General features: G+C 39.8%; 5 protein-coding genes across 22 annotated transcripts; 2 read left to right on the top strand and 3 right to left on the bottom strand.

Annotated features, from left to right (window-relative positions):
• Positions 1-687: 687 nt before the first annotated feature.
• Positions 688-13,839, bottom strand: GET4 (guided entry of tail-anchored proteins factor 4). Of its 2 annotated transcripts, none has more exons than XM_062588457.1 (9): positions 13,549-13,839; positions 9,284-9,362; positions 8,798-8,879; positions 7,674-7,823; positions 5,829-5,922; positions 3,790-3,930; positions 3,634-3,709; positions 3,152-3,224; positions 688-2,102 (listed from the first exon to the last, which is right to left on the bottom strand). In XM_062588457.1, the coding sequence occupies exons 1-9, from the start codon at positions 13,707-13,709 to the stop codon at positions 2,014-2,016; spliced, it is 945 nt and encodes a 314-aa protein (XP_062444441.1). In that variant the 5' UTR covers positions 13,710-13,839; the 3' UTR covers positions 688-2,013. The 2 variants fall into 2 exon arrangements, with proteins under 2 accessions (XP_062444441.1, XP_062444440.1); XM_062588456.1 differs by having other exon boundaries at positions 5,829-5,967; positions 13,549-13,838.
• A 1,460-nt stretch (positions 13,840-15,299) lies between these two features.
• On the bottom strand, positions 15,300-50,580 carry SUN1 (Sad1 and UNC84 domain containing 1). 11 transcript variants are annotated; one of them, XM_062588445.1, is made up of 24 exons: positions 50,496-50,580; positions 47,398-47,480; positions 39,567-39,663; positions 33,592-33,780; positions 33,048-33,238; positions 31,871-31,897; positions 31,579-31,773; positions 29,771-29,893; positions 28,321-28,404; positions 27,898-28,008; positions 26,414-26,512; positions 25,682-25,775; positions 25,506-25,564; positions 24,157-24,302; positions 23,784-24,008; positions 23,167-23,253; positions 22,760-22,803; positions 21,635-21,770; positions 20,427-20,681; positions 19,803-19,887; positions 19,066-19,181; positions 18,316-18,483; positions 17,462-17,554; positions 15,300-17,025 (listed from the first exon to the last, which is right to left on the bottom strand). In XM_062588445.1, the coding sequence occupies exons 3-24, from the start codon at positions 39,641-39,643 to the stop codon at positions 16,912-16,914; spliced, it is 2,718 nt and encodes a 905-aa protein (XP_062444429.1). In that variant the 5' UTR covers positions 39,644-39,663; positions 47,398-47,480; positions 50,496-50,580; the 3' UTR covers positions 15,300-16,911. The 11 variants fall into 11 exon arrangements, with proteins under 11 accessions (XP_062444429.1, XP_062444433.1, XP_062444432.1 ...); XM_062588449.1 differs by lacking the exon at positions 47,398-47,480 and having other exon boundaries at positions 50,496-50,557; XM_062588448.1 differs by lacking the exons at positions 47,398-47,480; positions 50,496-50,580 and adding an exon at positions 46,961-47,032.
• Positions 50,581-52,975: 2,395 nt separating this feature from the next.
• Positions 52,976-82,600, bottom strand: DNAAF5 (dynein axonemal assembly factor 5). Its single transcript, XM_062588624.1, has 13 exons — positions 82,054-82,600; positions 81,457-81,641; positions 80,515-80,639; positions 79,817-79,932; positions 73,588-73,820; positions 71,647-71,859; positions 69,326-69,469; positions 64,098-64,266; positions 61,161-61,308; positions 57,303-57,453; positions 55,813-55,969; positions 53,808-53,999; positions 52,976-53,277 (listed from the first exon to the last, which is right to left on the bottom strand). The coding sequence occupies exons 1-13, from the start codon at positions 82,598-82,600 to the stop codon at positions 53,138-53,140; spliced, it is 2,520 nt and encodes an 839-aa protein (XP_062444608.1). The 3' UTR covers positions 52,976-53,137.
• A 2,445-nt stretch (positions 82,601-85,045) lies between these two features.
• PRKAR1B (protein kinase cAMP-dependent type I regulatory subunit beta) lies at positions 85,046-183,020 on the top strand. Of its 2 annotated transcripts, none has more exons than XM_062588741.1 (11): positions 85,046-85,196; positions 86,322-86,506; positions 96,820-96,990; positions 100,213-100,304; positions 139,559-139,620; positions 140,343-140,389; positions 149,669-149,827; positions 158,736-158,796; positions 162,230-162,351; positions 179,995-180,076; positions 180,506-183,020. In XM_062588741.1, exons 2-11 carry the CDS (start codon positions 86,330-86,332, stop codon positions 180,676-180,678), a joined length of 1,146 nt encoding a protein of 381 aa, XP_062444725.1. In that variant the 5' UTR covers positions 85,046-85,196; positions 86,322-86,329; the 3' UTR covers positions 180,679-183,020. The 2 variants fall into 2 exon arrangements, with proteins under 2 accessions (XP_062444725.1, XP_062444724.1); XM_062588740.1 differs by having other exon boundaries at positions 86,303-86,506.
• A 21,816-nt stretch (positions 183,021-204,836) lies between these two features.
• PDGFA (platelet derived growth factor subunit A) lies at positions 204,837-239,107 on the top strand. Of its 6 annotated transcripts, none has more exons than XM_062588210.1 (7): positions 204,837-205,819; positions 206,880-206,976; positions 214,377-214,481; positions 216,615-216,802; positions 224,037-224,163; positions 232,013-232,186; positions 238,738-239,107. In XM_062588210.1, exons 1-6 carry the CDS (start codon positions 205,757-205,759, stop codon positions 232,144-232,146), a joined length of 714 nt encoding a protein of 237 aa, XP_062444194.1. In that variant the 5' UTR covers positions 204,837-205,756; the 3' UTR covers positions 232,147-232,186; positions 238,738-239,107. The 6 variants fall into 6 exon arrangements, with proteins under 6 accessions (XP_062444194.1, XP_062444195.1, XP_062444196.1 ...); XM_062588211.1 differs by lacking the exons at positions 232,013-232,186; positions 238,738-239,107 and adding exons at positions 225,789-225,871; positions 227,070-230,252; XM_062588212.1 differs by lacking the exons at positions 232,013-232,186; positions 238,738-239,107 and adding exons at positions 225,789-225,871; positions 226,850-227,042.
• The last annotated feature ends 1,298 nt before the right edge of the window (positions 239,108-240,405 follow it).

Raw genomic sequence — 240,405 nt, 5'->3', positions numbered from 1 at the left:
TTATTGGCTCACACTCAGGACTGCAGCTGGGGGCTGCACATGGCATCTTGCACGCTCCTCCCATGCAGTGATGCTGTTCACCTTCATCTCAAACCCAGCTGCTGAATAGCAGCAGAAGAGCAGAATAATGGTGGTAGCACCAGAAGCGATGCCCTCCCGCAAGGCGCGGGGCTGGGATCAAGCCAGCGCACGCATAGCTACAGCACAGCCACATCCTACAGCCTGGCAGAGCCGAGGGCAAACCCCGGCACTCGCTTTTAGCGATGCACACACACCGCGAGGGCCACTGCTGCTCCCAGACACTTTAACTGGCCTCCTGGACACTGGACAAGGCTGCTTTCTGCCTGCTCTGTATCAGATGCACCTTACACTGAGGACATCAAAATGGTAATTAGCTTAGTTATCATCAAATTTGGCCCAAACCTGCAGAAAAATAATGACCATGTGACTTAGTTCATATGTGACAGAGCAGGAAACAGGTTCTCTTCCCTGAATTTGCTGCAAATCAAGGAAACTTGGACCTGCATCACCTGCCAGACATTACAATACCTGTCTAAAAATAAGCCTTTGGTGCACGAAGATAAAGCTGCAGTACTGAGATCCAAATGATCCACAGTCAAATCTGGCAAGGACAAAACTTGCAACAAATACAAGATCTCTGCTCATAAAATTCTCAGAAAGCAGTAATGTCATTCATCCTGGTATAAAGTGTTTATTTGAGACTTCACAATTAACACAAAGTCTTCCTTTCAATGCATTTTCTTTTTCATACAGTCAATACGTTTGTATTATTCCCTCCCTCCCCTATGCATGATTGCCGTTTATTAATCTAAGCCTTTTTATTTTCACCATGAAAAAATAAAGCATTTCCCCATTTCATCTTATCACTGTACCACTGACATCCGCTGTGCTGCATTAAAGAGGAGGAGATGTAGAATTGCTATGCCTATCACTGGGGTTGAAGTTATGCCATTATTTATTGATTTATTCTTTTTACAGGAAGTGTTAAATGAATCAATCACCCAAGAAAAATAAATATATCATGAAGAACATAAAGTTCTGCAGTATCCCTTTTCTTTACATAGAACTGCGGTTTAAACATGTGTTACTTGTGGCAAATCATTTCATTCACTTATAAAATACCTTTACATATGTTTATGAACTTACTTACTTACACTGAAAAAGAATCTGTTCCAAAGGAGTAGAGTTGCGAGCCAGAGGAGGTATTTTAGATGCCAGAATTTTTTTTTTTTTTATACATATATATATACCTAAGCCACAGAGATCCACATGGAAGCCAATTATTACCTATGTCCCACTCATCAGCTTTTACTCAAAACCAATTCAATCATCTTGTGCTTTTCCAAAAATATCAGCTAAACGTGTGGGCTCAACCACGGCCAGATCTTAGACTGAAAGGCAGCATGAATAGCATGCAGGTTGACTCACTGCAGTGGAAATGAGTTCTTGGTATCAGTATCTCAAATGTGCATCTCTGATAGTATACTGTACGGCTCATCTCACAATACTTTTGGCACCAGCCTCACAAATAAATTATTCAATTAATCATCCTGCCTTCCAAGATGTTCCTTGAAGATGGCAGAGGTCAAGGAGGCTTTCTTGTAACAAAGACGGTATTGGGTAGGGCGTGAGGTACAAGACCCATACTTATGCTTTGCTGAATTACTGTGCAAAAGGGAGTACTGCATCAGAAACCACAGAAGACTATATTTTAATCAAAGTCACCAGCCGCTGTATTGGAAACCTGCTAACAATTGCTCCAATTGGTTCTTTTGGCTACTCTTTGTTGGTTTCTTTCTTTCTCTCTCTCTTTTTTTTTTTTTTTTTACATAAATAATATAGACCGAACATTATAAACATTTCAGCAACCATTTCTAAAAGACCAGAGGAGCCCTTTTAGGCGCCAAGAAACAACTGCAGGATTCAAATTCCAAAACTGTCTTTGGAGTCATCGAATCATCAGATTTACACAGCACTCAAGGACAAAAATATTCAGTCAAGTTCGATAGGACTGCTATCTTCCTGACCATCCTCTGTGTCATCGTCTTCTCCAGTTCCCATCAGACTGTTTAAAAGATTTCCTACATTAAATACAGGACAGTCAGATTTGCCAGTTTTAGATTCTCATCTCATAATCTTTAACAACTACTTTCCTACCTGCCTGCTAGGGTGCACATTTCAATAAAGACTAATCAAAAAACTTTTGTTGCAGTAAAAGTGATTCCCACACCTGTTTCAACTAGGAATCTATTGATATGGGAAGCTGTATTCTGATACTGTTCCTTTTCTAAGAGTACACTGGAAGAAACACCCAAACATAGTTGCATCCTGAGGAGGAAAATAATAAATGAAAAGACACCTCCGATCATGAAACTCTCAAACAGTAACATTGCTGTGCATCACACTATAAAGAATTCACCTGAAACTCAAAAGCATTTATGCAGCCGCTTGTTTTGCTCAATTTAAAGATGCCTGAATTTCTAAAAGCTGTTATTTGCATATGAAATCTGTGATGCTCATGTTTTTCATCAAAATTTACAGGTAAAGCTTCAAGTCAGCTTACTAAAGGAAGAGCTTAGTTCTCAAGGAAAAAAATTAGACTTTTTTACGAAAGTAATCCAGTTCAATCTCTTCTTGTCTCATTTTATTCAAAAAGCCAAGAAACAAGGGCTGAATTTCTCTATGTCTTTTCCTTTCTTGTAAAAAGGCAGTATTAATTTCAAAGTTTCGAGAGCATTCATTTTGCATCAACACCAGTTAGATCTCTGCTAAAGTTCTGTATTTTACTTTAGGAAAAGCAGCCACTGAAATCAGAGCAAATTTAATTTTAACACAAATAAGGTTTTGCTCTCCAGTTACAAGTTATACTGTAATGTCAAAATGAATTTTAAGAGTATTTTACATGTTTCTTCCTTGCTCAAAAAGTCTACTAGCTCTGTCTCTTTAATTTCATATGCAACCAATTCATCTTGTATTCTACAGTAGTGACTTTCTACAGGCCATGGAAAAAAAATACAGTATGCTTGTTAGAACAAATATAACCTGGTTTTGGCACATCTGTTTTATGTAAGCCAACATTTGGAAAGACTGGTGCTATCTTTAAACACTAGTCGACATACATAAAGCTTACCTAGTAATCCTCCATAGGACGATGTCTGCTTGGGTGGAACTCCAAAGAAAAGCTGTCCTATTCTATCTAGGTACTGAAATGACACAAGATGGAGAATGATGTCAACTACTTCATCAGGTGGAAATCCTCTCGACAGCAATCAAACCAAACCACACAAGCTGGGGCACTGACCTCTCTCTACAAGCTGTATTCAAATCCCTGCTTTTGAAACATGTCAAGGAAAATTAGAAAGTGCTGCATGTGCTATATTTATGAACTGCCATCCTGCTCCTAAAAGGTACTCTTCCACATACACAGTATAAAGTATCCATCAGTATCTAACTGCTTAGAAGAAACCCTAAAAGCCAGTACACTTTGGTGGCTGTGGCAGACTCTGTCAACTATAACCTGCCAGGTTTGCAAAGTTACAAAATAGGAGACAATCACCTTTTATTTAACTAATTCTGTACGTTATATTCTGTTCACAACTACTAGTAACTCACCTCATTATACATGGGATCTCTTTTCAGTGAAGGTTGATACTGTTCACACAATACTGTAAATACTGTTAGTTTTCCTCTGAAAGGAAACAACATAAAATGTAATCTCAGTAACAGATAAAAAGGTAACCAAGAACAAAGAAAAGGATCAAACTGTACCCATCAACTGCCAATAACAGAAACCAAATGAAGTTTAGTAGTGGTTGAACAAAGGGCGGACCCTTTTCTATTGACGGATGTTTCTGTGTATATGTCGTAAAAACAACTGATGCGCTGGTCTTATTTTTTAAGCAGAGAAATCTGTAAAGGGAAGCAGAACAGAAAAAGTTAAAATATAGAGAAGAAATTTTACAGGCAGAAAGAAATGTTCAACAATCTCTACTTCATTTGTGCATAGAAGCCTTCTCAGGCTCAAACTAAAGATGCACATCTTTGGCAACTGTTTGGAAATTAACTGAGGATATAAAAATCCCTGTGTAACTAGCTTGTGGTATAAGCGGGTTGAGGAGGAATTGACATTAACTATTAAATATTAATAGCAAATTGTCTACAGGAAGGTCACTGAAAGAGGGCATCAATTAAAAGTGTGGAAAGACTGGCTACCACATGATTCAAATTAAATGAGACATTACCTTTACTGATCCATAGTTTACCACACTGAGATAAAAACCTAGTCAGAAGTTTCTCACCTTGCCCCATCCACTCCCAAATACATCTCCTTTCACTATGCATCTGTGTGTGTCTAATGACCCTGTCATTCTCTTATTGTCATCTCAAAATAACATGGCATCAGGAGCACTAATGGCTTTGATACACAAATCTAAAAGTCTCACAAAAAAAACTATGCCTTGGCTTCTGGAGTGATTTGTCAGCAGTTAACAGATCAGTTTCCCACACTGGTCAAATCTTTGTTCAGATCCAGTTAATTTAACTCGGTAATCTTTGTAAGTCCACAGGCCTAACACAGACTTTAACTGGGACAAATGCTATCAGCAAGTACTGGGAAGACTGCCACGAGCAATCTCATTTTTGGTCACAAGTTGGCCTCCAAAGCCAAACTCTCTTACATGCAGGGACTCTTTCACCTTACTGCTGAGCAAGCAATTAGAGTGCTTTACATCACAGTTTATGATCTAATGAAAGAGGATTTAGCATGGTATTTGAGATACAGGCCAGTAAAGGATGTAGTAGCATTTCTGTATAAATACTAGAGAAAATAATCCCATACCCATAAGCTCTCACCAGAATTTCTGCCTCCTCTTCCCCCCTCCCCCCCCCCCCAAAAAAAAAAAAAAAAACAAAAAAAAAAACAAAGCCCCACAGAATTGTTTAAGAGCGAGCCCCATCAGTCCTGCATATGCTGGTCACCTGTAAAAGATTTTCTACCTCTCAAGAATAACTGCAGTCCAGATTAACCAACTATGGGAAACAGGACTAATGTGACAGCTCACTGCTGCCAAAAGAGAGACAAGCTTGCTCTCACCTCTTCCCTCTCCCCCAACACTCCCTGATTCCCTGCTGCACAGCCCTGTCTCCACCTCCTCCTCAGACTCCTCCATAAGCTGCTTTCCCTGACTGAAGAAAGCCATCAATGATTAAATACAGTAAAATTGGCTCTGTTAACCTTAATTGTACCTGGGCTCTGCAAATGCACGTAATAACTTGTATTCCCACCTCCTACAAAATAAATGCTTAAAGCAAGTGAAAGCCAACAGCAAGTCTGATAGAAAAAGCACTATCACGCTGCTGTTCATACAGGGTAACTGAAGAGTAACTGACTCTTAAGACCACAGGGTTGACAGTAAGTACTAGGATAAATGCAAATACAAAGTCCACCTAACCCCAGTCTCGGTAAGGTCATCTAGGCAAATCCTAACCAGTTGCAAGTCAGTGTTAATAAAAACAAAAGAATGATGCTTTCAGGGTCACACAAATTATATTCACTCTTTAAGCAATTAAGATGATTTCACTTTTCAACTTTAATACTTTTTTTTAAATCTGACCAATTCAACACACTAGTTCTGAGACAGTCTGCTCTTGTTGCTATCACACAAATTTAGATTTGGGAACTTTGGCCAGTTTCACAATTTCTTTTGAAAATTATGGGCAGTTAACCTACAGTTATCTTGATTAAATTAGGTGGGCCTCAAATACATTGACATCCCAGTAAAACAGTCAAACAAAATTTTAACACCTACTGTAGGACCGCCTGTGCTACAAACATGTCCACCTCACTGCGATATCCTCTGGATGAAGAGTATTCTACTAGCATATTTGCACATCCTTCGCCATCTGTGGAGTGCAAGAAGTGATACCGAGATTCACTATAGTTTTGCTCTATAAAAGGAAAAAGAAAATGGCTTTTAAAAAATCAGTTCAACATACTTAAAAAACACATTTGCTAGGCTTGTACATTACAGCCAGAAAAAGAGCAAGAGCTAAACATACAGTATATGAAGAACATGACTAGCAGAAAGACAGAGTCCCTTTTCTTTTGCAAGTTACAAACAGCTTATAAAGGTACATAATAAATATATTACTCTAAATATATTTGAATCGCTACTATTAATAAACATTTCATTCAATGCCATCAAAGAACAAGGCTACCAGAACAAAGAGCTACCTTGCAATGGTCATATCATTTTGTTCAACAGCATCCTGGCATTTAAAGTGCTATCATCAGCACATAGGAGAGGAACCAAAAAGTTCCATATTTAAGCATGTGCACCAAGAAATCAAATAGCACCTTCAGCATCCTTCTTTCTAAGTGCAGAGAAGGTAAGTAATTCCTATTTTTAGCTTAGCCCATTCTTGCTATCAAAATTAAAATTACTTCCATATGCTGAATAGAACGGCAATTATGTAGGAATAAAAGGCGTAAAAAATGCAAATGGTTTGTTAGAACTTAATTTGAGGCAAAGTGTCATGCAAACCCACAGTAATGACAAACCAAAACTGGAAAGCTCCTAATTTTTGGAATCTAGAAGCTTTTGTTTTAAAAATCTGAGCCACTTCTGATGAAGCTGTTGAAAACAAAACACTAAGCAAACATAAGCATTTTGTTCTTCAAAAGGAGAGTAAGCAGTCAGTCAGAAAATGTAGATTTTTACTTTCAAAATGCAACAGTTTCCTTATCTGAGTCAGGTCTCAGTTTCAAACTTTAATGATATGTACAAAATTTTCCCTTTTTGGCTGGTAGCAGCCACCAAAAGCTAAACTAAATCACATGAGAACAGTTATGGGATTGCATACGACACAGAAAGAAGCAATGAGTTGGACTGTTGACACTGGGTCAAGATTATAATATGAAACCCTGATCACTGCTTTACAGCTCTTGAAAAACTTAGATGAACCTTGCACTACTATTAATTCATGAGAAACCTCAAAAGAGAGAGCATTTATTCAACTGTTCTCACTCACCTTTGTATGTTTTGAGCATTAACATATTAAAAGACCATCATCCACAATTAAAATAATTTAGCTCATTTTAGCCCATCTTACATCCCATTACAGCAGTGATAAAATCCCAAATAAATCAAATGCATCAGCATTCATTCTGAAATGTCTGAAGTAAGTCTGTTGGTCAATGTCTCATAAGTATCTAATTCGAGACCCAAAGACTGTTTCAGATGCTAGGTGACATATTTCAGTCTAGGTGATGTATTTCTGTCTTTTACAGGTTTAACCAGGATTTAAAAAGGAAACAAAATAAAAAATAGAACAGCTTACTCTCCAATAGTTTTCTTCCTAATGATACCTTACAAGCTACTTGAATGTCTAAAGGCTAGACCTTGCTTTTATAGAGAGGTTTTCAGCAGCTGCATTTGGGGTTTTGCACCAATACAGAGTTGGAGGTGTGTATTTTGTTTTGTTAGTAATGTAAAGCTGAAGTTATTACAAAATATCAGGTAACAGCAGAAATAAGTCATTCATTTCTGTCTTAGCTTCCTTAAATTATTTCCAAAGTAACTCTCTTAAAATATCTTATTTTCAGCATTATCAAAAAAAAAAAAAAAAAAAAAAATCCAGGTAATTTTTCTTACCTTTCCACAAGGTAATTGCTAGTAACTGGTGTAGTTTTGGATGACCAAGTTTTCCTGATCCCCCACTAGACCATTTCAGTGCTCTGGATACAAAAGCCACTCTTTCAGGAGAATTTGGATCCATTAAACTAAACAATTTAGCCAAGTTTTCTGGAAGCAATAATATTCACAAATATTTAACATTAACAGCAATAGTATGACCTCCTGCCTGTAGCACATCTTTAAGATAAGACATTTAAGATACAGTGCTATAATATATTTAAGCTCCCTTATTAGGCTTCACAAGATATCTTAAAAAGCAGTGCCTATGAATATGAGCCACTTCTCATATTCCAAATCAATCTTGCATCTCTCAGTCAGCAGTACTCCACAGCCAAAAGCTGTCTTGTATTCGGCAAGGCAACAGCTCCCCATCGAATAGTTTGGGGCAGAATATCCCAGAGCATCACACAGTCAGAAGGAGGAGGAAAGATTTCAGGCTATGGGACTGCTTGGCATTCATAAGGAAGCCGTGAGGAATAGAAGCCCATAGCTCGGGAAAGGACCATCACAACTCACTAGATGGGATGCAAAATATTAGAGACAATCTAAGTAAACAAAGTATGCCACTGTCCCAGCCTTCTGCTCCCAGTACATAGGTTGCTAACAACACTGGTTCACCCATGCTGCAGCAGTAATCTGGCCAGGCAGCTCTTAAGGAGGTCTTCCTGAACTGTTTTCTGAATCTGACAGTCTAACAGGTAAAATTTCTTTGTGAAGGGCTGATTCACAAATATTGCACACACCACTGCATTTCTGGGATGGGAAACTGCCAGCCACCAAAGCCCTGGAGATGCCACTGGCTGTGTGGACCACACGTTCACTCCTCTACTGAGGAAAAAAACAATGCCTCAGAACAGCAATGTTTGGTCTAAACATGCCCCTGTGCTCAGAATACTGTTGGTTACCAGGAATCCATTATTCTCCAATAATTTTGCCCCCAGTTCTATTCTATCATTATGTTAGTCACGTGGGAGACCACAGTACACACACAAATCAGGTTTCAAGACTTTACAACAACACAAGTATTTTGAAGTAAAAATGCATCTTAAATTCCAGCAAAGCAAGTGCAAAGGTCACCTCACCTAAAAGGTCATCTGTTACTTTTGCATCTGATTTCTCCAAAGACTCCAAAACCAGCATGGACAGATCAGCAGCACTATTTTGCTACAAAACAGATATATATTGGTAGTGATGAAGATATCATTAAATAAAAGTTTTGTTTCTCAAGCAGAATTTGGCCAGAAGCAAATTATACTTATCAGCAGTACACACAAGGCACAACATCACTAAGCCTCAATCCTCCCTTATAAAAAGTAATTGTAATTCGGTGGTATCAAAGGAGAAGCCTCCAGGAAAGCAAAAACAAATGTGACTAAGACTATTGTTTGGACATACACAAACATTTCTTCATTATTTTCCAATTTAGCAAAATACTTCATGTGGAAAGATTCAACAGGTCTTACAGAGCAATCCCTCCAAACATATACCACTGAGAATTTACCATTCACCTCTTAAACTTTTTGAACAACAACTATCCCAAAACCACACATACAGGAACAGTGACTTACCTGGTTATGACTGAAGAACAGCAATGCCCCTGAATACATTAGCTCTCTTGCTTCCGCATGTTTTCCTTGTGACATATACCTGAAATCAATAGCAAAGCCAGGTCAAGTCCTTGATAAAAATGACCACTAGGCAGCAAGTTGTGCATGCTCAAAATCATTTGCATCTCAAGTGATTAAAGACTACTAAGATTTAAAATGAAGGCTATAAAGTATTTATTTAAAATCAAGTTAGTTTCAATAATGACGTTCCTTGAACTGAAACCATTTGCAGGTTTCAGTTTTCTGCTTGTGACTAGATGGAATACAAGCTAATACATACGAATGAAATCTGAGAGCTTCAAATCCAATTTGCGCAGAAACAAAGAAAGGTAAATTATTCCAACAGTTTGCCAGAACAGAAGATGTCAACGTATAAAACTACACCACTCAGACTGTCATATTAGAGTTTTTTACTAAAACTAAATTAGTCATGGGGAAACAGCTTAACCTTACACCTTGGACAGCTCCTACACACAGCAATGCTCACAGTCCAGTTACGCCAACCAATCAAGATCTCTTAACAAGTTCTGCTGCATCACTTATAATTATATGTGTTTATAGCAATATACCAATATGTAACAACTCTCTCCAATGAAGGAACCACACTGGGGCCAGCTCTTTTACCACCGATGTCCTCTTTTTATTCTTTTAAGTCTCTGACCACTACATTTGCCTACCAGATAAGATGACAAAAGTCAACTATCAGCCCCTTACTGAACCAAAATAGCTCATCTCTGATGGTCTTTAGTAAGACAAGAGGAGCCGGCAAGATCTACAGCGCAACACTTTACAGAGTCTAAGTGGTCACCAATTCATAAAACAGATCTGGTCTTTCAAATGTAATGCTTCAAAATACAGGTGCTCCAGTACCTACCTTCGATGCTTAAGAGTTAACTAAGAAATGAAGGAGGAAAAACTTTGCTCCCAATAGTTATCTACAGAACAGGAGCCTCTTAGCACCATACTGTGACTGCAGCCTCCTGCACACCATCACTATCACTAACTAATAGGCTTGGATAGTCACATTTCTAGATTAGAAATACAGTATTTCCTATAAAAACATTTAAGAAGTGGGAGCAGACACAGTTTCCAATTTCCATTTCTCTTAACCTTGTCTCAAAAAGAGCATTTTCTGATCAGTTAATAATGACAGGCAATTTGCTCATCTCAAAATCCTACAACACCAATTCTACCACACTGCTTTAGCAATTTTCATTTCGTCCTCGACAACACCTTGTCCTGTCACGCGCCTGCTTCTCCCCCTCCTGTTACACCCTGTCAGAGCAGCACTGCTGCTCAGCATCTCTGCTCCTGCAGCAGTAAGACCCCTCGCTAGAGCAGATGTGAGGCACAGACGTCCTGACATGGTGACAGAGAGCTATTTCTCGGAGCAAAGTCGTCAAGGGATGGGACTGTAGGGGTAAGAGGGGCCACATAACTGGGGGCAAAACAAACAACTGGTGGATCCCAAAAGCCCTTTGTGCTGCACACAAAATTGCTGTCATGGGGCAATGTTCCCAGGGACAAGTCTTACCAGCAAAATCAGATCAGATAATGAGCAAAGGAGGAGAGACACTCCTCTCAAAAATCCCGAAGTCTTTTATCCAAATTAGTAGTATTGTAATACTGGAGAGCATAGGGATTTTTTAAAATAAGTATCCTCAACAAGTTTGCAATCACCACAGTAAATGCTATGGGCATTAATCAGACAGACCAGCAGATCCCGCATTTTTACACTTGATCTTGTTTCTGGATTTGCTTCTAGGCTTTTGATTCTGAATCTCTTTGTGAATCTCACTTCTAAAATTCATTTCCAGTGGACTAAAAATGCTATTTGGTGAGAGCTCCTAATCTGGCAACTATCACAGTGGATACTTAAAGATGCTACAAACAGTTTTATAATAAAAATAAAGATACATTTAAAAGTTTTCTTAAAAAAATACTTTTTAATAAAAAGGGATTTTTAATAGAAATAAATATTCACCACATCAATCTAACCGAAAACCAGAGAACAACTTGTTCGTAACTATAATCCTGGCACAGATTATTAATACCAGAAAGACTGCCCACAAACATCAGGAAAACAGAAGCCAATTCAACTACAACAGCAGTGTTAAACTTGGAAGTATGACTAAATAGCCAAATCATAAACAGAGAAGGGTTGAACATAGTCGGCACACACTCTAACAACACTTGGCTCAGGTATTTATATTAAGAGGAAAAACAGGACTCACTGCATGGGGTCAGTCAGGAACAGCAGTTTTCCTCCTTACATGGAAATCACAGGGAGGGATAAGAACTTTGCAGGAGGCAGGCTCATGCTAATCTTTCCTCCTCCTCCATTTCTCCTCCCTCCCCTTCTCCAGCTTGTAACACTTCTCAGTTTATGACTTTCGAAACTCTGAGTCAGGATTCCAAGTTTAACACATGCATCATGACAGAACAGGCTAATATTTTACAGGCCTGTTTTGTTTTACAGCAGTAAGCACTGGGTATCCCGATCAGAGTTCTGCAGCTGAGGTCATCTCAATCTATGAAATTTAATATCTCTGGAAAATTGTTTACATTCAACTACACTTTAGAAGGGAGAGACAAGACTAACCACGACTCCTTGGCCTCAGTCACTATCCAAACAAGTTTCACAATCTCATTATACCTTTTTGCCTAGAGGGAAATCATCTGCCTAGTTATGAATCTGTCATCTTTTCGTTTAACTGAGCATCTTCTTTTTCCCATGTTTAAAATAAAAAAGATAGGAACTCCTCTTCCATGTTAATTCAGTAAGGCTTAAGTAAAGTATACATATATGTAAGTTAATACATTTAGATATCATAAATGCATAAAAACACATATTTTTGTATATATAAGTTAATACTTATATATACAAAATAGAACTTTGTATTTGTATTTGTATATATATATACAAATAGAACTTTGGATGAGAAGTGATCTGCTGAGTCAAATCACCTTCTGTGTTTGCAGCAATCACATCACATAATCCTCACTATAGAACAGGCCCTACTTGGTTTTAAATTTAGATTTACTCTCAAATACAAATTAAGTTTTGAGACTTGGATGGTGCCCTCACTAATCCCATCAGAAGGCTACCACAGAAAACCACTGCTTTAATTTGGCGGTGCTTAGTATATACAGGCTGCACAACATACACTGCTGGCAGAAGTAGAATATACACAGGTGACTGGCCCCAAACACCTGGCTTGATTTTCCAATTTGTTTTCTCTCACAAGTAGCCTTTTTCGGTAAGCAAAATTGAGACCAACAGTGCAGGGCCCTAGAAAAGATACCTCATTCTGCATCCCTGAAAGCAAGGGTCTGAACTTTGACAAAAGATATCCAAAACAAGTTGCAGAGAATGTGAAAAACCATTAAAAGCTTTTGTGAAAAATGTAAGAATAAGCTTCCGATGACCTAAGAAGCACTAGTAATATCCTCGAATAAGCACCCAGGCCTGCTCTACTTAGTCACTACCACATAGGCAAGTATTTCACCAAGCAGAATTTATTCTAATAAAATCCTACGGAGCTGGTGGTGTTTGCAATTCTGAGAGCTGTCCAAACCTACAAGTGATGCCAGAAGGTTGCTACCATGTCACAAAGCAGCTCTGTTTCTCCACTGAGCAATAAACAAGCCCAACGGATAAAGCTGAAACAGCAGGTGCTTCCCAGAGAAGTTGGAATTAATTTAAAAGAGAGTCTCAAACGAAAAAATTTTAAGAATTCCGCTCGATTAATGAACGTCCCGGGAGTCAGGGACGTATTTAAAAGAAAAAAAAGAAAGAAAGAAAATAAAAACAACACGGCTGAACCCACACGGAACCCGCCAGCCAGCCCCTCTCAGAAGCCGCCCAGCGGCAGCTGAGGGAGAGCGGGAGGGAGAGCGGGAGGGAGAGCGGGAGGGAGAGCGGGAGGGAGCGAGGCGGCGGCCGCGCCGCGCCGGGCCCGGCAGCCCCAGGGCCGCGCCGCTGCCCCCGGCCGGGCCTGGCCCCCGGCGGCTGACACCGCTCGCGCTGCGCTGCGCTGCGCGCACCCGCCCCGCCCCGCCCCCCGGTGGCCCAATGAGGGAGCGAGGGATAAAGATAGGCAGTAGCAGCGGCCAATGGGGAGCGGGCGTAGGCGCAGCGGCCAGGCAGCAGGGTAGAGTGCGTGGGAAGGCTCTGGAAAGGCCGGGCGGGGGAGGGGCGGCGCGGCGCGGCGGCCGGGCCCCACCTGAAGAAGAGCGTCCGGTACATCTGGTGCGCTTCGTAGTAGTCGCCCTTCTCCACGCTGGCGCGCAGCTTGCCCTCGACGCGCTGCACGCCGCCGCGGTTCCTGCCGCCGCCTTTCGAGGCGTCCTGCTCCGCCGCCGCCGCCATAATCGCCGCCGCCATCAACGCGGAGGAGGGGAGAGGGAGAGGGGTAGGGAGGCGGGCGCAAACGTGAGCAGCCCTGGAGCGGCGTCGCGGGCGCTGCGGCTCGCTGCCCGCCTTCCGCCCACTGCGACGGCGGCCCGCGAGGCTCAAGAGGTGCGGCTTCGCGGAGGAGGAGCGTCACGTGAGCTCCGGGGGTGGGGCCGAGCAGCAGGGGGCGGGGCGCCGTGACCCCGCCCCCTACCAGCCTGCCTGCCGGGGTAGACCCTTCCCGCAAGCCCCACGCTACCTGCGCACGCTGCAGCGCTGCTGGGACCCTCCTGCCGGACCGAGGATCCGGCAGCCACACACCCCCCCCCCCCCCCCCCCCCGCCTTTTACCGCTTAAAACAGCTTTCCTGCAAGAACTTAAGGTAGTACTAACATTTAGCAAGTATGGTATTAAAAATAAATAAATAACCACCACAACACGCCCAGTGCAGAATCACTTATACCATTATTCTCTTCCACAAAGAAAAAGCTAAGTCTGTAATTAATCCTAGTGCATCCTAATTTATAAACAACTTCTCTCCTCCCCCCCCCCACACACTTGTAAGTTATCTTTGTTTGCTTAGCTCCAATCAATTTTTGTGTAATTACACAATCATAAAAAGCATTCCCCTGCTTAGGTCACACATTGATTGTGGTAGTGCACAGCCAATAGCAACCCACAGGGAAAAAGGGGCAGAATGATCAGAATTTTAAGACTATTTCTAGAACAAGATTTACAGTTCCAACATTTGCACACTTCACAACAGTAAAAGGAAGTTTAAGTGTTAATATACATAGACAACACAGGACAAGACTGAGAAAATAGGTCTCAGTTCAAGCAGGAATTCTTAGAACCAAGTAGTTTCAAACTTTTGAAGAAAAAAATCGTATTTGCTTCGTGGAAGTGTTTCAAGGTGTTGTGAACAGCACAAGACAGTACCTTTCAAAGGAAGCATGAAAGAGAAAAGACTACAAAACTACCAAAAGTAGTCCAACAGGAATATAAGTCATAGTAAGGACATGCTCATCCATGAGAACTGCACAAACAGCAGTGAACTTAATCTTAAGGACAAAATGGACTTCACATGCAGCTGAACGCCAGGGAAGACAAAGCAAGCCTACAGAGGACAGGTTACTATCTAGCAACTTGCCACACAAAACCCTTCAGACACACAGAAACCTGCTTTGTTTTTTTCTGAGGCAAGGGTCCAGTACCTGTCCTTGCTGGTCCCACCCACAGGAGGATGAAGCTAAGACTATCAGTGGTTGTTACATAGCTTATAAACGCATGTTTAATCTTACCATACACACTGTGCTGCTAAACAGCACGCACATTCTTTGTTTTCATGATTTTAAGCACATACTTACCACAGACATTAATTATACCACTTCCCCTTTTGCTTTTATTTTCTATTACCACAAGCCAGAGAATCTCAGTAAGTGGCTTATGCCTAGCAACAGTAAAACTGAATCACTATTAACCTGTTATTGTTGTTTCTAATGTCCTCATATCAGTTATTTCAGCAGGTCATCACAAATACAGAAAAGAAACTTTATTACTTGTTTCAAATATTACATGCACTTTCAAAAATTAAAACTCTTTATTTAAACATCTCAATAGCATCTTGTCAGTTTATAGGCAGCAAAGAACAGAGATGTATTTTGAAAAGCATTTACAAAAATACATTGCACAAAGTCCTATCTTGCTTTTTTAAAAATAAGTTAGTGTTATTCAAAATATGCCCAACCCAAGCACGTAATTTCAATTTATACAGGATAATTCTAATTTTAAATATGTAACCTATAATATGAAAACACCTGTACATGTTAAATCCAACTCCTCTGCGTAGGCCATAGGTTCTGTCTCTAGCTCAAGTGAAAGTATTCTTCACATGGAGACTTGTTTAAACATTCGAGGACTGTTGTGCAACACATGTTACTCTATCCAGAAAACCAGTCAGCAGTTCAGTGTGTTAACAGTTCATGTGCACTAAGTTGACTAATTGTAACAGCAAGATAAAATTTCTGCATACAAGTACATTTGGGGAATCTCTGCTGAAAAGGGAACTTCAAAGTAGCAATCCTGAGAGCAGCAATAAGCAGTTATAACTCAACGTAAGGCCCAATTCAGCTCTACATGAAAACACTGCTTGCAAGAACAAATCACTCATGTACTTATTTGTCTCAATCTTCTAGGAATGATTAAAAATGCTTAAATATGGCAATATTTTGTAAATGCAGGTTAGTAAGGTTTACCTCATAGTCTTGTTTTCATATGTTGCATTAGCACAATTTATTGACTATAAAATGAACCAGCATAATAGATTTGTCCCCAAAAATAGATCATTTCTGGCAAATGAGGATTGTTCCTCTCTCCAGTGCTGGTTCCAAATCAGTCTTGATGCACTGACTAGCTGGATTGGAGCTAGTAAGTCTGCTAAATTGCTTAATAAACATTAGTATACAGCAATTAAACAAGTTGACTGAGTTGCTATGGTAAAAACCCTTAAAATAAATTTAGGCAAAACCATCCCTGACTTTTAGATCAGCTCATGACCACAAGTTACAGTAAAGCACTTTCGCTGGTGTTTAAACTAATTTTGGTTGTATTAACTATCCCTGACAATAATATTTACCGTATTTAACATTTATTAAATAAGCCCTTTCAGATCCACCAAAAAGGTCAAAGATGAGGGTCATGTGAAGCACACCTCTAGCTACAGTCAGCGTTTAAAATGTACCACAGTTACTGGCTTACGGTGTCAAGCTAACAGAAGTATGCAATTGAATCCTGGATTCAAAACAAACAAAAAATTACAGATTCCTAGTTGCAGAAAACGTGTTTTATTCTTTTAAAAAAAGCCTATACATTCATTTGTAATAAAATAGGTTATCACCTGTTTGCTAACTGGGCTTTATGAACCAGAGCAGTTTGCATGCAATATTTTTCTCAGCATGGACACAAAAATATAAAGCTAACTGGCAATTACAAGCTGAGCACCAGAGCGAATAAGAGTTATGTTAATACAGTTCTGCTGACAGTCTTCCACCTTTATCAGAGGATCAGTAATTCTGCAGTATACATCTCATATCCACATCCTTTAGAGATTCCAGTGTTCTAGGTTTTCCGGTATATACAAATTGAAAATAAAATGTACAATAAGGAGAAAAAAACCAAGCTGTAGTGTAGGAGATTATTCGGCTGGTTTCCCATGCACTCTGAACCGATAAAGACATGTATATTCTGCATGTCCCCAATTAGAAACAATTCTCAGTTCCACTATTTGGAATACGTTTTCATTTTTCTCCTGGAGGAGAAGGAAAAAGCAAATACAAGCTACAGTCAGGCTTCTAATAGATATGTGCACAACTAATGTCACTTTTTCAGATTCCTTTAAATATTAACTTTTATCAATAGCTAAATTATAGCTTACGAACTTTATGGCATTTTGAATAGAGCTCTCCTTTCCTTACAATTACTTATTCGTGAAGGCAGTCAGAAGGAAAAGCACAGAGCAGACTCTTCACATGTATAGCATCTCCAAACAATTTATGCACAGATAGCAGAATCCATTTTCTCCCCTCTGACTAGTCTATTTAGATCACAGGTTTTGAGGCAGATGCTTTTCATCTTTATTTGTACAGTGCCCAAAGAGAATGGGGTCCTTTATTCATCTGTTATTATGCACTACCATGGATAATAGGCTATCTCCCAACACTTTAAATCCTGTCATCCAGGCTCACCTTTACTGGAAACATCTGCAGTGGCTCTCCTCCTTGATCATAAAAGTAATGTCCAAGAAGTACACCTTCTTCTTGATATTCATCATCTAGACCCTACAAGAAGAGGGTAAAAGAGTTTTGATCCCTTCAAATTTAAAATCAAAACTATATGCATGTCTATATAACTGTATATCAACATGCAGCATTCAGAAGCCTATAGCAAAACCACTATCACAGCACACAATAAATACTGCTCAGGACTAACAAGAATAAGAAAACATCAATGTTATAAACAAGATGGAAGTTAAGAAGTAGATGTTTGCAGATTACACATTAAACATTTAAGAGCTAGACAACAAAGCTTTCAGGCATCAAACTATATCAAAGTAGCCTGTAGACTTCTGTTATGCAACAGTGCCTATAAAAGTAGGAAAGTTAAACTGTATAAAAAAAAAAACACACAGATTTAAGGGGCATTACAGATAACGTGAAGAGCCAAAACGTGTGTGTGGAAGGAAATATGCGGTGGAAAAAAGGCATATAGCAGAACTGAGTTGCTTAAAACAGGATGTTAGCCATAAAACCAGTATCTTCTCCCCTCAACATTTTCTCTTGTAAAAAGACAAGGGGAAAAAAAAAAAAAAAAAAAAAAAAAAAAAAAAAAAAAAAAAAAAAGGATCACAACTCCACCAGAATCAGTTTTTACAACTCATTCCTAGATCTGAAAGCTCTTCAAGAATATAAACAATTCTAAAAACATAAACATCAATTTCTCTTCTTTGTTGTTCCTCCTTGAGCTCATTTTCTAAAATATAAAATGCAAATATCCTTTACATTTACAAACGTTAACAACTTAAGTTCAGAGACAGACTTACATATACTGAAAAGTTCTTAGGAGCACTGGTGATATTTCCTGTTGGTGAAAGTGTTTTTGGTATATGTTCCACAGTAAAGGCAGTTGGGTAGATCTTCATTGAAAGTCTAACTACAAGATACCCCTGTGATCCTTTGAAAGCCCAGCAGTTCCCTGGATACATGTCCGGCTAGAGAACAGTTTTCAGGAAAAGGAGAAAAAACAAAATCCTTATGATATTTTAAGCTGTAATGAATTCTGAACTATTAAGAATAGCCTTAAAAAGACAGTAAGTGGCAGAACCTAATCTATTTGGTAGAATACAAATTCACATCAGCTTTGATCCTAATCACAATTCATCCTCTGCAACAATGCCCAAACAGAACGTGAGATGAAATTTCTGTGTTCACTGGTTTACATATCTTTTGTGCAGTACAAAAGAATACAGACTGCAAAATTTTAACTGCAATCTCTTCAGGAAGAGAGAACACCTTCTGGAACTACTAGCCATGTTTTGAAGATCCACCATTGAGATTATTTTTCAGCAGGAATCCTCCCAGTGCACAAATCCCACGCACCACTCTGGAAAATTAAGACTTTCATAGCAGGCTCAAGTAGAACTAGCCAATGCTCAGGATATATTGGAAGAACTCCACTCACAAGAACAAAGTTCAAAGTATATTCCTTTCCTAGTACCACAGACAAGCATCCATCACCCAAAAGACAACCCAAACCACTCAACGCATAGTATTCAGTTTCAGCCTTTCATTACCTGAATCACAACTCTGGGAGACTGAGAGAAGTACCACAGAGGAATTCCAAAGAGGCTAATTAATGCTGTTTTAGTCTCATAGGTTTCAGAGCAGCGAGTACTCAGAATGCTGCCACCTCAAAAAAGATAAATTGGATTAGCAAAGTAGTTACTTGTTTCTTCCCGAAGAAATTTTTTTAAGGCCTTAATGAATACACCAATTATTCTTCTCAAAAAAGGTATTAAAAATACTGTTAGATACTAGTAATTCTAATAATTTCAAGTGCACTAATACAAGGATCAGATGCTTCTATCAAAATAAAACTTTATATTAAGGAAGTATCCAATACAACAGTATTTCAAGAATGTTTTAAGTCTTTTTTTTTTTTTTTTTTTTTTTTTTTTTTTTTTAAGAAAGAGCTGAGGAAATACACTTTCCAAAGTGAGTTTAGAGATGTGTACATCCCACACAGACATATCTGTGGTTCTCAGTTAGCCAGTTATACACAGAGTTATTCTGTCCCACTCTATACATATCTACGGAACCAGGAGTCATCTGTTTTTAAGTATGCTTTTGGCCTCTATTATCTACCATAAAGTACAAAGTGATATCTCTCTATCAGAGACAGGCACTGATTACAGTAGTCTGACCACTGGACAATACACAGGAAGATGCCATAACTTTTAGCCTTCGCTTTAGATTTTTACAGATACGATGTCTGCTATTTATCTTATTAGCATTTTTTCTTGCTATTTACCTCCAGATTCTAAGGCAAAATCCACCATGCCAGTCTTGTCTTGAGAATAGAGCTTCAGTGCATTGTTTACAATAATGCGTGCTTGCTGCAGATGTACATACACAGAAGAGTAACAGAACAGAAAGATTTTAGTAATATCACCTGATAGAAAATTGATATATACAAGTCTATGAAGTTTCATGCATATTTTTGAGATGCTGTACTCCACCATAATATTTGAAAGCCTCTGTCAAGACATAAGCTGTTTTTAACACATGGCTGTCTGGCTTAAAACAAACTCATATTGCATCTCAGTCAGTGTTTTCTTCAAGAGTTGCATTCTTTTACCCACCTTCCTAAGTCACGGAGCTGCATTTTTTGGTACAATTACATTTTAGGAAATCTGCTTTCCTGACAGCATACTTGGGGGGTGGGGGGAAAAGCATGTTCACAGTAAACAAAAAAAACAAGACTGTACAGATATATTAGATAAAGCATTTTCTGTAGCTCTTCCCCATTTCAGATAATCTCGTAGACAACTCTCAATCATGAACATTTATATTTATGGAGCATGACTATCAAATGCCTTTAAACAGCTTTTTACAATTTTAGCTGATTTTTTTTTTAGCACTTAAACTAACTTACCGCTTCTGTGATTCCAGAAACCCCTACATTATTCACAGCATTTGTTACTACTTCAGATGTTAGTTTTTGGTTTGTAGAAGACATATGGAGAGTAATATTCTTGAGGATCTGCAACTCTAGATCTCGCAGAACAGTCTGCAAATCACTTTTGCTCACAAAATTAGATGCAAGCCACTGAAGAAGCGATTCTGGAAAGTCTTCTTGTCGATCACCGAAAAGCATAAGCTTGATGGATTCTTTGACCTGGGCATCGACCTAACAGAAGCCATTAATGGTTGCAATAGAAATTATTAGTCTTTATAAACTATTACAAAATACTGTACGTGTAACATAGGCACACAAAATCGGTATGGACTTCCAGCACTATTGATAAATCTAGCCCACACTGACTTATACTGGAATAACAGAGGTACAAGAGAACATGTGAAAAACCCTGGGTGCTTAATAGACTCATTTTATGTGCTGACCAAACAAATCAAAAACATGCAGAACAAAATATGCAGTTTACATTTGAGGTCTGACTAATACTTCAGAATAAAAATTAAAGTTGATGGCAACAGAGTTGCCACAGTGCTGCCTTCAAACTAAGGAGAGTGGTGTACTTGTTCAGAGTTAAAGTTACTTATCACTCACTTATGGATATGCTTTGACCCCCTACCCAAGCAGCCAGACCATCCTGTGATAACACTCGAATAGAATATTTTGGGCAAAGCTGACAATCCCACCTCAACAATTACTGTTCTATTTTGTTAGCTGTATTCTAGTCAGAGGTGATGTTGCAAAAGGCTTCAAAAAAAAAAAAAAAAACACACAAACTTAAGCATGTTCAAGTGACTTCCAAATACAATGCAGTAGTATTTCTGTACACTGTACTTAACTGTTATAACAGAAATACTTTTCTAACTCATGCAAATTTGGAGAAGTAATTCATGTGAATGCAACTTTTTTTTTTTTTTTTGGTATCTTAAACGCAAATAAAATTGCCATTTTAGAAAACAAGCGGTGAACTGTTGTCTAGTAAAATATCACCCACTAATGGGGAAGAAAAAAAAAAAGAAAGAAAGAAATCCACAACCCCAGCACATAAAGTACTACTCTTATTTAAGATGAATACTATCCTCATGTCACTTACTGCAGTACCTTTCAGGAAGGTTAGCAAACAAAAATCAAGTAGCACCAAGTTTTACTGGGACAGTTACAGAACTTACTTTTTCATGAATGACGTCTATTTTGTCACAGCTTGTCTTCACACTTTGCCAATTTAACAGCTCTGATTTCATCTGAGTCAACTCTAGTTCTAGCTTTTTAACTTTCGATAAAAGGTGATTATGTTCATTATCATCTCTGACAAAAACAAAGAGTCAATAATTAGAAAAAAAAATAGTTTCACTTATTCCATCAAATCCCAAAGGAGTCAGAACAGTTGCCTAATACGAAGTACTTTACTAGTACAGTTATTCATCAATATAAACATTGTGAGCCTACAGTTCCTTAAAGATTTTATTTAAAGCATATTTAGGATGAATGTATTCAAAGTAAAATATTTTTTAAAGCTGTGGACAAAACTAGAAGTGATGACCTCTAGAGTATCATCAGGTTGGCAAAATAACTCAGATCTACCTAAATTTCTACATGTTTAAAGTTTCCACCAAACCAGTTAAGCTCTGCTTGCTCAAGTTTGCTGTTTTGGCTAGAGTAACTTTCTTAACATTTGCCTATGAAGTTGTTATTATCTAAGTTGAGTCTGTAAGCAGTGGGACATATTTGAGCTATACAGATCAATATGCAGTGTTTGTTATAGAAAAAATAAATCAACCATCATTCTAAAGTCTTATTAATTTAAAGAAGAATTCACTAAGTAATAGTATTTTCCTCTTCCCAGTGGGAAAACTACTTATTGAAGTGTTGCAGGTTTTTCTCCTTGTATTACACATTACATTAGTAGACTGTAGCATAGCTGACAAGCCAAGAAAATGGACAAAGATGAGTCTTGATAAAAGATTAACAAGTTCAATACAAAGACAATCAAAAATAGTAATTATATATTTCACTAAGCAAAATTGAGGAAAAATTCTCATTCTCTAATAAATGCATTAGAAGTTACATTCTCCTCTACTGTATAAACAGATTTCTCTAGCAAAAAATTAGATGCAGAACCACTTGCACATTAGAAGCGGTCCTTGTTCAGAAGTACTTGTGCTGACAACAAAAACTCTCAGGGGCAGTCAACTAACACTAAGAAAAGCATAGTTATATTTCACAGAGTAACTTTTATCACCATCATTTAAAAGCCAGGATTGAAAGAGTAAAATATATTTGAAGAGTATTCATACCGTATCGTTTTTGCTTTGGCTATGTCAAGCTCCTTTTGGATGTCCTAAAAATACAAGAGTTTGTTTTAACACACACATAATAATGCATAACAAAAGGACAATCAAGTGTCACATTATAATGATGCATTTTAGCACCACCTATACAATTTCATGTCCCTAAACTACATAAGTTTGTGCTTCTTGGCTCTGCCTCACCGGTCAGTGAATAGCTTAGTGAATAGCTAAGTCTTGAGGGTGGGGGAAGAAAGGAACAGCAAAACCCCTACTCCTTTAAGAACAGGGAGAGAGGAGTAAGAACACAAAGACTGAGACTGAAACAATTGCAATAATTAGAGTGAAGCAAATAAGCAACTTAAGTCCTTCAGAAAAAGGATACAACTAACTAGTTAGCAAAGCTAACTCAATACCTCAGATTTAACAGAGAGTTTTCCAAGAAGGTCTCCAAGTGTCTTGAGGCGCATCTCGTGTTCTTGGTGTAAAGCCAGGAAGTCAGTCTTAAAGAGGGAAGAAAAAAGGTATACTTTGAGTACAAACAGTATAACTGAGATTTTCTACAAAGCATAGCGTTTCTCTCATTCTGTGATCATAACTTTCTAAAGTATTTGAATGACTTATTCTGCAGATTATGTAAAAAGTTACTGCATCTATAATGAAAAAAAATAAGAGAAAGTGTGATTCAGCAGTAGTGGGGGATATATACAGGCAGGTTTACCACAAAAATCTCTTCTTCCTTAGTAGTCTTTGCTATTATTTTTTTTTCTCTGTATGAAAACAGGATAAATTCATCTGCTTTTCAATGATGTGAGATTCTAATTTTGACCTCTATCTGGAATTAACGCTTTGTCAACAGTAACAGAGGAGGAATAAAATCCATGATTCTACTCCCTAGCATTTATCATCTATCAGTTAACTCTACACCAGGAAAAAAAAATTAAAATTCAAAAACCAGATCACTAATGATCTGCATTAATAAGATAGTACTCCGATCAGTATTGAAAAGCATCAATAACAAATTTATTTTTACCTTTTCCTCTTCTTTCACATCTTTGAGATGCTGACTCATCACATTTTTTATTAATGTCAATATTTCACTTCTGTCATTCATCTGGGCAACTTGATCTTGAAGGTTCTGGAGTAGAAGCATCACTTTGCTATATTCTTCATCATGGTGATGGCATCTATCAGACACGAAGGCCATTTGCTTTTCCAGCTCAGTTATACGACCAGAATCAAAGATATTTATGGTACCCTAGAGATGTAGAGATTTTTTTTTAAATGTATAAAATCAAAACATTTACTTGCACTACTCTTGGTAACAGCAGTTATTACAAAATATTTAAGACATGGGAGTTAAAAAGGTCCTAACACAAAGGTTCTTTCCTACTGTTCCCCCTTACCTTTGGAGGTTGCACAGAATGAGAAGAATCAGGCTGTGGTTTGAGAATATGAACGGAGTCATCTATTCTCTGTACTGTGTAAATTTTTGTCCAGTTCAATGAGGGCAGTAACAAAATGAAGCGATCAAACCCCCAAGACCACATACCTTTCATGAGCAGAAACAAAAGCAAAAACGATGTTTAGGAGAAATCTCAGACTGCTTCTATCTACAAATTGAAGCTTTTACTTAAGGAGGCAGGCTACCTTGTCTTTGCACAGCACACAGCAGACACTACTCTAAAGAAGAGCTAGCAATATGACCTACTTTAGAAGGCTTTAAAATTGTCAAGTTAAGCACTCAAGGCAGTTAAGAAACAACAGCCAGCAACACTTATGCAGCTTTAAGTCAGATAACTTCTGTTTATGTATTATGATAGATCCTTAATCACATACTACTGCTTCCCTGGGACCTAGATTTCATTTATTCAATAAGACAGGCCATAGTCACTGAGCAAAGAGATATTAAATACTGCTTTTGATCTGAATGGAAATATCTTGCCTTATATCCTATTTACTGCATACCATGTTGCAACATTATCTAGTAAAAGTTGTAAGAAATTTGTTTCCATAGAAACACAGCACCTGACAGATTACACTTATTTTTGAAAAACTTAAGTGAGATGAAGTAGTATTTTCTACACTGGGTAGCTTCTTTTCCTCATCTTATTCTCCTAGTACAAAGAATTTGAGTCCCTATTGCAAGCTGTTGAGAAACTTCAGCTTCTCCCCAAGCTACAAGATTTTCATGGCATAAGACATGAATTGCTTTTCAAAAATAGCCCAAATTCTTCAATAAATATCTTAGAGTTTATTTCAAAGCAGACTGGAATATTGTCAGCTAAGCAGTCTAAACTTAGCAATGTTTCAAGAAACAAAAAGCACTGTTTAGACCAAAGGAATGATTTAGAATGAGTTGTTAAAGGAATTAAACTATCACTTTTTTCTTTTTTCTTTTTTTTTTTTTCTTAAATGGAGACTGACAACAATCAATCATTACATAGCAAACTTGATAAGTTCACTGCAGTTTCAATGAATGGGTATGGGGAGAGGAGCCCGGGGTAAGGGAAAAACTTCAGAGCACTTACTCAGTCACTCTATGTCTAAAGAGTTCTATAAAATTTGATTAAGGGTATTTTTTTCATGGTAAGAGGACAGTCCACTGGCAGGACAGTGCTTTGAAAGCAAACTGAAATTTGGTCTTTTGTGCTTTGTCTTCTCCATAACCTCAAGTTCAAGCTAAAAATGCTATTTTGATACAACTGTAATAAGCGTGCACCAACTTCTATTATCAACTATACAATTCACATACCTAGTAAAAACAGCAGTGGGATGAGAAGCAGTAATAGCTTGAAAATATTTGGAAGGCATCTAGATAAAGAGATGGAGAAAGTTCACATGAAACAAAATACATTTGTAATTTTTTTTAAAAAACAACTAAGTAAAGAATTTTCTTAGAGAAAACACTTTTTTGTAAAGGATACACACTTTCTAAGAAGAAATGCACTGAGCATAGACATCAGAGTAACAAGTTGAGACCATCGAGTTCTAAGCCACCAGAACATGCCAGAAGCTGCCCTCCCTAGAAGACAAAAAGGGATAACATGAAATACAGTTACTGCAGCCATGTCAAAGGAAACTAAGCAAAGGGACATGCAACTGTGGCCAAGACTGCTTTGCACAGCAGAGAAATGGATGAGTACAGGCATGCAGCTTATTAACATCTAGATTTGTATCACAAGTATGACAGCATTATAACATCAGCTACTCAACACAGACAATAGCCATGCAAAAAGATGAAATGCTCATTTGTTATAAGAATGTTATCCCACATTAAATTGTCATAATGTTTGAGCTCATGCCCTCTGCTGAGGGCCTCAATGTTTCAATAAACATGAAGATTAGCACAACTAGTTTTTCCCAGGAGGAATACCATGATAGGAAGTGACTACCAAACCAAATACACCATTAGTCTTGGAGACCCATATTTTAGGTTATTCATACACTCATTCCCTCATGTATCCCATTATGCCTGTGAACAGAAGTATACCCTCACACTAAGCATCCTTTGGTCAATAAGGGATGTAAATTAGCATGTGCATTTCAAGGAGTAAAAGCAATAGCAAAAGCAGAGTTGAATTAGCGTAAGCTACCTATTGCATATTCCTAGTTTGTCAAAAGAAACAGGCAACATGCATGCACACAGATCAGGATAGTAACCTGAGGAAAAAACGGGCAGCCAAAGTAGAGACAACACCTTCTGAGACACAAGCCATCCAGTTGCTCCCACTGTTTGCAATACGTGAACCATAAAGTAACCTAGATTATAACAAATTAACTCTATGTGGTAACATACGTAAAATGAAGGGTTTTTTTGCAGTACATGTAGTAAAGCAGAGATTCAAGCCCCTGATCACTATATGTCCTGCACAATTTAAACCATAACTATCAGTAAGTTATAAACCTGGTTCTTCAATATTTAAAAACAAGCTATAAACATGAATTCAAATAAAACCAAGACAATTTGGAAAAACAATAGCATCTGTGCATTTGGAATGTCACTTTTCTAAAACAGAAAAGATTTACATTTTGTAGAATGGCATTGGTAGATAAGTATGCTAATTATAAAAGATAGTATTAAAAAGATAGTATTAAAAAGAAGTAATGCAATAAAAATGTTTAAGGTATATCATTATTTTAAAAACATCTTATTTGCTTTGAATCATACATCAAGTTTTGGTATCTGGGTTCATGTGTTAAAGACAGGAAGGGGCAAATGAAATTTCCAATTCTAATCACAGAGTTAAGTCAATAATGTCTAAGAAACACTAATAAATAGCACAAAACACTGCTACCTACAGAAAACAGGTTACAAGCAGCAAAGTAAATTTTCATTTAAATGAATATTCCAAGGATCTTCAGTATGTCAGTTCTGAGCCTCTTAAAAATGCTGTAATTTAAAGCCCACTGAAGCCAACAGTTACTGAATTCGAGACTAGATCAGTTTGTTCTAAACTAAGCAACAACACACACGCTTAGGAAGTAATCCTACATTTTTAGTTTAGCAGAGATATCTTGGTTAATCTGAGGGATTATAGATATACCAACCCAATATTTTGCAAAGCATTTAGGTGAATGAAGTGTCTCAAATCATTTTCCTTTGCTGATTAAAGAGCATTCAACAGATTCTTGATGCCTCTGTCATTCAAGCTAGGAAAGGCTCATCTCACAGGGAAGAGTCTATCACTATATAAGATTCCTGTAAAAATTGACTATCACTAAAACAAAAATAAAGTGTTAAAACCCTTTATTCAAATAATCTGTATACCAATACCTTCATACCTTGCCTTCATTTAAAGTCAGTTTTTCACCTTATGAAGAGTACAGATTTTCCTGAAGTGCAATAAATGAGTAAATCTGATTCATATCCTACAAATTGTCTCAATTCTTTCCAACATAGGTGCTTGCTATTACCACACTTAGCTGTAAGTAAGTAGTCTCACTACCTACCAAGCTTTTATACAAGCCAGGATCACAGCAAGAGTCAAATAGAAAAGATGCTACGTAAATTTAGTTTTCTAGATACTTCAGTGTAATCTGCTTTGATAGATGTAGTTAAGAAAAAAAACACAAAACAATACAAATGACTAACATATGTGAGACTAAAGTAAAATAAAAGCAAAATAAAAAAGGTCCAAGTCAACCTGCATAAGAAAAGGTGTGCCAAATGGTCCTTGCTACCCCTTTAGCCCATGAGGATTGCATGTGGTCTGTGGTGTATGTTTCAAGATGTTTCTTCCCCTTACAGTCATCACCTGTTGGTTGTGGTAACAGTTGATTAATGTGACAAAGTATCAAATAAAGATTGTTACAAGATAATTTCAATAGGTCTACTGGCAATCAAACCAAGAACAATTAAGCAAATTTAAGTGGAATAAAACTTGTCTGCGAAATACTATAACATACCACGTAATTGCATTTCTTCTCCCCCTACATTTAAGTAGAAAAAAAAGTAGGTACTTTATAGCTTCCATAGAGTCATGGAGCATCTGACATTACTCTGCTAATACTGCAAACATCAAGAGTCCAGCCCAAGGCTAAAAGACAACAGCAATATCTATACTTACATATTGATTCCTCATTTACACCAAGATGGCTATTGTCTCTGAAAAACTCCTTTACATTCATGCTTCCACAATAATCCGAGTGAGCTGCAACACATTCAAAAAACAAAAATACATTTCTCTCAAGTTCAAAGCCTTTCACATACCCAGATTTTAACTACACTGGCTTAATTCTTAAGGTAAGTGACATGTAAGAAGCCTAGAAAGTGATTATGAAAGAAATCTCTTCTGTCCAACCACACTTTTTCTTATTTAAAAGAGACAGAACCTTCTAGTTCAAAGTCTTTCCACTTTTCAGACAACAGCCACCTTAGTTCAGCTCCCCTGGTTTTACAGAAATCCTAGAGATATGCCTGTGATATTTGGCTCTTATGTGCCTAAAAAGAGTTGGACTATCATTTAACTGTTTTGTTTTATAATTCTGAATTTTACATTAGTCCCTAATCTCTTCAAATTTTGAAGAGATAAGATCTCAGTTGAAACTTAAAGTCAGAAGTGAAATTATCCAATTCAAATGTAAGATCCGCAAAGATTTGCTATGTATAATTGGAGAATTAATCTCAAAATCTGAAGAGAAATAAAATAAAATGCTCATTACATGACAATGAGCAGAAGAAAGAAAAATCTATTCATTTTAAAATCTTAACTGCTTTAATTTGAAGAGTTAATCAAATAAAAACAAAACCAAAGTAAAAATCCATAAAATTCTAAACGCCTAGTCTCATTGTAGGTCACCTTCATGTCAGCTGTCAGCTTTGTGTTGGTTCTCAGACTTAAAAAAGAAAACATTATGAAGTTACAAGGTATCAAAGCAAACAGAATGGGAAGGAACATAGAAGAAGTTCTCACACAAACATACTAGTTACCTTCTGCCTACAGCAGTTTAACTGTACGGGTGAAGCATCTGTCACAGAAAAGCAAGCACCAAAAGAAGAATCAAGTTTTTTCAAGAAAAGATGACGTGCATAAGAACAGAGATGACTGCAGCTTTGATTTACAAGAAAAGTCTAAATCAAACTTTAAACTCACAATAGGCTTAAGGGTAACGCAGTAACTTTTCAGTGTCTTCAAGGTGGGCTAAGATTTGACAGTATCACACAAACTAGTTTTTATAAACTAATTAAAGTTTCTCAACTTAAATATTACCTCCTGGTATTTCCCAGAGAAAAATCCACATGACAATCTACACTATCTACCCATATAATCACATACTTGGATATTGATTCTTCCAAAACAGAGGGAAAGCATGGAAGGCTAGCACAATTAAGAGATTTAAGAGAAAAGAAAAAAAAAAAAAAAGGCAGGGGGAAGGCAGTAGCCAGCAAAATGACTATAGAAAAGGAACACCATAGCAGCAACAAGTGAAATCAGTAAGAAAAGACAGCAGAGAAGTACTCTAGACTGTACATAAACACAATTCCAGAGTGGACAGCAAGCACAACTGAAAAGGTACCTTTAAATTCATAACCCAGCTTCAGCAGAACCATTTGAAACAGATGCACTAAGAGGGATGCAAAAGATGCCACAGCATGTTTGACCATTTGCAGAATCTTATTCGTGTAGAAATAGGTGCCTCCTATTAAAGAAAAAGAGGCGTGAATATGAATTATTCACCTACATTAAGTTGTGCTTCTATCTCTGTGACCATCAGCTAGTGGAAAAGCAAGGCTGAAGAATCCAAAGCCTTTTTAGACAGGGGTATAAAGCTTAAGCAAGCACGGTTTAAAAAGTCTGGATTACACTAAGTATTATAGCAAAGCTTTTGTAAGAACTACATCCTGAAGAAAATGCTTTCAAGACAGGAATACAGCTTCAGCAAGACTGTCTTTTCTTAATGAAGATTAAGAACTCTAAAAAGCAAGAAATTCATAGCTTGCAGAACTCAGGGTTTCTCAATGATTTGAGCTGTTGGTATTGACTTCACAGATCACAGCTCCAAAGAAATGAGAGGTATAAACTACATTCTTATTTTGGACTTCAAAGGGAGAGACATTTTCGCTCACTTCTCCCTTTTACACTAGAGGAAAGAAGTTACTGCAATAGCCTATCTCGAGCGTTAAAAAGGCTTTTCCATTACATATTCTCCTTTAGAGGATATTCAGCAGGAAGAAAGTCAGTTCTCCACACTGCTGCTTTCATAGAACCAGCCAAATCCAAAAACCTGCTATGACTGTGTCCCTTACCCCCCTCAGATTTAACTGACACTCTTGAAACTCTCATTACACCAATACAACAGAATTTCCTATCTGCGCTACACTTCTGTCAAAAAGTACTTGCCTCAAATCATTTAAAGCCATGCCTTACAGCTCAAATAAATACGACTTCTTACAACTGAAAGGATATTTTGTTCAAGAGTAATACACTTATGGTCTCCTCCCTGAACTGGTTCCACTCTAATTAAAGACCACTGAGAAAAAACAGAATACCACATCACCTTCTCCGTTATCTCTGAAGACTACCAATAATCAGCAAACTCCAAAACGTTATGCAGGCAAGAGGCAGAGACACAGCCAAGACACTGAGAACAATTATCCAGAGAACTGAGATTGCCTTGGAAAGGCAGAACCTTATTTACGGCAGATTCATTTATTTTCAAGCTTTAGAAGTGTAGTTTTTAGGGAAGTCTGTTGGAATCAGTTTTTCCTCTCTTGAGTTCAATTTAAGGAGGTTTAGTTCTAAAAACATACTCTAATACACTAAAGGTTAAGTGACCTGACCATCACCACCCCTCAGAAACAGCCCACAACACAGATCAGAAGTAAGGAGCCATCCTTCAGAGGTTTCCCAGATAACAGAAACACTGCAAAGTAAAAATTCTGCTCAATCCTGAAAGTTCAAATCACTTAAGGAAAATAATTTGACTGTATAAAGAAAGTTTGTTTGAAAATCCTGACCAAGAACAGGCACAGTTTCAATACCAGATTAAGACACTACTGCAGTCAATACTGGCTGGAACAGTACATAGTGTTCTGCATCAGTTTGAACCTATTAAGATATCATGGCACTTATTTTGCCATTCCTTGATTCCTACAACAGTAGGAAGAAAAACCCTACCATACTGACAGTTGTATATCAGAGGCTGACAACACAACAAAGTCTTCATTGGTATTAAAAAAAAGATATTTCATGATAAGCTGATCTTTAGAATTCAATTATTGGTAAGTTTAGCACAGTAGGAAAAGCACTTCAGTAACACTATTAAAAATGCATTAAATGGTATACCACTCTGATACCCATATAAAACAAGAGAAAATTACTTACTAGATGTATGTTTCTGGCTCCTGTCCCTGGAGTAAATTCTGGAAGATGGCACATGAGAAGCCGAATATGCTGTAAGAACCTCCTTCCGTTCGGAAAGCATGCTGCAGTCATTGCAAGTATAGCCATTGATCACTGCAGTCTGCATTTCTGCTGTTGCTACATCACCATTCCCCTGCATCAGGGTCGTATCACTACCTAGCAAACCAAGAGTAGGATATTTAGCACAGAACCATCTACATGGCTAGACACATTAAACAGAACACTCATGGAAGCAAAAGGACTGTTTTGTTACCTTTAGGGTCACCGTCATCATCAAGACCTTAAAAGAAAAAAAAAAAGAAAAGAAAAAAAAAGAAAGAAAGTTTGCTCCCAAGTATAATGAAATTCCACAGTCAACTATAATGTCTGAAACTGACTTAAATCAAGAATCCAGCTGTCTATTTACGATTGCAAAGAAAAGCCACTTTACAATTATTATTTAACATATTTTGCAGTCCAGCATTTGAATACATTCCTACACTAAGACATTAATGTAGTAGGGTGACAGTTAATAAAGTATTTTATGAAAGAAGCTGCAGAGAAAAAACACGAATGACAAATAGTATAGTCAGCTCCCATGTGACTTTACAGCAGTTAATTACAAGTTACATCATTTTGGTTGCTTAGTAACCACTTTACTACTGGATTTTAAAATAAGATTTAAAATACAAGTCCTCTGAAGCACTCATTCTACTAAGATTGAAAGATTCTTATGACCTCCAGAGTCCTAACATGAGATGTACTAACTAGAAACAAGTATTTTGAACTGGGAGGTTTAAAACAAACAAAAAAACCCCAGTATTTTATGTTGGCACTTCCCACATTTTCTCTTTGCTGGAAAAAAAGGCTCCAGCAAAGTCTCCAAACCCACTACCAACACACACACACACACACACACACACACACTTGTTAGTAAGTTTTAAGGTGCTACTAACTTGGAACTTTTGAATTAGGATATGTTAAGGCTGAATATACTCTTGCCTATAAATAAACAATGTAAGTTTCCTTAAAAAGCCTAAGCGTTCAATTACCCATTTATCATTATTTGAATATTGTACTTTATGTTCATTTTGAAAGCAATGGTAAGAATGGTCAGATGAAATGTAATGGTAAGAATTAAATCTATGTGATGTTTGGTGTTGCATTACATAATTGTAGACATTTGTTTGGCATATCAATCTGACCACAAAACAATGTCTTGATATTGACTGTACCACTAAAATCAAGAACAGCATTTTATGTACTAGGTGAGAGTTTCCAGCAGACACCTTAGCAAGTGAACATCTACAACAGAGGTGTAAACATGTACTTGTTTGTGGGAAGCATGAAGAAATAGGAGAGTAGAGGAGGGAAGACATGGACATGCAATCACACATGCCAAACCACAGTTTTTATACCTTCTGAAGTGAGAAATATAGCTCATTTCCTACCCCAGAAATGATCAACTTCAGTTTGCTCTCGAATCAAAGATTCATCCAATACAGTGGATACCATTGATGTATCACTGGCATGGCTATTGAAACTGCTTTGGCTAAAAATAGAAGAGCTGGACAGATTTTTCCTTGGTGTCTCTCTCACCATGCCAGATTGTTTATTCATACTTCTGCGTTGCTTCACTGTCCTAGCAAATGGAAAGCAAACACAAGAGACATAGCACTAAAGATACAAATTTCTCTTTCTCATTTAATAAATGATAAAACAGTCAAAGTATTTCAGCACTGATGTGACCTGACAGCTCTAGTTAGGCCTAGAAAGAAAATCCTCACTCTTGAGCATCTATACTTTTGCAAAGACTTTATTGTAAACTATATATCCTCATTATAGTAACTTACAACTGTAAACACTAAGAACAAGGAGTAAAACAGTTGTCAATCTCTTCTTGTATTACCATGTTCAAGTAGGAAATCTCAGTCAAGTATAAATTCAAGACGCCAATCAATAAATCAACTTGTCTTGCTAAAAATAATCACTTACTTAGACTGTTCTCTAAAAGACATGTTTCCAGTGTAAGAGCCATCATGAAGGATATCACTTCGGGCATCTGATTTATTAAATCCTGCAGCAGCTAACCGCAAACTACGCCGTGACATTCTTGGTGAATCAAATACCGGATCCAATTTGTGTTCAGTCTCAAAATCCAAAGCAGCTGAAGAATAACTAGAACTAAAATAAAGTAAAAGCAGCAATTTACCAGATTTTAAGAGAAAATTCTGCTAGGAAAAAAAAAGCCATTCAACCTACTCAGAATTTCCATTAAAAGCAGTTTATCCATGGTTACGGAGCAAATCTGACAAGATACGCCACATAACCCAAATAATTTAGGAGCGTGTAGATATTAAGTTTTCTGCAATTCGTATTACAGTTTTAACAACTGAAAGTGAATTACAGTTAGGAAGAAACAGCTACCATGGAAACCACATTTGAAGTTGAGCCGGAACAAGCATTATACACCCTCTCAGACACATACACAACACACTTGGGACCAATTTAAGAGATGAAGCCATCCATGGCATAAATTTTCTTCACCACACCTAGAAGCAAATTAAAACATATAATGTGCTACAAAAGGGAAGTTTCATATTTTTTATTTAATAAGAGTTCATTTTTTTTGTTTGCTATCTCCACATTTTGAGAACTAAAGATTCATATGCCAGGTTAGTTTGAATTTCCAGCTCCAAGAAGTGGGGAGTTTGCCTTTTAAATATTTATAAAAGCTTTTCTACGCTAGCTAGACACACTAGCTTAACTAGCACTACCAAAAGAAGGGAGAGGGTGAATAATTAAAGATTTTTAAAGTTTTCTTAATTTAAGTCATTAGAAATATTTAACTATGACCAAATAAAGAGTGTTTACAGCCCTTCATCCACTTTTCTATTTTCTCGCTTGTCTCCATGTAAGTTTACATGTAGAAAAGCTCCATTATCATTATCCCAAGACCTCTACTCCCCAGGCACTTAGGCATGTTTTACACTTGATTTGTGTGATTTACACACAAAGTCTTCATGAAATGTTACAACGAAAACCAAGAGGCAATTTATAGAAAAACACAAGACTAAACTAAAAGAATCAGTAAGATTAATAAAACAGAAGTTACTAGCCTAATGCACAGTCCTTGCACTTTTAAGGAAAGGAAACATTCAATCATATAATCAGTGCCATCTGTCCTTACAGGGTATCAGGAGGCTAGCTTCTACAGCCGCTCAGTGTTGTGATTGAAGGGATCTAAGCACTCAGTTTCCTTGACCACAAACTATTCCACAATCGAAGTGTTCTAGGCTAGCTTTCCAACAGGAGTTCCTGTTCCAAGCTGGGCCACTGTGATGTGCAGAGCTGTAAGTCACTCAAGCTTTCCTGCCTGCCCCCTACTTTTTTTTTTTTGAGGGGGGGGAGGGATGCAAAACAAAGCCTGTGTAAGATATGAGAAGTGCTACCTAAAGCAGCCCCTTCTCCCCAAAATCCCAAGCAAACAAATAACAGCTGAATGAGTAGATTCTACTGTGCTATCTGTATTTGAAATGGAAGCTTTCAATCCCCCCCACCCAAGAAAAGCTACAGTTACTAGAAAAGGTATTAAGGAAGAAAGGATCATTTTGATGCAAAGGATTTTCTCACCTAATTGGCTAAAAAAAATTAAAAGATTATAAAAATATGAAACTGCTAAACAATACCTACACTTATTCTAAGCTGAAAAAAGTCAATACAAGCTTTTATATATTGCATTATTTTGGCACAGAAACAAACCAACATTAGATGTCCTAGCAGCTACATTTACATTGGTGATTAAATTCTGAAAAAGTGGGTGCTTTTGAAGCGCGTTACCTGACAGTTCCACAATGTAAATGAAAGCACACAAGACTGAACAGTGTCAGAGCACAGGAACCACATTTCTCTCACCTAGAAAACTAACCCAGCAATGCACTGTAGGTGTGCACCTAGTGTGCTCCTGCAGCACATGGCATTCACTCTGCTGGACCATGCATCAGAACTAGTCCAAAGCAACTCTGTCCCACCTGCCAGAGGGCATGTAGACTTGGGGTCAGGTATTCAGCACAATCCGTTTGACCTGCCTGGCCTGCACTGCTTGCTAATGCAGTCACAGGCAGCATAACCTCAAACATGGCAGAAGTCTGACTACAGCTTAAAACAAAACCAGCATACTTTAATGTCTCCTCTACTTTTCTTGGAGGGGTGCCGGAGTCAGGGAGGAGTCTCCTCATGTGAAAAATGGCTTTATTCTACAATTTCATTAGGCACAAAGAATATAGTTTTACAGCGGTTACAAAAGGTTTAGGCAGCTTGCATTCTGACATATGTGAAGTGAACAGAAGTTAAATTTGCTCTTCCTTTTGCTCATTCCTTCATTCTGAAAGAATCAGAGCCTCAACAGTTTATTGAGTCCCTCCCTAAGGCAGTTGTTTCAGAACTGTTTTGCTTTTACACTCACCACTATACATTTGTTTCTCATCTTTACCTAGCGATTCTTACAGATACTCAATTCACAAGAATGCAAAGTATAGGTGACAAAGTACAAACTGATAGCAGTAAGCTGCCTCAATTTGTTTCTCTTCATGGACACTTGCTGTTACTAGGTATCTCAACGAGCATTTACATCAATTCCAGTTGAACACCTCACCTAGATTTCAGCCCTACAGTCTAAAATACTAAGGTATCTTTTCCTCTTTGAAAGAAGGAGAGCTTCTCTCTTGCTTATGCAGGACAGTAATGCTCTTCATAAAGAAATACAAAGTCTCTGAAGTCAGGACAGTATCAAAAAGTCTCCTAACTTCCTATCCCATTTTCCATGTTTTGGAGAAGCATCTTTCCTGGGGGGCTAGGGAGGAGAGGAAGGCGGGGAAATCCACTGGAGTATACATCTCAGCCCATTTATAGGCCAGAAGTCTACCAAAAATGTACAGGTTCACTTATCTAATATGTACTGCCAGACAAAAGCCATATTAAAGATAGGACGCAATCATCCTACGCAGCCTATACTCCTGGATAGTTATGCAAACAGCATACTCTGGTTCCTTCCCCCCAGCTCCCATGCTGCCACACCTGCTGACTACATCTACTCTTATGTTTACTTCCAATTTCTTCCTATTACCTTTACACCTCCCTCACATTAGCTTCTACAGAGCAAAAACATTCTAGGCTTTGGTGGGTTAATTCTCAAGTTACATCTATGTAAATGGAATGAGAATGAGGTCTGCCAATTTTAGTACACATACAGCTTGGTCGAGAGGACATTAAGGGTCATTTATTTTGTAAGCTTTGGAATGAAGTGGACAAGAATGTTCTGGATTATTTAAGACTGCAAGAGAAACAAATGCAATGCATCTAGAGAACTACAGCTTGTTTAGCTATATCAGTATAATACTTTCCTGATGTGGGCTCAAGTAGAAGTACAAGTTAGAAGCATTACAAATGGTTATGAACACATAGTAATCCCAGGAAGTATTACTATAAACTCTATTAATAGGTCATATCAAAACCTATTAATAGCTTGGTAGTATCCAACTCCTCTTCACTTCTTCCTGTAGTGCCTAATGCACAAATAAACTCCTTTGGAGAAACTCATGGATAAAAATCTGTGAAGCTCCTTAAACTGTCAAAGGGAGAACAAGTCAGATTGCAGGATAAGCAAGGTTAATTAAAAGGGAGGAGGGGACAGAGAGGAGGAGAAACAAAAAAAAAACCCTCGCATTTTGGCATGAAAAACATTTCCAAATAGTAATTTTGTCCCATTCACCCTTTCTTCAGGTTCTCCAAATACTACTTGACTCAAGCTTGGAAGAACTACATGAATAAGCTGGCATTCTGCAAAGATTCAGCATGCAGACAGATGTAGAAGTCTGCTTAAAAGACTAAGTCTATTCTCTTGATATGCTGAAAGCAGACAGTGTATTGCACAGTAATCTCCCTTTTTAATATGTTGGGCTTCATGGAATTTTCAGAGAGGAAATTTTAATTAAACACTTGCTAATCCCTTCTTTCTACACAAGGAAGAGTTACAATGAGACTTAATTTCACCCTAGTTTAAATACACCTGCCTTCATTAGGTTAGTCATTAAACTTCAGCTTATCATAGGCATACAAAAACGGATAGAGCTACATATCTAATGTACTGCTTAACACAGCCAACTGGAGGCTGAAAAAAATTCAGGAAATTGAACCCTCCCCTTTTACAAAGCCTTCTTCACAAGTTCTCAGCTTTACAAAACCACCTTCATTTACATAGGAAGTCAAACACTTCTGTTTTTTACACCAGAAGTAAAGTCAAAATGCACTATACTCCAGAATTCAAGTGAGATCTATCACCCTACATCTTCCTTCCCTAGAAAGGAAATCTCTGCTCACATGGTATTCTTGTTTGCCACAGCAAGAAGCATCATACGCTGCAACAAGAAAAGTGGACGAAGGAAGAAAGTCAACTCAGAGGGACTCCAGCCCCAAATTAGTTTAAATAAGGCACTTTGCTATTATCCTTGGGAGAGCAAAGTATTAAAGAGAGAGAGAGAGAAAATAAAATCTTGAGTTACTACTAAGATCTCCTTATTCCTTCTTGTCTGTGAGGAAAAAAGTAGTTGCTGTGGAGAAGACAGCGCATCTGAACTTATTAGCACTGTTTTAGACAAATACAACAGCTCAGGAAAAGAAACAAGGTGATAGTTTCACAGCTCATATTTTAGGAAAGAAACACATAGAAACAAACAAATCACTATAAACAAGAACTGAGGTCTGCATTTGTTACTCATAACTGGAATTCATCTCCTGTAAAAGATGGTTTAAATAGTTCAGCCAATGTATCACACATTCACAACATAAATCTAGCAACATAAAAACACCTTTTTCAATTAACAATAAGTGATTAAATAGCAGACCTACTAGATGATCAAAGGCACATAAGTCATCCTAAACATGTTAAGACTTCCACTTTTCAACACCATTAACAATCTTTAGCTTTAGAAATGACAAAGATCAAAACTGATAAAACTGAAAAGCACATAATCCTAAGAGTATGAGTTTAATATTAATCAGTGATCTCTAGTACAACTATGAGTCTTGACAACTTTATTGACAATCAACTATTCTCCAACTTAAATGCTAGATTTAAATACATATTAAATGTACCTCATGACTTATAGACACAGAATAGAAAAAAAAAATCTCATACTGTATTAATGACCACACTTAAAAAAAAAAAAAAAAAAAAACACTAAAACTAGCCAAACCAAGAATTCAGGCCCATCCATGTGTACTTGCATCTGTTCCCCCCCCCCCCCCCCCCCCCGCTATCAGGATACTAGATTTAATCAGGAGCCACAATCTGCCATATTAATATTCAAAAATTCAAATGAGCATCCACATTTATTTTGACTAGCATAATACAAAGCTAGCAAATACTCTAAAGTCATTTTTAGAAAACTGAAGTAGTATCTTTCTGAAAGAGACCAGTAGTCACTAGTTTAAACAAGAAAAGAGCTCATTACAATTCAAATTTTATATTCACATTTCTGCTAGAAAATGATCAATAACTTACTTCCAGCCAAATCCCACGCTAGCAGTAACAAGTGCATATTAATCAATGTTTTAAGTAAAAAGGGGTGCCAAGTTACCAGAGTAAAATTAACACACAAAATTTACAAGACAGAAGAGAAAGCATTTAAGAATTTTGATGACACGTTCATAGAAAAAAAAATGCCAACTGTAACTAGGTGGAGACTAGTTTGTTTATAACAACTAATAAACACTGAGTCATTATCTTAGTCATTGTCCTGTTAGTTCAGAATGTATTCTTTTCTCCATTTAGGACACAGCAGTTATTTTCAAAAACAGACTAGATGAAGCATACTTTTTTTAAAGAATTACTTACCATAAAAGCTAAACTCTGGAATTAACAACACTCAGAGAACATATAGTTTCTCTACAAGAAAAAAAAAAGTTCTCACCTGAGTGCATATGTATAGCCAGTGTTCTCTGGCACACATTGGGGAGGGGTGTACGTGTGTAGGCGTGAAAAGTCCATGTTGACTGTTTCAAATCATACTGTAAAAGGTGAAAATAAAGTAATACAATGATTTAAAAATGTCTGAAGTCAAGGTAAGAGCCCTTGCATCATTCAGCCTGTGTTATGAAGTACTACAATAGCAAAAGCTACTGTTACAAGAAACATTGAGCTCTCAGTACTGTAGCAACATTAATGCTTCTGTTGGGTAACCCTTATTACTGCACAAAGCTCAACCTTTTATTTTGGAGTGCAATTAGAAAAAAAAAAAAAAAAAAAAGCTACTCTATTTTCAGCAATTCCGGAGTTCTCTGGAACAACACTGAGATATGCCAAGCTCTTATCACTACTGAACTATGCTTCCATATGAATCAAGTTGTGCTGTCCTCCTAAAAAGTTAAGTATAAAAACTTAAAAACACTTAGCCATGTTTTCAGAAGTCTTTGTAGATGGTGAGTTTTGCTTCAAAGAACTATCAGTGCTGTAACTAGCACAGACTGCTTTATGCACTTATAATGCCTAACATCTGAAACTTAAAAGTTTACATATAGGCAAATCTTTTATAATCTTTGGACACTGCCCACTAAGCAGCAAGGAGACTTCCTGCATTTCACATTAAATTAACTGGTACCGAATATTGCATTTTAATTTGGTCATAGAAGCACAGAATACACACCCAAACAGAAAAGCCAACTTCAAAATGACTCACATGGCTTGAATTAGGTGCATTTTCCAAAGTGTCATTCACTTCTTAAAGTTTTGCATTTTTTTTTTTTTTGACTCTTTGAAAGGTATTATAGCTTTAGAAAGAAAGTTTTTTAAAAAAAATAAATAAAGATGTTGCCTTATCAAGGAGTTTATGAAACCATATGGGTGACTATCTGGAGCATTATGCAAGTTTTCAAAGCACAAAGTCTTTGAAAGAAAACCTGCATTAGATTAGCCACAAGAAAGAAATTTTGCTTTTCCAGAAAGATTCTTTGATAGTAGACTCTTCATGGTTAACAAATAGGAATTTTCAGTGTTCTGGATTTGCATGGTTAACAAAGCTAAATTCTGGCTATTTTCAGATCATCCATGGCTCCTGTTTCAGCAGCAGTACCTAGTATATTAACGTACTTAAGTAATCCACACAATTGTGTTGATGCTTTTATTTTAGTTTGGGCATCTCATCTCTGGGTCTGGGTAAAATTTAATTCTTACAACCAAATCACAACAAGTATCTCATTTTGGGATGCACTTTGCTGTGCATCAATAGGAGTTTTCAGTTGGATAGCTACCAATACAAAAATAAAAGTGACAAGAAGCACAGGTACAGGTAATGCCATTTCAAAAAGAAATCTCTGCACGTAACACTAAAATACTCTGTCAGTACACTTGTCTCCAAATTCTGATGTTAGTATGGAGGACGACATCTCAGTTACTACTTAAAACTGTGTGTTTCATTTTTGTTTTTAAACAAACTTACAGGCCTATCTCTTTGAATGCAAGCACCTCCCATGCATTTGGGAGAGTAATAAGAAATAAGGGCTCTCATTTCTGCTATTTACATATTAGTTTTTGAAGACTAAAGAAATATCACTTAATGGAAATGCCTTTTCTAAGTTTGCTTCACCCGTTTCAGAGCCCTTCTGTTTTGCAGGTTCATATAGCAGATTTGTTGTTTCTTTGGAAGAAACTTGAAGAAATCAATAGTGCAGAAATATTAGCAAAGTGGTCCAATTCTTTTGCTAGAATAAGCAGCAAATACAGCTAGAATGAGCAACAACTACAGTCATACTCTAGCAACAAATAAAAGTTCATTTCAGAAAATAAGTGGAAAACAGTGAGTAAAGATTTCCCAAACAACAACGATGGGAATACTAATATCCCTCATCCTGAAATTCAGTGTAACATCAGAACTTTTAAAGAAAGATTTGTCATAGGCACATGCCCACTGAAGTTTAAAATTATGATTAAGGTTGACCTGTTTAAATTAGTCTATCTTTTTGTAAGATTTTGAAATCACAGGCTAGGAATACCTCTGTTCAGTTTCCACTGGAGCAGAAATTGAACTAAAGGGTATGACTGCTTAACACAATTTCATCTACAGATCTAGTTTCAGTTTCATTTACAGATTAAGGACCTGGCTGTTTAGCAGCTCATGTCATGCTTTTGACACTCAGCAACATTTTCCCACATGGAAAGTTAGGCTACAAAGGAGAGCTTTCTACTGCTACCCAACTCCTCCTCAAGTCTCTGCTACACAGATGGAAAGGGCAAAGACAGACTTTGAAAAATAACACACCAGCTCAGTTTCTTTCCTAGTCTTCCTTCTTCCCCATCAGTTTTCCCCTTCTTGATTTCTGAAGGAACTAAATGTTAAATTTTATTTTCCTTACTTGATAAAGTTGAAAATGCATCATCAAGTTAGTTTTAAAATATGAACTCGGTAGCATTGCTAACTGAAAAGCCTTGAATGTATTTATATCTAGGTCTAGTAATCTTTGATAATCAGAACACCAGGACCTCTAGTAGTGAAAAGAGATTCAGTACCTAAATGATAGCGTGATTTCTGCTTGTGGGCTGTTTAGGGGCTTGATTTGATACATTTTAGAGTACCAGTCAAACAAAAAGGAAATATTTTTATTCTTTAAAATGCCAAACAGAGCTTTAAAATAAAACTACTTCTGTCAGCTAATCTTCATAAAGATAGTAACCATGATTTTCAAAAATCAGACACCTGAAATTTGCTATAGAACTATTTTTTTAAACCTTACTACTAGTTCAACAGCTTGACTTTAGGTGTCCATTTTTTTTAAAACAAAAAGCATGCAACAAATGAGTGATCCACTTTATTTAGAAATATTCCACATATTATTACAATCATGACCTTAAACTATAGAACAGATCAGGGGTGGGTGGAGAGCAACAAGTCTCTCTAGTTTGTTCACTCACGTTTGACAGCACTCTACTGCTCATATAACCCATGAATTCCTCTCGTTTATGAAACTTTCAAACACAAATGCAGTAGAAAACCCACAAAACTTGGCAGGGGACCAGAGAGGCAGACATAATACCCAGTTCTAGTTTCAATTCTTTTTGGGGCCCACTAGACTTCAAATTTAGGTACCAAAGACTGCCCAGCCTCAGATTAATGCAGGCTTTTATTAACAGCTTTGTTGCAAATATTACTTGACTCAAACTTTAAACATCTCTCCTTCTTCAGGAAGCCCACAAAACATTTATTTCAAAGTGAGAGGGACATATATAGGGAAAGAACTCAGTATGTAATTGCTTTTTTAAAAAAAATACTGTAAGAATATGTTTGAGAACTTAAAAGCAATTGAGAAGCATAAATTTCAGCAGAATGTAAGCAGACCTTAGATAGCTTGTAAGCTAAGGTGCAATGGCAGATGATAGCGCTAACTTCCACGTTCCTACAGAGGACACAGTTGGGTTAGTTACTCTTTCTTGAGAAGGAGACAATGACTATCTTGTAAGAGCATCATTTCTCCCCGGCAAATCAACTCTATCAATGTTATATTAAATGTGCAGAATAAAAGGGCAGGAGAAGAGACAAATTCTGAGCTGGTCAAAATACAAGGAAGCACAGGGACTCTATAAATCAGTGCAGTAGAGTTTACCTTTGCACAGAGCCCGAGCTATCTTCAGAGGAAGTGAAATATGGAGCAGAGTGACCCAAGGCCATACCACTGCCCCACAAGCCTATTTACCTGTAAAAGAAGTATGTATCTGACCATTTTCAGAATTGGACAGCCTCAGTGAAACCTTGGTACCACTGAGGTAAGCTTCACTGATGCTGCATAAGCATCAATGGTATGTTCTGATAGTGTCACAAGGGGAGAGCAATACCCAATATACTTTGTACATACACTACAAATACCACATGGCAAGGACAAGTGTGAACTTCACTCAGGGCTTATCTTAGCTAAATAAATATAACTCCAACACACTATCCAGGTACTTCCTCGCGAACATCCTTGCGACAAAGGAAGTGGCAACATTGTCATTTTACAAAACTGAAACCTGGCAGAGTAGAAATATACACCATGGAGTCTACTATCAAGCAGAAAATTAAAACCAAATTTCCCAGGTCTCAGAATACAATTGTAATTACTGAACCATGCTGAAACTCACAGATGGCAAAACGGAAGTAAACCTGGCTTTAATTTTTTTTTCCTCCCCTTGGACAAGTATTATATAAGTCAGCTGCACATGGCAAACTAGTATGGCTTTATGACAAGTTATGAATGAAAAAAAATGGCAAGAAAGTATGTCTTTTTAGATTATAAGGGTTAACAAGCAAGAAGTTTAAAAATCTTGAAGAGAGGTTGATGGTACTACTTCATTCAGAATCTATTCTATCCTTATCTTCTTAAGGAAGTGAACTTAGTTAAGTCATCATGATTTAGCATATTAATGCCACAAAGACTAAACAGACTTTTGAACAAGTTATTAATAGCAATGAAAGTAGAGCATGAAGCCCCATTCATTCCTGATAGCAAGCTATTTTCACCTGTAACTTCAAAATTTCCTATTATTCAGAATAACCATTAAAATACTTTTTGGGAAAAAAAACAGCCAGATTAAGTTCTTATGTAAATATACTCCATGAAGTTTGTTTCCACATACCCAAATAACTACAAGTTTAAACAGGCTGAAGAGCAAAGAGCTCCAAGGTAAATTGACATTTTTTTAAAAAAACAAACATACTTTAAAGTAAAATCAGTATTCTTTTAAAGACAAATTCAAGTAACCAAATACACATTTTAACCTAGATGTTACTATTATTGAATATTACTGCAAAGACCCTCAAGACACAGGTGCCAAACAGTACTGCTACTTAAAAAAAGGTTATTCACTAAAACGTCACATTCACATTAAGTGCCATTTCGAGCAGATTTCTTTTTAGAAAGGAAGCTAAACATAAACTAGCTATACATGCAGCTATGGTGAAACAATAAACATGTCTGTCCACTGTTTATACACACAGCACCTGAAACACTGCATGGCAACACACTGAGTCATTTTATGAACTAGGAACCTGCAGATTATCTTGCAATTAAAGATCTCCCGCGATTTAGCGCACGAGGACCACCAGGCCGCCACATTTAGAGAGGTTCAACGCTTTGTTTACAACCTCCCTTCATCAGATTAAGCTGTTAAAGGAAATATATATATATATATATATATATATACAGAGAGAGAGAGAGAGAGAGAGAGAGAGAGAGAGTTTCGAAACGAGCTTGCCCAGGTAGCCGGCCGGGTCAGTCACAGCTGCACACCAAACAGCGAGCATTTGGTATCAAACCGGTGTCTCCTCGCGAGGCGCGGCGCCGTGCGAGTCCCAGGCCCGGGGCGGCGGCGGCGGCTCCCGCGGCGGCGGCGCGCCCCGCTCCGCCCCTCTCCGCTCCGCAGGATCCCAAAATGGCTTCCCCGGCGCAACAAAGCCCGGAGGATCAGCCCGAGCTGATCCAGCCTCTCGGAGCTTCTGTTGTCAGTCAGAGGCACAGTTTGAACTGACTGGACGCGGCCACCGCAGCCAGCCCACAGCTCGTTTAACCCCTCAGTTGCCTGCCACAGAGCAGGCAAGTCTAAGCGATTCGCTCCTGCACGCATGTTTACATGTCACGTCTGTATTTTAACTCTAAGCTTTCTGAAAGATAATCAACGCAAGACACTAAATCTCTTTCAATCCTAAAAACGTATGCTTCAGACAGCTAGTAAAACAACTTCAATATTTACAGCCTAACTTAAGAAGACCCCCCACCTCCTGCCCTTTGGAAGACTTCTAGCTTCCTGCACCCAAATACGCGAGAAGTCCACAACTCTTACAATCACCAAATCACAAGTCCGTGAAACAGCTCAGCTTTCAGGATGTCTCTGCAAGACTTGCTAATATACAAGTGTAAAATATGCCTTGATTTCTAAGCTTGTAAATAAAGCCCTCTATGCAGATCACTTAAAAGTGAAATCTAACATTTAATAATATTACTACGCAATCAACCGATATTAATACAACCCTACAGGTCAGGGCAGAGGCTGGATGTTAAGACCAACTTGGAAATTCAATAGAAGCATTAATCTTTAAGGGTTAATTAGACAGCACTAAGATAGAAAATATAAAAATAATCAATCCTGAAAAGATTCCACTTCCTGTTTGTGAAATGTTAATTTGAAAAACAGAGGACCAGGCAGGGGAACTCTATGTATTGTGGAGACACTCATCCAGGAATCTGCTAGCTAAGATTTTCCTTTCCTATATATATGTTAAGCAGTGTGGGGTTCCCTCCCCCTTGAAAAAAAAATGTAGAAGTTCTGTTTTGCCTTTTTTAATGTATTTTGTGTATGCATGGAAACAGACACAATTCTTTTTTTTCTTTAAAAATACATGGCATGGCATGGCACTTCTCAGACTGTCTGTCACAGAAGACTAGGTGCTGCCTTCAAGCAGTTTCACAACGCATCAGCTGCTTCTAACCCTCAGAGTTAGAGAGGAGAAACCAAGCTGGACCACAACACCAATAGAGTAGGTCTGTAATCTGCAAATAATGACAAGACTAAAATACTGTAATGTTATTTTGTAGTAAAACTAAGAAAAGTCAGTCACAGGCAGGGCTGACGCTGTCCTATTCTATAGCAAACAAAACCAAAAAAAAAAAACAACAAAAAAGTATATTTTCTGTAAGTCTTCCCCATAGAAGCAGCTCACAGATACAAGCCGACCTGAGGGGACACCCGGGGGGTGTTTGGGGGCAGGGAGAAGCCTCTAGTCCCGGCAGTTGCTCTGCACCAGCGCAGTCACAAGTTCGGCTATGAAGCGTTAACGCCGCACTACAGCTAAGCAGCCGCAGCAAGCAGAAGCACGACTGACACACTTCGCAGTTACTTCAAAACCCGGTGACGAGCGGCGGGTTACAGCTGCTCCCCCACAGGGAAGCGCCGCCGGGCGGCGGGCCAGGAGCGGCCCCGCAGCGGACACCCACAGCAGAGATTTTTTTCCCCCTCACCCTCCCGCGCCAACAGCGCGGATTCAAACAGCTCCGAGCACCAAGGAGAGGCCGGTGCTTGACCCAACGGCCGCCGGTTTTCCCCGCTTTCCGGGCACGCCCCCCGCCGGCTCCGCGGTCCCGCAGGAGCCGATCCCCGGCAGGGCCGCGGGGGCCGGCTGCGGGGGGGAGAAGGCAGGGCTCCCTCCTCCGTGGGGGCGAGGGGGAGGCCCGGGACGCCCCGCAGAAAGGCGCGACCGCCCGCCCTCACAGGAGCCCCCACCGCCGCCGCGAAGCAGCCGGGCGGCCCCACGCGGAGCCGGAGCCGCCCGCGCGCGGTCGTTACCTGGCGCCGGCGGCAGCGAGGGAAAGGCAGAGCCGGCGGCGGCAGAGCCGGCAGTGGAGTCTCCCCTCGCCCCGCCCGCTTTAGCGGGAGCCGCCAGCGCCCCCTCCCGCGGCGGGTCCGCTCCGGTCCCGCCCCGCCCCGCCCCGCCGGGCACCCAGGGCGCCCCCCGCCCCCTCCCCCGCCCCTCCCCCGCGTACCGGCGCCCGTCACGCGCGGGTCCCGCCACGCGCCCGGCGCCCCTCACACGGCCCGCGCGCACCCCCTCACACGCACCCTCTCACACACACACTTACCCCCCACTCCACCCGGCCCCACACGCACCACCGCTTGGCACGCTCACGCCAGCCCCCCACCCCCAACCCCTCCTACCCCCCAAGCTCTCCATATTTGGGGAATATATGCAAATAAATTAAATTTGAAATCTGCATTTGAGTCACATTTTGTAAATCTTCAATCTCTCCAAGCGTACAGCTTTCTTGTGGCCATCTTTATGGAGTGTACTGTAGTCAAGGTAGTTCAACTGAATACAAACAGAGGAATAGGATACGAGTCACTTAAGAAAGTATAACCTGGCCAAAAATTATTGTTTATTGGTGTGTTTAAGAAAAATAACTCATCTCGTTGGGAAAAATTGGGTAATGTCTATTAAAAAAAAAAAAAAGTGGAGGGAACATTTCAGTCATCTTCCTAAATAAATTCTGTCACTATTTGGATAAGAAATGGGCAAGAAGCTAATCCTTAAGAAACAGAGAAGGACGTGAAACAGATATTAATGCAAGAATCGAGTTGAAGTCACTGCAGCAACCAGTTTAGGCAACAGTGATTTGTTTTCAAATGGTTCTTTTCTGGATATTTTAATATTTCAAATGGCTTTAGCCAAAATTGAGGTGATCCCAATAATAACTGGAATCTAACACATGCTTTAGTACGAGGTAGCAGGTCCCTGCAGCCTCCTCTCCATGGATGGCTGAACACTTTGCAGGGAGGAAATCCACCTCACGCTTCTGTGCTGGCGCCTGTTTTTCTGCATTTAGGGTAGAACGGGTAGTTTGGGGGATACGTTTAAGGGCATAAGATAGGATCAGAGATCAGATTCCTACTTAGTGTAAATATCACTGAAATTCTTTGGCTATAAGGCCACAGCGTGGGGATGTTTCTCCTCCCCTCCCAGGGGAGCCCGACCCGGCGCGTTGCAGGACCAGGCCTGTGGCAGCCCCCAGGCACCGTGCCAGCTCTCCGGGCTGCTCCGACTTGTCCCAGGCAAACGCTTTTGCTTTGGGACCAGGTAACTGAGAGCATGGAAAAGGGTGGCTTAGACTGAGCTTTCTCTCTGCTGCTCCAGCTATGAGGTTGCAAAGACAACAGAGCCTTTGATTTCTAGGATTTAAGTAAATCTAGGTCTGATGTTCAGATTTTGTTAAAAGAAGCAGGTGTGCATATAGTTTTTTTTTCAGAAAAAAAGCAGCTCTGAAGCAAATAACCATTCCTTTCAAGTTTTTGAACTCCTGACAATGAGCGCTGAAAGTAAAATCAGCTCAGTTAATTTTACTGGTTAAGCTGAAGTCTATAAAAACAATCAGAGATAAAAATAAATCACATTAAAAAGTTTTGGTTTTAACAGTCTAGAGTGCTGTTAAGAACATAGAAAAAAAGACTTCATGAATTGACACCAAGTATGGAAGAAACTGCAGTCCAAGGGCAGATCTAGTCTGATCTTTGTATCCCATCTTTCCTTCCCCCATTCTTATCTCCTTCTCTTCCCACTGTGATTCCCATTGCTGTTCCCAGTGCGTTCCTGCCCCCAGTGAGACTGCTCTGCTGTGCGCTCCCACCCTGGCTATCAACCACAAAGGTCCCGGGCCTGGTAGCAATTAAAGGAAATGTGGACTGAATGTGATACAGATCAGTGCAGCAAGGTGTTTCTAGTCACAGCGGACTAGAGAAGTCTTAACGTTGAGTAGTAAATTGGATATTGGACCTCAGTAGCAATGCGGGGAGGGACACTAGATACGGCGGGTTGCTGGGCAAGGGTGTCCTGTAGACTGAGGACGCATTCTTTAACGTGAGGAGCTGTGGTGGCCTTTATGCCCAAGGACGGGAAGATGATCCTGTATGTGCACTAGTATTGAAATTGCCTAAAGTGTCTGGAAGTCCAATTCAGTGCTCATTAAAGAAAAAATTTCCTCTGTCTGCCTTGCACCTCACAGTTACAGTGAGGAAGGCCCTTTCCCTATACCATCAGTGGAGTGCGCCAAGGGCAGTGGTGCTCCATACAGGGCAATTAGGTTATCAGTTAAAAGGGGGATGCAAAGCACTTCAATTAAATTTTGCTACAAGATCTTACCATCGTCCTGACTTACAGGGGATTTCAGCCATTAACAAGAAAAGCCGATTACACACAAGGAAGGCTGACAGAGCAGCCGTTCTCCCCACAGCTCTCATCAGCTGCTTCATCTCAGTTACTGCTGTTCTTGAGCTTTCCTGGGGGATTGATCTCAGTAAGTGGACACAAGCCTGTTAACTGTAATTTTTGTTGATCCTTCAGCTGCCTAATAATAAAGATTTTTGCTTTATCTTTCTCTTTTTAAAGCATGCTTAAAGCTTCACTTGAAGGGGTGAGGCAAGGAGCAGTCTACGTTGCATCCAATGGGACCAGCTCTGACCCACTTTTCTATAGAAAAGTCAACAGCTGTTCACCTTCCTGTACAGTGATGCTAATGTAGATTCTGCAAATGAAACAGAATGGCTGACTTGGCTCCTCTCAAGTCAGTAGTTGATTTTCAGGGGCCAAAATGCTACTCCTGTATCAGGAGCAACACTCTTTATTAAAGTGTATTTAGCTTATACAAGGGGCTTCCATACAGGTGAGATAAAGCCTATCACGAACCAGTCAGAACTCTAATCCAAATGTTTCAACGTTTGAAGGCTTTAAATTATAGTTAACAATAATAGTATAGTTATTCTAGATAACAAAAGACAGTTAACGCTAGAGTAGACGACTTCAGGACACAGGATTTGTTAACAGAGGTCATCACACACACTGTGGTGTGCAGTAAGATTGTCCGCACTGTTGAAGTTATGGGCACACCTAAACTCTGTTTTCACGATCATCTCAAAACTTTTCTCCTGACTAAACTTGGCTGCCTCTTCAGACAGCAAACTTGGAAGCACAGTCCAGTTATAACTGGATGTTAGTCTCTGGAGAGCACACTGCATACCCAAACAAATTAATGTGTTATTACCATACAACTAGATGGCAGAGTGTGCTTTACTGACAGAGTGCCTATGATCTGCCTGATGCACTTCTAAGGACATCTGCAGATTGCCAGTAAGAACTCACACAGATGAGAAGTAGATGAATATGGAAACATACTAAACTTTAAGACTCTCCTAAAACTGCTCTCTGATGTAGACTTTTCCTCAAAGTCTAGGTGTGTCTCTTTGCAGTGCTCTCTTAATATCTAACTAATTGATTCAATGTAAAGTAGTCAACAAAATATTTAGAAAATTAGGTTAGGTAAATGCATACACTTACCAAAAATTTTGTTTCACTGCAAATCCAAGCCCCAGGATCCACCACAACAGGCCTTCTGGCTTGTAAAGACAACAACATAAGCACATCTGCTCGTCACAGGAACGGCAGAGCTTATCTAAAGTGTCTGAAAGTTTGAGATAACTATTTTGCCCAAGAAAAACTGTCCTTGCTTAAAAGTTATGTAATGAATATGATCGTAATAACATTATGCAATGAATCCTAATAAAATCTAGTACCTGTAATAGCTAATCTAATAAGATAGAAACAATCTATACATTTCAGTAGTGTTCCCACTACTACAGTAAAAGACCGAATCTAAAAAAGTTAATAAAAAGGAAAATAGCTTTTAAATAGGTGGGATGATTTTTCCAAGTTCTTAGTAAATCCAGGCTTATGCACCATCCTCAGAAGACTTCACAACAATACTTCTTCATAAAGGGATCTGGATTTACCATTCTTCATCTTATATCTGGAATAAGTGCAGATATATATATCTTAGATCTGGAATCTTGTTGCAGAAGCAGAAATTCATGTTGCAATGGAAAAACCTCATGCTTTGTAGTACTTTGAAACACTTTGGTTTTGAGTATGGGGTATTAAATGAAAAGTCCAAGTGCTCTACTAGAGTAGCTTTGTAGTCTATTTCCAATCTGTTTAAACTGGCTTTTCAAATTATTAATTAGACTAAACAAACCATGCAATGTTTTCCACTGATTTTTATTTTGGAGATGATGTTGAGAATGCAACTTACCATTGTATTTTTTTTCTAGTGTGATCTGATATATTTCACACACTTCATGCCTCCAAAGAATTTCAGCTGACCCTCCAGGTGTGCAAACAGCCACTTAAACTTCTGTATCATATTTAGCCCAAGCACTTTTGTATGGTTGTCCATCTACCAGCTATCATTTACAACAGCATGTAAAGAGAAACTTATGAGGGGGAAGAGAAGGAAAAAATATATATATACATTTGATCTTCATAGGGAGGAAAGGGGAAAAAAAATCAAAGCAGATCTTCAACTCTGCTTCAGGATAGCATGACTGAGGACCTTCTTGGTCTTGCAAAGGGATTCTAGAAAGAAGGTACTGAACATAGTAGAAATTATATTAGTCAATTAAAATGCAGCTCAGTACAGGAAGAATTATATTTTGTCTTTTTCATGAAAAGAAAACCAAGCTTCAGAGACAGAATACATGATTTTAAATGAGTAGTCTATTCTAGAAGAATGCAAAATAACCTTTGGCTTACTAAGAAACTGCTCTATTAACCATGCATCTTTAATTTTACTTGTCCCTTTCATTAGGATTTTCAAAATGACCCAATATTCTTTGCAGGACAAGTCATAAGTTTGCATGACTAGCTTTTTTAGCCAGGAATAAGAATGTCTTGCATATCTAATTTCTCTTAAATGTTTATTTGTGAATTCAAGTAGATATTGCTCTAAACAGACCATGGTTTGGTTAACAGTTACATCACAAGTTTGAAAAGGCAGTGAGCTCAGAAAGCCAAGCCAAAGCGAAGATCTTCCACAACATAAGAAGTATTCCCAAATCTTGAAGAATCTCCTCTTTTAGGCCTGATACAAGCCTAGGCATGATAAAGGGTGTGATACAATGCCAATGAGCACTTTTTGTTTGTAATATAGATAATTTAAGAAAACAGGACCCTGATTTTCCATGATTTTTATCTGTGCAATAAATAGCATATTATTCCATAATGACTCAGACAAGAATCTAGAAGATCACTAATTTTATTACACAGCTGAAAATATGAGAAGACCCTAAAAATTATATCCTAAAAAGTAAAACCAAAACCAAACCCAAGCATTAACATAAACATATTTCATTTCAAAGTAATAAGCAAACTAATGTTGCTTGTTATCCAAGGCACTTTAGTATAAACAAAAATAGTAGATGATATATATTTAAAAATACAAAAATATAAATACTGTTAATCTACATGACAAAACAGCACATTTTCCCATGTATAAACCCTAGTTTAAGAAATGTTAACCTTATTGTCATTGTACTACATTTTAATGACTGAAAATAAAAACCATTTCTTTTATGACACTTGCTCAGAATATGTTCCTATTATATCAGCCTCGTAAGTATGAGTACTCAAAAGATTATAAACATTTTGTTGCATTAGGTAACAGAATTTTGACCTAAATGTTTTTGATAGAACTGATCCTCACAGACCTGACTCTGCAAAGTATGAAAACTTTCCAGAGCTTGAAATGATCCTTGAAAGACCAAAGTCTAGTTGAATTTTTGTAATATAAAACTTTGACACTAGACTATTGATTTAACTAGACTATTATTCTCAATTACCAACAGCGTCAGATCCTGAACAACATTCTTGTTTTAACTGTTGTATCTGAAAAACTTCCAATGTAGAATGAATTAAAACACTGTTTTATTACTAGCATATACAAAGAAATGTTGAAATGGCAAAAAAAAAAAAAAAAAAAAAAAAAAAAAAAGTAGAACTTTACCAATCTTGACTTTTAAGTGATCTAATCCAGAATTTACAAAGAAAAAGATCTATTTATTGCTCAGGCTACTTTGTACAAATGAAAGAAATCAAAATCATATAAATGTCACATACAGCTCACTATCAAGAGTTTCAGCATTGATTCATGAAACTGATTCTTTGGGTGACTGAATATAGTGCAGTAGTTGATTGCAATAGACCGGTGTTCGATGCTTATGTACAACCATTTCAATTTCTCTCATGAGCACTTCTGGATATAAAATGCTTCCTTCTTTTAAAACTTCTGTAAAACAAAAATGTGTTTCATAAATCATTAGCTGCCTTGCTCTTCTCTATCTAAGTTCCCCCAAAAGAGGTACAACCTAACTGTGAAGTTGTACTCCTACAAATTCAGCAGTCACGACAACTTGATTTCCTTCTTTTTTTGATGAGGTTTGTATTCTGATGTCCTTATGCTTGAACACAGACTGATACACCAATAAATTCCACAAAATCCATCAAACAAGCCAGTGTACAGTCACATGCTGCAGCAGTTAATGTCTCTGGTCCACATCCTGTTTAGCATCTATAAAGTCTTCTGATATATCAGATATACTGATATTCCCACCTTGATGCATGCACAAATGTAATGTTTCATGATGTGTCATTCAAGTAAAAGGCCTGAGCTCATACTCACTGAAACCCAAAGAAAAGCTTCCAGTGACTTCAGCCTGTTAGTATTAGTCTCTAGCTGTATGTATTACTTTTAGAGAACACTTAAAAACATTATTTGAAAAAAAAAATGGTAAAAATACATAAAACAGAGAGTCTTACCTAGGACTGCATTTTGGATAGTTTGATCTTGGTCATCCAAATGTATCAACAATTCTTGGTACAGAAACCGAATATTATTTTGCATTAAAGATTTCACATCATTGTCCTTTAAGCATTTAAACCAATTAGTTAAGGTGTGAGCAGCTGCCAGTCGTACATCGAGTGAAGCATCATCCAGCCGCTTTAAGACTTCTGAAAAATATTAATAATATTAAATAATCAAAATATTCATAACCAAACAGCACTCGGAATAGAGGTGAGAAGTTATCTTTTTCTTTTTATTTCAAAATACAAATGTATTTTGTAATTACTGAAGTTACTATTGCATTTACAATATGCTTCTGTCTTTTGAATTTTGGAATATATGAAATATATAGGTCCTAAAAGCGTGCAGTATATTATAAATGGATTGTTCTTTAAAAATTAAAGCTTAGTTATGTTGTCAAAAAACATTAAAACATATGTAGGAAATTATTCAGATTCAGCTGAACTTTTCTCTTAACACTCTACCTAACAAGGTACTATGCATGTTTATGAATGCATTAGAGAAATACAGTTTAAGCATATTTTCTGTAAAGCATGGTATTTTAATCAAATATTACAGTTTCTGTCAATGACTTTGCATCTCAGTATTTGAATACACTAAATGTAAAGGTATGCTTTTATGATTGTCTGATTATGTATTTCTCCAAAGTACAAGTGGTTATTGCTAGATTTCTGCTGTCCCATGTAACAAAAATATCATTGATTAAGATGCTAAGTTTGAGAAAGGCTTATTTACGTATATATCTGAGAACATAAAGCCCATTACATAATACATACTATATTTCTGCAGATCTATTGTTCAGCAGTTAAACATTATCCTAAGAGGCATTATAGAAAAAAAATATTAAAAAACCCTCCACTATCTATTCACTATTTATTCAGGTCTATTTGTGGTACAATGCCATGGCTTGCTGTTGGCACTCTGAAACACAGCAAGGAGAACAATGTGGCTACCATTTATATAATGCATTACTGTCCTGCCTTCACTATAGTTAGAACATTATTTCATACAGTCTAAACTAGGAACTGGTGTATATGAAATACTGTCATCACAAGGTTTGTCAGTAATATTGAGTGAGGTTCCATCTAGTGGTTTAATTCAAAACAACATCAGGATACTTTGTTCAGTTTTGCTAATGGGGTGATGTGGGCATTCAAAGAGGACATTAAATTATCTGCAGTAAATTAACTCAATTAAATGAAATATTGCAGTTAAAAAGCTACTGTAGAGCAGCCTTGTGAGATGCAAGTGCTCTTGGAGCCATACTTCAGCAATGCATACTCTACATGTTTAACATTTGATTCTCTAAAATGTATGCATGTACTTCATACACTATAAGCAGTCTCACTTGACAGGTTAAGAATACGTCTTAATCTCTGTAGAATCAAGGCATTAAATTGCTTCTCTGACACAAAAATCCTACTAAATGTGTGATATTGTGCAGCCCTTTACTTTTTCCACTTTCTTAATATCTATAAAATTGCGTGGGAGATCTACCCAAATAGGTAGATACCTGATAAGAGAATACAGAAATAGCCTGAGAATATATGCATGAGAATGAAATAAGAGTGGCTGAGAAGTACAGTCAGCATAAGATCTACCGCTATTTGCATCTCAAACTGATTATAGTCTTTTTGCTAGCGCTTTGCATGGGATTAAAGCTAGATGACACAGTGATATAAAATGTTTCTGCCATTGCATAGTCTGTGTTCCTGCTTCCGTTGTTACTGCTTCCGTTCACCTGCAGTGAACCTACAGGTGAGGTGGAAAAATCTGTACAGTGAATCCGAAAGCTAGATAGTGAATCTTTCTGCTAATGAGTGCTTTTCATTCTTAAAAACAAAGCTACCATGACACTTCACATGAAAAAGCAAATCTAATTCTTCAATCTGGAGACACTGACACCTCCATCCAAAAAAATAAAATAATAAAAATAAAACTCTTACCATCTTACCATACCTGGGTAAGTTTTGATAAGCTTATCTGAATCAAACTGCCTTCCACAGACTTTAAAAAAAACACCAACAATACGACAAGCCATTAGTCGAGTCATTTTAGAGTCTTCATCCATGGAGGCAATAATTTGAGGCATCAGTACACCTTCAACTTCTAAGATCTGCAATTCACAAGAAAAGCGCAGAAGAACAATAGCTTTTCAGTCACTTTTAGATAATGTGTTTATTGGTTACATCAGTTCTCATTAAATCTGACAGATACTGGCTTGTTTAATTTATATAAAAAAAACTTAACTAAAACTGTATTGAATAATCTTCAAGATATACAGTTTTATTTTTGCCTTTAACTAAGCTTGAGAAATGAAACTCTATCATTAGATCATCCAGTTGAATACTCGGTACATACACAGATGAGTTTTATGTAGCTGATAAAAGCTTTAAACTTGACTTTTCATTTTAAAAAATTTGTTGGCAAGATGTTGAATAATTTGGACATAAGAGTTATGCATGTGTACCAGTAGATGGTGCTCTTATTCTAAAAGGATGTTTTAAAAATAAAGACTCTAATACAACATTTTCAGTGAGTTTCATAATTTCCCTAAAATACGTACATTTTGTATACATTAAAGAAAAACGTCCTTGTTTAAACATGACAGCAGTCTCTGAGGTAAGTGCTTTTGCATATGCAAAATTAACCAGTTCATGTGATTAAGCACTTTGGTCAATTAAGGTCTTTTATAAAGGAAATAAAGGCTATGAATATTTAGTAACATTTCATTTTCAGGATTTTTTTTTTTATATATATTTAACAATTTTCAGTGTATTTTTGAATAACATTTCTGTTAGCAAACAAGCTTCAAAAAGCCCTCTGATTCAATTATTCTTTGGTCATCATCATAGATAACATATATGCAAATACTGCCTGTTAGCAGTCAACTTCACAGTTTATACAGATATCCTTTAAGTTCCATTCAACTCCCTTTACCCTTTCCAGGCATCTTTTAGATCTCTCTCCTAGGTGGACCTCTGAGTTTCAAGGCAAACTGACTATTTTTTTCCTGCGTTACACAAAAGTATGTACCAGCTAGCTGCCGTGCTGCTGTAAATATGCTGGCTAAGGGCCCAATCCTGCCAAATATCCCAACTATTGTGTTAATAGCCTGTGATTGATATTTTGTGTTCTGTAACTGATTTTATGCTACAACAAAGACATACAAAATTTCATGGAGGTGAGTTCTACAGCTCATCATATCACTGCAGGCCTGGGTCCCTTATCACCGTGACTGTCACCCCCTAACAACTGATCATTTCCGTTATTAACATTCAATTGCAATCAATAAATTTTATTATGAAAAATGCACTTCCCTCTGAAAATATTACCCACTATTAGGATTTATTCTTTTTTTCTTACATTTATTTTGCATTTATCTTTGCATTTATTTATTTTCCTGCCTAAGATTTCAAAGTACATCTGGTAGGAAAGAAGGAATTTACCTCTTTTGGTGAAAGGATTTCACAGTGAATAAGAGCCCAAAGGCATGATACAGCTGTAGTACGGATGGCAGCTGCTGTTCTTCCAGCATGCCACGCCAGATTAGGAGCCAGTATGTCTTTTATCACAGTCTCAAGGTAACTATGGAACTGCCTAAAGCCAAAAACAAGAAAGCAAAATAAAGGTTCATGAGAAAGTGGTAAAGAGACTTAGGATGTGAGGCAGAATTTTCTGTCACAGAAACACACACACAGGCAGAATAGAAAAAAAACCAAAACCCTCTGTAAAATAAATAAATAACGTCTTATAAACCAACATGATTATAATGTCTGTGATAAGCCCTTCATAACTTAATTTTTCTAGGTAATATTTAAACAAATACTTAACATTCACAGAAGGAGGAGACTAAACTTTCTCCCACTTCAGACTATGCCCATGACTCACTCTGTTATCTTGGTAAACTACTTACCTTCTCTGTCTCATTTTCTCCACCTATGAAGTGGAGATAACACCCCATATGAATGCTGTGAGGATTCATTACTATTTGTAAAGCCCTTTGAGACTGTCAGATGAAAAGTATTTATAATGTGAAAAGTATGAATGCTATTGATGAGACCTGAATTACTGATATTGCCGTAAGTCCACACAAAATACTTCAGCTTTCCCTTGGCTCAGAAACTTGTCTCCCTCAAGAATGTGAGGTCTATAGGATTTTCTGATGGTGCCAGTCCCAATACAAGCTTGGCTTTGACTCCACCTATGCTGGACATGCTGTGTAATACTAGATCCAGAAACAACAATCTATTCTCATCACATGCACAGAAATCTGTGATTTTCTCGCTGATGTTCTTTCTACTTCCTTTACTGAATGGACTGTTATTATATTAAAAATGTTGTGAGAGCCAACAACTTGCAATATATAACATTCCCTCGTGCCCATATAATTCCAGCTCAAGCAATTTTAAATTAAGAGAAAAAAGGTACAAATGTCAGACACAAGCCTTTTTTAAAAGGACTTTTGCGTCAAGAAGATGCATCTCCCTGGCCTGAAACTAGATAATTAAGGCTGTGGTTACTCACTTTTCCTCTGTGCCTTAAAGAACAGCTGGCAGCATGCAGAACAGATTGACTAATAACAGGCTAAATCTACCTTGACCTGTGTCCCACTCTGCTTAAACTTTCAGCAGATCTGGACTGTAGCCACCTAGTGCAAAACAGCACGTTATAACCCATGTGCTTGAGAGAAAGGGAAGAAGCTGTTCCTCACTAGAAACCTCCTAGAACAGCAGGATGAAGAAGTGGCTCCCAGAGAGATGTGTCATGCCTCAGGAGGAACACAATGGACAGATGTCAACAACAAAGTACTTTTTTTTTTTTTTTTTTTTTTTTAACAGAATGAAAACATCCAGCAATGATAAGAATTGTCATAATAATACTGCATCAATGTAATAGGAAATGTAATTGCAGCTTCTTTGTGTTTCCTGCATAGATTGCATATAGAAAGTTTTTTTTTAAATCATTTTTCATCCTACTTATTTTGGCCACTAAACAGAAGTTTACTCTTTGGTGAAGTTCCCCATGTAGTCCTGCAGTGATCACCTCTCTACAAGTAATACTTGCATGACCTACCTTAATACACTTATCCGAGCGCTTTGGAGTCTTTCAGATAGAGAAACGCTATCAACCCCACTGCAGAGGCAAGAAACTTCAGACAAAGAATGAGTAAAACTGTGTGTTAAATGAGAGCTCCCTCCCATCTGTTTGATCTGTGACCCAGCCACCTTCCAGCCCTTTGTCTGGACACGAGCAGCACATCCCCGGTGAAGGAAAACAGAATGTGTCAGAGAGTACACTCCAGCCAGGGATATGGCTTGGAGCACTGGGGATCAGGACTTCACAGCACATCATGTAATATTCCTCTTGTACTGCTCAGAGATAGCTGTAGATTACAATGAGAGTAGAACAGAAAATTAAACCCAAACCTTCAAATTCTATTCTGCTCTAACATATGACATTGCTTCCAAAGAGAAAGAGCAGGAGACCAGATAACGGAAAACACAGAGAGGAAATGACAGCAAGACTAAATTGTTGATCCAGTAAATCCACTTCTGTGCAGTAAATGAACAGGACCTAATAATGTATTCTGCAGTAAATAAAGGACAGTAAACCAGGCCCTAACAGTAAACAGATAGGAAGGAGTTTTACATTCTATTTTTAGACTAAAATACATTATTACATATTTAGTAAGCATTATTACTGTGTTCAGGGCATCACAGAATGCACCAGATGACACTTCTTGGCTCCAAGGTCTTTGCATTCAAAATTAGATGATACAATTCTGAGACATAACACATTAGCTTATACTGAATAGGTAGATTCTGGAAAATTTGAAATAGTTTTCAAAGGGGTTTAACTTCTTCCTTTCTTTCAGGAAGATTCTTGCATATCTAGACTGGTCTTGTAACTACCACTTAGTTACAAGATTATTTAAACAAATAAACCATTGACTACCAGAAGATTTTTCATATGAATAAGGATTTTAACACTGGATCCTGAAAATATTGAAACACAGATAACAACAAACATAACACGAAAGTTAAAATTTTAAGTACAGCCTCGTTATATGCCATCTTAAGTATACGAGCCCAGAATCCATCAGGAAATACGTTAGCAGAGATCCTGAAGTTTACATGGAGTCCCCACCGGAAGGAAACACCTTTCTGTTTGTTTTCTTCCTTCTCTTTTTTTTCCCCCTGTTTTTAAACACACATTATAGGATGCAGGCCTAGAATATACTAAATACACATATAAAAATGCCAAAAATACGTCTACATTCAGCGTAACATGGTCTCATAGAACCTGGATAAGTATTCAACGTATTAGAATGCCCACTCTGAGTACGCCCATTTGCTCATCAGAATCATCAAAATGCTTCAAAGGTAACTGAATATTGCTAGCAAAGTACTTTTAGGTAGACTACTTCATGTGATCAATATTCAAACTTATTTTTTCAAGTTAAAAATGAAAAAAGATGCATCAAAAGATACATTTACATGCTACACACAGCAGGCAATGGGAAAAGTGGAGTAAATATGTTATCTGTATTCAGGACAACTTTGTGGTAGTGTTTGCATAACCAAGAGAGCTAAATAAATGACAAAAGGGCCCTCTTATTGGGATTGTTATAAATAGAGGGTTTTTATAAGCAGTGTAAATCACAGTTAAACTATATTTGCCATGCTTAAATAGTGCCAAGGAACAAGAGACTTTCAGCATCAGTCACTAAGAAAGTAACGATAACTCTTTACCAAACATTTAGTGTAATGCCTTTTAAACACCATATTAGACAATCAGTTTTAAACATCCATACTTTTCCAGTGTTTGATTATTTCCATTGCAGAGTTACAGGCCAAGTTTGAGGATTTAGATGTTGGCTAGGGAAAACAACAAAAATAAAGAATTCCTAAGAATCCCCACCTCATCTTTCAAATATGCATTCTTTTCAGCTATGTTTTTTGTTGTTGTTGTTTTTCTGTTTTTTGAAAAATATCTAGGTCTGCATGATATCCATTTTAAGTCTTCTATGGCGACAAAGACAGGACTACAGTAGAGAAAGCCCAGACTTCAATGATAACGACAATAAAAAAAAAAATCGTACTCTGCTTACCTCATCTACGCACTGTTAGAAATGCATATTAAGGAAAATAAGCTTTAGTAGACAGTGAGAAAGTCTTTCTGTTCCCAGAAAAGCTAAATGCTAACGCGGACACAACTATGGGGGTCAAATAATTACCATGGACATTACTTTTCAATGCTGCTTTGGTGTTCAAATGGCTGTGTGAAATTAGAACTCTACTTACCCCTGAGAATTGACAGTTTCATTTGCTTTCTGGAGCAACTGCGATAAAAGGGTGAAAAGTTTTAAGCGCATCTGAGGGTCTTTGTTTGGTTGAAGACATGTCTTAAGAACGAGAATAAAGTCATGGAGAGCTTCACCTATGACAGGACCTAGAAAATAAACATGTAAAACCTGTTTTAGATCATTAATAAGCAATTAATTTTATCTTGTATCTAAATGTTTAATATGTGATTCAATTAAGATTTGCAAGATGCTTGGTAGTACTTAACTTTCCATTCTTGCATGGCAGTTACTGATGTATTTGTGTTACACAGTATCAGGAAGCGTACAAACACTCAAGCTAACTCTCTAAGGGCAAGCCCAAGCACCAGCAGTCTTAGCCATGGCAGTGTGGTGTTCCCTGGTTCTCATTTAGAGCCAGCTGGGAATTTTCTACTACACTGCATTATATAGTGCGTACATACTAATGATATCTGCCACTTGCTGAGACCAGTGTGGTGCAAGACATTTTGGGTGGATTAGTATGTTTGGGAGAGCTAATGTTGTTTCCCGTCGTGCTCTTAGACCTTGACATTGTGCAGAAAGCTCTGGCTTTATGAACTTAATAGAAAAAAAAAAAAAAAAAAAAAAACAAAAAAACCCCAACACACTACAGATACAACTCCAAACAGCAGAACTAGCCACATTTTTATCTTCCTTCAAGTTTTTCCATATGCAGACTTCAAGGAAAGGTATTCATGACTCTAAGAGACATAGGAAAGGGCTTATGTGAAAGGATTATTGCAGTAGTATTCTTTCTTCGTGTTTAAATAATGCATATTTGAATTTTAGAAGATAATTTAAATTAGGTATGTCAAAAGTTGTACCTTGTAAAAATTCATTGTGTATTTTCCAAACTCATTTTCTAGCCTGTTAAAATTTTGACATCCTGTGATAAATTCTGTTTTTACTTCTAATCAATAAACAAAGAAAAACCAAATAGAAACAAAATAACCCCACAAAGCAAGTTGTTAACCCAACTTTTGTAGAAGTGACTTTCCCAAAGAAGAAAGAAGTTTGTGCTTTACTTTTTGATACAGATTAACAGTCAAGTGGCTTTAAATCTTTTCCTTAAAAAGAGGAAGAATACACATACACTATATACATTTTACTCTTCATACTGCTTACTGTGGAATGCTCTGTCTTCCCATTTTGCTTTTGTTTTGGGGGAGGAGAGACAATGGGGAAGGAGAGGATGGAGCGGTAACCTAAAGAACTTGGAGCACTCAGAGACCTAACTTGTTAATTCAGTGTTGTTCAGAAGTGAAACAACAAGAGCTGTAATTACAGTAGATATAAAAGTAAAATCAAATGCAAAAAAAAAAAAAAAAAAAAAAGCCATTTGCTATAAATTACTTTCCTCTAGAGCTTCAGCAGTTTCAGTTTCTTGTGCTACACTTTCCACTGAACTCTAGTCATTCAGAAAATCCTCCCAGAAAAAGACACACAATACTTTGGCATTTCTGATGACAAGAACATTTTGTCACATGTAAAATGGATGGATTGAAATATTCGAGATTCCAAAACAATTGAATTACATCTGGAAATGCACTGTTCAAAACTCAAAAAATCTTCAGTGTCTAGACTTAAGCCGCACAGGGGGCTAACCTGCAATTTGCTAAATTTCCAGGCCAACAAATAGGTCTTTATTTTCATAACATTTATTCAAAATACATTGCTTCATGCAAGTTCTGAGGCATTGTTAAGACACTATTACATCAAACTGATAACAGTAAATTCACTAGATGAAAAATAAACAAAGCAATCCAGATCACTAATTTTTGTATAAACTTACATTCCCGAAAAACAGGAACAACTGAGAAATTGGAAATGGGTAAACCTGATTAAATTGACTAAAAACAACATTATGTGTGAGAAAGAAAAAAATTAGCTCTGGGAGCTGCTGTGTCAGACAGAAAACACAGACAATAGCATATTACCACTGTGGGGTGCAAGCCAAAACATTGTCCAGACATCTTATGATTTATTTGCCATTAAGCAAAACAGAGACAACTGTCTAGAAGTTCCTCAGGCATGGAAAGAGGAGTGCAAATATACAGAAATGTTGGCCACCCAGAACTTTTTTCTTTTTCCTACAGATGAAACGAATTTGTACTTATGCTTGTTGCTGCGCAAAGAAAGATGGTAGGTTCCTCAAATATGCTTTTAGAGGCTTTTTTTGAGATTAAAGGCTAAAAGCAGAAGATATAGTTAATTAAAACATATCCATCCACATTTAACTATATGCAATATAGATATCTGTAACAGAAGTAGATGTTTATATTATCTTCATAGTCAACAGAAAAGAAAACATGAAACAAATACAAATTTCTTGAGAGTAATATTTTAATGATCTAAAAAGAGACATCCAGGTCAAAAGAACTGACTGCCTCTTCCTCCCTTGCTTATAAATGCAATTTGGAGAGCTGCCTCAGATATATCTTCACTGTGGACATCTAAAATTAGGTGAAATGCATCCCAAAATGTTTCCTAACCTATATGTAGTAGTGCATAGGATTACTAGTGTGTTCAGGAATAAAAATGAGGAAACGTTTGTACAGAGACCTAGAATCTTTAATTAGATTAATGACTAGGTGGGGAGAAGGAAAGAAAGGGGTAAGATAAGATACATCTTTTTGCCTCCCTATTATCCATACCCATTTCATTAACCTAAGAGTTTAGTGTTATACAAATGTTTTTAGCATACTTCTAGCAGCTGACAATCCAAAAGACTCCGTGGCTGCATCAACATTTCATTTTTGCTTTTCAACGTATGCTTGTCAAGTTTCTGAATGCTAAACTACATATTATAAGACAAAACGTATCTGCATGCTATGGAGATTATTACTTTATTTTTTTAGAACTAGATAAGCCATCACGCTAACTAAATAAGTCATACCTGAATGAGTTGCGATGACATCTAACTGTAATAATTCTGGAGAATAACAGGTCCAGCAGTTATGGGATACCGAAACCCATTCCATAAGCTGAATTATATGCTGTTTGTAGAGATTAAGCAAGCCATCCAATTGCTGCACTTCAGCTAATGAACACATTGTTTCCTCTACCTGTTAAAACCAGAGACAAGATATCTCAAATTAACTGGAATAATATTTAAAGAAAAAAAACTTACTTTCTAAAAATACATGATTGTGCTGCTAAGAACAGGAATGACAAGAAGACTTCTGTATTTTCTATTTGCATGATCATGACTGATATATACCTTCTTCCCATACTACATCTGTTTACTTTAAACTGAAGCAGAATATATCTTGATTTCAAAAAAGATATATGGAACACAGCAATGCAATAGCAGAACAAAAGAACATCTAAGCCATGTAAAAAGTTTTTAAAATGAACCAAATTATAAACCAGTTCCTATTAGAATAGTTTTAGAGCTGTAGTGATTTTCTCCTCAACCTTAAACATTTATGGAAAGGTGATTTCTCATACCTACATCTAGCTGGATATGGCAGACTCCAAGAACTATTGTTGCTACGACACCAGGATGACTTTTTTTTTTTTTTTTTTTTTTTTTTAATTACATGAGGTGCTATCTCTTTCCAGTAGCTGGGCATCTTCATTACTAAATTTTCAACTTTTGTTACTTAGGAGAAATACCAAAATTTACCATAACCTTTGAACTATATTCTTATTTACATTTAGACAATTCTATGAAAAAAGCAAATAAAACATGTACCTAAGAGAACTACTAAACAAATGCCAGATACACTCACGTTAGGTAAGAAAGCTTGTCTTTTCCTAATCTTATGGCAGATGGATATAAAATCAGGGATAAATTGGCTTCTACAGCTCCCGAAAATCCCCTACCAGACGTATAAAACTAAGGAAGGGGATTAAAAGTATGATGAAATAGGTATCTATAGTTTTACTGGTTTTAGCACATAGTGACAAAAAGTAAGGAGCAAGACACAGTTAGATCCCTCTCAGAGTAGTAACATATGACATCAGCACAGTATCTGATTTTAGAAGTGGAAAATGTAGTACGGCACTATGGGTAACACCATTTGACTTCAAGTGGTTCAGTAGAGCTAAAAATTGTATTCATATTTTTAGTATTTTTAAATTCAACTCAACTAGACAAACTCACTAAAACATGTCTGGGACCTTAGAATATTGCAGACTAATAACTTGCCAGACAAAAAACATTATTATGAAAGTACCAGAGGTGGAGAAAATAGATGATATTTCTAGGGAAAAAATATCATCAGGATTTGCTAAGGACAAAGGTTACTCTTAAAGCAATTTTATTTGCCTCAAGCACAATGTATTTCTCCTTCCTGGAAAAGTTCTGTCAGCCAGTCAAAACAAGTTGGGATAACTTGTGTCTAGAATACTCACTTACCTGTAAATAAATCATAACATTTTACCTGAGAGAACATGTCTAAGACAGAAACTGTTCCCTATCACCTAATAAACACTCTCCAACTCTTTCTTCTTTTTCCTCCCCATTAAACAAAGTACAAGGTACCTGTACAAGGTACATTTATAACCAATGGATACAATAGCAGCACTGTTGGTGCTTCAACAGATGTTTCAAAATAAACCATTAAATAAGAAGTTTTATGTATGTAATAAAAAAGTAGGAGAGAAAAAGTTAAATCCACTGACAGACATACGTATACATTCTCATTCAGTCTTTTGATACCTCCCAGTTTGAAATCTGCAACTGTGACTTTATTTTCTATATTGGAAAGCCAGCAAGTTTAATGATGCATTATTTTCACTCTAATAATCAACATGTGTCTAAACAAGAACCAAGATAGCACAGCACTCTAGCAATAGGCATAAGGTAGGTGCACACAGTCAAGTGAACATGTATTGTACATACCTAACAGACTAGCAGCTGATACAGCTTCAGTCTGTTTGGGACTATAAATCATAATAACTGATTGCTCAGTCTTGATCTTTTTCCTCAGGACAAGCATCCCCAAGCAATTAGAAACACTGATGAACACCAAGTAGAGGAGCCAAAAATCAGGAAAGTAGGAAGAGTGCAATATTCACTCACAAACAGATCACATTGATGGAATATCAGTTGTTGCTTCAGGTATCTCCCTGATCTTCTGTCTCCTTATATTATAGCTTGAATTGAGGTTCTATAATGCAAATGTTTGAATAATTTGCTTACACTCAAAATCTTTTGATCCTGAATCATAGAGTCAGCAAGCTTGGAAGGGACCTCTGGAGACCATCTAGTCCAACCTGCCTGCTCAGCAGGGTCACCTAGAGCATGGTAGACAGGGTTGCATCCAGGCGGGCCTTGAAGATCTCCACAGAAGGAGACTCCACAGCCTCTCTGGGCAACCTGGTCCAGCGCTCTGTCACTCTGACAGGGAAGAAATTCCCCCTCATGTTCAGGCAGAACTTCTTGTGCTTCAGTTTCTGCCCATTGCCTCTTGTCCTGTCACATGGGACAGCTGAAAAGAGTTTGTCCTCACCCCCTTGACACCTTCCCTTCAGGTACTTGTACACATTGATAAGATCCCCCCCTCAGTCTTCTCTTCCTCAGGCTGAAGAGGCCCAGCTCTTGCAGCCGTTCCTCATAGGGCAGGTGCTCCAGCCCTCTGATCGTCTTCGTAGCCCTACGCTGGACTCTCTCCAGAAGCTCCATGTCTCTCTAGTTCCGGGGAGCTCAGAACTGGACACAGTACTCAAGATGAGGCCTCCCGAGGGCTGAGTAGAGGGGCAGGATCACCTCCCTCCACCTGCTGGCAAGTCTTCCTAATGCACCTAACGATACCATTGGCCTTCTTGGCCACAAGGGCACATTGTTGGCTCATGGTCAACCTGTCATCCACCAGCACTCCCAGGTCCTTCTCTGCAGAGCTGCTCTCCAGCAGGTCAGCCCCCAGCTTGTACTGGTGCCTAGGGTTATTTTTCCCCTAGGTGCATTTGCCCTAGTTGAACCTCATGAGGTTCCTCTCTGCCCAGCTTTCCAGCCTGGCCAGGTCTCTCCGGCAGCACAGCCCTCAGGTGTATCAGCCACTCCTCCCAGCTTGGCATCATCAGCAACTTTGCTGTGGAGGCACTCTGTCCCCTCATCCAGGTTATTTTCTGAACAATAAATTTCTACTTGTAAAGCTAGATGTAATCCATTTGTTCTATATAGTCTTAAACTATTTTAATAGGGACTTCTTGGCTTCTGCAAGTTGTACAACTCACTTTGAAGTTTTAGGACACTGAGTAACTGGAGAAATAATTAAAAAGAAAAAGAAAATCAAGCTGTATTTATCTTTGTGACAAACTTGAAATATTACAATTATGTAATCCTGCTGCCAGAATTCCTATCTGTCTAGCTGAAAGATAGGCTAATGAGAACAAGGATTTTCATCCAAAGTACTGTCAACTTTAAAAATTATCTGTAAATGCAGGAACATCCTAACCCTTTAATAATCTTAGGAGATTAAATTTACCATATATGAAAACCAGGATTTATCTCAATAAAACTGCTTTCTTTGTAGAAGAATGGATTTGTAGGCTTTTAAATGGGCATTGTCCGCTTTATAGATCACTGTAGGGCTAAACAGACAAAACATCCCAGAAGAATCTGCCCGAGACTTCCTTGGACAGACTTTTTGTTTAGAAAGAAACAAAACAAAACAAAAAAAAAAAGAAAAAGAAAAAGAAAGAAAAGGAAGAGCCAAAAAACCTCACCCTCACACTGGCTCTCTTTGTGACAGGTCTTTGTGCTGTACTTCCTCGTCGTGTAAACTCTTTCCAGTATTTGTTTTGAGCTTTGTTCCATTTTGCTTTATTTCAGAAAAGCTTTCTAAGAGCGTGTCTATTTGGAGGCAGCCTGTCAACTATGGAGCCATAAATACTGATGGTACAAAGGCCTATGGAATACCATGCCTGGGAGCAACAGAAAAGGAAGTAAAAACGCCATCACATTTAAGGAGCATTTTGGGGTGGGAGGGGAAGAAAATGAAGGGCAGAAGGAACTCAGGTCGTGTTCATACTACATAAGGATGGCTTGCTGATTTACTTAACATGTAGTTTGGGGAAGTAGGAGAAAGAGAGAAATAAAGGGAGTGAGATAAAGCTTAGACAAAACGTTCATCTATTAATTATCAAAGCATCTACACATATTCTAGATTTTAAAACATTCCTATAACGCTTAAACTTTTGGTTCAAGTGAGAAGTTAAAAGGTCAGCTACAGTAAATCAGTCTGATATCTATCTTAACATTAAAAACAAAAAAATTTGAAAAACCCACAAAAACACATGTACATGAACCTCAGCTTTAATCTCATCCTAATCCTAGCACTGCCCTGTTTTCCAGTTCCATAAAAGAAGTAACCTGTAAGACACTAGCCTCTGTCTCTACTAATCTTCGCTACAGCCCTGTGTATTTGCAGGATCCAATACTAAACTGAGATCTTCAAACTGTTGCCTGGAAATAGCTGCAGCACCTAATGACCAGTTTGATCTGTTACTGGTAAAGCAGAAAAGTCAATATTTTGACAAAAGATAACATTCATAGGTCTCTCGGCCTTTGCAGTTGCTTCTAAATATTAAGTAACCTCCAGAACACTGCCAGAGAGATATTTGCAGAGGAGTTTAATGGCTAAACACAGAATTCAAATTAGATCCATGGAGTTTGGAGCTTTCCCTGATGTTTTTTTTTTTCATTCCAACAGAGTGAATCTGAAGAACTTATATCTATATGTCTATCCATTAAATTTCTACACATTTGAAAGATTGTTTGATATATTTAAGATGTACACCAACACACATGTATGTGCAAGCGAAAGATAAATAATCCTCCAAACAAAATTAGTAGCTTAGTCCAAGTACATATAAATTCGATTTTAATGATTTGTGCTACCGGGGAATTTGCCTGTAACTGTTTTTCTCAGATTAAAAACCAGTGTAACTTCAATCACAGAAAAGGACAATGCCAGGCAAAGAACACAGCCAAAGTCATATAATATGAAATAATTTCTAACTCCACCAGTCTTTGTCAATGAGCTCTTAGTTAGAAAGTCTTGAGGTTCAAAGTCTAACAGAAAGAAAATTAATTACAACACTACTTAAACAAAATGTCTTATCAAGAGTAAAAGTCAGAACTTTACAAAAATATTAAAACAGTTCATAGTTTACCTTATCTTTAAGGTGCTGAGAACATGGTATTGCCAATACTGCCACCAAAACTCTCATTAGCTGCAAGCTAATTTCTTTGCAGTCTTCCTGGCATACTTCAATCAATGCTTGTACACAACAAAGCAACTGTTCCATGTAAAAGACCTATTTTTAATAAAAGCACAAAAGGTATTAAGTTTCGTTAGAAAATATTACACATTCTCTTTAAGAGAGGTATGGCAACAAGTTTGAAAGTCATATAATCTACTACATTGGGAACACATCGATCATTTTGTGTTAGTTCTTTTAATGAACTTCATTTTGGTTTTGATGACCCATATTCTACTTTTTATAGAGCACAACATAATATTCCTCTTGTGCCTTTTGTTTCTATTTGTTCTTGCCTGTTAACAAAATAAACGACCCTCCTCTTAATCACAGAATTGCTCTGCTGTGAATAAAACATCAAATCCTTTTGTAATGTTTTCCAATAGTACTTTCTTATTCTGAAGTGCAATTTGTTAATTAATAACGTATGTTATATTGCTTTCAAATACTGTTCTGTGCCTGACTATTTTGAATTGAAAAATAACGGTTAAATAAATAAAACTAGAAAACCTCATGGTCTGCTTTTATCTCAGCTAATTTATCCTGATTGTTGCAATAAAATGCACGTTATCTTGATCCCACTGAAACCAATGGAAGTCAACATTCTTGTTAGCTTGCAGGAACTTCTATGATTAAGTGCATCAGATATTCCATGAGTCTATCAGATTACATTAAACTTAGCATCACTAACAGAAGAAGCCATTGTTATAACCTCCACTTTCAAAAAATAAATGAAGTCTAGGAATAGGTTAACTGTAAGTGTTATTAATCTCGTGGACGTGGTCAATCCTTAGCTAAACAGTATCTGTGCACCATTTGATTTCTAAAATAGAGAGGGATTGTTTTTCAAGACCAAAGGCTAGAACAATTCTGTCAAAAGCTTCAGCTGCAGATGAATGTGTCTACTGTGTGTAATGCTAAATGGAAGTGGTGAGCTTAAGACCTCATAGCAATTTTGCAGATATACTCCAGAGAATTGATGTTGGAACAATCAGGTTACAGTGCTTCCTGATCATCACAAGCTTCACAGAGATTTGGGTAAATTCTCTGCATCGCTGATACACATTCCATTAGGGAAGAACCTAATGAGGGAAGAACTTCAAATGTATATCTTATATTGACTTAAAAAGACAATTACACTAGATTCAGCCTACACACACGAATAACTCCCTTAAAGAGAAGTCTGAATCTAACACAAAGTTTTAAAGATTTTTCTGAAGACACAAGAGTGGGCCTTTTTTGGTTATCTTTAGAGGCCTTATAGGGTTCTGCTGGAAAGAAAGCTTGGGTTTCATGTATGGGGAAATTAAAGATTCTTATTGTGCATCTGTAACAGCTCTATTTCTGGATCCTGACAACTCCTGGAAAAAGAAGCAAAAAAATGCTGAAAGCTATCAATCTCCACTGGAAACTCTTATCTCTTTATATAACAATCAAGAAACAGTCCTCAAATACTAGAATGAAAATCGTCTTCAGGTTCGGCTACTACTTATGTCTATATTTGGAAGCAAATTTCTGATTTATGAAGAGTCTTCCTCTTAGATGCTCAGTTAGAGAAGCAACACAGCCTAATAAGCTTACAAAGCATGCTCTTAAAGGTACATGTAAACATACTGGTATGTACTTTTTAAAACAGAGAATAATAATACCAAAAATACAAAACAAGAGTAGACATTAAAAGGGAACATTCCTTGGGAAACCTGGCACACCTATCACTACCAACTGAAAAGCTGAAAAACAATGAGGATTAAAATATATGCTCTTGTTTGGCCTGTGAACACAAAGCATTTCAAAACACGGGTTAAATCCTGCCTCTGGATCAGCCTAAGTAGTTCTGTATTAGTATATACTAAACAGTTTTTTCTCTCTCCCATCATGCTTCCTTGTTTTCCTCCCACTATCTGAAGTAACTTACAGCAGTTCTCAAACTTGGACCCACACCTGCTGAGTGTGTGCTGAGACAATGGTTTGTCAATAAGTTGTCGGGAATGAAACAGTAGATTTGACCAGGAGATCATGACGAGGAAAAGGACAGAAGAAAGCTTAGGGAGCATAAGGAAGCTCCTGACCTTGTCTCAAACGCAGTTCCACAACTATATCCTGAGATAGGACAGGGTGGGTGTGCAAGACAGAGATAGGAAAGGGAACAATTAGGGAGAGCAAGGGAAAAAAACAAATTGAAGAACTACTGGTCTAAAACTTGTTACTGCTGTGAATTTTCCATTTATCCTTACCTCTTCAGATCTTTGACATATCTCAGCTTTTGACAGTGCATTGCCAAGATCAGTCAAATGAGGCTTTAAGATTTCTTTTGGGCTACCACGAATCACTGCAGTTAGAATCATTATGTAAGATGGCATAGGTGTTTTCTCAAAGGCTGATGTGATTAACTTCAAAGATACCTTAGGGTTGACAAATGTTCCAATCAATTCTGCTGCTTTCACGCACTGAAAGAAAAGAACAATAATAACTTGAGGATTTTTATGCAAATGAAGTCCATTCAACATAACATGGTCTTTTTCTTTCTTCTTCTTCTTCTTCTTTTTTTTTTTTTTTTTTTTTTTAATGATTCCAGCTGTTATTTTAAATGCTTCAGCAATTTCCTTGTAGGCCTTTTCCACTAACTCAGTAATGATTATACGCATGAAAAAAAATTATTGATATCTGCTCAGTAAGCACATAATGAAACATGCAAGCACTCTTCTCAGCATCAGACTCAAATTTCCATGAGAAAGTAAGGTACAGGAACGAAGCATACAACCTCCAGTGTAATAAAGGCTAGCTTAGAATAACCAGATATCTCAGATTTACTGTTTAGACTTTTTCCTCCAAATGTTCTGAGGAAGGAACAAAAGGAATTTTTGTTACTGTACTACATTTTGACACTGACATATAGCCACACTAGTTTAGTGTGGAAGCACTGCCATGTGGGAAGTGTTCACTGATTTCACTCTCTTACTCTTTTAACAAAAAAGGGCTTCAATTATTAGACATACTGGAATGCTATGTATCCACATGAAATGCCATTACTCCAGAGCTGATGCCTAGTATTTTCAGTCATGTGCGATAGAAAGATATGGTCAATGAATGTGCAACTACTTGTGCAATATAAGCATTTTTTAAACCTCTTAATTTAATGATTGGCTCATTAAAACCTGAAATCTTAAAAGCTTATATATGAATGGAAATAAACTTTGAGCTAGTGATTTAGCTATTGTTGTTTAATTGCATCTAATTCATCTTTAAATCATGCTAGGTTTTAGTCTCAATGGAAACACGTAGCCATGAGTTTTATAGTTTCAATCTGTACAATATATAGTTGGACTACTTGCATCCAGTATGTGGAAACACACTACTCATTTCCCAAAGCAATAAAATTTGCTAGTTAAAAAAAAAATACAAGAATCTTTGGTTATACATATGTTCTCTTGGTCATATAGAGCTATGAACAGTTTTTTTCCTTAAATTTGCAAAGAAAATACGCATCATCTGTATATTCTCTGATAAATTTATCTAGTGTCTTCAACTGTGTGTTTTATTGATTTATTATTGACTAGAGCATTGACAGCATCAACTATCTGATAAACTATTAAGAGAAAAAAAGATACGAATCATTCCTGTACAAACAATTAAAAAAAAGACATCATTTTATAAGTAGTAACAGAAATATTCAAACATTGAATATAGATATCAAATGGAACAAGCATGCTTCAATGTTTGGCTGGATTTATGGCTGGATTATGTACTAGGAAGAGATAAGTAAAACTAACTAAAAAGGGCATGGACTGCTTTTTCTGCTTTTTTTCTTTTTTAAATAGAATTTGTTACCCCCACAGCTTTTACACTTTAATCTGCTGCTTATGATTTTTATAGTATCATTTGTTATCACTGCTTCACTGGGTTAGTACAAGAATTTAACATTATTTGAATAACTTTGTCATTGATCTTCATACCAGTAATACAAGAATATTTTAGTGTCATACCTATAATATCTGTGTGTTTAACATTCACAAAAATATTTTTAAAATTTGAGCCTGATACTTCAGGCATGGGCAATTCCCAGTGAACTACTGTAAGGTGAACCCTCAGAAGACATACTCATGACTATTAAAGATGGGGTCTTTATTTGAAATACTGTAGGTAATCTGTCTTTAAACAGAATAAACAGAACTTACATTCCTAACTACATCGCTTTCTTCATCTGTGCACGCGCGGTACAAAGTTCTAAGCAGCAGCTCCATGTGTTGCGTCATATGATCCTCTGCATGCAACAATAGTATGTACAGAAGCTGAGATGCTTTTATTCTTGTGCTTTCAACCCAGTCTGTTATATCATAACAGAGACCTGGGAGAATTTTGGAGAGGTTTCTTGAAACAAGCTCCCGACAACCTAGTCCTGGTCGAGTCACTAGGAAAAAATAAAAACATGTATGAAAGGAAAGCCAATGTACATTAAGTCTTAGAAAAGTTCAAAGACAATGATGAGAGTAAACATCTGCTTCAGCATGGAATAAATATTCCAACTGCTGCTGAGGATTTCACCTGTGCAAGCTGTATTGTCTTTCATATATGTTGCAAAACTTAGACTCCACACAATCTCAGAGAAGTTATCTATTTATTATTGGATGATGATTTGGCATATCTATTTAAAGATGCTTACAGAAGAGGAAAAGAAAATGAACTTAAATATGGGACATCATCCACTTTGGAAAATGCAGCTCAATTTCTCCATGTTATAATTAATGACTTAAATATAATCTGAAGAAAACAAAAAAAGGAAGAAGTCACAAATACCACAAGCAACCTAAACTGCAGCAAAACAGATGATGTCAATTTTGCACTCTAAAAGAAAAGCTAAAACTGTATCTAGAAATATGAAAGTAGAAAGGAAGGTTATCAGCCAAAAGAGCAGTCTGCAATACTGGATGTGAAAACAAAAAGTTAAGAAAATGGCACTGAAATAGTAAATTAAAAATTACAGTAGAAATCTAAAACCATTCTAAAAACATCCTGAATATTTTATATAAGAAAAACACCATAAATCTTCACTAGAAAATCCTATTCCTAATGGTCTTTACAGAAGAATACATTTGTAGCAAGCAGTTGCATAGCACTTTCTAAATACCAGCATTTTGTCCTATTAATAGGAGTTCTATCCCTTTAAAGAAACTACTGTATCACTTTCTCTAGCTGCTTTGTGAAGTGATAACTATGATCTTATTCTGTATAAGTAGGGGAACAAGCAATATGGACATTTTCATGCAGATATAACTACCTATAAGAATACACACTTTAATCATTTCTGTTTAATTCTAACCCTTACAATTATTTGTATGAGTACTGTGTAATACGACTTGTATGACTCTTGTGTAACAGATTAAAAATACCATCGATTTTATTAGCTCAATCACAAATACCATAGAATCTCTTTGCTAAACTTATTTTTTTTTAAGAAACAGCAGCTCGTGCTGACACATCTCTTTAATCTCTAATTTGCATATTAAGTAGCATATTTAAAAATAAAGTTAAAGATAATCACAGAATAATTGAGGTTGGAAGGGACCTTTGGAGACCTGGCCCAACTCATTATATAATATTTTATACAAAGTTGGAAAGGTGGAAAAGTGAGAAGGGTTTGTGGAGGTTTTTTTTTTTTTTTTTTTTTTTTTTTTTTGATTATATCTTAGCTCATTTATAGATCACTGAGACCTAGAGAAGAAACTTTATCAATACTACAAGCAGCTATCATGCCACCACTGCTGCACTTTACACATCAAACTACACGAGTGCTTTCCAAAGAACTGCAATTGACTTTTTAAAATTACTTGTTTATTTTACAGCTGAGATTTTGTCTTTTTAAAATTGTGCACGTTAAAAAAAATCTTTTTAAAAAATCAATAAATTTATTACTACCACCTGCTAAGTTCACATACTGTTTTAAGAGAAAATTTATTCATTTTGAGTTATCAAAAAGACACGCTGAATGTGCCATTACACATTATATTCTTGATATTGAGTTATCCTTGTAAACTCTTAGAAAAGAAATGAATGGGTTATTTTAGAATATTTTCCCGCACTGGTCCTTGTAGCTACAAATGCTAAGAGAAAAACTGACTGAAGTGGTACAACAAATATAAAGGCTTAAAAAACACCTATGAGATACTTAGAGTAGAAAAAAATAAATATCAAGACATGAATTGCTACTTTGGATTATGAAAACTGACAATGAATAGCAAAAAGTCAATTAACGAAATCAACTTGAGAGAACACACACAGACTGGTGTCCTATTTGGCATGAGGCAGAATTTCGTTTAAACAATTTGGATGATTCTTTACCCGCAGTTTCCTTAATTTCAGGTGTTCAATGCAGACATTTACACCTGTAGCTAGTCCCGTCAAAGATCTCCCTGCTATAAACTGTCTGCACCTGTATCCTAAGGCAGTGACTGTTGTTGCTCCATCGGAAAGCTGTTCAGTTGGCCGGATGGCACCTAACACTAGGTCTGCCTTTACTTTTCCTCCAGTCTGCAATATCTGTCACCCTGAGATCAAAACACAGCGAGGCTCATATGTTCTGACATATGATTGAGAATAGGAAAAAAGATTGTTAAGTAAAATGTACTATAACTCAGAATTGTAAAAAGATATTCCTGAATGTTGAATATTCAGCTGTAAGTCAGAAGAAATAGTTCCAAAGTGTATAATAGGATGATGATATATTTTAACAAAACCCTGAAATGTGTGAAAAAAGAAAAGAAAAAAAGGTGGGGTAGGGGTTAATAACAATTCATCTGTAGACTAACGGTAGTAAGACACCGCAAATTATTACTTGGAATTAAAGCATAGTAGACTCTTTGACATCAAAGTATTATATCTGTAAGGTTAAGTAGCCAATCATCCTCTTATTTTTCTTCTCTTTTGTCAAAAAAGGCTTGAGTATTAGCAAGAGATGCAATCTGGAAGCAAAGATAAGCAGCTGGAAATTATATCTGAAAGTTCTCATTAACTCAAGATTCAAGTCCAAAATTACCAGGTCATTTCTTTAGAATGTTTGGCAGTTATGTATATATAATCACAATCCAAGTTAAGCCAAGCCTTAACTGCACAATTTCAGCAAGCAAGATGCATGAAAAATCAATTAAATGCGGGATTGGAGCGTTGCCCAAATTTGTAAAGCATATTCATTAGGCTAAGAAGATTATTTCAGACAGCTCAGAAGCAATGATTGGTTGGTGAAGCAGATCTCTTTTCCATCTATCAAAATTCTATTGAAGCAATTGCATGGAGAATGTACTGGAAACAATAAGCAAGTAAATAGAAGAAAAGCTTAAATGTAACTATAATTTGGACCAGTTCCACTTCCGTGATAAAGCTTAGCATTGTTCTTTATGTATCAGTTTAACTGCTGAAATAATTGATAGGTGTCCCTTTCTAAAAATGGTCTACACACACACACAGCAGAAAAAAAACAACATACAGAAAATCAGAAGTATTAGCAACATAAATAGTAACAACTGGGGACTAGCACTTTAAGCCTTTTCTTTCACCGATCCTTCCTCTTCCTCTCCTTCACTCATCTGAGTACAGGCAAACTGCAGTGTTTTTCACAGCTGCTGAGACAGTTTTTGTGATCTTTCAGTATCAGAACATCAGCTACAATGTCATTAAAAAGGATGAACACATTAATGTCCTACACTGTATCACGGCCATTACAAAATAAGTGATTGGAGCTTAAATGCTCAACTTCAGCATTTTATTTATGTTCAATTTACATACATAAACATATAAAATATAAACATGCATCTAACTAGTGACAATTTTTTCTCCATCACTAGCAGAAATAAAAGCATTCCTTACCACTTACAGGCTCCTAATGCAATACTATAACTTACTTCATAGAATAAGGAAAAAAAAAAAAGTTATTCTTTCTGTAACAGATCAACCTGACCATCTTCAAAGTGAAACAGTTCTGTCAAACTAGTCAGCAATATGAAGTGCCTCCCCTTTCATTCAAACATTGCTGAGTAAAACAATTCTAAGAAAGCGTAATTTCAAAGGAAAAAGGACTCCGGAACCCACTGTCATGCAAAGTATTTTGCTGCTGGAGATTCTGTGAAACGATTGTCAGGTAAGCATAAGTCAAACATGAACCTGTTCTTTCACACCCAAAGAGTTTTTGTTCTAATAAATATAAGTATAGAAATCAATAAGTGACCCATTTTAATCCTCTCTCTCACCAATAGCCATATGCATGTTTTTAAACATGAACTTTGCGAACCCGAGACAGGAAACAAGCTTCACGCTACTACAAATATGTAATTTAAAAAGCTACCTACAAATCATGTGGTGCTAAAAAGTAATGCCAGTGCTGTATATCTTGTTTTCTGTGGATAATAAAGGAAACTACCCTTTCTGTTCCCATGTCATTCATGTATGCTTGCAGACTTCATACCTAGTGCCTTACAGTGGAATTTGAAAACATTTTAATGCAAATTTTTCTTCCATGAAAATTCTTTAGATCATTAATGTTGTGTCTTGTTTTCATTATTAAAACAATAAATAAGGCTCCTCGTTCTCCCTTCCTTTCCATCATGTCTATGCCTTTTTTCCATCTGGCTGCTGGCTTGTGTAGAAGTTATTGCTACTTTCTGCCTCATTGTTTTCTCTCTTTTTCAATACAGGCATTTTCATTTCTCTCACTCAAAATGTATTTAGGGATTAATGTAAAAAATGGATTTTGTTGCTGAACAATAGTTTTGTATATACTAGTAACTGGAAGCGGCAATAAACTCCGTTCTTTATTTTTTGCAGGCAAGAAAGCCTGCAAACAACCTCTCTCAATGCATATACTTTTTTTTTAATATAAATTCTCAGAGTTTTGTTGAAATAGTATGTACAAGAATATCTTAGTCCTAAGCTAAGTACATTTAAAAAGCGTGACAACAGAAAACATTTCAAGCTAGATGGAAAGATATGTTTCCCAAAGTCAAAGAACCTAAAAAAAAAAGTTGCTCAATTAATTGTGCGTTTTCAGTATAATAAGTAGTAAACACTAATTAATCCTGCACAGGAACATAGGAGGTGAGGGGAATGCCTAAGTCTTTTGATATAGCTCCTGACTTTTCAGAAAACTAACTAATAAACCTATTCATGTCTCAATTACTTAGATTTTTTTTTTTTTTTGGCAGCTCATGGAAAGCTTGTATTCTTCTGTTCTATGTAAAATAAAATTCTGCACAATCATAATATTCTATCCACAATTATAATATAGTATCTTAGAGATACTGAAGTTTACTTCAGTAAAAAGTTACTTAAGTAAAATGTGACTCTTTTCAGAACTGAAAAGATTTTTACAGAGGAGAAATTCCTTCCTAAAGCTGTATGTATCATTACTACTTATTTCTTTTTACCCACAGGTGACCATTCAGTGATAGTCCACAATGGCTCAGTGTTTATTCTGACTAATAAATTAGTGACACTTCATTCACGTATTTCTTCCTTCTCTAGTTCATTGTGTCAAACTTGCCTACTACAAAATCTAGAGAATTATATCAAGGGTTCATATGTTTTATTGTGTTTATTGGGGTGTGGGGGCAGAGAAGACCTGCTATACACAAAAAAGAAGAAAAAAAAATCATCAAGGACTTGCCCGTAAAACAATTTAACTAGCAAAAAGTTTAATAATAGCTTGATTTTAAGCTTCTTTCTCCCTTTCCTCCCCTCCTTTCCTATTTTGTTAACAACAACCACCAACGGTTTTGTCAACTTTAGAACCAAATTTAAAAGGAGTAACCTATCTAAAGAATAAATTCTATGCTTATTAATGAAAAATAAAAAGCCGGGATTAACATTGTTCGTATAGGGAATATCTTCTCTCTTCTATCTATGAAAATCATTTAAATACCAGTACAAGCTATTGCTCATGTCAGTCACTAGGTCTGCCTAAAGCAAAGGTGGCCTGATTTTACCATTTGCTTAAAAGAAACAAACAAAAATTGTATTTTCCTGAAATAAAGATATTATTCAATAAATTTTGTAAGTATGTGTTGTGCAAAAATCAGTATGTGTTTTTTCCTAAAGTAAAACAAACAAACAAACAAATTGTTTACATATTCTCAATTCCACTCTATGGAAAGCATTGGTACCCTTACAACGTCTTTGGCGAGGGTCGTGGTGGTGGGGACAAGATAGAAAACCACAAATTCTCACTATATAGTTTAGGGTCTGCATACTCTTCCCTGAAGATCGCTTTCACCACTGAATATCACTATGTTTTCCTTTACATTAGCAGATACTACATCTTGTGATAAATATGAGACATTCTGCTCTGCTGTCACTGTTGTGCTGCAGCTTCAGGATTCAGGAAGCATTCAGGAGGTAAAAGAACTTCTGTACCACACTCACCTCCTTTGGGATAATGAGATGGCGCAACACTGAAATCAATCTTATCCTTCAGATCATCTTCATTCTCTTTCTCCCACTGCAAGCCTGTCTTTTCCCAATAACTCCAGGCTAGTTCCCTAGAACAAAATAGCAATTTTCATATCATCTTGCTCCAGAAAAGAAAACATTCTAAAAGGAGGCTTCTGGAAAAATATGAATTCCTAATTTCAGCTGGAAGGATGGAAAGTATTCCTGTTATTTTAGGTACATTAAGTTAAGTACTTATGCTTCTTACGTACTCAGTGGACAGAAGTATCCTCTTTCAAAGGATAATTCAGAGCCTTTGTTTCAGAAATTTCTCTCTGACTACAAAGGAAGCTGGAAGAAATTCAATAGTATGACTACACCCATGTGAAAAGATTGGCTTTAGTTACATTTATATAAACATAATAAGTAAAAATGATTTACAACGAGTAAGTTCTTTATGAACAAAACTAACTGAAATTAAAAACAACTCATTTTCTTTTAAAAAGAACAATATAATTACATTTACCTGAATGTAGCATTCAAAAGTCTTTGGACATACCACCATTATGAATAGGTTAAAATAAACAAACAAATCAGCATTTTTTTTTCCAAACAATGTACCTATGAGCATAAAAATAATTCCATGAAGATATCTACACAAATGGGGAAAGGAGGGGGGGAAGCATTCTTACATGTTTTCAGGAATTTCATCAGTAAGGGCACTGAGTAACAAAGGGATCAACTTGTGAAAAAAGGAATATCTGTCTCGTAGGTGCAACAGCCATTCTCCAATTACAGTTGTCACAGCTTGCCGAACCTACATGGTTTAAAAAAAAAAGACAGGTCATTTTAAATATCTCAAAAAGTACCAGAGGGGGAAAAAAAAAAAGTAGTATTTGCTTTTGGTAGAAAGGACTTAGTATATGATGCACAAATAGTCTCAAGAGAAAAAAAAAGAACCTAGGATTTCTCTTGCTTGCAAGCAAGCATTCTAAGTAAAGTTATACTTCCTCCTGTGTTCTCTCTCTGTCTTAGGCAATCTCATATTATTTGCTGCACAAGAGCATATCTTCAAGAGGAAGAATAGATACAGACCTAACCTGGAACAGCCTATATTGTGGTGGTGAAGATCTCTGCGAGTACGTAAGAAAAGTGAATTAACACTTTCTCTGTACATGCACTTACAGCATGTCTCCATTCACTGTAAAGGAAACCTAAGTTAAATAATGTGAATATTCCTACTCAGGAAATAGTTTTGCTATAGTTAAGCAGGACATTTTTAAAAGTTACTATTGCAATTGCAGCTTATGAAGGGACCAATACCATTAATGTTTGTCAAGCATCCAAAAAAGTCATAGAATCAAGTTCCAGATAAATTTAGCAGAAAAATGTAGATAGTATTACAGGCATCCATAAAATAAAAGGCCAATATGCCTATACAGTTCAACTATCCGCAGGATTACGCAGCCTGAACAGCCCAGCTGAACAGGCCATCTACCCTGCTTTTGGATAGTTTACAACTGACTAAGCCTGTATGCATATATTCACATATCTCAATGGAATGAAAGCAAGCTGAAAATTCAGAAAAATGAGTCTGATTCGAAATAAGCCCAGAAAAAGAGAGAAACCTGCACCTTAGGAATCTCATCAAAGAATCGCTGGGCCAGATGAGACAGAACATCATCCATAGACTTTGCATTTCCAAACTGTATCACTGCTCCCGTAGCCTGAATTACATCAACACGAACTCTGTAGTGCTGGTGAGAGATTGTTTGCATCAAGGGGTTTATCAAAGATTCTGACTGCATGTGGAAGTGCTCTGTTAGGGCAGATAGAGAGAGAGAAACTTCAAACATGCCTTTCTCTGTATATGAGTGACAGCTCGAGTAACATCATTTCTGTAACAGTAGGCACATCAACCATATTAATGTCACTGCTTTTATACAGCATGTAGATTTAACTTTATACTATATTAGAGCAGAAAACCAACCCACATGTACTTTTCTTCCCCATGGGCACCCACGTCCCATCTTTTGTGGGTGTGATCCCTCAGCATCCTTCCCTGACATGGTTCTTCTCAGGTGGATCCTCCCAGCCCTGAAAAGGGCATCTGAGAGGGTGCAAGTGACCTTCTGTATCCCTTCCTTTTCCCTGGCTGTATCCTTCCAGTTCTCCCCCCCCCCCAACCCCTGTCCCTCCCGGGGGCTCCAGTTTCCATCCCCAGACCCCACCTGGCATGGCCTGGGCGCAGGCCACGGCACACCTGCAGCTTTCGCGCCTGACCTCGGCGTAGTTGTCGAGGAGGGTGACCTGGAGGATGCGGGTAACGTCGGAGAGGTAGGGGGCCATGGAGGCCCCGCAGCGCCGCAGCAGGAGGCTCAGCAGCTGGACCAGGCCGAGGCGCAGCTCCTCGCAGGGCTCCCACCCGCCCAGCGGGCAGAGGCGCTGGGCCAGCGCCGGCAGGAGGACGGGCAGCGCCTCGCCGGGCCGGTCGCCGTGGCTGAGGCCGTAGTGGAGGAGCTGCAGGGCCAGCTCGCGGCAGCGCTCCGCCGCGTCGCCCGCCAGGCAGCGCGCCAGCGGCCGCACCAGGTGCGCCGCGAACACCTCCTGCACCACGGCGCCCGGCAGCGGCCGCTCCTGCACCGCGGCCCGGATGGCCTCCAGCGCCCGCAGCCGCGGCCCGCGGCCGCACTCGGGCCCCTGCAGGCAGCTCAGGGGCCGGCTCAGGGCCTGCGCCACCTCGGCGGCCCGCGGCTCCTCGCCCGCCACCGCCGCCATGCGCCGCCGTCGCCGCGGAAGCGCCGCGCCGTTGCTAGGGACGCGGGACTGACGGCGGCTGCTTGGCGGCGCCACGGCAGCGCTTTACGGCGGCGGCGCGCTGTGTCGCGCTGTACGGGCGGCCGCCCGCCACTGCGGCCGGCAGTCGCCGGCTCTGTCGGGCGGCGAGAGGAGTTCGCGGTGAAACGCGATTTCTTGGTGAAATCAGAGGCTTGTTTGTGAATAACCGAGGAATTGAGCCAAAAAATACAATCTAGAGATGTGCTTTTTAAAATAAAATGCTGAATGAATTTTCTGTACGAGCTGGATGAAAAATTACTTAGGTATTCCTTTGACATAACAAAGCATTCTAGAGAAGCAGAAAATATTTAAGCCTCTAAACTTCATTTAAAATACATTTAAAGTACAAGCCCTTATGCATATACATAGCAAGCTTTGCAGGAGGCTGGCATTGATAGTAAGATATTTTCTGGTGCATAATGTGGGAGTTGCAATTGAAGAGAGATGGGAAAAACAGCAGCCCGCAAAAGAATTTACTTCACAGGGGCACAAGGATATAGGACTCTCATTCTGAAGAACTCTTTTATATGCAGTTTGCATTGATACAGCTTGAAAAGTTTCTGGGAGTCATTCTCGGACTGCAGCAAACAGGACTGCCTGTCGCCCCTTCACCTGCCAAATGTGCAGGTGCACTCACAGTGCACCTCTGCCTGTTGGAGAGGAGCTGCAGCATTGAGAGGGGCTATCTTTCCATGCCTTGCCCCCTTAATAATCAATATCCTTATTAAGAAAGAGAGGAAGGCAAAGATAGCAAAGACAAGAAAGCAAAAAAAAAAAAAAAAAAAAAAAAGTAGACGAGACCAAATAGGCATCTGGAAAGGATATGCTTTAAGTAAGCACCTAGCACAAACTATTGGAGATTGTCATGAAGAGACCTTGCATGAGTTTTACCAACCAAGAGGCATGGTACTGAGACAGCAGTGCTGTGGTACAAGGTTAAGTTACCACCCAAGAAGGTACTACTGGGGAGAAGTGAGTCTGACCGCAGTACAGCTTCTGCTGTACAGCACAGGCGGCTCTGCGGCACAGGTGGCGGCAACTACCAATCTCATTCGGGACTTTCGCATTCTGACGGGACGTTCCAGGTGCTACAGTGAAGCCCCAAAGAGAAACGACAGTCATTTCAGCACATTTAATAGCTAAAAACAGGAGAGGCACCTGTTCTTCATATCACGTGAGAAAAGAGAAGCAAACCTGAGACAAACCAATAGGGCAACAGGAGTGGTGGAAAAGATGTGCAAAGACTGATGGCAACGGAAACCAAACAGGCTGGATCCTCAGTGCTGTACCACTACAGAGTACATCTCCTGGGGTGAGTTACTTCTGTATGGAAACTTTTACATGTAACCTGTGGCATCACTTTTCCTTTCTTTTTTTCCTAGTGCAATCAGCATACACTGATAGCAGTAGCAGCAAGTCATCACTTTCTGTAACAGCATTATATAATTTTTAGTATTTATTTGTATTAGTTCTGCAGTGCTTTACACAACAGAACACTTTATGTGTTATTCTGGTGACTGTGCCTGTACAATCAACAGATACTAACTGTTAGGGTCAACTGAGTCTTCACTAAGTATGCTTAATTTAGAATAATAAATTACAGAAGTAATTCAAATTATTCTTTTAAAATAAGGTTGTACTTGCCAGCAATACATTTATATTGTCACTTCGCTGCTCCTAGCTTGACTGGGAAACTCTGGGGGTCCCACATTGTTGTAGCACTGGTTAGCCCATGGAGCCTATGGTATCGTTACTTCACTCTATTGGACAAAAAAGAGTTAGGAAGTGATTTAACGAGACCAGTATTTGTACAGACCAGTGAGGTGTTTTATCCTTTATCCTGCGACAATCACGAGCGTGAGTTTGCCGGGAAAAGGAGAAACGTTAGCAGGCAGCTGGAGCAGCACAGTGGCCGAGCGAAGGCCGCTCCGGGCAGTGGCTGGCGAGGCCCGAGGCTGCGGTGAGGGGCCACTGGGCCGGGGCGAGTGAAGGCGCCCGGCTGCGTCGCGCCCGGAGCAGCGGCGCTGCCCCCGCCGCCATGTCGCGGCGCCCCAGCCCCAGCCCGCAGCGGCGCTGCCCGCGCTGCCCCCGCCGCCATGTCGCGGCGCCCCAGCCCGCAGCGGCGCTGCCCGCGCTGCCCCCGCCGCCATGTCGCGGCGCCGCGGCGGCCATGTCGCGGCGCCGGGCGGCTCTGCGGTGCCGCGCCGCGCCGGCTTTCCCGAGGAGGCGGCGGGGAAGGGCAGAGCCTGCCGATGAGTGACAGCAGCCGCGACTTCCTGCTGGCGAGCCGCGGCGGTGCCGGCGCCTTTGTGTGGGAGCTGCGGGGGGCGCGGGTGGGAAGGGGTCCCCGCGGCGGCCCCGCGGCCCCGGCGCGGGCGGGCGGGCGGGCGGGGAGGCAGCGCCGGCAGCGAGGGGAGGAGGCGGCGGCGGCGGCTGCACTGCGGATCCTGGGAGCCCCCCTTTCCTCCCCCTTCCTCCATAAGGGAAGGCGAGAGGAGCCGCAGCCGCCACTGCTCTCCCTGCTCCAGCGACGCAGGTATTTATCCGCCCCACTCCTCCCCCCGCGGCCCCCCCCGCTTTGGCTCCCAACCCCGCTTCCCTTCGCCGCCTGGGCGGCCCGTCGCTCCCCCCCGCGCCTTCCCAGCTGCTTTCCAGCGATGGCTGGGGCTCAGCTGGGCGCGGAGCCCGGCGAGCGGCCGACTCGCTCCGCGGCGCTCGGGGGATGATGCTCTGCCCCGGGGCCGGCAGCAGCGGCGATGCCGCGCTGTCCAGCCCTGCCCCGCGCCGGGGAGGCTCCGGAAAGTCCCTGGCGGGGAACCGGTGGGGGGAGGAGGAGGAGGAGGAGGAGGAGAAGGATTTCCCCGGCCTGCCGTGGGGATGCTGCGGGGCTGCCGCCGGCCGTCGGCGGCGCTTGTCTGTGCCACTTGGGCTCCCCAGTGCATCACGTTGCCCCGAAACATCCCTGAATGCGCAAAGCAGATACCCGAGCTGCCCTCAAGGGGAGGGGGGAAGAGGCTGGGAGACGTTGGAAATAACTGACCGCAAGCGAATGCAGAGGCTCTTGGGCAGTAGCCGCCGCCGTCCTAAGCTTGTCTTTCCGCTCCGTAATGAGCGAGCAGCAGCTCGCCGCGGGCACGAGAGGGTTTTTCTCGATTAGTGAACTTACCTTTGGCGCTGATCTGCCCCCTCCTTCCCTGCCCTGGTAGGGAGGAGGAAGAGTTGTTCAATTTTTTTGAAAGGGAAGGTGTTAAAACCTACCCGCACCAAAAATCTTTCCCGTATTACAGAAAACTAGGTTTTTTGGTGAAAGGGAGCTAGTCTGGATAGAAATGCAAGGCATTAAACTGACGTGTAGTAAGTGTCTTTGAAACTGATGGCTTTGTATGATTAACTGCACTGTTATTTCCAAAGGCTGACAAATGTCTACTGATTAAAATGCTCTTTTTGTACCTTCTCCTATGCTAATCTTATAAAGATGACATGGTTCCATATTTCCCTGTACAAAGTCCCAGAATATTAAAATGTTCTGAACTGATAGCTCTTGAAGAGCTAACAGACTATTAAAATACCTTGTTTCTTTCAGAGTTCTCTGACAACAGATTTGAGAATTGTCTCATTTTCTTGCACCATTTTCTTACCTAGGTTTGTTTTCTGTTTACAGGCCTGAAGATGGCTGCTGCTTCTTCCTGCAATGTGGAAGAAGATGAGAGCCTGAAGGGATGTGAACTTTATGTTCAGAAGCACAACATCCAACAGATTTTAAAAGAGTGCATTGTAAACCTTTGCATAGCAAAGCCAGACCGGCCCATGAAATTCCTCAGAGAACACTTCGAAAAATTAGAAAAGGTCAGTGATTTTCAGGTGACTTTAAGATTTTCAGCTTCTAGACTGAAAGGATGGTCTGAAAAATTTAAATATTTTGGTACATTTTTACTTTAAAATATTAAATTAGCAAGCTACCTTTAAAAAGTAGAGCCTGTCAGAAAAAATCCCAACCCTTTCTTTGCTGATGTGTACTTTAATATTGGATATTATATAGAATTCTTGTGTGTGATGCAAGGATTATAATTTGTCATCAGACTGCATTTGTTAAAAATGACCAAAAGAGTTAAAAGCATGTTTTGCGTTATGATACGTAGCGGGGGTGCTCCCTTACTCACTCCTGTTGTCCTGTGCACATATTAGAACAGATGCACTTTTTTGCGCTGTTGAACATTATATGCTTGCTGTGGACTGGCAGTGGTTTTATGGACTCAGGCTGATGCTGCATATCTTAAGGTGCCATCCCTAAAATAAATTTTGGAAAACTGTGGACTTAGTGTTTTAACAAAATAGAGCAAAATGAGAGTCTCTTGAGAGCTCCACCTAGCGATAGTGGACAGTATTGCACATAATACTGGATAAACCTGATCCGCAGAAAAATAAAGGCATGTTTTTAACAGCTTTGCTGTAAAGAAGGACTGAAAAAGAAGTCAGTAATGACAGAAAATTCATTCACAGCTAGTTAAGTATAGTTTATTTTAAATAAAGTGTTTCGGAACCAAAGGTATTTGAGCATCAGGTTTTTCTGCAAAGGTAGTCTCTCTCAGTAATAACATTTTATCAGAAAAAAACACCTTTCAGTCAGTAACTTTTGCCAGAGCCAGGCCAGAAGAATGAAATTCATTCTTAGAGGAAGTATAGATGACTGTTTCATGCGTGCATTCTGAAGTAAATATAACTCATTCCTTTGAGATAAGCTGGGGAAAGTTACGGTTTGGAAGGAAAAACCTACAGAGGAAAAGGTATTTAAAAAATGCATTAACAAAGCAGTGTGATAAAGATTAATATGAAAAATATTTCTGTATCTTTTAAAGCTTGAAAGGCAGCTGGGTGGCATCTGCTCTGTGGTCAGAAATATTGCTAAAGCATGTGTGAACATACCTGAGCTACCCGAGATGCTGATAGCAGTGAAATGATGGGAGCACCAGCTGTGCTTGCTGTGTGACTGTGATTCTGGATAGGCTTAGACAGGCTTGCTACTGCCACTTCACTGATACCAATACATAAGAGAGCTAGAATAAATCAGCTCAGGTCATTCTGTGTGAAGAAGTCATGCCTCTGATGGCTGAGGTCAGCCTCAGGCATTGTTAAGATAGTTTTCAGTTTTAGACTTGGAACAAATAAAGGGAAAACTGGCTGAATTTTTAAGACTTTCCTAAACACAGGAGATTTAGGTGAAAGAGGGAGAATAAAGAGTTTAAAAGAGAAAAGAGAAAAAAAAGTTTTTCCCAAGAAATAAAATTAGTTTTATTTGAAGCTGTGCTCTTAAGAACTTGTACAGACACAGTAGAGAGTCATTGAACTCCCTCTTTACTTTGTATGTCTTACTTCCTTTTCTGTGGAAGCCACATGCTCACATTATTATTTTGAATTCATATGATCTTTACTTACAGCCAGCTTGCTGCTGTTCAGATGCAACTGACCATCATTAAGATTTTTAGCACAAGTTTAGATCTCTGTGCTGTTAGTTCATTTTATCTTGTCGAAGACTCAGTAAGATGTCAGTATTTTGATTTATATTGTAGTAACTATTTTTTTCTCCTAGAAGCTTTATTTAAAAAAAGAAAAAAGAAAAGAAAAGAAAAAAAGAGAGGTAGCTGAGACTCAGGAGAACATAGAATAACTTGGGAAGAAATTACAATGTTTTATGAATGGTATTATGTTTGGGAAGAATGTCAGTACAGGAGTAATCTACTCTATTAGCAGTGCTTATAGTCAATACTTTTGAAGCTGTGTCTACTCCCATTTACCCACCAAAAAGCCCTATTAACCCTGCAAATATTCAGTGCCTTATCATTATCTAGATTGCTGACTGTAATTGAAAACACCTGTTTCATTTTTAGTTCCAGAATAAGCTGAAGCATGGGCTAGATATGACTGTTTTTACTACCACGGGTAGGTGTTACCGTAAGAAAGATCCCCAGTTATTTAAAAAGAATAATACCACTGTTCATATCACATCAGTGATGTCTTATTGTAGGATAGGTGTGGTCTCCTGGTTTAAGTGTCCTGGCACAAGGTAGTGTTATGACTGCCTGCAGAGATTGCCAGCTCAGGTACTGGACTGACTCTCTGTTATGGACAGCAGTCTTGCCACTGACTTTGTAGATAACTATCCCATTGCAAGTTCTTTTCCAAACTCTCCATCCTCTCTGTATAAGGCCCGATTTAGCTACAACACCGAAGTAAGGTCCTTGCCCTTAACAGAACAACCAACCCCTTTTCATAGTAATTGGTCTTTACAGTCAGGAAGAGGTATATCCTTTCAAATATATGTGTGTATCTGCCTCTAACTGACTGCACCTTTGTAGCCTTCCAAACAGATTACCAGGACTGTCAAGTATCCAGCTCTTAAACCGATTTGGGGACTCTCAAGCCTTGATTCTATTGATTGATTTTTCAGAATCGAGATTGCCTAGACCTAAGTTCTGCCCAGACTGCAGCCTGTGATTCCAGAACTGGCTGAATATCTAGCCCCATGTTTATCTGCCATTCAGCAAATTCTTCTCTAATTTAGTTTGCTTTTGAGAAGCCTCTTGGACTACATAGTAGCTCATTTCATATAAGGCCAAACTTTAGATTATGGGAGATGAGAAGTTTTGAGATCATGAGCCTGCCATTCATTCTAATTCTCTTTCTCTGTGTTTTATGATAGTCAGTGCATTGGGCAATGCATTCTGAGAACTATTGACCCTTTCAATTAAGCCAGATGCTTGGCCAAGGCTAGGCAGTAGCTTTTCTCAAAGGCACTAAATTATCTTCAAAATTACTTCCTTTTATTCTCTTTCATTTGTAGAAAGTACTTTGAGGGGGAAAAAAAGCTGGTTAAGCTTTGTCAATCTCCCCACTGTAATAAATTTAAACTAAGAGGCATGCCAAGTAGAAGTGATAGTAAGGAAAAAGCTACGTAAAAAATGATACAAATGAAGACACTTCCAAAATGAGGATGAATTTTGTTTTTTCTCTTGAAAAGAGATGCAGTCACCTACTTTCAAATAATTTTTCATTAATATTATCCTAAATTTAGAAAAGATGGCTCCTTATTTTTAAATATCTTCTTAATGCTGAATGGATCCATTTTAATTTGGCAAGTAGAATGGAGATCTGCATGGACACCAGTAAGACTGGGTAGAGAACTACTGTTTTCACAGCAGATCTTAGGTAATTTCAGAATTGGCTTTGTTCCAATTGAGAAAAGAACCTTAGATTTTGAAATGCTCTGGACAGTGGAGTTGCTGCTTTTCTCTGTGCTCTGCTGAGTTCTGTGACTCCGTGACTGCCTGTGTGGCAGCTTGTATTGGAGCTGTACCCTGACAGCTTTGTTGAGAATCTGTAATGCACAGGGAAGTAGGCCTGCTAGGTTCAAATCACCCCTAAGCAAGACACTAGGGAACTGAGGAAGTGAGCTGTGGGAGACTCGAAATCAAAATATCACTGTAGATAGCTTAGTTTTGATGTATTGGAAAATCATGGTGAAAAAAGTACTTAATGAGTTCTTAGCATCCCACCCAAAGATCAACGTGAAACCAAGATTCTTGTGTGAGCGTGCAGTTCAAGTTACTATCTAGCTTTAATATCACTATATCAGTCAAAGCACTCATAACACACAGAGTAAGTTATTTTGGGTTTCAGAAACAGCTGTATTCCCTATAAGAATGAAAAGTGTGTGGAGGGGAGGAGGATGAAAGAGAACAAAAGAGAAGAATTTATACTCTTTCTTAGAACAAAGAATAAATGGAATAGATTTTTTTTTTCAAGGAGTGGAAAAGGTAGAGATATTTTAAAGACAAATTTTCGCTCTGAAGTGACATAGGGACACACATCTTTGCCTTCAGTGACACTTTTGGTTGAAAGATATCAGTGTGCTTCTAAACGTTAAGGAAGGCTCCACAATAGAAGTATTTTGAGGAGCAAAATGACATACTAATATTTATGATTCCCTGCTTGCTGATGAGCTTAAGTATTAACTGTCTCTTCCTATGCTCTACTGGTCCGTTTCTGCCTCTTACATGCAATAAACCTCACTGGGTTAGGTGAAGTTTCCCTTGGATTAAGGTACAACTGTGTTACAAGGCTGGAATAAAAAAATACGTAGGCAGCTTTGGCATTATATATATATATGCAGTGATTAAAAACTGTGAAGCAACTTAGGTGTTCTGATTGTTACTAAAGAAGACAGCATAATATTTTTGCATTTTAGTTTAAACTACATTTATCTAGTAGAAATAGAGCTTTTCTGTGGGTGTGTTTCTTTTTATACAAGGTAGGGATACATACATTGTTATTTGACTTGTATTTTAAAAATCAGAAATGCTGGCCACAGTTCTCTAATTATATAAGCTGTTAGGCACCAAAACTATGGTCTGTATTTTGTAACGTAACTATACTGTATACTGAGGTATATGTAAGAAAGTAGGGAAGAGAAGGTACTGGGTTGAGATACTCTAAGACACTGAAGGCAGACAGGAAGTGTTAACACGCTGCAAGAGGTAAAAAGAGGCCAGTAAAGGGATTCAGGAGTGATGAAGTCAGAGCTGCGGAAGAGTAGGCAGATTTTTGACAAGAGACTTTTGCCTACATTTGAAATTGGGAATGAACTGATTTGCAGAGAGGCCACAGAGGTCACTTGTAGTAATTAAAGCAGTAGGTGACTGTTAAGTGGATAAATAAATTAGGAGGAGACAAGGATATTAGGAATATTTCTTAGGGATGCTGTAGAAAAAAAGATAACATTTCACATCGAGAAGGCAGTGGAACAATAGTTAAGATTGTGTAAAAAGCCTAAGATTACAAGCCTGAATGGTCTAAAAGGTAGTAGAGTTGTCTACTGTGACAAAGAAAAGACTGGAAAAGGCATTAAGACCTCCCATGTTTCTCTCACTTTGAATGATGGAGTCAGTCAGTTCTGTGATTCCAGTAAAGTGGAATGGTTTCCTTTTGACATTTATTACTTGTTGTAATTCGTAGTGTCAGTCTCTGGTGTTGTCTCTCTAGTCTCATAGTGTTGGGATGGTGTTACAAGCCTTCCTGTATTGAAAATGTCTCCTTTGGGTCAATTCCAGTTCAAAGAGATTTGTTACTTGAGTATGAACTATGCTGTAAATCTGTGGATAAATAGAAAGTAGATTTCAGGCCTGTCAGTCAGCAAGCTTTATGAGTGTGCTTGAAAAAAAAGAGAAAATACTTCATTTAGTTTGCAATTTGTGTTGTGACTTTTTGAACACAATGAATAAATTGTAGGGAACAGAGATAATGAGCAGTGATACCTAATGGCTGACTTACCCCTAAACATCTTGAAATGTTTTTGTAAAGCTATACAGTGCTTTGGAGCCCTGGCAGGTGTTCCTTAAACTTCAGCATTATGTGTTTCCAGACAATGACAGAGCCTGAAAGGACAGACTGGGAGAGGAACTACTGAAAATGAATTTCTGTCTGGAAATGCTCCAGCTAGGAGCGAAGAAAGCTTCTGGGTCAGGAAACGTGCTCTTGAGCAGTAGCGTATAAGGAACTGTAAAGCCGAAAACTTGCTCTGCATTGTGACCACTTCAGTTGCAGTGTTTGAACTCATTGAAAATACATGAAAATGTTAATCAGGAAAAGAAATGACCCAGTACACTGAGGACAGCATACTAAATTCGTATGTTCTGTACAGCAGCCTGTTGTAGCACAAATGTCTTAGCTAGAAGTGAACATTCAAAGGATAGATCTGTCCTACAGGTGTATTTATTTATTTTTAATTTGAGGCAAACATGATAGATTTTTTGACAGGACAAGAGGCAATGGGCAAAAACTGAAACACGGGAAGTTCCACCTGAATGTAAGGAAAAACTTCTTTACTGTGAGAGTGACAGAGCACTGGAACAGGTTGCCCGGAGAGGTGATGAAGTCTCCTTCTCCAGAGATATTCAAAACCCACCTGGACATGATCCTGTCTAACATGCTCTAGGTGACCTACTTGAGCAGGGGGGTTGGACTAGATGATCTGCAGAGGTCCCTTCCAACCTCAGCCATTCTGTGATCTCTTTTCCTTTCCGGTTTGAATGTATGGCTTGATTACCATACCCATTGGAGGCAGCCGCAGCATTCCAGTTTCACTATCCATCTTCCACAGAGACTACACGGAAGACTTGTTTACAGCTTTGACTTTAACTAGCTTTTTGATCAGTTGCAACATAGTTTTAATAAAGTAGGATTAGATTATTTATGTGTAAAATAAGGTATTGTTATGATACAGCAATGTTAGTTTGTAGGTTTTGGGTATGTTAATATATCATAATATTGAACCATGGCAATGACTCCGGAGGCTTGGCTCAAGTTGCCCACACATAGTCCCTACTGCCATTTAAGAGTCTCTAAATTACATGAGATGTCTCTTGGTGGTGGTAGATATAACGCAGGACAGTGTGAGACCCATGCACTTCTGAAATGGCAGCTGAAAGCCAAGCAAGGCCCTAGGTCACTCAAAATGGCAGTAGGTGTTTAAGTATGGATGACTGAATCAGACTGTACATGTTTGAGTGCTAAGTCTGTCCTTTCTGCACAAGTCAGGAGCAACTCCACTGAAGCCACTGCAGGTATTGTTGTGAAAGAAAGAGTGAGATGCTCTTTGGGGTTTGCCCAAAACCAGTCACACTGTTTTGCAGGTGTCTTTTCAAAGTATGTGTATTTTCTGAGGAGTGCTTCATTTTGATGTGGACATGATTAGGAAATATGATTTTTGTGCCATTGTGAATTATCTGTGCCATCTGAATAGGGAGTGAGAAAGCCTGTTGTCATGACAACAAAAGATGGTGAGGTGTTTACTTGAGAATGAGTTCTGCACAAGCGTTCATATCAAGCTATGTCTAAAGATCACTGTTTGAAGAACTACTCTTAAGAGAGTCCATTCCTCCTTTAAAATGTTTGCTGTATTTCCCCAGGATACATGGAAGACGACTTTTTGAAAGCTTAGCTCAGGACGTAGTGTATGCTTTTATTTTCAAAAGGCACTCTTTAGTTCGGTAATGGAAATCCTACCTAGACTACAAATAGCGGCATATGGAAAAGCCAGCTAGTCAACTATCTGCTGTTTGTATAAAAGGAGTTTGTAGTGAAGAGACTTCCTTTTAAAATGAATCATATGGTAACTCACTTTTATAATCCTTTAATATCTTTTTGGCTTTAAAAGGTATTTAGGTTTAAGAGCATGCTTTGTGATATTAATTTTATCTCACTGAGCTTTCTTTCTTGTATAAATCTGTGCTGGGGCAGAGGAGATTATTAATTCTTTGGAAGTGCCTTTTATACAATGTGTACTGAAAAAATAAAAATGTATGTTTGATATTCAAATGGGGCAAGCTATTGCTTTTCTCTATGAGTAAACACGGTATGTATGAAAAGAACTGTATGAGTGGAAAATACTATTAAACAGTTACCTGACTGTAGGTTTTTGTAGTTATCTTCTAATATACTTTCAAGTGGTTACTGTCCAGAAAGGTCTTCATTACCTAGTTAAACATATGAAGAAAGTGCATGTGTTTGTGTTAACTTAGAATAAGCAAGAGTGTGTTGATATACTGTCAGAGATGTATAAGCTGAAATGTCCAGTAATATTATTTGAATTTCTGCACTCACAATTTTAATGAGCAGGTACTAAGTATAATGAAAATGGATCCTATTATTTTAAATGTTCATATTTCTGCATAATTGTAATTAAGAAAGCTAGAGGCAGTCAGATAGGAGTTGTATGTGGGGAAGAAATTGTTCAGTGCTTAAGCAGGACTTGTGGTTTTTACACAATAGGAAAATCTAGCTGAATAATTTGTTACATATCCAGTGCTATTACTTGAAATTTGACTTGGAAATGAAGAAGTTTCAGTAAGGATTTAATACATCTGAAGTCAGCTTTGTTTACTGCTGAGCAGAACCTAGTCCAGCTGTGTTATGGCCTAGGAGTTGTATTATATGACTTCCCAATTGAAAACGGTATTTTGTAACAGAAAGAACATGGCACTTTATGAGGCAGGTCAGGATCTTGAAAAGCCTCATATTTAGTTGGCACTCTAAACTATATCTCTCTGTTTGTCTCTTAAATATTTATGTAGTCCTTTAGCCAAAAGAACATGCAAGTTGTTACTTTGAATTATGCAGCATGGGAAATACTATATTTTTGCTTATTTTAGCTAGCAATAATAGGTCAAAGGCTCCTTAGGTTAAAAACAGGGCCACTGTCAGTGATGGTGCAGAAAGCAACTGGAATAAGACCAGAAAAGACAAGTGGCATGACTGGATTTTTGAGACATTTGTAAACATCAATGGCAAAACATATATTAATCATCTGTTTTTCTTGCAAGCTTAAAAATTATGAACTTGTGCCAGTTTTCTGTACCGCTCTTTTCTAGTGTCATACCTGATGAGTTAACTATAACTCATTTCCTGTGTCAGTAAGACCAACTGGCTATGTTGGTAATTCGCCACATGCCTGGTACTGATACTCCCTCGTCCTTCCTCCTTCACCGGCTCTATTAGTTAGCTCCAATTAAGTCTTATCATAAATTGGTTGTATAAGACAGCAGCCAGCTTCTGGTGTCGCTATCAAAAGGCTGCTGATTTTATTGGGTTTCTGGGTGCCTAGGAACACAAGCATTACTGCATTTTCTTGTGTATAGCCTGCAACTTGGCTAATCTGAATTCTCTTAAAAGTATTAGGCTTGCTTTGCCAATAGTCAGATAATGGCTAACTATGTATACATTCATATACCTAACTTTGAGGCTATTTGAGAGTGAGGGTATGCATACAAAAAAGTAATAGATGACAGCAAACAAATTCTGCTGCCCAGGTCAGTTTGCATCTCTACAATGTTCCAGTCTTTCCTGCACGTCCCCCTCAATTTCCTCTGTCAGACAAGCTGGGGACTGGACGCATGGTCCGTGCTATTTCCGTGTCTCTTGTGCCTTAAGCAGGATTAAAAAAGGCTAGAAGGAACAGAGTAAGAGGGCACTGAAGAGATAGCAAAGGCATTGTAGTGAGGTATGAGCAGGATGCTAAAGTGGGAACGAAAAGACAGGCCTTGTGTACTTTGGCCATTAGACACAGGTGATGCAATGGGAGCTTTACTCCAGTGTACTTTCCCTAGAGTCCCTGAAAAAGCTGGAGAATGGAATGTTGGCCTCCGACATAAACTTCTGCTTGCATTAGCCACACACATATGAAACCGCTAGCACTGTTAAACAGTAGCTTTTTAACATACAACTTGGAGATTTTATGCATGAAAATATTATGAGTAATCTCATTTTTTTTCAAATCTTCCAGAAGTCGAATAGTTCAGTGTGTAAATTGACAGAATATCTTGTAACTCTGACATCCTTTTTCTAAGATTTTCTATGCTGTTTCCTGTTTTTCTCTCTTCAGGGATTTCCCTTCTTACTGTAATCTCTGTTCCAGGAGCTCGGCATTTGGAGAGTAACCTCTCTATTGACCTGCTGGTACTAAGCCAACCATCATCTTTCATAGTCCTCTGGAACCTGCCTTGGATCTTTTTTGCTTGGAAGTTGTCCCATTGATTGTAAATGTGCCTAATGGCAGAAATTCTGGAGTAGGGAACAGCTTTCTCTCTGGTGATAGTAAGCCTGCAAAGCTGAGCAAGAAGAAACATATCAGATATACTGATATATGACTTCTGATGTATTCTCTGTATGAAAGACAAAAGATATATACAAAGTCAGTTCCTCTTGCTCTGCAGTGCTCAAAGCTTTCAGAAGCCAACTGAGAAAATAACAACTGTGGTGTTGGAGAGTGAGCAAAATGAGCCTTGTTCTTTTCCATTTTTACCCAGGAGTAGCTGCAGTGAAATGTCTGCAGTTTATAATACATTATTTTTCATTACATGTAAGAAAGAGATGGCCAGGTCAAGTACCAGAGTGATGTACCTGTGCATAGATTGTATTTGGTGTTATTCCTTTTTATTACTCACATCAAATATTTAATTTTCTTTGATCTGTATGCGTGTGTAAGTTGACAGACAGTCATCCAAATGTAGAAATGAAGGGATTACTGAGGGTCATAAAAAAGGAGAGTATTATGTGTATCCAGAAAGTTAGGTATGTAGGATGCTTCACTGTCTCTTTTTGCCTTGCAGGAAGAATGCAAACAAATACTGGCTCGACAGAAATCCAGTTCCCAGTCTGATTCTCATGATGATGAGATTTCCCCTCCTCCTCCCAACCCAGTGGTGAAGGCCCGACGCAGGAGAGGGGGAGTCAGTGCAGAGGTATACACAGAGGAAGATGCTGTTTCTTACGTTAGAAAGGTAATGTTCTGCTCTCTATCTGATTCTGAGATGTGCAAGGCAATCAAGTGACTCACTTGTATTTTGCTCACAATTTGGAATCCTTGGGGTCATGGGTCGGCTCATAGGATAGTGCCCTTGTGCCGGCATATCTACAGCATGATGATTTCCCTCACACTCATGTTCCTTTGCTGCCTCCTTGTGTAAGTGCTTTCCGCATCTATGTTGCTTCAGCATTCTCTGTTCTTTCCCTTTTTGAAGTGTGTTGCTAGGCCATTTCCTGCTTTAACTTGGTGGCTATTTCTCAGTCGTTCTGTTGATGTTCATAGACCCATGCAGTTTCTGAGTTTTGGCAGAACCTCGCAGTTTCTGAGTTTTGGCAGAACCTCACAGTTTCAGAAGGTGGCCTTTCATCTTGCTGCATTTCCTGCCTTTTTTCCTCCAAAAGTAATTTCTATCTCAAATTTTCTCGTAACTTACTTTAGCTGACCTCATGCTCCAGTATAGTAGAAGTTTGAGCATCTGTTTTCATTTACAAATAAGCTACTCTAGGTCAACTAAATGAACAGTACTTATGATCATTGCCGTGGGAAGAGGCATAATATAATGGTACAAATTTGGTTCTGGTTGCAGAAAGAGCTCTCAAAGCATAGCTAGCTCCTTCCAAAACAGGAAATCCCGTAAGCAGTTGAACCCATGAATCCTGTTTTTCCACGACATATATCTGTATGGATCCTATGGATCCTCTACTGTTTAATAAATGGTGACTACTGCAACCTAATTTATGCTTCTCTTCTTTAACCACCTTTTTAACAAAACGTCTAGCTACTTTAAATCCTTGATACGTCTTAATAATTCTGCTGAACTGCTTGCATTTGGCCAAAGATTTCATAGGTTATTAAAAGAAGGATAAGCAGATATCACAGTTATGTATCTCGTGTTTCTTTAAGGAGCTAAGCTGGAAATGCATTTCATAAGGCTGACAGATTCTACTAATATGCTTTTGTACATGCTTGGAATAGCTATAAACCAAAAAGCTTTTTCGTTATGGGAATACGTTTTGTCAGTCACTGTTCTTTGGCAGAATACTTTTTCCCTTTGCAATCAGATGTGCTTTTGTCATCTACTTATGGTACAAGTTTATTGGCCGCTCTGGGGTTTTCTGTCTCAAGAAACAAAGAATTAGGAAAGCCTTTCATCCAAAAATCAATTAGGAAAGTGTATTCTTGTGGCTGTTAAAAATGCCCTGTACTGTTTAAAAAAATACTTGCATGGTATTTTAAAAGCTGCTTTGAAATACTTGGTAGTACCTCTCTCAAAAAACTTCTAAGAGAAGATAACATTTGTCTCTATTTAATATGGGCTTATGTGATTCTTCTGAAAATCAATGGCAGTACTTCTTCAGCCTTTGGGTAATTTCTGTTATGTTCCTAATGAAATCTGAAATTAATGGTTTTGTTTTCTTCCTTCTTTTCGCAATGATGTCAGTAAGCCCTGGCAGTAGGATTGGTAGGCAGCAATTGATCTAAAGCCAGAAGAAGCAATACAGATCAAGTTCTGTGTGTTCAGTGACCACAGCTGTTATGATTTTAATTTTCTGAGAACTGACTGGGTGTAAATAATAATAATTTAAGGTATGTTTCCCTGTCAGGATGTAGATGCTGTAAGGAATATAGAACTATCATTGGGAGTTTTTTGTCTCAGTGCTTCATCTTCTGCCATCAGCAAATGAATCCCATGATGTTGCAGATGTGTGTTTGTTGCAGAGATTTCTGGAATATAGAAATAAAGGGAGATGCAGGGAGGACAAATTATGAAACTAATTTTAAATATGTAAAAATCAAGGCAAGGATTGTATTAGACTGATGGATTTCTAGATAATAGACAGCCAGGAACGATCACTGGCTTGAATTCAAGTGTTGGATAGAAATACATCTGGGTTGTAAGCCAGTTCAAAAGACCCCTTGAAGGGTTGAGCAGTAAGATGTATAGTGCTAATAGCAGTGCAATGAGTTATGTCACTTAGAGAAAATCAAAGGGGATTTAACTTTTCGATCTGAATAAACATCAGACATGTTTCCATTTTGAAGGAGCACAGAAAAAGATCCCGATGGAGGGTTATTTGATTGCTTCATTCCTAACAGTAGAGAAAGCACTATTTATCAATACATCCAACAGCCTGTAGTTACTAACTTAACAGCATAGGAATCTTGCTGTAAAGGTGATCGCTGCACGTTCTCTTCAAGCAGATAGTTACTTAAAAGAGAGAGATAAAACATGATCAGGTGATTCTCCCTGACTTTTAATAGTCAGTAATAAAACTGTTAACTTCTGCTTAAGTAGCATGTGATTTTCTTTTAAGAGGTGGTGTTGAGATTCCTTATTACTAGTGTCAAAGAACATCTTTCACAAACCGTAACCTTGTTAGAAATTTTTTACATAATCACAAAGTCTCTGACTGGCAGAACAAGATGCTTGACATACACAGGAGTATTAGTGTCTTTACTAGTATCTTACATCTATTAAACCTAACGTTGCAAAAGTCTGATTAAAAAAAAAGTCACCTAATTTCAAAACAAACTTCTGAATTTCTACATATATTCTGACCAAACAAATCCACGCATAACAAGAGTTTTATCTTCTCCTCAATTAACAAATAAAAATGCCTCCTCACTCTCAAATGCAACTTCTTTTTTTTTGCCATGAAGCTCATGCACAAAATTTTGACTCAGGTAGGCCTCTCAGGAGTTCAGTTCCTTATACCACCACAACCATTACTAAAAAGCTTTGTGTATTTAACACGTTCTTTCTTTTTGCCTGAGAAATTTTGCTTATTCTTTGGCTTTAAAAATAGATTGCTTCTGTTACAGTTTGGGGAGGAGAAGAATATGAAAAAGGTTTCCCTCAGTTTGAGAGATTTGAAACGAGACTACCTAGCTACCAGTACCTGCTAATTATTTCCCCCTTTACTGTCAATGATATTTTATGGATACCTTTCTCTCCATTCACCCTGGATCTTATATTTCTTTTTCTGGTTGTCATATTGGAAAAATAAGTTCTTATCCTAACATTATCAAAACTGTTATTTATTACTTTCCTAGGGGCTTTATATTAAATTCTAAATCTGTCTTGCTGTTTCAAATCAATCTGCATCCATTATCTTGAATAAAGGAATTTTTTAGAAATTTCAAGATCTATAAAGAAATATAATTGTGTGTAATTTCCCTTCCTTTTCCCCTACAGGTTATTCCTAAGGACTATAAAACTATGACTGCTCTGGCAAAAGCCATCTCCAAGAACGTGCTGTTTGCTCATCTTGATGACAATGAACGAAGGTATGAAATGTTTTATGATTTAAAGGATCTTGTAGCATGACCTGAAGACAAGAAATTGTATTAAGTTTTAATTTAGAAAGCTTCTCAGGTGTTGTTTGTTTTGGGTCTGGTTTTCTTAATTATTTTCATTAATGATCTGAACGGTGGCGTAGAATGTGATTGTTGAATTTTTAGATGATACACAAAGATGAGAAGGACTGCTAGAATACTGGGAGGAGACAAGACAAGAATTTAGAATTATGCTGACAAATTGGAGACATGATCTAGTAAAAGCAGGATGGATTGGCTGTACGAAGCACAGAGAACTATGCTTAGGCAGGAAGAGCACTTGTATAACTGCAAGAAAAAACAATTTTGAGGTTTTTTGATAGTCCTTTGAAAAAGGATGCAGAACTTATGGTTGATCGTGGTCTGAATGTTAGTCACTGATGTCAAGCTGTGGTGCAAAAGGCTAACATTTTACTGGGGGTGACTAAAACAGGAGAACATGCAAGACATGAGAAATGATCTTTCCTTTCTGGATGGTGCTGGAAAGATTTCAGCTGGAACACAGTGTCCCATTTTGGGCACTGCACTGCACAAGAAAAAGCAGTTGGAGAAAGTACAAAGAAGAGCAATGGGAATGATCACAGATCTAAATGACATGACTTCTAAAGGAGGAATGGGATTTGTTGGCCTGCAGAAGAAAAGTCAGGAGCAGAGGGACATGATAATAGCTTGTAATTGTGTGAGTAATGGTATATGAAGAGGAACTGAATAAACTGCTCTCTGTGCTAAGAGTGAGTAGGGTAAAGAACAACAGATATAAAATACAGTAAGAAAAAGTCAAGTCAGATACTAGGAAAAACTCTGATTGCTTGAGTAGCTTGTGGAGTCTTTACCACTTGAGGCCTTTAAGAACAGATTAGACTACTTTCTGCTAGGAATGATATAAATAGCATTAGTCCTGCCTTGCAGCAGAGGAATGGACTAAGTGATGTTATGAGGTTCTTCCAAACCCTACTTTACTGTGATTCTGTAATTACAAAGAGCAAAGATTTTGTCTACACTGACGTTTTAGTACTGACATAACATCAGCAGTGTAATCCTTCATTGGGGCTACTTGCACATTTTCAGTCAAGCATATTCTGAAGCATGCAAATTTTGCTCCCTCTTGTGGGCATTTGCACAGTCTAATTACTATCCTAATTATTATGATATCCCATTAACGTATAGATTACTGGAGTAATTAGGAGGGGATTAACGTCACACATTTTGTTCTAACTTTTTCACCCACAGCAGAATTCTTACGCAGTGCTACTGTAAAGTTGAGTTATACCTTTCAGATGTTAACATGACAAGCAAGAGAAGAGTAAATTTTCTGGGTGGAGAAGAGACATTTCAGTAATATATCATCAAAGTAGAGTAGAGAGAAAGAGGGAAGGAGAGGTGCTTTTTACTGCACTGTGGTGTTTGTACATCGTGGTTGTGGTGGTCTCTCCTCACCATTCCCTATGTCTCATTTACTTCCATCAGTCCGATGATCTTGTTATGAATGTGTGTAAGGAGGGAAGGAAAGGGCTTTCTACAATGTCCATTGTGTGTACTGTAGAAAGGACATGGACTATCTGTTTTGTAGTCCTCAAACTATTGCTTGGGCACGTGTCTGCTGTCTCTGCTGTTGAAAGCTTTGGAAGCCTCTTGGTTTCTGGATTCTCCACTGAGCATATTCAGCTTTATACTGTCTCCTCCTTGCTTCGAGACATGCCTAGGTGCCACATTGAAGCCTGACAGCAAGCATAACAAGCTGTTGAATCACACTGGAAGAAAAGGAACCCATGGAAAGACACATGCATCCTGCTTTTGCAGACAGGATTACAGTGAACAAAGAAATTCTCAGATCTTGCTGAACTCACTCTTGACATCATACTATTGCCTTTGTTTGGTCTTGTTTGTCAAGCTGGAGTAGACTGCTGTGATCACTTCCAGTTTGCATCTGGTTGATGCAGATATGTAGTTCAACAAATAACTGGTGTATACCTTTATTTGGGGTTCCCTATGTGCTGTCTTGTAGGAATCGTTGAAAACTTGATAAGGAAATGTCTTTTTCTGTGCTGCAGTGGTATTGGGTTTTTTTTTTTTTCAGTCCTTTCTACACTGAAGACTAGGTTGTTATTTCATTTCTTTTCATGGTCAGCCATTCTTCAAGATTTAGAAGATGTTCAGGTGAGGTGAGGATGGAGTAGCAGGGCTTTATTCCTTGTTTGTAATGAATGTCTCTTAAAATCCCCTTCTCTGAAAAGATGCTTGAATAAACCTGCTCCGTGACTGTGTAGTCCATGATGCTTATATTGCATTTGCTTCTTGACAGTTGTGAAAGTCCTTATATCTGACATGAGCACTAATTTATCAAGGCAGTGTGTGTAATACATTATCTCTGTGTCAGATATTCCATATAGTTGATTAATCTCATGAGAGGTCATGCTGAAGTTAAGGTAAATGACTATCTTTTTGCACTGGTGTTTGCAATAGTTTTGTTCAAGTTTACACTCACAGTCTTATTTTGGATAGCATCTTTTCATGGTACTATGCTTAAAAAAGGTATCTCATTTCTCTCTCTCTCTCTCTCTCTCACACACACACATGTGCGCGTGCACACGCTCTCTCTCTCTCTGTGATGTAAAATTATGCAGAAAAGGACTGTAAAAGAGAAGCTGTGACTTTGTTGATACTTAAAGCTACAGAGTTGGTTTACCATGCAACTATTGTCAAAATGTTCCTTTCGAGAGCACCTAATAGTATAAAGGATAGTGTAGCTCTGAAAAGTGATGTAGCTGTCAACTGTATTCTGCTGGGACTTTTTATTGACTTCAGTCTTGATTAAACTCTGGAGTAATGTCCTGGTCTTCTCAAAGTCAGTGGCACAGTGCCCATTATCTTAAGTGAAAATGTGCTTTTAACTCTAAAAGTGCAGTTGTTCTCATTTGCAAAATCAGGAATGCATGGCTTTTAACTGTTTTTGCACATGTACACCTGATGCATATTTTATATGTGTCTTCCTTTGCCTACAGTTGGTATGTTTACGTGCTGACATGTAAACTTGCTGGCAACAAAATAGACAATTTATATTAATGTATCACAGACTCATTACCCAACATTTTTTGAGTTAGTGAGAAACTAACAGTAAAAAGTTAAAGCAATACCAGGGCTTCACAAAACTCATTTGTTACTGTGCTTTATTAGGAGTAGTTTAGCTTTGATTATTTATTAGAATACTGCACATCTAACAAAAGCATTAGACTATATTTCTGTAAAAAATTTCTGTAAAAATGTCACAGGCAGGCTGACATCTGAAAACTTTGAGAGCTGTGGGGAAGAGAGGGATACTTTGGGGGTGAAGGGCTTAATTATAAACTAAATAGCTTAAATAGTTGCAGAGATTACATTGAAATGTGTTGTCGTGTCTATACTGTAAGCTCATATCTTTGTTTTTTACTTTGTTATTAGTCCAAACTCAACAGTTTTCTCATGGAAGCCTCATGCCTGGGTTTATATATATATATATAGATGTGTATATATATATATATATATATGTATACACATATGTATGCTTTGAGTGGATTTGCTTCCCTAGTTGGGATGTGTGGTAAAGCTTGGCTCTTTCACTTTGTTTCAGGCTTTGATGCATCTACTTTGCAGTTAGGACATATCTAATGTCTGTCTGGGAGTTGAGCTTGGTTTTGGTAGTTATGTTTTGTCATACTGCAGATATGTACACTGCATTGGCACGTGTACTCTAACTTTCTCTCCTTCTTTCCCGGACCCCACATGACAACTTAACTGTCTCACATAATTCTGTGTTTCTTCCATACTCTACTTCATGACTTCACTCAAAAACTCTTAGAAGAGACTGCTTGAAGAGTTTTATTAGCTTGACAGTGAAACATACTGGTTAAATTCAGATATAAGTGCAGCAAGATTTTTTGAAAAACATAGTGGTGTGAAAACATCATGCAGAAGCTGTGGAGGTGAGGATCAAGAGGACAGTTTTCCAAGGTAGTGAGTACTTTAACGACCTGCTAGTTACAATCACTGCAAGACTGGCGACCTTTTGCCTCCTTGGTCCTGACTTGGTGCTTTCAGAAACCTCATGTACATATGCACAGCCCTTCAAAACAGATTCTCGTGGGACAGCTCTGAAGGAGATCCTTGCAATATGGAACAACTTGTGGTACATAGATGACAGTGCTGTGCAGGATGTGCACTCAGAAGAGCTAAGAACTGTTCTGCAGTCTGTTCAAGTATGAACGGCTTGAGAAAAAACGTCAGTGAAGCTGGACCTACAGCCAGGTAAGATGCTTATATGCTGTCTTTCATTATCCTGGGGAAAAGTGTAATGGCAGCATTAACTAGGAGGGATTTTTGCGTTATAAACATGAATTTACTTTTTATAGATGATATTCCTTGCAACTAATTGTCTTTAACTTCAGCTGAGTGCAGAAACCATCTTGTTTCACAGCTCTTCTTTTCTTCATTGCACCTGTGATCCAAGATGAAGTCCCAGTACAAAATACATTAAGTAAGCCACTGCAGATCCTTGCTTATGTATTTTTTCCTCTAGTAAAAAGAACTCAGAGATGAAATTACAAATTTGATAGATATCTTGGAAAGTAGATCTTGTAATCTGTTCATCCAAAATGCTGCTGGGAAATTACACTATTAATAACCTTCAAAGTTATTAATAACCTCTGAGGTAGCCTGTGCTATTGATTCTAATGGCTAAACAAAGTGAAGAAGTTCCTTGCTGATCTTGCATCTGCTGCTTCGAACATGATCTCATGGTTCAGGTCCAGCAGTGCTCCTAACAGGCGTAATTTTGAAGTCTATTAGAGTTCGTGTAAACTTTCCTTTTGGTATGGGATGCCTGAGAATTTAACATATGGTAGAAATTAGCAAGGCAAGGGTGCATTGTATTGATGCTATCTCTGCTTTATTTTTGTTGAGTCAGCAGCAATGAATGATTTCTGTCTATGCAGAGACAGAATTACACCCTTAGCTTTGCAACATTTTATTTCCTGTCCCACTATTGAATTTCCAGTGAATTAACAACCTCTAAGGCTTCCTGGTTGTGAAATTGTGTGTAAAGTCAGAACTGGACTCCACAAACAGAACAAGAGGCTAGTCTGATCATTCTGATCTCTTCTAACTTGGCAATGTAGCTAGCAAGAATTTTTTTTATCATTTCAGCATGTAATACTTGACACGCACAAGTTTGGCTTTGCTGTGATGTTGAACAGTAAGGGGGAAAGAGAAGAAAGAGATTTTTTTTTTTCATTTTTCCTCTGTGGATAAAAATAAAAGTTATTTTTTCATCATTTCACTGATAGGATATTCAGTCTTTACTGGACAGAGGCAGCCACTGAGAACTGTGGCCTGAAGGAGGGAACTGAGAAGGTTCAGAGGTGATCTGCTGTGAGAACAGGAATTGGACCCAGAGTTGACAGTAGCCAAGAAGGAGGAGAAAGAAGCTTAACTCAAGAATGACCAGTGGATGAGAGAATAGATTGAGAACAGCAGGACTGTCAGTCTTGGCTCCAGGTCATCATCAGTGCCTGACCGCTCTGCTGTCAGTCAGGAGCCACATCTCATATCCCAGTTCAGAAGCCTGGCAGATTCCTAACCACACTGAAGAACGAGAATGGGTAGATGTTGACTGTATTTATATGTAAACACTATGTTAAACTTGTTCATCAAGGAGTAAGGAGGATTGGTAGTTATTTAAAATGCCATTCCATTAATTATGACACTCCACAATTAGCACTTAAGTTAATAGCACAGTTTTTACAAGCATTTGATCTTCGTTACTTGTATACAGGCAGCTGCAATGACCACAATAACTTTCGAAATACTTTTATGTATTTTATTACTTGGATTAATAATAAATTGGTTTGTTTAAACAGTATACTGGTGTGAAAGTGCTTTGGAAAGAAGAGTTAGGAGACTATTAAATGCTAGTGATACTAAAATATTGTACTCTTTTTGTAAAGTCATAAAAATGCAAGCAACAACAAGTGAACATAACAGTAGATATTTATTACAGCAATACACAGCATTGTATTTACTCATGTGTTGCCTACATGACAAAGGTATGAGAATAAAGGGTATTTTTTTTAATTTTCTCTGCTTATTGGGGCCCAAACATATTGATTAAAATTGACACTTGGACTGGGTACATGGATCAATGAAGAGTTGTTCTCAAAGAAAAGTTCTTACTCGTCTCTGAACATCCTTCCAGACATATTGGAGGGCACACACTACAACGATACTGTGGATAGGACTGGAGACAAGGCACCTTAATACTGTTGTAGATATCGTCTTGCCCTTAGCATTTCAGAAAAATATGACCTTCCTACAAATACATTTTAATTTCTGCAATGTAGTCTGCAATTCAGGTTGTCTTGTAAGCCATGATTGGTGGCTCAGTGGGGTCCTACAGAAATATTATATATAGACGTGCTATTTGAAAGACATTAGGGCTCAAAGTCAGATTTCCTCGGTGTTGAGACACTAACATTCTTAAAAATATATTAAGGATTGCCGGATAGGTGAAATGAATAATCATATGCTTGTGTCCCTTGAAGACAAAACTAGTTAGGCTTAAAACAGAGTTAGGCTTAGATTTTACAAGCTGAATGTAAACTAGACATGTGGAATTAATTTCTACTGGTAAGGGTACTTAAATAGATTGTAGAATGTGTAGAACAGATTAGACAAATTCTTTCAATATAGATTTAATTCTCTGGTTGGGAGAACAGAAGTCTCTTAGCTCTATTGTAATTTTTGGATCCTCGGTGGAGACAATAGAGTATTCCTCTCTGTTTACATCAATATTTTCTATATTTGAGGAGTTATTGCTTCTCACATTTGCTTTCTCAGGTGGGTGAATCTAATCCTCTCCATCTTCCTTTGCAGACCAGGTTTCTCAGGCTGCTGATCACTTTTGTTATCCTTCTCAACTTTCTTTATTTGGTCCACCTTTTTCTAGTTTGTTTATATTTTTCACAGCAACAGGATATTATTGACTCCTACTTAGTATGGGATTGCTGTAGTCATTGGATTCTTTTCTGCGGAAGTGCTGCCTTGGCAGTCAGATTTCACTGGATATTTGTGCTGTTAATTTTTGCTACCCAAATATAACATGTGGCACATATGCCATTATTGAAAGTGAATCTATTTTCTCTCACTATTTGTTTGATTTGTAATTGTTCCTAATCCTCTTTTCTGAAGACCTTGCAGCTCCTTTGCAGCTAGGTATTGTCTTCAAATTCAGAAAACGCGCTTTTTTCCGTCATTCAGGTTATTATGTGTATACTGGAACAAATACCCAAGTCTTCCATCTAACATGAGAAGAGTGGTTTTCCATAGCTAAGAGATGATTTTTTGTTATTTTTCCCGATGAACGCGTATTAAAATATTTTTGAAACTTCTCGTGATTAGTGAATATCGAAGATATTATTACTGCTATAAGCTATATTTGCTTCTTTATAATACGACATTTTATTAAAACACTGGCTACAGGCCAGCTGGAAAGCTTCATGTACGTGGAAGAAACCTAAGATGGCCCCATTCAGGAGCAAAATATTTAACAAACAGGATGCTACAGCTATGACATATTCATTACACATCCTGTATTTTCCTTGTATTTATATCTTGACTCTTTTGTTAAAAACTGAATTCACATAGATCTAGATTCTATATGTGGTTCATGCCTAAACTGATGCAGAAGAGTGCAAGAAAATTTCCCTTTCCATGATACTGCATTATTATTATTTCTGTAGTTCCTGGAGCTGTATTGTGCTAAAACCACATGGACGTTTAAGGAGGATATTTACTTTGCCTGCTGTAGGCATCTAAGCTGGCTGCTGCTCAAAACACCTAAGTTAGGAGCCTCAGGGTATGGTTTTACAATTTATTTAAGCCAAATTACTCTGAACTGCTACCAAAAGAGGAAGTAACGCAGTTATTGCCAAGCCTTGGCTGCACATTCTTATTGCTGTTCTTGTGCTGGCACTGGCAGTTGTGCGGCCAGGGTTAGCCAGATCAGCTCTCTGACAGCTGATCTCCCCCCAGCTCCTACCTGGCGGCAGAAATACTTTTGCTAGCCTAAGGGAGGCAGTGGAAACATGCAGCTGAGAGATGAGGGCAGGCCAGGACCGCCCCTTTTGGCAGCAGCAGCAGCAACTGGAATCAAATTAAGTGAGGGCAAAGCTGCCACCTTTAGTTCCCATAGTAGTGAAAGGACAAAGTCAGATGATTGAAATAGATAGTGTGAATACCCCTATAAGGAGCAATTGTTCCTGGCCAAGAATGCTCAAAAAATAAAGAAATAAGCCAGTCAGAAGGTGAGAGATGCAAAAGAGAATAAAATGTGAGAGAAATTACACAGCAGAGGATGGCAAAGCCCGAAGACTTTGCTGTCTCAGTAGTGTGGCTTCTCTGTGTTATATTTTTTATATAATCAAAGAATTGAAGGGTCTTCTTCCCTCTCCTTTTTGGGAGTAGCAACAGAGAGAGGAGAAGGATGAGAGCATCATCCCAATTCACTTTGTACAGGTGCGCAGAGGAGTAGGCTGCATTTTATGAAGGCTGGTAGAGATGTCCAACCTGTGCTCAAATTCTGGGAGGTGGTCAGCAGATGGTGGGAATTTGGGTGGAGAGGAAATGTGCATGTGCAAATTTATATATATACCTACATATGTATAATTTGGGGCATATATATATACAGGAAGAGAGAGATGCATCGTCCAAAGTACTGTCCCTTGATGGTTATTGGTAGCAAGCACGATCTGATTGTATGTACTCATGCATTTAAAGTGGATCTGTGGCATTTCTGAGGTCTTGTGAAATGATTTAAATGGTTCATAATTCCATTCTAAAGATGACGTTAGGAAAGCTGAAAGCAGCAGGTGGCCTGCTTGGAAGAGAATGAATCTTCAGCCCTGCACTGAATCTTCCCTTTTATTAGAGGGTGCTAGCATTTTACGTAAGGCTACTGAGACCAGTCATCGATTTTATTTAAATAGTATTGTTTTAACACAGCAATCTCAATAAGGATGAAGGTACTGTGATTATTTGGCTTGTAGCCAAGTTTTAAATATTTTGGTGCTCAAGAGACTGGTGCAAAAACTTCTCTTCTGTATGGGAGAGAGACTTTATTCTAATGCTCAGTCATATTAGATACTTAGCCTGTCCTTTGAATTGTACCTGTAAGCAACCAAGGTCTTCTCTCAAACAAGCCAAAACATACTAAACAAAAGCTTTCTCTGGGTAATATAGCACAGTATTGTGCAGGTAAACTATCTGGCAATCCAGCTTTTCTTTGTGCCTTTTATGCCTTGTTTATGGCCTTGTTTCAGCATGGTATTTAGAAGTGCATGTTTAACTCTTAAGTGTGAGTTGTTCCATTGACTTGATACGGATGTCAAAGGAACTACTCTACTCGTGTGTTTAAATTAAAGCACTTTCAGTCTTGCTGAATTGGAGCTTGCCAATGAGGAATACTACTTAAAACTAGAAAAAGTTATGGTTTTGGAGACAACAGTCATCTGGCAGCAGAGATGGAAATGAAATCAGGTAGAATTGCCCAGCCATTTGGAAAATAAGTGATCCAATTCTCCATTCAAGGATTAGCAATGAATATAACACTGACTTTATTTTCCAGTACATCCATCTCCTTTACCCAAGAAGTATTCTTTAATTACCATTGTGGTGCCTGCAGGCAGCAGTCTTTAAATTAGTTATGCAAAATTCTCTCGGCAGTCATCTGGAGACTGTATCTGCTTTGTTCTCCGCCCTTTTACAGCAGTCTGACAGCATACGTACTTTGTGTAAGAGAGACCTTTTTGTGATGTCAAAATTTTGGCCTGGTAATAGGTTATTCTCTTAAACATAGCTATAAGCGTACATGTTTGGTATTCACGGATATTTTTATCCTTAGAAATGAATACTGTCAGTTTGTAGATTTTAGAGGTTGTGGTTTACCCTTGGTGTTTGGTTAGGCTGTGTGTATTCTTTATCACGCATACTAATGGCACCATTCCTGATGGGAATTATCTTTAAATCTGTATGAAATAGTGGCTTACATATGGCAGTATATCATCCATTCTGAAAAAGAGGGTTAAAGTGGAGAAATAATTTACCTAATTCTTCTTTAGAATAAATGGCCTGAGACAAATAAAATTCATGCATACACATGAAAAAATCTTGAGTCTAAAGCTTATCTTTATCTCTACATACGTAAAGTAGAAAAATTAAGACTATTTACTGCTGAATCTAACACCCTTGTAAGATCTTTCTAAAGGTCTGGTATGTATTACTGTGCTTTTGTGTGCTTTTTTTTACACAACAGTTAGCTGGCAGTGGTTCTGAAAATGTATTTCTCAATGTTAAGGCTTTCCAGAATTAAACACAAAGGTTGAGTAAAGGAATATCCGCTCTTCTCAGCAAGTTTTTGTCTTTTGCCTCAGAAGAGCTAGAAGCTTGTCAGGAGCAGTAATTCGTCTTTGTGCATGGAAGAACAATGGTTTATTTCAAGTAAAGCTCTTCGAAATGATGCTTACTTTTTTGTTTCAGAAAGGTTGTAGATAACCTGTCAACAGTTACTCCTACTCTAATAAGTCTCGATTAGGTGACTGATTCTGCAACTTTCCACATCTTCCAAAGCCTGCATGTCTTCAAGTGGGAGTGTTACCGGTACTAGTACTGGAGGATCAACTGTATGACTAAGTAGCTTAGTTATGTTTTTAGAACAGAATCTTCAAAGAGCTTAAAGGAACTAGGTATTCACACTGACTGAGATATAGTAGAAAGTGAAAACTTAATTCCTATTAAGTTCTCTTGAAAATCCCCATCTTATATTCTGAATGTTTAGACCTATAGATTGATATTACACGATGACATCTGCTTTGCAGCACCACCTTTGGAAAGAAAGAAAAAAAGAAACTGACCTAATTAAAACATTTTTTTTTGTAATACTATGGCATTTAGTGTTATAGAAATAGAAGGTTTAGCTTAGCAACCAGATGAAATTTCTCCGTCATTCCATGCACTTAGTGGAAATACTGAGTATAAGTTAATTTGACTGTTAGTCTCCTAATTCTGTTTTAATGAAAAAAAAAATCTGACAAACCCAAACAATGATTTAGTTCTTGTTTTACAAGTTCTTTACTAAAGGCTTTGACCTGAACTACATTGCATGTTGTGAGGTAACAGCTGGTCTGTCATTGTCTTTGCAAAAAAGTAACAGTTGCTAAGATTTCAAGAAACAAAGATGGTCTTTGAATCAACTGGAACAGCTGTAAGAGACTGTCACAACATGCACTGTCAGCTGCTAAATTCAGATATTCAGACTGACCGAAACGGAATACTTTAACCCTTTGGCAGCATCAGATTCTTTTTCTCTCCTATTTTCTTCTTCCTCTTCTTTTTAAGAATGTCAGAAAATGGAATTTGTTTTTCATTTTGCCTATTGCTTTCAGGAAAAAAAAAATCACTTTCATTGTAGGGATTTTACTTCTTTACTCATCTTCCCCTTATAAGCCGTATGAAAACATGTTTGGTGACTGATGAAATTTTCATCAGAAAGGTGTAACAAGCTTTAATGCACTACTCTATGTAGTGCGTTAATTAGAAAATAGAATAGTATGTATTGGTATCTGGAAAACAGCATCACACACTACTTCAAGGCACTCAGCATCTTTCCAGTTTTGTGTGCACAAAGTGTATTTAGCCTAGCAAAGTAGAATAAAAGGTGAGTTGATCACGGTCTTGAAGAGAAAAATGGGTGATAGTAAAGGTCTCTTTAACAGACAGAAGCATGTGGGATCCAAGGCTGGTGACTGAAGCTGGGCAAATTCAGATCGGAAAAGTTTAGTTTTCATTTTTTAAAGTAATCAGGGAACTGGTCCATAATCTAAATTAGCTCTGGATGTGGCAGATTTTCCACTGCTTGAAGTCTTCAGATCAAGCTTGGCTCTCCACTGGTGCTAGTTTTTACAGTGTTTTCTTAAGTAAGTGCTCCAGAATATTGAGAGTTTTTTTCAAACATGGCAACAGATGAGGACATGAACTTTTATTTCACTTAGTGAAGAGTCAGCACCCACCTCCTGTGAATAAAACACTTGAAAATACGACTTTTGTATGCCTGAAAGACAAGCTCTTATAGCTTGGGGCCTGACTGTGATTTTTGGATGCCTGAAATAGGCACGTATTGGGTATCTTCCTGAACTATTGTTTTAGTTCAATTACAAATGATTGGCTATTATTCAGGAGCCTCTGAATGAAATTCTGTAATCTGTGTTAGACACTATCAAGAAGGCTGTTGTTTTAACATCTACTTATTGTTTGGCTTTTACTGCTGCACATCACAGTTGATGCTACTGCTAAGGTAGAAGGTGAAGCCTCTGGCAAGTGGTACCCTGAGCCCTCTCCTTGCCTTTTGCAGGTTGCTTGCGTGACTGTATCATCGGCCTGATGTCTCAGCACTGCAGGTTGATTTTCCTTGTGCAAAGAGCCGTGCTTGTTAAAACTTGCTCCCTAAGTTATTTGCTTCAGTATTTCAAGCTAGTGCTTAGTGGTGGCTTCTTATTAAGAGAAAAATTTTTTGCTGATCACATACAATCTTTCTTGTGTCCTTTATTAGGCTTCTAGGCCCTGATACTGCAACATCTGAGTAACTGAAAGGTTTGCTATTATGGTCAGTGTTTGCAGGATCAATTTTAGTTTATTCTTCTGTTTGTGGATGTGGCAGCTTGAAAAAAGTAGATTAGTATCATGACCCCAGAGGATTTGAAAGTGCTTTGCTAATGTGAAAGAATGTCCTACAAAAAAGACCAACAAATACAGATTTATTTTGCAGACGTGATAATTGAGGTAAGCAGAGTAAACTGCACAATCTAGAGCTTTAATTCTTGTTAGCAGGAAAGCACTTTACTCTCCTGAGTGTGTTTTATATTTACAGTTATCGTAAGGCCTGTGTAAGGCTAGACCTCCTGACATCAAGCTCTACCTTTTCAGTGAAACACTAAGTTTTTTTTCATTAAGACTAATTCCACCTAGGTTTCCACATCTTGTTTTTTAACAAGATATGTCTGATATTTTCTGAGATCTATTCATTATGAAAAATCTGTTGTGTAAGGATTAAAAAGACAGGGATAAACAATAGAGACAAAACAAGATATACTTTCAAATTTAATTTACTCATATTTTAATGTTTTATTTAAAAGATTTATAAGAAGACTTTACTTTTGCATTTGAAATGTTTGTTTTTTTCCTCCTGTTCCTTCTCAGGTTGATAAACTTTGGTCCAAGCCCTTTACTAACAGAGGAACATCATGATCTTATGAGGTGAATGGGAATTACTTTCTCATAGCCAGAAGCAGACTGTGGCCTCCTAGTAATTCCCAGAACAGCCAACTGAACCTTCACCATGATAGAATGGATTTGTTATATTAAAATATTGTAGCACTGCCATAAGTCCAAGTCCTGACAATTTCATCACTGCAGTTGACCTGTGCTTCTTTTACAGTTGCTTTCTGCAATGTACTTAGAACATCAATGCAGATTTTTCATTGGTTTTAGAAGTTTGATTTAAAATAGTGATTTGACATAAGTTATGTTTTATCCAAGTTTACTCGCTGTTCCTTAATGGTATGTCACGTGTTGTGTTTCCTCTTTTACTTACTAAATCCTATATTTTAATTAGAACTTATTTCAAGAATATGAAATTATTGTTTTAGTATTAGAACACACAGCTTGATTCCTTGACAAGCTGACAAGAGCTTTGCAGCACTTTGCAGAAACAGTCCTTCCTAATCAAAACTGCCCTTGGGAGTGTCAGTCAGTTTACCCTGAAACTTCAATACTAAAATATAGCTGAAATAAAGCTGCTCAGGCAATATGTTGTGGCAGCTGGGACTTAAACCTCTCCTTTTCAACTCAGCCCCCCCTCTGATACCGACAGTGTCACAGAGCCGGAGCAGGGAAATGTGCCTTTTCAATGTCTGATTGCTTGCATATCCTAATCGAGTTCTTCATAGATTTCAATGTGTACAAAGTTTCCTTCTACATGTTATACCATATTAATATAATAAAATATTAATAATATTAATATGTACTAATGTAATGGTAAGTAAATTGTGTTTAGAATAAAATAAATTAATCAACCAATTCAGTGTACTTTAGGACCTTCCTTCTGTTGCAAGGTTCATTCACTGGTTTCTAAGCGTTTTCATTTACTGTACTTTTTGGCTTTGAGACTTCCTTCTTCTTATGGTTTAGGATTTTAGCCAAATTCAGCACTTGAAATCTGATCTTCACTTTAATTTGTTCTGTGCAGATTGTTTTTAATTACCTGGGCTATGTATCATTATATCATAAAATTTAGATTTCTTTTGCAGCAACTCCTCTTAAAAAATTGCCTGCCAAATACAGTTATTGTGAATATGAATGATTTATATTTAGAATAGCTTCATTTTCAAATGCTGTGTTTTCATGGAAAACAAGGTCTGGTTGTGTGGGAACAATGGAGAATCTGAAAAAAGCTCTAATAGGTACAGATTCTTTCTTCTTTCTAATACTTGGCTTTATAAATTGGATTAGGACATGAGAGATACAGAGAGAAAAAGAAAATACAGAGTTGTGTCATTCTTAGGCTCCAGAACCATATTCTTAATGCCTGTGGGCGCAATGATGAACAGTTCCTGCAAAGTTTACTTAGAGTTATTTCTACTAAAGATCTCCACATTTCTTATTTATCAGCTTTATTTATTTTGCAGCTTTGCTTTAGTGCCGTAGTGACACCCTCTGGCAATGGCGGGACAGTTCTGTTTCCGTTAGGTAACGCTTTCCCAGTTGATCAGTAAGCTAACTGGGAAGGCACTGGTGTATCCTGTGCTTCCTTCTCTCTTGGGAGTAGTTTGGCTCAAGAATAAAAATCACACAAGTGAAGATAATTAACATTGTACACAGATGTGACAGCTAATTGATACTAATTGAAGAACTTAGTAATAAGCAATGTTGGGCAGCTTGCTGCTGCCTTTTTCTGTGTGTAGGTGTGGGTGGGTGGCTTGAAAAATCTCCCCTTGCACATAAGTTAGTTTATTTACCCCAGCTGTGAGCTCTTCTCTTGTGGAGTGGTGCTCTGAGCAAAGCCTTACTGGCAATGGCCTGGCTGCTGGGAGGCCTGGGATTTGCGTGAGACCAGACAAGGTGACTGACCAATCCATCCTACCTGAGAAATAAAACAGGTTTTTAAACATGGAAAAGCTACTGGGAGTTGTCCATCTACTGTTAATTTTGCATTTTGCATTGGTGATGCTTTTATGTGTGATGTTTTAAATGATGTTGTTCTTGGTCGCAGAATGCAAACTTCATACAGCTAAAAATTTTTCCGGGCAGTGTAGTGAGGCAAAGCGGTAAGCTGCTGAGGTACTTGGCACGTTGAGCTGGGGAGGCTAAAGTTCGGAGAATGGCTGAAGAAGCCTAAGGCCTGTTAAAATCAAGGGGATAGAGAATACTTCATGGCTTTTTTTAATAGGCAACTTCATGCATGTCTACAGGGCAAGCTATAAGGTAGTAGAGAACTGTATATGAGGTACCTACATGATCAAATTTGGGCAATGCAAACAGCCTGGCTGCGGCAGTGTGAGGATCCATGCAGGGTAGCGTGCTTGGCTTCTCCCCAGTGTAAACTAGCCCGCATGGAGGTTGGTGCTGCTGGACCCTTTGCAGTGCTCGAGCAAAGCTGAAGGCTTTAGAAAAACTTCAGAGACAAATAGGTAGCGGGGGTTTTGAAAGGCAAACCTTAACAGAGCCGATTGCTGCGTCCTGTGCGGACTGTTTGCCCCCACTCCGGGGAACGAGCCCTCCCCGGGTCACGGCAGGGGCTGAGTTGTCCTGGCCCAGGGCTGGGGTCTCCTGGTGAGGGCACAGCGACTTCTCAGCCAGTTTATGAAGGGTGCAGGTTTGGCTCTGCTTCTGAAAGTGGCCGTGGTGGTATCTGCCACCTGGGGTCACTGTGTTCAAGGTTATTAAAAAGGAGAAGTATAAAGTAACAAAGAAAATACAAGCAATGAAAAAAAAAAAAAACCCTAAAACCCTGAGGCTGAATTTTAGATTGCCATAAGTATACAAATTACTTGAAATTTTAATTGTGTATGAAAGCCTGTATTTCAATGTGTAATCAGAATTCTGCTTTAAAAAGTTGTAGTTTCGTATAACGTAGGAGGGAGACTAACACAAGCACAGCACTGTCTCTTGTAGACCTTTTCATATTACAATTTGTCTTGGCTCTTCTACCTGTTGGCTAGTGCAGTGTACTACAACTGACTTTAAAAGATCTTTGTAGCTGTGTAGTTTGTGACTGAAAAATATTCAGTGCTCTTGCTGCTGGTCTCTGACTTGTTTTATGTCAGAGTCACTGCACCCAGTTCAGTAGATTTTATTATTATTTACACACACCTAAGTGAGAGCACAAGTGAGTCCAATATATATTTAGAATCTGCACCCATCTTTATAGCGTATCTTAAGTGCACTATTATTTCAAGCTTTGTCTCAGCTAACCCCACATGATATGTTATGTACCTGTGGTACCTCTTATATGCACTTTAGCTGGGTATTCAAGCTGGCAAGGCTTAATGCTGTCAAAATATGTATTTATTTTAAAACTCTTCAGAAGGTTGTGTGGGTGTAATGTTTCTACAGAGGTGCTACCCTGTGAGAGAGAGAAAGGGCTGGTTGTGCTCTGCGAAAAGAGCAGCTCTGGATGGTGCAAGGGCTGCTTCAAATCCCAGTTATCGTGGGAGCAGCATCCACAGCGTGTGCTGGTGCGAAGCAGTGCGTGCTCAGCGCTCCTCGAGAGCTGTCTGTAACATCAGCCGCGCAATTGCTGCCTGGCAGCCGGACATAGAAGGTGCTAAAGCAGTAAGGCGCTGAAACCCTTCTTCCACTTTCTTCTGCTCGCAGGTTCTTGCATAGAGCTGTAGTTAACCAAAGGCTGTATTTCTACTGCTGCACCTGGCCACTGGGTGGCCTCCGTTATATCTGAAACAGATCTGTACATCTGCGGCTTATATCTCTTTTTGTTAGCTAAATATTGTCGAAAATTCTAGGTCATGGGACATAAGATATTTTGTGCTGTTCAGGGTGTTGTTTAGTATGGAAAGTTGGTAAATGGATACTTCAAACCTTTTTTGTCATTAATGTTTGGAAAGTATGTATATAATTTGCTTAATCTCTGTTATATGTGTGCATTCAATTAGACTAGAAGTTCTTCAGTTATAGGTATAGCTGAAAGAGATAACTGTGGTGAAAAAGTGCTGCACCTGGTAATGTCTGCTCTGTAGCTTTGTGAAAATGGAAATCATACGTTCTTCACCATACAGAGATTACATAGTCAGCTGCATACTGCAGAAATCCCCTGTATAAAATTTGCTCCAGTGCCTTTCCACGTAAACTTTGTGTTGCCTACACCACCTCTAAATGAAATAATTTATCATCTTTTTTTTTTTTTTTTTTTTTTTTTTTTTTAATTACAGACTCCTTAAAGCATATGTAAGTACAAAATTTTGGTTTTATGATAACCAATATTCCTTGGAGTAATTCATTATTTCTATCATCAGGAGATAAGAATTGGAACGTTATGTGTTTCTCTTACAGTGAGATACCTCCTCACAGGGGTGTCATGTTCCTGTGCACATAAATGGTAGTATATGAAGAACGTAAATTAAAATGTTATTTTGGCTGTGAAAGGTGATGAGATTAGGAAGGCATCATTAATATGCTCAGTAGTGCGAAATAATGCTTTTAGTTTCCGTGCTCTTCCTTCAGAATTCAAGTTTAGCTGAGAAATACAGCACAGCTGATTTCTCTTTGCACATGTGAAAATATGTGGCTTGTGCAGTAAGGGAGAGAATCGCAGCCATTTGGGCAAGATGACACCATGTTCAGTGCGGAGACAGCAGTCCCACCGTTCGATCACGTGAGCACGCCACACAAAGCAAAACCCAGAGCTCAGTGCCGCAACTTGCTGTTGTAGGAACTGGCAGGATTGGTCCTCCTGACACCATGAAGCAGGAGAGCTACCCAAGATTTCGTTACTGGTTTATTATGCTAGAGATATGTTGTTAACTGCACTTTTTCTTCTCTGTGGCCTGAGTTCTTTGGAGCACTGTTGAGGCAGAAATGGAAGATCTTCATGGATGTAAGTCAGTATTCATTAATGACGTCTAGCTGTGTTAAGTCTCAGGAGAAAGGAGAATCCTGGCTGTAAGATCTGTAGCTTGATAGAAAGATGTACAAGAAACCAGTGGATAGCAGTTACTTGATAACTGTAAAGCAAACAGTAGAAAGCTTTGTGAAGCGTATTTAAAATAATAAAACCTGACTCTTACAAGGGTAAGAAAAGTAAAATGACTGTTACCTATGTTTAACACTTCTTGGATGTTCTATGTTATTGTGATTGATGGATAAAATTACAAAGCAAATACCTGATCCTGTAAGTGGATCTATGCAAACAAGCTCCTATAATCCTGAGGAGCTCAGTGGACCTCAGTGGGAGCCACTATGAGCAGGAGGGTTAATAGTTTTAAATGAGTTCAAAAGAGCATTTAGTAGAGGAGCTGTGGACTGTAAGCAAAACAACAGAAAATACTGTAAGAATAGATTTAGGTTGCACTCTTCAGATAAGTCTTTTGTAAAAAAGTCAATAATTAGTTTTTACAAACTCCAGGATCAGTTTAAATTTAGCTACCTTTCACATTTACTGAAACTGTCACACAAAATAGGTAGATATCTAATGTGATTGAATTAATTTTTTCTTTGTTTCTGGGGTCTGCTTTTCCCTTTCCTTGTTTCTGTTGATTTAATCTCCAGGAGTGTAATCTTACATCAGCACAACATTTCATAGATTGCAAGATTCAGGACTGTAAAAACATATTTCCCTAAATGTCATTTTAAAACTTCCTGGTTTTTCTTTTTTTTATTTTTTAGTACTTTTGAGTTCTTTTCTCTCTGATTCCACCTTTGGGTAGTGAGATAACCCAGCTTTGCAGTTACAGAAGTGTGAAAAATCAAATCATAATTAAAAAAAAATAAATTTATACTGGTTTGCTTTTCTAAAATACAAACGAGATATGGGATAAGACTTGGTCGTGTCTGCTATATATGTTGATTGGCACAACCCATCTATTGCATTTGGAGATTTGGTGACTGGTATGATTCTGTGGTTATTTTTATTGAAAGCTCGGGGTTCAACTCAGTGCATATTTTTAATTCCTGATTTCAATTGTTGATTATATTTTCTGATCATTTTTGGCTCCTTTTCCCATCTCTGTCTCCTAGTATTCACAGTACTGCCATTTTACCTTTCAGTCTTAAATTTACCAGTTTTATGTTTTGGTCATTTTTCACTTTGCTTCTCCTGCTAGCCCTTGGACCCACTGCCTTACGTCTCTCCCCACTTTGTAATTTTTGCTTTATTTATGGCATATGGTCAATTGCAGGAAAAAAAAAATAGCCCATGAGTTGAGAGAGGCATAAATTCTATTTTTAATCAATATTTGTCAGTTAAATCTGATATTACCAAGTCTATTCCAAATATACATTGATAATATCTTGTACCCTTTATTCTCTCTCTCTCTCTCTCTCTCTCTCTCTCTCTCTCTCTCTCTCTCTCTCTCTCTCTAACATTTTCATATGGCAGATGAGATGTTTCTGTGAGGCCATATACATTTAAACGTACAGAAATAAAATCCGTTGACTACACCCCACTGTTGTCACACTCAACGTGTGTATGTTTACACTTATATGCATAAGTTGCTTTTAAAGATGATCTTCTATAGGAATATCTGATAAGATATAAAACTGAAGCATGAAATCTGGGCTGATCTTTTGAGTTTTGGTTGAAGGCCAGGTGCTGGAAAATGATTTTAGTTCAGATTCAGCCAAAACCCTTAAATGTTTTTTTGGCAATATTTTTGAGAACAGCTGATCTTTTCACATTTTTTCCGTTTGGGTTAAGAGAGTAACCAAGATGCCACTGCTGTTTGCTAACTACTAACTGTTCACTGGAGGAAAAAAAAAGGGGGGGGGGACAACTCTTATGTATGGTACCGTAACTTTGACATCTTTGGCATTTTCCTTTAATGTATCTCAAAACTCTAGATGATTGATAATGACATTAAGGAGAGTGAGTTGAGGTTAATTGCAAAGCATTGCTTATTAGATTTGGAAGAGATATCATCATAAGACATTCTAATTTTTTAAGATGCTGATTAATATAACAGTTACCTAAAAAAAACCTGGCAGTGAATGTTTCTAGGGAGTTTGCAGGATTACTGGTTTATGCATTTTCTTTTACAGCCTACACAGTTGGAGATAATTCAGAATCTAACTGTTTAAGAGTAAGCCAAGTGTCTAAAATCTTGTGACCATATTTAGGGATGGATTAAATATTTTGGTTAAAATACCTCACACTCCTCTACACAGGTCCATATTTCTGTCCTGTCTTCAGACTAGTGAAAGGAAGAGACGGGGAGACCTCAGAGATCTTCTTTACCTTTCTTTTAAGCCATCAGCTCAGTGTTAGTGATCTCCCATGGCCTGTTCTAGTATTCTGCCATCTTGACCTGGCAGAATAACCCAATCCCCTTCCCAGTTACTGTATTAATCCACAACTGCCTTTTGGCTTAATCATCTCATTAACTGAAGCTGGAGAAGCGCTTTGTGACAGGTGGCACTGGTGCATTCTGGATTTTATCCAGCATGATTCTGGGCCATGGCAAGTAGCATTGTCTCCTGACAAGGGCAGAGAAATAGGAGGGATAATTCAGAAGATATGGAAATGATAGCGGTACTTGGAGCTTGCGTGTTTTTTCTTGCTGTCCCTCTGCTACTGACCTTTCGAAGTTGCTGCCAGTCCCTCTCCATATGGCATGTTTCTCTGGATAAAGGCTGTCTTCATCTCTGTTAGGAATGTGTGAAGTATGGAGAGGGCTACTGCAGTTTAAAAATAGCATTTATTAGCAGATAGATTAAGGGGTAGAAAAGGATGTTTGGTGGAACAGTGAGGAAGGCAGTCCTAAGTTACATCTGTAATAATGGAATTTTTACAGTAGTCATAGACAATCTGTTCCTACTGTGTACCAGGACATACAGTAATACTCATGGGTGTGCCAAGAGGCTGAACTTCACACATCTCCTGAGAGTCAGTAATTTAGCACAACACATGCAGATAGATGGATTCTCCAGCTCTAATTTGCAGATGAAATCTAGAGGATACTAGGAAAATTTCTAAAGCAGGTGAAATTAAACAGATTTCAGATACATGGGAGATGGATTCTGAAAGCTACCAGTGGCAGAATAGGAGATTGTTTTTGAAGAACAACATGTCTCATTCCTGACCCCACAAACTTCCATGCGAGCCAAGAGAGGAGCTCTGATGCCAATCCAATAGGCATGCTCAGCAGATGTCCAAGTCTCTGTTTTATATCCAGTGATACTAAAGATTGTTTATAAAGGCAAGACGTTATTGTTTTGAGTGTTTGGCACTGCCTCTCATCTTCTGAAAGTTGAGAGGAGCAAATATGATGAGGTTTCCAGCTATTTTGTCTCAGTTACGAGAGTGGGCTGTCAGAAATCGGTGCATCTTCTCTGACAGTTATCCTGCACTTGTTTTATTCTTCATTGCCCTGTTAGGAAACTTTTTTTCTTGTCCTTAGGAACACAGTCTGAAAGGGCTCTCTTGAATCACTGAGTTCAGACATCTGATACTGTAGAAAACCAAGTCACATTATCTTTTGGATAACCTAAATGAAGATATTTTTATATTCCCCAGTTTATTGGGCTACAGTTGTTGGAATGCTGCTCCATAACACCACTGTTTCCATGGCGAGAGAGCATCTCCTTCCCAGATTAAATGTTTATATGTGTTGATTCTTCATGCCCTCATTGTCCATTAGTTAAAATAACTCTTTTTTCAGCTCTGACATTTACCTCTATCCTTGCCTCCCATCCCAATGTATTTATAAATTACAGTGATATCTTTTCTTCTACTTTATTTTACTGCCATAAATAATTAAAACTCTTCTTATCTTCCCTTATAAAAGATGAGGTCTCCATTTTGCTGATTATTCCAGAATACCTTTTTATACATCTCATTCATTCAAATGGATCATCTTCTTTTTTTTTGTTTTGTTTTGTGCATGGGTGCCTAGAATTATGCACAATATCGAAGTGTGATCATCCACAGAAGTGTATTTTACAATGGCATTAACAGTTTCCTTGCTCTATTGGAAGTGACTCGATTTATACTTATACTAGATGTTTTTTCCCTTATTCCCAGCTGCTTGGGAATATATAGTCATCCAGTGATTAAATAAATCCTCAGATTAAAGCAGAAATTGTTGTTTTAACTTCAGCAAACATGGCCTTTCATGATAGATTATTGAATTTCATTCCAGTTTTGTTACTGCAATCATCAAAAACATCCAGATTTTTGCAATACCTCCCAACACAGCATTTTCAGTGCTTAGGAGTGGTCCTTGAAGTTTTTTTTTAAATTAAATTACTTTTGGTCTTGTTCTTCCCCTTGCAGTAAAAACTGTTGCTAATCTCCCTTAAATCTTTGCCTTGTGCACCTTGTAGTTCTTCCTCCTCTCCCATTTTAACCAGCAGTTTATCTCACCGCACTAAACCTGCTTCTTTGAAGAATTGATGGATTTATTTTGCCTAGAATACAGTTAGCTATCTTACCAAATAAAGGGCGTAAACAAATATTCAACTGTGTTTCATTTTCCAGTTACCTCTATGATGGTCATTATTCTTTCCTTCAAAATTTGTTTTTAAGCTTTGTATTACTGAGGTTAGGCTAATGGACAATCTATAACTGCACAGGTTATCTTGGGATGACATGAATGTAGAGCCATCAAAAGAGATAAACAAAGTACATTTTAGTTTGGTCTTTTCTTTGTTGATTAATAAAAGCTGAGACATTAGCGATACATTCAGTAGTTCAAATCAGAAAAGCTATACCTGCATGAACCTTTCTGATTAAGAATTTCAGACCGTAGAGGTGTCAAACAGATTTAATTTTCAACTTCATGAAAACTAACTACTGGGCTATCTCCTCCTATAAATAATAGTGAAGTAGATATTATTTTAAAAAATCTCAGTTTAAATCTCTATTTCTAATTAAAAAATCAAACTGAATGAAGTTTTGGCTTCTTCATTTGTCACTCTCCAAGCAGGCCACTGAGTTACTTCTTTTCTTAAAATGGTGCCTGAAACGTTCCTCTTTATTTCCTCATTATTTTATATTTTTTGTATTTTTAAACATTCGTGAAATAATTACCTGTGGAGTTCACCATATAGAGTACATATTGTATTGTATTAGGAGTCCATAACAGACTCTTCACACCAGCCAGAAGAACTTAAATTTTAAGGGAAAATTTTGAGACCCTTTCAAAATTTAGGGATGACACGTTCTGAACATTGCAGCTGTTACCACCGTTCAACGATAGTCCCTTTTGTGAGCATCCTCACAGGAAAATATGTTGCACGAAAAGAGCCCTCCCTAATTTTTAGAACATCCAGCGACAGGCGTGTTCTGGCCCTAGCTTCCACTCTGTGGAGACAGTAGCTCTTTAGCCTAGCATTGCAAAGTTGTGCTTATTAAATAACTCTGTTTTGGCAGTGTATTTTCCTGTACAGGACTGTCCTGAAATTACCAGTGCTTCTGAAAACCCAAGTGTGGATTTTTTGGCTTCTAATTTTGAAAATCTTGGCTATGAGTTTTATATAGCAATTCTGTCTGTCGAGAGAACACTTAGCACGAGATCTCATCTGGCTTTAGAAGAAAGACTGCAGAGACATTTTGTTTTTATGCTTGTCAGTTTATTATCTTCCTTCCATGTTCCAGTTCTTGTACAGCTGAAAATCACTTTTCTTTGTAAGCTAAGAAATAAATCCTGCTTAAGAATGCAACCATTCTGACATTCTTTGAATTTATTAGAACTTTTGTAAAATTTAATGAAATATAAAGTGCTCATATTAATGAGACTTCGGAGACTTCTCAAATATTTGGAACAAAATTTCACGGGTAGTTTTGCAGTACTCTCTGTAGAGGTCAACTGTGAGATGATCACTAAAACTAGTGGCTATAACGTAGCCTTTGGAAACCTATGTAAAAATATACCACATCACTTCGATAAAACAGAACAGTAAACAGGAAATTAAGGCAGAACTATCCCACAGAAAATCAATGACATAAGAGAGGCCATTAAAACAAATAATATAAATGAGCCTGAGACAGCTATAAGGCCTATAAAGTGATTAATGTCTGCGGTGACAAGTCAGAGGCATAGAAGTAGATTAAAGATTAAGTTAAAGGTAACAGTGCTAACAGGCCTTTTCCTGTCCCGCAGTTCTAATTGTTCTTACTTCCTGCAAATTCGGTGGACAGCACTGCGTCTGCAGCCCGCATTCTGCCCTGAGAGCTGTCACGCTGGCAGATGAATGAAATTTTTTAAAAGGACTTTGTTCGGCCTTTTCTCCCCTCCCTGCCCCCCACTTCTTTTTGTTACCCACTGGGTGCATAGGAGAAAAATCAGAAGTAATGTGTAAGTTAGCCCTTTTGAATTTAGACAGTGTCCTCCAGTGGGACAGTAGTTACGTGTTTCTCTAAAGGTGTTCACGCAGCCCCAGGTGATACAGTTTGCAAAGTGGAGACCCCCAGAAGGCACAGGTAAGGATTGCACATTTCTCATTTACCTTTCTGAAACAATTGCTTAAAGAACAAGAAGAACCTATAATATCAAACAAGCCTGCTCTCTTGAACCATTAGGGCTTAGTTGTAGCGTATCTACTACCTTATTTGCAGAAGGTTTTAACACTTGACCTGAAAAGTCAACAAAGGAATCACCATCTCCCATCTTAATAAATTAAGTTCTATCCTCTCTAATCACCTCCTACAAACAGACAAAGTCATCTGTTTCCTTTTGGCTTAGATCTCGTATACTGTTTGCAGGAAGAAGGTCTACTTTTGTCAGCACCCCTGTTAAATTTATTTGCTTTTCTAGTTCAAGGAAAAAGCCTATAACTCTGAAAGTCATCCAATGCTTTTATTTATTTATTTTATTCAGTTTGATTGATAAGTCTTTGTTCCCAGCACACAAAATTGACCACAACTACAATGGAAGCAGAAGTGTGCTCTTATTAAAGCACTTCCAGAATATCCATGTGTCCTCTTCCTGTGCTCATCTTCTATAGGAAGAAACTTGACCTTAGATGAAACCACTCTGAATACAGGAGTGCTCTGTGCAAATCATTTTGATGCTCTGTCAGAATCAGTCTGTAAAGTGTTTCTTGCTGGTAAGTTGTTGAGTTTTTTCCTAGAGCTGGACAATTATTCAAGTTAGTTTGCTCTGTATAACATTACTTCTTTCTCAAGCAAAGATGGAAATGAGGCAGCTATTCACAGACACTTTGGGGTCCTGACTTCCCTTTGTGCTTTCTAAACATTTCACCTAGCTCACTGAGCGAAGAAAATCACTTGGAGAAGCAGTAATGTTGTTCTTAGATATCATCAGTGCTGACATATGCAAATAGTTGCATCCAGCACTGATTCCTAATTGTCATTGCTTCTTCCTAGCATAATTAAGAAATTACACTTTAAAAATGATGTTGATCATTTTTCCAAATAATTCATGTAAATGTATGTAGATACACTTGTGCGTAGGTACACACATACATATATATTTATTTATTTAATGTTTCATAGGCCATCAAGATTTATTGTCCTTGGTAGTAAATATTGACTTTGGATTTATCTCAGTCAATGTTTACCTCTTAAGCCAATAAATCTTGAGGTTCACCTTAACAGAAGTCAATATCTGCTTAGTGTTCTGCTCCATCATTAATATAAATATTTTAGTGACCTTTGCATGTATTAGTCTATTTTTTAAAGTCAACCTAATGTTACAATTCTTATGGCACGCTGTTAGTTTGTTTTTCAGATATGTTTATTCATTTAAGAATTTTTTAATAACATCTGATGTTGCTGCAGTGTGCACTGTGGCAGAACATTTACAGTACATTTTTCTAAGGGAATCTCTGGAATGTGAGTGTACATTGCTATTTAAAATAGGTAAGGAAGTGACCCGTAGTATCAGAGTGTATATTTAACTGTGTAGTTCATCATATATTTATCTCCTAGCAGGATATAAGTGTTACTTTGATAGCTTGTTCTTTCTGAAAAGATAGACACTGCTCTTTTTTCAAGACTTTCTTTGTATGAGAAATCTTTCTGAGACCGTGTTTGCTTTTCTGTATCTTTCACTGAGTTAGGGTTAGCAGGGACCTTTAGACCACCTAGTCTGACCTTTTATCTCCTGCCATTTTTCTCTCTTCTATTTAAGAAAAACTTTGTGCCTTCTTCCTCCTTCCCTCTCTTTTGACCATCCCCAACATGAAATTTGTGTTTTTAATTAGAGTTTCTTTTTAAGTTACTTTTGATTTGGTGTCATTGCCCTTTGCACAGAGTGGGAAGTTTACCAGTCCAGATAAAAACTGGAGTGTCCCAGAGTTTAGAGTTTGGCTTCATGAGTCTCTTTAGACAGTGATAAACAAGCACAAACATTGCCCTTTGCTGCCTCCAAGTTGGCCATGGTGTATAATTAGACAGAAGCATTGCATCTAAATGTTATCCTAAGCCATTCGGTCGTGGAGTCTCTTAGTAGTGCCAAAAGTAAGATGCAGAGTGGCTCTAGCAGCCTACGACCTAGTGCCCCTTTCCGTGTCCGCGAGGAACATGCAAAAGAAGCTTACAAGCTGCGTCCACAAGTCTCAAAACCCTGTCTTTTCTGTAAAGCAGCCCAAAGGCAGGATTTTACAGGATTCAGGACAGTTACTTAATTTAGGCACTGAGCTCAAAATTTTCCTTGTTATTATTACTGCATCACAAAGCGCATATATAAGTCACTCGATTACATGCCACTTCACAAGCATAGATAAAAGAGACATTTTTTTGTCCCAGAATACTCGCACTCTAAATCCCTGATTCTACAAACACATTTTCATTAAATTATTCTTTTTATTACATGTATGAGCAGTGACTGTTCACTTAGATGAAAGCTGGCAGGGTTAGACCCTTTGTGAGTCTATAGAAAATGTACTGTGAAAGTAGAGAGATTTCTATTATTCATTACAAAGGTGCACAATGCGGCTGTAGGGTAAATGGTTTGAAAATGTTATGCTATGGAGAATTCTGATCCCTGTCACATGAAACAGCATAAATGTCAGATTGTGGACTTGCATGAATATTCCTTGAAGAGGACCAAATACAAGGAATTAGTTGTTCTCTTGTCCTATGTATTCTTTTTAATTGGATTTATTCTAAGTAGACTTTAATATAGAGATTTCTGTTTCATTTCTTGATTGTATTTTAGAATTTCATATCAACACAAATAGAGCTTGTTTGCCTCATATTAAAAAGTGTATTTAAATCAGTGGAGATAATGTTGCTTAAACAGTGAGCAAACTCTTCATTTGAACCTAACCTGAATCAGTTCCTTCCTAGCTTACAGACCCTGTTTTCAGATGCCTTTGTTGAAGCAGCTCATACCAATGTATCCAGTTAGGATTCAAAGTTCTGTTTGGAAGAATTATTCACAGTGAATTTTTCCATCATTGCTTTATATTCAGAAATAAAAGTCAAAGCTGTGTTTATGTTGAGATAGTTTGGTTCGGCCATATATCAAGTCTTCAGGAGATGGAATTGCAAAGCATTTATTCTCCCTAAAGTTAACATTTAGAGGGATTTGTGTGCTACAGGCCATATTATAGTTGGTTTATGTGTGAGGCCTGATAGGGCAAGCACAGCAGTTGGCTGTTTTTCTGTAGTGCATGCCTCTAAGTTAAGACTGAAGAGCAGCTTACTGTTGTCAACATTTGATTCATAGAGTTGTGTAAATGGGCAAAAAAAAAATCCTTTCTGTCATGCCAGAGGCCAAATTAAACAGAAATCTGTAAGCTGGGAGGGTTATTTAGTTGTGAGGAAACAACATGACTTGTATGATAATGCATTTGAGCAAATTTTTGCAGTTTGTTTTGCACTGAGTTTTTGTCCTGTTTTACATAATGTGATAAAACACAGTTCTTCTTGCTGAGAAATTGCTGCAAACACCATACCAGCGGTAGGGCAAACACAGAGTTAGCAGAGACAAGCAAAAAGGTGTATAAACACTGTACACTGTAAGGGTGACCAAAAATGTCTGTGTTAATAATGTTCTACCAGCCTCCCTGAAGAATCCTTCCAGTTCAAACAGGCATTTAAAAAATGCACTGCAGATATGCAGTAAGGCATATACAATAGCGCTTTTTCCCCTCGCTCATCCTAGCAATGCTAATGAAAGCCCAGCATAGTTGAGATTTATGGATTAGCTATCACTGTGGAAAGATAAAGTAGACCAGTGCACATTAAATTGCAGAATCTCAAATTGGGCAGCCTTTGTTTTTTAACGTTTGCAGCAGAATGCAGAAGAAACAGAATTACATTAGTGACATGTTTACTAGGCAGATTTTTAAAACACAGCAAACTGATAATAAATTAGTGCTTTGAGGTTAGAAGTAGCAGGTGTTCCTGCCAGGAATATTACTGGGTGTCTTAAAGATTTCTTTGATGTACGTTTTAGTGGTTAGTGAACATTCTGAAAGAAAATTACTGAGAAAGATGGAACAAAGTAATAAATTGTGTTTGAATTTATTTTTATATATAAATGAAGAAAGTGTGCCCTTAGGTCTGTATTTGTATATTCTATAGATTTAAAGAGTTCTTTATGCTTGAAGTCCCTTTCATTCAAATCTCTCCAAATATGGATCACTTAAGGAAAATGCATGTATCATCTGATCTAATTTATCTCAATTTTCTTGTTCTTTGAATTAGTGAAGCTGTAAAAAAATGAAGCTGCTTGTGATATTTTGCTAAAAACCTCCTACAGAAGAAGTATTTATTGTCTAGCAAATTTGATCTCTAGTTCGTTTTCTATTGTAAAAGATTCTATCTCAGAAATGCTGTGAATCAGAGATGAAGGGGAGTAATGATAAACTTAGGGAAAACATAAGGAAAATGCGTGGGTGTAGGAGTTTGCACATGTCTGTGAGCCATAATAGATATGCAAATACAAATTCAAGTGCTTGTGGACATGTGGTTTTGTGTCAAGCATGGATTTTATTCATTAGCTATTTAACACTAGATTTACACAGTTTTAAAACATAATTCCAACTCCCTCTAGATAACCTTTATCAGCTATTTTGTAATGATTTCAATTACTGATCCAATTATGAACTAAACTAAATCCTACCCACTAGCAGAGATTGAAATGTTTTTGTTGTGTGCAGCTGTTTGGTATCTCCAGGTGTGGGGGAACACAACAAGGATGGAACTTAATTAAGCGAGACGTGGGAGGTGGTTGCAGGCGCAGGCTACGCGCGCGGGAGCCGCGTGTCGAGCGCTGGCTGGTGCGCGGCAGCGTGCGCTCCGCCGGCGCGCCGTGAGGCGTGCTGCCGAGCCACGCGGTGCCTACAGCTCTGCAGAGCCTTGGCTTCACTCGCTGATTGCTTCCCAGCTTTTACAGTGCCACACGTGTGGGTACACGTATTACAGAAATTATCATAGAAATTTCCTAATACCAGAAATGGTTTTACATGAAACTGATAAACCCCCCCTTTAACTGTGTTTACATTTAGCATTTAATCAGTAATTCTTGCAGTATCCTATTTTTTTGTTAACGTCAAGGACTACTTGGCACAGAAAGGAAAAGATTTTAACTTAATACCTGATGCTGCTTATCTTTTATCTTTTTCTGCGCTGACACAGTTGCCAGGCACTGATGCTGTCTTGTGGTACTCAAGCCTTTCTTTTAGGTGCAGAAGTTATAGTCATAAAAATAGTGCGTAGGAGCAGTAAGTATATGATTTGAAGGAACGATCACAATTATCATATACAATTTAATTTTCACATACTTACAGAGAATTGTTAGAAATGAATCTAGCACAGAGTGCAAAGAAGTAAAATAAATTAATTACAGTGAATCAGAACTGTGTTCCTGCTAAAGTTCCTACAAGCTCAAGTAATAGTTTGTTCATGGGCATGTTCTGAATAGGAAAATCGCATGAATAGTTAGAATAAATCTCTTTCTGTCAATAGGTTGCTCATCATAGAGTTGAAAGAAAATACAAATGTATCATTTCTTTCTCATGAGAGAAGTCCTCTCCATCTTAATCTCAACAGCAAGACAGCCAATGCGGTCAGTGGTGTGGGGCAGGTATTTACTGCTTTCCGTTCATGTGAACAATAGAGTAATGTATGTATTGTGTCTTTGTTGATATTTACTTATATACATGTGAAGTATAATTTATCATAGTTCCTTACTTGAAATGTCCTGCATCCCTATATAGGGGTATCTCTAGGGATGTATGTCTCTGTATCCCTATGTTGAGCATTTACTCTGTAAGATGAGAGGGGCATTTTGTTTCTATAATTGCAAACATCTTGGCACACTTTAAATCTCAGCATAGGCTAATATATTTTCAAAGAATTTTAGATGTAGTAACCATAAAATTGGGAAATGTTGAATAGCCGTCTGTATCAGTGCCATTTTCAAAGGGCGTCTTTAAATATGTTACCTGAATACAAAGTAAGGATGATGAATAGTGACTTTCTAGCTTAATTGGGATAGTCCAGAAGAGGGAGCTTGAAATTAAAGAGTGAATATATTTTAAAGTACCAGAAGAATAAATTGTTCAAATATGGGAACTTTGTGATGGTCACCCTTTACCATTGATGGAATTTGCTTCATATTAGTAACAGAGGTTTCATTTTGGGATGAGAGTTATTTTTGTTGTGTTTCTGTCCCACCAGAAACAATTTTCTGTCAGCTATTACATTAAAATACTTCTTCTTTTGTTATGATGGTCATCATTTCTTTTCTAGAATGTTTGAGAAAAAGACAAATAATTAATTGTGTAGTGGCGGTTACCGGAAGAAAATGTAAATCTTGTAAACTCATCTGTGACTTATAAGACCATCTTTCTCTCTCAGTTGGCTCAAATATACTGAGTTTGGTTTGGTTGCAGGAGAGGTGAATTCTGTGAATTTTTTGTCTAAAGGATGTGCTTTTCCATAGCGATAAGCGTTTCCCCAGGTCCTTTGGAGAACGCTGATGCATACAAACAATGGCTTTGATTTTTGTTACAATGCCCTTCTGTGCTTCTAGTACGAAGGGATTGGGAGCCTTCTCAGAATAAAAGCTTCAGTATATTATGCCTGCAGCAATTTTGTGTTCTTACAGTATATAACCTCCATAAATGTCTCTGGCTTTACATTAGACTCGTATACATACTGGCTAAGGAAAGAGTTTCTAATCATTATCCTTTTCTAAATAAAGCACAAAGAAGCCTGTGCAGTCTAGTATGAATGTTCCTCTGCGTGTATTTATACATATATTTGTCTGTCACCATGTAGAACGAGTATTTGCTTGCACCAGGTTTGGTTTTTGTTTTTTTTTTCTTTTGTCATTTTTTCTTTTTTCTCCTTGAATCTTAAGTCCAGTATCAAAATCTTGAATACTTAAAACCGAAAAGAAACGGATAGGTATGATTAACTGGATGGTCACTTTACACTGTCTTATTTTGATTTTAACATTTTAGTAAGAAACTCAGTTTTGAAACAGTTTCATAGTGAAAAGTAGACCCTCTGAAAATACCACATTAGGACATTTAGATGGTTTGGAAACTTTAAAAAATATTTTGAATCGGAAATTACATCAGCTATTTTCCACAGAAACATACAGTTCCAATGAACTGGGATTTTTCTGCAGAAAAATATTTTATTACCAAATTTCTAAGCAAGGCCTTCTGATATGCCCTGAATGTAGAGATGGGAAGTCAGGATACAGTCTTACTGCAATTATTTATGCAGAAGTGCACGCACACATGCATAGTCATGCAGGCATACACACAGAACGTATTTTCTGTGCAGTATGCAAGGTGTTTCCTCCTACTGCCTCCAGGTTTATGCTCCTCTGCCTCTACTCTCTCTGCTGCTAAGCACAGTCCCACTTCACCTTGCCTGCTGAGGGAGACTCCGTGCCAAGTAGGATGCAAGGGGCTTGCAGAGGACCCTAGTGCAACCTCCTGCTCAGAGCAGGTCCAGTTAGAGTGGGCTGCTCAGGGCCTTGTCCAGGCAAGTTTTGAGATTTCCTTCCCTTCTCTGGGCCTCTGCGCCAGTGTTTGACACCCTCTTTGTAAAAACTTTTTTCTCTATGTCAGGTCGGAATTTCCTTTGTTCCTACTTGTGCCTGTTGCCTCGCATCCTGCTGCTGTGCACCTCTAAGAAGAGCCTGGCTCTGCCTTCTGTACACCCTCCCGTTTGGTAGTTGTAGACAGCAGCAAGATCTCCCCAACCCTGCTTTTCAGAAAGCAGTAAACATAGCCTTCCCACCCTCTCTTCCCACCCTGTCCTGTGCTCCAGCCTCAGGACCATTTTGGTGGCCTCTGCTGGACTTGCTCACGTTTGTCCAAGTCTTGTGCTGAGGAACCCCAAACTAGACATGGAAGTCCAGATGGGATCTTCCAAGTGCTGAGTAAAGCAAAAGACTCAATTCCCTGAACCTGCTAACTACACTCTTATCTCAGTGGATGATGGCAGATGGATTTCCATGTGAAGATCCTCAAAGAAACTCTTTCTCTCTGAAGGTTCTTTTTATCCTGGTGAAGAGCCTGTAAAGTAAATCGATGCTATGATTATAAAATGTCATTCAGTGTAATAATTTTTGAAACTATAGAAGGAGTTCATAAAACAATAAAAATGGAAATTCTTCACAGAAATAAAACAATTTTTTATTTCTTTCTGTTTCCTGTGCCTGTTAGTTATGTGGACTTGCGACTTAAGAAATGCTATGAAATTAGACCTGGACTTCAGTTTTAACTGGTTCTGTTTTCATGTCCAGTTTCAAAGACTTATATGGTAATTATAGTAAAATTAATATATTTCTTAATTGTCATAATGATTAGATGCCGGCCATTACAATGAAGTAATTATGTGTTCTCAACTGTTAATAGCTTTGTATGTTGCTATAATGAATTTGTTGCTATCTTAACGGGAAAATAATTAATGGATGTTGCTGCCTATGGGCTTCAGCATTGACTGTCTTTCTTGTGTACCATGGCACTACATGTTTAATTATAGTAATTGCAAGCTGTGAGCCTTCAATTTTAAATGCCTCTGAGAAGAAATAGTTTCTTTCCCTTTGTGTGAAGTATTGCTTTTATTCTCAGTGCTCGGTAAATAGTAATAATTGTTTCTCTGTGATTTTGGTATTGTACATCAGCAATGGCATGCAACATGCTTAGGAACAGTACAAATTGAAGCCTTATACTTAGATGGTGTGCGCTGCATTGCATAGACCCTCACATTTTTTTCACTGATAAAAAGTGAATTTATTCCTTTATTACATGAATGTTAGTTGAACTCAGTTTTATGTCTTAAATGCCTTAGAGGGCAGAAAAAAGTTGGTAGAACAGTTGATGAAGATTTTTTTACTTGTTCAGGAAATAAATCTAAAGAAAATCTTAGATATACAAATGCAGAAACATTCCCTGCTAAAACTTCAGAAATCTTAAAGTAGTACCAAGATATAAGAGTTACAGCTACAGAAAGGTGGAGTTACTATCAACCCTGTTTACTAAACTTTAAGAGTATGCAAAGGAGAGAGGCTTAACACACTGGAATCCTCAGACTAGGGCAGTCCTGCTCCAAGAAAACACTGCATAGCTTTCATTGAATTGTGTCAGAACAGCTAGGTATCTTTTAAATCTACTCTCAACAGTACAGGGGGTTTCATTAGAGAGATAGCAAAACAAGAAGTCATCCGTATAGGACACGTTTGGAAGACTTTCTGAGTTTGCCTGCACAATAAAATTGCTCTGGTTGAACTCTGACAAATTATAACCTGCAGGTACGACAAGGATTTTCCATTTTTGTCTAACACATATACATTTCGTCTATTCCATTTTTCTTTTCCTGCAATGCATTCAGCACAGCAAGGGCTGGAAAGAAATCTGATTGTGAAACTGATAAATTGTCTTACATAGTTTCCCTATTTTGGCCATTGCCATGGTCTGGTTCGGAAAGTGCTTGGAATCCTCGTTCTCTCGCTTTGTTTTAACAAGCTCGTTCCCAGTTGCCCATTGCCAGTACTGTGTTACCTACAGTGCACATAATTTTTTTGTCTATCTCATATTCTACATCGACTCCAAACGTCTTCAGTGTAAAAGCAGGTGAGACAATTTCTTTTTATCATTCACTTTTTCTCGTGAGAAGGAGAACCTCGTGGGCCTGCCCTTTCTACTAACTTGCCCTTAGCATAGTCATTTACATCTTGGCAAACTGGGTATATAAAATGCTACTGAATCAAATCTGCAAAGTATTTCATCTTTATTTTGCAATCACTGTGACAGACTTTTTGTTGGTATGAATAGTTGCAGTCTCATTGATTGGAGTTTTCCCTCTTTGCACGAAAAGGGAACTGGCTCAGTCTGTGCAAGTGTCAAGCAGTCAGTCATACAAATGACAGACAACAGAGATCAGGCCCTGCGATTTCAGGTCTGATTTGAGTTGTTTGCAGTTCTGCACACTTCAAGAAGACACTTTACATGTTAAAACTTGCTGTGAATCTTTGATATCTTTGACCTTTAAAAAAAATCTTTTAAATTTTGATATTCTCTAGGAAGACAGATGGTATTTTTTGATGGAATAGATAGAGATTTCATGTCTAAACATATTTCTTGATTTCACTTTGACTAGTTAACTGTTCCGTGCGTTGTATGCTGCTCACAATCCTTTCTTATAATTTGTTTTTGGATGATCATATCGAAAAGTTACAAAGAACTGTAACTGTGGAAAACATTGAGAATAGAGTCCTGCTAGTCTCTCTGGAACCAGACATGAAAATTTATGTACGTACAGTCCCACCTACAGCAATAGTTCCAAGTAAAAAGATTGTCCTTGATACCTTCTGATTGGAACAAATGTTTGGCTCTGAGGGCCAAAGCAACCAGACCCGACCTCCTCCGGAAAAAGGTAAGGAGGTTGTGAAAAAATTATAGAGCATATCAAAAATTTTTCTTCTGGAGAAGGTGAGAAACAGTCCTTTAAGCACTGATGCTGCACCTGAGAAGCAGTAGGTGCACCCAATGCACCTCTGTGATCTGCAACCACATGAAATGATGGGTGAAATTCCCAAACTTATGCCCAATGTTCTTCTTTCATCACCTGAGTAAGTCCTCTGGAAACATGGCAAATGATATGTTTTCACTTGAACAAAGTAAGGAAATCCCTGTTTGAAATTTTCATTACAGCACAATAATAAAAATCCTGGCAAAAAAATCAAACCCTTTCCATGTCAATTTGGTACACAGCATTGCTAGCATGGTCAGTGTTAACAGTTATGTAGCTGATGTAGAGGCAGAAGATGGAGACCGCTTATGTTCTTGGTGGTGCAACTCAAATATAGAAGATGAAATCATGATAGTTCAACACTGGGTGAAGACTTAACTAGTGATTTTCCAGCTTTCTGTTTACACTGTAGTAAAACCTGCTTTTGCTTGACAAAATTTTAGTTGTTAGGAATGTGTATGTGTGTCCATGCCTGATTATTCATATGTAACATATCTTCAAAAACAACAAATACAACTGTCTACTTTAGCAGAAGTGTAGGAGAGCTTGGCTACACTCTTTCCTTTATGGTGGGGTGGGTTCAGCACAGTGTTTGTAAAGATGTTTTTTTTGCCTTAACAGTCAGAGGATTTTTTTGAATGACTTTGAAACATAAACAGGTGAACGATGCAGGATGAAAGAAACCGTATAGGCCATATTTTTGGCCCTGGTTATATTATTTATTTCTTTGGTGAGTACCACTGATTTTACTTAACTCATTCAGTATTTAACACCTTACTTGTTTTCTCAACTTAGTGCAGATCCAAGACAATTGATGAGCTAAATACGGAAGATAAGATATTTATTGGAGAAGGGGAAAATTGTTCGCTTATTGTAATTTCAGATTTTGGCTTGGCTGGATCAAGAACATATTTTAGCATACTGATCCTTGGGACTTTTTTTTTTGCCTTTTTTTGGACACTACAAATAAAGGCAATATGAAAAATTTCTAAGTAGATTCTATGCTTAAATTAAAAGCCAGATTTCCTATGGGGACCTTAAGCATTTGGTTCATTAGGAGATGATAATTTCTAGAAGGATGATTTTCTTTGGTGGCATTCTGAGTGTCCCAGTTTTTGGCTGCAGGACTTGTAAATTGAGAAACTTCGAAGCTGCAAGCTGATCTGTATCATTGGAGATCTCAGTCTGTTTAATGAATCTCAAATTAGCATCCAAAAGCAGAAACACTCCAATTCATTAAGCACTGTGAGAGGTCTAGGCCTAATCGTATAAATTAGGAACAATAGTTCCATAACAGAAAAGAAGCATGACTACATGTTTCCAGTGGCAGCCATGATACTGTTGGTCACTTACATTTTTGTATCAACAATATGCCCTTGTTTCTCTTTGGAAATGTAAATCATCATTGCCGTGAGTTCACATGTGTGTACGTTTATATGTGTTTTAGGCTAATGTTTGATGATGCGTCTTTCAAAGGTCTCTTAAAAATCCAAGGCTTGGTCTAATAAGATGAAGACTTCACTGAAACACACTGCATATGTGATACTGAGAGGCAGCAGGATATTAGTGTAAATCTGCTATTGCTGAAAATAGACTTTGAGTTCATTACGCCTTCAGCTGAAGGTTTTAATCTATGACTTTTGAAGTGTTTGATAAAACTAAAAAGTGTTGCAGAAATAAGATATAAAACATTTTGGAGGAGGGTGCAGTGCTATACATAATTTATTGGGCACTCTTTGTACAGTCAATTGTTAAGTTATAAATAAAATACAACCTTAAAGCAAAGATTTGCTGACATTGTGGATAGTTATTTCCTCTGTATTTCCATTCCCAAAAAAGTTTCCAAGTTTGAACAAACAGTCACATTTTGGTCTGGTTATTGATATTCACAGTGTCGTTTCTATTTTTGGATGTATCACACTGAAGACTTCGTTCTGTGCGATGGAGAATGCCTTTTCCTCCAGCAAATGTTCCATAGGCTGCAGAACTATTCTTAAAGCACTGCAAAGTGCCTAGGCACAGCAAAGGGGGAATCACAGGGAAGCAAATGAGGCTCTGTGATAACAAGTTGTTAGGTCCCAGAGCTCCTGAAGAACAGTTTGAGGTGCCTCACTGATGTAAAGTCCCTCAGTGACTGTGCTAGCTCAGTACCTAACATCATGGCTCTTTCCTCCATCACATCTGAACCTCAGCTCCTGTTTCGTTAGGTAAGGGCACTGAGTGTAGGCATAGGAATCAGCTGTACAACCTACACCCAACTCGTGCTGCTTTTGTGCCAGCAGAGAACTTCCTCAAGCTGGAGAAATTCTGAACCCATTTAGGCTCGTTTAAAATGAGCTTAGTGGATGCAAGAATGCAGTCTGCATGCTTTTCAGAGTAATTTATTATAGGTCTTTGTGTTGCTACTCAGGATGGGGCAAGAAAGAAGTCTACTTAGAAGCTCTGAGCAAGCTTTTTACCAGTGGCAGAGATATTTCCTGAGTGTAGGTAGAGATAACACATAGTATGCCTGATGAAAGAGCAGAAGCAAAACACACTATCCTAATGTAAGTCATGGACTAAGTATTGCTTGCAAGTACTGTGGAGCAGCAGGAGGTGGCTGGTTTCAAATCTCCTAGTTCTCCTACAGGTGGTACTGACGCAGAGCTGTGTTACTCTGTCTCGGCTGGAGGATCGGAAAGATTCTGGCTGCTAAGGAGAAAGAGACACAACCAGTTTGAACTTATGAGTGAAGAATTTCCCAGAACTGAGCCTGATTAAATTCTGGAACAGCTGAACAGGAAATAAGCTAATAAAGGGATTTTAGAATATGCATTTCCCATATAAGGTGCTGTAACATGGGCTCATTGCTGATCTCCTGGTTATTCTGATGAAAACTTTAGATTCCGTCACTGTTTGAACCCATTTAGGTTATGAGGAATTTGCTCCAATTTATGGCCCAAACTGAAGCATTTCATCTTGCCTGTATCAAAAGTGGCCCACAAATGGACCATTCCTAGACTAGCCCAGGGAAGGGACTAGTTCTGGCTCTGCCTTGCTGCCTTTTGTTTGTGTTGAGGAGCTATTTCCTTTAGCCCTTAATACTGATGCGTAGGAAGGGGAAGAAAGGTGGGGAGAGGCAGGCTCAGTACAGTGCAGGCGTCTCAAAATCAGTTCCCCCAAACCTGGTATGGGGAAAGGAAGCCCTGGCTCCACAGAGCCTGCTGTCTCCCTCAATAAACAAAAGACTGGATTTGGGCAGGTTGCCCGAAGTGTTGGTGCAGAGTGCATTCTCGCCCTTACTGCTCTGCCTGGCCTTTTAAGGATATATGACAGTATGCTTAGGAGCACAGTAAGGTGTGTAATTCAGCGATGATTAATGAGTACAAGGCTGTTCTGTAGCTTTAGTGTTTCTGTAGCATTGGTCGAATTCCCTTCTCACTAGTAACTCACTAAAGTCTAACTACGATTTTCAGAGCTCGGCCTCATGTCCTCTGCACTGTAAGTGTAACCTCTTGCCAGCTCTTAAGCTACATTAATTTAAAGTAATCTACCTTTCCAAACGTACTCTGCATTGTGGAAAGGGTTTTGCTTGTAAGTGTGAGGCCAGATGTTTGGAAGACTAGAGCTCCTGTTTAGGCATCCAGCAGTTACTACTGTGACACATACTGATTGCATCTGAAAATCTGAAATCTGTCTGATTAGAAAATAAAATATTCAAGATAGCTATTTTGTGCAGTGCTATAAGAAGTGGCCTATATGCATATAATTCAGGAGTTATTTCAAAATAACATGCACTGGATCACTGTCTCAGTTTTAAACCACGGATTGTGCCAAACTAGTTATTTTGATTTCATTCCAAGCAGAGGCTTACATTGCAGTTACGACTAACATTTTTCTCTACTTTTTCTGCAAAATCTGTTAATGAAGGCTTAATGAAACAATGAATGCAGGTTTAGGAAATACATTTGATTCATTAACAAATCTTTTTTTTTTCTTTTTCCAGTGACATATTTGATGCCATGTTCCCTGTTACACACATTGCAGGAGAAACAGTCATACAACAAGGTAATTTCCACCCCCCCTTTTTTCCTTGCATATTTGCTAATACTGTACATTCACATGTGTCCATCTGAGATTTCATCATCTTTGCCTGATGACCATATTCTGAAAGCTTGTAAGTATACAGCTATATCATAAGTTCATTGATGCAAGAACTATCTTTTGCTATACATTTATAGAGGTGTTGATACATCACAAGGGTTTTGTAGAACTACAATTATGAATGTGCTTCTACTTAAAAATGTTCATTTCTTGAGTTAAGTCTGTGCTCAACAAGTAAAGCACAGTTCAGAATGAGTAAGGGTGGCACAGCCTTGCTGGGAGTAATTAGAGATGGAAAATATTTCTATGTTGTTGGGAATATTCAGCACCTCATTGTGCTGTATCATAGTTATCACACTTGGCAACTTACCTGCCTGCCTGCAGCTTGTTGGAGGACTTCATTATCCTCAGGATACATTAAAGCCTCGTGTGTGTTTACACTGAATGAAGTGTTGAATCAATCAAAAGAAATAAATTAATGCGGTTGAAAGATGTTAATAGGAAGAAATCGTAGTGAAATTTGATTTACGAAGTAAAATAGGCAATGACATTTAAGAAAGTGAATCCCCTTTTATCTAATCAGATGGACAAACCTGTGCAAATATGTACAGAATTAAATATGGAGACAGGAAATAACAGTTTAGCAGACCTTCAGGAAACAGTCATCATGTATATTTTGCTTCTAGGTGACGAGGGAGACAACTTCTATGTGATTGACCAAGGCGAGGTGGATGTAAGTTTTTATTAACTTCATTTGGAAACATGTACTTGCCTTTTAAAAAGTATACTTTTACAGTCTGCTATTTATTCTGAATCTACATGGTAAATTTTTCTGCTCATGATACTGGCATACAGCTTGGTCCGGCAATAGTCTGTATTTCTGTCTCCATTGTTCTCGAAACAGATTTCACAGGATTGGTCTCATTAGCTGGCTTTTGTTGTGTTAAGTCATTTGTGCATAATGTTATAATTGGCGTGTTTTACATCCCAGCTTATTTGTCCATTCCAAGAAGGAAAATATGGTATCAAAACCAAGCAAATGACATTATCTTTAGAAGCCCAACCACACCTGAAGGTGTACAGTCTTTGGCAGAGCAGGCCACCATGCTGGAATGCACCTGAGGGTTTAGATGAACCATAAGGAAAATACTTTCTTTAATCAGCTAGCTTAGCTCATGTGCATTTTTTTTTTCAAATTGAGATACAGCCTCAGGCAGCTAGTTTCAAGTTAGAAACCTTAATTTGCTTTTAAAATTAGGTCCATGTAAATGTACAATGCAGCATATTAAGAAAGCAAGGAATATTATAAGTATAAAGTGAACTGTTAAACCACAAAATGTTTACAAGAGTTTGTGGTGGTTTAATCAGCAAGTCTTTGAAAAGAAGCTTCCTTCTGAAACTGCCTTTCAATTCCTAATCTCTTCATGTCTTACCATTTTCTTATTGTATGGAACTGACCCTTCTGCAGTTTCCTGTGGTACTCATTTTTTTTTTTTTTTTTTGCAGTTTTTTACGGTTCTCATTTGATTGAATCCTCTAGAAACCGTGTCTTATATATCCACATTTGTCAGGTAGGATGGACTTGGTCATTAGGAGTGTTGGCATTCAGACACCCAAATGCGTTTTGTTTGGAGTATTTAAAGAAGAAAGTGATTTATTTTAAATCCAGGCAGGAGGCATGCAGTTATTTTAGTAAAAGCTATTTTTTTAGAAGTCTGTTTGTGTCGGGAGACCATCTAATTGGTATTGTTGGAATTTGAGAAACCTCACTTGCTGCCTCTGCTTCTGGAAGTTGCTTCTCAGGAAATCCGTCTGACTCATTGTTCCTATCAGGCATACTCTCAATAGCAAACATTGCCACATCAGCAGTGCCAGAAAATAAAAGGGCAATATTTATAGAACAGTGCTAAAACTTAGTCTTAAAATAATTTGTTAGAACTGAGCTTAATGACTTCACTGGCTTTGAATCAGATCCAGAAACATATGCGAATGCACATATTGAAGTTATAGATTTATCTCCTTTAAAATAATCTGTTCTTACTTGCGACCTTTAGGAAAATATTCTTCATTTTTTGTCTCAGGAACTGGATGGGTCTGAGTGACATCAGAAAATGGTCTGCAAAACTCTTGCAATTAATTGTTAAAAAGAAACCTGCTATATGTACATATCCCTGTTACACATGCAGTAGTGACAAAATGGGAAAAATAAATGCCCAGGTTCCAGCTGACTTTACATCCACTTGCAGAACTGTTGCACAAGATGGTTTCTGGATTTTCTCTAACTGGTGGTTGCCAGCAGTGATCAAGGTGGCCTTGCTGCTGCAAAAGTTGAGAGGAACTTCTTTACAATCCTAGATAATATTCTCTGTCAGGTAAAAAGGCATCTTTGTTTGCTTTCTAGGTATGTCCTGACGTCTGTCTCAGAAGTTCTTTTACTACATCATGTTAGTGGTGTATCAGAGGTTCTCCTTGTTTTTTGATGGAAGTTTGAAATTCTTTTGTAAATAATTGTGACCACAGATGGCCCAAGAAGAGACATGTGTCCAAATCATTTTCATTGATGATCTCTTTAGTTCATGAAAGTCTTATTCAGAATAATATTGTATTTGGTTCCCAGAAAGTTTGAAGGGCTTTGGAGGCTTCTGAGACAGAATTTGCGATAAAATGTAAGAAATTACCAGAGTAACTAAATGCCCCCAGTCCCACTGCAATTACATGTAGGCCGTGAAGCTGCGTAGATATTTTTGAAAATTTTATCTCAAGACCCTGATTTGACAAGGTACATAAGCAGTGGTCTGCCCTGAAGCATGTGAATGAATCTGTTGAGTTCAGTGGGACTCATATGTTTAAAGTTAACTGATCCCATGAGTACTTTCCTGAACAGAGACAGGCTCACTCACTGTTTTGATGAATGAAGATCAAAGTGCACAGCTTTGTTTTGCACTGTTAGAGTTGATGGTAGAATTTTTCTGAGAATTCTAAATAGTTTGCAGTCCTCCAGACAGTTATGTATGATACAGGCTGTTTGCAGCCCTCCCTCTTACACGTTTCCTGCCTAGTCTTTGAGATTTGCAACAGCAGATTTTCTAGGGAATAAAAAGAGCTGCTTATAATGAAGTAACTGTGATTCTGTGAATAGATCAGAAGTTCACTTTCACAAGCATCCTCAGCCCCAGTTCCCCTAGTAGCTGAAACCAGCTTGTACCTACTAGGAAAATGGTCATAATGGATAGATAGGCAGCAATAATGTCATCCTGACTCTTCTCAGGTGTGCATGCAGGTGCTTCTCAGCTGTGGGCTGTGGGACAAATACATCCTAACAGGGCTTAGGGGATGCCATTTTGGTTGAGTGTATTCCAGTGACAGCCAAACCTCCTGACCCTGCACGCTGCATGCAGAAGTCTGCATGTGAAAGCTCTCATAATCTGACCCCCCTCCCTCCTCTGTTACTGCTGTTGTCCCCATCTCTTCAGCTGGATACTCTTTCCTCCCTAAGTCTCTCCTCCATCTTCAGCAAAAAAACACGTTGAATTCCTTTGCAAGGTGGTGTGGAAGGGACAAAAAAATCCAGCAGCAATTTACTGCAGCTACCCCATGGTAACTACAGAAATTACCTGTGGTAACTCCCTGTGCTGTGAAACACGCAGGGAAGTGAGCCTTCTCTTCCCTCCCTGCACAAAGTCTGTACCAGGGCACTTAGTGCCGTGGCTCATGTATGGTGACTTGCTCCTGTATAATTCAGCAGCTTCCAGATCCATAGGTGTGCACCATCACTCTATACATAGCGCTTCCCAGAACAAAGTTCTTCCGCTTTCTGGGCAGCAGTGCTAAAATCCTTACTGTCTGAAGAAAATCCAGGCGGCTAGTGAGTGAGCTGCAGTTCATTTAAGCCTTGCCAGATACTTTTTTTGGCATGCTTTCACACTTCTCCAAGAAAAAGAACTACTTGGAGAGTAGACAATTGACCCCGAGACTTAAAGCCTCAAGCCATTTTCTGCCTAGTTCAGCTGGTGTTGGCATATGCTTTGAGGCCTTTTAACCCCTGGCCACACTATCTACTTTCATCATTTCTGTGATCTGCACAGAAGTGGCAGGTTTAACAGGACTGTGGATTTGAGGAGCAATTTACTCTGAGAACATCATGACTGATAAACAACCAGGTCTTCCATATGCGTGCAAAGATGCATGTAAAGGAGATGGCGATTGCCATCATAAAATTTCTGTTCCCTGGAAGAAAGTCAGGACAGAACAAAAAAAAGAAAATCCATGAACCAAGCAATCAGAAGCAACCAAACCAATAACAAGATCAGAATTACGAAAGTAGCATACAGTGTTTTGAGAAAAACAAACAGACAAACAAACCCCCCCCCCACACACATTTAAACATGTATTATTTACTGTTAGAGTATTGGAATAGATGCCCCAAAGAACAAGTAAGATGTTTCTGATGATTTTCCTTAAAAATAATCTGGGCCAAATTTTAAGTACAATTTAATAACATATTCTTAAATATAATAACATTTTATCTTCAGTGTTCACACTTGCTTAAAGCACTGTTAACATGTTCATAACATAAAGTAACTGCACATTCACCAGCTATTACTACAGACAGCCGAATGAGATCCAGTACCATTCATTTGGCAAGTGCTGCCTAGCTCAACACGAACCATGGGCTAAGGGAGAAAGGCACAAATTTTCATGTGTTTCATATAAGAGTTTGTTTAATATCACTTCCCTCTGGCATGGATGAAGGTTTGCAAGTATGTAGTGAAGTCAATCGAAGTGACCATCCAAAAGGGCTGGTAGCACTTTTACCTGACTTTAAAGAAATCAAAGTGACCTCAGAGAATTCACAAGCTGTAGGAGCTGACCAAGAAAGGTTGTTGGCTGCTGGCTGGTATTTTCAGAGACTTTCTTCAGGGCAGCTTGTCATCTGCCTTGTATAATCGCTCAGCTGAAAGAGCAGTAAGCCATCACCTTACTGCTTTGCACTACCTCCCAGGACACCATTGGTGAGGAGGAGATCAGGAAGAGGCAGGTCTGGGAGCAACCTGAGTTTGTTCCCCTCATACACTAGGTCCTACAAACCAGGTATGGTTTAGTCCCTAGCCAAAGCAAACCTTGGACTAGAAGGAGCGTTATAGCACTATCAGTGATAGTCTTCCTCCTTGACTGCAACCGGGCAGCATGATAATAGATCATCACTTGTTGGAGGAGAATCATTACCTCATGGTTTGGCCCTGCATAGGGATAAAGTTTATCCTAGGTAGATAATGGCTTAAGGTTTTATGTCTCAGAGGTCAATTGTCTATCGGAAGCTTTTCTGCTCAGAGAAAAGTGAACGTATGCCAAAGAGTATCTGGCAAAGCTTAAATTATAGTTTCCAGTAAGGATGTTGAAAGTACCTGCTAAAGTATGTGTCTTGCAAAAATCTCTAATCCATATTTCTAAATATAAAAATGACTTCCTGTTTATTATTTTAATCTTATGACCTCACTTTTTTTTACTTTAAAAAGCAGCGTCAACTACCCTTTTAAAACAGATGTATTTTTTTTTTTTAGAATCAACAACTTCCTATTCTATTTAATATCACAGCACCTCTTTCTGCAAGCATTTCAGGTTTCCTTCTTGTAGAGCAATAGCAGTCAATACTGCTGAAAATCAAAATTAAAACATTTCAGCATTTTTTCTTAAATAACTTGGGTGTTCAGTATTGAGTTATATTTAGAGCTGTAAATCAATATTGTGGACAGTAGATTATCTTCTGATTGTAGGTCAAATCTCTTTGAAGCCCTTAATTGTTTATACAGATTATCTAGTTTGTATTAAAAAATGAATATTACATAGCGGTTTATTTGAGAATTGTGTTGGATTCTGAAACTAGTTCTATTTTACAGTTAGTTTCCATAGATTGCTTGAATTTCTCCATCATTAATACTCTTCCTGGGTGACACCTTTATAATTTCAGAAGGATGCTTTTGGAAATTTTAAACAGAAAATTTTAAATTTGGGGTTTTTCATCTTGAATTCTTAAGGAGTCTCAAGACAGTTTTCAGGCTAATAACTAAGAAAATACTAGCTCTATTTGAGAAAATTACCCACATATCAATACCCTTCATGTCTAAGACTTGCTTATTTTTCCAAGAAGAAATAAGCCTCATCTTCCTTTCTGGATAATAAATATTAAAGCTTGAGAAGATGCAAAGCACAAATTATTACAAACAGATCCCAGGGAGGGGAGGAGATTTAAGTTGCAATGCCTGGGACAAATTATATTGTCCATGTAGATCACAAAGTGGCAGCAAAAAATGCTAAAAGTTAACTTGAAAATATCAATACAGATTTAAAGACTCAGTAATAAAAGTAAATACACTCCTATGAAGCTCAGAGTTTTATTATCATATCCTGCTTGCTAAGTAAATTAGTTACCTTACTGTTAGTGGTAAGATTACATTTCGCTTCTCTGGACAACATGAAGATGAATGAGGCCAAGATGCATTCCTAGTACACTGAGCACTGTGTGACTCATTGCGTTTTCTCTCACAATTAGCACATGTGTATATCACAGCCTATGAGGAAAGGAATTGCTGATGCTTGTAGATTTTTCCCATTTGCCTCTTAAAAACTAACAAAGTGAACAAAGTTGTATGATTTTTAAGCTCACAGAAATTGCCGCGCTCGTACTAAATGATGGAAAACAATGGAAGTGTAGAGTACGTCTGTCTGATCCGTGGAAAGTAGCAGGTTCTGGTTGCTCTATTCCTCTTCGTATTTGGGCATTGGCAGCTACACGTTCCTTTTCAGCTGCATGAAAGAAGAAGGATCCAACTATTATGCAGCTATGATCGGCATTTCAGCTAACAACTAGGAGTAATTCAGTTGTGTACCGGCTACTTTGGTTAGAGTTCACGGATGCCTTAAACTGCATAACCCAAAACCTCAGCCCAGTATTTTTGGGGATAAAGAAGGAGATCTTCTGAGCTGCTGCCATATAACATTAGCTTTCATAAGCTGCTGTCAGCCTAAAATAGCTTTACTTCCCACACCTTACAAATAGAGCTACTTTCCATTCTCCTTTTTTTATTTTTCTTAAAAATGTTTTAAAAGGAATCATACTAGGGCTGAACTCTCTGCTAAAGGGCAGAAGGGCATTATAATATATCATCAATGCACTTTAACATCATCATGAATACAGAGGTTTATTGTTGACTTAGGTCATTGCAGAGAATGAAGTACAATGGCCTTCCTCTTAAAAAAGAATAGTTATTCTTATGCTGTTTTGTGTTTTGGAGATTGATATTGGAAATGGCATTTTTATTGGGGGAGTGAAGGCTGCCCTTGAAGACAGTCAGATCACCGATTTGGTTTCACTTCAGAGAACTTTAAACCTGAAACATCTAGGGTGGGAGAAGGACCATTTGCATAAACTGTTTACAGGCTACATGTCAGACATGTTTTGGGGAGTCTTGTCAGGTAAGATAGTAAAAATAAAGATTTCTTGAGCAGATTAGCAGTAGCCTCTCTTTATAACAACCATGCAGCAATAAATGTCTGTCCTTTACTTGCTCTACCTTGAGTTTCACCAGCTTAATTCCTCTCTGAGTTGCAGTCATGTATCACACTACTTTAACAAGAAATATCACCATATTGCTAAAAAATAGATGTTGGAATGAGTTTTCTTCCCCACTTATAACTGAAACTCTGCTTTATGTCCCTTAATGAAATTGCCCTTGCCTCAGTGAGTCATTTTACCATGCCACCTCTTATTCAATAACAAAAACTGTGCTCTTGAAAAAAGACTATATAGAAACTCATTTTCTTTTGTGTTGAAAATGAGTCCAATATTCAACACAATGGCAATTGACATTTGGGATCTGGTTTAAAACTCACGAAAATCTTTTATATTCCCCATTGGCCCTAAGAATTTGGCTTAGATTTTTACTGAGGATGTGATTTACTTTACTGTAGCAAACCACTTGGTCCATCCAGTAAAATGTGCCACAGTAAAAGGGCATCCATACTTTCAAACACTCATCTAGCAAATTTTACAATGGATTACTTGAATCTAGAAAAAATCATAAACTCTCATTAAGTTTCCAGCCTTTCGGAATCCTCATTTTATTCATCCATTTTTCCTGATTTTTCCCTCACAAACAGGATGCAGAACTCACAGTACTAGCTGCTTGTTTCATATACTGGCAAAGTGCATGGGTTTGTCATGGATTTTTAAAACTTCTTTCATGCTTTCGGTTGTTTCATCATGAGGAGATTCAAAAGTAGACTCAAAGTTCTGTGAGACTTTCTTTTTGCAGTGCATGTAAAAGCTTGAAAGGAAATGCTGTTACTGTTCTCCTGTGTATGTTACATGACACACATTCTACAGGAGCAAAAAAATTAAGCTACAAACAACTTCTGCAGCTTGAAGTCTTTTGTGGCAGTCTGCTACCACCTGCCTACTTTGGATTATTTTTACTCCTAATTTCAGCCTCTTGATCCTCAGGTGCTCCAGGAACACAAAGATCCATAAGCTCATCCACAGTTGAGCAGTAATGCTAATACACTCCTTTTCAGCTGTTACACTCATCCCAGAGGTCTCCTGATGAGCTGAACTGCTCCATGGCCTCATCTAGCTCCTACTGAACCAGCTTTTCACTGAGCTCAGCAGGAACTGGATCAGATCTTAATTGGATATTGGGAAGGTAAATTGGGATTGATTTCAATTGTAGTTCATAACATGCCTTTTCAGCATAAAATGAAGACAGAAATAAAATGAATACTGACACTTCTTAGAATTTTGACCCCAGTTCATTTGTTTTGGTCACCATCTTTTCTCATGTCTAGCTTAAGCATAGCCTTAGTTTATATATTTTTTAAAACTGTTAAGCCTTGGTTTATATGTTTTTTAAAACTGTTAGTTTTTTACTCAGTAATTGGTAGTAGATTATGATCTCTTCCTTTGCCATAGTTTCCTGCTTAAGTTTCCTGCATGTTTTCTTTATAATATTTCTCTTCACAGATAGCCAGACTGCGCTGGATAAATGCACACAGCCTTTCCTGCTCTCTAAACTCACTGACACATTAACAGAATGAAAAGGGTTTATTGTGTAGGTTTATAGCAGCAAGGCCACAAGCAAGCTGCATAATACACAATCCATACTGGTCTTAGAATACACTATTATGTCTCGTAAGCTGTATTGTCAATGAATAGAGAGGAAAATTCAGCCCAGTGGAAAGCACCTGCACAAGTCCCCCTTTCTCCAGTGGAGTTTTTACAAAGCACACAAGTGTAAGACTTCTACTCAAATTACATGCTATCTAGGAAAAATACTGTGATAGCTGTAGTAGTCCACATGGGCTTTTGGGAGGATATGTTATTTAAAAAGGCTATGGGTCAAATATTGCTTCATAAGTTCTGTAGAACTGATGCATGAGTTAAAGAATAATTCTGTATATAGCTTCTCAAATCCAAAGCACTTAATATTCTTCACTAACACAGAGAGAGATTTCAATAGTTACCCTTAAATGCCTGTTGGAGGCGCTAAGCTTAGAGAAGAAGAAAATGTTCCTTTTCAGAAGACATCTGCCTGTTTTGATTGTTTTTCATTTCATGGCCATAGTGTTTTTCAGCAAATCTCATTACACATATCAACAAACCTCCTTCCTTTCAAGTGTGACAGTGTTAATAAAAAGCCAAAAATTGTGGCAGTTCTGCTTGTCAATTGTCTGAGCCTTGACCACAAGCAGGAAAACTTGATGCCAGTTAACCATGGGAGCTGAAAATTCAGAGAGTAAATACAGTCATTGTATTGAAGCAAGATGACTTGAAATTCTGTCCACAAAGCAGGTTGTTGCCCTCTTTTGTTGCTGACTGAGGAAACTGTTACACTATTGTTTTCGTTCTGCATCTCCAGTGTTGACTATTAGAAAGGAAATTACTAACAGCTTTTTAGGTAACTGGCAGTAGGAGGAGCCCCCAAACTGTTTTTGCTTCTCCTTCTGTTTTGTGCATTAGGTTTATGTCAATGGAGAGTGGGTCACCAGCATTGGAGAAGGAGGCAGCTTTGGGGAGCTTGCCCTGATCTATGGAACACCCAGGGCTGCTACAGTCAAGGCCAAGACAGATCTCAAACTTTGGGGCATCGACAGAGACAGCTACAGACGCATTTTAATGGTAAGTTTACGGAAAATGACTTGTTTGTAGAGCTGATTTTTTCATTTCTTTTGTAGTGCCAGTACTGCACACAGCACTTCTGTTTTGTGTGCAAATTACATTGATGATAAAAAGCTCTGCAGTCTATGTTTCTAAATAAAATAGAGACTATACAACAATAACATTGTGAAACTAAATTAGGTAAACTAAAGTAAAAGGTGATAAGATTCAACAGACAGGTGCTGAGTCATAAAATTCTGTGAGTAATAGTATTAATAACTATTATACATTAATAAGTGCACAGAAGTACAAAAATTTCAGGAGGCCTCTATGACCCACTGCTGCTAAAGCACGTGCTTGCCTTCTTGTCATGAACCTCTAAATGACTTTCAGCACTACCTCTTGCCTGTATAGTCTTTTAATTGGTAGTGTAAACTCTTCCAGGCAGGTGATACAATGGAAATTGAGGTCTGCTAAAATAAGTCTCAGTGGGACTACCTACTCCATCTCTGAAATCAGCACACAGACGCAGATCTGATAGGTTGCATAGCTGCAGAAGGTTTTTGCTAACAATTCATAGCTCTGCTCCTTTCAAACTCCCCAAACTCTGCAGTAAAGCTCAGCAAACCCTCTGGGCATCTGGAGTGTGTGCTAGACTATGGATTTGCTGTCAGTTCTTGAGTAGTGGGTTTATAATGGAACCTTTGGCAGATAATTAACTTTAGTGATGTCTTAACTTTTTTTTAATGACAGCTTGTTTCTGATGTCAGTGTGCATATCTTTTCCTTCTCCATAAAATATTTTTTTCTTCTTGATAATTTACAGACAGATAACTTTATTTAAAGCCTCTTTCTCAGTAGGAGTTGACTCTGAAAGCTGCATTGTTTCATTCAGACCTGAAGGAAACTGTACTATTTCTACTATTTCTCAGAGTGATGAAGGAATGTGTGTTCTGAGCTTGTACATAGTTCCAGCAACGTCATGGATAATAGAAAACCTAGGAAAAGAATTGAGCGGATTTTACATTTGAATGATTAGTTCTTATGTGACAACGTATAAAAGTGATCTTTATTTATATTATCTGTTGACTATTGGATGTCTGTATGAAACATCACTGCTTTTCACTCTATATTTTGTAGACAGAGTTCTTTATCACAAAGATGAATATCACATTGAGTCTAGGAAAGTATGTCTGATAGAAATATACTTTATCCCAGAAGATTCAGGCTGGTAGCTCCAAGACAAGATAGAGATAAAATAATGAGAAGCAGACTGTTTTCTCTTTCATGGATAAACAGGATGAATAGTTTCTGAATGCCTTCCAGTGAAGGGAAGCAGGAATTAGTAACTGAAATATTTCTGCAAGGTATATCTGAACTATAGGGCAGGAGAATTTCCTAACAGATTTATGAATCACACTTAGCTCCTTTGTCCCATGCCCAACATCCAGGTTGTGGAGAGGTGTTTAAGATAACTGGTGTGATCAATCAATGTACTGCAAGGAAGACTCAAAGATTTAATAAGGGATGCAGGAGGGAAGTAAATGTCAGGACAATTCACATGTTCATTGACTTTTTAAGAATAGCTTCTTTTGGCTGCCTTTATTCCTGCTTATAAGGAGTAGAAGGGATAGAGTCACAGTCCTCCTAACCTTGAGGTAATTTGGCTTTCAGCGCTGATTAAATTGGTGGTACCTAACATCATTCAAGCTTGTGAGTTATTCAGGTTTGGTCATGCATCCACTACCTCTGATAGCAGCCTTCAGAAGATGAGTATTTGATGAAGAGGCAGGATTTACTATAAGGGCTTAAAACCTGAAGTAGAAAAGACTGTCTTTTCAATGCTAGCTTTAGCCATAATTTGGATACTATTTATTATACTTCTATTTGATTCTAGTGTAGTGGGTAAGCAGTTTCCAAATGCATACACATATTCTCTGAATCAGTGACAAGTTGCGTAGCAAGTTCATTTTTTGCAGTTAGTGAAAACTTTAACTTAACACTGAGGTTCTCTTCTCTCTCTTTCTTTCTCTTTTTTCTTTTTAATATTTTTACAGTTGAGCCATTAAAAATTGGAGGTCTGCTGCATTCCATTAGATACCTATACAGTGTAATTGTACTATTCCCAATACTAAGATAGGAATTATTGCAGGTAGCATGGTGAACTAGCTGCAAGTATAGAAAATATTCTGTTTTTAGTGCTGTCGATTGTGAATGTGATTTACTTATCCAGATTATGCTGAATCTGTTACCTTTTCATTTATTTGTAAGTGCAGTGTGACTAGTCCCTTGGCTGTAAGTGAAATGAGACTGGTCTGTGCATGTATTTGAGAGCAGGTTACACTTACTCTCTGCACACTTAGGCAAGCCCAGGAATTAGTTACATTGTGTTTCAGCTCGAAAGCATCTCCACCATTGCGTGGCTGGTTTTACTTTGCTCAGTTTTAAGATGCAGTGGTAGCTGCCTTTCAAATCCCAGAAACATTTTTCCTACTGTTTAGTCCCCAACCTTATGTTTCCAGAAAGCTGCTGGATATTTTGGATGTAGAAATACTGCCTTGAAATGAGAGGTAGTACTGTTTAGGATATCTTTTGAAATATATCATTAAGATGACTTTAAAACTGAGAGGGAGCTGGGCTTTTTTGATTTCCTGTTTGCAAATACTTTTATCCAAGGGATCAATGACATTTTTCTCCAAAGATATGTTTTCTTTCCTTAGTAAGATAAAACTACTCCATAACATTTTGTCTACATTCCTTCCTGGCCATGACCAGCTCCATATTTTCTCAGCCTAGTGTTGAAATTTTATTCAACTATTTATTTGCAAATGATGTCTTTAGATCCACAGTTGCCAAAAAGATTTTAGCTTGTCATTAGGCACTTGACTCTATACCTCGTTTCTCCTTGCAGGCTCCAAATTGAAGTTCTTTGCTCACATTTAGTCTGTTCAAGCTTTTACTTCTACTTAGTGCCATTTTCCCCACTTACATGTCTCATTGTGTCATACGTGTCATACCACCAGGTTTACGGCATGAATAAAATGTATCTCAGGAGGTTTAGGAGTTTTGGTTTTCTTTTTTTTTTACATGGACAAAGCCTCATGCAAAAAGTTCCTGCTGGCTGATAGTTAACACTTGTCATCCATTTATTACTTTAGCCTGTCCCAAAAGAAGTTTTTTAAAACAGATATATTTCTTGATATTTCATTGTCTCTACTTACCTACACTGATGACTTGAGGGTGATATTCAAATTTGTTTCAGCAGCTGTGATGATTGCAAATATTGGGCTAGTTCTTTTTGTAAGATTTGCAGAGAAATTGCATGAAATTCATCACACAAGATGGATTAAAAAAAGCCACTTCAGCTCCTTCAACAAGCATCCCCCCAGCACACTGACAAATGATGTGTGTATTCCATTTATTTCGTTAAATTATCTGTGCTATGTTGCTTGCATGTTTCTTGCTGCTGTAATGGTTTTTTGTTTGTGTGTATGTGTGTGTGTGCATACACAAACATACTCAGACACACATATATGTACGTATGCTCTGCAGTGCTTGAGTGAGATGATCTTAGGATTCTTATGTAGTTCAGTTGCAAAAATGTTACTCTCTCTTCAGTGCAACTGGGATTCAAGAGCATCGCAGAGTGGGGAACATCCCAGGGTAGTACAATATTTGTATTCTAAATATAGCAAATACCACAAATACCAGAGAAGCAAATGTCTGTATCCCAACATGAAATCGATCCCCTAGACAGTTCAGTTCCCAGACTGAGGAAATTTGATGTATTAATTTCTCGTAATTTCTTCTGTAAGAAGGCCTGATTCAGGATAATTTTGCCGCATTCCTATTCTCATGCTCCAAGATACCTGGATCTCAGAGGGGAGTTAGTTGCACGTTGGATACAATATATTTTGCCTGTATAGCATCCAGAGTAACCATCCAGCATTAACTGTTTTGCCACTTGTACCTTCCCACCTTGAAATGATATACACAGCAACAGCCTTTTTTTCCAGGACCTTAATTGATGTGCTCAGTACGACGCAAAAGGCCAACATTGCTCATAGAAAGTGAGTTGTATTATTGGGATATAAACAGTGACTAATCGACCTTAGTCAGTCCCTACTGTTAGGTCTGATTTTGTTCATGCTATTTTGGCTTTGTTTTGTCATCTTTTCACAGCTTTGAATTTTAGAACCAGTTCTTTACCAAGGCCTTTTCACTACTCAGACAAAATGAAGTCAGAAGGGCTTCATGCTTCCATAAAACATAGATTGTGTGGTGGGCAAAACATAAAGCAAATCCAAAACCTGCATTCCAACTTACATCTGTGCAATATAGTGCTGGGGTCTTGCAGGGTATTTGTTTTGATGGGGCAGGTACACATTGTTTCAGTGACTCTCTTTTTTTCATGCTCCCATAAGAATGTACACAGTAGGCATCACTCAATATTGGGTTTACCCAGGATTAAAGGAGTTGTAGTGATCCAGAAGGCCATTCCAGCACTTCCTGCCAGCTGCATACCTGCCAGCATAACTCTTATTTGAAACTTGAGCCATGCTTTGCCTTTCAGAAGCCATTTGTTTGGCTTATTGATGGTGGAGATTTCTAGGAAAGACCAAATCAACTCCTGCCAGCCCATCTGGACAGCTGAAAAAAAGGGAGAGGGAAAGAAGCGGTAAAGCAAAATGGTGAGCAGAGGGAGAAAAAGAGATCAGACTGGAGGAGTGAGAAGAGAGAGTGGAAGAAAACAGAGGAAGCGAAGGAGGGACAGTTGTAAAATACATGTGCCACTAAACTCACAGAAAAAAGATCAGCCCTATTCAACAAGACCTGTTATAATCTCTGTGACATTCATATTTCACAGCCTTTGTATTGTTTAAGCTCAGCTTAGAGCTTTCCACATTTTAAGAACTCCTAAAAATGGCTTTGAGCTCTTTTCTGTGTGGATTTGGCAAACAAATTGTCTCGTTCTCCTTGTGACTGTTTCTGGGAGGAGCATTGGGGTTTAGGATTTAATGACTTCTCATGTTAATGACTATTCATTGTTAATGGGAACCACTATCTTTAAGAAGATGAGCTTGTGCATGACAGCTCAGAACTGGCAAGAAGGTGAACAAAGGAAAGTGGGGAGAGGGAGAAGCAGAGATAGTTGAAATAAGGAGATATTAATAGGCTAGGAAGAGCAGAAATAATAAAGACTTTTTAGAACATGCCATCAAGAACCCGGTGCAAAATTATTCTTGTACATTTATTATTGATTTTATCTGGCTCAAGCAGCAAGATTTCTACTGCTTTCCTTGGGAAACTTCTGCAGGAGAATAAATCTTAAGTTGAGAAAACTTTTTTGATATTCACTTAAATTACATGTTCTTAACTTTCTCCTATTACTCTGAATTATGCCAAGTTATGCTATACTAAATTATCCTTTCTGTCTGTCATGTATCCATAGGTGATTATCACTGTCTACTTAAAAACCTCATGGCAAATCACACTAGCTATGAACACGCCGTACGTAACATCCCAGTGCTGAGCTAAACTCTGCAGACTGCAGTTACTTTGCTCCTTCCTTACCAGCTCTCCCCAAGTGTTTCAGCAGATCTTCAGACTTTGTTCAGTTTTGGAACGCTTTTCTGGAAATGAGTTACCCAAGCAGAGAGCAGCACTTGAGGTACACTCACATGAGAGCCATGGAGACGAGGCCACTGAATTTCACTCTCTGATGATGTCTTTGAGTATAGAGACCAAAATTGCTTTGGCCGTATTCTAGTTGCAGCAGGATGTTGCAAATCAGGTCTCACCTACTGCCTGTAAATCTCTTCAGCTTTACAACTTTCCAGTCTTCTTCCTTTCATCAAATATCTTTTTTTTCTCCTTGTGTCTCTTAGCTGTATTTTCCAAACAGAAGCTCATTTTTTTTTTTTTCTACTTCCACTAATGTCTCTAGGTCCTTTTTTGTTATTTTCCTGTTCTGGCAATCTTCCTTAGTATCTCCCAGTCTGCAGATTTCATTACTGTCTGATTTATTGCTGCTTCTAGACCATTCATGAAGATATTATGTAAGACCAGACTTAACATATGTCCCACTGAGCATACTGGTTGGCCCTTCTGTAGAAATGACTTGCAGGGCAATACAAGAGATTATGATAATCTTCGTACTCAACAATCTGGGTGAGTTGACTAGACCAAATATGGTCCAAGATTTCTACTGCTGGTCTTCTTAGCTTATATTAGAGTAGTGTTCTCTCTAAATTGCTTCCCCTCACTGCACTTACAATATTTATAGCAGGAAAATGCACTAACGTGAAAACAAAGCAATATTCTACTCAAAAAATGTGATCCAGTTGTGCAAGGGATGCATCCTGGTGTGCTGTGTGAATGCAGAGGCAGCTTGGGTGCATGTCTGCACACAGCTAGGTAGAGGTGTGCAGCCAGGTGGCTCGTGCCAGCCAGGTAGCTGCTGTTGGTGTCCTGCAGGAGAGGAGAGAGGTTGGATGGAGCCCTTCTTGCAGTTTGGATCTGTGAGCCATCAGTCAAGTTACCCTGAGTTGCAGTGTGTATACTGGCAAAAAGGGATCCCTACCTCTGAGTCACCAGTTCTTCCAATGACTTTCCATGTATCCATCATCAGGGCATTTGTCCTCTCTCACCTTTGTATTTTTATGAGACATGGGATGTTTGAGACAGTGAATCCGTGCATTAAGTGGAGTCCCAACCGTAGCTAAGGTTCTAGATACCACCACAATACATGTAATGATAGTAACACATTTAATTAATTCTTTCCACTTCAGTTTATCTTTTATCCTAGTCTTCACTGTGAATCCAGTAGCATTATACTGGCCTAGTTTAGCCAAGAGCTAACACACCCGTTTTCCTGTAGGAAGCGATGGGCTCTGGCTCTCCGGGCCAGCCGGGATGCCTGGGATTCTTACCTTCCCGGTTCTTGTCTGCTTCTCTAAATACTCAAAGCTGTGGTCAGGCAACACTTATGGCAACTGATTACTGCTTCTTAAAATTCATCTGTGTCCACAGTCATTTTAAAAGCATTTTCCACATCTGTCCCTGTGTGTCCCAGCCCACCAAACTAAACCACCACTCTGGTTTTCCACAGCTGTCAATTTTGCTGGTCTGGTTTCCACTCTGGATTGTAGGGAGGAGAGCAACAGCTACACCAGGTCCAGTTTTCCATTCTTTGTCTCTGAGTGAGCTGTCAGGATTTGGCGTGGTTCGCAAGCCTCCTCCGTTTGAAGTTCATTTTTCCTTTCTGGCATTTCAAATTCTCTTGGGGCCTCCGAGGTTGAGAACCCGGTTTGTCAGACAGTGAGGTCAGACAGGGGTTACCGATGCTATCTCTGGGAGGTGAAGTGTCATCGCCACGCTCGGAAATTATGAAAGCGGTGCAGAGAGAGCGGCCTCGGTAGCTGGTGCTGCTTCTGATCCAGAGACATCCGGGAAGAATGGCAGCTTCTGCCAGTGCTGGGACTGTTTCGGAGCAGAAGTAGCCTAGGGGGGAGTGAAAATGATAGCAGTCCCCCCCCAGAGGAGAGCACCTGGCAGCCTCTGCTGATGCTGTTATTAGAAGCTGGAGCCAAAGCCTGTTGAGTTTGGTGGAAAGAGTCTGTTTCTTTGGTGGTCATTGGATCAGGCCCCACTAGAACAGTGCACGTAGGAAGAGGGATGGTATTTGCTTCTTAATTATATCACTGCAATAGCAATGCAATCGCCTTTCCCATTTTTGTCCTTCCAGCCTTTCTGCATGCTTTGACAGCAGAGGGTGAAATGCTTTTCCTCCTTTCCCTTTGTATGTCCTCCCATTCTGTCTCTGCCCCAGGCACTTAACACTCGCTTTGAGAAGGAGGAAAAGACAAGTGTTTTTTTTCTATGGTGAACACTGACGTTAGCTTCTGTCTTGTCTGCCCAGGCTATTAATAAATGTCATCTTCATTTCTCCTTTCTTCAGAAGATGAATACGTCATCTTTATGCCATGCTCCTGCTTTGTAAGTTTGACTAGCAGGTGCCAGGCGACCTTCGACAGGATCTTCCTAGGCAGAAATGCTGTGGGCTGTCACGTAACTGCGTGGCATAAACCATGCAGGAGCAGCAAAGGACCCTGGAATCCCTCTTTCCAAGGGAGGTTTTCTTTCCAAGTTATTTGTGTCACTGTAGCAGGAGTTAAGGATGATTTTTTTTTTGTATTGATAAAATTGCACTGTATTTATTCATAACAGAATCTCCTTCGAAGAGTGCTTTGAGGGATGGCTACATACAGTTTCTTTCTAGACATCAAACACCAGGCGAGCGTACGTTCTCAAAAGGTCTTACTAGATTAGGAACGACTGTGCTGGTGGCTATACATATGTTGATGGATCGTATGCTCCAGATTGCTTAAATCTTTTTAAAATAATAGTGTGAATAGGTTGCTTAGCAGTAACAATACTTACAGTGTGGTACAAAATATAAACACTTGAATACACACATACTCTCCTGGTATTAAGGAGGTTTAAATCTAAAAGAATGGGACCCTTAAGGGGGACATTTTGAGTTTTATCCTACTTTGTAATTGTAAATTCCCTTCTAGTAGGGCCTCATTGGTAACAGGATATATATTGAATTAGCTAAACAGTTAATTGATGAAGCTCTGTCTTTAAAATGAGTGTCTGTAAATAATGGACACAATTCATCCGTGGTGTCCAGTAACACCAGTGAAGTCAGTGAAATTACACCAGGGTTGAATTTGATTCCTTCTGCCTCTGCTTATCAGGAATACAACTTGCCCAGACATTTTATAGGGAAACATTTGCCTTAGGCTATTTATACTGGCTGTGCTTAAGATTTGGAAGGGGAGGGAAAAAAAAGAGAGCAGCTGTAGGAATCACAAAAATACTTTGTGTAAGGTTCTACCTTCTTTTTCTCTCTCTTTTAATAACAGGGCAGCACACTGAGGAAGCGGAAGATGTATGAAGAATTCCTGAGCAAGGTCTCCATTTTGGGTCAGTTGCCCTTTGGACTTGTATGTTAGTTCCTCTGTTATACATATTGTCTGGATGAATTTTGGTCTTGGATGGGATGATGACAGCAACAGTGGTCAAACAAGATCTCACAGTTGGATCATTTGCTAAAGAAGGAGAGTATAAAGGGCCTTCTTAGGACCTATTTTTCTTCTTCCTTAATATGTACCATGCACTTATTTGAAGGGCAAACCTTTCCTGAAGTATCTGAGCAGGCATGCATGGGTAACTTTTCAGTAGCTGATGTTAAGCAAAAATCGTGTATGGGTAAGAGAATAGAGTACAGAGATACGAATTTGTCATAAAGTCCAGTTATATCCTTCCAAGTGACAACAAGAATCTTTTTCCTGCAAAAATATTGTATTTGTGTGTGTTAAACAAACTAACCTCACAAATCAAAATGGACTGGATTTTTTTCTTCTTAGTCTTTTACAGCCCCTGTCTCACATTCTTAAAACATCTGTTTAGCTTCTTGTCCTTAGATTTTGTTTCCCTTTGATTAATGTGATAGCCACGAAATTTGGACATGTTCTTGATGGCCTTCAGTAGGAAAAACAACAAACCTATAATGCCTGACCAATCAATCACCATTAGGAGAACAAAAACTTCTAATAAGGAGGACAGTGTTAGCCAGTAAAATGAATTGTTGGTTCTGTACGAAACATCATATTTCTACTTGGGCTATTTCTGAAAAACAGTTAAGGATTAATTTGCTATATAATTAAAGTCTTAAAGTCTTTAGATTTCTATTTAAGCAAATTTATTTTTTTTTATGGTATTCCTCTAACATTTGAGCTTATGTGCCTCAAATATAAAAATAGGGGAGTCTTAGTGAAAATGTACTTGACCTTCTGAGAGCTGCTGTGCATGAAATTTTCAATTAAGTTTGTATGCTAAAAGTAAGGTCAAGTGTATTGCTCACTTAATAATGAAATTTTCATAATTTAAATGCTGTGTTTTATGTCTAATTTAAATCTTCCTGAACTAAGAGCACAAATTATACCAAATTACAACGAGTATTTAAAGAAAAAAAAAAGGATCTCTGCACCTGCACTAATGAGAAGCAATTACAACAATGAGACATCTCAAAACAATTTCAGAGGAGAAAGGTTATTCAAAGATGAGCTTCCTTAAACATGCGGTTTGCAATTTAATTATATCCTAGTTTATAGTGTGGGTTTTTCATCTCAGTAAAAACTGAGAAAAGACTTCAGATTTGAGCCTTTTTTAAGTACAGAAAACAACATAATGCATCATTTCAGGATCTTTGAGAATTTAGGTGAAATGTTTAAGGATCTATTTCACACACCTAAAAAGTAGATTACAGCTGGCAAACTGAAAGATATTTTAGAGATCTTGGTGCAGTACTGAGAAATTAACTTCATTTCATACCTTAGTATGATCAGAATTTGGTGTTTTTTTGATGAATAAACCTTTACCTGTTTCTTACATATTTTTTTCTAGGTCTGCCAAATGTCTGTAATGAGCTATAAAATCGTAACAGTGGTATTTTTTTTAATGTAAAGATTTTTTAGATATCAGTAGCTGTTTGCTATTGATACACTGCTACACTCTTTGCAGTGTAGCTAACAAGATATGAAAAAAATAAACCTTTAGAAGCTTTCCTCTGAAGCTTAATTAAATGTAAAGCTATGAATTAATATGTACAATTCAGAAATTACAAAATTGCATAGTCTATTGTATTTAATGTTGACTTTAACTCTGCAACTAAAACTTTTAAGAAGTCTGTCATGTAAAATCTTCTATATAATGCTCGGTTTGCAGGAACCATTAACCAGTGTATTTGTAGTGATACCATTCCTTTAGACAAAAGAGAAACTTCGTGACTAGAGCTAGAATTAGCTTTGAATTTTTCACAAAGCCAGCTGAAGAAGTTTAAAGAGACTCTTTCTTTCCGTTGTTAGTTAGCGAGTTCTTTTTTTTTTTAAAAAAAAACAGAAAGCCTATTCTAGTCTGTGTAAAAGTTTTGTGCTTATTTTAGTCGGAAAGTGCACTTTCTTGAATGTTGCATTTACAATATTTTTCTTATGGGCTTGTATTTGATATTAATGTTTCTACAACAAAGACCACAAATGTACCAGGAAAGTACATTAGTCATTGCAGGTGAGAAAATATTAGAAAAATACATTTTCCAAGAAGCAACAGAAAATGGCATAAAAATAGGAAGATGTATGTGTGTCAGGTGACTTACCATGAAGACATTGATCACTTTGATCTGGTTTTGTTAGATCCAGTGCACACTGCAGAGTTCAGCCAAAAGGCTTTTTAGATTTTAAATAACAACCTTTTCAGCTCCCTACAATACTTCTAAGTACTGTTTTGGAACAAGAAGAGAAAAACAGAGTTTGAGAAAACAGGCCAAATCCATTCCTGGTGTCAGCAGTCTCTTGACTTACAGTTGTTCAGTAATTCCTAATGAGATAAGTAAGATTTAGCAGAGTAGTACATGAATTTCTAGCCCAACTTTTTAAGGCAGTGGAGGTTACGCCACTGTGTTATCTATTTCCTCTAGTAAATTTTAAACCATTTGCTTCTTTCAGTCAAATCTGGTAAAAGAGTAGAAGTTCAAATATAAGTCATTTTCTTGAATTCTCATGCAAATAGGTAGGAGAGGGAGATGCAGGTTAGCCCCTCTCCTGCCCCCAGGGGGAAGACAGGTAGAATTCATCCAGTAGATCATGCAACGGGGAAAATGCCACCTGGTCAACGAGCAGCCCTGGGCTAGCCACAGCACAGACTGTCTTTTGCCCTGTAGGTGTCACAGGGGATTTGGAGTTGCTGCAGGTAGAAATGCAGCTCTTGCACTTTGCGTGCAGTTCTACTGGCCAAAATTGCAAATGAAACAGAGGTGCAACTTTATACAGCCGTATTAAGAATCTAGTCCGATTGCTACTTGTGCTAAGATGAATTTGCTCTCACCTTCAACGGTGAGTGATTTCAGCCTTGGCAGAGAAGTCTCCTCACGATTGGCACCTCTATACTGCTCATCAAACAGGCTGAGAGTAACTCTTAGTGAAAAGGCAGTAGGACTTGTTCTGACATCTAGCGTGGGATGCCAGATGGGTAAGATGTGTCCCTCTCAGAGCTCCCGTGTCACCGATATGTTAGAACAGCTCCTAGGCTGCTCTAGTTCACTGCAGCATCAGGTCACTAGAGATCACAGACTTAGGGAACTGTAGCCAGCTTTTCCTGTCTAGCTTTTAAGATGACAGGTTCTAAGACACAGTGGATAAATACAGCCATCTTTCTCAACTGGAGGTTTGTGCAAAATGATGGACGAAAGAAATTTTTTTATAACAGAACCAGGCATATCAGAGCTGTCAGTTTAAATAAGAATCTTCAGCCAAAGTTAGGGTCTTTCTGTAATAAAGTTTTATAATCTTCAACATTTTAGAGTCCCTGGACAAATGGGAGCGTCTTACAGTGGCTGATGCACTGGAACCTGTCCAGTTTGAAGATGGAGAAAAAATTGTTGTGCAGGGAGAACCTGGTGATGACTTTTTCATTATTACAGAGGTAAGTTTGGCTTCATGATAAACTACATCTTTTCCTGGTAAAGATCAAGGCTTTATATTAAAGTCATTTGGTCTCAGTTTAGTCTCTTTCACTTCATCATAAATCTGAACTAACTCCACTCAAATCAAGAAAATTTTTCAAAATTCAGATGAGGTCTGACCCCAGTCCTGTGGAAATGTATGAACTAAGTGGGACAATCCCTGATTTCTAGGAAAATTGAAGACAATCAGGAAGTTTGAGGTGTGCTTAGTCCATCTGCTGTTTGAAGGTTTGTTTCCTCCCTGTTCCAAATAGTCAAAATGTTTAACAAGGCTGGTCAGCCATGCCATTGATTATTGTTCCCAAAGGCACTTACAGGGGAAATTGCAAGTGAGTATTTGTATACCGTAGCAGGAGACCTGGTCTAAAAATGGATCATTTGTTCCCTTGTTTGGCCTTAAACTCAGTCCAAATGACCAAGCCATATTCTTGGTTACTCTCACATAGGCAGACAGATCTGTCAGGCAGCTGAAAATAGTGACATCTTTTGAGGAGATTATTTTACACTTAAATTCCAGCATTTCACTTCTGCAGACAGGTGTTGTTGGGATTTTTCCTCCCTCTTCTGACATAAATATCTGAATCCTCCATATCTTACACAAATACATAGGCACTGTGATATAACAAGTTACAAAAAGGGCTGAGAGAGACTCAGAGTAAGGATAACAAGGGGACATTAGTGTATGATTGTGTGTATATATATTGAATTAGAAATTTATGTTTTTCGGTACGAGCTCTGAGTGTTTGTACACAAATATATGGTCTGGGAGTGATCAGCCTATGGCTTTTGAGGTGTGCTGGTGACAGTTCAAGTACATATCCCAGCCCATTACAAGGTAGTGATGGCACAAGGGCTACTAGATAAACTGAATCCCTCACTATGGGACAGAGTGGGTCAGATCAATGTCATGAAGTTGATACCACTGTGGTGGGATCCAGCTGTATGTATGTAGAATACTTCTTGTGGTTCCAAGCCATGATGAGAGTAGTATGTTGTGATTTAGGGAGACAGAGACCGTGCCCACTAAAACAGTATTAAGGGCTTGTACAGCACCCATTCCAAATGGCTTAGAGGCCAGCGGGTTTTCCTTTGCTTTCTCTTTATCTGTGAATTTTTGGACAAGTGCCTCTATCCAAGGCAGTCAGAATTTGGTTCATAATCAATATCTGACACTTAAAATTCCGTTCATTCTTTTCCTTCTTGAGTGTTGGATGCTGGTGCTGAAACACATATTTGATTTATGAAGATAATTTCTCTTCAGATGCTCACAAAATTGCCAGTGCAAAGAACTGCATGTGCACATCACACAGATAGCTACAAACAAAAGAGACCAGATAACGGGTAGGGAGGTTTTTTCATTAATAAGATATTTAGTATATACTAAGAATTTAGAAAGTATAACTTTTCTTTAGATATAAAGAATTTCTATTTCTACTCCTGTTGCTGAATGTCCTGTTACTCCTTGAAGCAGCTCAAGACTACAGAAAACCCTGATTTTCTTAGCCATCAATCCCATGTGGAAAATTGGCAGCTTGTTTAAGAATTACCAATGGCCTTTATTTTCCCTCTTTTGAAGGAACAGCTATTACGACTTGAGTGGGTAGAAAAGTATTAGCACTGCATACTGTGTAGTCATAAAGAATCTGCCCACATCACCCTTCCACTATAAGTCTAGCATAATTTCTCACTTTGGAAATTGCCTATATTTTTCTGCATTAAAGAATGAACATCCACTATGAACTGTTTTTTATGCAGCAGCAGTATTTATGCCTGCTTGCACAGAGTTCAAAGTTTGTATTTTAAACTTGATTTCACAGGAGTTTACATCTTTGTTGTTAAACTTTTCTGCAGGAGAGATGATGTGAGCTGCCAGGAACATGTTATTTTGCAAACTTTGGTTGAAAGTAGTTTTGGCTGGTTTGTTGTCACAATACATTGAAAAGTCATTAGCTTTTTTTGTATATTTTTTGATGTTGGTGGCCTTATAATCCAAAACACTGTACAAATGTTGCCAATTTGTTTGGCTGCTATATACACAGAAACCGTTTCATGTAGCACTGGAATGCTATGTCCAATAGTACAGAACTAAACTTTAGAGCAGAATTTTTGGACAAGATGCTAATTTATTATAAATGATAGTTACCATGACATGTCTTTAAAAAATCAGTTACCAATTTATAAAGCTATGGTATACTCACAGGGATCATGAGCATCACAAATATTTGTTCCAAGTGGGATCTTGTGATCTCTATTAAAAAAGGTTCTCTAAGACTCACAGGACTCAACGCATCAATTTGTAATTGTTAGCACAGTTTTGTATGAACTCGATAAACGAATTTCTCATCCTTGGTTAGCCTGCAGTACTGCCTTCCTCCGTGTGCCTCCCTTTGGGATGCCAGCTTACTAAGTGTATTGCTCCTGCAGAAGGACGTAGCCCATCAATGGGTTGACACCCTCAGGAATGGCATCTGAAGTGCAACCATTAAACTCCTTTTTGAAAGGAAGACTTCCAGGCAGGATGATGATCAGAAAACCAGTTCCTGATTTAAACCAGGAATATCATCCTGGTTAGCATGAAAAAGAATATTTAGTCCCACCTTTCTGTCAAACAAGCACATTAACCTTTTTCCCTTTTTTCTTAGGATAACCTTTTTTCCCTGACATTTCTCTCCTGTGTCCAGTGTTGCACCTAGTAGGGTGCAGGTTTTTTGGGGTGAAGGCTGTATGCATGAAAATACTACAGTGCCCTCGGAGGGAATGGCTGCAGAATGAGCTCAGCCTAATTATTAGAATAACAGAAAATGTACACGAGGAGAGCCACAGAAAACCTGGCTTTGGAAGTTCAACTGCTCACAAAGCTGGTGTGTGGTTTATTTTTTGTTAAAAATCTAGTGCCAAAAGTATATCCCTGAAATTCTAAGACAAGGGCAGCTTTTCTGCCATCCTAAATCTTCCCAGGCACCAGCAGTAGGTTGTGCGTTTCATTTTTTCATGAAGGTTTAGTTTTAATATTTAAAGGCTGATTATTTTTCAGAGATACAATTATTTTAATGTTTATACCATATTTTTAATTTGTATATAGGATCCAAAGTGAGTATGTCCTTGAAAAAAAACCAAAATAACTGCTTTTGTAAAATTGATTTACTGCACTTGAAACTGTTAATTAAAAAAAGAAAAGAGAAACAACCCAGCAGTTCCTGTATTTTCAGATATTTCCAGGTCTTATTTTCCCACTATGCTTTTCACACAACAAACTCAGGCTTTCCCAGACTAGACAGATGTGGAATGTATCTGTTGGATTCCAAGGTCATGGAATTATCCCATATGAGATTCCTGGCACGGAGGTGAAAAACTTTAAGCACCATGAAACAATTGTTGCCATAAAGAATTATATTTTGGCAAGCGTAAATCATAACAGATGTACAGTTTCTAACAAATAAATTTGCAGTTGTATTGTACTCTGCCACACTGTGTACCCAACAGTAGGGAGGATTTATTCATCTGACTTCAGATAAAGCAAATATTTTTAGCTAGTATTTTAAAGTGATAGCTTGCAAAGGCATGCAAGCTTTCCAGAGTTGAATATTCTAGAAAATGTTAAGTCCCTTTAACTGAAATGTCATTTGAACAGGGACTGATTCTATTCTCAACTCGTTTAGTAAGTGCTTTCCCACTGACTTCAGTTTGAAAAGAAGTTCAAACTAGTCTAACAGTGCTATGAAACCGGGAAGAACTGAGTTTTTTGCTGTCGTCTAGGTTACTGAAAAAGTTAGCGACAGTAGTATTAAAAATAGAGGTTATGATCATATACCATTCTGTAAGCTCGGCTTCAGGCTTGGTTCAGTGGCACGGCACCTTGAAGACGGTCTCACACAGCTGCCAGAAACGCTGGGATCTGCAGCCGTGAAGTGCCTTGCTGGGTTTCTCGGCTCCCCCCCTTGCCCATGTCACATCACTTGGATCTACTTGTCGTTGCTGAGCACCATACAGGGCACACGGTTGTTGTCGCGGGACTCTGCTGGCTACGCTCGGGGAGTGCTCTGAGATCAGCTGCGCGCTGAGAGCTTGCTGGGCCCGATGGGGCGCTGAGCTGCTGCCGTGTGGCCCCCGATACTCCTTCGAGTTTGACATGGCTTGAGAAAAATGCATGCACAGGCACAGAGGTACACTGGTGCGGGAGGAGAGGGCAGCAAGATGTTTAGGACAGAGCCACCCTGGGCCTCCGAGGACAGCTCGAACGTGCTGCCTGCAGCCTCGCTTCTCCTCTGAGGACGGGCCGGCCCGAGTGGTCCATAAAGCAAGGAGACGAAACTGCAGGAAAACCAAAACATTTCCAATTAATAGTTGATCTAGCTGCCCAGCAATAACATGCAGCAGCCTAAAAATAAAAGATCTAGAAATAGAAGGTAATTCACAGGAGAAGATTGAAGGAGAAGTGGACCCATTGGATCAAGCAGTTTCACATTAGAAAAAAAAATTAAAACTTAAATTTTTTTTTTGATTGTGGATTTTATGTTAAATTGCTGGGGGTGGAGGTAGTTCCATGCTGCTCTTCAAATCCTTTATGAAAAGCACTTTGAAAAGCTTTATTAATATCTTGCTGGTTAGAAAAGGAGGCAGGGTCAGTGCTCCCAATTTTTAGATTTTTCAGTGTTGTCAGACTCACTGCCATTCTGTGGGCAGAATGATACTCACCTTGTGCCAGTGTTTCCTCATCAGTGGGAATAATCCTAATAACGCTTTATGAAGATGAGCAAAAGCCTCATGTGAAAATTTGTAAAATATTCTTTAGTACAAAAACTGGGCAGTAGGAATTGCAAAATAGGAAAACAAAGGAAAATTTCCATTGATAGTGCAGCAGTCCTTCAAGAATCAATGCACAGAGCTGCCTGATTGACAGAAGTGAAGATTGATAGTGATTATTTGTCCAGCACTATTCTCGGATGATCACATTCAAAAGAGTCTTGTACCTGCTGGGGGTTCTTTCCCACTGCTGTTGACATTTCAAGTCAGGGCCACAAACTGGCTCCAGTCTGGGCAGGATCCACTGTTAGTTCTTGTGGCTGCTGAAAGTGTACTTGAGATACTGTCTTGTAGGTGAAATCAATGTTTCCAACCCTGCTGACGCTCTTGGCACGCTGTGGAGTGTCTCTGCACAAATGTAGTTCAAAGCCCTGTTAGGTGGAAGAGTGTTTGTAAAGTACTCGCACCATGGTAACTTCAGCTAACCTAGGAAGATCCTGGGTGTAACTGGGAAGGGTGCTCTGCTCTTTAGAAGACTGGGCCTTTTTGTGGGAAAAGTAGACTTGGGTCTTGAATTGCACAACAAGCTTTTGAGATTTATGATTTAAAAGCTCTTTAAGAAAGAAAAGAAAAAAGCAAAATAATAGCCCAATTGTTTCATGCTTTAAATTGTTGCTCTTTGACATTCTAACCCGAGAGAGACCCCTTTGGCACCTACCCCTACAACAGGCAGCAGAACTACAAAGTAAACTTCTTCCGTATGGTTAATGAAGTCACTGCCTTAGGCACACTCTGCTATCACACCTGATAATCTCTTTAAAAACATAGTATGATTAATTATTAATTAGGAAGATGAATGTTGTCTAGAAAAGGAGTTTCAAAGGCTACAATCAGAACTGCTTAGTGTTACCTGGATTTTTGTTGATACTGAACATGTTTGTCAAAGGCAGTCTACAGCAACTCCTAATATACCTAATAAACAAAAAATATCCAATAAACAAAGCCAGCAGTACCTGAGGGCTCTGTACTTTGCTTATTTTCAGCTGCAAAGGATTTATTTCCTGTTCTTACGGGAAAGGTAGATTCAGTTTTCTTGATATCACCTAGTTGAGCTCAAGCAATAGCATTTCCACTGGCCCTGCTTCGAAGTTCATCTTTGTTCAGATCGGTATTTATAATATTGCAGTTGAGGTCAAAGATATAAAGCCAGGCATGTGCTTGTGTGCCATCCTGAACAGGGATGGAGCTGAAGTGCTTTACTGAGTCAAGGGTGTTAAAATGCAGGCTGAGTTGAGCTCTTGCTGAAATTACGTTCACCTTAATACTGATTTCAGTGAGCAGTGGATCAAGCTGCACAATGCAATTTTAAGCGTAGCCACCTCTCTCCTCTGTCAGAAAGGGCCAGTGTTTCGTAGTAAGCAACTGGTTGCTCCCCTTCTTCTTCCTACCCAGTGATGTGGGACCTGTCAGTCACTGAAGCTTTTTGGCCACTTCCTTCCTTCTCCTGCTTTCCCTCGCCCCACTGATAAGCACTGCAGTGCAGTCACCTAGGCTAAAGTCTGCAAAATCTGAAATCTGAGAAGTGGCGTACAATGGTTCATTTTCACAGCAATTTTGTAAAACTTCGTATTAGCCAAATTCTCTGGTCTATTTTAGAACTTTGCAGATTTCATTCCTCTTTTGTGGCAGAAACCAGGACAACTGTATGTAAATTCTGTGAGTTGCTATGATCTCAAACACTGAAGAATAATTTATAATAGTTTAAAATGCACGGTTAAAAAATGTACTGTCAAACCCAGTAATGACTAAATCTTTAGTCCACAGTCAGAATTAACTCCTGTTACATCATCCTTCTCTGACAGCATTCAGATCACCTATCTGTTGTATTAGGAAAAGTGAAGCTTTTTAAAAAAATGCTTGAGGGGTGGGAAAACAATATATAAGCAGTGTACACATCCAACATTTTGCTATGGAAAAAATTTCTCACCTTGACTGGCACATGCTTGTGGCTTATGTAAACACGTGACCAAATACTTTTGAGAGTCATCATTACTGCAGTATATCGTATATAGCCTTTTTACCATCTCATTTTCTCCGAGGTGCCTATCTCTCTGTCTTAAGCACCTGATGATCTTCACTGAGTTTATCTTCCCTGCACTTGTGTGATGAGGTGCATGGAGCAACCTCCAAGTTACCTGTTGCATTCTGAAGCTCAGACACAAGAAGTAAGGCAATTCTTAATTCCTACTAAAAATAAGTGGGAATTAGGCACTTTGAGGGCCTGGGCCTTCATCATGGTTTTGCTCGCAAGATGTCTAAGGCAGAGAAGAAATGTTAGCCCTATGGCCAGATTCCCAAGCTAACAAATCAGCTGACCATCCTTTTCTCTTTACACTATATTTTACTACTCAAAAATGCTGGGCGTTATTTTCCGCTGCAGCTTATGTGGAAGTCATTCTCACTTTGTATTACTGGCAGACATTTGTTTATTTCTTCCCTTATTTTTGTATAAGAGTCTTTCATAAATCAATGATTGGCGAATAATAAAAATCCAGGATTATTTACTGGCTAAAGGAATACTTGCTGTGTCTTTGGCTACATAGTTCAAAGGATTTGTCTTCTCTTGGAAAGTAGCCCTAGAACTGCTGATCCTTAGCTGTAAAATAAGTTTTCTCAGGAATGATGCTATCAGCAGTCCCACAGGACTAAAATGGCAGCTGAGGAGTGATATGCTAGTGGGTCTTCCAGGACGTTGCAACTGGAAACATTGCTTATGCCAGCATCAAGAGGTATATAAAGGATTTTTATGTTATTCTGTGTCACTAGGAGATTGGTAAACTTAGGTCATAAAGCAAAAACAATAGGAAAATGCAATATAGCAATGCTGTTCTCAAAATTTTCATAACCTCTTTTTGCACATGCTATACCCACTGCAACAAATTTATATGAATGTTTCCCCAGTTCGCTTATGACATGACAACTTGTGTAGGAGTCTTCAGTCTCATTCAGCTGTAATTCAAAACATCTGATTTGTAAACCCATAAAATTGAAGTTTATGCTGGGAATACTGACACACGCTGGCCTCTTACTGCTATCGGATACGTGGAAAACTGGGGGAATGTTTGGTGTGCACAGATGTAAAACCTGGTGCTAATAATTGGTAGTTTCATTCTTCGTATATATGTGCTCTGCTTGAATTTGCACAAAAATTAGAGTAGTAGCTATTAAGGTTTTCTTCCTGTTCAAAGCAGCCTGTGGCTTTTTATTTAGCTAGTACGTGCTTTAAGGTATTGTATATGCTGTGACTCTTCTCTCCTTAGTCTTATTCAGTAGTGTTGTACTACACTAGAAGTCTATAAAAGCAGGTAATGAAATATCTCTCAGGGTGAGTAAGAACGGCAACACTGGCTGTTTACCCCTTAAGGTTTTCAGGAGGTTCTCAGGATTCTTATAAACTCTTTTGTCATTGAAGATGGAGCTCACAAGCCCTGATTCAGACTACTTACTCAACATGACCAAGAACATTATGGCCCCGGGCACATTAAATCTAAACTGAAATTAAAGGCATCTGGTCTTAGGAGCTAGCAGCTCTGTTCTTAACTCACCTGAGTAGCATATGTCTGTGTTTACACAAAGATTCTGTGATATAAACAACACCTGAAACATACTGGTGTCCAACATGGTAGAAGAAAAATGGAGAATTCCCCAGTCTGTAGCAGAGTTCATCCCTTTCTCTGGGTCATGTTAAAACTGTCCCTTGCTGGGATGGCTTTTGTCCTTGCTCTGCAAAGATACTGTTGAGATGACTACAGATTTACTGAAAGAATATGCCCCAAGGGCTTGACCATTCGCTTTATAGTGTAGATTTTGTGGAATGTGCAAGGCTGTCTCTGCAGAATTCTTCGGGAAAAGGTGACTTGAAGGAAACTTTTTTTCCTTCTGATTTTCAGAATCACAAAATGTGGTCCTTTGAATGCACAAGATTCACCAACTGCAAAGACTTAAAGAAAGCAACCTCCGAGTTGCTTTCCTTGGTGGGTTTACCTTATCTCCGTGATAAACTCTCCTCTCCCCTCAGTTTGCTCAAAGTTTTATTTGTTGCTCAGAAGCTATTGCCCTAGCTGGCCGCAGCTGCTAGCCCAGCCCTGGTCACAGCATTAGTTATGAGACTTTAATTATGATGTCTGTCTCTGACTTTTGCTTGGTCTGGTTACCTCAGTATCTACAGAATGTTTTCACAAAGAAGCAGATGGTGGTAGGAGTAATTGGGCCGTAAAACAACATTAACAACTAAAAACGATTTTCACCAGAAAGGATTTTGTGGGTAGGGTGAACGAGGTTCAGCACTGTTTTCTTGTTTTCTCTCTCTTGCATTCAACACTGCCCATTCTGTAGGTGGTAGCATTCTGCACTGTCTGCTTCCAAGACATGATAACTGTAAGGTCAGTCACAAATATGAACAGTTGATGAATAACCCATTATAGAGTCACTTTTATGTTGACTCAGTGGACATTTCCTGGCTTCAGAGAGAGTAAAGATAATGGCTAGCTTTGTAGAAAGAAAGAATCTCTAAAATGCAACATTTTTTTTCCTTTGTGACTTTTATTGCTTTGTACACTGACATGTCTGAGGGAGGAAAACAGTGCATTGTTGCCAATAATCCACAGCGCTTGGCACAGACAGTCTTTAAAATCTGGCACCAGGATGAATATTAATTCAGTTGTTTTCCCACAGAAGCTACTGATTAGTCAAGGCCAAGTATCCCTGAGATGATTCATTAAAATCTAGCACCTGAGACCACCTTTACTGAGTGGATCTGCTTTCTGTCACCACTACAACAGGTAGACTGAGTATGTGACAAAAAGGGGCAAGTAAAATTCTAGAACGAAGTGAAGATAAAAATGAAGATAGACTCCAAATGCCAAGCAGTGGTGCAACCGCTTTGCAGCTTCCTGCCAGCAGCAGCTGGGCATAAAGCCAGATTAACTAGCCGTGGAGGATTATCCCCCAGGGAAGGGGCTCCTCCCATGACTGAGAGCGGTATCATTACCCCCGTGTCACTGTCTCCTTGCTGCCAGGCTGGGAAGTATGTCCTGGGCTTCCCAGTCCCAGCTAGCAACTAGTGCAATGTAAAAGAAGCCTGGGAGTAGTGTGGCCCAGAGTCCGGGAAGTCCAGAGGCCGCCCCGGCATTGTCCTCTCCACGCTACTGCTCGGGTTAGGAGTATGGAGCCTCCTAACCCACGGGTGCATGGATGTCGGACACCTGCCTGATCTTGCCTGATTTTAGCGCTGCTACTGTGGCTCAAGGGCAACATTTTGAAGTCAGGAGACTATAAAGCTCAATGTTTTGATTCTGAAAAGCCTTTCAACAAAAAAGAGTTTAGCCAAAATTCCCAAATTTGCATTCTTTGTGAGGAGTGGGAATTATTCACGAGACAGAACTCTGAGCAGAAACACTTGAACTTGCAGTTTCACCTAAGGGTTGCGGGTATCTCCATGCAAGCATGAGGCAGATTGCAATTGGTACAGCATATTCTGCTTCTTTTGGCTTTGCACTAAGTTTACAGATCTCTCTCAGCCTGACTTTTGTCTTGTCCCATCTAATAATAACACTTCTTTTGCTTCAAGGGGAGTACATTTGCGTATAGCACAGGTTTAATGCAGACTGCATCAAAGAAATCCTGAAGGGGAAGATTGTCTTAGATACAGGGGTAGGAGGGTGAACAAAATGAGCTAAAAGGCCTCCCCATGTCAAATGTCTATGATTTTAAATAGTAAATGAACAAGGCAAAAGGATTTCTTGGTGATTAATGACTGGCTGGATGTAGTCATGTCTGGGCCTTAACCCTGGCCTCTCGCATATCCCTAGGAAATGCCCTGTGGCTCACTTGTTTCTGCTGTTTTAAGCTACACTTATTTTATGATTGATTGCCATTTTTAAAAGTACCTTTATGTTTGTGGCTATCTTGATAACTCTTTTAGACCGCTTTGTGCCTCTCTTTCTTGGGTGCGGATGTTGTTTCTAAACTGATATATATGTGCCTATGTTACCGCATCTGGAGAGTAGAAGTGATGGGAGTTTAGCAATACGTGCAGTAGTCTTAAGCAGGTGAGGTGTAAGTGGTACACACATGTTGTTTGATATTGAACTTGGCTGTAGAGCTAATGTGTAGGATTCGTGCCAGCAGGGTAGTACAGTTGGCTTTTTGTCTTTGCTAGATTGCAGTGTGCATTAGTGTTGTTGCAAATTACGGCCAATAAGAATACGAGGCATAAATGTTATAACGTTAAGCTGATTGTTTAATGATAATCATACACATTGTCGCTGTTTCTGTATAAAGTCACTTTCTGAACTACTCTTCTCTCTTGAGAAGACTATATGGAAATCATGGTGCTCCCATGATAACTATAGCACTCATTTGACATTGCACTGTTGAATCCTAAGGATACTCCCAAGGTACTTGCTGACTAAAAATCCACTGGAATCAGTGGCACCTAGAATTTCCAGAGTGCGTAAAAGTTGTCAGTAGCTTCTGTTTTTGACTTAGGCATAGTCTTGTCTCTCCACTGTAATCTAGAGTGAACCCTCATGGATGAAGAAAAGAATAATTTGCTAGCTAAAGATAAGAAACCAAACAACAACCACTTTTTCAGATAATGCAAACTTGAGGTTTTTTTTGTAGACCTTACTCATATAAATAATAACGGACACATCATGGAAGGCATTTACAAAAGTAAAGTTTGCAGAACTGGACCAAATTTATTAGAGGTTTTACATCAAAGACAGTCAAACTGATTTAAATGATTTTTTAAAGAGGAAGGTGAAGCATCAGCTGATAGATCTTAGCAGGTCTGTAAGATTTGTTAGACAATCCAGGATTTCCAGGATATTTGTAGCATCAGGAGCTACAACTTTTGGTGCTCCTTAATTTAAGCTAATGATGTGGAGATGCTCCATGAATGACTTAATCACTTAAATTAACCAGGAAATGGGAGATATGATTAAATTGGGTGCTAGTATTGTTGTAGCTATGATAATGTAAGAATACCTGTACGGCATTTGTAGACAGGTCAATAGTAACTTTTATTAGATGTATCTGGAGAACTAGACAATTTGAAGAAAGGCTTGTGGACCAAGAAGCTTTTTGCTTTTTCAAGCTGTGCTTGCTGGTCTAATAAAAGAACTTCCACAAACTTTGTCTTGCCTACAATTACATAAAATACTCCTAGAATCATACTATGTGAAAGATCTTTTAATTCATTTTAGATCTGCTATAGCTCCCATTAAAACCAATAGGAGTCTTTACATTGAGTCCAGTGTGATTTCATATAGGTATAGGAATGCTTTTATACCATTTCACAGCTTCTTTAGTCTTTTGTGGTTAACTTAGCAAAGATTTAAGAGCAACATATAATGAGGGCTTGTGTTACTGAGGAGTGAGGAGAAACTTATCTTCTGAGTGTGTGAATTATACAGTGTGTGGATTAATAAAGTGAGAAAGAGCAAAGGTATGTTCATAATAGCAAGTGGTAGAGTTAATCGCAATGGCAGATGGATAGGGCTGACCCTTTTCATCTCTGATTCTATAGACTGCTTTGTTCTTCTCTAGTGGATGGTGCAAAAGGAAACAGAATAGGCTAGAAAAACCTTCCAAGCTCAAAACTAGGATAGAAATGTAACATTTTGAGGGCATCAGAGAAAAAAAAAGTCTTCCTTGCTTTTCTTTACAAAAGTAAATAAATAAATAAGAAATGGAAATAGAAACAGTAACTTCTTGCCTATAAAAATTAGAATTCATTTCTGTAAGAATTAGAAATGTATTCTGTATACCTAGTGCATCAAGAGGGTATAGAAATTGTCATTGCATACAACTATGACAGTATAAATACACTTTCTTCACTTTTTTATAATGATAAATGTCTGTTATTATAGAGGGAGCCTGACTATATTTTTTACTATTTGCTGTATTTCTAAGGTGAGAGGTTAAACCAGTGAAAACATAACATCAACAGGATTGAGTTCTAAACTCAAAAGTTAAAAAAGCAATACTCAATTTCCCTTCCGACCTTCTGTCCGTAGTAAGCTGCCATCCCATGCTCTGCAGCCTGTACTACCATACCGGTGACAAGGATGCATGACTGGCCGGCACATTTCGCCTCGTTGTACTGCCTTGCAACGCATAACCCCACTGATCTACACAGCTTCCGCTCCTGAAGTGGAGGAAAAACTACAAGATTTCACTTTTTATCACCTTGTTGAACACTGCTCTTTTATAGCCAGGCTACTTAGGCCAACTCCTGGCCCCAGGATTCGTGCTTACGTATAAAAATAGGTCTTCTGGAGCAATTCACACTCATAAAGACATGCAGGCCTAGGAAAGGTAATGTTGATCCAGATGGGCTACTGTGTTTAACACTAGGATGTCTAACTCATCCATGTGGTCCAATAGTTTAGAAGTGAAACATCTGTCAAAATCTCATTACTTTGGAGAGCAGGGGAGCTCATGGATTATAAACCATAATTTATTCGTTACGTCTTAAATTATGATGCTGTTTCCAGGCTGTAAATTTTTACAAAACAAACTGCTGATGCATTTGAAAGACATGAATAAATTCTCTGTGCCCGTGACAGTTTGCAGAGGGAGTGGACAGGTGCGTGGGGTGAGCATGGGAGGTAGGCGGTGATGGCACATTGCTTTTGGAGCTGCTACTCTTGTTGTTTTTGCAATAAGATGCCTGTATTTACTTGGAGGAGAGGAGAGGAGAGAAGGTTAATGATATCAGTTCCTAGGAATACAGACACTCCTCAGTGACTGAAAGGGAATATTCCTGGATCTACTGAAGATCATCATTTCACTCCCAAATGTCTGCTAGGAGAAAGAAATGCCTGACTGCATTCAGTTTCATATCATCACAAAGTGCTGATTTATTAAGTGGTGTCAAACTTCTTCACAGTGCTTGAGCCTGTGCTCTGAAGGTTTTGCTCTGTGGTGTAGGAGGCTGAAACAACTATCAATGTACAAGACACTTTTTAAAATAGAGCAGCACTAAATGGCCTGATCCTGCAAATCTAGGCTCATGCAGTTTATTCCACTGAGACTGATCCTGCCAAGTTCTGTATGCCTCTGAAGGGGAAGTCTTTCCCACTGAGAGCAAGTGTTTTTAGGAGGTGAGAGTGAGCCATTTGATTCCCTACTAGATAACACCCATGCCTCCCAGGACAGGGCTCTTATTTATTCATTCATATCATTTATATGTGGTAGGGTTTGCTAAAGCACAAAAAGGATAGAAAGCTCGAAAGCTGTATTGGAAACATTTGACAAGTAAACTAAAATGAAATAAAACGATGAAACTAGCAGTGGGACCAAGGGTAGGGGTTAGCACCCCATTCGTTTAGTTTGACAACTTCATTAAGTATGTCTTTATTATTTTATTTTTGTGTCTTTATTATTTTATTTTTGTTTTGCCCTAGTTATACTGTTCATATGCAGTCGGGCTTTTCCTCTAATGCAGTTAAAATAATGTTGGTTTCCAGAGATAAGATATGTTACGTGAAGGTGATACAGACAGATAATTATAAATACATCTTCTTTGTTTAATGGTGTGGACAGTCTTCCCGTGAAGGTCACTCTGACAATACTCCAGGAAGTACTTCTGGAGTTGGCGACTTCTGCAATGACAGGCCAAAATGTTAATCAGTTCTTACATCTGGGTGCTTGTTGTCAGGGTTTCAGGAAGCGTCTTTTGCTCCGTGATAGACCTGTTCTCACTGGGCAACGGGAAAAGCCTATGTGACTGTTAAAACAAGAGTGGAAAAATATGTATCTGGAATATGCATTGCTTTATCCTGCCAAGCCAAGTGTTTATTGTGGAGGCCAGACACATCTGTCCTTCTCCAACAGATATCATGGTGTTTCTTGGATTGAAAAGGCCGGCCGTAGTGGAAGAGTGGAAGAAATTGCTTCAGAAAACTGACTTATTGAAGTCCTGTATCAGTGGACCCTGTCAAAAAATATTAGCCACAATAAAAGCTGACACTAGGGGAGATGAAAGCAATATTGCTTGATACTGTGATTACTTCTGCAGCATCATGCTCAAGATGGGCAGTGGGGAATTGACTCCTTTTTTCATTTGACCTGAGCAATCAATATGGTTACTTTGGAGATTTTTTGTTTTATGTAGAAAAAACATCTGTAATAAAAGTTTAAAAAACAGTTTTGGGAAAGAGAATGGAGACATAGATTACAGACAGCTATTTGGGTCAAGGGGTTAGGTTTTTGCCAGGCTCCAGATGGGGACTGAGAGGACAACAGAGGCTGGAAGTGATTTTGAAGCTAATTCTGTCTACATTGCACAAGCAATAAGAAAAACATCAATTTAGGCCTGTGAGCTGCACCTGATCTGAAGTTTGGCAAGACAGTCGTTATTCCCTACATGAGATATTCCGAGAATGCTGCTTGTATATGAATGTTTATTCTGAAGACTGTTACAGTAAGTGTGAATAACAAAACTCATTACTCTACCTTTGCATTTTCAGCCCCTGGCAGATTTACTGGAAGATCTTGGAAAACAGCACCTTTGGCTAAACAATTTACTTATATCAAGGATAAGGAATTCTTGCTGGAAACATGACAGGCACCAAAGCACTTTCTTATATTCAGTCCTCTTTTCAGTTAGTTCTGTAGATAGCCTTACACTTGCTGCACACAGTTTTATGTGCATGATCAGATTTTAATAGCAAAAAAAAAAAAAAAAAAAAAAAAAAAAAAAAAAAGAAAAAAGACCAAAGCCAACTTCCCCCTGAATATATTGGCTTATCTTTGACCAACTGGAAACTGATCCTGCACTAACCTCTTTCAACTCAGGTGCAGTTGCTTATGCAAGCTGTGCCTAGCACACATATCTGAATCTTAGGCCATCAGCTCTCTGGCACTTTGAGAGTGAAAGCTTTGCAGCCAAGAAGAATTTTGTGATTGTTTTCAACCAGGATTTGCAGCCCTGGCGCTTATTCAGGGTTTTTGTAATAATGATATGGTGTGTAGCTGGTGGGGTGGAATAGTAAATTTTCATGACCATTGTAATGTGTTGACAGTGTGATATCTAGTAGCTCATACTAAGCACGGGTTATTCATAATGGGCAAAAGGAGAAATTGTAACTTTGAATGTGTCAGATTAATTTGAGAAACATCAGCTGCGTATAAATCTCAACAGATGCGCATTACTTGCATTTTGGGGTCTAGTTCTTGGCATGATCAAGAAATAAGGTTTCATTTATATAATATATAAATGTAGCAGTTATAGGTTAAGCTAGAGAGTTGCCCAGCAATTCCTGAAGTGTATCAGCTTAAAAATAGCCCTGTTATGAAATAGGATGTTCTACAATGAAACAGTATCGCAGCATCTTGATAGTGCTTGTTCAGAAGAAAGCAAATTATGATAATTTGCTACATTATCCTGGATATTCTACTGCTGTTGGTCATTTCTGCCCCTCTCCAGGTTCTAGAAAAGCATGAATCAGATCTGAAGTAGCCTGACATTGGCGTTCAGATTTGAAAGCCAATGACAATGTTAAGGAATCTGCAGGATATATTTAAACACAGCGCAAAGGTGGAAGGGAGGAGTCTGCAGGGTGCTGAGTGCCTTTCGCTGCACCCAAGCCAAGGCGTACGAGGGTGCTCAGCATCTCCTCAAGTGCCCCCACCGTCACCTGGGGTACACAAACGTCCCTCTGCCCGAGGACGCTGCAGAGTGTTTGCAGCTGGCTGATCTGCGCTCAGTACTCTGCCCTGGAGGGCGGCTTTTGCTCCAGCGTAGAGCGGTGCTGCCGTGGCTGCAGGCGCTGAGGGCAGAGGAGCCAAGCGGTGGGAGACGCTGCGGGCTGGTGCTCCCCAGTCTATTTATTAGCTTTTAAAAACTTTCTTAACAGTTAAAAATCAAAATACGTTAACATTTTGCCCCTACCTATGCTTTTGGTTTGGTCTCAGAAGGTAATTTCATAAGTTACTGTCTTTTTCTCCCCCCCCCCTTTTTTTTTGCAGAAAACCAGATACCGTCTCTGTTCTTCTGCAAAAACTTTATGCCACGAATAATTTAGGGTTTCCTTCAGGTTAGAATATTTTTGTATGTAAAACCTCTTTGAAGGTTTAAATAGAGTGTTACTGAGTTTTGACATGTATTAGCATGTGCCAAATACTGCAGTTATTAACGGTAATGTAGACAAGACACATTCCATCTCTCAAGCGATTGACTCACAGGTGTCCAGATCACTAAAGGCCACGAGCAGGCGAAGCCACTAAAAAAAACAACTCTCTGTTGCAGCAAGCATTAAAAGCTCCCTTTATCAACAATCTCAGCAGGAGATCCAGGGAATGATCAGGTTAGGCATAAACTCTAGTCGCTGTCTCACAAATTATGTCCCAGGACAACAAGTGGGAAAATTACCTTTTTATTCCTCGTGATGTAGATCTTTTCTACATCTCTGGTAAAGTTCTACAGCAACTCATAATATACTTTTAAACCATATTAATACGTGACCTAATACATGGTGTGCATTATTTAAATAGCAGTTACTGAGTTTTATCCTATTCCTCTTGGCTTTTGTGGGAGCAGAATCTATCTGCATCTAAACAGCACTGCATTCATAAAAGTGAAATCAATTTTGCATTACTGATGGATTTTTTAATTCCTTATTTCCTTTCATTCATGTACAAGAAATTAACTGAGATTGTTCCCTCTCTTTTAGCAGAACTAAGGGATTGTGACGGATGTCCTGCGAGAAGAAATACTCTGGATTCAGTACTTCTTAATGGTGTAACAGGTTTAAAGAAGGCAAGCTAACTTTCCACACTTTTGTTCCCAGGGCACAGCTTCAGTTCTCCAGCGTAGATCTGATAATGAGGAGTATGTAGAAGTTGGAAGACTTGGTCCATCAGATTATTTTGGTAAGAAAATTCAGTTTAATATAATTCAGAAAGACAAATGGAATTGATAAATGTAGTTACTCTCTGAATTGGTTTTCTGCTTTTTAATGGACAAGGAGGTTATGCATAGGTCAGCCCCTGCTTTCAGCAATATGGAGAGATTTCATTGAAGCTGAAAATATTCCTTGGTTTACACCAATGTAACTGACAGGAGACAGATCCGGAATCAGCAAAACATTCTGAATACGTTTGTTTTCAAAGGCATTTTACACGCATGCATTATGCATGTGTAATGCATTCGTTCTGTCAACAGAATTATGTAAAGTGTCTATCAAGATAAATATAAAAGAGTACATTTTACAATCAAAGCAACTGTATGGTGGCTAGAATATACACCCTTCCAAAAAAGAAGCACAGAATGTGTGACAACGTATTTATCCCTGTTTCCAGGTGAGATAGCGTTATTGCTCAATCGGCCCCGGGCTGCTACAGTGGTGGCACGTGGACCCCTGAAGTGTGTAAAGCTAGATCGTCCCCGCTTTGAACGAGTGCTTGGTCCTTGTTCTGAAATCCTCAAGAGAAACATTCAGAGATACAACAGTTTCATTTCGCTCACTGTCTAAATGATTTCTTTTGGAAAGCTGCCTTTGTGTGACCTTGTGCACTTAAATTTGCGCTGTGCAGCTCCATAGCTTTATGAAGAAAAAAAGTGTGCATTTTATGTGTATTTTTCTGTTTATGTCATGCACTGGATGTCAGTTCAAATCTTATGTATCATTTAAGCAGGAAGACAACTGTTTGGATAAGACTAGCTTTGGGGAACTGTTCATGGAAGATTAGGCTTTTGGCTTGCAGGCAAGATTCTTACCTATTGCTGGATCAAATAGCTTAGACGGCATTTTTAACTATTTAAAATACATATGAATTTCTATTTCCTCATTATTTTACACCTCTCTTTAAAGTTGGTCTTATTCACCTTTTGTCAAGCTCATTAGAGGGACTATGTCCCTCTACCTGTCACTTTTAAAAGACTTTTTACTGGTTATAGACTGGAGGTTTCTGAAATCCCACATGGTAAGTGACAGTGGCACAGTTTAAGAGGGAAGGTTAGAGGAAGGTTTTGATCATTCCAGTATGCCAAGGGGAAGTAAAACTTTGGGTCATTTTGCCTGTGGCTTAGATACAGTGGGCCATATTCCTCCCTGTTACAAGCTCATCCAAGCTGGCTTTGTGACACTGAGGATATACTAAGCCAAGCAGTCTGCTCCTGCTCAGTCTTCTAGGAGAAGATTTCAATGGACAATGTTTTGTAAGAATTTTAATGGAGCCTTAAAGACCCTAAGTTCTTTGTTTTCAACTTTTTTAAAATGAGAGTCTGCATTAGATCCCTTAAAAGTGAACGGGAACTCTCCACTTAATTAAGAGGCTTAGAAGCATATTTATCTGCACCAGGGTGTCTTCAACCACTTCTCTGAATATTATATGAAATGCTGAAGAGATGGTGCCAGATGCACATCAGAGGCATCAACAGCAGTTTGTTGGTACCCTTTTTGCATAAGGGCCATTTAATTAAATGTATATGCCTTTGTTTTTGATTATGACCAGGATTTTCTGAAAGCAGAATACATGCTTCAGAATGACATCCTTCTTCCAAAAGATATGTATTGCATAAGAAAAAGTACCAGGATCTTGCAACAAATTCCTAGTGCCTAAGCTCTTCGATGTGTGTGCACTCATGTTGACATTTGTTGCTGCCCTATGGAAAGAGCGGGCTCCTCTTCAGTAGAGCTTTTTGCAGGTCCAGGCTTTACTCTGTTGTGCAGCCCTCAAGGATAGGATCATTTTGATTATTCTTTGGGGAAGCTTTTCCTTTGAAGGAAAACTTCTCCTTGCTAACAGCAGCAAAGCTCTGAATCTCAGCTACTTGAAATAGCACTGCCCACTTCTCATTTGTGGCAAAACTGTATTTCTTCTTTATGATAGCATTCTTCTGTCTGAATAAATAAGAACTTTCCATACTTTTTACATGCCAGAATTTATGTAATGAAATAAGGTGGCAATCTCCTGTTTGAAACTAGAGGTATAAATTTAAGAACATGGCTAAAGTAACTCATATTGATGTGTAATGTGCTCTCTTGCTTGGAATTAAAAAAACTGTCTTGAGATTTTTCTTGACTCCCACCAAGAAGCCTCTTGCGTCCCAATATTCTAATACCTGCCCGGGAGAGCGGTCTTTACAGAGCTAACTGCTTCTCAGCTTCAGAATCCAAGTCCTCTCCTCATTTCAAGATGCTTAATTTATTTCGGCATATTTCAGTGGTCCTACCAATGTATATTAGTTGCTACTATTTATTATGATTATGTTATGCTTCTTGCTTGTATTATTAAATATGAACATCCACATTTTTCAACCTTGCAATTTTATGACAAACATTTATATAGGCACTCCCATTATATATATATATATATATATATGTATATATACACATCTGTATGTGTGTGTATATATATATAATGTCTATGCATTTGCAAAACTCATGATTTGCTTTACTATTTTTGTATTCTTTTGTGCAATTAAAAAAACATTAAGTTACAAGTCCCTCATGTATGCTATTTTACCAGTTGCATTTCCGTTGCTGTATTGGTAAAAACTTGCAAGTGTTTGGCATAATATACAAGAAACATTTTATTGTTGAACACCAAGTAGTGGCCTCACTGTTTAGAAAGTTACTTGGGCACACACAGAGAACAGATTCTTTGCTATAAACCTTTACAGATCATGGAAAATACCTTTGAATTATGGTTCTGTTATAAGCAATCTCTAGAGAAGTGTAACCATTTAACACCAAGATTCCTATGCTTGAAGTGGCACAAAATGATACTCCATGACAATTTAAAGATAATTGTAATATTTGCAGTGGATGATGGGACAGAATTACAGTATGAATAAAATCCTTCTACATTATATGTTGCAGTTGTGGGTTTGTTAATAGTGGAAGTCTGTATGAATAGAAGTCATGTTCTGTTTAAAATCTGCATGTGATAAAAAGTTTGAACTCTGTTGAAAATAATCAGATGCAAAGGGACAAAAAATAGGCCAAGAATCCTAGTGCTATATATAGTAATGGAAACCAATCTGTTTTTCTGGAGAATTAGCATGGAGAAAAAAAAAAATGGTGTTTAAATGTAACCATATATGTCTATATGAAGAAACAGGGATTCAAGGTGTCTCTAGGATCTTCATATTATTGTTTCAAAGTCAGTTTAGCAAAGAATTTAAGCATGTGGGAAACGTGAAGTATTTGAGCTGTCTCACTGATTTTAGGAACCCTGTACAGAGCTTTGAAACCCGCAGGAGTACTGATGCAGCCTGTCACATAGATAGCTGGCCGAGCAGGGAAGGACAAACTCTTTCTTCCTCAAAGGCAAATGCTGTTCTCCTTTTCCCCAAAGCCATGCACAAAGCCCAGGGTCCCATCCACCCTGGGGGTTTGTTCTGGTCATTCCTCTCGACATTTAGCCTTGTGTATCTTTTTAGAAGTGCAGCTTCCTCAAGACTGTGGCGCCAGTGGGCTTCTGGCAAGCAGATGGCTGCACTCTATCGCTGCCATGACTTGTGTTGGTGCAATGGGCTGGCCAACAAGAAGTAAATGCAGGACAGACTTCTCAATGAAGACAAGGCCTCTCAAGGAACCACTTGCGTATCACACATCTGGATGAGTCAGTATTGGCTGAGACTAGACTAGAGGTGTATGACTTCTTGCTGAGAAAGGGGTTTTTAGTGTGTCATTTGTGCCACATACAACCTGTGGTGTCAGCTGGAGCTCTGGCAACGCAGAAGGAGGCACATAGTGGTCCCACCTTGCCTCCAGCGCCTGAGCCATTGCCCCAGGCAGCCTGTGGGGTCCGTTGCTCACTCGATGCAGCTTCTCCGCAGTGGCCCCACATAGCACTCTTGGGCGGCTCCCTGCAGCTCGGGGAGACGCAGCTTTCCAGCTTTCCATTTCTGGAGTGTGTTATTTTTCCCCTTTCACTATGATTCAGGCGGGAAAGACTCATCTTTCCTGAGAATTACTCACATTATGTAGTAATCAAAAGTGACCACTCTCTCTGAGGTCCTTCCAGAAGGACATTACCAGCCCACACTTGCCAGAAGAAGTGCATCTCAACACACCTCATTGTCATTCTTTTTTCGGTTGATTTTAATTGTATCACAGCCATTTCAGGACTCCAGGGCGAAAGTAAAGACTTTTTTTTAATAGAAACTAATTGTACCTTTAGCGTTTGTTTTACATGACCCCTATGGCTGGCCATGCTTTAGGGTGTGGAGCAGCTCACTGTAAGAAGTCTTAAACATTCCTACTGCTTTGTGGCAATGGGTGCTTAAAGTTGAATCATCTCTTTGAATCCTCAGTCCTCAAGCAAGCACAGTCTAACACCATGTTACCCATTCATGTGTTAGTGGGAGTCAAGAGCTGCTTAAAAGAATAAACTAATTCCAAGGCACGTTGGTTTGTTTGGCTGTTGGTTGCTTTTGTTTTTCTTGCTGTAAGTGGTCTTGCTTTGGAAGTGGAGTCGCTTCACTAAGGGTGAAATTCCCTCTGCTGGGAAGGTTGTACAAGGTCTGTGCATCACATTGAGTTTTGAGGTCTTGAAAGGTGCATAATTCCTTTCACTGACCCATTTATAGAGGAGATCAGATTTGTTCTTTGTGCACATTTCTGTGTAGCCACAGAGAGAGAATATTATTTTGTGCAGAGGCAAAACTGTGATGAACACATTAAGAAGAGCCCGAGATCTTATTGCCTTCCGTTTGTTGCAATGCTATGTGAACGCAGAGTCACTGCAACTGCAGTATCATCCCGAAGGACTATTATGGGTGGATGGAAGTTAGCAGAGTAAGAAGACAATTATTTATTGTTACACTATTGACCCAATGAGCATTAAGTGGTTTGGAAGATCACACTTCATATTTCAAAGACCAGCTTATCTGCTGAGAATTATCTACTCTTACATGCCCATCCGTGCTTTTTTTTTTCGTTTGTCTGTTTTTAATGATTTAACAACTCGGATTATATCTTATTTCCCCCTTCTTCAAATGCACACACTTACTCAGACGTTCATAAGGATGTTTCCACAGCCAGAGTAACTTCTATAGATCCCAATTCCCTCTGGGAAAGGAGAACATACTTAGGTATCAGTGTAAGTGCAGCCCTGAAACTATAGAAAGGCATTGGCTTGAATGCTTCTCCTCTAAGGGCGTTTCTGTGGCTGTTGGCGGTTCAGCAGAGTTTTATCTGGGATGCAGCACTTACACAACAAGCTGGCCTTCTCTCAGGAAAAGCTGCCTGGCCAAAGGAGCTGGCATCTGCAGCCATCTGGTATTTTTGGGAAGGCTGAGGATGTTTCGTGCTTGATCAAACTCCAATACCAGAGCGATTCATTTGATATCTAAAAATCTGGATTCAGCTTTTAAAAAGATGCTGCACTTTGCCTAGGAAGGTAAAGCAGCATGAATGGCTCGTTGGACGTACGCTGACTCTCATCTCAGGACTGCTTGGGTAACCGTCTGAGGGCTTCATTCCCTTCCGCCTGTGTTTTAATCTTTGTTTTCACGTTGTTCTCTGCAAAGTAACGCAAAGAATCTGTGCAGCACAGACACACATGTTCTCTTTAAAAAGTCACGAGATTTCATGGAGGAAAAAAATAATCATTTTACTCCAGAAGACTGTTTCTATTCCAGTATAAACTGTCTCCAAACATGGAACAACATTGTGCCATTTGGTTCCATGGGCCAGCAATGCTGAATGAATTGGCAGATGCTGCTCTTCTGCATGATCTCTAGTAGCCAGGCTGTTAGAACAGTCCTTTATTTAGAGTTTTGATTCCAACTGACAAGATCTGATTTGCCAAAAAAGTGCCCCTAAATGAAGCTCCTGCCCCCAGTCTGATTAGCTGGAGCCTGGTGTTGTAAGGTGTTGCTAGGTGCATAAACCCAGCCCTTAGTGGGTGCTAACAGTCTCCACTCAGCTTTTGCGAGGACTCGCAGTTGGACACACAATGTATAGACTGATGATGAGGTAGAGATTTTCTCACCACTGCCTGCTGTTACTGGCTCTATAGATGTTCATACTGCTGGCTCTAGGGAAATCAAGCCTTTCTGGGAAATGGCTACTCCCTATCCTCTTTATACAGAAAATGTATTGTTATTATTTGAAAGCACTTTTGTATTGCTCTTAGACTACAAGTATGGCGATTGTTCAATTAGAAGACATCATGGTGCATAGCAGTGAAATACGACGTACAGTACCATGCAGTATGTATTTTCCAGATAAACTGTGAAAATGGTGAAATGGATCTGCAAAGTGTGGGTACAATAGCTGCTTTACATTCCTTCATATGTGTGGAATTTATACACGCCACAGAGTGACTCTGTTTTGTTACCATGTGTTTAAGATAATCTGATGGTTAGTGGTATTTCTGGCAGTTTTCATTTTCTCACTTGTGTCTGTGGTCCAAGCACAAAGTAGCAGAGACTTCAGATCGAACGTGGCTATGAATTAGCGCTGGCTAGGCCCTCCCACAATTTATTTCCACTACGACAGAGAGAGAGAACAGACTTAACAGCTGAAAAACACAAGAGATTCTTTCTCCTTCTCATCCAGGGGCAGCTCAAGCAATTTGCCAGATAGAAAGATTTGGCCACCTTTGCAGACTGTGGATCATTCGATTGAGACTTTCCAGCCTCGAGATGTATCTGCTCCAGATCCCACCCTGCCCTGGAACCTGCAGCCCGAAACGTGCAGCAGCGGTGCAGCGCAGAGCCTCGCCGTGCAGCGCAGTTCGCAGCTCAACTCGCGGAGCAACGGCGGCAAGAGGTGCTGCCAAAAAAGAACCTGCATCTGCTGCACGCCGACTCCTGCGTACATTGAAAAGTCCCGTAATCAGGAGGAAGGAGTCAGGTCCTCGTGCACGGTTTGTATTGATCTTGGCGAGGCGGACGAAGCTAGCTGGGAAAGCAATAGAGCTGCTCCTGTGCCTGGCAAGCCTGCGAGTAACCGCTAACAGCCACCGGCTGCGTCACACGCTCTGCTCCGCCTGACGTGAACGCTCAGATGTGTCCAGCACATGTTACGATAGGCCAATGTGGGACAAATTACCATGAGATGGCAGGATGGTTCATGTCCTTGACACGTATCCAGTAAAGCATCACACCCTCTCCTATTGCCTGCGTTGCTGGCTCCTAGCCCGGGATTTAGCTTCTAATGAAGTAAGAGAAATACAGAATTAACTGAGGAGGGCTTTTTAAAACTTGCATTTTAAGGGGGCAGGAGAAGGTACCAAAGTCGCCAGCGGTTCCCAAGGAGCACGAGAATGAGCCCAACAAAGGCGCTCTTGTACGAGTGAGGAGATGCCGCAGAACCTGTGTCTGGATGAAAGCTGCCCTATCAAAATAGCCATAAACAAACCCGCCTCCTCGGCTACAGAAAAGCTGTTGTGCCAGGAGCATATTAAATTGTATATGCTTTTTCTCAAGGCAAAAGAATTGCAGCAGTGACGGCAGCTGTGTGTGCTGGAGCAGAGCCACTGTATTCAACTAATGAAGGCCTCGCTGAGGACGGGGTGGGGGAAGGACTGCAGATGAATGTATTATTCAGAGAGACCCACACTGAAATAATCTACCGGCACTTGGGATATGTGGTAGGAAAAAAAAAAAAAAAAGAAGTGATCGCCCAGTCACCGAAAGCTAATGCCTTTGCCAGAGGGCGGCACAGGTGATGGGCCGAATCGCTTCCCACGCTGGAAGCTGCAGCCCGGTGGGTATTGCTGTTTGTGGGGTGAAGCGCGGAGCCTTTTTTCCTTCCGCATGTTTTCCTGTTCAGTCTAAACCTCTTGCAGCAGAGCTGGGCTGCAGCTGGAGGGTCTGCCCAGTCCTGCGCGGCGCGCGGGCTGCCCTCGAGCAGGGCCGGGAAGCAGTGAGCAGCAGGGGAGAGGCAGCGTAACCTGGTCCTCCGTGACCCCAAATTCTGCTCACAGCTGCCTGCTTGGTCACAGGTGTCGTGGGTAAGCAGGAAACAAGCGGCCTCAGTCGCTCAGAGATGATCGTCTCGGCCCGTTTCTCCCCAGGCGAGGTGGCCAGCGCAGCCACTTTGGGACCCCCTGAGCACCACGCAGCAGCCGCCCGTCTGCCTCTGCAGTGCCCCGTGCCGGGGCTCAGGAGGGATCGCTCTGCCCTCTGCAACCCTCCAAATGTGGGCACATCGCGAGCAATAGCAGAATAGGATTTCATCTCTGTTCACGCTGTCTCAGCCGCCTGTGAAATGAGCCTCGCTACCTGCGTTAGGAACTTGTTGCTTGGCTGGGCAGAAGGTCTTTGAGTTTCCTTTCTGCCCATGCTTTCTTCCCAACTGCTTGGACTATGAAAGGTCGATCTGAAATTTGCAGCCCCTGCACAGAGGAGACACGTAAGTAGCATCCGTGTGAGGCTGAACAGACCTTGAATATGGTGAGCATCTAAAATCTTTTTCCTCTTGTGTCTTAATTTCTTTAGAAGCAAAGCTGAGTTGCCGGTAAAGAGTATGGGGTAATTTCCCATTCATCCCCACATTTAGAAACTTCCAGAAGAGTACAGTGCTTTCCTTATTAACTCAGGAGCATGCAGCTCCCTCAGACCCCTCCATAGGAGGGAGCAAAACGGAATAAATTCAGGAAGGACAATTCCTGCGAAAGCACCTTCCAGGTGCCTCATCAAAGATCGGTTATCCTCAGGCCATGTAGTTCAAACGCTGCAGCCAGGAGACGGGATGGGGGAGCCTGACACACATTTCAGATTAAACTCAGTCATCGCAGCTGTGCCATTCTTCAAGGCAGAAGAGGAAATTTATGGCTCTTGTGCAATGCGAGCAATGTCCTGCGGGTGCCCACAAGGTAAATGCCCTTTTGTGTTTGAATCCCTTCTGTATTTGAAGTCATTGTGCATGTCGGGCTAACATGATTCAGCGAAAGAAAACCCGTTTCAGTTGCTTTTTAAGCAGATTACAGCAGATTAGCTGACTAATCTGTATGGAATCCTCTCTCCAACAATTTCAAACTGTAAATAAATCCAGCCACTTTTATACTGTGGTAAATATTGACTACAGATTAGATTATGATTAGCTTCAAATGATATTTGTGACAATAGTTTTATTTTGCGATTTACTACCTTTAGTAATGTAAAAGCTTTTGAAAGAAACATGCCTTCAACGGGGCATGAATTTCAGGTGGATCAACTGTACAATAGTGTGTATCAGAATATGTACACAAATGGAAATTAAATACTCTATTGCCTAGAGGTGAAGGAAACTGCTGGTAAGATACTAGTTACCAGTACAGAATATAACTGATAGATTATCACAACGTGGCAGTAAAATCTTCCCCAAAATATCTGATTTAGCGTTAGTACCTTATGGCTGTTATTCGCAGTTGGTTTCTTAGCTGTAGAAAAAATTGTGCGCAGTTTGTGAGCAATGGGCATTTGATGGATGCTATTTAATAGTCTGAGTTTTCACCCACCGCAGCATGAGTGAATTTGTCTGTGCTTGTGACCAGGCGATTTCTGAGAAAGGAGGCAGCCTTTGTAACCAGGCAGGCCATCTTCCTGAAGATCTGGGGTTTTCATCCCCTCTCTGGCCGTACAGGGAAACCTGAGATGCGCCAGAGCAATGCTTCAGACTCCGTTGCTGATCCCAGCAAGCCTAGTAATTTGGCTATATGAAAGTTTCTACATTTGATTCCCAAATTTAAAATGTAAGCAGGGAGGAGAGGGGTGGGAACCCCCGGTATTATCAGGAAGCTCGGCAGCGGAGGGATTTAGAAGGTCAAAGAGGAAAGGCCCCTTGCTGTGAAACGTCGTCTGGAGCTGAACCTGCCACTGCGTAGCCCCGGCGGGAACGCGTGGGGCTGCTGGAGGAGAAGGGGCTGCGGGCCCTCGGGATGCCAAGCTCATCCCTTGGAAAGCCAGTGAGCCAAAGGCCACTTTTTTTTTTGAAGCAGCACCAACTTGTGTTTGGCAGCGCATCCCGCTCCGAATGCCCCGCAGAGGCGGCACTGGCCCGCGGGCTGTGGTTCCCAGGCCAGCCCATGCCGGCACCGCCGCCGCGGCGAGCAAATCTGCCCTCGCACGCCTCTGCATGGGATGCGGGCAGTGTTGTGTCTACCAGGCTAGCACAGGAATGCTCAGTTTACAAGACAACGGCTTTTTAGGAAACCAGAAAAAAGTTAAACAGCTTTTCCAGATGGAAGACTGTCCCTTTCCACCCTTTGTATAATCAGGGTAGCTTCACTCTCCTATAAAGAGATGATCTGTTTAATATAAAAGATTTCCAAAGTCTTAGCAAACAAGTATCCGAGAACTGGCTTCTGATGTGGTTTATGTTCTTTTTGATAGATTTGGGTTATGGGAATGCTGGTTACATAGGCAGGGAGTGATTCATGCTGAAACCATCTGAGTGCCATCTGATCCGTGCTGTCCACCCGAAGGTAGAGCAGGCTGCTGCATATGTTGTATTAGTGCTTGCAGTCTGAGCTGGTCAGTGATAAGTTAGAATTGCAGAAAAATTGCTACAACACAGAAAAAGAAAAGGCTGCGTTTTACAGGAGAGGTCATTCTTACCAGAACAACGTTTACATAGCAAGCCACTGTTTTTTTTACAGTGATGTCTCGAGAGCTCGCACTGGAGTGCTCTATGTAAGGAGCTGTACCAGCACCTTAGAAAAAGCAGGTCTCTGTGAAGTATGTCTGGTCTGTATTTGTTGGGAACAGAGCAGTGCAGACAGTTAGTAACTCGTTGCTCTGTGTTTATTGCCCAGCTTGGAACTACCTTGAAAAAAATCTCATCCTTCCTTCCCTGACTTCAATTTTATCTTGATAGTGCTTGCAGGATGAAACCCTTGAACATTTGCAGATGGGGGAAATAAGTATTCTCCCCTGCATTTTTCCCTCTGGTCAAGCATTTTGAAATCCTTCTGGCATTTGAAGAACCCAAAATCAAGCAAAAGGGCAGAGCATGGTTTCTAAAACATGCTAGGAAAAATCTGAAAAGGGAGCTGCTCTGAAGGAAAGGATTGCAGTCCTCGGGCTCAGATGTGGTGTGTGCTGTCTGTGTCCCACCAGGAGAGCTGCGCTGCAGAAGGAGGAGAAACGTCCTGTGCCCAAGGTGACAAAGCGATGCTGCACAACGGAGCAAGCACCTGTGGCGTGACTGGCTGAGCCTGGGTCTCGCCACCGCAGAGGCTGAGAAACCTTTGAGAGCGAGGAGGTGGGTGCTTCAGGGCATCTCCGCACTGATGCTTGTCCCAGGGCAGGCGAGATGGGATACTCCTCGTCAGAATAAGCACATTCCCCTTGGGCTTTCGAAACTTCTCCAGGACCTCTCTGAGAGCAGGATTAGGCTGTGAGCCAAGAGCTTCGCTGCAGCACATACCTTTGCTGCCATGTAATAAGCAGAAGATTCAAGGCTACTCTTTTTGTTTGCAGCCTTTTCCCCCCTCTGTTGCTCGTATCTCTACCATGCATAAAACCAGAAGGAAACTTGACATGTCCCCTTAATAGCAAATTTGTAGTAGAGTTGTTGGGGTTCCTTGATCATTTAGTTTGAGTTTACTATTGTCAAAACCAATTCAGTCACCAGGGATCACAAGTGCAGGAATCAAGACAATGTCCTGGAGATGGTGTATGCACCTGTGGGTGCTGGAGCGGTGGCCTCAGCCACCAGGCAGCTGGGGCATGCCGTCGGCGTGCCTCCTCCACTGGTGTCTGGGGGGCTCCGAGTTGGGCACATGCCCCTCCGGGGACACAGGCGCGCTGGGACCGAGCTAGATGGCCTTGGAGGGGCTCCATAACAACCTACGTGCCCTTCCCTCATGAAGTGCCCCTGCTCAGAGCCCGCTTTGCTCAAGCAGCCGGTGTTTTGTCGGCCACGTACCCATGGCGTTAGTAAACCCAGCTTTACCTGTTGCCATTTACACCGCTGCACGCTGCACAAAACCTCTCAGATTTGGCGAGGAAAACAACGGGCAGCAGGAGGGACACCTGTCTTCTCTGATTCCACATGGCTCCATCCCTTCTTGCATATTGCTGGTCTGCAGCCTTGGGCGAGGAATAATCTCCAGCTAAGTAGTCAACAAAGGAAGCCTCACTGGGCTGGCAAAGGGATGGCCAAAGAATAGCGCTAGCAACTCCTTCCTTAGATAACTCAGTGTGCTTTCAAGATTTATTGCCTTTATCCCCATTTATTGCCAGCCTGAATGTTTCAATTATCTTTTTATGTTTTGGCATTTCCCTAACAAGTAATGTTATTTTGTTGCTTCTGTTTCAGCAGAGACAGAAAGGGCCTTGTTTTCCAAACACGGCGCGCACACACTGAAAAGCGAGCGGACGATCGCAAAGCATATTTGGTCTGCCTTGGTGATTTGAAAGGTTATTAGCCGACCTCTATCTCATCACCTTAGCCCCATAAATCTAGTAAAGGCTCCATTCTTAGCCCTTTGGAAATGAATCCTGTTTCCTCTGCAATGGACTCATGATTTTATTGCTGACCTTACCAATTAATTCCCATATTTCATTCGGTCTGAGTTTCTTAGAAGTTAACCCGCTCCCTAGCTTGACTTTCTTGCAGCAAATTCAGCCTTGGGGTATCTCTACTAATAGCAAGGCATTATATCAGCACCAGCTTTGGCCCATGGTTTCTGCTTTTTGAATCTCTTAGTCTCTCAAGTTGCTTATTGGTATTAGATAGTTGTTTTCAAGATCTCAGATACCTTCAAGTCTTCCTGTTCAGTGCTACATGAACTCATAATAAACCGTGTTAGCTAATCTCCCGTCAGAATTCATAATGTCTTAAGAAAAACCTGGTAGGAAAAAATATTCATCAGTTTATTCTGCAGTACAAAAGGTCATTCTGATTGAGCAGTTCGTGAGAAAATTCCCATTAGGGGTGAAAGTACTCAGGAAAAATTGAGAGTTTCTTCCCTGCAGCAATCAAAATGTTTCATACTCTGATAGCTGCAGCTCTCCTCTGCAAGAGAGAACAAATCAACGTGCTTTTCTGATGTTTCTGAACTTCAAAAGTTCTCATTAAAATGTCCGTACATCTCTCTAGCAGCTGCTTTGGTGACCCTATGCTGCCCATTACCCTCTGAAACCCCATTCCAGCTCCAAACGGGCTGTAGGGCAGAACGGCGCCCACAGTCGGGCTCGCAACGGCACCATACGTGGGCTTCCATAGGGCAGGATCAGGGTGTGAACTGGGGGAGGATTATCTGTGTCTGGACTCCACATGGAGACGTACAGAATTAGATTATTAAAGGGAAAGAAAAGCAGGAATACAAACCGATGAGAACTCTCCTTATGTTGCTGCCAAATATGATCCTCTGGCATTAGCAGATTATTCTGAAAAAGTTCTGGCCTCCGGTTTTTAATCTGTTTTGGGTCCCACCCATCATTACAAGCGAGGCTGCCAGCCGACCCCTGCACCCGTCCAAAGGCGTATGAGGGCTGGGTGTCCTCCGGCGGGGCCGCGTGTGCGTCTCACCTTTGCAGCGGGTGGGAAAAGGGCAACAGCCTGCAGCAGGCAGGGGGCTGCTGGAGCGCCTCGGGCTGCCGCAGCCCGGGGGAGCCCGGGTGATTTGGTGCGCGGCACGGGTTACTCAGTGCACGGCATGGGTTATTTGGTGCAGAGCAGACCCAGCAAAGCTGCACGCTGCCCCTTACCCAGCATTTGTGAGAGTCTGGGCTGTGTCCTAGACAAGACATGTTTGTCCACATCCAATACATGCTGTTGGAAATAGCATTGCAGCAACCTGTGGGTGCCAAAATGCTGCTTTTTTAACATCAGAAATATGTATGAAACCTCAATTCACCAGAGAGCACGATCAAAGGAGTGTATTTTGGCCAAGGAGTGCGAATGGGTCAAAGCCTCACGTTTACACCCAGCTGCGTGGCCTGCTGACTGCAGCACAGGTACGGCAAGGGCTGTCTGCTGAACAGGGCTCGCTGTGAGCTGCTGCTAAACTCATTTTTAAGAGAGCATTTTCGATTATTTCCTATTCACTTGATACAGCACCAAAATAGATCCAGTTCTCCCCTGTTTTAGCCTCTGTTAAAACCCTCAGACCACATCTTCTCCTATAACAAAAAGTATGTGGAATTGGCTAAAAAAGAAACATTCCTGTTCTCACAACACTTAAAAAAAATCCACTCCTTTCCTAAAGAAAAAATAGCACTTCTAAGACTTTATAAAACTGCTTCTGTCCAGAGGGCTCCTGAGTCAGATCAGCTTTGTCCCTTAACCATTGCTTTGCCAAGTCTCATTGTAAATTATTAATCATCCAAAAATAGCTGCTGAAAATAGAGGCTAAAGGGAAGGCTTGATAACAGCAATGAGTATGACATAATTTATTTTGATCTGACTGAAAGTCTCGCCTGGAGCCTGCAGCCGAAAGCCTGATCTTTCAGAATTCAGGGCAGGACAAGGGCACGATAAACCCCGCGGGGCTGCAAACAGAAAAGCAAGCGCGAGGCAGGGGTAAGCGGTATGGCCTGCTGGGGAGGGGGGACAAGAAGCAGGACGCATTTATTAGACTCAATAAATAACCATGAAAGGGAGAAGGAGAGAGGGAGAGAGAAATCCTGCAAACCAGCTGAACTTGCAAATGTTTTTGGCATGAACTCACGAGGGCAAATGCAAAGCTCAACACCCACCAGCACGCTCATGTAACTGCTGCCCTGTGTGGACATCCTATGTATATATGTATAGGGGTGTGTGTATATGTGTATATATATATATATCTCCAGTCCTCTATATATATGTGTGTGTATATACATAGGAATGAGATTGCAAGGGGGTTTTCCTGGCTGGTAAGGAAAGCAGGAAGCCTCGTGGGCCACGTTACCGCCCTGCGGGAGTTCAGCAGAAGACCCAGGGATGGGTAACGGTGGATGCTGAGAGATGCCGGTTGAGGAAGGGAGCTGGAGAAAAGCACATTTTCACTGCAGTGCGGCGCGTCCAGGCAGTCTCCCTGCTCCCGGGCAGCTGGGGAAGGGGCGGCCTGCGGGTGCCACGTGGGTGCCCCTGCTGCTCGCCGGGACGCCCTGACCCAGTGGCCTCTGTGCCCAGGTTGTGGGGCAGCGTGGGGAAACCACACCCAGGTGGAGATGCCTGGAGAAAGAAGGACGTTTGGTTGTGAAGGGGATTTTTCTTCTTCTTCTTTTATTTTTTTCCCAAGTTGCTTTTCTTTGAGAGGCTCTGTGGACAGTGTGGGCAGAGCCAAGTGGAAGGAATTTGAAGGGAGAAGCCAGTTCAGGGTCACAGCCTGATACGCGAATATAAACCAAGCGATGGCTAATGGTACAAAGCAGATTCCCAGAGCTGAGCTGGGATTATGGATGTGCAGTGTGAAGCCGGCTGCTGGGGAGCCCATGGGAAGAGGCTTGGCAGTGTGGGTCCTCCAGCCGAGAGCCCTGAGGGACGTTGGCAGCGTATCACCCACCCATGGGAACTGGAAGGAGAGCCCAGGGCAAGCAGGGGCAGGGCAGGAGGGTTATTTTAGTGAAGATGGCCTCAGGAGAGACAAGGGACAAGCCAGGCCAAAGTCAAGGCACCTCGCAAGGAGAAACAGGTTCTTGGCAATGTTGCCTTCAGGTATGGTAAAGATCTTTAGCAGAAAGGAGTCTGAAGCACTGTCAAACAGTTACGGCCCTGGTAAATGAAACCTGGAGGTTTGGATTGCTTTTCTCCTCTTCCATGTGCAATGACTTCAGTGCCATTTCACTCTTCTCTGGTACCTGCTTCTTTTTTCTTCATTCATAGCTTAATTGGAAAACAACTATCAGAAGGAAGGAAGACCAGACCACAAGAAAATATAACTGTCTAGTATGGCCTCCTGGCTGCTATGCGTATGGCCAGGTTTTGTTCTCATACTGTTTTTATCCTCAGGACACAGCAGACATACTTCTCATTTGCTTCTTACTCTTTCTACCATGCTTTGGCAAAGCTTCCTGCACCTTGAGGAGCCTTTCATGAGGCTGGTACACATGGGGTCAAAGTCAGACCTCTGGGAGTGCAGAGTTACTGTCTTCAGGAGACAACTTGGATATTTTCAAAATGGTTTAAAAGCTAATTTGAGAGAGAAAGAAACGTATTCCCTGTGGAAGCTGGCCAAGCGGGCAGTGCTGCAAATTGCATTTCCCTCACCGCAGCCCAGGCACAAGCACAGTGAGTGCCACTGGGACAAGTCATTCCTGTGCAGCCAGTGGGACTACCCTGTCTTTGAGGAGACCACCACACACTTCTCTGGGCCTCCCAGCCAAAGCAGGCACTGTTTCATGAAGGATGTTTTTCTGGCATAACCATCCGTACGCTAGAAATTGGACTGAGACTACAAAGTTCACTGCAGGTCAGAGCTGCATTTTGAAGCAGTGACGTAGAAGGTAAAGGCTCCATAGATGATTCCCAGTCTCTTGAGCCATCTGGCTCCCTATCGCTATTTTATCTTTCTCAAATGCTGCAAATGCCAAGGCCTTATTCTGGCGTAATGGCGTTTCAAATTAAATCGACAGCCAGTTTGAATTACACAACCACGAAGCAAAGAAACAAGACGCAGACGCAGTGCAGAAGTTCCTCCCAGCCGAAGTTTTCTGATGGCATTTATGGGGGTAGATGGCTCCAGGGAGTCGGAGGGAATTCCAGCTGGATGGGAAAGCAGCAGTGACACAGCCAACCCCTACGGAGGGTGGGACTGGGCCATATGGCGACCTACTGGGGAAGATGTGGTTATGAGATCAGAGGGGGCCTGGGGAAAGTCACCAAGAAGTGTGGAAACCCAGTGGGCAGCCAGCAACGTGATGCTGAGATGACCATGAGATGGAAAGGGTGGAGCTGCTTCCACTGGGGAAAGAAGCAGACCCATCCTGATGAAGTCAATGGACTACTCCGCGCTTGCTTGCGGTTAGTCATGCTCTTCAGTGCTGGGCTGAACCTGAGCTGTATTTGCACCCTGCCTCTGCATCCCTCAGAAAGCTGGGCCTGAGTAAGACCACACAGACACCACACACCTCCAGAGGGAAGTGATTAAGCCGTGAATAAGATCCACCAGCTGGTGTATTTGAATGTGTGCACACACCATGGAATTACAGCAGGAAACCAAACCTTCAGCTAAGGCAGCTTGGGACCAAAGGGGAGACCCCCATGAAGGACCAGGACAACAAGTGTGAGACTAAAAGCATGGGCAATGGAAACAAATATCACACTAGCATGGATATTTGAATTTTTACATCTCAATTATAAACAAAAGAGGACAGAGGGGTAGTTTTGAAATCCTTCTAATTCAGTAATGTCCCCCCCCATTTCAACGGCAGCTGAGCACACACATCATCTTTGGGAAGTTCTGTCTAGCTTCAGTTAGGGCCCTACAAAGGTAGAGGTTTTTTGGTAGAAGCCTAGGATAGCCAAATTCAGATTTGGCCCTTCCCAGTTTCTGCATGCCTGGCCACAGAACATTTCAAGAGTCTTTGGTAATTACAGTGGAAGACTAATTCCCTAAAAAGTTTTTTCACTGACCTCAGTAAAACCAGGGTTTTCCCCTGGATGTTGTTAAGGGCACGTGTTTTCTCAGTGGCTTTGAACTCGGTCACAGTTCCACCAGCTATGCTTGATGTCTGCGTTTACAGTAAAAGTAGAGGAGGTTTTTCAAACTGCATCAATTGCTGATCTGGCCTTTTTCACTTCCGTAGCAGCCACTAAGAGCAGGTGGAGTTAAACCGGCAGCATCTCCAACCCACAGGCCTCCAAGTGCCACCCTGTGTGCCAGGCGCGCCCCGGCTGGACGAGCACCCGCGGCTCCCCGGCCCGCTGGGGCGAGGTGGGGGCTCCAGGGCTGGCCGCAGTGTTCCTCTTCTCTAGCATCCACCAAAAAGAGACGAGAAAGCTGTGGAGAAAGTAGGAGAAAATGAAGGAGGGGGGAGAGCTGGAAACCATGAACAGGGGAAAGAATGGGCAGGAACAAGGGAAAAATGCAGGGAGAGGAGGAAAGAAAGAAAAACTCATAGAGTATAAGCACCAGGCGATAATAAAACCCGTGGTACCAACAGAAGCAGCGTGAGCAGTTTAACGTTAGCAGGCATCGTGGCTGGGCGGTTGCCCGTGGTATTTAACTTCACAAACTAACCCAGCCATTATGCACCCAATGATCATTAATGCAGCAGATGCAGCCAGACACACGTAGGAGTGTGTTAATATAAGGCCTGATGTAAAAACCACCTGCTAGTTTGGCAGGGTGTCTCAGCAAAGATACACGCGGCTCATGTGATTTTGCAGTATTTACAAAGGTACCTATTGCTTTCTCATCACACCATGTGTAATTTCCATTTGCCTTAACGGGAGTTTCACGCAATGACGGTATAACAGAGACACCGAACTGGAGTGAAATGGAGCTGGTCCCATTTACACTAGCAGAGAGGCTGACGTCTTAAATGTTCCCTTTTTTTCCCATCTGAAGTATCTAGGACAGGGAGAGGAATCCTCCCTCTCGGCACACAGCACCTAGGCTCCAAGGCCGCCTTGCTTACAACAGCTTAAGCTCCTACACGTCCGTGGGAATTGCACCGACGGCACGAAGCTGTGGGGGAAAGAGGCACTTTTTGGAGAGTAGAGCAACGCGGCTCGCCTCGTCCTAGTCCCAGGCGTCGCTCCCCCGGAACACAGTCGTGTCGTTGCTGAAGCCGTAAAGGTGCCTACACGCTCCCCAGGCACAAGATGCTCTCGCCCCAAGGTGCTCACAAGCCGAGGGCCGGGCTGGTCGCCGGTGGTTCGGTGGCAGCGCGGGGCAGCGATTCCCTCCGCTTTGCTGCCCTGAGTTAGTCGAGACACAAAGCTAGGATGTGGAGAAAGCTCTTCTTTAATCCCTCATTTTTCAGCTTCCTTCTTGGTGTTTGAAACCTCTTCTGCTCACCTTTCTCTTTTCAGATTTTCTTCTAGCCCAAAATAACTGCAGCAACACAACCCACTCCCTTGAATTTCTTTCTCAGCCTCACAGTCGCCACTTTATTTTGCCTTTTCCCAGTTTCATGAAAGAACGCAGTGGCATGAATAACAGGATTATTTATCATCCTCTCCCTCCCCTTGCAGGATGACTGGCTGTTTATGGAAAGCACCAAGCGCAGGAGAGACCGCGCTGCAGTTAAACAGACAATGCAGTTAAAGGGCCGTTCCTGCCGGCCCCGTTACCGCAGCATTCCCCACTGTTTTCCAGGAAAGAAGGGCGTCTGTAGCCGGATGGATGGGTGCAGCGGCACAAAACGCTCCTTAAAGATAAACGAAGGCTATACGCCGTCAGATGGGGAAGGTGGTTCCACGTCTCACTTTTTTGCAAGAAAGAAGAAATTCCGTTGCGGTGTAAACGGAGGGAATGTGTCCTCTGGGCTTCTAGGAGTCTCAGCTGGACCTAGGATACAGTCGGACAACGCTAAAAATGTGCCCTGAGAAATGGAGATGGCGGCTGGGAGATCAGAGGTGGCTTTGGCAATGGTTGCTGCTAGTTCCCCGTCCACAGCGTGCCCACAGTCACAGGGCAGTTACTTCGCTTCACCACGTCCTCTCTGCATTTCCAATCAGCGACGTGCCGAGTGCTGAGCCCCTCAGGACGTTTGGCTGGGAAAGGGATGCCCCAGCGAGGGCTGTCTGCTCTGCTCTGGCCACCGCTGCCACAGAGGCTACGGCAGGACTGCCACGTTTCCAGAAGATGTAAGAAAGTGAAAGGAAAAATGTACATAACTACACTAGGATTTTTGAAAAAAAAAAAAAAAAAGAAAAGCAATCCTTCTATTTGCCCTTCTCCTTCCTATTAACTGGGTTTCTGCAACAAAAAGGGTCAGAAATTCAATTAGGAAACTTCACAGCCATTGCAAACACCTGCAGTTCACAATAAATTAGCTATCCCACTATAGCAGTCATTGTATCTCCTGTATCCTACGGGAGAAGCTGGATCCTGCGGCCTCTGGTGCGTGCGGAGCCGAGGATGCATGTATCGTTCTTGTGAGTTTTTATTGTAAGGGAGGGAATCTCACAGGACAAATGTGTAATGTTGTAGGAGCAATGAGGTTGCATGGATACCAGAACACAAACCGGGCTTGCACTTTGAGGATACGAATACTTCGGAAGAAAACTATCTCGCTGTGTTTGGATGGAGCTTAATAAAATGGACTGCTCCAAACTAGGCCTTTACAGGCTTCCAAGTTACAAACAATGAAGAATAATATCACAATTTTATGGTACTTTGCATGGCTGAGTTACATCCTGGATAGTCTCCACAGAATTGCTGCGACTGGCTTTGATTTGAGTCAGAGGAGCAGAGTTTTACACCCACATTGCAAAGGATAAATGAGTACGCCACGCACAGGGCCCTGGAGGCCAAGGCCAGAGCATATTAGTTTTCATTTACAAAGTCTACCGACCTCATATACCTTAAATCATGCCGATATTTTAACAGGTTTTCAGCTGGATGAGCTAAGTATTACTGACAAAACGCAGCCCATACTTAACAGTTGAATCCACCGGTGAGGAGGTGTCCTAGACTTGCAGCGATCCCACTGTCCCATAGGGCTGGAGAGCCATGAGCAACTTCCTACACCCATGAAAATAGCGCCCGGGGCAGGTATGCAAGTGGCCTGTTAATGCCTAAACATGGTATCCTGCTACCCGGGCTGGCAGGGCTGCCAGCGTGGGCTCCAGCCCTGAAGGTGAACTGTGTGTCACGCTGCCGTGGCTCCTGCCAGCCCACCGCTACAGGCAGAATTGGGTCTCACTCCCTCACTAAATGCTCTCATGGGACCTATCCGGTTCCCAGCAGAGCAAATCATCTCCAGAAATATTGTGGCTTGGAGTTACTGACCCACGCAGGTTAAACAGGCTGCAGCTACCTCATGTATTCACTTCCCAGGGCTCTGCATAGCTTTACGGAGCCCTTTCGGCTCGCTCCGCTTAACTGAAACCTCATAGCAGATTTGCATCTTATGATTATTTGAAAATTATCAACCATGAAAGCATCTGGAAAGCCGCACCAAAGAAGGCTGCAAAGAAAACAGAGCTCCACAAGAAGGATGGAGCCAGTGAAGGGATCCAAAAGGAAGAGCTGGAAAAGGAGGAAATAATATTTGTAGGTGTAACAGCTGGAATAACAACTGTCTTGCTTGTTCTCCTTGCATCTCGCTGCTTGTTGCTCTTCATGGGCCAGGTTTCAGGGAAGAGCCTCGTTTTCCTGCCTAAGTGTTCTGTGTTTGTACTCCTGTGCCTGCACTTTGCTCACACCTGGGACATCTTTGTACCCGTTTCCCAAGGCAGGTGCCAATCAAGCAAGAAGGAAGATGACCTTCCCCATCACGGGCACCTGCCTCTCTGAAACTACAAGTCAAAGAAATGAACATTCAGAAACAGAGAGAAACTACCCAAAGTGGCTGAGCTTCCTATGTAGCTCTCTGGATTTGATTATCTGAACTTTTATCCCTGGTATTAGATAGTTCAGCACTGATGCTCAGTGATGCGAGGTGTGAATCTCTGAGAGCACTTCTTATGGTCCATTGCTGGAGCCCTGTTGCTGGTATGTCTTTAGGTGCCGGGACAGGACATATCTAGCAGGATGCACTCAATTGCTTCATACAGTCCCAAACAGCCCACTAACATCAAAGGAGGCCACTTCTCCCCCAAATCTACCCTAAACTCATTCTATTAGTTTTAATGTGATTACCAATGAGGCAAAGTCCCGGAGTGCCTGTCCCCCTGCCACGGTTCAGCGGCTCTCCCAGCTCATGCACCCTTTCTGCAACCTGGGAAGCTTCTTTGATACATGAGTTGGCCCGCCACGTGGCTCGACCTAGCTGCGTTGCTGACACCTGAGCCCGCACTGGTTTAAATGAGAGGTGTAAACGGGGCTGGGAACCTGATTTGGGGGCGCCCTGCGTTTGTGCGTCACCGCTTGCAGAAACTGCTCGTGCCACTGAAGTCGTTTCATTTTGTGTCTGTATGAAGGAGCTTCAGCACGTCCCCCCCCCCACGCCAAGTGCTGCGCAAAGCCTGAGGTCCTCCCTCTCAACCGTCTGTAATGTTCTATTATAATTCCTAACATTTGAGGGACTTTTAACAGTATGCGCAACACTTTTAAATTAGACAAGTGCCATCTTGCTTGCTCCTGTTAAATACATAAAAAAGGGCAAAACGTAATTTTCTGATGCTCTGTTTTTTGTACTGATTTTCTTTTAAACCTATAAATACCACCCTGTCACTCTTTCCACATGGGTGGCTGTAGGTACTGCACAGAATATAATATTCCATGCATGGTACATGCAGGTCTAATAGACCTATAGACTGTAGGAAGGGTGCCATGCAGAAGTGAGGTGCTTTATTTCTCTTGTACAGTGTTTTTCATGCAGATATATCTTTGAATGCTTTAAAGACTCTCACAACTTAGAGCAAATGCATTTTTATACCACACAACACCCAAGGAGAAAATTTGTTTCGTAAGCAGAGAAACAACCCAAGTATAAAGCTGTTTGCAGAATCTTTGTGTGAATTTTATTCACATTCTCTGGTCTTCACTCTCTTCTGGGATCTTACATATTTTTCATTATTATCAAATATTTGCAATGATCCATATAAACAGTCTAATGTTAAAAGCTACTTCAAGTGTAACTCGACCCAAAGGAAAGATGCTTATCTGGGCTCAACAATGACAGATTTAAAAAAGATGCTGATGCAGTATGTTTCTCATAAAATTGAGGGAAATGCAAGAAAAATCAAAACTGCAAAGACTTCTTAACAATAGATACAGTAGAAATTATCTCCACGTTAGCTTTAATGGGGGAATATCACTTGGAAGAGCTACACACAAATACCCAGCAATCCTTATGCCAGATACACATTAGCCAATGAACAAAGAAAAGTGAAGTAAATGCTCAGTGAGACTGGTACTGTCAGAATCTATTTCACTGTTTGGTAATTATTATTTTTATTACTATGACAACCCAGACCATAGGAGTTGTTTCTTTAACCCCAGCAAATGATAAGTGCAGATCAGACATTTTTTAACTGAAGTCATCACTTTTTGCTTCTGTGATGTAAACCCCCATGTAAGAAAGCGATGGCAGCTTAGCAAAATGCCCTGCTCTGGTCCGTCTCCCGCTTACCCTGTTGGCCTGAGTGCAGCCAGCGAGGACGGGCCTGCTGCAATGTGGCACTCAGACCTTCTATTCTTTTTTCTTTCTTTTTTTTTTTCCTTTTTTTTTTTTTTTTTTAATCAGAAAGCATTTGAGAATGGCTCCACACTGGCTCAGCATTTTCTGTTAAAAAAAAAATCCCCTTTTTAAAGTGCTTTCAAATCTTTTACATCTCTTTTCCTTTTTTTCCCTTTTCAACCCCCACTTTTTTTTTTTTTTTTTTCCCTTGTGGTCCTGGAGACCACCCTGTAAGTCTACATGACATCACGAGAGAGAATTAAACGTACTTGAAAGGCCACTTCTGTTTTGGTGGGAACTTCTATGCAATTGCAAAGTGCCCATTAAAGCACAGGTTGTTTCCTAGAAGCATGTCCAAGCCAGTAGCGTGCAAACCCCTTCAGGGCTTCTAGAAAGCATTCGCTTTTGAAATGCTGAAGGAAATTCAGAGATGAAAGGATAAGTCTCCCTGGCTGTGCATTTACAGTCTATTGTCTTCCATGAAGGATAGTATCACTCCTCAGTTGTGTTATTGCAGTTAATCCACTTAAATGCTATTGGATTTTCAGATGAGCTGAATTCTTTGCATCTGCTATTAAGATGCTTTGTTTAGATGAGAAAGGGCTGTTATTTAAATCACAATGAGTTCGGGGAGGTGTCAGGGTGCAGCAGGCACCTTGTGCCAGCGCAGCGCCGCGGAGAAGGGGCATTTTCCCGGCGGGGAGGCAGCGGGCGGCGGCGGCGGCGGCGGCGGGCCGGGGGCGGCCGGGGCGCCGCGCCTCCGCGGCCGCGGCGGGGAGCCCCGCGGCCGCGCATGCCGCAGCCAGGTGCCGCAGGGCGGAGGGCGCCTGCCGCTCACGGCCACCCCGCGCGGCTTGTTTATTATTATTATTATTATTATTGCGGGGAGGAGGGCTTTTTTATTTTTAAGGGTGAGGATTTGCTCTCGTGCAATGAAAGCTGAGCTGCAACAGTAAAGGAAAAAGAAATAATAATAATACCGCCAGCCAGTCTTTCCTTCTGCAAAAAAAAAGAGCCCCCCCCACCCCCCGTAGGAGGAAAAAAAAAAAAAAAAAAAAAAAGAAAAAAAAGACGGAAACGACCCTTCCTCGATCATGGCGAGCCCTTTCCGCCCTGCAGGCGAGGCCGGGCACAAGGTGGATGCCGGCAGGGCCCAGGGCGGCCGCTGCGCAGCGGCTCCAGCCCTTCGCCGCGCCGCCGCCCCAGTGCCGCAGAGGGCCGGGGCGGCGCGGCAGGGGCTGCCCCGCTCCCGCGGGCGCCCAGCCCTGCCCCGGCTCCGCGTTTGCTTCCTTTTATTATTATTATTATTCGGATTATTTATCATAAATTTTCTCGGCGCGGGCGGGCAGAGCCCCCGGCGCCGCGGAGCAGGGGCCGCAGCTGGCGGCACCGCCGCTACTTGTTGTTTGCGGGGCTGGGGCCGGGAGGGCCGGGGGAGGGCCGGGGGAGGCGCATGGCAGCGCGGCAGCGCTATATGCTGCTCCGCCGAGCAGCCACGCTCCACAGCGGCCACCGCTCCGCAGCCAGCCCGGGAAGCCTCCCTCCGCCAGGAGTTGCAGTTCGTCTCCGCTCCCCTTGGGATTTAAACCTTCTTGCATATATATATATAATATATATATATATATATATATATATACACACACACACACTATATTATTTTTTTCCTTCCTTCCTCCTCCTCTTCCTCGCTTGCTCTCCCGTGCAAAGTGGAGAAGGAACTGCACCAAGGCAGCCAGCGAGATCTTGCAATATTGCTCCGATTTATCACTGCTATTATCCATAATTAATTATTATTTTTAACTTCGCCCCCAGCCGGGGAGGGAAGAGGGACAATTCTCAGCAAGAGAAACATTTCGATCCGTATCAATAAAGATTTTTTTCTTTTTTTTTTTTTTTTTATATTTTTCTCCCTTTTTGCAGAGAGGGGAGAGGGTGGAGGGCAGCCTAACGGGGTGGGGGAAAATCCGGCAAATAGAGAAATCCCTCCGTCCTAATCCCGAGCGGGAGGCCGCGGCGCGGCGGGGGGAGGCGGGCCCCAGCGCCGCCCGCCGGGGGGGCGAGCCGCCCCAGACAGGTGATGGGCGTTTCGGCTGCGCTCCGGATCGACTCCTTGGGTTTCACTTTGGTCTGATCTAAGCAAATATGCAGAAGTACCGGCTGGTCTAGTCCTAAGAGCCAAGAGGAGCGAGCGAGAGCAGCAGAAACGAGAGCAGCCAGCCACGCTGCCGTAGCGAGGGGAACATACAAACACCGGCAGCGCCGCGATTAAACCACCGCCGCCCCGAGGCAGCCCCGGCCACCGCGGATGCGGAGCAGCCCCGCGCCACCCCGCCGCCTCGCCCCTGAGGGATGGTACTGAATTTCTGCGCGGCAGGAGCCGGCCTGCAGCTCCTCTCCATCAGCGTTGCCTTCCCTGCGTGTCTAAAGTGCATTAGACCGCGATGAGGACCTGGGCTTGCGTTTTGCTGATAGGTTTTGGCTACCTGTCCTGTACCTTCTGCGAGGTAGGTGAGACCGGCTTCTCGCGGTGCCGGGGCCCGGGGCGAGCCGCGGGGGAGGCGCGGGGGATTGGGCTGCCCGCCCGGGGGCCGAGGGGCCCCGCGGCATCTCCGCGCCTGGCCTCGCCGCTGCGCGGCCGCGGCACAAAAAAAGCGAGTTGCCATTTCATGCCTGCCAGAGGCGAAGGGCAATGACCGTGCATTCCGCTGCGGGGCGGCTGGCTGCAGGCACGCTTAAATATATATATATATATATATATATACACACACATATATATATAAATGTTATATTCACACCTCTCCCCTCACTCCGGTGCAAAGGAGCTGCGATTCCCTGCACATAGGGCGCGCGGAGCGCGGAGCCGGCGCGCAGGGCCGCCCCGCGGCGCACGGCGCTGCACGCCGCCCGGCACCGTTAGCGAGCGCCGCTGCTGCCGCGGAGCCCCGGGGCGAAGTTGCCTGGCTGCAGCCCGAAACGCCCCTCGGCGGCCCCGAAGACGAGCCGGGCGGAGCGGGCGAGGGTCGGGCTCGAACCGCCGCGCAGGGCGCGGGCGGCGGTGCGGAGCCGCTTGCCGGGGTTGCTACAGGTGGCCGCGGTGGGGGCTGGCCGGGGTCGGGGGTGCTCGGCGCTGCCCGCGGCCGCAACTTTCCCGAGCACTGGGGCTGCGCAGGGTGCGAGCTCGGGGGCCACTGGGGCCCCTTCGATCCGCGCCCGCGGAACCCGCGCTGAACTTTCGGCCGCTCGGGCAAACTTCAACCCTGAGAGCCCGCGGCGGGCGGGGAGCGGGGTGGTTGCGGCCGGCGAAGGCCGCGGCGGCAGCGGGGCGCAAACTCCGCGCAGGGCCGGGGCCGCGCGGGCCGTGGCGCAGCGCAGCGGGGCGCACTCCGGCGCCCGCCGGGGCTGCGGGAGGCGGGGGGGGGGCTCCCCCGTGCCTCGTCCCCAGACGCCCTGCACCCTCCGAGCGCCCCAAAGACCCAGCGGGGCAGCGGCAGACGCCCGGCGCGGCAGGCGCGTTGCGGGGGAGGGCTGCGCGGTGACCCGCGGTGCGTGTGTGTGTCTTTGAAGGAGGCCGAGATCCCGCAGGAGCTCATCGAGCGGCTGGCGCACAGCGAGATCCACAGCATCCGCGACTTGCAGCGCCTCCTGGAGATTGACTCCGTAGGTAAATTAGTCCCGTCCTCCTTCCTTCCGCGCCGTCGGCCGCCGCCGCCGCGGGGGGAGGCTCCGCGGGCGGCTCCGCGGCGCTGCGCCCGCCGCCGCGCAGCCCGGCTCGGCCCGCGCCGGCGCCCGCCCTCGGCCCCCGGCCCCGCGGCGTCGTTCGCCGGGGAGGCGGCGGCCAAGGGGCCGATGGGGAATTCAGACTCCGGGGCACGGAGGGTGGGTGGGCGGGCAGAGACCTGGCGACCCTCCGCGTTTGCAGACCTCTGCGTTTCTCAGCGGAGAAGAATTTCCATAGGGTTTCGTTGTTGCGCTTGCATTGCTCTGTTATCTTTAAACTACTGTCCTAGAGGCATTTAAAATATTTGAAACAATATTTATGAATGAAGTAATGTCTCTTCAAGAGCTGGGCTTTATTAAAAGGAAAATAAACCGTCCATACTGATTTTAAACAGGAACCTGCCTATGAAGCTTACCCCTTAAAATACACTTTTTCCAAAAGAAAATACTGCGGGGTTATTTTCTGCATCATTAGGCATGCAAATGGGTGTAGTGAGAACGTGCAGTTCAAACAAGTCGTTGCAGCAGTAAATCAGATCCAGGAGCCCTGTGTAGCTGGGCTTCTTATCATTTGGTTTCACTTGATGCACTTTGTTCTTGGTGATTTCTTCTCTCAGTTGAGAGAGAATAAACCTGGCACCTTTGATGTGCCCAAGGGAAACCTGCATCTTTCTGAAGAACAAACATGGAGAAAAATGAATGAGTTCTTGCTTGCCTTGATGCGGGGCCATCTCCTTTTGAACCATATGGTGTGTATTTTTGTAAAGTCTGTGTGAAGGTTCAATCACCTTCATTCAATGTTGCAGGATCCTTCTAGAGTTTAACTCACTGATTTTTGTGTAGTGCTGTATTAATGAGCAGTAATGCACTAGGAACATGTTTTACAGACGTAGCTTTCAATTTTCATGTGATTAGGGAGTAAACAGTTTCCCATTACACTGGAAATGGGAATATTGCTCTCTTGCACAACACTTTACCATAGAGGCTAATTGCTAATTACCAGATTTGTTGGCATTGGTTTAATATTTTTGGAGAGCAGTACTTCATCATTATTACTTATCATTGCAATTAAAGAAGCTTTCACAGCAGCGAAGGGGGATGCAATACGTATTTCCCCACTCAAGACTATTTTGGACCAGACAAGTGCACCTCTGCTAAAATCTTTTTCCCAGTGAACTCAGTGAAAGGCTTGGCTGTTGTTGTAGGGAGGCTGGACCTGCGAACTAGGATTTTAAAATAGTGCGTGTTTCTTTTGCCTTTCAGGCAGTATTCTGTAGCTACCAGAATATATTATTTTTTAAATTCTCCACTGTTAACACATGCTTCATTTTTAAATACCACTTGCAAGGAGAGCAAAAGTTCACGTGGCTCCATTGCAAGAGAATCAAGCAGACAAGTGGAGCAACGGCGAGAACTGAATAAATTAGTGGATGTAGGAGATCAGAGAAATTTATTTCAGAAAATAATTATTTACCTCGTGGCAAATACTAAGCAGAGGATGCATGACCAAACATTGAAGAGGTCAGCCACAAGTTTACTGTTTCATTTTGCTCTTCTCGTGCAATTTGTCAGTTTAGAAACCATTAGAGAAACACGACACATAAATATTTTACTATTTCAACATGAAATAGTAATGCCTTAAGACACAGACTCCAAACAATATTGAAAGATAAAAACAAAATAGTCTGCCTTTCACCCCGTTTTGGCTCGCGAGCGCTCCTCCAAGCATGCTCCGCCTTACTGGAGCTGTGCGGCCAAGATTGGATCTTCACAGAGGGTAACTGGGCTTTACTACCTGCATTTATGTTTTCTCAACACAGTCCGGCAGCCTTTGCTGTCATGAGTAATTCTTACGAAGGGCTTATCAGTGTGACTAATTGACCATTAAAATTACCATGTTTTCTTTAGTAAACAGGATCGGGCCTGTTTTCTATATTTAATGTTAGCTCCGATTAGCAAATCAAATGTTTTGCCGTTATGACTGGCAGGATGGTATTTCTGAAATGTATTTTCTAACAGCTGTAACTGCATTTAGAAAAGGGCTAGTTTAGTGAAGGCTGGTACAGTAGAAATATTTCTGTTTTGCAGCATATATTGATTTATACTGAGGATCAGAATAAAAAACACTCCAGTGATTATTTTCTCCCTCGTTTTAGTGCATGATGTTGTCAGTCCTTTCTCATGTGAGTAGCCCTGTTTAAACTCAGTGGGTTGGCCCAAGAATTAAGAATGATCTTGTAGGGGAAGAGTTTGCAGGAACAGGCATGCATGCAGAAAATGTCTGATATTCTTGAGTAACACGGCAGAATCTGTGGAAAATGAAGGAAGAACAGTCCGTTTCTATCCTGCAATGCAAAGTATATATTTTTAATTGGAAAAGTAAGTTCTGTAAGTCATAGTGGGCAGGTTTTTCTTGTATTCTGACAGATTTGGTCGCTATATTGTAGCACAGAGATGACTGATAACCCCCTTCATAAAATTAGAAACCACACCCCCAGACCATCTGGCATATTACTTAAAGAAAAACACTACCCAACATGGAGCTTATCATTGTTTTCAATAAAGAAAATCCAGGCCAATTTGTCAGAGCCCAGTGCTGCATGTCCGATTCAAAGCGAAATCCCGGGGAAGGCAACATGAAAATTCTCTTGTTTAAATGAGAAACAGGCTGTTATGTTAAATGTGCTGTGATTGGAATCCATAGCCAGCAATGGAGTTTCATTGGCGTGACGGAGAGCTGAATCTGACCCTATTTAAAATAGAAAGCATGCATGGTCCCAGGAAGTAGGCAGCTGTAGCGTGCAGAGTACACAGTTTTACTACTAACAGACTAAATCACCGAAACGGGGGCATTTCCTTCGTTCCGCCTGTGAAGTTCTCCCTGGCTTAGCAGTGTGGTTTTTCTCCTCGCGCTTCACCTCTCCCATCTGTCCCGTGGGAGGTGGAGTTCATTTCATCACCTATTATGTTTGCCTCTCGCTGGGAACAGACTTTCCCTCAGTCGTCTCCCGTCTCCCTGCGTGGGGAAGTGCAGGGCTGAGTGTGCTTCATTGCATGGTTTAAGGGCATCAACTGCAGGGTCACCTTAGGCCATGTGAATTTAATGGCCTGTGATTAAGAACTACCAGGGCGGCTTTTGTTAAGTGGAGATATGTTCTAAATTAACAGTATACCTTTTTGGAAGGTGTTAGATCATTGCATCCAAGAGCTCAATCCATTGGAAAAATCTACTGGGGGCTTAGTAAGGCTTTTTTTTGGTGTGAAGCTCAAATCAAAGATGTTATGATTCAATGTGTTAACCTCTTTTGTACCCCTGAAGCTTTATGAGGGGCGAGCATCTACCATGTGCCCTGTGTTTCCCCAAGACACATATAGAGAATACTTCTTTACAGTTGGTTGATCATGTTTAGGTAAAGGGGAAAAAAAAACTAAACAAAACAGGATCTTACAGACTGCTACTTATATTTCCTTTAATAGATCAAAGTTGAAAACTTAATGACATCTATCTCTGCATTTGAATGTCAGAAGGGCATATTTTGCATCAGCCAGAAAGAAGATCAAACAAACAGATTGACATTGCCTTGGGCCTTCTGGCTCTAGGACTGATTTGTAAGACAGACCATTTCAGTGTATTGTACCTTACACTGAATTCCTTAAAAAAAAAAGAGATAATGAGAATTTCCTAACCTGCTGCTCTTGGTACTGGACGTTCTGGACCTATACCTTTTGGATGTATATCAAAGTAACATGTAGAAGGATATGTGCTAAAATTGTATATATTTAAGATTGTACCTTGCACATAATAGTTGTTTGGGAAGGAGATGTGGAAACACAAAACAACAAATATAAAATAACAGTAGTCTTAGGTTGCTTTCCATGTGCTTATATAGGAGAACAGTAATCACACTGGTAGAATGTCAAGGAACTGTGTGATTTATGTATTAGCTACTCCATGACCTAGTGGAAAAATGCCAATCTGACAAAAAAAAGAACAATTTCAGCTACATTAATGGATTGACCCAGGCTAATTGTGAGAGTTTTTCTACCCATCATTGAAATGTTGTCAGTAGAGAAAAGATTACAGAGAAATTTCTTGATCAGCTGCCATGAAAGCATTTTTTTGTTATTAAAATGTTAAAAGAGAGCTGCATTAATCTGGCTCAGTGCAGCATCCTCCATCTTCACTTAGTGACAAGCAGTGTTCAATTTCTAAACTAAGAACCACCCGTTTCTAAGCTTTCTGCTTCAAGCCTGTTTTTGTAAGGTGCTAAGCACCCATAAACTCCCATTTTTCTTGCTAAGCACTGAAAGAAGTCATCCTGCAACTTCACACTCATACTCTGTATATTGAGGAAATTGATGCAAATTCTGACATGATTCGCTGCAGAATACTGTTGCCAGATCATAAGTTAGGTATCAGGCTTCTTTAAAGTTAAACTAGAGAGAGCAAGTTGAATTATTGTAGCATCAGTGTTTGAACTAACTAAAAAAAAAAGTATTCTGGCCACCCATCCAGAATGAGGTGTGGATTTCAAAGCCGACTTTCTGATTTTGCAGCCCTGCTTGGGCAAGACTCCTGTTGATTTCAAGATCCCTTAAGTGCAATGATTTTTCCAATGACTTCAATGGGAAATGGAATGACTTCCAAATGCCTGTGGGGATCAAGGAGAGACCAAGTGCCTTCAGCATTATAGCAATTGCCTGACACCAACCACGTGCTCTGAAGTGCTGTTTATTAAAAAGAAATCATCAATGCTTTGGCAACAGAAAAGAATATAATTTGTGTTGCATAATGCATTGAGGTTTCACTGGAACTTGTTTTGCAGTCTGCTGTGCTAGCTGTGTAGATCTCTTTTTTTTATCCTAAGAAATCCCCATCTGCAATAGGACATGAACCTATGAAATAATATACATGCCTAAGATATGTAGCGAGACAGCAAAATACAGTATGAGCCAGAGGCCTTCTTCACCTTAAAAATTGTCTTATAAGCAACACATGCTCCTCGACATGTCACTTTGCTTTATAAACATGATGATAGAATATGGCTAATTGCGGCTAAGTTGAGCAGTTATTTATAAGCACATGGCTTAGCATATTGGTTAGCTGATCATACTATTCCTTTGGTCTTACCAGTTTCTTTAAACAAGACAGCATGAAATCAGTCATGTTAAAAGGGAGCTATGCCAGTGTGTTGAATGTGGGATTAGAACCTGTGGCTTAGGCCTGCCATACAGCTGGCATCATCGGCGGTTTCTCTTTTCAGCAAGATAGCTGTGCTCACCATGCAGCTAGGATTTAATCCTTTTTTTTTTTTTTTTTTTTTTTAACACTGTTTGCATGCAGAGATGGTTCTTGCTCTGAGTCTAGCTTGGGTCTTACATGGAGCAGATTTGTGCTGCTTTTCTTTCGAGCATCACTTCATTGTCAAAATGAGGGAGGGGTTGTGACAACTGGAGCATTCCAAAAGGGAGGTTGGTATTCAGGTGCTGGACAGCTGAGCAATAGGAAGCAGAAGAGGACTGGAAGAACATCAGAACGGATCCTCATTTTTCATGACACCATTTGGGGTCAGATGGATGGCCGGGTGCCATCGGAAGGGGATGCAGGAGGCCTGGCTCCAGACCCCAGCTCAGTTGCAAACTTCCTGCAGGATCTCAGGCAAGCCATCTTACCTACCCCACTGATCAGTTTTCTGGAGCATGGGGTACAATAAAAGCAGAAATAAAATCCATTAGTCATTGCTGTGTTCAAACATTACAGGATTGGAGACTGCAAATAAGGCCCATAGTCAGCTAACAAGTTAGGTTCCAAATTTCCCATGAAAATCAATGGGAAATAAGCATTCTACGTAAGTAGTAGGAGCCCGCTTATTGATGTGAGTTGAGACCTTAGATTTCACTGGACCTGTTCTACTGATGAGAAAAATAGGATGGACCAGTGAGTGTGCCTGGTACTATCTCTTGGATCTCCCATTTCATGTTCTCTTAACTACCTATGATACCATTTTCCAAAGAGCAAAAGTATGCCTTAAGGCACGGAGCTCTTTCTGAGGTGCTGAAAATAGTGTTGTCCTTATATCTTACCAGGCTCTGGAGGTTATTTCACCAGTTGCATGCTCTTTTGGAAAGGTTTTCTTGGAGCAAGGAGGAAAGAAGGTGGTTTGTTTGTAGAGCAGTCCCATATAATTTGTGTTGCTAACAAAGCTGGGCATAAAAGTTCCAAAGTCACCTGAGCATATTCTGACCTGTGCATACAGGTAGCAGGGAGAATGGTGGGGTTAAAAGCAGCGTGATAGAGGACTATGGGATGTTGGTAGCATGTGGACAGGGTAATTGATTATTGTATAATAATCATTTACATTTTTTAGTGTGTATCACAGCTTTCTTTGGAGTCGGCAGTGAAACCTTGAAACCTTCCAGTGATGTTGCAGAGGGGGCTCCAAGCAGCATGTGTGCTAAAAATTAGAGTTTAGCAGTGCTAGAATCTATAGGCAGTGCCCAGTTTGCTTCTGTCTTCCTGATCCTGTTTGCAGATCATGCTGTTGCTTTCAGAACCCCACCGCAGGGGACACGACCTGGACTGCTTCACTTAACAAAACCAAATAGTTGGAGCAGTTATTTTGTTGTTTTCTATGATAAATGAAATGCCAAGTTTTCCATCTTTGCTTTTTCTCATGGCCCTTTAACCCATGTGGTAGGCTTATTTAGGGAACAAGACAAGCCTGGATGCAGTCCCAGAGTTTGCAGTAGCTTCAGATGCCCCTCCAAAGGTTAGGATACTTCACAGGGGATTTGTTCTGCAACAGAGAGGCTAAAAGGAAAGCCATGCTAGTTACTTTTCGCTTTTAATTCTGTCCTAGTATTGTCCTTAAAAGCAGGCAACAGAAAATTTACAGAAGCAGTATTGTTGCTGTTGGTGTGTAATACTGTATTTAGTACTGTAGTCTCATGCCAGAACTTCAAGCAGCTTCTTCTAAGAAACATTTTAAGTGATATATTCTTGTTCTTATTTCTATACCTTCCCAGTAAGAAAGGTTGTATTATGCCTTTCACATGAAAATGCAACTGTCTGTCTTTGGATATGGTTCTGTGTCACAGAGTAGGCACTGTTACTGGGGGCTTTCAGTAAAACGGATATTAGAGTTAAATTGTGCGTGCTTATACATGACATTAAATGCTAACGACTTCTCTGCCTTTGCAATTGCACTCACAGGAGTTACCTTAGACTAATTACAGTAGAATTTGGTCTTGTGCATATGAACAAAACATATGTATAGAACAGCACTGAAGTGGCAGTCATGCTTGTAACATAGCTGAGGTTTAATATTTTGTTTCCCATTTTAGGCTATGATGATGTTTCGGAAACAAACTTGAGATCTTACAGTGTTCATTCTGCTAAACATGTGCAAGAAAATCGTCCTGTGCCCATTCGCAGAAAAAGAAGCATTGGTAAGAAACAAGTTATTTGTACATAGAGTAAAAACAGAGGGGGTGCTTTTGGTCAGCCAAACAGGACATTTTACTGGAAAAATGCTACACGCACGAAGGGAAAAGGCCATTTCTAGTTTCTGCCTTTTTGTGTGCACAAAATGAGCCGTTGCCTGATAAGCTGTCCTCTGGAGGGTGTCCATAGGAGACAGACAAGCACAAATTCTTTACATTCAGCTTCTTGTTGCAGCATGTTAGAAAGTTAGACCTTGGTTAGAAAATGCTGTGATATTCAGTTTATAATTCATAATGTGGGGAACAGCTACAGCAGTGTGCTTTAAAAAACATCAACAGTTGGTAGAGTTTTCAGTACAGAAGCTGTACAAAAGGAAACAGCTTGACTCCTTATTTAAAAGAAAAAAAAACAGTTTATCCAAAAAATTAAAAGCAATTGACGGAAGTGCTGGGGCATTGATTTCCATCTTTAATATGGCACCAGCCATGTTTACAAGGGATTTTTTTCTTAAAAAAACACTAATGATGATCCAGCAAAGCCCAAATATAAAATTAAAGAGACGTTAATGAATTTTAGAACGGGATTTGTATGCAATGCTTGTTCATATGATTAGATCTGACCCTTTTACCATTCCACTTGTCTGCAGAAAATATCCATATTCCTACCTGTTATAGATAATTCATAGTCAATATGTTTTACCTTGAAGCTATGGTTGTATGAAGTATATAGCACAGCATGCTGTCAACATGGATTTGCAGTGTGAGTTGGCAAGTGCACTCGTCACACTAAATGCCTCTAGAGAACAGCAGTTCTGAAACAGTCTGCTGCACTTGGCACCTTACTCTGCAAGGTGTTGAATGCCTCCCCATAAAAGTCAGTGGGAACAGGATATGCTCAATAACTTGTAGGAGCTGTCAACTAACTTGCAGTATTGGATCCTTTAATTTTCTTGAGTCCGTGGTGTTGGGGATTGAGAAGAAGAATTTCTACTCTCTTTAGCCCATCAAAATGTCTCTCTTCCAAAGCCAAGCCTAGATTTTCATGTTGCAGGCTCAGGCCAGGCCGTAATTTTTTATACATCAGAAGTTGCTGAAGCAGTGCAGGCAGTGCCCTAGTTCCCTGCCCCATCTACCCTAAAACTATCAGTGCTTCAACTGAAAGGCAAAAAGTCCAAGCTGCCTTCAGAGAAATTACTGAACAAATTGTCCATGTCATTGCTATTATTTTCTGGACTGTTTTCCCCTTGAATTAATCAGCTTTCCTTCTTGGGCAGTCTCTTGGTTGAAACAGATAAGTGATTAGGATTTTTCATGGCAGCACCATCCACGGCAGCAGCACAAAGCTATTCTTTTTGATCCTCATGTGGTTAGAACAGTTGTCTACAAGCTCATCTTAGCTGAGCCCAGCAGAATACTGGATTAACTAAAAATTACATTGCAAGCTCTTTGGTCATGCTACTCTTGTGATTTTGCCTCATTCAAAAAATCAAATAAAATCCAACATGTACAAAGCTTTGATAATTTAATTGAGAAAGAATAGCAGTTGACATTTGGGATGGTGGATGGAGCCAGCTCTCTGATACACGGATGTTAAGGGTGTGGAAATGGAAACCCAGAACTCAGAAATTTCAAGCTGGTGCAGGTGGTTTCCCAGCTTAGCCAATTTGGGTGTGAGATAAATATTCTCAGTGCAACTTCTGTGGTGGTGTTTGCAATGTGTTGCACATTTGTGTGACAGTATATATATGCAATGATAGCCCCAATATTGTAAAATAACAGCTGCTATTGAGCAGTGGCTAAGAAGCTGTATTGGAGAAGCCCTTGGCTTGCTGTCAGTTTTAAAGAGCGAGCACTGTCATCTGATGGTGTGTGCTCCGAGCTATGTTGAGACTCAGACTATTATAAACCCTCATTTTAGGGCAGGGCCTTTTGGAGTGACTCAGGCCCTTCTCTGGTGTAGCACGCCAATTTTAATGGCAGGCAAACAGTACTGACTTATGAGTAAGCAATGGGAGCTGAGAGCACTGTCTCAAAACCCCAGCTAAGGCTGCCAGTCATAAACTGGTGGTGTAAAGTATCTGGGTGCTCTGAGGTGAGAGCATCTGTTCACCTGGAAGTGTGAATTTCTTCCGCCTGCAGAGGAAGCCATCCCGGCTGTCTGCAAAACACGGACGGTTATATATGAGATACCTCGGAGTCAGATTGATCCCACCTCTGCCAACTTCCTGATATGGCCACCCTGCGTGGAGGTGAAACGTTGTACGGGCTGTTGCAACACCAGCAGTGTGAAATGCCAGCCATCACGGATACATCACAGAAGCGTCAAGGTGAGCAAATAGTGACTTCGGGGCCCTGAGAGGCTTCTTTTACATGTAAGAGCTTCAGGTATTCTTGTGGCTGTCCTGTGTTACCTGATCTTTATTATCCCTCCTCATAGCAAGTGGATTAGATACAATGCTCCTCTCCATTGTGAGGGAGCAGATGGCCTTTACAAATTACATGATTATTGGAAAATGTTTGGTTTGGATTTGATTCTCATAGGATTCCCTTTAGGTTTTCTTCTTCTGTAATGAAAATAAAGTTGATTCTGTGTTTCCCATGATCTTGCACAGAACAGATCTTGAAGTTAAGGAGATAAAATGACTCAAGGGGCATTGGACTTAAAAAAAAAAAAATAAATCACAGTATGGAATGCTGTTTTCTTAATTAAATATTATGCAGCCTAAATTGGGCTTTTATATTTGACAACATAACACTTTTGATCTGAAAAAATGTGTTTCAAATTATCTTACCCTAGGGATAGAAGACTCAACGGCTTCATGCTGTATTTAATCATTAGAAAAAATCCATTTCTCCCTGTTGCAATTTTCCAGTAAATATTATGCAAAATACTTCTTATGTTATTGGGCTTCACTGTGTTCTAATTTTTATCAATGTTTAAACAAATAATGTTGGTTTACATCTGTGTGAAGGAGATTAGACTTACACTAACCATTTATATTGTTAAACTTGTGAATTCATGTTAGAGTATTTTAAGGGTGGAATTTGTTTAAAAAAATAACATTCTTGAACATAAAATTGCCCAGCACAACACACTGCTCACTCTACTTGCAATGGATTTCTTATTAAGAAAGGTGCTGTTAACTTGTGTAGCACTGTACGCTTTAGACACAAAGGGTGACATCTGAGCCAGTTCATTGTTTCTCATGCACACAGGCATATATCTGAGCAGGACTTTTTTCTTTTTCCTTTTCTGAATGTCTGAAAAGCATTTTCACACTCAAATAAGCTGGAGAAACATCTGAACACATTTCCTCAGTGTTTCTAAAAATAATTATCCTTTACATTTGCTTGCCACCATTTCTTTGGTACACTTTGCAGAAACAATTAGAAATGAGGAAAAAATTGGGATCAGTTTAATTAACTGAGGGCTGAGAACAAACTGGGGAAGTTAATGCATTACAGCTGTAAGCCTTTTAGAATGGGAGCTTAACAGAAAAGTGCCTCCTGAACCAGAATTATAATATCCAGTGCTGTTATCTGTGTGTTTGATACTGCTTCCAATTACTTTTGTATAGCAACTAATACATACAAAACAGCTGGAGATGCCCAGCAAAGAGTTATCCTGCATATTGTGAGCTTGTGGTCTGGGATTATGTACCACAGAGTGGCTTTGTACTTGCTACCTACCCCTGCAGTGACAGGGGAAAGAGAGAAAGAGAGAGGCTTGGCTGTGGCAGTCCTCTGCTGCCAGGGCACCCCAAGCGCATCCTGAAAGCCTAGTTGCAAACTCAACTGCTGGCAGCAGCTTTGCAGGACATCATTACTGGGGCTGCTTCCCCAGCTCATTGCTGTGCTGAAATCTCTGTTTCTCATTCAGTCCACTGATACAGTTTTAGCGCTTTTAGATTTGCATTCATTTTAATAGGGCACAAGCTAAAAGTAGGCTCAGCTGAGCAGCTGCTTTTTGTGGCTGTGTAAATATATTGCCACCAGCAATATCAATATATGTCAGCCAGCTTTGGAGAACGTTTTTTTCCAAGCTCCAAGACTGCTCGAAAGAGTCATTAAGTAGAAGGGAAAAAAAGGACAAGAGGTCAAGCAGGAACAGGATGTTCATTGTAAAGGTTGTAGGCTGACCCCACTGTCACACCAGAAATCTCTGAACAGAATCCATATTTATGCCCTCCAGAGTCAGATCCTCTTGTAACTTTGATATAATTGATGGTTTTATGAGCCTTTTGCCAATCCTACGTTTAGAGCCGAATGTCTGCTCATGCCATTAACTTGCTGGCCCAGAGTGAGGGTCGCTGGAAAGGTAGGGGGAGCAGTTTTGGAGAGCCTTCTGGGCTGTTCCTGCAATGCGGTTGGAAAGCTGTCTTGTGTTTTCCCCTGATGTCAGACTGCATAAAAGCCTTCTTTTGATTCAACATTGAAAAGGCTTTCCCCACTTCCTCTTCATTGACAAGGTAGTGAGATCATAGCTGGCCCATTCACACTAGAAAAATGTTCACCCAGAAAGGTCAGCAAGTGGGTTTGCATCATCTAACAGGCTAAAGCAAAGGATGTTTTCTTTGTCTTACTGAGGGCCATTGTGGTCAAGGGTAAGAGAGACAGCCGTTCCAGTGTGGTGGGAGCAGCAAAGGTGCTTTATTTGGGCATTCCTTTCTTGGGGATCTGATTCAAAGGCAGCCGTGGGGGATGCCCTTACTTGCCTTCACTGAGCCTGGTCAGGTGCTGGTGTACCGTAAATGGGCTTGTAAAACTGTGGTTGTAGGGAGGCCCCAACCCAGTGGTGCTGGGACACAGCTCCCCTAAAATGGGACTTCTGAGGTTCCCCCTTCATGGGGTAGATACATAAAACATGGGTTCCCCTGCACTATAGCACTGTGAGCCCATAAGGATACAGCCTCCCGGTCCTAAAGAAATCTGTATTCAGCAAGCTGTGCCTGTACAGCATTATAAAAATCTGATTGAAATAGATCAACTGGTTTGAGAATTGCTCTTTGGTATGAAGTATTGCATTTCTCTCCTTATGACAGAGAAACAGTGACATAGATTGGTGAGTAGGGGTGTTGGTTTCACTTAAAAATACATTTCCTCTCTTCCTTGAGAAAACATTTCAGTAACATCCATACTTTTGGTTGCTTCTACATAGTGAGAGGTGTTTATCTTTCCAAGTACTAGACCATTTGTTTGTTTGGGGTGGTTCTGACCCGAGTCTTTCCAACAGGTTTCTCATAATGTTGAACAGAATGTTCTGTGCATTTTTGATCAAGGCAGCAGAAAATGGTTAATATTATGGAGCAAAACATGCCTGTACTGCAAGTTTTGAATAGCCAAGCTGAGTGTTACAGTTGTTGGCAGCAATATTCATTTCCAAACTGAGAAGATAGAGCTAAATTATTCTATCTACCTCTGTTCAACCTTCTGCTTGGCCTTGGGCCATAGCCATACCGATTTTTACCATTTCTGAACATTCTATGTTGAGCTGCTTTGGGGAGATTTAACATAGGCTAGTCCTACAATAAGTAAATAGGAGGGAAATGCTGAGAGAAAATGAGCTGGAAAGGAAGAAAAAGATTGAAAAGCTACTCCTCAGCAATCATTTGAGAATTGTAAAGCAATGGATTTAGAAGAGAGAAGGGCAAAAATGGAGGAAGTCATAACGAGTTGTTTGGCAGAGCTACAAAGCATCTGGGGTTTAGACCTTGTAGAACAAATTGCACATGCAGGTAAAATGCCTGTACATAATGTCTACAGTCTTCAGAACATTCTTCCTCAATGACTCCATTTCTATCATTAGAATAAACCGCACTTTGCTTATAAGCTATGCTCTAGTTGAAGGGTACTGCCTGCATGCAGTCAGACCTCCTGGGTAGGGCCAGCTGGTAGATATGAAAAGTAAATTTAAGGATAGGGGGGACGGGGGAAACCCTGACCCAGGTGGAGCAAAGAAGAGCTCGAGTCTCAGAGAGGCGCCCTGGGAGGGCCAAGGTGGGGGGTCTGCGCCAGGCCACCATTGCCCTTTGCACCCTGCCTTGCAGGGGGAGAAGCCTGGCAGCTCCCCCCTCAGGGGAGAGAAGGCAGAAAGACCCCCAAGAATCCATCCCGCCCCGAAGGGCGGCTAGGCGGCTGCAGCACCCTCCACTCCCCCTCCACGGCCCATGCAGCAACGCTACGGTCGGCCCCGCCGCCAAGAAACCGCCCCTCAAGCGGCTCCCGCCTCTTCCCGCCCTCCGCGCCGCCGTCCCGGCATGCCCTGCGGCAGCCTCCCGCCCCGCGCCGCCCGCACTGCGTTTCCCGGCGTGCCCCGCTGCCGCCGGCTCTGACAGGGCCGCGCACAACCCCCGGCCGTGAGGGGGCCGTGACAGGGCTGCGCGCGGCCCCGGGGCGCGGGCGGTGCTTTCGGTCTCACGGGAGTCGTGACAGAGCTGTGCGCAGCCCCTGGGCAGTGACAGGGCTGTGCACAGCCCCTGGGACTGACAGGGCCGTGCACAGCTTATTTATGGAGTCCTGTAGTTTAGGAGGTATTGTCACCATTCTTCGTTTTGTTGCATTAGTGACAAGTAAAAGAAATGGATGTTGATATGGGTAGTTTGTTTAGGTGTGATGACCTCAAAGCATTTAGTAATACATGTAGCAGTAATTGTCTAAGGTAAACACCAGGGAGGAAAATACAATGAAAAAAAAGGTGCTGACAGAAAGTCAAATTCTGTGCTATTAGCATAGCTGGCCCTGTTTCTACCCACTGAAGATCAGACATACAACCATTATCATTTTAGATTATTATAAGTTGCAGATCCTGTGTAGCAGCAGGTGTTAGGAGACAACACAAACAACAATTTTAATCTGTTGTGTGTTGCTTCAGTTTACAGTATGTCTGTTTACAGTATATCACAAAACATGTTTCTTTTAACTAGCCTGAAATAAAGCCACAGAACTTTTTGTTGGATTATGTTTTAACTATAGTATAGTAAAGAGCAGATCTTTCAATTGACTGCTACAATTGCTTATGAACCTGTTCTTCAAAGTATCTTCTTGGGTTTTACTATTTTCAGTACCAAATAGCCACAGGAACTGCATATATATTTCAATTTGAAAAGCAAAGTAAAACAGAGATAGACTTTAAAAAGTTTGATTACAGTTTATTTTTGTTGCATGTAATTTTCATTAAGGCTGGTTTATGCCAACAGTTGTAATAAGCATGGCAGATATCAAAGCTGTTTCGTGATTGCTGGGTCTCTTTCTTTGTCTCTGGTGATGGAGGTGTCGTAATTACTCTTTGTTTTTGTAAATTTTAGGGATTAGTCATCCTTTGATGCTGGATGACTCAGATGAACTATATATTTTCAAATCTTTCTATTCAAAGGCTCGATGGAGTTGGGTTTTTAGATAAAAGATTTTGAAACATACTGCTTCAACCTATAGTTAATCTTTCAGTAAAAGCATTCTTACATGTCATGGCCAGTTCTTAGTTTTTTTATATAGAGAGCTGACACTTTTGGAAAACATCTTGAATGTGGACATTTTAGTTACTACCTCTTTCTCTATACAGCTCTTGTTTGCTGGGTGAATGCAAATAATTTCAGATCCTGCTGACAGAAGAGGCAGTGAATAAAATGTGGATTTGAAATCCTGCCTCTGAAAGCAGTGACAGATCTCCCATTGATTTCAATAAGGCTGAGATTTCACTCTAACTTATGTTAGTGTCATTCGTAGGTCCCTAATAGTTGGTGTCCATAGTCAGAGTTTCTGGGAACAGGGAATGTGCTTTTTCACTGGGAATATGATTTTTTTCACCCAGCACTCATTTTGTGAGTTCCACTTTTGACCACTTTTTTGTTCCACTTTTAGAAGGACCAGAGAACAGTGTTTTCATAGTTTGAAGATGATTTCGAGCATTAAAATCACACCAAAAATGCCAGTAAACCCTTACCAGGAGACTCTAGTGTAACTGTGAATGCTTTGGTTGTTTGGTAGTAACCGGAAATTTTATTGTTATACTGACTGGACTTCATAGCTCTGTCATTTGATTTCTTCAGAGGGAACCAGCCTCTCCTCTCATTCTTTTCATTCCTCTTTCTCATTGTATACAGTAATACATATCTGTATTATGTTCCCTGGAACAAACACATTATAGCCCCCTTTTGTCAAATGGAAGATTCATAATTAGTAGGGTTGAGAAGCCATGATTGCAAGAAAAACAGCTTAAAGATTCCTTCTGGATGAGATGTTCTCTATCAGCATAAGGCCTGATTCATCTTCTATCACTTAGGTTTATCCTCTGCTTTCATCGCACAAGGGTTTTGATTTGAGTAGGTTAGGTAACCCAGGGTAGGCTAGCCAGAGTGAATGAAGCCAATTAAAAATCTGTGATCTATGTTCTCTTCCTGGGCTAGAAGATAATCTATACCAGCTAAATGAATGGCTACCACCTATTATTCAGGTGTTTAAACACAATTGTCAACTAAACATTGGACCTCTTACATACTGTGTAGTACTCTTCTTTCTCATATTATGCCATATGTCCTTGCACAACATGCCATACCCCCAATCATGACCATCAGACCTGTGACACATGGCATGATTCTGTGCCCAGCAGTCCATGGCCCATCTCCTCTAGTGTCCCAGCATGGCAGTGTTCCTGCTTCCTGCACCCTGTGTCTTCCCCAGCCAACAGGCCCCAAATCAGTCAGGTTGTCGTCCCATTTAGTGCCCCCCACCCCAACCTATTTCCCTTCTACGTTGATTTCTTTCAAATGCAAGATTGGCTTGTGGCCAGAGCTTCTCCAGCATGCTCCTTCCTCCAACCTCAGCTTGCCCTCTGGCATCCTTCCTTAAGGATGCCATTGCTTTGGCATGAAGTGGAGCAGTGCCACTGGATAGATTGAAGACCAGTAATGTACCTGCCAGCTATCTGCAATACAACCAAAAGCTGGGTCCAGCCTGTGGGTGGTAGTTCCCTTGCACATCAGTGCATGGGAGCTCTTTTAAACAAGCCACAGGTTACTGCAAGAAGCTGGAAGGACTGAGAGTGCTGCTTTCTAAGCTGATTTTCAGATTCTAGTTCTTTGAATAGTGGGCACTTTATGTTCAAAGGATTTTGAAAACACCAATTTGTAAATTAAAAAATATATTACGAACCAACCCAATTTAACAGCTTCACTGTTAGCTTTCAGCTGAAGTATAGTGGTCAACATGTACACAAAAACATACTAAAAGTGATGATCTACAGAACAAACATTGATTTGAATACATATATAAAAGTTTATTCTGATATATGTGAAAACTGAGTTGCTTAAAACCTCAAACCCACATGAATGGGAAATTGTTTTATCTCTTGGGGGAAAAGAAGATTGTTTCAAACTGCTGAACTTGGATGAACAAATATTCTGTGCTATAAATAGTTACACAATGCACAATTAAGATAAAGGGTGATTAGTATGCTAACATTTTATATGGGTTTGGCTTCATTCAAAAATACAGGTATATATTTACCTGTGTTCAATCCTGAACTACGTTACTGTGTTTCAGTACATACCTCATCATATTTTATAGGTGGCAAAAGTGGAATATGTTAGAAAAAAGCCAAAATTAAAAGAAGTTCTGGTGAGATTAGAAGAGCATATGGAATGCACCTGTACATCATCAAATACTAATTCAGATTATAGAGAAGAAGAAACTGGTATGTTTTTCTTTTATTTTTGTATTAATGCTTATTTCGCATGGACCTTGTTTTTATATTAGTAAAGAATGTAAAGCAACTTTGCTTCCAGTGAACTCAGTGGAAGAGCTCCCAGCTATTTCTCTCTGTGTTGACGATGCAAAATTAAGGGAGGATTTGTGCTGGATAAATAGTTTGGATTAAGAGTTTAAATTGTCTCAGTTCTCATTAGGTTAGCCTTTAAATAAAAGTAAATGCCCAATATTATTCAAGTCTTGCTTAACTAAGTTAAAGGTTGTCCTATTGCAGCGTGTTGGTGGACCCCATTGCCTAATTTCTTTGACTTTGTAGAGACAAGGTTAAGGCTGAGATTTACTTGACCTTGGGGAAAATAGCCTTGAAATGAATATAAAGCACTGAGGAATAACTTCTGTATTCAGAAGTAAGGAGTTTTGAAACAACAGTGCCTGTTTCCTTTGTCTTTCTGCTCATGTATAGGCCAGAATTTATTTTCAGTTGTCACATTAAACATGTTTGCCTTATCAAGACAGCATTTGAATTAGCACAGGAAAAGATTTTTGGGGAAGATTGCTTATTTTCAGTGTGACTTTCATAAAACCACCTAAAATATTTGGCTCAAATTTTCATCCTAGAGTACGATTAATGTAGGACTTGAGAGAGATTCTGGAAAACAGCTACAGTTGAAAGGACTGCTCCCATTCTCTCAATTTTGGCTGAAGACAGACTCAAAAGCTTGGTTTCACCAATATTGGACATTTAGGGATGCAATAGATCCAGCCCCAGAATAAAAGTGTAGAGCAGGTGAATATAGGATGAAGGCTGCCCAGAGGTGATAGGTTTCATAGGTTGCTGCGTAAGGAGGAATTTTTTGTACAGTTTCCATCTAGCATAGACAAATAAATCTGGTCTAAGCAAATTTCAACTACAATTGCTACATACAGAACAAAAAAAAATAGAATTTGTGTAAAAGCAAAGTTAGGCCTCTGCTGTGATTCTTACCGCACATCAATTTGTAATACAAGCTGAGTGTTTTACCTCAAACTAGGATGAATTATGAGTAGACAAAAACACATTAAAAGTGATACTTTCTGTGTGTATGGTTTGATATTCTTTCTATGACTTGTATGTGGAAAAATTTTTCATGAGCTCAATTTCAGTTTTTCAAAATGTCTTTAATGGCCAAAGACTAAGCAGTTAAGAATTTAAGCTGAAGACTTCTTTTTGGTGTGTGTGAAAAATGGAGTAGAAATGATTGTAATGAAAGAATACAAATTTCTGGGATTTAATTATTGACAGGAGCAGCACTTGCACTAGCAAGAGGATGGTGAGCTGAATTTAGTTGAACTGTAGAGCTGAAAGCAAATACTAATTGCAGCATGGTAACAATATTTATGGATGGGTCTTGGAAATGATGTGTGCAATGCCAACTTGGTTTATTATTTTTTTACTTTTGTGTAATTACTTTGTAAACTGAATGTCAGATCAGAAGTTATAAAGTTATTACATTAATGCAAAGGATAATGAGGTTTCTTTGAAATGTAAACGGTTTGAGTATTTATTACTTCAGTGTTCAACAAAATGCGTTACCTTAGGGCTTTTTACCAGCCCTGCCCTTATGTTAACAGGAAGGCCTAGGGAATCAGGTAAAAAACGGAAACGAAAAAAGTTAAAACCAACATAAAACCTACTGGAACTATTTGATATTCAGGTAGGACCTATATGCTGAACACCCTAATAGCACAAGTAATGGAAAACTTAATCAAATATCATCACTTCAACTTAATCACTGTTCAAAATCTTGACACTTGCTACCTCAAGGCTGCAAAGAGATTAGATCTGATTGGCTTTGATAATTCTACCTGCTGGTATTTTTCCTTTAAGCTCCACATCACCATCAGCATCTTACATTCTTGAGCTACTTCCTATTCTTGCTTTTTTTTTTCTTTTTTTTTTTTTGGAGGGCGCTAATACTTCAGCTTCTGAAATCTCAAGTTCCATTGCCTCTGCTTTTGTTTCATTATTATTGATTTCTGAAGTCAAAGCATCACATAATAATGCATGAATGAATTGCCAGATTACAAATCATTTTGTTTCCAGTCATTGGCTGTAAAACAGTGAGTGTACATGTGGTAAATATTATATGCATGACCATCAAACCCTTGTTTTGGCATAACTGGGATTGATGTTACATGCACCTGAAACAATCTGATGGTCTGCCTACCAAACAAGATGTTCAGAGATACCATTTTTGTGTAGCAGGGCTTGTGTTATTTATACCAGAAAACTAAGATCTTTCTTTGCTTTGTCTCGTTCAGATGATGATAATCATTCATCAAAATTAATGAAGTTTTCAGGGTAGTGGAAAAGTAATACCCTCATAATGCAAAAGTGGCTAAAATCCTTTGGCAGTGAATTAGCAATGTATGATGATGGCGGTACACGTTCCAAATCAAGTATGGAGTTTCCATTTCTTAATGACCTGAAATTATGTAAGCTACAGAAGTTGCAGTTGATTTTAGTATTTGGAGTGGGAATGATTTGGATTTTGCAGTGTATGTGCCTAACTCCTGGATGATGGTGAATTTAATTTCAAGCACCTGTTTTTGCACATAAACTCCCAATGGCAATTTGCATTTATACTGATGTATTTTTTCTAAAGAATGCTAAACTTAATATCCTGTTTCAGATTAACAGATATTTATTGGGAGTAGTATGATAGAAGCAAAGATTTTGTAAAATTCATCTTTAAAAGTGAGCATGTAAACTCAATCAAAACAGCATTTAGAACTTCTTGTCCCAGGTTAGTGACTCTTCATGCAGAACAGTATTTTTTAAAATCATCTTCTTAGAGGATAGGACCTTTGATTCTAATCATAGAGTTATTGTATCTTTTTTCTCTCCTGCAGATGTAAGGTGAAAATAAGCTAGAAAAAAAACTTCTCTCTGGGACATGGATGTACATGGTTTGTTACATTCCTGAACCTACTATGTATGGTGCTTATTGACTGTATATTTTATTTGTTCTCCTATGTGAAAAAAAAACTGGCTCAAAAGAACACTTAATGAGAACAAAGAGACAATGTACATTTGTTTAATGTGACATCAAAGCAAGTATTGTAGCACTCTGTGAAACAATAGGAAGCTTCCCTGTCCAAAAAAGAAAAAAAATGAGAGAAAAATACTGAAAAGAAAATAAAAAGACAGTTGAATGAATGGAGGATACCAAAAGTACTCAAAAACATGACAAAAATCTAAGTGAATAGTGGATTTCTGTCAGAGCAGTCAACGGTGCTTTACGTCAAGAAATGTGCCTGTGTTCTTGATGAAGATGGATGGACACTGATGGACTTCAGGCACAAAAAAAGCAGGAATGTATGAAACGATCAAATGCCACGCAAACACTATAGAACAATACATCCTTGCTTGGTGGTGTTTTAAAAGTCTTTAAAAAAAAAAAAAACCTTCTGGGGAGCCTTAAGTGGATTTTTTTTTTTTACACCATAAAGTGATTATTAAGTTTTCTTTTTACTCTTTGCCTAGCTTTTTATTATCTCTTGGACTACATTTGCCAATAACACATATGAAAGACTGGGATAACAATAGCAGAACACAAAACATTATGGTATTTCTCCTAGTGGGATGCAAACTAATGAGATGTATTAAAATAAAAATGGTATACCTATGCATAATTTTCTAGACGTTTCTTGGTTTATGTTCCCCAACCTCCCCCGTAATTTAAAGCATTGCATAAAAAGAAAAAGAAAAAAAGAGAAATGTGCGTAAACAAATCATAGGATATTCACGCAAAAGTCCTTCTTTTTCCTTTAAGACTTATGCCAGTTGCCTACTAGTGATATTGTGTTAGCAATTGTCATTCTTATCAGTATACAGATACTTTTATTTCACATGTTGGAGCTGTGTGAAATGTACAAATTCTTGTATCTGCATTGTACAATGTCATGGTGGCATGGGAACTACCTTGCTGCAAATATTTGAACAAAACCTAAAATTCTTTATTTTTGGTAAAATGTTATGCTTTATGTGTATTCAACAGAAATATGTGTTTTTGTAAAGGTGAAGTTTGTATTTTTATCTAAAAATTAACAGTTTTATATACCTGAGAAAGCCTGCTATGTTTTCTTGAACCAAAAAAAAGAAAAAAAAAACATTTTGTGGTCATATTTTTGTAGTAGAATAGCCCAAATAACATCAAAATCTATTTTAACTGTAGCAGGGCAGGTAAAATACTCTGGCAACAGCTCTTGTATTTTCAAAGTACCAAAGGATTAATTGTTCAACTCCCCATGGATTGCAGTGGGAGCCACCTGGCTGAACCCTTGTCTGCTACTTTGGTAATTTAGGGCTGTGCCAGATATGACATGGCTACTCACTTGGCCAAAATCACTGCCCCACCCCAGTAGTCTGGATTATGTACCCTTTGTTTTATTTGGAGTATCACATTGGATATGTAAAATGAACTACTGGATTCTTTTCTTTGTAAAACATCTACAGAGAGATGAAAGAGTTTTCTCTCCTTTGTTTGGAATGACAAAAAAGTTTGTCTTGAAGACAGTGTTCCCCCTCAAATCAAAAATATCTTCAAGTGTGAATGAACTTTAGATCCTTGTAACAGAAAAGAGTGAGATTTTTAACCTTTCCATTTCTTTAAATACAGTTCAACCATTCCCCTCCTGTTCCTGCAACTATGTCCAATTTCAACCAAACAAAGCAATGTTAGCTAACAGGCATTATTGGCTTCAGATGCTAATGCAGAGATAGAGTTAGTCATCATTCTATTTTGTGATCATTTTCCCAGTGTATTCGTTGAGCACCAAAACTGGAAATACATTTAACTAAGATTGTCTGTGCTTGTTTTCCACTAAGTGTACTGTTCACAATGTTATGCACATGAATGTATGTGTCTGCGTTTAAAAAAGTGTATAAAATGTAATTTATATATTTATGTTTCAGTGGGATGCCAATAATGTTGCTCAGTCCTTTTTTTGTCTAAAAGATATCTAATGAAAAAAGTTCATATATCCATTAAAATCATGTAGATAGAAAATGTTATGTGACCCACTCAGACACTGTGCAGGTATGAAAGGATGTCAAAGTCACTTAAGTGGAATAATTTGCAAAAGAATTGTCAAGAGTCCTGTAGTTGCACTAGCATAAGAAGGTTACATTCAAATCTGTGGGCCAGATTTCCTGGAGTAACTCCATTGAATACAATGGAGCTCTGCTGATTTACACCACCAGTGAGTCTGGCCTTATATTTAATTCTTGAAAAAAAGCAAACTGAAAGGCATGCATTTTATGGGTGCCAACAAATAAATGTGTTATGCCAAATTCGGAAGACCATGAGAGAATGAAGACTGAATGGAGACTTTTCCAGTAGCTGTTTGTTTGAGACTTGTAGTCTCTAGTTAATTTTGTTACCAGGAACGAAACGCACATGAGTCTTTGTTCTCAAGCGCAGTGTTTATATGGTATGCAACAAAAAAACACAAAAATCTCAGGGCTATATTCTCAGCTAGTATAAATTGGCAAATGTTTTTGACTTCAGCGCCCCTAAGCTAATTTACATCAGGTGAGGATTCAGTCCACAGTTTTTAAAATATGAGGAGTAGTGTCATGACATGTGTGCCATTTACTGTAGTCCAGCTAAGATTCTAGTCGCCAGCCTTTCAGGCCATGGAAGTAGTCCTTCTTTGAGATGGCAGGTACAACCAGAAGGGACAGTTATATTAATGGTTGTGACACAAGAGAGAGTAATTCAAAGTTAAGTTGGACATTTCAAGGGCCATATCCTCAGCTGGTGTAAATCACCATCGCTCCATTGTCCGCAGTGGAGCTTACACCACTTGAGGGGCTGGTCCCTCATTCTTGCTCATCCCTTTCGCTATTCGGTCCTGCAGGGATCTCAGACTGTCGTGTACTGTTAATGTAATCCTGTGTTCTCTAATACTTAAGCACAATAAGTGAATATAAGAATGAGTGTCAGACTTAACTTTGAATGTCCGAGCTCTGAAATGGTTTGTTTCACCATTGTGGCTGTAAATTAAACAGTTCTCTGTGCATTTGTGAAAGCTGTGTCCTATCTTCTTCCACTGTCTACTGGAGGTGGACTCCCATCTGGACTTTTAATGTGCAACTTTTGGAGTGTTACAAGAAAGAGTGTGAGCAATAGAAACCTCAAGATATTTGTTGGACAACTCTGTTATTTGGGAAGTGGGGGGCTAGTGGGGGACTTAATTAAGGAATTGAAGATGATAGTTGCTATAAGTCATGTTTCCACTGAATCCTTTAACACTTTGTTGTTTTATCCTTGCACGTTCCAGGGATTTGGGAGTAAAATGCTTTTCTGTTCAACATTCTTTAATCTTTTTCACTGTCCACTGATTCAGAAACTGTTGGTTTTATCCTTTTTGAAGTCTTTCCTGGTTAAAAAACATATGTGGAGGGAACTGTCTGAAAGCAATCTCAGTGTTATGATACTGGTGCATGATCACTGATTCTGTAGTCAGTTCATTACGTTTAATTCTGTGCTTCATCTTTCCAGAGCTGCCCTACAGTGGCTTTTGTTGAGTGAAATGAAGGATTACCTGCCCGCTTGCTTTCCTTTTCTTCTCTCCTCCGTCCTGTTTGGCATCTGCTTTATGCACAGTGACTACAGGCAGTTGCTTCTCTCAGGCCCCTGGTGGTTCCTAGACAGATCCAGCTCTAATGTGTCTTTGAGCTTAGGCTTTCTTCTCTGCTTCGATTGGTGTCTCATACGTCTCCTCTCTTCGACGGGTGTCAGCATTCCAGCTGGGAAGTTCTCAGCCATCCTCCTCGGATTGGCAGCACGTCTCCTGCTGTGGTCTATATTCCGGCTACTCTCTGTCTGACTGTAGGGAAGCCCAGACTTTCCCATTCCTCTGTCTCTGTTTCTCAGAAACGATTTCCCTTCCCAGGTTCTTTCTCATCATCTTTTCTCTCTTCTCCTGCCTGAGAGAACAGCCTTTGATCTGTTTATCTCTAAATCAATTGCTTTATCTAGGCATGTGTCCTGAGATCCTGTCTCCCAGGCGTACGGGCCCATAACTGACCCCTACATGAAAGACAAGTGCTGTTATATAGACATGCGCCTGAGGAGGGAAAAAGATTCATCTTTGCATTTGGAAAAATATCCATTACTGAAAGCTCCCTGCTAAAGCCCTGTCTAATTCCAGTAATAGTATTGTGTATCTGGAATAGTGGTATTGAAGCTATTCCAGACATCTGACAGTTCAACTAAGATCAGCAACCCTTTTTATAATTTAATCAGAAAATGTGCCCAAAAGCAAAGATGAATTTTCAAATCTTCCTCAGATTTGGATGATCAGATGTAAATTGAAGGAAATCATGTTCGTAGGCCCTCTCTGTGGCTTTGAAAATCTTACCCTCAATATTTATCTGACCCTCTCTTGGGCTGGAATCTTTGTTACTTTAAAAGAGAAATGGAGTTATGTATTTGTTTTAAAGGAAGTCATTTTCCTGGGGTTTCTACTCCTCAGCTTCTTGTACTACCAGTTCTCAGAAACACAATCATGTTAAAATCAGTCAAACATGTGAGGACTCTGCTTAAGTTTACTTTAATTTCAGGTAACAGAGGGAAGCAGTCAGTGTTTTATTCCCAAAACTTCAGCTTATATTTTTTATTTTATTTAATTACTGTGCATTTTCCCACAATTTGATAACAAAGTATTACTTATGTCTGAGCTTTTCTGTGCTGCTCTTTGCTGTAGTGTCTCACTGCAGCACAGCCTTGAACAGGTCCGAACTCATATCCCCTCTGAAATAAAGAACTATTGTTATCCCATTTTAGGCAAGACCGAGGCATGGAGAAATGACTGTGCAAGGTCACACAGCAAGGCTATGGCAGAACCAGGGATAGGACTCAGATCTGAGTGCTCATCCAGAGCCCTAAATCACACGACCATCTTCCCTTTCCAAGAATGAATCCTTGCACCCTTAGAGCTAAATACTGAAAAGATTGAGGGTAAGTCATTTTGCCTAATTATTGTGCATTGGATACATGATCAAAAACTACTGTCATATCATCAGAGAATGTAATGACTGATGAAAAACCAGCTGTCTGCCTATGCAAAAAATGCTATCTTCTATGCTATCATCAGCTAGTCATTTCCTGTATCTCTAAGGAGTCAACCTTTCGTGACTTATAGTGAAAATTATGCATATACAACCAATGCAGACTCTGATTTTATGGGAATTTACAAAAATTCAGCGGGCAATTTTCATTGTACTTCCCCTCAGTTCATAGTCATTCATTCCATTTATGGCATGGGTAACATTTCCTAAGGGATTTGTATCTGTCATGGGCCCGATCTTGAATTCTTTTCCCAGGCCCTAACATGGAAAAGCTCTTAAAGAGGTGCCTATATCTGCCCTTCTTCATACCCGTGCCTAAGCATATTTGTAACTTTGGACAAACATCCCATTGACTTCAGGCAATTGGAGCTAAGTTGATGCTTTATCACTCTTTTTGAATAGGATGAGCTTTCCTGACTCAGGATCACAATTCCAGGATGGGGGTCATTGTGTTCTTAAAGTGTTGGAGTATGTTGTAAATAACCCCAAAGAAGAAGTAACAAGACTCCAACGTACAACTAGAAAAACAGGTGGGAGACTTCCCCTCTCTCCTGCTCCCACAGAGGTTGCCATTTTGAAATATGCGTTTGTGCTTATTTGAAAGACTAGTTTTCTGACATGGCTGGAATCAGGACTGCGATTCCACTGACAGAGATTCCTTTTAAGATGATCTATTAAGGTACCACAGAGAATATAATTTGAGAACTCATTTCTGTAACAAAGATGAATCTGAGATGGGAAAAAATAATCATCAAATTGCAGGTGAAATTTGGGACATTGTAGTTTAGATAAAAAATGAAATAGAAGATAAAATGAGTAAGATCAGAAGGTCGATCATGTTCAGGTGTGCATTATCATTCCTTCAGTCACTGTAATTATTTGTTGCATCAAGCAGACTTAGGTGCTGGAGTAGCTCAGAATCACTACAATGCACTTAAAACGTTATGTTTGGTTCTTGTTGAACTGCTACCCTATTATCATGGCATATGATTGTGAGGTGAGGCCTGCAATCACAGTTGTAAATCAAAGAACAAGTCATAGGTTAGGCACTGTTTTCCATGGATATTGTCTCTAAGTTTATTTTCTATATGCTAGTCTCTTGAATGGTGTTTAGTGAGCTTTCCAGTTTGGTATAAAGTCAAAAATACACGGTTCCTGAGCTGAAATTACGAAAGTTGTAACTCTTATTCATAATCGATACATGAAACCTTGGCAACATCCTGGTGATAGAATTCTTGTCACAGAAGGTTTGTGTGTCACTTTCTTACAGTGTTATTTCTAAGGCTAGAGGAGAACCCAATCATTTTTGTATTTGATGCATTAGCAGGCCATCAAATCTGATCTGGTGATTTTTTACCATCTGAAACTTCCTTATTGGACTGACCTATGTGCCTGCTAAGTGTCTTTCAGGATATAGGTAAAAATATACAAGGAGAGGCTAACTTCTCTTCTTCAACATAAAAACAACAACAAAAAAAAGCTGGAGTATTCCATCACGTGGGGAAATAAGGAGCTAAGTTTTTAAGAAGAGTTGCACATTCATCGCCCCAGGATCAGACATCTACCTAGTATCTCATCCTCTACATAGTATCTTTAATATTCCATAATCAGTGCAACAGGTTTTACTGTTCATCTTTGAAAACTGAGAGTGTCTGTTAAGATCAGGTATACAAGAAGAATATATACAAAAGAATATAAGCATTGAGAGATACAGATGAGCCCATACCACTTGAAATCCCCAGAGATTTTAAAAACATCTTGATTCTTGAGAGCAATCAAAAATCAGTAGAAGGAAAGTACTAAGACATCTTTGCATATTTGGCAGGTGAAAAAATACCTAAGAAGTATCCTACATGTAATGATCATTCAGCGACAAAATAGCTGTTGATGAAAAAGCCTCGTGCTTAAATTTTTCAGCAGTTAATGATCGTCTTTACAGACCATAATACTTGAATACTTCACTTATCGATATATCAGGGCTTGGATGAACTTTGAGACTTGTGAAATGCGACACTCCTTAAGCCAATGATAGCCATATGTTCTAGTAACTGATAAACCAATTACATAAATGGCCAGATCTCTAACCTGCAGAAATAGACACAACTCCATTGACTTCACTGGAAATAACAGTTACCTGAGAATTGACCCGAAACTCAAAGCAGATAATAGTTTCATATTTTGCTGTTTAGTGTCGCTGTAAAAATAAAGTCATTTCCTGGAGCAGTTAAAAGAAGAAAATCTGGAAAAGCAATTTCCCACAGAGACTCATCCACACTGGAATTTGCCGAGATCCCCGGATGTGAGTATGTGCTGTCAGAAAACATAAAACAGCAACTTTGTTTAGGGAAGCTTCTGACCTGTCAAAAATGCAAGCATTCATTACCAGATTTTTCCTTGGCAATTAGTGGGTAGAATTACTCATAAAAATTGGTTTGTTTGCTCACAAGGGGAGAAGCAAGACATAAATTCAAAATATCCCCTATTTCACCATAAGAAAGAAGATTCTGTTTGCAGAGGGCCTGTGGGTGACGTGCTCAGCAGCCTTGTTCCCTTTGGGATGAACTCAAGCTCGAAGACTTCAGTGAAGTATCAAGAGCCCTCCAGAATTGCTGGTTTTCACTGGCTATGAAGGTTTTCAGCCAGCTAAGGGATTTGTACAACCAATTTTAGTTCACTTTTACAAGACTTTTAGTTGGCCCAGTTGGCCTCAACTCCCCACCCCCTGTGTCTGCTGTGTAGAGAAGCTAATTTTGAACCAGCCAGTGTCACTGTGAATGTTACTGTTCTTCCTCTAGGTAGCAGTGCTCAAGCATCCGGTTTGCTTTCTGCTCTTTGTTGAAGATGTTTCCCAGCAGTGACTTTTCCAGTGCCTGTTACATGCCCAGTTCACCCCAGAGCAGCCTGGTATTTGAGTGGAGCATCCTTCCTGCTCCAGCCATGCTTCACCTTTTTCCTTGTGCAGTTTCTTAAATCAAAATGGTGCTGGTTTAAGCTGAAGATGATGGAAGATATAAAAGGCCAGAATTTCTTCTATGATCAGGGGAGCTTGGTGCCATAGGAGCCAGAGGAGGGGAGAGAGGCTGCAGCACTTCAAGGAAGCCAAGATGTGCCTCCTTCTGCTCAAATGGTTGTGCCTGAAGATACAACTTGGTTGCCACTAATTTGCAGTTGGAGTTTCTTCCTTTCCTTCTTACCTTGAGAGCGCATGCTTCGCTGATGCTGACATGTCCCATGTGTGGGGGAGGGCTTGTGCTGCAACATATGGTTGAGGCGACATGGTGTCTACTAGGCAGCAAGACTCCCATGGAAACTGGGGATTCTGTGCTCCTGCAGTTGGGAGTGAAGACCGTTTTTAGTCCAGACTCATCCACAGTAAAATAACCTGGTCGGGGTCTCCTTGGAGCCAGGAAGCTACTCAGATATGACCTCAAGATCTGAATTCTCCCTTGAATGGAATGAATTTCAACAACATAATATGACAGAAAAAGTTTGTCACAGATCGAGTGTTTTTTTAACAGGCTTTGTGTGAATCCTGTAGGGTAAAGCTCAGCTGTGCATTGTACCTGTTGCCCCAAATGGTGCCTTTAGATCAAATTTTCAGTATTTGTTCAGAGATACTTGTTTTTCTTGCACGTGCTTTGAAGGGTTAACTTGCAGCTCTGCTGTGAGGAGCCTGCTGGCCAAACCAATATGGCTAGGCTGTATCTGCACATCTAAAGGGGTTTTCAGTTGGGGTTAGCAATTGCAAATGTTTCCCATTATCTTTCTGCATTCTGCTAAGTTGTGATTCAGCAAGATACTCAGCTGCGGTAAGGCAGTGTAAGTTTAGTGTTTTCCTTTTGTGCATTGCCTGGAGTGATGCTAGTTTCAGAAGTGATCTGCAACGTTTCCAGAACTGTTCCATAGTATTGAGAGCTTTAACTATTCAGTAGCTTTCTATCAACATTAGAAAACCCATAGCAATGTCAGCCCTATCTGGGCCACTAAGGTCTCTTCTTTCCTTGTTTTCTTTAGTATGTTTCTTTTCTAAGGTAGTGAAAAAAGAGCTTAAAACAGTACCTTAAAAAGGTGAGAACTTAAGCAGATCATATCGTCTTGATTCCTTTATCTAGCTTAATTAAGGAGAAGTTTGCCAATACTGATCTGGTGTTTCCTAGAACAAGCATACATGAAGAACACTTTGAGCAGCTTCAAAAGAATTTTCAGGCTAGATCAGGAAAAGATAAAACCAGAAGTGGAAACTTCTAATACACTTTATAGCTTATTACTTACAGGAAAGGCGTTGTTACATAGGATACTAATGAATTTTGCAGGATGAAGTTTCCAAAAGAAAAAAAAAAGGCACCTTCTGTAGATGAAAGGTCTCAAGGCTTTTGCAATTATGGTAGATAGGCAGTGGATATGTGTAGTCATATCTCAGAAAGATTCAATATCTCTGGTAAAAGTGAAAAGTTTTAAAATTTAAATGTGTACACTTGAATTTCTGTAGGAGCTTCCTGGTCTAGCTGCTGAATAGTGATAAAGGGAATAGTAACAGTTCATCTTGTTTTGAATAGTTATTTTTGTCTTATTGCGCCTATCTAGCTGTAGGAAGGACAGCAGGGACACATTTGAATGACTGAAGATGAACATGTTGAAGTTGATGCTAATGTTCTTAATGAGGTGGTGAAGCCAACAAAGTCAGAGAAACAAAATGGATACTTAGGTTTACCAGTGACACTTGCCAAGAAAGTTAGTATTTGCTAGATTCTTAATTAACTTGACTGAAGAGCTATTGCTAAAATCCTGTTGTGGGACAAGGGCCTGAATCCCAGGCTCCTAGATTTAGTGCTAGTGAGTAGATGCTCCTCTAGAACAGACATTGTGAAACTGAAATATTTAACATTTGTAAAGCATTCAGAGATCCTGTAGATGACAAGGAACAATTTTCTACTATTTAAAGAGTTCTCTGGCATAAACAAACCCCTCAACAGAGACTAGAGAGCTGAAGATTGTGCCCCGGCTCTGCACTGGTTGCAAGTCTAGAAGTGGAGTCCTCAGGTTAGCACCAGCCAGTATGGAGTGCTTCTTTGTCATGTGCAGGGCATTGCAAACATGCAGCTTACCTTGCTGTCCTCCACCGCATGGGATATATCTGCTGTCAGCTCTTGTATTTCACTCAAGGACAGCCATGCTGTATACTTGGACATGTATTTGCTATATATTTTAGGCAGCAAGGCATTTGTATAAGGACTGAAGCATGTGGGTAGCAAAGCTGGGCATTTGTACTCTGATGGTTTGGGGTTTAACAAACTTCATTATTCTGTGCTATCATTTAGGATTCTGTCAATACGTAAAAGAGGTTTTGGGGTTTAAAACATCGTTAGCCCAGGAGGGTTTTGGAGTCTCCATCCCTGGAGATTTTTTTTTTAAAAAATCTACTTGGACGTGGTCCTGTGCAATGTGCTCTAGGTAACCTTGCTTGAGCAGAGGGGTTGGACTACATGATCTCCAGAGGTCCCTTCCAACCTCAACCATTCTGTGATTCTGTGATTCTGTATAAGGACTTCAGAGGTCCTGATTCAGACTTCTGATATGGCCTTGGATGAGTCAGTCAGGATCTTTTTGCCTGACTTCTTCATTTGGGAAGAAAAATAATACTTTATTTTTCCCTTCCACTACCCTGTTTTATGTATGCTGTGTGTGTACGCATACAGTATCTCACACATTGGAGTTCTGATTTGTAGGCTATACTTGCCTCTGTAGTACAAAAGACAATAATTCCAACCATAAATTGAATGGCTATTTCTTTTAGAAAGTTGTGGAAAGAAACTGTGATCTGTATCACTTCTCAAAGCACAGTTCTTTGTGGATCAGCACACATGTCATTGAGCTGGAGAGATTTTGCTTAAATACAGTCAAGGTACTTAAAAATCAGGTTAATTTCTCTTTGGTATCTTTAGGCATCCAGATACCTCTACACTGGAAGGCTGTTTTGCTTCAAATCAAGAAGCATTTGGCCTTACAGAAGTTCCTTCTCATGCTTAAAAGTGAGGTTTGGGCTCTTAAGTCACCAGACTGCTTTGCAATGTTGTATCTGTCTTTCTATTTCCTTATAATCAACTTGCTTGGCTTGAATTGACTTTAAATAATAAATAGCTGAAGTACAGTCCAATCACTTCTTTCTGAGAGTTTCCCTTAGGAAGAACTTGGAGTCACAAGGCATCTGCTATGACCTCAAGTACCTGCTTTCTGAAGGCTTTTTTAAGATGTTAACAAACCCCTCATTTTAAATCGCCATTAAATAGATCATTCAGTGGTAACTATTTAGGACAGGGATTAGAAGGGTATTCTTATTGGGATACAAGATGGCTCTGTCCATGTGCTGGCTAGGGATGAAGGGCTGGAAAACTGTGTGGTGGAAGAGACTATTAATGTGTTTTTCCACAACTTTCCTTGCAGCGGCATTTTTGAGGAGAGAGAGAGAGAGCAAGAGAGAAAGAGATGGCTAGGCTTGCAGTAACATGTTGTGCCATCATAAATGCTACAGCCACCATCTGTTTCCAGCCCACGACTTGAAAGAAAACTGAGCAGCAATCTCGTAATTCACATGAGCATTTTACACTTGTGAACCCTTCCCAACCTTTGTCTAATAATGAAGGGAGTGCATGGTGCTAAGGTTTGTATTTTTCCTGCACGTACTAGTGTTTATTTGTATGTCTCTTTCTGTTTATTAATTTTTTTTCCGTGGGCCCTTAAAAAATTTCTCTGGGAGGAAAAGCAGACCAGTTTCATGGTCAAAAGAAACAATAAAGAAGAAGTCCTGATTCCATTGACCTTGCTGGCAAAATTGTCTGGGAGGAGGTGCATTTAACATTATTCGTTGTGTCTGTCGTAGTTACTTGTTGATTAAAAGAAAGAAACACATTAGAAAGTGAAGAGGCAGGTTGCCGAACTGCCCTTTCCCTGCAGAAAGGCTAATGCTGAGTACAGCTAGAATAGCTGGACATGCACATTTTAAACCTGTACGATCAGATAGGAAGGTAATGGTAAGTTGGATTTTGGTGAGAACAAATTCTGCTAATCTTGGCTTCTGGCTGGCTTTCTGTGGGATTAAAGATACCACCTGCTGTGCCAAAGACATGCTCAGGTTCGAAGCTGCTAGTGGGTGGGAAGAATACAAACTTCTGAGAGTGACTTTTGTGAGCGATCTCAGTCTGTCCTCTTGCAATGCCCTCAGGGAAGCCAAGGAGTTGAGATCATTTAGCTGATGGAAATGCTGCTCCCTTCCAGCCTCCAAAGCAAGGCTAAAACCATTAAGCAATTATTTTTGACTGTTCAGCAAAACCAAGGGCTGCTATTTCTCTGGGCTTCTTGTGCCTGGACCCAATTTGCACAGCTCCTCCTAGCACAGCCAAACTGGTTGAATGGACTCCTGGTCTCCTCTGGCCTTAAATACAATGACTTTCATCATCTCGACTGGACTGCAGAGCAGTTTAAGGATAAAAGGGCTTCTCATTTCGTATATACCAATGCTGCTAGAACTGTAAATCCTTGTAATGCAGGACTGTGTTTATAGCAAACTGCTACTGCAGGCAAGTAACATATATTGCGTTGTCATGTGTATGGTCGAACTGTCCAAGAAGTCGCCAAACAAAGAATGGAGCTTCTGATGGAAAACCAATTCAATCTCTACTTCTCATTTTATTTAAAAATAATAAATAACTATCAATTAAAGGGACTGATTTTGACATGTGCTACCTGTTGAATGATCCTCAGTATCTCCAAGATGTATTCGTAAGTGGAAGAAAATTGCCAGCTGGCACATGTCTAGACACGAAGGTCTAGCAAGAAAAGGTTTGTAGGCTCACTAGGGTTGGGGACAGGGTAAGGGGGTAGATGCAACCACCTCCTTTCTGGCACCACTTGCTGTTCTGGATACATCCAGTGACATGAGAAGGGTGTACTCACCTGGCTGCTTGCCCTTTTGATCCCCTCCTCTACAGAGGGGACACATCCAGCCACACTGATCTCTGCTTGAATCAGTGACAGAGCTTCATTGACTTCTGTTGGTCAGTGGTCCTTCCTCTGTCTTGTGCTGCAATCGAAAATGGATTGTTGATGGATCTT

Source organism: Rhea pennata, chromosome 15 (genome assembly GCF_028389875.1).
Source record: "Rhea pennata isolate bPtePen1 chromosome 15, bPtePen1.pri, whole genome shotgun sequence".
NCBI classification, from domain to species: domain Eukaryota; kingdom Metazoa; phylum Chordata; class Aves; order Rheiformes; family Rheidae; genus Rhea; species Rhea pennata.
This window is presented reverse-complemented; position numbering and strand designations above follow the sequence as displayed.

Coding starts and splice junctions, on each gene's coding strand:
- GET4 (XM_062588456.1), bottom strand. CDS start 13,709: ATGGCGGCGGCGATTATGGCGGCGGCGGCGGAGCAGGACGCCTCGAAA. Junction 5,968..7,673: donor AGCAATTACCTTGTGGAAAG/GTAAGAAAAATT, acceptor TTCCTTTTATAG/AGCAAAACTATAGTGAATCT. Junction 3,931..5,828: donor GTAGCACAGGCGGTCCTACA/GTAGGTGTTAAA, acceptor TTCCCTTTACAG/ATTTCTCTGCTTAAAAAATA.
- SUN1 (XM_062588445.1), bottom strand. CDS start 39,643: ATGGACTTTTCACGCCTACACACGTACACCCCTCCCCAATGTGTGCCA. Junction 28,405..29,770: donor GCTGGGTTATGAATTTAAAG/GTACCTTTTCAG, acceptor AATGTGTTGCAG/CTCACTCGGATTATTGTGGA. Junction 19,888..20,426: donor TTTCTGGAATCACAGAAGCG/GTAAGTTAGTTT, acceptor GTACATCTGCAG/CAAGCACGCATTATTGTAAA.
- DNAAF5 (XM_062588624.1), bottom strand. CDS start 82,600: ATGGCGGCGGTGGCGGGCGAGGAGCCGCGGGCCGCCGAGGTGGCGCAG. Junction 73,821..79,816: donor ATCTCATTATCCCAAAGGAG/GTGAGTGTGGTA, acceptor ATTTTTTCCTAG/TGACTCGACCAGGACTAGGT. Junction 54,000..55,812: donor GCTTATCAAAACTTACCCAG/GTATGGTAAGAT, acceptor AATATTTTTCAG/AAGTCTTAAAGCGGCTGGAT.
- PRKAR1B (XM_062588741.1), top strand. CDS start 86,330: ATGGCTGCTGCTTCTTCCTGCAATGTGGAAGAAGATGAGAGCCTGAAG. Junction 139,621..140,342: donor AGAAACAGTCATACAACAAG/GTAATTTCCACC, acceptor TTTTGCTTCTAG/GTGACGAGGGAGACAACTTC. Junction 162,352..179,994: donor ACTTTTTCATTATTACAGAG/GTAAGTTTGGCT, acceptor TTTTGTTCCCAG/GGCACAGCTTCAGTTCTCCA.
- PDGFA (XM_062588210.1), top strand. CDS start 205,757: ATGAGGACCTGGGCTTGCGTTTTGCTGATAGGTTTTGGCTACCTGTCC. Junction 205,820..206,879: donor TGTCCTGTACCTTCTGCGAG/GTAGGTGAGACC, acceptor GTGTCTTTGAAG/GAGGCCGAGATCCCGCAGGA. Junction 216,803..224,036: donor TACATCACAGAAGCGTCAAG/GTGAGCAAATAG, acceptor CATATTTTATAG/GTGGCAAAAGTGGAATATGT.